Below are 276,882 nucleotides of genomic sequence, written 5' to 3'. Positions count from 1 at the left end.
CTGAATTTAAAGAGATCCTTTCCAAGACACATTTTAATAAAACTGTCAAAAATCAAATACAGAGAGAATCTAAAAAGCAGCAGGAGGAAAGAAGCTTGTTATGTACAAGGAAATCCCCATAAAGGTATTAGCAGATTTCTCAGCAGAAACCTTATAGGTCAGGAGAGGGTAGGATGGTATATTCAAAGCACTGAAAGAAAAAATTGCCAACCAAGAATACTCTATCTGGCAAAGATACTATTCACAAATAAAGGAGAGATACATTTTTTCCAGACAAAAGCTGAAGGACTTCATCACCACTAGACCTACCTTACAAGAAATGTTAAAAGGAGTTCTTCAGGCTAAAATTAAAGGATACCAATTAGTATTCTGAAAACATATGAAAATATACAGCATACTGGTAAAAAGTATATAATCAAATTCAGAATGTGCTACTAATATAATATGGTAATGTGTTAACCATTCAATTCTAGTGTAAAAGCTAAAGGACAAGAGTATTAAAAAAAGCTATAGCTGAAATAATTTGTTAATAAATACACAATATAAAAGAGGTAAATTATGATACCAAAAACACAAGGGGGGAAATAAAATGGTATGCTTTTTGTATGCAAAAACTTAAGTTGTCATCAGCATAAAGTAGACTATTATATCTATACGATGTCTTATGTAAGCTCATGGTAACCACAAAGCAAAAACCTACGGTAGATTCACAAAAGATAAAGAGAAAGGAATCACATCATAACATTACAAAAAATCATCAGTTCACAAAAGAAGGCAGCAAGAAAGGAAGAAAGGAACAAGGGAACTACAAAACAGCCAAAGGACAATAAGATGGCACTAGAAAGTCCTTATGTATTAATAGCTACTCTAAATGTAAATGGATTAAATTCTCCAATCAAAAAGCCTAGAGTGGCTGGATGGACTTGAAAAAACAAGACCCAACTCTACGCTGCCTACAAGAGACTCATTTCAGCTTTAAGGACACACGTAGGCTCAAAGTGAAGGAATGTAAAATGATATTCCATGAGAGTAGAAACCAAAAAAGCTGGGTAGTTATACTAATATCAGAAAAAATAGATTTTTGGCCAAAAAATATATGAAGAGATAAAGGTTATTACATAATGATAAAGGTGTCAATTTACTAAGAAGATATAATAATTATACTGGGGATATATATATCCTTAATATTGGAGCACCTAAATATATTAAGTTAATACTAACAGATGTGAAGAGAGAAATGAATAATAATATAGTATTAGTAGGGGACTTCAGTACCCCACTTTCAACATTAAATAAATCATCCAGACAAAACATCAATAAGGAAACATTGGACTTGAACTATCTTCTAGATCAAATGGACCTAACAAACATATATAGAACATTTCAACTAACAGCAGTAGAACACACACTCTTCTCAAGTACACATGGATCATTCTCCAGGATAGATCATGATAGGTCACAAAACAAGACTTAGCAAATTTGAGAAGATTAACATCATATCAAGTATCTTTTCTGACCACAATGGTGTGAAAGTAGAAATCAATAGCAGAAGGAAAGCTGAAAATAATCACAAATATGTGGAAATTAAACAATACACTGCTGAACAACCAGTGGGTCAAAGAAGAAATCAAAAGGGAAATAAAAAATATCTTGAAACAAATGAAAATGGAAACAAAACATACCAAAACCTATGGGATGCAGCAGAAACAGTTCCAAGGTAAAAGTTTATAGTGATAAATGTCTACATTAAGAAAAAAGAAAGATCTCAAATAAACAATCTAACTTTACACCTCAAGGAACTAACAAAAGAACAAACTAAGCCTAATAAATTTAGCAGAATGAAGGAAATAATAAGTATCAGAGCAGAAATAAATGAAATACAATATTGAAAAACAATAGAAAGGACCAGTGAAACCAAAGGCTGAGTTTTTTTTTCTTAAGATAAAATTGAAAAACCTTTAACTAGTCTAAGAAAAGAAGAAATGAGGGAAGAAAGAGTAGGCCTTAGGACTGATACCTCAGAAATACAAAGGATCATAAGAGACTATGAACAATTATATACCAACAAATTGTATAACAGAGAACATGGGTAAATTCATAGAAACAAACAACTTATTAAGACTGAATCATGAAGAAATAGAAAATCTGAACAAACCAGTTATGAGTAAGGCAATTGAACCAGTAATCACAAATCTCCCAACAAAGAAAACCCAGAACCAGGTGGCTTCACTAGTGAATTCTACCAAACATTTAAAGAAGAGTTAATGACAGTTTTTCTCAAACTCTTCCAAAAAATTAGAGAGGAGGAAACACTCCCAAATGCCAGATAAGGATGCTACAAGAAAGGAAAAAAGGGCTTCCCTGGTGGTGCAGTGGTTGAGTCCACCTGCCAATGCAGGGGACACGGGTTTGTGCCCTGGTCCGGGAGGATCCCACATGCTGTGGAGTGGCTGGGCCCGTGAGCCACGGCTGCTGAGCCTGCACGTCTGGAACCTGTGCTCCGCAATGGGAGAGGCCACAACCGTGAGAGGCCTGCGTACGGCAAAAAAGAAAAAAAAAAAGAAAGGAAAAAAAAGAACTACAGGCAAATTTCCCTAATAAATATAGATGCAAATAATATCAACAAAATATAAGCAAGCTGAATTCAACAACACAGTAAAAGGATTATACGTCATTATCAAGTGGGATTTATCCCTGGGATGCAAGGATGGTTCAACACACACAAATCAATAAATTAATACACCACATTTATAGGATAAAAGATAAAATCATATGATCATCTCAATAGATGTAGAAAAAACATTTAACAAAATACAGCATTCTTTCATGATAAAAACTTTCAACAAATTAGCTATAGGAGAAAAGTACCTGAACATAATAAAGGCCATATATGACAAGTCCACCCCTAACATCACACTCAGTGGAGAAAATTTGAAAGCTTTTCATCTAAGATCAGAAAGACAAAGATGCCCACTCTCACCACTTCTATTCAACGTAGTATTGGAAGTACTAGCCATACCAATTAGGCAAGAAAAGGAAATAAAATGCATCCAAATTGGTAAGTAAAATTGTCTCTGTAGATGATATGACCTTATATATAGAAAATTCTAAAGACTCCACCAAGAGAACCATTAGCACTAATCAACAAATTTAGTAACATTGTAGGATAAAAAAAATTAGCATATAAAAACCAGTTGTGTTTCTATACATAAAAAAAATCTGAAAATGAAATAAAGAAAATAATCCTATTCACAATAGCATCAAAAACAATAAAAATACTTAAGAATAAATTTAATCAAGGAGGTAAAAATCTGTACACTGAAAATTACAAGACTTGGAGGAAAGAAATTGAAGAAGACACAAATGGAAAGATATCCTGCATTCATGGATCTGAAAAATTAATGTTGTTAAAATGTCCATACTACCCAAAGCCATCTATAGATTCAATGCAAACCCTATCAAAATTCCAATGGAATTTTTCACAGAAATAGAAAAAACAATCCTAAAATTTGTATGAAACCACAAAAGACCCTAAATAGCCAAAGCAATCCTAAGAAAGAAGAACAAAATTGGAGGTATGACACTTCCTGATTTCAAAGTATGCTGCAAAGCTTTATTAATCAAAACAGTATGGTGCTGGCATAAGAATAGACTCAGACCAATAGAACATAATTGAGAACCCAGAAATAAACCTTCACATATACTGTCAACTAAAATTTGACAAGAGAGTCAAGAATACTCAAGGGGGAAAGGATAATCTCTTCAATAAATAGTGTTGATAAAACCGCATAATCACATACCGAATAAAATTGTTCTCCTATCTTACACCACCCACAATTTTAACTCAAAATGGATTAAAGACTTAAAACATAAGACCTGAAACCATAAAACTCCTAGAAGAAAACAACGGGAAAAATTTCCTTAATATTGGTCTTAGCGACTATTTTTTTTAATGACACCAAAAGCACAAGCAAAATAAAAAGCAAAAATAATTAAGTAGGGCTACATCAAACTAGAAAGCTTCTGCACAGCAAAATAAACAATCAACAAAATGAAAAGGTAACCTGTGGAAAAGGAGAAAAAATTTTAAAATCATATGGCTAAGTGGTTAATATCCAAAATATATAAGGAACTCAGTAACAAAACAAAAACAAAAAAATATTAATTTTAAAATGGGCAGAGGAACTGAATAGACATTTTTCCAAAGAAGACACACAAATGGACATAAAGTACAAAGAAAAGTGCTAACATAACTAATCATCAGAGAAATTCAAATCAAAATCATGAGGACATAAGAACTCACACCTGTGAGAATGGCTATCATCAAAAAGACAAGACATAACAAGTGTTGGCAAAGATATACAAAAAAGGGAACTTTGAGCATGGTTAGTGGGAATGTAAATTTGTACAGCCACTATAAAAACAGTATGGAGGTTCCTCAATAAATTAAAAATAGAACTACCATATGATCCAGCAATCCCACTTCTGGGTATATATCCAAAGGAAATGAAATCAGGGCCTCAAAGAAATATCCGCACCCTCCCTCACATTCATGGCAGCTTTCTTTACAATAATGAAGATATGGAAACAACCTAAGTATCTGTCTATGGATAAATGGATAAAGAAGATGCAGTGTATATATGGTTTACCCTTGAACAACATCAGTTTGAACTGTGTGGGCCCACTTATATACAGTTCTTTTCTTTAACTACAGTATTACATGATCCAGGGTTGGTTGAATCCACTGATGCAGAACCACAGATACAGAGGGCTGACTATGGGACTTCAGCATCTGCAGATTTGGATATTTGTGCCAGGTCCTGGAACCAATGCCCCTTGGATACCAATGGACAACTGTACATGAGTTTACAGTGCATGGGGTGTCAGTGCCACCCACCCCTGCTTTGTTCGAGGGTCAACTGTGTATATAATGGAATATTATTCAACCATGAGAAAGAAGAAAATCCTGCCATATGTGACAACATGGATAGAACTTGAGGACATTATGCTAAGTGAAATAAGTCAGAGAAAGACAAATACTGTTTGGTATCACTTATATGGAAAAGCTAAAAATGCCTAACTCATAGAAACAGAGAGTAGAATACTGGTTGTCAGGGCATGGGGCTGGGGGTGGGGGGAGAAATAGGGAAACATTGGTCAAAGGATACAAACTTCCAGTTATAAGATGAATAAGATCTGGGGGGTCTAATGTACATTTTGGTGATTATAGTTAATAATACTGTATTATACACTTGAAAGTTGCTAAAACAGTAAATATTAAATGTTCTCACCATAAAAAAAGAAATAGTAGGGCTTCCCTGGTGGCGCAGTGGTTGAGAGTCCACCTGCCGATGCAGGGGATGTGGGTTTGTGCCCTGGTACAGGAAGATCCCACATGCTGTGGAGCGGCTGGGCTGGTGAGCCATGGCCACTGGGTCTGCGCATCCGGAGACTGTGCTCCGTGACGGGAGAGGCCACAGCAGTGAGAGGCCCACGTACCACAAAAAAAAAAAAAAAAAAAAAAAAATGAAAATCACAATGAAGGAGAGCAAAAGAAGAAGGGAACAAAAATGAACTACAAAAACAACCCCTAAACAGTTAACAAAATGGCAGTAAGTACATACCTATTCATAATTACTTTAAATATAAATGGGCTAAATGCTCCAATCAAGAGACATAGAGTGTGGATACCTAAATAAGACCTATATATATGCTGCCTAATTCAGATCTACACACACACAAGGTGACTGAAGGTGAGGGGCAAAAGGTATTCCACACAAATGGAAATGAAAAGAAATCTGGAGTAGAAATACATATATCAGAAAAATAGACTTTAAAACAAAGACTGTAACAAGAGACAAAGAAAGACATTACATGGGATCAAAGGATCAATCCAACAAGAAGATATAAAAATTGTAGACATATATGCAAGCAACATAGGAGCACCTAAATACATAAAGCAAATATTAACAAACATAAAAGGGAAAATTGACAGTAACACAATAACATTAGGGGACTTTAACGCTCCACCTACAATAATGGACAGATCATACAGACAGAAAATCAACAAGGAAACACTGGCCTTAAATAATACATTACACCAGAGGGACTTAATAGGTATCCATACAGAACATTTCATTCAAAAGCAGCAGATCACATTCTTCTGAAGTGCATATAGAACATTCTCTAGGATAGATCACATGCTAGGTCTCAAAACAAGTCCAAATAAATTTAGAAGATTGAAGTCATATCAAGCATCTTTTCTGACCATAAGTTATGAGACTAGATATAAACTACAAGAACAAAACTGCAAAAAAACACAAACCCTTGGAGGCTAAACAATATGCTACTAAACAACAAATGGACCACTGAAGAAATCAGAGAGGAAATAAAAAATACCTGGAAACAAATGAAAATGAAATGATCTGAAATGTATGGTACATAGCAAAAGCACTTCAAAGAAGGAAGTTTATAACAGTAAAAGCCTACCTCCGGAAACAAGAAAAATCACAAATAAACAACCTAACCTTACACCCAGAGGAACTAGAAAAAGAAGAACAAACAAACCCAAAGTTAGTAAAGGGAAAGAAATAATAAAGATCAGAACAGAAAAAAAGATCAGTGAAACTAAAAGCTGGTTCTTTGAAAAGAAACAAATTGATAAACCTTGAGCCAAACTCATCAAGAAAAAAAGGGGGCCCAAATAAATAAAATCAGAAATGAAAAGGGAGAAGTTACAACTGACAACACAGAAATACAAACAATCATAAGAGACTACTATGAGCAAATTTCCACCAATAAAATGGACAACCTAGAAGAAACTGACAAATTCTTAGAAATGTATAATCGCCCAAGACTGAATCAGGAAGAAACAGACAATATGAACAGACCAGTTGCCAGTAATAAAATTGAATCAGTAGTCAAAAAACTCCCAACAAACAAAAGTCCAAGACCAGATGACTTCACAGGTGAATTCTACCAAACATTTGAAGAAGAGTTAACAACAATCTCAATCTCTTCTAAAAAATTGAAGAGGGAGGAATGCTTTATGAGGTCAGGATCACCTTGATACCAAAACAAGAAAAACACCATAAAAAAAGAAAATTATAGGGCTTCCCTGTTGGCGCAGTAGTTGAGAGTCCGCCTGCCGATGCAGGGGACACGGGTTCGTGCCCCGGTCCGGGAAGACCCCACATGCCGCGGAGCGGCTGAGCCTGTGAGCCATGGCCGCTGAGTCTGCATGTCCAGAGCCTGTGCTCCTCAACGGGAGAGGCCACAACAGTGAGAGGCCCGCGTACCGCAAAAAAAAAGAGAAAATTATAGATCAATATTACTAATGAATATAGATGCAAAAATCCTCAACAACATATTAGCAAACCGAATTCAACAATATATTAAAAGGATCATACACCATGATCAAGGGGGATTTAATCTCAGGGATGCAAGTGTGGATCAGTATCCACGTATCAATCAATGTGATACACCATGTTAACAAATTTAAAAATAAAAATCATATGATCATCTCAATGGATACAGAAAAAGCTTCTGACAAAATTCAACATCCATTTATGATAAAAACTTTCAACAAAGTGAGGAAACATACCTCAATAAAATAAAGGCCATATGTGAAAAGCCCACAGCTAACATCATACTCAATGGCGTAAAACTGAAAGCATTTCCAGTAACATCAGGAGCAAGACAAGGATGCCCACTCTTGCCACTTCTATTCATTATAGCCTTGGAAGTCCTAGCTACAGTAATCAGACCAGAAAAAGAAATAAAAGAATCCAAACTGGAAAGGAAGAAGTAAAACTCTCACTTTGCAGATGACATGGTACTATATACAGAGACTCCTAAAGATGCCACTAAGAAACTATTAGAACTCATCGATGAATTTAGTAAAGTTGCAGGATACAAAATTAATATACAGAAATCTGTTGCACGTCTATACACTAACTACAAACTATCGGAAAGTGAAATTAAGAAAACAATCCCATTCACAATTACATCAAAAAGAATAAAATACCTAGGAATAAATCTAACCAAGGAGCTAAAAGACCTGTACTCAGAAAACTACAAGACATTAATGAAAGAAATGAAAGATGACACAAACAAATGGAAAGATATATGTGCTCATGGATTGGAAGAATTACCATCATTGAAATGACCATACTATCTAAGGCAATCTGCAGATTCAACAGAATCCTTATCGAAATACCAATGACATTTTTCACGGAACTAGAATAAAGAATTATAAAATTTGTATGGAAACACAAAAGACCCCAAACAGTCAAAACAATCTTGAGAAAGAAGAACAAAGTTGGAAGCATCACACTCTCAGATTTCACGCTATACCACAGAGAGACAGGAATCAAAATAGTATGATACTGGCACAAAAACAGATGCATAGATCAGTGGAACAGAATAGAGAGCCTAGAAATAAACCCACACTTACATGGTCAATTAATCCACAACAAAGGAGGCAAGAACATACAATGGGGGAAAGACAGCCTCTTCAATAAAATAATAGTGCTGGGAAAACTGGCCTGCAACATGCAAAAGAATCAAACTGGACTACTTTCTCACACCATATATAAAAATAAATTCAGAATGGATTAAAGACTTACCTAAATATAAGACCTGAAACCATAAAACTCCTAGATGAGAACAAGGGCAGTATTCTCTTTGACACTGGCCTTAGCAACATTTTTTTTGGTTATGTCTCCTCAGGCAAGAGAAACAAAATAAAAAAATAAACAAGTGGGACAACATCAAACTAAATCTTTTGCACAGCAAAAGAAACTATCAACAAAATGAAAAGGCCCCCTATTGAATGGGAGAAGATATTTGCAAACAATATATCTGGTAAGGGGTTTATATCTAAAATAAACAAAGAATTCTTACAACTCAACATCAAACAATCTAACAACTCAATTAAAAAATGGGCAGAGAACCTGAATAGACATTTTTCCAAAGAAGACATACAGATGGCCAACAGGCACATGGAAAGATGCTCAACATCACTAACCATCAGGGAAATGCAAACAAAACCACAATGTGATATCACCTCACACCTGTCAGAATGACCATCATAAGAAAGACAACAAATAACAAGTGTTGATGAAGATGTGGAGCAAAGGAAGCCCTCATGCACCGTTGGGGAGAATATACATTGGTGCAGCCACTGCGAAAAACAGTATGAAGTTTCCTCAAGAAATTAAACATAGAGCTACCATACCATCCAGCTATTTCACTTAATGAAATCTTGCCATCTGTGACAACATGGGTGGGCCTAGAGGGTATTATGCTAAGTGAAATAAGTTGACAGAGAAAGACAAATACCATGTGATTTCACTTATACGTGGAATCTAAAAAACAAAACAAATGAACAAACGTAACAAAATAGCAACAGACTCACAGATACAGAGAACAAACAGATGCTTGCCAGAGGGAGGCAAGGGTGAGCGAAATAGTGAGGGAGATTAAGAGGTACAAACTTCTAGTTACAAAATAAATGAGTCATGGAGTAACATACTGTATCCATATTACACAATTCATCCATTTTCCTACTGATGGGTGTTTTAAGATGTTACAAACAGAGCTGCTACAAATATTTCCGAAGAGGGGCCACAGGGATATTTTGTGCATGAGAGTCTATCCTCTGTGGATTGTTTGTTTCTAAATTGAACTTTGTTGACATCAGTGAATATGAGAGAAGAGAGGCTAGCAGAGGTAGTGAGAACTTGTGAGGACGGTGGGAGGGAGCAGGCAAAGTTGGCGGCCACTCTGTAGGTGACCCCTTCCTCAGGCAGAATTTGTTCAGAGCACGTATATACCTAAGGGGGAGAATTGCTGGCAATGTTAGTAAGGTAATCTTCAACTCGACCAGATAACACCAAATTGCTTCAGACAAATTATACTCCCACCAGCAGAGTTTAAGAGCTCTGAATTTATTTTTATATATGGTGCTCTACGTGTATGCTAAGACAGACAATTTCCAGGCTTTTTAATATTGCCGATCTGAAGAATGAGAAATAGTTCTTTTTGTGATTGTGGTTTTAATTCACACTTCCCTGATACTCAAAGGTTGAGCATTTTTGTATGTGTTTATTTGGCTCAACTGTGAATTAATTGCTTGCCTATATCTTTTGTCCACTTTCCTAATTGATTGTGTTTTTGTTATTGACTTATTTGCACATTCTTTGTAAACTCTGTATACTAATTCTTTGTAGTTAAATGAATCACATTTATACCAGCATGTTGCTTCTCTTCTTGATCTTAATTTTTTTTTTGAGTTTCCACAATTTATTGATAAGTGAGAAAAGCAAGATACATATATCCCAGTAACACAGAACACACCCGGTGCCCAGATCTTGGTTTCTAATACCATTCCCCAATAAAAGGAATCAGGGCTATTTGGAGAAATGGGATTTTACTACAAACATATTTAACAGTAAATGAATATATTACTGTTTTGCAAGTATGTGAACTTCAACATATGGTTATCAGAGTGAATAAATTTTCCTGCAACCTGCTTTTTTTCTCTCTTGATTTACGATATTCATATAGGTTGATGTGTGGACTTAGTTCATTCATTTTTACTGTTGAATAGTAACATATATGGAATCATAACACATACACCATACTAATATAAGACGTTAATAAGAGGGGGAACCCTCTGTACTATTTCTGCAATTTTCCTGTAAATATAATACTGTTTTTAAAAATAAAGTTTATTTTTTAAAAAATGAATTAGAAAGATACACACCGATTTCAAGATGCTGGTTACCTATGGGAGGTAAAGGAATGGGATCAAGAGGTCATGCGGGGATTATCCCATGACATTGTGATATTTAATCATGTATTTAAGAATATAAACCCTGGGACTGGGCTGTCTGTACTCAGCATCACAGAGTAATACAGATCCCCTGTGCTACCCAAGTTCTGCGAAAGGAATGATCAGGATGGTCTGGGAAGAGGATGGGTTTAGGGAGGACTTCTAATTGGAAGTGAGGCTAGAGCTGGGTGGTTAGAAGCGGAGGAGAGGAGAGAAGGAGAGTTTGAGGGAAAGCCCAGGTGGGACGTTCTGCTGAGATTGGGTGCGTGGTGCGGGCGTAGTGAGACTCTTAAGGGAACCACGTGCATGAGGTTTGGGCAAGAGTCAAGAGCGACAAGGCTGGGAACAGCAGTGAAGGGCTTTAGATCTGCTCCTGCTTATGTGGACAGCAGCCTGCTGACCCCTGCACAGGCCCAACCGTGGGTCAAAGTCCCCCAGGAGCCTCTCCCACAAGACTTTGATTGTCTGTTTACCAGAAAGCCCTTCACAGCTTCCGTAACCAAAGCACCATGCTCTCCTGGCTTCTCGGGCTTTGCTGCAGGAAGACAGTGGGGGGAGGGGCAGGGGGGCTGATACCTGCTTCTGCAGGGACACTCCGACTGAGAAAAGTAAAGAAATTGTCCTCTCACCCTTGGATGGCTCATTGGCTCCCTGAATACCTGCAATCCATCTCTGGCCAGAGAAGCTGGAGGAGGGAAATCGGCTCACAGGCACAGCCTTGGATGCAGAGTCCCTCGGGATGCTCTTGTTTGCAGAGAATCCCCATCCTCCCTGTTACTGCCACAGCATGGGTCATGAACAGCCACGCCCAGACACCTGCCCACAGCTTCCCACGGCCTCTGGGCCACTTCCCTGCCTGCAGTGCCCTGAGGTCTGCACAGAAGTTTAGAGTGAGCAGAGCAGAGGTGGGAAAGCTGATCAGCTGATGAAGAAAGAGCTCACTACAAGTTCTGAAAATATTTGGGGAAGAGAGAATCACAGAATCCGAGAATTTTAAAAATTCAAGAAGACATCAGACATGACAAACTCAGTGTCCTGAGTGAGAATTTCCTTCTGGCCAAGCAGACTGTGATGCAACAAGCTTGCCAACAGACCCCAGTCATTCTTTTCAAGACGGCCTTCATGCAGTATTTCTGCAAACAATGGATAACCTGAATCTGGTCACGAGGACATATCAGACAAATCCAAAGGGACGTTCTACAAAACCAAAACCACTGGCTGTGCTTTTTGAAGCTGTCAGCAACATGAAAGACATAGAAAGGCAAGGAGACATTCTAGGATAAAGGCAACTCAAGAGACATGACAGCTAAAAGCAATATGCAGTCTTGTATTGGACCAGGAAAAAAGTTAGGATGTTATTGGGACAATTGAAATTTGAAGATGGACAGTAGGTTACATAAGATTATTTTGTCAGAGTAAAATTTCCTGATGTTGATAATTGTACAATTTTATAATAGATAATTTTGATGATTATGATTATGTAAGAGAACATTCTTATTCTGAGGAAATACATATTGAAGTATTTAGAGGTAATAGAGCAAAATGTCTGCAATTTACTCTCACATTTTTCAGAAAAATAATGATTATGCGTAGACAGAGAACGTTAAGGCAAATGTGGCAAAATGTTAATTTGCAAATCAGAGTGAAGAGTAGTTAGGATTTCTTAGCATCATTCTTATTACTTTTTATACATTTGAAATCATTTCAAAATAAAAAGTTAAACCTTTTTTAAAGAAATAGCCCTACAGGGGATGAATTGTTTTCCTTCTGTGGAACTGAAAGCGATTTGCGTGCCACAGTTGCTCTGCCCTCAGGGTCCATGCAGATCACATTTATGCCCTCTTTATGTGCCCTCACATACGTGAAGACAATAGCCGTGTCCCTCTGCTCACCCCTAGCAACCCATGTGCGATTCCTCTCTTGTGCAGGCTAAACGTCCTCAGTGCCTCCAATTCTGATCTTCCTTCTGAGAGGCTGGGCCTCGCCATCTGTGGAGAACCCTCCTATCACTTCTATTATCGTCCTCACTTCTCTAATGGCAAAGAGGCCTGGCAGCAAGCTGTCATCAGCTTGTCTTAAGGGGTCTGGACTCCAAGATGCCAAACGCAGGACACCAGGCCTCCCTGGCTGGGTTTGGGTACTCAGAGTGCGTAGGAAATTAGGGCTGGGAGGTAACCTCCTTGAGCGCTGCACAGGGAAGGCCGAGTTATGATTACCTAAGACCACTTGGAAACACTGCAGCTGGAATGGCACTTTGCTAAATTTGGCAGCCCCAGGGGGAAAATGAGACTTTTAAAATCAGGAAGCCTGCTTTGGCTAACGTCTCTATCCCCATCTGTCGTGCCATCCTCTGCCAGGAGTGAGGAGCTGCCTGGAGCAAGAAATCTGCTTGCTGGCAGTCATGGGGTGGGGGTGGGGTGGGTGGGGGGCGCTGATGAGCCTCACCCACAAGCCGGGGCGCCTGCAGCCATCGTGACTCTGTCCCTGGCTTGCCATTTTCCACTCAGAGCATCTGCGAGATGGCAGGAGATGGAAGAGTGTTCCTGGTGTATCCCTTTGCTTGCTGGTGGGGTATTCCTAACCTGACTTCAATAGACCAGAAAAGGCAGAAGCAGGAAGTTCTCATTTTAGAGCAGAGGACACAAACTCATAGATCGTGGACTGCATACAACTTGCAAGTCTGTTTTATTTGGCCTGCACAGTTTTTTTAATTTTTTGAACTTGTGGAAAACATTTAAAAATTAAAAGATAATCTCATTAAGAGAAAAAAGACCTCTGTCTTTTGTCAAAAAATGAGGAGCTCTGTATACTCATGAGCTATAGTCAACTCACGCAGAGCAGCGTCAATCCTTTTTTGGCAGGGCACACGTGCTTTAGTTTGCCATAGTCTCCACCACTCCTTAATGTCTCCCTGACTCTGGGGTCTGGGTGACTTATCATTTATCATCACATTTGCACTGCCATTCTCCTTACAGTGGATTCATTTTTCTCTATCCTTGTCTCTCTCCAAAGACGGAAGCCAAAAGATACCTGCATTTCAAGAAGAAACATTTTCCACACCTACCCATTTTACTCCATTATGATCCATTTCTGCCTCTCTAACCCAGAAAATTAACAATTAACGATATCTTGATTGAGAACTGGATTCTCAGTTTCCCTTGGCGCCCATATTGGAAATCCTTCCTCAGCACTCCCCTGCATCAGTCAAATGCAGATACACTTTTAATCATAAAATCCTTCCCAGATATGAGATTACGGCCCCTGTCCCTCTCTTAACAACTCCATTCTTAATTTAAAGCCATCAAAATTACCAACATCTGATGGTCTCATGCCCTCCCCTGCAAATCCCACAGCCCCTTCCTCCAGCCCCTAACTATCTTTCAGCTCAGAGGAGAAGATCTGGGAAGCTTTCCTCAGCCCCTTCCCCTCCGCTCTCCTGTCTGTCCAGTCCAGGTGTCCCTAGTATCCATGGGGTCAGCCAGACCTAGGGCTGGTGTTGGAGAGGGAGGATGGAGGGGAAGAGAGGGCAAAAGGAAGCACGGGCAGGTGAGAGAACACATAGCCTGGGGTGCAGGAAGGGGAGGGGCTTTGCTCACGTCCTCTCATTCCCAGATGGCCCTAAAAGGTCACCTGTGATGGGGCTCCAGGTGAGGGCATCTGCTCAGTTACAGAGATGCTCTGATGAGATTGAAGAGAGATGAGAACTCCCATACACCTGTGTGAACCACACAAAGGGTACCATGAATTCGAGGTCTTTTAAAAACTAAACCCTGTGACTAAATTGCGAACAGTACTGTGTGTGTGTGTGTGTGTGTGTGTGTGTGTGTGTGTGTGTGTGTGTGTGTGTTAAAGGGCTTCATTTATTCTTGTAGGCTTTTGTGTATCAGATTTGGAGATCCTGTCTCGGCATTTCTACTCTTTTTTTTCAGCAACACCAGGGGACTGCCAAATGGCACTACCCCAGGCTGCCCTTGTGCTCTGGGGGCCCCAGGTCTCTGCTCCCTCCCACGTGGGCAGCCACGTTTGACGCAGTGTTTCCCATCACAGCCTGTCTCCAGGGTGGAGACAAGGGCTCCCAACACTAACTGGCGGCTGATCGCTCTAGAGAGGAGCTTTACCTGGGCAGGCAACACTGTCGTCCTGAGGACAGGAAGGAGAGGAGGCGGGGTCAGAAGTCATGGGGCTCAGAGGGTGGCCCTGCTGTTGCCTGGGTCTCCTTCTGTCCTCGGGCCTCAGGTTGGGCTTCCTGTCCCTCCTGCCTGGAGCCCCCCTCTCCGACTGCCCCATTCAACTGCTGCTCCCACTACACTTGTGGAGGGAACCCTGGGGGACTAACATTCCCTCTGCCCACATTAAAGGGCACTGCCCCCTCCCAGGACGGGCCTTTGACACGGTCCCACTCCTTCGGTGACAGTCCAAGCTCATGGGATGTGCTTACACAGCCACCCCCTCCCCAGCCCATCACATCACTGCTTGATATAAGATGAGAAAATCCTCCCCCAGGTCCCATTCTACAGACGAGGAGGCCATAGCACAGAGGGCTTTCCATGACTGGCTTGGGCAAGGCTCAGACCAGTAGACAAGTCTCCTGACTCTCAGAGGCAAGCATTTCTCCCTCTATGTTCCTACAAGGGTGAAGCAACTCTGAGAGCAAGGGATGGAGGGAATCCAATCTTCAAAACAGAGAAAATTTCATTCATTCATTCCCCATTTATTTAACCAAAAATAAAATGCAATTTAAGCTTAATTTTTCTTCCTGAATTAAATGAAAGGTGAGTCTGGGACTGGCACTCTTGCATATAAAATGTTCCTGTTTATCTCACTTCATGCTTGCAAACTCTGTGACACAGGTCTTTTCCAATTTCTTGAGTCCTCATGACTGGCCTCAGTGCCTTGCTCAGAACACGTGCCAAGCCCACAGGTGGCTCAAGGATTCCACAGTGGCCAGTGAATGGTTGGGCGGGAGCCACATCTCTAAATCCATAAATAGCAAATCTTGATTCATTTTTAAGAATTATTTACACACCTTAGAAGACCTTCTTCATCTGACTCACATGGATTTTATGACAAATTTCGCTGTAGTATTTCAAGCCTGCCAAGGCCTCTTCCTAGTCTTGTCCTGGTCAATTTCCCCCCCCCTGCTGGCTGACTTCTCCATGTCCTGGGGGTGTAATTCACAGAGGAGGCACAGACAGAGAGAAAAGACTTGAGGTTGCCAAGGAGGGTGGGGGGTGGGAGGGATGGATTGGGAGTGTGGGATTAGCAGATGCAAACAGTTGTATGTAGGTTGGACAAACAGCAAGGTCCTACTGCAGAGTGCAGAGAACTATATTTGATATCCTGTCATAAACCATAATGGAAAAGAATATGAAAAAGAATGTAGGTATATATGTATAACTCAATCACTTTGCTATACAGCAGAAATTAACACAACATTGTAAATCAATTACACTTCAATAAAATAAATTTTAAAAAATTCACAGAGGAGGCTGCCCTCACTCTTCATGCCTGAAAGGGAGGTGGGAAATGGGGAGGGTCTGTAGACGGTGCCGTATAGGAAAACCTTCCTGCGAGGAAGCTTCCCTGGCCTCAGGGTGGGCTGGGCCCCCAGAGGCTTTCGCTATGCGAGTCTAGGGGGTCTCGTTTTACTTGCTCCATTCCTTCCTCCATAAATGCAAATCACAGCTAATAATATTACTTGACATTTGCAGGGTCCTTTGTGTATCAGGAACTTCTGCATCCTTTTATCACTTGATCTTCACAACAACCCCAGGAGGTCTCAGAAACACAGCACAGACTCGCGTTCACAAGTTCCAAACGGATTCAAAAGCTGTCGGGTTTATGGAAGATCAATGGGCAGCTTTCTTCCATGTCCGCGGAAGGTCTGGCAGCGGTGGATTTCTACCAAGACAGTTTTGCGTACTACATCAAGAAGATCATTTGGCCTATTGAGCAGAAGACTGTGGCATGGGATGATGGAGAGGGCTTGTGCAGTCTCCACCCAAGGGAAACTCCACCTTAGGAGAAGGGTAGACAAGCTCCTGTCCAGGCGGTGCGTACACTCATGGAAGGTGGGGGATTAATAATATATAAATATTATTTATATAAAATTAATAATAATTTTATTATTTCTAATAAAAATATTAGAAATCCTTTCTAAATCTGTCCTCATCCTTAAAAAATTCTACTTTTTGTGTGTACAGATATGTTAGTCCAGCGACATACACATATATGCCGTACATCATTGTAAATAAATGTACATGCCTGTATTAGGAGTCTGTGATGCTGTGCTTGGTGCAAAGTTTCAGGACCACTCCTCTGGAGGATCTTGCAGTTCTGAGGTTGTGTGAGGCCTTTATTCCAAAGTCAGTCTCTGAAATCCTCCCTATTCCTGCCCTTCAGCAGTAAAGCATAAAAGGCATGAACTCAATCAACCTCAAAAAATTGTTTAATAATTTTTTAAAAACATGTATGTGTGTTTGAGGAGAGAGAGAGGAAGGAAAGAAGGAAGGAAAGAAAGAAGGGAGGGGGGAGATATAATAGAGGGAGAAAGAGATAGAGACATAGAGAGACACAGAAACAGAGGCAGACAGACAGAGAGACCTGGCTTGAATGCCCCAGGAAGCACACAGAGATCAGCGAGTGGAGTTGCACAGAATCAACAGCATGTAGCAGTTAAGAATAGGAACTCTGGAATCAGATCTGAGCTCAAAGTCTCTAAATTTCAATTTCTCCAGCTACAAAATGAGAATACTAACTTCCAAACATTGTAAATTAATTGGGGATTAGATAATGTAGGTGCTTAACACAGTGTCTTACACATGGCAAACACTCAATAAACAGTAGCTATTATTTGTGAACAATAATTTTTTAATTAGCAGGATCTTACAGGAAATAAGAATTCCACCTCCTGGGCTGCTGTTGGAAGGACACAAAGTATCTGCTAAAGGAAGGGGTTTGGGGTTCTCATTTTTGTTTTTTTGCCTGTGAACTATGGAGAGAGATACAGGGGGAAGAGCAAACAAAGTTGATGTCAAATGATTTTGGAAACTACTCTGGAATTTGGATGGGCTTTTAAAACAGGAAGTTGAAGAAACATAAATGAGTGAACCAGAAATGCATGCATATAGCAATTAGAGAGCAAACCTCTAGGAAAGCACAAAACAAGTTCTTGGACAGAAAACCTGTGTTCTGGCTCAGCTCTACCACTCAGAGCTTAAAGATCTGAGCACATCTTTAGAGAGATGAACCTGAGAATACCAAGTTGCCCCACATGTAGAAAAGATGACCCTCCATTCTCAAGACCAGGAAACCTCTGCTTATTGTGAACAACCACATTTTTTCTTTAAAAGGTTGGGTCATGAAGATCTGGTAACACATCGTACTTCCTTCTTCGTGCTAACTGTTAGGGAATTCAAAGTGAAAACTCTTAGCCCACTCTAGCAATGGTGCACAATCTTATGGTGTGCATTTTGTGTGTACAGAGCATGTGTGGACGTGCTCTGTAAGCTCTAAATCATGAATCAGGCAAAAGCCCAGAACCATGAAGTATGTTGATGGGTGTAGGCAGAAGGGGTGGGGAACATCCCAGTGAATGCCAAGTGAGACTGGGACTCTCCTATTGGAAGAGAAGCTTCTGGATCAGTCAGTTGTTGCTAGAGCACAGCACAGATGGCACAGCATCCAGGACCCAAAGACTGGCCAGGGAACATTGTTATTAAGTCAGAAAATTATACTCCTCTTTGCTGTAATGAGAAATGGTTTTGCCCTGATACCGCTCAGAGCTGCTGCAGTGATGGCAGGAACTGGAGAAGGGTCAGCTAGGCAGCAGCACAGGAGTTTGTGTGAATGGGTCACCCTCTGCTCTGAGCAGACTGTGCCCAGCCATGGTATTGGGTGAGACCCTTCTCTCCAGCCCCTGCTGCTCTCCTGTCCCTTCTTTTCCTCCCTACTTTAGATTCGAGTCCCAAGCCAGCCTGCTAAAAGCCAATGGCATACTTGTGGGCAAGAAACCTTCTCTGTCTTGGACTCAGTTTCCCTCTGTAAAATCAAGCATGGAGCTGGATGAGGGTTCTTAACCCTTTTTGTGCCATGGATCTCTTTGGCATTCTAGTGCCCTCAGGATAGTGTTTCTAATGTATAAACTAAAATACACAGGAGTGCAGTGAAAAGCAATTATACTGAAACATGGTCATCAAACTACGTGTAAAAAGTCAAAATCAGATATTGTCACATATATGCTTCTATACTGATGCATTAAATAACAAGATCTAGCAGTAGGTCGAATAACTACTATAATTTCAAAGCCGTGATGCATACGAATGATATTTTGAGGCATCTGAAACAATGGAAATGAGACTTGAGAATACTGGTGATTTCTGTTGAGGACGAAGAGTCACAGGTAGTGCTGACACTGTTATAGTTTGTTGCCTCCTTCATAATCAGCGGAAATTTCTGTTAGTAAAATTTCAGTTATTAAAAATAAAGACATCATTTTTCTCCCATCCAAATTCATGGCTCCCCTGAATCTAGCTAAGGACTCCATGGACCACAGGCGAAGAACATCTGAACTGACAATCTCTGAAGTTGCTTCTGACTCTGAAATAGCTGGATTCCACAGACTTGGATAGAATAGGACGTTTAAGATAATGGGGGTGAAATGTTACTATCCTAACAGCTGGCACCTGTTGTAAGGTGGAAACTGATTTTTGTTTAGAGAACTGCCTTGACCTGTCTCTTGAGGTAAGCTATGAGACCCTGAGGACTTGCTTGGGAGGAAAAGGCATCAACAGCAAGAACTAAACTGCTCTGTGTAGCACGTGCCAGGGACTGGGAGGTGGAAGCAGAAAGAACTCCGAGGGTGCTGGTGAGCAGCACGGAGGAGACTGGGATTGAAACTCCCCTTTGGCCCAACCTTCATTGAAGTCATCTACACGTACAAAGGAAATAAGGGAAAGTGCTGAGTTCTCCTTCTGAGTCAATGTGATGTAGAAAAGGAGAGTCTGTATGGCCCAGTGAGTTGCTCCAGAGGTCTGAACCAAAAAAGGTCATAAAAATAAAAGTGCTCTGGAAATGCACAGAAACTCTGGGGAACACATTAGAATGAGGGTTTGAACCTTTGCAGTCTAGAGCATATGGGACAGAGTGATCTTGCTGAACCCTGGGTTCTAAGAGTGTGGTGCTGGGTCCAGCGTCAGCAACATCTGGGAACTTGTTAGAAAGGCAAATTCTCAAGGCCCACCCCAGACCTCCTGAATCAGAAGGTATTGGGGGGTAGGGGACCTGGCAAGCTGTGTTTAGCCCTGCAGGCAATTCTGATGCTCATTCAAGCTTAAGAACCCCTGCCATTGGCATTATTACGTTCACCATGGCATCCCAGAGTCATATACCCCCTAGAAGTTATCTAGTCCGATTTCCCAGGCATAAAGAATCCCTGCCGGCACTCAGTCTTGCGGAAACCCTCTCCTAGCCTGGGGATATCAACAGTGCCCCTCGCCCTGCACGGGGAGAGCTGTCCAAGTCAGAAAAGGCTTCCGACCAGGGGGAGCTCCCTAGCCAGACATTTCTGATGTAACAATGTTCATGCCCCTTGGCCTGGGGCTGCCCTCTGGAGCTGCTTCTAGAAGAAGCCCTGCAGGAAAGTGAAGACTGCCTCTTCCTTCCTGGTCCCTCTCACACTATGGCTCAGGACCCCTAGTGGTCATCCTTTGAAGAGCCTCCATTTAATAGTGTTTCTCTTAAAACAGCGTCCAGAGCTGGAGACAGAGGGCAGGCCAGGGCCAGGGCCAGCAGGACGACTGTCTCCTTTGATCTGTACGTCTGCATCTGCCTGATGTCACTGCACGGCATCACATAGCTTGTGTTGAAGTCTGCCCACAGCACTCAACCAGGAGGGGGGCTAGGCCCTGAGGACAGATGGAGCCTTTAGAACCCCTGGACACTAAAAATACTCCCCCAGCCCCACAGGGATGTAATTGAAAATACGAGTAATAGCAAACCATTAAGTAAGTATACGGAAGTAGAGCTACATTCTCTCATTACAATTATTTTTATGTTATTTTTGAAATATCAAATATCAATTTTTAAAAATTTTATTATAACATAGTTCAGATGCCCACAAATATATAAAGAATTAAAGAAGGGCTTCCCTGGTGGCGCAGTGGTTGAGAGTCCGCCTGCCGATGCAGGGGACACGGGTTCGTGCCGCGGTCCGGGAAGATCCCACATGCCGCGGAGCGGCTGGTCCCGTGAGCCATGGCCGCTGAGCCTGCGCATCCGGAGCCTGTGCTCCGCAACGGGAGAGGCCACAGCAGTGAGAGGCCCGCGTACCGCAAAAAAAAAAAAAAAAAAAAAAAAAAAAAAAAAAAAAAAAAAAAAAAAGAATTAAAGAAACCAAACTCATATAGTCATCACTCAACTTAAGGAATAAAATATTTCCAATACTGTTGAAAAAACCCGATATACGATTTTTCAAATAATTCTAACTTATTGCTGCTTGGAGCCAATGGTTCTCAAGTTTTGCTGCACAATAGATCCACCTACAGCTTTAAAAATCCCAATGGTCTCTACCCCAAACCAACGAAATCAAAGCACCTAGGAGTGGACATCAATCAGGGTGTTTTAAACACTGTGGGAGACTCCAGCATGCTGCCAAGACTGAGAACTCCCTCCCCCCACCCCAAGGGAGGCTGCTGGGGGGGAAGGTGGGATGAGGCCCTGAAGCCCGAGTGGAAATGGGCTCTAGTTCTTGTCCTCTAAGGCAGTGGTTTCCGACCTTTTTGGCACCAGGGACCAGTTTCGTGGAAGACAATTTTTCCCTGGACGGGGCAGGGGGGGTGCGGGGGGCAGGGAGACGGTTCAGGCGTTAATGCCAGCGATGGGGGGCGGCAGATGAAGCTTCTTGCTGGTTCCCCTGCTCACCTCCTGCCGTGCGGCCCAGTGCCTTACAGGCCATGGGCCGGTACCGGTCCCCGGCCCCGGGGGGCGGGGACCCCCTGCTCTAAGGGATTCTCAGTGGATCTCCTGGGTTGGCCAAAAAGTTCGTTCGGTCGTTCCATCACACCTTACTGGAAAAACGCCAACTAACTTACTGAAAACCCCGGACGAACTTTCTGGCCAACCCAATAGATCTGGAGCCGGCAGGCCATCCCCACATTTTTGGGAAGAGCCTGCCATCTGCTGGTCCACTGAAGGAAAACAGGCAGCTAACTTAGGCCTAAGGAAAGACACTGGAGTCAAGTATCGGTCACCGAGCGTGCAGACCACTTTCTCACACAGGACTCAGGCATCTGCCGCTAAGGCAGCTCTGGGAGGGGGCAGGGCAGGGAGTGTAGCGTGACCTTCAACTTGCCGATGAGCGGCTCTGCAAGCCTGCAGAGTTGAGCCAGGCTGGGAGCAGGAGGGGCCCCTCTTCATGGCCCAAGAAGGAAAATGCGAGGACAAAGGGGGAGGGGATCAACCAAACAAAAGGATTCCTAAGAGAGAAGGAAGACATTTAGCCGGGAAACACCCTGGGAAGAGAAGCGGGTGCTGCCTAAGAACCAGGAAGGGCACAGAGGTGATGCACACGTGTCACTAGCTCCAGGTCCAGTGATTGCATCAGCCCTGTGGTAGTTCATTCCCACAGGGGTTTGTTTGCTGTCCTCTCTGCCTGGGACAGTCCTCCTTGCCCTAAACCCGTTCATCTGAGCAAATGTTTGTTCATTTTTCAGGTCTCAGTAAACCACAACCTCGCTTCCACCAGGAAGCCTGCTCTGACTGCCACCATCTCCTGCACCCTGTCCTTGCCTCCTGTCACTTGGTTCTGCAACCTCCTGTTTACTTGTTTACTACTTACTCTCTGGAGGGCAAATTATATGAGGGCAGGAACCTCATGGCGTTAGATCCCCAGCACCCACCCCAGTGCAACAGAAATACTTGTTTATGGAATTGATTTTTCTTATGGCGAAATCGGACACTAATCTGAAGACAAAAGGAAAGTGCTTTGAAACATACTCCCCCCGAACAATGAGGCCTCTCTAGAAGTAAATTGAAAATAATTACCTTTTCTATTTATATATATCTATAACCAGGAGGGGCGACAAATAATCTTATTTCCAGTTGGCATATGTTATAAATTAACTCTTTATTTCACCCATCTATGCTCCAATTAGTAAACAAACATATGGTAGACAGCTACTGTTTTGGGCCTGTCCAGCATCCATTTCCATTCTCCCTTACCGTAGTAAGAACACCCCAATTTTATTTTGGGGAAACAACCTCCTCCATTCTCTATGTGATTCATTCAGGGCAGCTGACTCCATCCCCAGGCCCAGGTGTGAGCGTGTGACTCAGGCCTGGCCCATCACTGTATTCCAGCAGCCTAGCACGTGACTGGTTCAGGGATTAGTACATGACCCAAGTTGGCCCAGTGAGATTTAGCCCTGGACCTTCTGCTGGAATCCCCGGAGAAAGAAGATCGGGAGTACTGAGCTGGTGGGACGTGAGCCTAGACCTGCTGGCAGCCATACTGTCACCATGAGGAGAGAAGCCTAGAGAGTGAAGCCAAGCAAAGAAAAGTAGAGCTGAGAGAAGAAAGGCAGAGTCTGCAAGGCAGACATCATTTTGATACTGGCACTCAACCCAGAACTTTTTCTGGAACTTTCCATTACATGAGCTAATAAAGTCCCTTTTACCAGAAAACTTAAGAGCGTTTCTGTTCCCTGTAGCTGAATGAGTACCAGCTAACAGAGAAAGCAGAACTGAGAATGTGACTTTTTCTTTCATTTTTTTTACAACGTCAGTATATCATTTGCAAAACTTTTAACACCGATCAGGAAACTATTATTAATAAGCTTTACCATTATTACGAGATTCCTCAATGTATCACTTAAAAAGAGACACATGGTCATTTGACCCCACGGTCTTCAGTGGTGCAGGGGTTCTCAGGTTTGGGGAGCCACAAGGTACCCTATTCTAGGCTTTGCTTCCTCAGTGTCCTTTTCCCTCCCATCACCAGCACCCCAAGCATGTTCCAGCCCTGCTTTCCAGAGAAGCAGCTGTCTCTGCCAAGGAGGTCGCAGGCTGCAGCCTCCCAGGCAACTCCCGTGCACCGTGATGGGTTCGGCTACCAGCCTTCACTGCGGTCTCCCTTCTCCTGAGCTCAGCGAAGAACTCGCTGTTGCCAGCAGGGCTGCGGACATGGACCCGGGCTTCTTCTGCAGGACCTCAGGCCTGTCAAACTCCACCACCTGGGAGGCGGAGAGAGGAGGGGAGGGGGCGGGGGCACAGCTGAGCTTGGTCCTGAGGGACCTGAAGGCCTCTTGTGGCACCGGCCTGGGCGCCATCCTCCCAGTGGCCCCAGGGGTGTCCCCTCACCTTCCCGTTGCTCATGACGAGGATGCGGTCACAGTTGAGGATGGTGGTGACGCGGTGTGCGATAGTCAGCGCTGTGCAGCCCCGGATGCCTTCACGGGTTGTGCGCTGGATCAGGGTGTCCGTCTCCAAGTCAGTGGAGGCTGGGGCCTCATCAATAAGGATGATGTGATGGTACGAAACGGGGGTGAAGGCAGCCTCCTCTGGCCGAGACCTGGGTCTAGTCCTGGGTCTACCACTAGTTCACCAAGTACCTTAGCTGGAAAATGAGATCTTTGGACTAGGTTCAAAACCCACTTTGAGGGCTTCCCTGGTGGCGCAGTGGTTGAGAGTCCGCCTGCCCATGCAGGGGACACGGGTGCGTGCCCCGGTCCGGGAAGATCCCACATGCCGCGGAGCGGTTGGGCCTGCACGTCCGGAGCCTGTGCTCCGCAACGGGAGAGGCCACAACAGTGAGAGGCCCGCATACCACAAAAAAAAAAAAAAAAAAAAAAAGAACGGACTTTGAGTTCTAAGTTATCATCACATTATGAAGAGAATGTTGTTTCAACCAAGAGCTAACTATTTTTTAGTGACCAGAAAATTAAGTTCTTAAAAATGAAAATGTGCCAGTGGCAACTTCTTGTTTTATGAACCAGCTTCCTGTCTGTCTGAATTAACGTAGAGCAATGTTCCCCAAAGTGGGGGGCGGCCAGGCACACACTCTGGGTGGCACAGGAAATGGTGTAGCCAGTATATGGATAAAGGTACTTTATCCAGTATATCCAGTATATGGATAAAGGTACTTTTTACTTTAACATTTTTGTATTTCTTTCGTTAACAATATGCATTAGAAAAATCTAACTAGCACAGAAAGTGTGATTTTACAAATGCTCCCGTATGAGATGAGGCCGTTTTTTAAAAGAAGTCATCACGAGTAAATCATAGGGTAGGTGGTACGCAGATATGACAAAAACCATTAAGTGATGACTCAAATTTGGGAAACTATATAGAGAAAGCAGTTTTCAAGCCAAGTGGCTAAGTAACTGTGAAATACGGAACCGAGAGGTGAAGAAAGTGCTACATACGTACCGCAAGTCCTGTCACCCCTCTGTCTTAGCAAGAGGGGGCAAGTCCTCCCTCCTCTGAAACTTTCTCCCTGCTTCTGGCCCTGTTGAGCTTTGCCTGCTCTTCCCCACAGCTCTGAGAGTCCGCAACAACATTTTTTGCATTGCTCATTAATTGACCATGTTGTGTGTTGCATGTGCATGTGTATACGTGTGCAAGTATGTACATACGTGTGCGTGTGAAGTGTGTGTATGTATGTGTGTGCGTATCACCCCACTTGTCAGGGAAAGTTGGCTCCTAACTAGCCCCTGTAGTACCTGAAATTACAGGTGAAATATTTGGGAAACCTTAAGAAACACTGTCAGATGAAACTTTAAATATATATATCATTTTGCCCCAGAACAGCTGTCATCTGATTCTCAATTCTAATAAAGATGAGGGAGTATCCTGCATCCAAGTTTTAAAAGGAAAGTACAGTGGGCAGTTTTGAGTGAATACGTTTCTAGCCTTGTGGCTTCGTGTAGGAGAAGCGCGTTGGGGCTTGGCTGTGGCAGTCGGGATGCCAGGATCCAGAGGCCCAGGTGGGGAAGCTCCCCCCTCCCCAGGCAGGTGTGCATGGAATGGCAGAAAGTGACACAGCAAACCCTTCTCAGATTTGTGGACGGAACCCAGCATGGCACCCAGAGTCCCATGTGCCCGAGGGAGAAAGAGCCAGTGTGTTTCCCATGCCAGGCATCCCCTGGACCCCTCACGCCTTGCCAGCTCTCACCTTGGAGCTGCGGAGGAGGGCCCGGGTGATGCAGAGTAGCTGCCACTACCCCACCGAGAAGTTCGAGCCATTTTCCACAACTTCTGCCTGCAGGCCTTGCGGCAACTTTGAGATCTGTGATATTGGGGAAGATTCCCATGCATCACTGTGGGCTGAGCCCTGACCAATCTCCTCGTACCTCTCCTGTCACATTCTGACACTCCCCCAAACCCCCGTCTGTCTGTCTCTACACTCCAGCCACTGGCCTTTCTCTTCCTCAACTGTGCCTGTCTCCCTCCCCTCTCAGGGTCTTTGCATCTGCTAGTTCCTGTGCCTGGAATGTTCCCTCAAAGATTGGTGCCCAGCTGCCCCCTCAGTATTTGGTCTCAGTTAAATGTGCATCTTTACAGAGGCCCTGCCTGGCCACTCGCTGCAGTCTGCAGGTCTCAACACTACCTACACAGCACTTGCCTCTGTCTGAAAGCGTCTCTCCTGAATGTAAGCATCGGAAGGACAAAGCCGTACCCACCTTGCCCTTGCTATGCCCTCTGAGCTGGAACATACCTGGCTTACTGCTGGTGTCATCAACCTCTATGCTTTATCTAGGGATCACAAACCATCTCCTCCCGTGAGATGATTTAATCCACGCAGAATGAGCGGAGCCCAGAGGACCATCAGGCTAACACCAAGAATTCAGACTTGCCGCTACTCACCATCTCGCTCAAGGACGTCCTCTCCAAGGCATCCCAGATCTGCTCATCTGTGCGGTGGTCAAAAGGGTCCAGGTTGAACCTGCCTCAGGAGAGGGAGAGAAGTGTTCAAGAAGCACCCTTGACCATTGAGTGGTCTGCCCCCCACACAGCAAGTGACCAAGGATGGTTAGAGCTGGATTACCGGGTCCAGAGAAGCACATTGAACTCCGAAGAATGGTCTTTCTTGTGCCTTCCCAGTACCCCTTCCTTCTTCAGACAGCAGCCCCCAAGTCTTGTTTGGGGGCCACCTCTTCCCCAGCCATCAAGCCCATGTGGTCCAGTTGGAGCTTCACCACCAGCACCAGGGTGGAGCAAGGACTCAGTTAAAAGCAAACAAGCACACGGTACTCCCTGGCCACAGTGATTGGCTAGGGGTGGGAAGGGAACCAATCAGAGTGTATCTCAGGATTTTGACAACAATCACCAGGAAGGGGGCTTGTTCTTTCTCACTAACTGAGCAAGAGAGGCTGCAACCATCTTGTCTTGGGAGTGGGACACATGGCGCCCCCCCAGGGCCCTCATGGGAGCCCAAGAATGAAGCCAAGGCAGAGTGAGCGGGACCCTGGGCCCTTGAATCAGCCTTGGCCTTCCCAGTATCGTGAGCCAAAAGAGGCCCTTTTAGCTTAAGCCACCTGGAGTGTGTGTGTGTGTGTGTGTGTGTGTGTGTGTCAGCATATACATAACATAATACTTATCATTTTAACCATTTGTAAGTGTACAATTCAGTGGTGTTCAGTACATTCACAATGTCGTGGAACAATCCACTAAAACCCATCATCACCAATAAAAACTCTGCCCATTAATCAGTCTCCTTCTTCCCCGCTCCCTCAGCCCCTGGTCACCTCTTTTCTACTTTCTGTTTCTATGAATTTGCCTATTCCTGGTACCTCATTTAAATGGAAATATACAATATTTGTCCTTCTATGTCCAGCTTATTTCACCTAGCATAATGTTTTCAAGGTCTATCCATGTTGTAGCATATATGAAATTTTCACTCCTGTTTATGGCTGAATGATATTCCATTGTGTGTATATATCACATTTTGTTTATCCATTCATCTGCTGATGGACATTTGAGTTGTTTCTACCTTTTGACTATTGTGCATAATGCCATAAACACGGGTATACGAATATCTGTACAAGCCCTGTGTTCAACGCTGTTAGGTATATACCTAGAACAAGAGTTGGTGGATCATATGATAATTCTATATTTAACTTTTTGAAGAACTGCCAAATTGTTTTCCACAGTGCCCATGCCATTTTACATTCCCACCAATAGTTCATGAGGGTTCCAATTTCTCAACATTCACACCAACACTTGTTATGTTCCTTTTTCTTTTCTTATTATAGCCATTCTAGTAAGTATAAGGTCATTTTTTCTGTCTCTTGCAGTGAAAGAATCCTAACTGATCATCCAGGCGACTGACATCAGATTGGGATTTAACTGGACTTTATACCTATTAAGGTTTGCACTGGCATTTGGCATAGGAAACATTACAAACCCTTCCCTGTTACGCAACCACTGAGTCCCGATTGAAACCCGCTCTTAACCTCTGCTTTATCTTTCCCCAGTTCTGGCAGCCACATACATTTTGCGTGTAGAGCTAGATTGCATTAAAGAAGCAGAAGGTAAAATGCCCTATTTGCGTGATATTTGATAGTTTCCAAAGCATTTTCACAGACGGGCTCATTGACATCCTCTTCCCCATGAGACGGATATACCCCTTGTATTGATGAGAAAATTATGGCTTATCAGTGTTAAGTGACTTGTTCAAGGTCACACCACAAGTCAGTCTGAGAGACAGGCTGGGATCAAAGATACTCAGAGATAAATGGAACCTTAAAGGGCAGAGAACCCAGGTCTCCTGTACTCCAGTCCACTCTTCCTGATGCAAGGGGGAGGCCATCGCTGGTTAAGGGGTTGGACTACCTGTGGTTATATCTCATCTTTACCATTTATGTGTGTGTCTCCTTCACTTTTCCTCTCTAAGTTCAGTTTCTTCCCTTATAAACAGGGGTTAATAACAGTGCCTACTTCATAGGATTGCTGTGACAGTTAAATGACACAGAATATTAAAGCATGGGGCTGGCACAAATAGATGCTCAATAAATGTTAATTCCTACTTTTACTTCTCCTATACGTTGGCACCATAGATTTGGCCAAGTTCCACCTTAACACAGTAATCTATCATTAAATGTTATCTCACTCCTCTAAAACAACACAATCATTACAAAATTCTCTGTCTGTGCACATATTATGCACTCTCCCTTGAAAGACTTTCTCCCCTTTTACTGCCAGGCAAGCTCCTACTTATCCTTCAGGACCCTACTCAAATGCCCACCCCCCTCCTCTAAGAAGACTTTCTGGATTCCCCCAGGCAGAGTTATTTGTCCTACTTGTGGGCTCCCTTAGCACTTAGTTCATATCTCTGATCTAGCAATTACCTCCTTGTATTATAATTTGACGGGTCTTACATCTCTACAACGTCCCCACCCCCAACTATACTGTGAACTTCTGGGGGGAGCACGGGCAGTAATCATTCATCAAAGTGTCCCCAGTCCCTAGCACAATATCTGGACCTGGCAGAGGCTCAGAAAAGGCAAATTAAGTGGGTAAAAGGATGAAGGAATCAATGAACAACGAGAAAATAAATAAACGGATGATCAGAGCTCTGGGGTAAGTTATCCTCTTGCCTCTAAGAATGCCACTTAAATATCCCTGGAACGTGGGGTCCAGCTTCTCTTTTTTTTTTTTTTTTTTTTGCGGTACGCGGGCCTCTCACTGCTGTGGCCTCTCCCGTTGTGGGGCACAGGCTCCGGACGCGCAGGCTCTGCGGCCATGGCTCACAGGCCCAGCCGTTCCGCGGCATGTGGGATCTTCCTGGACCGGGGCACGAACCCGTGTCCCCTGCATCGGCAGGCGGACTCTCAACCACTGTGCCACCAGGGAAGCCCTCAGCTTCATTTTTAATGCCTCATTCTTCCTCAGTCTCCATGCCTTGGGTTGGAACAAGTTAGCGAGCACCAAGCAGCAGCACTAATCTGGATGAAGCTTATTCCCCGAGTTGACTTCCAAGGAAATAGAAAGTATGGAGGGGAGGCTAAGGGACCCAGTTCTGCCTGCTTCACTGACGGGACTGCCTGGATTGCAAAGTGCATCGTAACATCCAGCCTGAACGCCCCGGTCGGCCTTACCCAGTGGGTGAGAGAAGAGGATGAACCACATCCATACGTGGAAGGATGTGGTGAGCCACAGGGCAAATGCTAATAGTGACCTGAAATCTGACCAATCCCATCAGATTTTTTAAAAATAAAAAATGCCTGGCTTTTGTTTAGGACATCATGATTCACAAAGTGCTCTTGTGTATATCTGGGCCTCATTCAATCCTCAGGAACATCTCGGAGAGGGGGGTCAGGTGGGCAGGAGAGGCCCTGTGTGCAAGGAGAGAGCGGAGGCCCAGAAATTGAGGCTCTGGCCACAGCTGACCAGAGGCAGCCCAGCCCCGGAGAGGCTGGCCTCGGCCCAGCACTCACCTGATGGTCCCCGACAGCAGGACAGGATCTTGAGGGATAACCGAGAACTTGGACAGCAGGTGCTCCAGGCTGAGGCTGCAGATGTCCACGCCATCGATGAGGATGCGGCCCGCAGAAGAGAGCCACCCCCAGGCGGAAGAGAGCCACCCCCAGGCGGAAGAGAGCCACCCCCAGGGAGGACTTCCCTGTGGGGCAAGAACAAGGAGATGGAGCCTGTGGGGTTCCGTCTCCTGAGTCTGCAGGAGGGGTAGCACAGGTCTGACCTGGCATCCAGCCCTGACCCACCCCCACCGTGGCCTGTTCCTCGTCATCATGAGCGCTGAGAGGGCAGAAGAGGCCCGGAGTCTCCACTCCAAGGGGTGCCCAAAACCACGAGCAGCTTGTTACTGCCTCAACCAGAAGGCACAAATGGAGCCCCTGGATAAATCCAGCCCACACATATGTTTTGTTTCACACACACAACGTTATTGTTGTTTTTCAAATTCTTTGCCAGCATTTAAAAAAAATCCAAAGGCCCAATATACAAAAATTCAAACTGCATGCTTCTCTTGAAAGTCAGTAGAACTGGCAACACTGGTCCCATATCTCCCGGGGCAATAGGCAGCTGGAGCCAAGTGTAGCTGCTTCCTTGAGAGAGAACAGCCTTCAAGTTCAGTGCGCTGCCCTCCCCACCCTCCTTTCATCACACCCCAGGCCCACTGCATGCATCTTTGTTACTTGCTGGGCCCTAAAAGCATTTGAGTTTTCAACCTCTGCTCTCAAAGATAAGGTCAGTGTGAGGGGCAGCCATGTGTCTTGTTCACCTTTGTGTTTCCATGCGTGGCATATAGTAGGTGCTCAGTAAATACCTACTGGATGAATACAGTCAATTGGACCATCTCTACTGAGAGCTTCTCTATGTCAGATCCAGTCCTCTCAGCCCAACTGTGGGCAAGAAGTAGAAAGGGAAGAACACACGAAAGAATATAGCTGGGAACTCTTCACCTTGCAGTAGTGCAAGGCCTGCAGGGGCCTGAGGAGGCAGAGACCCACAAGGCTCCAGTCATCCTGGGGGCTTACCTGGAGAGGCAGCCCCGGGAACACAAGGTTGGGGTCTGAGCGCTGTCTTTGAACAACGCAGAATGTGGGACGGGATGACCCTAGGGTCAGACCTCCCAAAAGTGATAGGAGAGGAAGAGAGGAAAGAAGTCAACCAGAAGAAAGGAAGTGGGGAGAGACAGGTGGCGAAGGAGGAGGCTGACTAGAGAGGTCTAGAGGGGGAGGGGAGGAGGACTAGAGGACCCGGAGCCCTGCACGCCCCCTGCTGGAAGCGCTCGTTCCTGCACCCTGTTCACCCTTCCTGTCTCCCCGCAGACGTTGGTCTCAGAGCTCAGACCACTGTAGCTCAAGGGCCCACGAACCCCGTTATTCCGTAACACACCCCTCTCCATCCCCACGGCCTTCACCACCAAGTCAGTCACCTCTCTCATTTCCTTATTTGATGACCATTAACTTCTGTCCCCTCCACTGGAATCCCATGACAGCAGAGACTTTGGGTTTTGTTCTCCCAACACAAAGTGAGGGCCCAATAAATATCTTTGGGGTCACTGAGTAAGCACAAGTCCGAAAACAGGTCTGACACCCAAAGGCCAACAATGAAGACGGGGGTACCCCAGGCACTCAGCTCACCAGAGCCCATCCTTCCCACGATGCCCACCACTTCCTGGCCATGAATCGTCAGGTTGAGGCTGTAGAGGACAATAGGCGTGTTGTCTCTGTATTTCATCTGATAATCCTGGAATGTGATTTCCCCATGCTGCAGCCACCCATGGGGACAGTTTGTGCCTTCTATGTGTAAAGGAGCTTCAGAGACACACATCTCATTTTTAAAGAAAGAAAAAGAATTCAGTAGTTATCCTCCATCTCTGCCCATCCCCTGCTGACCCACTGGTCTCTAGCTGTGGGGTGTGTGATGCACCCCAGCCTGCCCTGAACCAGGGTCAAGCCACCACCATGTGATCAGAGGACACCCCAAGAGGAACATCCCACCCCCAATCATCTGAAATGCACATGATTTTATCCCTAAAGAGTGAGAAACCATATAGCTAGTCCCCTTGTTATTAACATAGAAAACTCTCTCTAATTTATTGTATGAGACTCTAAAGAAACAGAATCCAGAATAACGATGATAAGGACAGCAGAGCTAACTCACCCCTGTGGGGCATGTCTTATAGCTCAGAGCCCTCATGCAGACTTAATCTCTCTCGATCCCTATCCTAGGGGGTAGGCAATTTTGGATGATTCCACAGGTGAGGAAATAGAGGCTCAAACATGTCAGATGACATGCTAACACCCCACAGCTGGTGAGTGGACGACCGCAGACTCAAACCCAGGGCTGCCTGGCTCCAAGCCCACAGCTCTGCATCGAGCACGGTGGGTGTATTGGGAGGAAAGTCTCCTCCTCTGGATGTTGGGGGTAATAATTCAGTCAACCTCCTTAAGTTGTTTTGTGATTCCATGAAATAATCTACATATCATTATAGTGAACCTTTACTATGGGTCAGGCACTATGCTAAGTGATTTGCATGTGATGTTATTTAATCTTTGTAATAACCCAATGAAGTAGATACTGTGATCTGTCCCATTTCAGAGACGGGGAGCAGAAAGGCTGAGTAATTCACAAGGGTACACAGCTGACTCACGCGGCAAAGCTTAGACCTGAGCCCAGGTGATCTGGCTCCAAAATCTGGGCTCTTAAATACTAGGACATAAATAGAAGCAATATTAATAACAATCATTATTGTCATCATTAGTATCATTATATTTGTGCAAACCCCTCACTTCTAAAAAGGGCAGATCATTCCCTCTACATCCAAGAATGCCATGAGGGATGTGGTCAAAATGAGCCAAGGGGTGTGGAAGAGCTTCTGAGAGATGATATGGACAGTTCCAGGGGAGATGGGGAGGAAGGACCAGGAACCCAGCTGCCTCCTGGGAAAATCTCAGGGCCCCTGAGGTGTTGGGGCTTGCAGAGGCCACAGGAGCTGAGCCCCAGGCTGGATGTGAGCCTTCTAGATCTCCCTGCATAAAGCCCAGACCTGTGTCCCACCATCATGTACTGCAGCATCCTCTCCACAGCTGTAAAGTACGCCTCTGTCTCTGAACTAATCCGGATACAGGCCTGGAAGTTGGACACCAGCTGGAACGAAGGAGAAGCATCAGGCTAGCAGGCTGTGGGGGTGAGCTCAGGCTCTCTCCATTCCTGAAGACTGGGAGTTGCCATTCCTCCCGAGCAACTCTTCAAACCAAGGCAACTTCCCTTGTAGGGATGGAGCAGGTACCTCTGGCGCCCCCCCTGAGGCTACTCCTAAGTTTCACTGAAGCTGTGGTGGGCAGTTGTAGGCGAGCAACCCTACCAACCCCGTTCCACCTCAGGAACCCTCTGCTTTCCATTCAAAACGTTCATCCACACCACAGGAGCCCACTCAGCCCATGTGCAGCCCAGAAACACAGGAGTTATGGCCCTTGGGAGCAACCCTCAACTAACAGGGAAAAGAACCAGCAGATGAAGTCTCCTGTCTCTCAGCCTTTGGGGGACAATCCTGGGAGTTGAGTGCTGATGACCTAGACAGTGACCTCAATGACACACTCTCATGGTGCAGTTCCTCCTTCCCTGTCTCGTGCTCCTGTTCCCTTGGTCGTCTTTCCAAGGAGCCTCTCACAAATAGTCTACCTGAATCTGAGTCCTTGTCTCAGGCTCTGCCTTCAGGGAAACCCAGGTTAAGAGGTGTCTCAGGGATTCTTGGGAATTGGAGGCACTATAGATGAGGAAATGGAGGTCCAAATAGAAGAAATGGTACACAGAGAATCACCTGGAAGCCGAAGGCAGAGCTGGGATGGGGGCCCAGTCTTTATGCTCTGTACCCCCCCGGCCATGCAGAAGGTGCTGGGCAACAACTCCGTTATACAGTCAGTCAACAAACTCTCATGGAGGTGTTGGGCCAGACTCCATGCTTAAAGTGCAACAGACACAGTTTCTGCCCTCGAGGAGTGCCCAGTTGGATGGGGAGATAGGTCAGCAGAGAAGGCAGCACGACAGAGTCAGCCCACAGCACCGTCGTGGCCAGGGGACAGTCACCAGACAAGGGCCACAGGGAAGGCTTCCTGGAGGAGTTGGCACTGGAGCTACATTTTTAAGGAGAGGTGGGATTTAGCCAGGTAAACACAGGTGGAGAGAGGTGTTCCTAACAGAGGGACAAAGTCTTGACAGTAGTACAGTGGCAGCATACATTCAGGACCCTGCAGGCCATTTGACTGCGGCTAAAGCAAAGGGCACGTACGGACCAGGGAGGCCAGGGAGGGAAAGCCTATATAAGTCAGAGAAGGGGTCACTATCCTGAAATGACACTGAGCTGGGAAGGGATATCAGACACAGTTGATCGCCTATCCACAGCTGCTCCCCTCTTCCTTCCTTGCTAACACATCCTCTGTTACGTTCAGGTGTCTACAGCTTGGAATTCCAGGAAGGCTTGGTTACTCCAAACCACTCATGTTAATCTCTCTCCTCTTGCCAATGACTGGTTTAGGAGTGAGCCATGACACAGCTCTGGCCAACAAAGCACAAGGAAGACTCAGATGCCAGCATTCCAGGAAGCTACTCCTTGTTCTTACAAGGGGACACATGGAAAAATTATCTACTCTCCAGTCTTTGGCAGTTTCTGGGTGAGGATGTGCTGCTTGGGGCTTCAGCAACCATTTTGTGAACTTGAGTAGACAATCCTGAGGACAAAAATCAGGCGTGAATGCCAGAGCAGAAAGATCAAATGATCATGGGTTCATGCTAGGCCAGTAAATTAGCCAACAGAGAACAGCCCTACCCCAGCCTTCTGGTCACATGGGATAATAAGTTGCCAGATTGTCAAGGCCATTTTGAACTAGTTCTTTGGCTTACTTTGGCTTGCAACCAGAAACATCTCTAATATTTACTAAGAAACTCTTAGGGCTACAAAGCAACATGGTGTGTGATACCTGCCTCCCAAAGCCCGAATTTCCTCAAGAGTGCGCGCAGAAGTCAAAGTACCAGTTTGACCAGAGGAGAGAGTGCACGTGGGGTCTGAGGCCCGATTTGAGGGCCTGGAATGTAGGTCTGTGGCTTAGGTTTGGTGCATAAGGAGACAGGGAGTCTCTAGAGGTTCTAACCAAGGCAGTAACATGAGGAAAACTAGAATTAAAGATCACTCTGGAGAGAGTGTAGAAGGTGGATGGGAAGGGGCTCGGGGGTGGGCGAGGCAGGGAGGCTAGGAGGTTGTTACCCAGGATAGAGATGAGACACTCAAACAGGGCAGCAGATGTTGAGAAGAAAGGATGAACCTGGGGTCATTCTGATGTCATCACACCCCCAGGCAGAGCTCCTCCTTGGTGGCCTGTGGTGGGACAACTGGTCGACCTTGAGTGGACACCTGTATGCATGGTGCTCCTGGGAGAGCTAAGCCTCCACCCGCTTCCTGCACCAGCACTGGACAACCTGGGCACAGGGTGCAGCAGGCAGGGGCATCTCTGGTCTTAGTGACTCTGCGTCCCCCAGGACTCCAGTGTGGGGCCTCTCCCCAGAGTTCTGGAAGGCTCAGGGCCAACTCTGCACTGGGGCATGTGTGCATGTGTTTGTGCGTGGCCGAGTGTGTGCTTATGTATGCGTGTGTCAGAGAGAGGGAGAAAGAGAGAGAGAGAGAGAAGAGTGTGCCCCACCATGGACAAATCTGTCTCTCAGCAGCTGTGGGAATATGGGCAAATTAACTCCAGAAACTCTAGTTTCCTATCTGTAAGCTGGGAACAATAACAGCAAACATTTATCCAGCACTTATTCTGGGCCAAGGTTTTTAACATGCATGAACCCTCAAGTTTACATACATTCTTCACAAGTCCATGATTTCAGAACTTTTATTATCTCCCTTTTATAGAAGAGGAATCCCAGGCATAAGGAGGGTAACACACTTCCCCAAAGTCACACAGCTGATAATGGACAGAGCCTGGTGTGAACCTGCACGTTCCAAACCACACATTCTTAACTGCTTGGCCGCATCTCACGGAAGGTGGCAAGAGTTCAATGGAAGAAAGCACAGCAAGTACCCAGCAGGGCGCGGGCTCAGTGCAAGCTCCCCAGTACACTGGTTATGGCACGGGGCAGCTGTCTGTGGGCATGAACACTGCACAGCCTCCTGCGTGGCCCGTGCGCCCTCGGAAGGGTCTGCACACAGGCATGGGCATGTGGGCACAGCACCGTATGTGTGTGCAAACATGTGTCTGCCACAAGGTTTAACAAGGAGCACACGGGAGCCCCCTCGGCACCCAAAAGGATGCCTCAGCGTGGGGCACACGAGACCTAAGCCCAGTTAGAGAGAAAGCATCCAGAGAGGATAGTTAATGAGTACCCCTGGGGGAGGGGACGGCCAGGGTTCCCTGAGCCAGCATCTGGCCTTCATGGAGAGCCCTTCCCCAGGACTCTGGACATGAACCTTGGCCCCACTGCCTGGCATGGAGGAAGTCAGACCATGAGGCCTGCCAACTGCTACACCAGAGTCCCCCTGAGAGCCCATTTTTAAAATTAGATTCCAAGACCCCGCCCGGCAAGGACTTGACTCCGAATCCCTCCAGCTATGCTCCCTCTTGTCAGCCCCACGGGCCTGGCTGAATCAGCCTGGCAGGCTGGGCCGAGTGCTCAGTTTCAAGCCTATACACTTTGAAGTCTGAGAGGCCTGCTCCAGGGGAGGACTGGGAAACCTACATTTTCCGCAGCTCCCTCACCCAGATACCTCAGAAAAGTTTGACAACTGAATCATGGTATTGATAGTAAAGTGAAAACACACCAGACAGGAAACCAAAAGGTCAGAGGTCTTGCCCTGGCTCTGCTTCTAATGCTATGTCCGTTCAGACAACTCCTTCCCCTCTCTGAGCCTCAATTTCCCCATCTACACAATAGGAAGGTTGGACTCTGTTGTCTGTGGGCTCCCCTTCAATCTCAATATTCTATGATTCCGTTAAACACCTTTAAATACAGACTTCTCAGTTCAAAGGTGAAAAGGAACCAGAACAAAGCTGCGGATTCAGAAAGCCAAGCACCTCGTTCGTAAGATCACAAAATGGCCAAAACCCAAGGTGTGATCAAAGTCCCATGGACCCCTGAGTCTGACCACAGACCACTGGCCACCACCTGCCATCTGAGAGTCCCTCTCTCACCTGCAGGACAAGGCTGATAGCCACAGCTTTGTAGAATAGGGGGCAGAGGAAACTCCAAAAAACATGAGCAAGGCCACCATCAAGGTCACCATGTTGGTCATGAGCTCCAGCTTCAGTGCCACCCATCGCATGGAAGACAGAAACATCAGCAGGTAGTTATTCTGTGTATCTGTCAGCCTCTTAAACCTGAGAAGGAAAGGACAACCTGAAAGCCACATGTGTTTGTCTAACCCAGGGTTTCCCGAGGCGGGCACTGGTTGCTTCCTCCAGCATCCAGCTCCCCACTCTCATCAAAGAGCCAACAAAGAAAATTGGGGGGATTCCTTCCTACCCCTTTCTCAGCCATGGAGTTCGCCTGATCCCAGATCTAGGAGTGGTCTCTGACCGATTTAGGCCTATCAGCAGTTCTCTCCCCCTGGTCTTGATGATTGGCCCAGGGTGGGCAAGTTACTGCAACTGGGCCAATGAGAGTGAGTACATGCCCAGATTTGTGAGTGAGTGAAGGGGAGTGATCCCTTCCTTGTACTTTTCCACCTTGTTTACTGCTGTATCCCGGTAGGTTCTCAGTGTTGACTGAATGAATGTGTCACTCCAGGATCCCCTTAGTCCTAGTGTCTGCGCAGTCCTTGGGTCTCTCCAGTGCCACTGGGAGAGCTGGCACCATGGCTTATCCAATATTTCAGCCAACAGAGCACACACCATCTCACGTGCCCCAATTTTCCCGGGCTTCAAGGCCACCTCAGATGCTGCCTCCTCCCCAAAGCCTTCCCTGATCCCCAGATGTGGGTCGTCGTTTTCTCCTCTGAACCCCCAGGGCATTTTACCTGCTCCTCTCCTATGCTGTCTTATCATATTCAACACTGTCTTATTACAAAAACATACGTCTGTGTCTCCTGTCTCCCATTAGACGGTAAGCTTCTTGTAGTTCAGCGCAGACCATGTTTGACTGATCTTTACAAGTAGATAAGTTTATGTTACACAATTAAACTTCAGCAACAATCGTAGGATTTGTTTGTTTGTTGCAACAAACATTAGAAGGCAAATCTGTGGCTGTGAATAGTGAAGAAAATTGTGTTATTTAGAGAGCCCTTGTTCTTTATTATTTTATTATATTTAGATACCTGTTTGGAAGCGAAAGAAAAAAGAAAACCAATGCAGTAAGTGCTAACACAGTAACACATCTTACCATTAATTATATTGATATATGTATATAATAGCCACAGATCTTTTCAGGCCTCTCACTGTTTTGGCCTCTCCCGTTGCAGAGCACAGGCTCCGGACGTGCAGGCTCAGCGGCCATGGCTCACAGGCCTAGCCACTCCGCGTCATGTGGGATCTTCCTGGACCGGGGCACGAACCCATGTCCCCTGCATCGGCAGGCGGACTCTCAACCACTGCGCCACCACGGAAACACATAGCCACAGATCTTTAAGGTTGACAAGCATTTTTCATATCACTTACATTTTTTATTCTTATAAGCACCATCTTCCAGGTGAGGTTCTGGAGGCTCGGAGAAACAAATGGGATAAAACAGAGCTCTCTCTGATTCTTCTGAAGATGATCCTATTTCCAGATGCTCTGTTTCCTGGCTTCCTGTGCCCCACCACCCCCAGAGTGCCCATCACCCTCAGACAGCAGAGGGACTCACTTGCTGATGGAATCTTCAGTTTCTCCATAGACATGGATGGAGCTCAGGCTGTGCAGAGTGGTGAGGATGTGGGAAAATAAAGGGGAACTGTAGTTCTCCAGGCTCTTGAATGCATTGATGGCCCTCTTGAACATTCTGCATCGAGAATGGGAGTGAGTGACCTGGGCCATCTGCCTCTGGGACCCTCCAATTCTAGGTTGGTCCTAGACTCATACCCCAAGTCACAAACCTCATTCACGAGCGAAAAGAACCCACTCACATAAAATAAACGAGGCAAACAATGAGTGTTACGACTCCCATCAGCAGGACAGAGGGAGACACCACTGACAATCATCAGGAGGGTGGTCACCACCAAGATCAGGAGCAGGGACTGTTCAGCCACAGTGGGCAAGAATTGGTCCAGCTCATGCAAGTCCCCTGCAAAGCAGTTCAGGAGTCGGCCTGCTGGGGTGGTGTCAAAGAAACACATGGGGCAGCGGAACACCTGCAAGGACAAAAGCAACCCAGGTCATGAGGCTGGCTGCAGGCCTTGCTTGGGGCTTGATGAAGACGCCAGCTACCCTCAGGCTCTGAAGAGGTACAGGATGCAGCCTGAAGGGTATTCAGGGAAGGCAACATAGAGCAGTGGTTAAAAGCAGGGGCTCCAGAGTCAATTTGCCTGGACTCCAGGGCTGCCCTGCTCTTCCACCTACTACTATGGGACTGTGGGCAAGTTACTTAACCCCTCTGAGTCTCCGTGTCCTCATCTGTAAAATGGGATGATAACAGTGCTTCAGAGCTGTGATGACGGTTGCACAACTCTGCAAATATACGAAAATATACAATTTAAAAGGGTATATTATCAGGCTTCCCTGGTGGTGCAGTGGTTAATAATCTGCCCGCCAATGCAGGGGGCTAGGGTTCGAGCCCTGGTCCGGGAAGATCTCACATGCTGAGGGGCAACTAAGCCTGTGAACCACAACTACTGAGCCTTCACTCTAGAGCCTGTGAGCCACAACTACTGAGCCTGCGTGCCACAACTACTGAAGCCCATGTGCCTAGAGCCCGTGCTCTGCAACAAGAGAAGACACTGCAACGAGAAGCCCACACACCGCAACAAAGAGTGGCCCCCACTCGCCATGACTAGAGAAAGCAATGAAGACCCAACTCAGCCAAAAATAAAATAAATTTTAAAAAATAATAAAAGGGTATATTATTGTATATTATATATTATATTATTGTATATTAAAAATATACAAGTTAAAAGTGTAAATTTCATGGTATGTGAATTATATCCTGATAAAACTATTATTTTAAAAAGGAGGGCTTCCCTGGTGGTGCAGTGGTTGGGAGTCCGCCTGCCGATGCAGAGGACACGGGTTCGTGCCCCGGTCTGTGAGGATCCCGCGAGCCGTGCAGCGGCTGGGCCCGTGGGCCATGGCCGCTGGGCCTGCGCGTCTGGAGCCTGTGCTCCGTGGTGGGAGGGGCCGTGGCAGTGAGAGGCCCGCGTGCCGCAAAAGAAAAAACAAAAAAACAAACAAAAAACAAACAGTAAAAAGGAAGGAAAGGGTGGGAGGGAGGGAGACGCAAGAGGGAAGAGATATGGGGATATATGTATATGTATAGCTGATTCGCTTTGTTATAAAGAAGAAACTAACCCACCACTGTAAAACAATTATACTCCAATAAAGATGTTCAAAAAAATAAATAAATAAAAACAAAAAAATAAATAAAAAGGAAGGAAACGATAATACATTAAAAGTCCTCAGAACAATACCTGTCTCCTGGTATTGCTATTAATACTAACTTTTACATTTCTTTTCAACTCTTACTCTTACTTTTTTCTCAATAAAAAAGACGGGACCATTCCACTCAGTATCACCAAAAATTAGTAGCAGTCATTCCACCACAATTGCATAAGATGGAATCTTGGGTAGATTTTAACTATGACTTCCCATTGTTGAAGGTGGCATCCCAACCTGACCTCTAAAAGCACTGGATGTGAGCTCCTTTGGAGATCAAAGAGCATTTCATATTAGAAAAGTTCTAAGAAAACCATCTAGTTCACCCTCCTCATTTTACACATGAGGAAACTGAAGCCCAGAGAAGGGAGAGCAGCTTAGTGACTTGCTCAAGGTCACCCAAGTAGTTAACGACAAAACCATGACAGGACAAGGCCTCCCAAGGCTTCCCTCACCCCCAGCACAGCCACGCTCTTCACTGGAGGCATTTCTTAAAAGGTCAAGGCACAGACCTGCTGACCACTGACCACTTTCATTTCCCCATGTATTTCTCAAGACATAACACAAAACAAAGAAATGAATAGAAGTTATTAGTATCTAATAAAGCCAAAACTAAAGGAAGCAATGAAAGGTGAAGGGAGAAAGGAAGAAAATACATTTTGCCTATTAATAAATTATAATTATTTGAGTCATGAAGTGTCCCTTACTTACAGCAGCCCTCATGGCAAACACCTGGATCCTGCTGACCAAGTATAGTTCATTTGCTGTCTAAAGTGGGGAGCAGCAAACTTCAGAGGGGCCGGCTGTGAGCTTCCTTGTTTTCTTTTCCTGCTTCTAAATTGTCTTTAATTTTATCTCCAGAATCTTTTGTTAAATACATGAGCTAACTAAAGCAAAAAGAATTGTCACAATCACTGTGACAAATCAAAGACTAAAACAATCACCCTCTCTAGGATGCTGAGCGCTCATGGGGAGCGGGGTGCAGGGAGAAGGGCTTGGGAGCAGGACTCAGCTCAGCTGTGGCATGAAAGGGGTCTGTGAGAGCCCACTCTCACGAGGGATTAGAAGAAAACGGTGGGGACACAGCCACAGGGGCTCTGGTTGCCTCCTTAAGTATCAAAATAATCTGGTTCTGTTTTTGTTTTTGCAGTTTGTTGATTTTGCAGTTGAGCCAATTTTTTCAGAGATTTGTCCTTTACTTGTGATTATTTAAAACTACAAAGGCAAATTTAAAATCAATAAAGCCATAAAAGGATGAGAAAAAGGAAAATGTTTTAAATATGAAATGCATTTTCTAATGAAAAAAACTTGAACATTTCTTAAAATTAAAATACAGAATATCTCTTTGAGGCCTGGGCATTAGATATTTCTAGAATCTGGGAATGCAGAGTCAGAAACTTAGAGACCAGCTAGCTGGTGTCACCACCACAGGCCAGGTGGTGAAGAGTGCCGGGCCTTGGGTAGAATTTCCCCTCTCCTGCCTTCTGGCTCCACCAAGACAGTTGCTTTATATGAGTTGTGGGGAAATGCCCTGGCCTCACCCTCCTAAAATGAAAACACAATTTGCATTCAATCTACAAGGACTGATGGGTGGCCTCCTTGCCTCCTGAGATCCCTCTGAGAAGCCCCCTCTCTACAGCTCTGAGCTCCAGCCTTCCTGAACTCCATGCAGCTCCCTGGAAATGCTCTGCTTCTTCTCGCCTCTTAATCTTGAACTGGCGAAATCCCATTCATCCTCAGGCCTTAGCATAGGGGTCACTTCCTCCAAGAAGCCTTCTTGGACTCCCACCTTCCTTCCACCACCACCAAGCTGGGGTTAGGTGCATCATGTCTTTATGGCCCTGTGTGCCCCACCCCATGGGTAACTCTGCACACCATATTACAACAGCCTATTTTCTTGTCCCTCTCCCTCCTTAGACTATAAGGCCATGATGACCCAAACCATACTTGCATTGTTCATTTACCATTGTAAACCCAGTGCCCACCCCAGAGTCTGGCACATAGTAATATTTGATAAGTGAGAGAGAAAAAGGATATTTCCAAGAGGTAGTGAAATACCATAGACAATTTGGTATTCTAACCACAACACACATTCTAACCATAACACTTGTGGGATTTCAGTTTTCTCATATGTAAGATGAGGCTAAAATACCCACTTCAAAGGGAACTTAAGGAAATTATAAACAACCCTTTATGTGACAGTGCTCAGCCAACAGAGGCCAGCATTGGTAGCTGAGAGTTGACCCTCCAGCAAGGGACACTAAACTTTTACAATCATGCCTCCACTGGTAGGAGAGTTTCAATGCACCTATCTCATTCTCTGGCCTGCTCCCACCCAGCTAGTGACCCAGTATACACTTACAACTATATGACATTACATTCTCCAAACCATGGAGACAGCAGAAAAGATCAGTGGTTGTCAGGCGTCTGGGGGAAGGGGGGGGGGGGGTGAATAGGTGGCGCAAAGGGGATTTTTAGGGCAGTGAAACTATTCTGTATGGTACGTAATGGTAGACACATGCCAGTATACATTTGTCAAAACCCATAGAATGTACAACACAAAGAGTGAACCTTAATGTAAACTCTGGACTTTAGTTGATAATGTATCAATATTGACTCATCAGTTGTAACAGATGTCCCCCATTAAAGCAAGATATTAATAATAGGAGAAACTGAGGATGTGGTGAGGGATAAAAGAGAACTCTGTACTTTCTGCTCAATTTTTCTGTAGACCAAAAAAAAGAAAGTCTAGTAATTAAAAAAAAAAAGTTGAGCAAGGTCAGGGCTCAGCCTTTGGCCACGCCCAGTGCCCAGGTCCATACCTTGTTGAAGAGCTTGTTGTGCAACGCTGTGGGTGCCTTCCTCACGACCTTGGTGAAAGCCGCCGAGGTGCAGAAGCCCATGCAGACTGCGAACAGGACGTTGAGGCCATACACCAATTGGCAAAAGGGCAGCTGAGGATTGTCCAATACGTCACCTGGGTCTGCAGTGGTCCTATTGCTCTCTTGACTGCTATCGGTCTTCAAGAAAGGACAGGGGGTGTGGTATGATGAGAAATATGCTTAGGCTTTGTCCCCAATTCCTGGCACAGAGCTCCTAAAACACTTGCAATTTCCTAAGTGATGGGGGTGCTCAGAGCATCATTTGTGGTAATATTTGGCCTTTGACTCTGGTTCCTGACACAAGCACTTCTAAGACCTTTGGGGTCTCTGGAGCAATAAGAGAGTCTTTTGTAGCTAATCGGATGACTAGTGGCTGGGGGCCCCTAAATAGCTTCAGGATTGGGGCTGGTCACCAGAAAGACCAAGCCATGACTCCGAGCTTGGAACTTTCAGCTCCGCCCCCATCCTCTGGGAAGTGGGGAGAGCCTGGAAATTGAGTTAATAATCGATCATGCCTACCTGTTGAAGCCACCATAAAAATCCCTAAGGCACGGGGCTCGGAGAGCTTCCAGGTTGGTGAATACATCCATGTGGCAGAAGTTCCCGCACTTTGGACACTTCTGGACCCCACCCTATGTACATTTCCATCTGGCTGTGCATCTGTATCCTTTATTATATCCCTTAGTTTAAAAACTGGTTAAAATATTTCCCTAAGTTCTGTGAGCCATTCTAGCAAATTAGCACACCCAAAGAGGCAGTCATGGGAATCCCCAATTTACAGCTGATTCATCAGAAGTACAGAAAGTCAGACTTGTGATTGGCACCTGAAATGGGAGCAGTCTTGTGGAACTGAGCCCTTAACCTGTGGGGTCTGTGCTAACTCCAGGTAAGTAGAGTCAGAATTGAATTGAATTGTAGTACACCCAGCTGTAGTACACCCAGTGTCCAGAGAGTTGGAGAACTGGTTGATGTTGGGAAAAACCTGCACAGTGGGTATCAGAAACATTGTGTGTGAATAGAGGAAAACTGTGAGTTTTCTTTTTCAGAGGGTCAGACCATCTGAGTCCAGGGTGAAATTCAGCAGGGAGAAAAATCCTTCTTCCTGGGGCTACCTAAGACTCAGTAGCTGGTAGAAGATGAAACTATACATTACAACCTCCCTGCTCAGCGCTGTTGCTTTTCCCTTCTCCTTCCTCACTGCCCTGCCCTGGACTAAGCCCTCATTTTCTGTCCCCTGGACCACTACAACAGCAGTCTCCCTGCCTCTAGCTCTTGCCTCCACTCTATCTCCCACTCCACCCTGACTGCTCTAAACTCAACCCCACAACCTTTAGGACTTCTATTCATCCCTCTCTCAATGCATCTTTGTCCCAAGGCAGCCTGCTGTCTAATGTGGCCTCTTTTCTTCTGTCAGGGTAGAAAATGGTTGATAAATTCCTTCACTCTGTGGTGTTAGAAATCTGTGCTAGAGGATCATCCAGCATCGCCTCTGCCCCCTTCCACACCCTCCACTGCAATTCGGGGGAGAGCTCGGGAACTCGGTTTGCCAGACTCCTTGTGAGCGAGGTCTGAGGTTAGATTCTGCCAAGGAGAGACACTCACAGGAAATCTAAAGGTTCAAAGAGGAGAAGCCATCACACGCTAGTGGCAACTGTGGACAGGTGCGTGGGACATGGAGTTCGGCCAGTGGTTTGCAGGCATCCTTCCAAGGATCAGCTCCCTCAGTGCTGCCTGCTTCTGAGACCACTGGAACCTGCTTCCCCTCCCCCCTCCAGCCCTTCCAATGGCTGTGTAGCCTCTAATTTGTGTATTAAATCTTTGGAAGCTCTAAATATTTCAAGTGGCTCCTGCTTTCCTGATCAAACTGTGTCTGACAAATGACTCAAAAGTTAACCAAATAGAGCATTTGAAAAACATGGCCTGGATTCAAAGCACAGAGTTCAAGGCACCTTCACGTCTCAGGGCAGCCTCCTTAGCCTCTCTAAGCACTGTTTCTGCAAATATAAAATGCGAACAGTGACACCGACCTCAGAATGAGCTGGGAAGGTTAATGAGTTAACGTGGCACATAATGGCTGAGAGCCGCAGAACCCTCAACACGGAACAACTCTGTGCGAACTCCTGCACTAAAAGACTTGACCAGATTCTAGCATGGCTTCTAGAGGAAAAGGCGTGTCGCTCAGAGGATCCCAGCTCCCCCCACCTTCATTAAAATGCCTCTGCCAGGAAAATTTACTGTTTCTTCCAGCCCGGACCTGATGACAGGCCCCTGATCTCCCTTCCTCAGAGCACTTACTAAGAAGGGCTCACAGCTGTGACTATGTATCTCCTGCAACTCAGAAGCATCTCTCTTAAGGACCTGAGAACCATTCCTTTGAAATGTAATCATCAGAAAGGACAGAGCCTCTGTCTCCCAGTCTCTGTGGGAGGATAGACAGCTTGCTGGCTACAGACACAGCTGGCCTAATCACACTGACACTCACCAGCCTTTTGTACTTTTTCACTTCTCTGACCCAACTGAGCCCCCGCTTTCCCTTCTCCATCATTCTCCCTTTAAAATGCCCAAATCACCTCTGTGCAAACCAGACTGGAGCTCAGCTCTTTCCCCGCCATCAGGAGTGACAGATAAAACCTATTTTCCCTTCTCTAACTAATGTCTGGCCATGTCCATCTTGGGCGTGGCCTCCCAGCCCCCCAAAGGGGAGTACAGAAGCTTATTTTAAATAACGCAGAGCAAGAAGGCAAGAGAGCTGCCAAAGGAAAGTCACCCAGGCAGACTGTAAAGCAATCTTGGGAGCTGTTTGGGGACAGAAACCTCTTGGTTTTGTCCCTATGAGACTGCATAGGTGACCACATGTTCTGTGAACACAGGAGGCCAGACCGGGAGGGAGCCCCAGAGTTCTGGCTCCCAGAGTTTCCCTCTAAAGCTCCTTTCATCAACACCACAAGGGCAGGCACTGGGCTTGCCATGGGCTTCCCTAACCCGTGCCCACAGGGCCCCAAGGAATAAGAAGCCCCCCACTCCAACCAAGCCCACAGAAATGCACCCCACCCCCACCATGGCACTCACCCCTGAGCCCTGCTCCAGCCAATAGCTCAGCCACCACAAGTTGAACATTGTTGAAGAAGGCCGTCACCACCAGGAGGAAGAAAACCATGGCAGAGACCAGGTAACCTGGGGAGGGAGAGAAAGGTGACACACAGGTGCCAGAAGAAGGTGCACAGCCATCCCAGGCACTTGGATCTCCCTCAGACACCTTAGAGGACTGGAAAGAGCTGGGCTACAAGGTTAGAAAGCCCTGGGTTCAAATCCTGGCTCTACTACTTACAAGCTATGAGAGCCTGGGAGAGGGAACAAATGTCAGTGACATTCCACTCCCCTACATATAAGATGGTGATGGCAGTCCTGCCAGCCTCATATGAGGGGTTGCTCTGAAGATGGTATGAGGTAACATGTGTCAGGCACCCAGCCCAGTGCCTGGTGCATAAGCAGTGTTCTAGAGAAGTTAGTTCCCCTTATTCAGGTCCTGTGGGTTCAACGTTCAAAATAAAAACAACAGCTTCCTTTCACTTGATAGGTACTATTATGTACCATGCACCAGGCAGAGTACTAAATATATGCATTATTTTTGAATTGGAAATTCCTAGCCCCATTTACTGAGTCTCCAAGAGAGGAAGTAACTTGCCCAAAGTCACAGAGCTGGTGAGTGCTGAAGCCAAGGATGAGAAAACAAAGGGTACACGCCATCCTTTAGCACCTGCCTCTTGCCCTGGCACTCTATCCACCTCTCCAGTCTGTGTCCCATGCCCATATTCTTTTTACTGAATTCTACCCTTCCTTAAGCTCCACTCAAGGGCCACCTCTCTTTGATCTGAGACATCTGAGATTATTCCTGGTCCCAGAGATCTCTCTTGCTACTGGTGGATGCAACGTCCTAATTCTCCAACTAGATTACAGGGTAGTTTCTTAGGTGACTTTATACCCCCTTGCCTCCAGAGCTCAGCACAGAGCCTAGTCCATAATAGGTACTTCCTGAATACAGATCAATTGGTTTCTTGATTCATTCATGCATTTCACAAGTATTTGCTGCTCCCCTGCTTTGGTCAGCCTCTGTGTTACGTCCTGCAGGGATGCCCACGGTGGAAGGGGTGAGGATGGTGATGTCCTATGTGCAGCCTACCTCTTCCTCCCCTAGACAGGTAGAGAGAAGATACACCTTACCCAGGGTTAGGTTCCAAAGTCAATGAAGCATAAAAAGTTGGCATGGAGTCAAAATACTGTCAAAAATTAAATTACTCAAAAAGCACAGTATCATATACTTGGTTTTGTGTTTACAACACTGTATAGTTTAGTTAGGGACCCATAGTAATACTTTTCCCTTCATGACAATAATTTACATGTCTATGTCTTACCATATTTGATTTTGAAATGCCAAGTACACATGAAAACATAACTTCCGGCATTGACTATGGTGGTAGAGTTACTATAGTTGAGTATGGTTGGGATTATGTAAGTTAAACCCATGAATGGCATGAATTTGTTTAGTTATGTGTGTGAATTTGGTAACATACAACATTTAATAGAGCAGTAGCTTTGAAACTTTTTATTGCCGTCCACCTTCAGAAATGCATTTTAATACATACGAAAATGCAAGCTTCACCAATGTTACTTTTGTGATACATGCAGATATTTTCTACTCTATTCTCATTTCTATTCTCATTGCTACTTATAATCCACTCAATTGATTTCACAACCCACTAGTGGGCCAGGACCTGCAGTTTGTAAAACACTGAAATAAAGAGTATGGTTAGCACTCTTTATTTCAAGGAAATATTTTAACAATACTTTCTTATTTTCCATATTCCTAATGCTGTGTTATTTGGGGTCTTAATCCTGAAGACTGCTCCTCCCAAGGTTAGCTAATTCCTAGAGAGAGCAAATGACTCCTTGTGGGCACATCTTTGATATACAAACCAACCAATCTACAGCCCACACTCCCAATCACCTCTTTTAGCAGACTCTCACACACCAAACCAATATTCCCCCTGCCCTAAATCACCCCAGAACCAGGTACCAGACAACTAGGACCAACCCTATAGCCCAGAGCCTGCCAGAATTGTTTGAACCATCCAATCCTAAGCTTACTCAGTGTACCTACGCTGCCTCACCCTCTCCTTCCCACAAAAAACCTAATAAAGGCTCTGGGCCATGCTTTCTCTTACCGCCCCTCTGCCTCCTGACCAGCCCTGGTGCTTCCCCTTCATAGCATACCATGCCTATTTCTAGGAATCCATAGTAATACTTTTCCCTTAGCGACAATAATTTACATGTCTATGTCTTACCATATTTGATTTTGAAATGCCGAGTACACATGAAAACATAACTTCCGGCATTGAATATGGTGGTAGAGTTATTATAGTTGAGTATGGTTGGGATTATGTAAGTTAAACTCATGAATGGCATGACCCTTTGGGTCTCTCTACCTCACATGACCTTGCACGTTCCGGTCTGACCCAGCTTCAGGGATAGACCTGGCCTGGAGCATCTGACAGCCCGTACCTCCGGCTGCCTGGATGTACTGGTGGTAGATGCTCCACTTCAGGGTCTCTTTTTCCATCTTCTCCTTCTGTGTGAGCTGATTTTCTAGCACTGGATCAGCGAAAAGAAGGAAACAGTATGCCTCCCAATCTCCTGCATCTCCTTCCCGGGTCAAGAGGAGTCCTTGCAAAGCCTTCTGCTCTGGCTGCCACCCAGTGCCCCACCCAAGTCTGACTCTAACCAGCAGGATTTCCAGGTTTGCCCCGGCTCCAAAGTCTGAAAAGGGGGTCCATCGCCAGCCATTCAATAAACCCTGGAGGGCCTGCGGTTCCCAAGGGCTTGGTGGCTTGAGAGAGACAGCAGGAGAGAATGAAGAAAGCAGTGACCTAGGACTAGAAAACCTGGGTTCCAGAATTATCATCATGATACTGTACAACTTCAAGCAAATCACTTAACCTCTCTGTTTCCTCATCTGACAACTGGCGGGCTTATAGATGATTGCTACGATGCTTTGTAGCAATACACTTCTGAGACAACTCCTCAAAAAACAGTTGTGACACCAGCCCAAGCAGACTCTTGGCCTACAGCAGGGCAGAGAGACCAGGTGCCTGGAGATATCAGTAGATGTTGCCAATGACAACTACAACAATAACAGGAGACAGCCCTGTGGGGGGGACATCTGTTGTTTCTGCCCAACGCTCTCCCTTCTAATAGCAGCACCACAGTTCTCCCTGGAGAAGAGGGCTCTCTTTGTGGAATTTTAATTTTGAGGGAAATTAAACTAGATGAAAAACGTTTGGAGTAGGTTTTCTTCAAAAGGATTCTGTACGTGTTCCTGCTACTTTAGAACCCAAAGTTGCTGAGGCCTGGTTCTTCAACTTTTCCTTTCATTCCGTGATCTACACCCTTTTCTGCCAATAAATTCTTTTTCTGCCCAAATTGGTTTCTGATCTTTGCAGCTGAAGACTCTATTGGTGACAGAAACCTACAATGTGCCAGGCACTGTCCTGAGACCTTCCCTATACCTGTCCTCTTCTAACCTCCACTATGACCTGTAATGTAAGCATTATTACTTCTACTTTTGCCAGTGAGGGTTCAGAGAGTTTAACTTGCTTGGCTAAGGTCACACAGCTTTGTGAGCAGCGGAGCTGGAATTCAAATCCAGAACTTGTCTTATTTTAAAAATGAAAGAGGGCTCCCCTGGTGGCGCAGTGGTTGAGAGTCCGCCTGCTAATGCAGGGGACACGGGTTCGTGCCCTGGTCCGGGAAGATCCCACATGCCCCGGGGCGGCTAGGCCCGTGAGCCATGGCCACTGAGCCTGCGCGTCCGGAGCCTGTGCTCCACAACGGGAGAGGCCACAACAGTGAGAGGCCCGCGTACAGCAAAAAAAAAAAAGAAAGACTTTCTCTTCTGCTACCTTGTCTCAGAAAAGAGCAAGGCCATGAGCTTCTGGATGCCTAGGACTGAGCCCAAATCATTTCTAACTTTCAATACCTTTGCTCTCAAAAAAAAAGTGTAATGAATTAATGGCCCAGATGCCTTGCAAAGTTTTAAGTTTGAGCCACTCGAGGTCAAAGCTACCCCCATCCTGCCTCTGCCTCTGCACACGCTCAGCTGTTTCCCCACCAACACTCACTTCCTGGACGCTTCAGGCCTCCTGACCAGCACAGTTCACTCCCCACAGCTCTCAGATACTTGGATCTGTAGCCTGTATGTGTGATGTCTGGGACCCCATTCAATGAGTGACATGGCCTGGTCTCTCATCCAGGAGGAAATGCCAGGGCCTCTGGAAGATGCAGGCAGGCAGAGGTTCTCACTCTGTTCCCCAGCACTTTTACCAGCATTTTCATTGAGACGCTCTTCTGGACAAGTGGTCTGGGCCCGACCTTCCACCTGTAGCTCTTCTGCTGCCTTTGCTATGCCCTGCAACACTCCCTGGGGAGAAAACACAAGCTGTGGATGCAGGGGGTGGTCCTCCCCGTTGGGTCAGGAGTGAGCGTGGGGTGGGTTGGAAATCACCTGTATGGCTTCCCCATGCATCTTCTGGATGAGCTGGGCGTATCGCCCCTTCTTCTGTATTAACTCACTGTGAATTCCTTTTTCACAGATTTTCCCATCTTCTAACAAAATGGTCTGGTCACAAAACTCTAAATACTGAAGAGTCAGAAGAAATAAGGCCTTCAGTAAGCATACAAAAAAGCTATTCAACTTCACTATTCAACAGGAAAATATAAATTTAAATCATGACAAGGTATTTTATGCCACCAGTTTGGCAAAAACTTAAACACTGGACAACCCCAGGTGTTGGTAATGGCTGGGGTAAGTGGAACTCTTATAAAGTTCGGGGTGGGGGAAGGGCTGTAGACTGGTACATCTACTTTGAAAAACAATTTGACAATATCTAGTAAAGTTAAAGATTTTTGAAGAATTATGAACCAATAATTCTACTCCTAAAACACAACCCTAAAAAAAGCCCTCTCAAACACGTGCATAAAAGCACATGTAGAAGCACGTATGTTGAAGCATTTCTTGTAAACGTGAAAAATGGGAAACAACCTAAATGTCCATCCTGGAGAAATAAATTCTGGAATATTCAGATATTGGAATACAATGCAAGTGAGAATGAAATAAAATTCCATGTTTTCACATGGAAGTTCTTAAAAATATAAAGTTGAGTAGAAAAGCAAATTACCGAAGGACACAGAAAGGAAAATGTCAATTATGTAAAGTTTTTAAATATGCAAAAGGACACTTGCTCACATCTGGAGATTCATACGTATGTTGTAAAAGTGTGAAGACATACACGGGAACAATGAATAGCCGAGTGAGTGGGGCAGGAAGGAGGGAAGAGAGTGTAATTGAGGGCCATCAACGTCGGACTGTGTCATCTGGGTGGTAGATACATGGGCTTTCATTAGATTATTTTCTAACCTGTTTTTATGTCTTAAATATTTTATACCAAAAAAATAGTAAAGCCAGGGCTTCGCTGGTGGTGCAGTGGTTGAGAGTCTGCCTGCCGATGCAGGGGACACGGGTTCGAGCCCTGGTCTGGGAGGATCCCACATGCCGTGGAGCAACTAGGCCTGTGAGCCACAACTACTGAGCCTGAGCTCTAGAGCCTGTGCTCCGCAACAAGAGAGGCCGCGATAGTGAGAGGCCCGTGCACCGCGATGAAGAGTGGCCTCCGCTCGCCGCAACTGGAGAAAGCCCTCGCACAGAAACGAAGACCCAACACAGTCAAAAATAAATTAATTAATTAATTTAAAAAAATAGTAAAGCCAAAATAGAAGACGAGGGAGAAATAATAATAGGGTCTTAAGGCCAAAACCAGGTATGAACATATCTAGGGAAAAGGACCCGTGAGAGGCAGCACCCAGCACAGCCACTGTGCTTGATGGAAGAATGTGAGACTTGGGGAATTCTTCTCTCAGGGAGTTTTTTCTTTTTTTCTGTAACTTCAAAAGCAGTGGCCACCCACACAATTTTGAAAATGAAGGAGACTTTAAAATTTGGTTTCAATTCCTACCAGCCTATCTTCTCCACGTGGAAAGCAGAGGAAATCAAGTTCTCCCTGACTTCGGCGTCTGTCTGAGATGAGGGGGTAGCTTCTGGGAGGCTATTGATCACACTGAGACGGTAGGGGCTTGCGGAGCTACATTATCTGCCAGTCATGGCCAGAGCCCTGGGAGGGTGGTCACCGGCTGCTGGTGGGTCACCAGGGCGACGGTCTTCCCCCAGAGTGCCTTGTTAATGCACTCCTCAAAGATGTGCTTCCCCACTTGGGTGTCCATGGCCGACAGGGGGTCGTCCAGCAGGTGAAGCTCGCGGTCAGAGTAGACAGCTCGGGCCAGGCTGATCCTCTGCTTCTGCCCCCCCCGAGAGGTTGAGGCCCCACTCCCTGATCTGCGGACAGGCAGCCAAAGGCATTGTGTGTTGGGAGCCAAGAAGTTTTCGCCATTAGAAGATGGCCGACACCCTGCTTCTCTTCCTGATTTATGAGATAGAAGTTCGCGCCTAAAATGAAAGCCCGCGCACGCAGCACCAATGATGATTAGCCAAGTACTTCCCTCATTCTGAATCCCGCCCCCCTTTCTCTGCAGTGTATAAATACAGCTACCGCAGCAATAAAAGTTTGAGGCTTGATCAGGATTCTGTCTTGCCTCCATTCTTTCGCGTCTCCTGCCCTTCCCCCTTTTTTCAACCCCCACAGGTTCCTCCTCGGACTCACAAGGATTTGTCCTGCTGGTCGGGACTCCCGGGGACGCCCGGGGCCGTACACAATTGGCGCCCAACGTGGGGCTCGAGGAACGGATCCTGACGGAGGTAGCACGCTTACGAACGCCTGGCCAGGCACCCACTGAGCCGCCGCGAGACTTACTGGAAAGTGCAGCTTGATTAGGTCCCCGGAGGACTGGCCGCCCTTCGGCAGTCGTGACCTGAGGATAAGGTAAGCGGAGCTATAAATATGGGACAGGAATTGAGTTCCCATGAACTCTTTCTTCAGGGGATCGAGGATTCCCTCAAGATGCGGAAGATTAAGGCTAGAAAAAAAGATTTGCGTGAATTTTTTATGTTCTTGTCTGATGTTTGCCCATGGTTCCCACAGGAAGGGACAATAGATAAAAAATGCTGGAATCGTGTAGGAAATTGTTTAAATGATTATTATCAAACCTTTGGGCCTTCTAAAGTGCCTGTGACTGCATTTTCGTATTGGAATTTAATTAGGGAGATTCTCATGGGTCATTTTTTTGACCCCGATGTCCAAAAGGTTGTAGAGACCGGGGAAACAATTCTTAAAGCAGCCTCTCGTCTCCATTCAGCTTGTCCATCCGTTACCATTGATATGGGTTCAAATGAAGAGTTCCCAAAAATTCCAGAAACCGGTCATCATTATCCCACAAATGATAAAGTTATCCCAAAGATTTATCCTTCCCTTACTGCTATTAAGGGTGATCCCAATGATGACCAGCTTTCCCCCCAAGATCAGGAAACTCTCGATGAGCAGGCTGCTCGTTATCATCGCAATGATGATCCCTGGGGATTCCCCCTTTTGAAGCCTCCACCATCTTATAATACTCCTCATCAGATGCCTGCCTTTAGCGCCCCTGCTCCCATTGCCCCCCTGATTGATCCCCTTCGACAGGCTAAGATGGCCTTAACCCAGGAAATTTCCTCTTTGAGAGATGTTTTACAACAAAAACGGGAACGCTTGGATCTCCTAAAGGAGCTTAAGGCCCTTGAGGTGGAGCTTACTTCTTTTAATGTCTCGAACGGTCCCAATAAACCCCCGCTTCGACAAAAACCAGGATCCATTAAGTTAGCCTTCCCTGTTACTCGCAGTCAAAATTTACCCACTCAAGGTGAAATTCAAGCTGAAGATAGTGAGGAAGGGGAAGAGGAAGAGGGAGAAGAATCTCCTGAACCTGATGAGGGACCAGATATTCATAATTCTTCTGGGGGCGGCCCTTTTGAACATAAATATCGCCGCCTCAATTTAAAACATATAAAAGATTTAAAATCTGCTGTCAATAATTATGGGCCCACAGCCCCTTATACATTGGCAATCTTGGAGGGATTAAGCGATCGCTGGCTGACCCCAAATGATTGGCTTACCCTGGCTCGGGCCACCCTTTCTGGGGGAGATTTTGTTTTATGGCGCACTGAATTTGCAGAAAATTGTAGAGAAACTGCCCAAAGAAATGCTGAAAACAGAACTTCCCGATCATGGACCCGAGATAAATTACTTGGCCGTCCCCCCTATGAATCCAATGAGTCTCAGGCTGCTTTTCCCCCTGGTTTGTTGGCTCAAATACAACATGCTGGCCTTAAGGCCTGGCGCCGTCTTCCGCCTAAGGGTTCGCCCACAACTTCCTTGGCAAAAATTCGCCAGGGACCAGAAGAGCCTTATTGTGAGTTTATTAGCCGCCTCACGGACGCCGCCGAGCGTGTAGTGGGTGATAGTGAAACTGATAATGCCTTTGTTAAACATTTAGCTTATGAAAATGCCAATCCGGCCTGCCAAGCTGCCCTTCGGGCTCATCGTGGTGGTAGCCTGGCTGATTACATTAAGTTGTGCTCCGGAATTGGTCCCTCCCATTCTGTTGGTCTTGCGATTGGAGCTGCTCTAAAAGATTTTATTAAAGATACATCCGTCCTAGATAAACAACAAAAAACTTGCTATAATTGCAAACAACCTGGACATTTTGCCCGGGATTGTTCATTACATAGACAAGGACAGTCATTAAAGGCTAACCCACAACAACCCCAATATCAATCCCGGGCTCCTCCCACCACCGTTTGCCCTCGTTGTAAAAGAGGCAAACATTGGTCTTCAGAATGTTTTTCAAAAACGGATATAAATGGCCAATTGCTCCCCAAAAAACAGGGAAACTTTTCACGGGGCCAGCCCCTGGCCCCTTCCTTGGAACCAAACCAAGGGGCAATTCGGTTTGTTCCTCAAAAATCTGGACAAGTTCCCTGCACCCAGATGTTGGCTCCCTCTGTCGAGCCACACCCGGAAGCGCAGGATTGGACCTCTGTGCCTCCACCGACTCAATATTAGTCCCAGAACAAGGAGTACAACCAATTCCCACAGAAGTTTATGGCCCCCTGCCCCCAAATACTTTTGGTTTAATTTTAGGAAGAGGTAGTTCCGCTTTGGCTGGCCTCCAAATTATACCTGGTGTTATTGATAATGATTATTCAGGTCAAATTACCCTTTTGGCATCTGCTTTACAAGGCCCTATATCAATCCCTAAAGGTCAAAGGATAGCACAGTTAGTATTGTTGCCCCTAAATTCTTTAAATAAGAGCCATATTAATTGTCCTAGAGCAGATGCTGCTTTTGGCTCCTCAGATGTTTATTGGGTCCAACAAATTACTCCTGAAAGGCCACTCCTAACCCTGTGGTTAGATGGAAAGAAATTTGAGGGTTTAGTCGATACAGGAGCCGATGCAACAGTTATTTCGGAAAAATATTGGCCCTCCTCTTGGCCTTGTACAGTGTCTATAACTCATTTACAAGGCATAGGACATTCTACCAATCCTAAACGGAGTTCTAAAGTTCTTACATGGATAGATACTGAAGGTAATACTGGACAGGTACAACCTTATATTTTGCCACATATCCCGTTGAATCTTTGGGGACGTGACATCCTGTCACAATTAAAGTTAATCATGGCCAGCCCCAATGAGGTGGTGACCCAACAAATGCTAAACCAAGGGTTTCTACCAGGCTTAGGCTTAGGAAAAAATAATCAGGGTATTACACGACCTATTTCCCTGGCATCTAACATAAATCGCCAGGGCCTAGGCAGTTCGCCTTTTTCTTAGCGGCCATTGACCTTCCTGTGCCCCATGCGGACAAAATACGATGGAAAACTAATGATCCCGTTTGGGTGGACCAATGGCCTCTAACAGAAGAAAAACTTACAGCTGCCACAAAGTTAGTGCAGGAACAATTGGCCGCTGGACATTTAGAAGCCACTACTTCGCCATGGAATACCCCTATATTTGTCATAGAAAAGAGATCTGGCTCATGGCGACTTCTCCAAGATCTTAGGGAAATTAATAAAACAATGTTTACTATGGGAGCTTTACAGCCTGGCTTGCCTTCTCCTATTGCCATTCCAGCTGGCTATTTTAAAATCATTATTGATCTTAAAGATTGCTTTTTTACTATCCCTCTCCATCCTCAGGATAGAGAGCGTTTTGCATTTAGTCTCCCAGTAATTAATTTTAAAGGCCCAATGCCACGTTTTCAATGGAAGGTCCTCCCGCAGGGTATGGCCAATAGCCCCACCTTATGTCAAAAATTTGTTGCACAAGCTGTAGACCCTCTTAGGGCTCGTTGGCCTGGTATCTATATCATTCATTATATGGATGATATTCTTTTGGCTGGAAAATCAACTGATGAACTCCTTAAGTGTTATCAAGATTTAAAAGATAATCTTGCTTCCTCTGGCCTTCAAATTGCTTCAAATAAGGTACAATTAAAAGATCCATACTATTATCTTGGTTTCGAATTAAACAAAAAAATAATTACCACTCAAAAGATACACATACAAGTATCACATTTGCAAACCCTCAATGATTTTCAAAAATTTTTGGGAGATATTAATTGGCTACGACCGTATCTTAAACTTACTACGGGAGAGTTAAAACCCTTATTCAAAATTTTACAAGGGCCATCAGATCCCTTGTCACCCCGTAGGCTGACTAAGGAGGCTAAAAATTCTCTTCAATTAGTAGAAAAGGCCATTAGATGTCAACAGATTACCTTTTTAGATTATGGTCGTCCCTTTAGTTTGATTGTTTGTGCCACTGCACATACACCCACTGGAGTCCTATGGCAAGATCATCCCCTCTTGTGGATACATTTGTCCGTATCTCCTAATAAAGTGCTTAAGACCTACCCTTCCTTAGTAGCACAGGTTCTTACTTTGGGCAGAGAAAAAAGCCGTCAATTTTTTGGCAGAGATCCTGATCATTTGATTCTCCCCTATACCAAAGAAGAGCTTAGTTGGTTATTACAAACTGATGATAAATGGCTTGTTTCCTTATCCTCCTTTCAGGGTAATATTGATAATCATTATCCACCTGATAAGCTCCTTCAGTTTGCTAGAAAACATCTGTTTATATTTCCCAAAATCACTTCTGCTGTTCCTCTGGGAGATGCTGCCCTAGTATTCACTGATGGATCATCATCCGGTGTTGCTGTATTTGTTATAAATAATCAGCCCTATAGGGTACAGTCCCCCTTTTTATCAGCACAACTTGTTGAGCTTTTTGCCATTCTTCAGGTTTTTGAGATGTTACAGAATATCCCCTTTAATTTATATACGGACAGCTCATATATAGCTTTCTCCGTCCCCCTTTTAGAAACTGTTCCATATATTAAACCCTCTTCCAATGCTGTTCCCCTTTTTCAACAACTTCAAAGTCTTATACTTCGAAGACAAGCGCCTTTTTTTATTGATCATCTTAGGGCTCATACAGATCTTCCTGGACCCCTCTCTCAGGGCAATGATTTAGCTGATAAAAATGCCCGCCTGATGTGCACCGTAACCTCTGATTCTGTTTCTCAAGCTACTCAATTTCATCAGCTACATCATGTTAATGCACATACTCTTCGCTTAATGTTTAAGCTTACTCGAGAACAATCAAGACAAATTGTAAAAAATTGTCCAGGGTGCGTTACATTTTTACCTCTTCCACATCTTGGGGTAAACCCAAGAGGTCTATTACCTAATGAAATCTGGCAGATGGATGTTACCCATCTTGCTAAATTTGGAAAATTAAAATTTATTCATGTGTCCATTGATACCTTTAGCGGCTTTATATATGCCTCCCTTCAGGGAGGAGAAGCCACAAAAAACATTATTTCACATGTGCTCCAATGTTTTACAGTTTAGGCAAGCCTCAAATAATTAAAACAGATAATGGGCCTGGGTATACCTCCCAGGCTTTCCAAGATTTTTGCACCCGGCTTCAAATAAAACATCTTACGGGAATTCCATATAACCCCCAGGGTCAAGGCATAGTAGAAAGAGCCCATCAAACCCTTAAAAATACCATTTCCAAGCTTAAAAATAATGATTTAACTGCTACAAAAAATTCCCCAAAAAATATTCTTAGTCATGCCCTGTTTGTAATTAATTTTTTACAATTAGATAATAATGGTAGATCTGCCGCCGATCGCCTTTGGCATCAAGAAACTAAAAATCAATATGCACAAGTTATGTGGAAAGACCCTTTGACCTTTAAATGGCATGGACCCGATCCACTCCTCATCTGGGGGAGGGGATCCGCATGTGTATATAATACCAAAGAAGGTGGAGCACGCTGGTTGCCTGAGCGCCTTATTAAACCTATAAGTTCTATAAAGTAATAAATTTTATCCAGGGCCCTTTTCCCTGAGATTGTATTTCTTTTTCTTTTTCAGAAAAAGATGGAGACCCTCCTAATATTGAAAGAGCGGCAGAGACGACATGAGCTATCCGTTGTGACCCTGATCCTGTCATCTTTGCTGGTTGTTGGACAGGCTGAAAGCACTCCCCACTTGCCTCAAAATTTAACCTGATACATTACCATCGCCTCGCCATTACAGAAGCAGAACCAAAGGATGATTCTGGCTGCCCCTCCACTGGAGCGGCATGAAACAGAGACATGCCTACCCCCCTCTTTGATGGAGGGTATGGGTACCGAGTTGAGTGTGGCAGCAAAGCATGCACAAGGGAAAACGTGTATATATGTATATACAAGGTAATCTCTGTTATTCCCTGTGAGTATACCTGAATTATGATAGAGGTTGGTATCTAAACATTGTTTTTGGCTTTTAGTAGCTAAGATTATCTTTGGCTCTGCCTCTCCTCCCCAAAAGATACCAAGAGCCGATGAGTGTGGACACACATACCTTGTCCACGGGAGGATTCAGGTCACTACTCCCTCACTCGGTTAATGCCCACCTCCTTAAAAGAAATAAAAAGGGAGGAAATGTTGGGAGCCAAGAAGTTTTCGCCATTAGAAGATGGCCGACACCCTGCTTCTCTTCCTGATTTATGAGATAGAAGTTCGCGCCTAAAATGAAAGCCCGCGCACGCAGCACCAATGATGATTAGCCAAGTACTTCCCTCATTCTGAATCCCGCCCCCCTTTCTCTGCAGTGTATAAATACAGCTACCGCAGCAATAAAAGTTTGAGGCTTGATCAGGATTCTGTCTTGCCTCCATTCTTTCGCGTCTCCTGCCCTTCCCCCTTTTTTCAACCCCCACAGGTTCCTCCTCGGACTCACAAGGATTTGTCCTGCTGGTCGGGACTCCCGGGGACGCCCGGGGCCGTCCGCCCCCCTTTCTCTGCAGTGTATAAATACAGCTACCGCAGCAATAAAAGTTTGAGGCTTGATCAGGATTCTGTCCTGCCTCCATTCTTTCGCGTCTCCTGCCCTTCCCCCTTTTTTCAACCCCCACAGGTTCCTCCTCGGACTCACAAGGATTTGTCCTGCTGGTCGGGACTCCCGGGGACGCCCGGGGCCGTACACAATTGTGTCTAGAGTGTGACCCAGCCAGGTGTGCTCCCACCAGCCAGGTGGGCAGGTGGACAGACTGAGCCCCCTCAATGCACACTCCTGGACACCTAATGATTTGGCACCCCTGGCATTTAAAAAATATTTTTCAAAATCTGCTTAGTAGGGGATGAAAAAACTGATTTTCAGTTAACTAAAATTTGTAATTCATAATTAGATACAATTTTTCTAAATCAGTCAGCTTCTCAGAAGGTGTATTAAACTTTTGACAATTTAGTTTGTAAAGTAAATCATTTATTCCCAAGAAACAGCACCTTCTTACATCTTATCCATGTTTTAAATCTCCGTTGACTGCAACCACCAACTGGGAGGACCACTGGCCTGGGTTTGGGATATTGCCCAAGACTGTTTGCACCATAGCTGCGGTGGTGGGCAGGCTCTGCTGTGGCTGCCCTGGGAAGGGCCACCTTCCATGACACCCATCATGTCAGGAGTCGAGGGTGCAAACCAGAATCACTGGGCAGAATGCCTGGGGTCCTCTAGCAGACTGGCACCCCAGACAGCTACCGGCTGGCGCATCCCTCAGCCAGGCTCTGAGGACGAGGCAGCCAAGGTCTAAGTCCTATCCCTGCTCTACCATGAACTCTGGAGACTCTGTAGAGAAGAAGTAGAGTTTAAAGAACAGCAGGGTGACCTGTTGTCACTGCTCCGCCTCCAGTTCACCATGTGACCATAGATAAGCTGCTTGACCTGGGCAAAGCTCAGTTTCCCTACTCACTCAGCAAAACTGAATAAATGCCTACTGTGTTCCTCTAATGAGGGCGTAACACCTACACTATGCCAGGCACAATTCAAAGCATGTATGTATCAACTTTCTTAAACCTCACATCATCCTGATGAGCTCAGTACTATTACTGACGCATTTTACAGACCAGACCTGGTTCTTCCTACTGAAAACATGACCCTGAACAAGACAGTTGAGCTCTCTGCCCTCCACACGCCCATCCTTAAAGGAAGGATAATAAAAGAACTGACCTCCTAGGGTTATCTGAGGCTTAACTAAGACAATACATTAGAGTTGCTAGAATAGTACCTTGAATGCAGTAAGATAATCTATCTATTATTAGATAACAAAATCAAGACAACAATGTTGCTTTTATCTTACGTAGGTCTTATATGGAATAAAGGTGGCTACAGATGTGCAAGATGGAGAGTTATCAGGACAACGCAGCAGTCAGAACTGACACTGCCGTGGTGGGGCCACGGTTGTCATTCCCACTGTCAAAGGAAGTGCTGCCAGAGAGGAGCAGGGCAGTGGGTGGGGCAAAGGTGAACATCCGGAAGCTTCTTATCTTCACAGGGTCTCCTCTCTTGCTTCAGAAGGAGAAGTCGGAGGTCAGCTCCCACCCTTGTGGGGCAAGATAGCCTCTTTGCCAGCTCCCAAGGTCAGATGAGCCCCAACTTCCCTCCCTCGGTGTGGGAGGCTCTGAGGCTGCAGAGCCAGCTCGGGCTGCTTTGGGAAGGAAGAGCCGGGGTCCTTCCTCTACCTACCCAGAGAGGCAGGCTGGGGACCCCGGAACACCATGACAGGGGCTCTGTCACAACAGGGCTGGGGGACGCTCGCCTCCAGCTCACCTCCGTCATGTCTCCGAAGGGCAGAATTTCCAGGTCGTGGTTCAGGGAGCAGCAGTGGAGCACCTGGAGGTACCTGTGAAGGACAGGGAGCTAAAGAGACAAGTGGCCAGGCGCACACCCTCCAGCCTTCCCAAGTTTGGAAGGGAAGGGCTTGCATTCCATGCTGAGAAATTTGGCCTCGATCCTCCATTTAATGGTAAACCACAGGAGGCTTTTTTCATTTCCTTCCTCCCTTCATTTCTTTTATTTTTTAACATCTTTATTGGAGTATAATTGCTTTACAATGGTGTGTTAGTTTCTGCTTTATAACAGAGTGAATCAGTTATACATATACATATGTCCCCATATCTCTTCCCTCTTGCATCTCCCTCCCTCCCACCCTCCCTATCCCACCCCTCTAGGTGGTCACAAAGCACCAAGCTGATCTCCCTGTGCTATGCAGCTACTTCCCACTAGCTATCTATTTTACGTTTGGTAGTGTATATATGTCCATGCCACTCTCTCACTTTGTCACAGCTTACCCTTCCCCCTCCCCATATCCTCAAGTCCATTCTCTAGTAGGTCTGTGTCTTTATTCCCGTCTTACCCCTATGTTCTTCATGATCCTTTTTTTTCTTAGATTCCATATATATGTGTTAGCATACGGTATTTGTTTTTCTCTTTCTGACTTACTTCACTCTGTATGACAGACTCTAGGTCCATCCACCTCACTACAAATAACTCAATTTCGTTTCTTTTTATGGCTGAGTAATATTCCATTGTATATATGTGCCACATCTTCTTTATCCATTCATCCGATGATGGACACTTAGGTTGTTTCCATCTCCGGGCTATTGTAAATAGAGCTGCAATGAACATTTTGGTACATGACTCTTTTTGAATTATGGTTTTCTCAGGGTATATGCCCAGTAGTGGGATTGCTGGGTCGTATGGTAGCTCTATTTGTAGTTTTTTAAGGCCAAAGCAATCTTGAGAACCTTCATTTCTTTTAATCCAGCACGTGCGCTTGGTAAATATTTGAACAGAACAAAAGGAAGAAAAGGTGAAAAGCAAATCTCCCTTGCATCTTTGACCCTTAGTTGCTTTCCTCGGAATCAGTCACTAATAGAGTTTCCTATGCACATATTCAGAAATAATCTACTGATACATGTACACGTGCAGCAGATATACGTTTACACTGTTTTAATGACACTACAGTGTTCCATTATACGGATGCGCCATAAATTGTTTAACCAGTGCCCTAATGCTGGACATTTGGGTTGCTTCTAATCTTTTGCTACCCTGAATAATTCGATGTGAACATTCTTGTACATGGGTCTTGGTGTTCATGGGGGACATAATCTATGCATTAAATATCTAGCTGTGGATTTTCTGAGTCAAAAGTTGGTGCATTTTTATTTTTATTTATTTATTTGCGGTAAGCAGGCCTCTCACTGTTGTGACCTCTCCCTTTGCGGAGCACAGGCTCCGGACACGCAGGCTTAGCGGCCATGGCTCACGGGCCCAGCTGCTCCGTGGCATGTGGGATCTTCCCGGACCGGGGCACGAACCCATGTCCCCTGCATTGGCAGGCGGACTCTCAACCAATGTGCCACCAGGGAAGCCCCATTTTTATTTTTGACAGATATTTCAAAACTGCTCTATGAGTCATGTCAGTCTGAAAGCCGAGCAGCGACAGATGAGAGCTGTCTTTTAGGACAACTGACCTGGCAGCAGTGCACAGAAAGGAACAGAGAGGGCGAAAGTTAGAGACAGGGACCCAAAGGCAGGGGCAGTGGGCACAGTTTAAGCAGGAGGTCACAGCCCAGAACTGGCAGTGGAGATGGAGAAGAGAAGGGAAATACAAGAGCTTTTTAGGAGGTTGAGTCATGCAGGGTTGCTGACCAATTAGATATGGAAGGTATCAGAGGTGGAGGCGTCAGCCTCCTTGGGATGCACAGTTCAGTGATGCCATTAAGCCTATCTGGGAATTTGAGAAGAGAAGCAGGCGGGGTGGGGGCTGGGTTAGCAGGGTGCTCACAAGTCGGCATTGGACCTGATGTTGAGGCGCCCACAGAACAACTGGCTGGAGATGACCGATTTATACACCCACATATCTATGCCCCTCAGCACTGTTACAAGGGGCAGATTGCAAAATCAAGCAAACAGTCGAAGGAGGCCAGAGTCCAGCAGAGCTGGAAGCACGGCTGCAGCAATCAGGGCACTTTTCCTGGATCCTCCACTGACTAGACTTCACTCACGATTTCCAAGTGCATGTCTCAAGCAGGTCCACCCCGGGACCCTGGCAGGGAGAGGTCGCAAAGGGCAAGGAGGGGTGTGGGTGGGAGGCGGGCGGCTCACTGGGCTGTGAATCCAAACTCCTTCCCTCTATGTTGCACAACCTCATCACCCCATGTGTTTTCCCTTTTGACTTAGGGGTTAGGAATTAATTAACGCAGTTTTAAAGTAACATTTTTGGAAGGGGAGGGTTATTTTGAGCCAGAATAGCATAATAGTTAAGCCTGAAGTTTCTGAAAGCAACCGGGTTCAAATTCTGGCTCTGTCATATCCTAGCAGCTGAATGATTTTGGACAAATTATTTCACCTCTTGGGGGCTCACCTGACTTGCCTAGAAAATGGATATGGTAAGAATATTTCTTTGCCGACGAGAAGGGAACACAGGGATGCATATAAGTGAGCACACAGCAAGAGTTAGCAGTTGCCAGGGGTCCCTCCGCAAACCAGCCACACACCCCGACGTCCCGCCCTACCCCTCGAGAAGCTTACCGGGCCTTGTCGTACTGGCTTCCTATGAGAATTCTTTCCCGAATGCTCCCCCGATGATCCAGGCCTGCGGGGGGACATAGACCAGGCTTCCGTGCACCCTCACCGAGCCCTCCAGCAAGTGCTCTGCGGCGGAGTGAGTCTAGCCTCAGGACTGGGTCAACCAGGACACAGACCCCGCCTGGCTCAGCAGCCACAGTGCCCAGGGCCCCACTGTGCTCCAGGAGCCTGGGGGCTTTCCCACGTAAACGGGATCTTAACATGGTCCTGCCAGGCCCACTGGTGAGGCTGAGGGAAGGCCTGAGGACGTGGGGCAGTATTTGGAGTGAAGCCAGACCTATTTCTGCTGTGCCTGAATCCAAGGTTTGCATTGAAGTCACCCCATACTTTCTTTCTCTTATTTCCCCAGCCCCAATCCCTAGCAAGGAGTGCCTCCCTGATGTTCACCGTGAGATGGAAAGTTCCAGGCCATCTCTGTCTATCCTTGGATATCACAGAATTATTACTAGTTTGTTAGGTGTGATAATGTCATCTTGGTTAGATGGGAAAATGCCCTTACTTTTTGGACATCATGATGAAGTATTTAGTGGGAAAAGTGTCATAATCTCTGTAATTTAAAATACTTCTACAAAGTATGTTTCTACATAGATGTGGCAAATATGCAAACGCTGTATCAACTCTTGAATCTCGGTGGTGGGCGTACGGGTCTTTACTGCAGTGTTCTTCCTGCTTTTCTGTATAATAAATTTAAAAGCACACATTAAAATAAATCAAGGCCATAACCCTCATGCCCAGGACCCCAGCAGAGGACCTCATCATCGTGTACTTCTTTCTCTTTATTATCCTGTGCTCCCTACTTCTGATTTGAAGACAGGCTTTAATTTAATAAGAACAAAACTTTAAAATGACATCTTTTTGTTTTCCTTTATTGGAAGGAAAGCAATTGGTTCATTTGAAGAGGAAACTGATATGCCCCTGGCCATGTAGAAAGGTGACCCTGAACGGAAGCTGCCAGGAAACATAGCTATGATGAGAAGCAGAACTCTGACATCAGCTAGACTGGGTGTCAGCCCCGGCTCCCCCTCTCACCTGCTGACGATCTTGGGCAAGTCACCTCTCTCAACCTCATTTACACGCATATAAACTGACCTTAATGTCCATGCCTTCCTCATGGGGTTGCTTTCAGGTCAAAGGAAAACAATGGGAAGCTCTGAGCACAGGGCCTCGCATGCAAGTACTATTCAAACTATTTTTACTGTTAAAAAAAAAGTGGGGCTTCCCTGGTGGCGCAGTGGTTGAGAGTCCGCCTGCCGATGCAGGGGATACGGGTTCGTGCCCTGGTCCGGGAAGATCCCACATGCCAAGGAGCAGCTGGGCCCGTGAGCCATGGCCACTGAGCCTGCACGTCCGGAGCCTGTGCTCCGCAACGGGAGAGGCCACAACAGTGAGAGGCCCGTGTGCCGCAAAAAAAAAAAAAAAAAAAAAAAGTGGAGTCTTTCTTCTCCCCAGCTGCAAAGAAGTTGGGGAAAGGCCATCACATGTGGAGCCAAACAAATGACCCATCAGAATGAGGTATTAGGAGAGAACTGCTATTGACAACATGGCCACTTTCCTAGGAGGTGATGAGTTTGGCTATGGACATGCAGAAGGAGGAGGTGAGGGAGAAGCACAGTAAACGAAGGACACCAGCTAGTTTTCCCAAGCACTGGGAAGGAGGGATGATGGGCAAAGTAGGGAGGGGGAGCGAGAGAAGCCCCAGGGCGGGGTGAGACTGAGGCTGAATATGGAAGTGCTGGTGAGACCCCGGTGGGGAGGGAGCCATACACATATACCAGGGGTCGTGGCCGTTTTATGGTGCTGTTCACTAGGAGGTGTGCAACGTGACCTCAAGTGTTTTGGGGAAATGGGTTGGTTTTCTTGGAAACTGGGGTGGGCTGAACCACATGCCTGCACAACTGCAGACGAAGCAGCCCTTCAGAATGTCCAGAGACAATGCAGTTAGACGGTTCAGATCTCAATGGCAGGGCACCCGGCAGGCATGTGAATTCTGCTGCTGGAGTGGGACTGAGACGGGCCTCCTCTCCTCATCCCCTCCCTCCCTCCTTCCCCTTCTCCCTCCCTTCTTCCCCTTCTCTCTCCCTCCACAGTTCACTCCCCATGCTGTCTCCCAAGGGACATGTGTCCCACTCCGAATCTGGCTTCGTGAGATGATTTTTGTTATCATATTAAATGTTGAGATGCCCTGTATCATCACCTTGGTAGCTGGTTGATTACAACACAGGGCGGGGAAAGCATGGAGAACAGATGAGGGTGGATCTCTAGGTGTCCTAAGAGGCAGTACCCCCAGCTGGAGGGTGAAAGGGAAGCACCATTCATAACTCACCTCCCCCTCGGGGCATGCTCAACTGTTTTCAATTTATAAAAACTCTGTTGGCTTAGACCCCCTTCGTGGAAGAAAGTGGTGGTGCAACTTACTGGGGGAACTGGAGCCTGGGAGCCCCTGGCCCTGCTGCGGGTGGACACGCATGGGCCACAAGACACTTACCTCCCCCAGGATGGCTGACAACAGGCTGCTCTTGCCACTGCCTGTGTTGCCACAGACCCCTAGCATGGTCCCTTGCAAAGCCAAGGAGGACAGACCAGCGTTGGGACAGGTGACTCACCCAGGGCGGGTCTATTGTCTGAACACAAAATGACAGACAGAAAACAAAATATCCACATGCACCCCCAAGGCCCCTCAGACAAACAAGGCTCAAGAGGAGCTCAGAGGCTGGTCTGTACAGGTGGGATGGGGCAACCTCAGAGGAAGGAAATTGCATGGGAGTGGCGGAGAGGAATCATGGATAGATGGTCCTGTCAGGCAAGAAACCCAAATTCCAGATCTGCATCTGTTCTATTCTATGTTCCTGGGCAAGTCACTTAGACTTTCTGTGCTTCGGTTTCTTCATCTGTAAAATAGGGATAACGAAGCCAACCTCACCAAATTGAGCATACATTCATTCATTCATTCATTCATCCATCAAATAGTCATGTGCATTTCTTCGTGTACCAAGTAATGAAGAAAAGAACTCTCATTAAGTTTACAACTAGTGGGGAGAGACAACCCATGAAATAAATAAGAAAACAAATAAATAATTTCAGATGGTGGTAAGTGATATTAGTAAAATGAAATTGGCTACCATGACAGACAGTTGGAGGTTAAAGCAATGTTAGATGAGCTGGCCAGGGAAGGCTTCTTAAAAGCACGTGTCATTGCAGCTGAGACCTGAATGACAAGAAGGAGAGAGATATAGGAAGATCTGGAGGTTTCACACCATGGGAACAGCAGGAACAAAGGTCCTGAGACAGGAACAAGGTTGGCTGCCAAAGAGTGGTGAGAGGGCTGGTGTGGAGGGAACGAATGGGAGACGAGCTTGGAGATGTGGGCAGGTGCTCAGGGAGACCTGGACTCTATCCTAAGTGCAGTGGAAAGTCACTGAAGGGCTTAAGCAGGAGAGTGGCTTGAATTGGTTTAAGCAGGAGATGTGGTGAGCTCCAAGGACAAAGAACAGATAAACTCAAAGGGCCAATATTGCCAGAGCAAAGAGTAATGGGACTCCTATCACTCTGTCACAATGGGACCATTGCAATGTCCCAGAGCCCTCCCAAGCAGCATGCCCTGTCCCTTTCCCATCCCATATAAGGAAAGACATTTGGCCCGTTTTTCTCCTGCTCAGCACACTGAAAGTATACATACTCTGACCAGTCAGCGGATGACTTGCAGGTTCCCTGGCTATAGAAAGAGACAAGCAACCCTTGCTCATTGTCGACTTTCCCTGGCTACCGGGAAGTCAGCCAGCTGTTCTTACAGCAACGCTTCTCTTTAATAAACTCTATCTTCCTTACATTCTGCCTTGTGCCTGGAAGTTCTTTTCCAACCTGCGCTCGGACCACCACAGGAGAGTGACTTGAATTGGTTTGTTTTAGAAAGCTCTCTCTGTCCACTGTGTGTAATGGACTGTAAGAGGGCAAAAGTGAAAGCAGAGAGGCTGGGAAGGGGGCCCTTAGAGGGGCTGGGCATGGCATGCTGGTGGCTGGGGCTAGGGCAGTGGAGGGGGCTGTGGTGAGAGGAGGCTGGTCCGGGAGAGATGCTGAAGCAGAGCTGCCAGGCCTTGCTGACGGACTGGATTGGTGGGAGGAAAAGACAGGAATCAAGTTTGACTTCCAGGACCTCGACCACTGGAAAGATGTGATGCCACCTCCTGAGATGGGGAAGACATGGGGAATGGGTCGGAGAGGGTGAAAACCAAGAGTCCTTTTTCGGTCTTGTTTTGTTTGAAATGTTTGGTAGGCATTGAAGAGGAGATGGTAAATAGACAGTTGAGTCTGGAGCTCAGAGGAGACTTCAAGGCTAGAGATAATACCATAGAGATGGAACTTAGAGCCATGGGACTGCAGGAGATCACCAAGGGGGAAAGTATAGATATCTAATTGACATTAGATATTAATTGATAGTACTATTAATATTTATTACTCTTAGATGTCTATATTGATTACTATTAGATATTTATACCTGTTTTAGATATATCTATCTTAGATATATGTCTACATTCTGTATCTATATTATTATTAGACATTAATATCTATAATATTTTACCAGATATTAATAGATAATAGAGAAGATAAGAGATTTGGACAGAGCAGGGAAGCCAGTCCTTGCAAATATTAGTCAGAGAAGAAGCCAAGTAATGTCAGTTCACAGAATAACCAAATTGAAACACGTAGCACCGTGCTTGGCACACACTAGGAACTTAATAAATGTTAGTTTAGTTTCGTTCCCCTTATCCTTGTTCCCTCCAAAGACCAGCGCACACACAGCTTGCTGTTCTGTTTTTTGTTTCTTTGTTTGTTTTTGTTTTTTTAGATGACTTTGAAACATCCACTTACATCCATTTTAATGAAGAATTAAAGGATACGCTGTGTTAAAGACATATTTAAAAGACTAGCAGTGGAAAAAGACAGATGAATCAAATTTTGTTATAGACTAAATAATTACAAGAGACTTTGAAAACGTAGTGTCATTCATGTTTTCTTTCCAGTTTAAAAACTTCTATCCACTGCCTCTATCTTTGGTGTCACTGCCACCAATAAACACAGTATACAACTTAGAAACCTAATTACTATCTTCAACTAGGAAAATGTAAAGTAACATTATTTCTTTAAAAGTAAGACATAAAGAATGTGGTCCAACTTAATTTTGTCTCATGGTCCCACAGTATTCTGAAATGTCATGCCAAAATGTAAAAGTTTAAAAGGGACCATCATCATTTGTCATGCTGTTACAAAACAAGTTTAGATGATCAACTGATTTACACTTAAGTTTGAAAGACTTCCTATTTGCCCTCCATGGAAATTTTCTTTTTTTCTCTCTCTCTCTCTCTCTTTTTTTCTCTCCATGGAAATTTTCTATTTTAAAGGGAGATCTCGGAAAGGGCAGTCTTTAGCCAAGGAAATGGTAGGGTGCCAGGTCAGTCTCCCAGCCTCAGGCCCCAAAAGTCTGGCAGCCAGCCCGCCTGCATGGCCCAGATGAGGCTACCTTTGACACCACCAGGTTTATCTTGTGCAACTCTGGGGCCCGGGTGTCCCTTTGTCCTCTGGCCTGAGGGCACCCAGAGGTGGCTGAGCCCTGGTCATCCCCTCAGGAGTGTGTCCGTTCTTCTCCAGCTCCAAGGCTCCATTGACGATCCCGGGGCAGGTCTTTCTCCACGACAAGGTGGCCTACCCCCAAACCACTGTTTTGCTGGGGTCTTTCGATGCCTTGACATATATGACAGGGCTCTCCTGGAGGAAAAATTTCTGTACAGAAGAAAGGAAAGGAAGGGAGGAGGAATTCAGTTCTCTAATCCAGTAGGAATATGTACCCATTTTACTGGCCTGCCCATTGGCCTGGTTTATGAACTTCTAATAAATCGTAAAAGTCTGAAGAACCACCATCAATTAGAAGAGGTTAGATTTGCTGGCGAAAATCCTACATCAAGGTTTTTCAGATCTCAGACTACCAGGCCACTCTTTCATGTTTGTAATCTTCCCGCACTACGAGTATTTTACATCAGCTAGTGGCATAAATTACATTAGTCTCATCTTAAGTGATAACGGCTGTTGAATCGCAATATTGATGGGCAGTTTTTCTCATTAAATTTCTTTTATAAGTATTAAAAGTAAAAAGGTCTGTCCATGCACCATTCTGTGAGAGATGCTATTTGGGGTCCTATATTTCAAAATGTGGCCATTGGCAGATTACTTCTCTCTGCATCTCATCTCCCTGTCTGTAAAACCCAAAAGTTGAACTGCATGAATTCTAGCACCAAAAAAAGGTGGGTGGGAAGTATGATCTCACTGATCAAATTATATTCACATGTCTCCACCTGGAGATATGCTCAGAAAGAGATCTAGAAAGACACTTACAGACATTTTGGACAATTGGTTTTATCTGTAGGTAGTAAATGCTGAACAATTTTTATTCTCTGTATCTTTTTGCCTTGTCTGAATTTTTACGATGTATTACAATGTATTTTACAATGTATTTTACAATACAGCATCTTACAAAAATGCAACCAAAAGGTATTTTCAAAAGAAAAATGATACTCAGCCATAAAAAAAGAATGAAATAATGCCATTTGCAGCAACATGGATGGACCTAGAGATTATCATACTAAGTGAAGTTAGTCAGACAGAGAAAGACAAATATCATATGATATCACTCATATGTGGAATCTAATTTAAAAAATGATGTAAATGAACTTATCTAGGAAACAGAAACAGACTCACAGACGTTGAAAACAAACTTATGGTCACCAAAGGGGAAAGGTGGGCGGGGGAGGATAAATTAGGAGTTTGGGATTGGCAAATACATACTACTATATATAAAATAGATAACCATTAAGGACCTACTGTATAGCACAGGGAATTCTAATCAATATTCTGTAATAACCTATATAGGAAAATAATTTGAAAAAGAATGTATATATATATATATATATATATATATATATATAAATCACTGTGCTGTACACCTGAAACTAATACAACATTGTAAATCAACTATACTCTAACATAAAATACAATTTTAAAAAAGAAAAAAGAGGTGGTCTGTTTATTTTTTTAATTGGACCTCAGGTATATTGAACTGAATTAACAATAACATTTGAGTCAAGGCATAGAGTTATCAGTGGGAATTGCATGTCCCACTTTATTTCGTTTAGCTAGTAGGGCACTTACTTCTTTAGCTATTTTTACTAACAGAATGAATATCTGTGAGCCCACCACTGAACCCAAGAGCCATGACTCTTACCGATCGATGGGGTCCTTCCCCATCTTATCTGCCCACTTGGTGTGGACAAAGTCCTCCTCGCTTTCCAAGCCCTCCCCTTGTGTAACCACTGTCCCAGAATTTGTGGTTTTCATTCCCTTGTTTTAAAAAAACACAAAGATCATGCTGACTTAACGTGTCAGTGTGACAAGCAAACGTCTGGACATGAATCAACACTGATAATCTGGGTTATGGGGAACAAAAACAGGGTGTCCTTGACCCCCAAATAGTCTAAGCAAATTCTCAATCTATAACTTTATTGATGCCATTCAGTGATTTTTCACTTATTTTTTTTTTTTTTAATAACCAGTGCAAAGGAAAAGGTGATCTGGAGTGCCGGCCCAGGGGCCTTGTCTGGAGCCCCAGGGTGCAGCCTCAGCAGCAGCCAGCAGCCAGCTCACCTCCTACCTGCGGCCACCTGCAAGGAGGCGGCCGCCCTGAGGGCTCACAGCTTCCTTCTCCCTGCACCCTGCCCTCCAAGCTGGCTCCTCGGTATAGCCCAGGGGGGCACAGAGGAGAAAACAGGCATCTGGGGCTTCCCTGGTGGTGCAGTGGTTAAGAATCCACCTGCCAATGCTAGGGACACGGGTTCGAGCCCTGCTCCGGGAAGATTCCACATGCCGCGGAGCAACTAAGCTCGTGCACCACAACTACTGAACCTGAGCTCTAGAGCCCGCGAGCCACAACTACTGAGCCCACATGCCACAACTACCGAAGCCTGCGCACCTATAGCCCGTGCTCCGCAACAAGGGAAACCACCGCAATGAGAGGCCCGCACACCGCAATGAAGAGTAGCCCCTGCTCGCCGCAACTAGAGAAAGCCTGCGCACAGCACGAAGACCCAACGCAGCCAAAAATAAATAAATAAATAAATAAATTTATTAAAAAAAAAAAAAAGCCATCTGGCCTTAGAGATCACTCCTCCCCCTTCCAGCCCGGGGACCTCAGAGACAAATGCCTATGGGTCAGACAGAAAACTTAGGTGACTAAAACAGGAAGAGTTAAAGATGTCCTGAAGTGAGGGGACTTGTAGGGTCAGTACCCGTCCAGAGTGACAGTCCTACACAGCCCCGGCCCCCTGAGGCTTTGAGGAAGTGCAGCTCAGGGTCCAAGATCATTGCCCTGACCCCTCCCCTTCCTCTCTAATGTAAGTACACCTATCCCACCCTTTCCCACGCTCCAGCTGTCTCCCTGGTCATTCATGCGGCCAACATGCCTACCTGCCCTTCTGAGCCCAGGCTGTAGCCTCCTCATCTGTGCCCACCCCTGCAGGTGGACACGGGCACAGAAGGAGAGGGTGGGAGAACTAGGGCACCAGTAGGGAGGCGGAGGCAGCAGGGGCCCGAGTGGCCACGGCGGAGAGGTTAGGGGAGCTCCCGAGGCTGTTGGCAAGTATAGGACTCTCCAGTGTTACTCAGACAAGCCAAGTTCATTCCAGCCTCAGGGCTTTTGCACATGCTGTTCCCTCTGCCTTGTCATCATCACTCAGCTCAAAAGTCGCCTTGGCAGACAGGCCTTCCCTGACCAGCCTATCCACTGTGGCCCCAGCCCTCCCCCCACACTCTGCTTTATCAGCATCACAGCCCTTCATGTGAGCTGATGTTATCTTCTTTGACTGTTAATTCACTTGTGCATTGCCTGTTTCTGATACCAGATTGTAACCCTCTGAGAGCAGGAACCCTACTGATTAGTCTCACTGTGGTGTTCTCAGTGCCTGGCAGGTGGTAGGTGTACACTAAATTTTTTTTTTTTTTTTTTTTTTTGGCCACTTTGTGCAACTTGTGGGATCTCAGTTCCCTGACCAGGGACTGAACCCAGGCCACTGCAGTGAAAGCCTGGAATCCTAACCACTAGACCACAAGGGAACTCTCCCCTAATTTTTTTTTTTTTAAATAAATGAATGAGTGATGAATGATATAGATTAGGGACTGCACACATTTAAGTGAGATGACTACAAAATGCTTTTAGAAATCAGTTTAGATTAGAGTTTTTTAACTCCGATGCCTGTAGGAGCAAGACCAGAAGCATAAAGAAGTGAAGGAAGCAATTGCTAAGAGGATGAATGAACTAAAAAAAAAATTAAAAAATAAAAAATTTTAAAAACTTTAAAAAAATTTTTTAAAAAATCATTAAAAAAAAGAGGATGGATGGTAAGACAGACCCAGGCCTGGCGGTGAGATAGGGGGTGGTGGAGGCTGTAGCAACCCCACCTGAGTGCCCTGACTAAACGCGGGGCAGCTATCTCCAGCTGCCGTGGCCACAGGAGAACACGGGTCCACTGTTGCCAGATCGCCTGATTATTCAAGAGAATCCAGAAATCTGAGTTTTTAACAGACAATTTCCAACTTTTTAAATGCCAGCAACAGATAAAATTTTTTAAAAGCAAAACCATCAGCATAACTCTACACACATCTAGACAGGGTCTGCAGGTCACGGGTCTGAGATGTGGTTTGGATCCACTGTCCTAAGATGTCCTTGGGGCCTGGGAGCCAGCCTGACTCCTCTGTCTTCCCAAGCCCAACCAGCCTGGGCACAGTAGGTCACTGAGTTAGAGGGTCCCTCTCCAGCCAGGCTGAATTCTGCCTTGGCCTGGGGTCACATTCAGGAGGTCTATCGTAGGGATGAAGGCAAGTGAGCATGCGGAGCGAAGGGCTGTGTGGCCAGGCCTCTGACAGCTCACCTTGAACCTCTCCGAGGCCGACCTGGACATTGTGAGGCCTTTGACTGTGAAGGGTAGTAAGACCACTGACAGCCGCATCGGATTCAGAGTGGCCACGGTGGTGAAGGCCTGGAAGAGGCGGAGAGGAAGCAGTAAGTGTCGCAGCCCCATCCTGCTCCCCCCACCCCCTGAGACCCCATCCCTGAGCCTCAAGCCACAGAGCCAGACCCTGCAGCTTCCAACAAGCAGGTCCTTCATACGGCGGATGCCAAGCTGGTATTTCGGGGAGACTGGGAAAAGGGGGGGAAAGAGCAGTCATCGTAAAGTCGCTGAGTGAAGGCCTGGTCGCTCTTGTAGCTTAGCTACTGGGTAATTCGGTAACTCGGACAGGTCACCCTCACCACAAGCTCCGTGTCCCCATTGGCATAATGCCCCAAATCCTAAAGGTGGTACAGGAATAGTTGGGAAGCCCTGAAAAGTTACATGTGAGAGAGCTTTGTCTACTGGAGACGTAGCTTTGTACTCTTATTGTTGTTAAAATCGTATCTATTCTTATTTGCCTTAGATGCTCTTTTCTTTTCTAATATTTAAAATCTCCCCACGCAAAAAACAGAAATGTAGATCAATGGAACAGGATAGAAAGTCCAAAGATAAACCCACACACCTACGGTCAGCTAATCTATAAAAAAGGAGGCAAGAATATACAATGGAGAAAAGACAGTTTTCAATAAGTGGTGCTGGGAAAACTGGACAGCTATACGTAATTAGAACACTCTAACACCATACACAAAAATAAACTCAAAATGGATTAAAGACCTAAATGTAAGGCCAGACACTATCGAACTCTTAGAGGAAAACTTAGGCAGAACACTCTTTGACATAAATCCCAGCATTATCTTTTTTGATCCACCTCCTACAGTAATGAAAATAAAAACAAAAATAAACAAATGGGACCTAATGAAACTTCAAAGCTTTTGCATAGCAATGGAAACCATAAACAAGACGAAAAGACAACCCACAGAATGGGAGAAAATATTTGCAAACGAATCAACTGACAAGGGATTAATCTCCAAAATATACAAACAGCTCATGCAGCTCAATATCAAAAAACCAAATAACCCAAACAAAAAATGGGCAGAAGATCTAAATAGACATTTCTCCAAAGAAGACATACAGATGGACAAAAAGCACATGAAAAGATGCTCAGCATCACTAACTATTAGAGAAATGCAAATCAAAACTACAGTGAGGTATCACCAGTCAGAATGGCCGTCATCAAAAAATCTACAAACAATAAATGCTGGAGAGGATGTGGAGAAAAGGTAACCCTCCTACACTGTTGGTGGGAATGTAAATTGGTACAACCATGATGGAGAACAGTATGGAGGCTCCTTAGAAAACTAAATATAGAACGATGATATGATCCAGCAATCCCACTCCTGGGCATATATCCAGAGAAAATCATAATTCGAAAAGATACATGCACCCCAGTGTTCATGGAAGCAACCTAAATGTCCATCGACAGATGAATGGATAAAGAGATATGGCACATATATACAATGGAATATTACTCAGTCATGAAAAAGAATGAAGTAATGCCATTTGCAGGAACATGGATATTATCATACTAAGTGAAGTAAGTCAGACAGAGAAAGACAAATATATGATATCACTTATATGTGGAATCTAATAAAAAATGATACAAATGAACTTATTTACAAAGCAGAAAGAGACTCACCAATCTTGAAATCAAACTTATGGTCCCCAAAGGGGAAACAAGGGGGGAAATGATAAATTAGGAGATTGGGATTAACATATACACCCTGCTATGTATAAAACAGATAACTAACAAGGACCAACTGTATAGCACAGGGAACTCTACTCAATATTCTGTAATAACCTATATGGGAAAAGAACCTGAAAAAAAATGGATATCTATATCTATATCTGAGTCACTTTGCTGTACACCAGAAACTAACACAACATTGTAAATCAACTACATTCCAGTAAAAATTTTAAAAGAAAAAGAAAAAAAAATCTTCCTAAGCATCAAGCCTAATCCATGCCTCACCCTCTCAGGAGACCTCCTCTGACTACGGCAAACCACCTTCGGCTCTCAGGATCCCAGAATGTGACCTCCTGGAGGTACCCTGGGGACCTTCCAATTCATGCCGTTCATGGCCCATCTCCACCCACTTCTGGGTCCAGCTTAATCTCAGTTCCAATGGAGCAGGAACGCTTTGGTTTAGCCTGGCATGGTGTGAGTGCAGTGTGACCCTAAAGTTCCACTGAGTTCCCTTACACAGCCTGCCGTCCACCTACCAACTCGCCGGGGTGTTTCCCTGGTGTGTGCCGGGGCCTAGCAGAGGTGAATGCCGTCTGGAGTGCAGAGGAGCCCTTGGTGGCAGACTCTCAAATGCTCCCCCCCTTACTTCAGTTGTGGTCTCCTGGCCTCCCTGGCTGGCTTCCAACCTCTCTAAGAGCAGCACTCTGTCCTATTCTCAAAGAATTGGATTCCTAACCTTGAAAGGCAGCTGCTGCTTCCCAAGGCCAGGGTCAGACCACAAAAGAAAAGACAGAAGAAGCTAGACTTTTGTATTTAAAATGCATTTTCATTTCCCTATTTTGGGATCAGAGGAACTCCCCACTTTAGGATTTTCAATCTCAGCGTCGTCCTCATGTTAACCACAAATTTCACCTCCCCTGCACCCCCAGATGACTGTTTCCCCTGCCCCACAGCTGCTATGCAAGGGATATCAGTTCCTCAGATGGACTGAGAAGGAAGAAAGCTCGAGACCCTAAAAGTCTGGAAGATCAAGATCAATTTGTATTATTCATTTGCAAAATCTTCAGACCTTTCAGCGGCCTAGACTAGAAAAGGACACATGAGAAACCTCCCTGTCAATATGGGGGAGGAAACAAAGTACCCCAAACACTCACTACTGAAGCTGTGAGTTTCAGCTGTAAGCCTGTGTGGACGAGGAACGTCACTACTGAGGCCATGGAGGAGGCTGTGAACAAGGTGATAGTGGTCAGGCTCAGGATAAACCCACACTTCTCCAAGAGCTCCATTTCCTTTCTTCTGAGATCTGGAATTCATCACAAGAACATTCTCCCAAGAGCATAGAGCAAGCCCCGGAACATGAAAGAAATCCCCAGAAGGTGAGAGGCTTGGCCTGCCATGACATTCCCAGGCTCTGAGCAGAAAGCCAGAGTTTCTGTACCTTTAATGATTTTTTAAAATTGTTTCTCCCAGGTGTACATTTATTTTTTTAAGATTTTTTTTTTTAAGACTGTTTTTTGTTGTTTTTTTTTTTTGTGGTACGCGGGCCTCTCACTGTTGTGGCCTCTCCCGTTGCGGAGCTCAGGCTCCTGACGCGCAGGCTCAGCGGCCATGGCTCACGGGCCCAGCCACTCTGCGGCATGTGGGATCCTCCCGGACTGGGGCACGAACCCGTGTCCCCTGCATCGGCAGGCAGACTCTCAACCACTGCACCACCAGGGAAGCCCAACACTAACAGTTTTTAAAGGCTCAGCCTGGGGTACATCCTGGGAACTGGGAGGACATCAGGTTAAGGTTAAAAGGACATCACTTCTTAGGGATTCAGGTTGGTAATTCCAAAAGACATTAATGAATCGATTCCTCAAAACTTTTGTGACTTGGAATGTCAGCTTTTATACACCGAACTAGGCAGTATATGTTGGGGAGGTAGCGAGTGGGCCAAAGAGTCTATAGCAAAAAAGAGAAAGGAGGAGGAGAAAAAGCCTCAGCTCCTGCCAAGAAATGCAGTTAGTAGTATTAGAAGTAGTAGAATGAATGGAATAGACTAGACTAGAATAGAAGACTATAAGCTGCTCTCTGGAATGTGGCTGTTAGTAGTAGTAGCGGTAGTATAGAAAAATATAACTTTTATTGGGCACAGTCTATGTGTGCAGATATTTATTGACATTGTCACACCAACCATATAAAGCAGGTATAATCATTCCAGCTTTACAGGTGGAGAAGCTGAGGCTCAGAGTGGCAAAGTAACTTGTCCAGGGTCACACAGCTAGTAACAGGAGAGCTGTGAACCTGGTGTGTCTGTCTCCACTCTCCCACCCTGCCTCAAGCCTTCCTGCCTGGAGAAGGCATGGCGAGCCCACCTGCCACATGCACATGTAGCCTCTTCTGGGTGCCTGGAGAGGTGACACCTGTGTCCATAGGCTTATTGTCTTATAGGCCATCAGCTTCTTCACCAGCGACATACACTGCCTGTTTGAAGGGGTGTACTATGGGCCCCTGGCCTTGCTCACCTGCTTACAGCTGATAGCCTGCAGCATCACCTCCTGCCTCACTCTTGGACCCACAGCGCTCATTGTCGTGCTTTGCTCTGTCCTGAGTTTACCACTGGAGGTAATGTCTTCCTTTGCCACCCATTTGATGTTGGACATTCCCTGGAACTCCTAGGGCTCTGGAATCCAGGGTACTTCTCAGTGGGAATGTTGACTCTTGTTGACTGCTCATTCCACTGCAGGTGAAATTCAGCTTCAATTCCTACCTCAAATGGTTCTCTGGCCACAGTGCTGGCCTCATAAATGGAGGTGAATCACTACGAGGTGAGGTCTACCTCGTAGGTTTCTGTGATGGTTATCTGCTTCACAGACTTTCCTCAGTAGCCATCCTCTGTGTAAGATTTTGGTTCCTTCTTTTCTACCCAGAATGTGCTGATATAATAAAACAGATAACATTTAACATTGCCACAGTATAATGGGGGAAAGGAAGCAAATTTGCTGCCCACGATTCAGCTGAAATAAAGTTGGGCAAAACAGGAAGTGACTCTTGGATTTGTGTGCTCTGAATTATTGAAATGGAGTGTTTTCCTCCCTTAGCTCAGGTATTCTGATCAAAAGGTGATTGTAGTCCTCCTGTACAGCACAGAGAACTATATATTCAATATCCTATGACAAACCATAATGGAAAAGAATATGAAAAAGAATATACATATATATCTATAACTGAGTCACTTTGCTGTGCAGAGAAATTAACACAGCATTGTAAGTCAACTGTACTTCAATAAAATTTTTTTGAAAAAAGGTGATTGTAATTGGCAGAGAGTTTAGGGCTCCCAGAGGCAGAGGAGTCGTATTTCTGTTTAGTTAGTCATGGCTTAGCTTGGGACCCAGAAGAGAACGCCTCCCACCCCCCACCCCAGGATGTGTGAGGCAGGTGCCCAAGGCATGATGGCGTGGAGAGGCTTCCATTGGAACCCTTCAGTAGAGACCCGGAACTGAGAGTCACAATGGGTTCAAACAGTGCAGGATTAGACCCAGGTATTCAGTCCACAACTGGAGTTTACCTTTGGAAGTACTCTTAGTTGCCACACTTTCCTGCCCTTATAAAAGATGCTCTTGCTGCATCCCGACTGCAGATATTCCTGGCCAGAAAGGTTGTGAAGATACAGAATCGTGCATCTGAGGTCAGCGACCAGCACACCCGCGTGACCAGTGAAGTTCTCACATGCATTAAGTTAATTAAAATGTACACCTGGGGCTTCCCCAGTGGCGCAGTGGTTGAGAGTCCACCTGCTGATGCAGGGGACACGGGTTTGTGCCCAGGTCCAGGAAGATCCCACATGCCGCGGAGCGGCTGGGCCCGTGAGCCATGGCCGCTGAGCCTGCGCGTCCGGAGCCTGTGCTCCGCAACGGGAGAGGCCACCACAGTGAGAGGCCCGCGTACCGCAAAATAAAAAAAAAAACTGTTAGTGTTGAGGGACATAACTTGGTAGAGACACTCTGGAGGGCAATTTAACAGTATCTTTTAAAATTAATGATTGCACAAACCCCATGACCTGCCAGTTTCATTTCTCTGTTGAGAAACATTCTCCTGTGCTGGAGGAAGCACATATACAAGGATGTTCATTGCAGCACTGCTTATCGCAGCAAACCCAGAAACACCCTAAATGTCCATTGTTGGGGAAAGGTTAAAGCGTCCAAGAAGTATTGGATAATATTGATGTAAAAATCTCACCCCAAAATCTATATTCTACATTTTCTATTGGTAAAACCAGGTTGCAGAACACTATGTAAAATGCAGTATCATTTATGGAAAAACACGCACACAAATACAATATGTTTTCTATGGGTAACTTGCATGTGTACCTAAATGTACTTTAAAAAGTTTGGACGGTGATGGTAGTCACCTCCAGGCATAAGGGGGGTGATGAGGTGTAGGGGGTCATCTATACTATTTTATTTTTTTTCCAAGAAGAATGTATTCAGGTGTTTTCAAAATTAATTTTAATATAAAATTTATGGGAGGGCTTCCCTGGTGGCTTAGTGGTTGAGAGTCCGCCTGCCGATGCAGGGGATGTGGGTTCGTGCCCTAGTCTGGGAAGATCCCACATGCCGCGGAGCAGTTGGGCCTGTGAGCCATGGCCGCTGAGCCTGCGCGTCTGGAGCCTGTGCTCCGCAATGGGAGAGGCCACAGCAGTGAGAGGCGCGCGTACTGCAAAAAAAAAAAAAATTTATGGGGGCAGCTCTCTAGAAATCCTCATATGAGCAACTACTTCCATCTCCAGTTCCAAATGGGTCATGTTGTTTTCTGCTTCTGTGAAGATGTTTGGGGAAATTGGGCCTCACATACAGTAGGGACCTAGAACAGAGGCAAACAGAAAAGGAGCCAGGGTTGGCCTCGGTGCAGAAAGTCTCCTCAGCGAGGCAAGTGAGGGCACTGGTTCAGAGCCTGGAATTTGCAGCCAGGCTCTGCTGCTTACCAATCATGTGACTTGTACAAGTTTCATACCCTTTCCTGGCCTCAGTTTCCACCTCTGTGACAATGCGAACAATAAAGGAAACTACCGCATAAGAGGGTCGTCAGAGGACCAACTGAGCTAAGTAAAGCCCCTGGGACAATGGCTCAGAGGAAGTTAGCAGTTTCTGTATGACTCTGCTGAGATGAACAGGGAGAAGGGCTGCTGTGAGTCCTTTAACTCCAGTCAAGTGCAGGAGGACAGCCTCCTGCTTAAGCCCTAACAGAAATTAATGATACCATTTAACACATGAATCACCGGCTCCCTTCCACATACTTTACATGTAAATACTAACTCATTTTATCCTATGAGACAACAATTCTATAAGACTGGCCCTATTATTATCCCACAGCTCCAGAGCGGCTGAACAAGTTGCCTAAGATCACAGAACTAATAAAATGGTGAAGAATAACAATAATGATGATAACAATAAATATCTTACATTTGTAAGCATTTGAATTAGAAAAATCATCTACTTGGTGGCAATGGTTAATACAGCAGACATTATTTTGGACATTGTCCTGTGTAATTTGGATTCTGGGCTTTTCCAGGGATAGAGTAGTGAATCTGAAATGGTTCGTGTCTTTGAAGGGGGCTCATTTGAGTGGAACAGCCAGATTTGTGCTTGGTGGGGAGTGGGGGCAGAGGGTGGGATCTAGAGACACTATCATGAAGGAGAGGACGTCTCAGCTGGGCCTTGAAGGATGAACAGAACTTTAAAAGGGCAGGGGCAGTGATGTGAGCAAAGCTGCCAGGGGATGGACATGTCTGGTCTATCTAGGGACTGTAGGTTTAGCCCCACCAGGCTGGGAGGGTGGAAGCCAACCTAGGACTAGAGGAGGGGACACAGAAGGAGATGAGGCTGCAAAGTTGCTGATGCCAGATCACAAAGGAGTTTGGCTTGAGGGTAAAGAGCCAAAGCAGTCCTGAGTTTTCCAAAAATTAAAATGTGTGTTTCAATATAAAAGTAATCCATGCTCTTCAAGGAAATTGGTAAGCAGAAGAAAAATAGGGAAAGTAAAATTAAATATAGAAAATTCCAATATCCCCCCCATGAGTCTGGGCCACAGTTGGTCATATCTTTCTTCAATCTCTGCCATTGTTTGTCTGTGTTATGCTGTAAGGGAGCCCCAGACAATAACAATAACCAGGCCTGTAAGTATTCCTCCTCTGCAGATAAGAAAATTAATACTGAGAGGGTTTATCTCTGCTCGCTTTTCCCTAGATTTCCCTGAGCTACCAAGTCCTCCCATACCTTCTTCCCCAGGTTGTCTTGAGGGGATATGCTTTATGTTGTGCCTCTACTCAGGATTTGTGCCTTTTGGTTCACTGCTGTATCCCCAGGGCCTAGAACAGGGCCTGGCCCAGAGTAGGCCTCAGGAACTATTTGTTGAATGGATGGATAAATCCTCTCTAAGGTTCTGAATACAACTGGCATCCCCCTGGGTTGTTGTTGAACTGCTCTTACGACCCCAGAGGAAATTGTTGATGGTTATCAACATTCACCCTGGGAATGATTTCCTTTCTCTTTCTTCCTTCTCTCCTAACTCCCTCTTCTCCCTCCCTTGGCCTCCAGGAAAGTGATGTCTCCAGGAGAAGGAGGAAATTACCAACTCACCTCCACATGCAGCCTCATCACTTACCTCTCCCATGGTGATGTGTGTTAAAGACTTCAATTGTATCAGCTTCTCAAAGGCAAAGGGGAAGACAGCTGTACGAAATCTGTTGCCAGTGTGCTGGTTGATGACCCAGCATAAGCACATGCTCAGAGACTTCAGACACTCGGTGAGAAAAAGGGGAAAGCAAAGCCCTACTCCATAGGGAATGTTCCCCAACCATTCTTCAGTATATTCCAGGATCTTTGGTATAACCAGCATCTGAAAGGAAAAAGGAGTTTGGATCATTCAGACTTCCCAAGCCTGCTTTTAGGCAACACCAACCCAATATGCACCATGTGTGAGGTACTCAAGTCAAGGGAGGGGGCTTATTGAACCGTCACAACTAACTCAGTCCTAATCCTGCAGTCCAGTCAGAGGAGGCTTAGGAGTTCAACTGACCCAGATCAGAATCCCAGCTCCACCACCTCATAGCTGGTCCTAAAACCAAGCAGGATCCTGTGGGACTCCTGGACACAGAAGCCTTTCTGTGTCCCCTGTTTCTTGTTTGTAGGAAATAGGCTTCAGCCTCCATGACCTTCCCTGAGTTCCAAAGGGCGAGTTCAAACAGTTGCTAATCAGGGAAGGGAGGGGATGTGGAGACAAGGGAGGAACAGCCAAGAAACAATAGTGCAGCCTTGGGGCACGGTCCTTGTTCTGCCTCAAGGGATACACACAACAATATCTTTGAGCTCTTCTGCAGAACTAAAACCCCCAATAAATGGAAGATGTTAACTACTTGATGAAGCATTCTTCATTCCAGAGAGAAGGTCACAGTTTGACAACCTTGAGAACCGCAGAAGCTCATCAGGATACCACCTGAGGCCAGATTAAAGGAATGCAGGCCCTGCACAAACCCTGATCCTTGTCAGCAACCTCGCCCTTGAACCATTGCTATAAAACTCCTCACCAAATCCCCCCCAAAAGGGACACCCAGTTTTGAGGGCATTAGCCCACTGTGTCCCCCTTTGCCTGGCAAAGCAATAAAGCTCTTCTTTTCTACTTCTCCCAAAATTCTGTCTCCGAGATTCAATTTGGCACTGGTGCACGGAGGCAGTTTCAGCATCAGTCCCGACAGGGAACAGAGGACAAAAACAAATGGGGTAATTCAGGAGTTAATAACAAGACTATTTACAAAGGTGTGGGCAGAACTGAGGAAATTCAACAGGGATGGAGAAGCACCCTGGCGCTAGCAACAGCAGGGAACTAAGGAGAGGAGACAGGGTGAGGTTACTGAAACCCAAAAGGAGAAGGTCATACAGAAAGGCCCCCTCATTTTCGGATCTGGTCACCAACGTCCAGTGACAGGAAGGGAGGCAGTCAGAGCAATAAATATCTTGCCCTCACTTTCTCCTTCCCTCCAGCCTCCCGTTAGAATCTCCCACTGGTCCAATCCAACCAGAAGCCAGAAGCAGGGGGACCCCATTGATGTGATCCATAAAGGTGCAGAGGGCGTTGCAGAGAAAGGTAGAGAGTGGATCTGGAGGGACAAATGGAGAATATGCAGCACACTAACTGTCACCCAAGTCACTTATCTCTGTGTCAGCTGTTGCTTCCTCCTAACTTACCTCCATCCTTCCCTGAGCTGATAACAGCGCCTCAGTTTTCTTCTGGGGAGACTCTCGCCTGCCCCAATGCACGCAGTCTAGGCTGGATTGTCAATCAAAATGCTCCACTGCTGGCCAACAGGTGAGCACGTGACCCCAGCTGGGACAGCCAGACTGACTGTCTGCAGTGAGAATCTTGGGCTGAGGAGCTGATAGGAAATAGTGAGCCCATTCATCCCAACCATGGTACATGGAGGAGACATACATGCCCAGAGCTGCTCAGCCATTTCTCAAAGCAGCTCGTGTATACTGAGCCGGGCCGAGTTCTAAGTGTTTTATATGCTTAACTCATTTAATGTCATCCTATGAGGCAGGTAATTTCGGGCTCTCCATTTCACATGTGAGGGTTTCTATGAGGACTACGGCTGAGAGTGTCATGGGGTTCACGAGGAAACCAAGGCACAGAGGAGGTAAACAAATTGCCCAAAGTCACCCAGAAATTAAGTGGCAGAACTAAGGTTAGAACCCAAGCAGTGGCTGCAGAATTCACACTTCTAACTACTACTAGCTCCACTGTCCCCAGAAAGTCTTCATTTTCTGAGCAGCAGCTGAGAGACAAAGGCATCCCCAATTCTTGGCATGGATTTCAACATGCTAACCTCCAAGGCCTGGAGTCCCGAAACCTCCCCAAGGCTGCCACTTACTGGCCCCAGAACACTCGCGGCAGAGAAGCAGCAGTCCTGGAATCTCAGCATCACTCGAAGCATTGAAGCTTTGTCAATTCCATGCCTTGAGACCTCTTCTTCCCAAAGGAGACGAAGCCTTGAAAAGAGGAAAATTGAGGCAAATGAAATCTCTTTGTATGTGTCACCCAATTGTCCTAGTTCTTGCTAGTCTAGGGTCTTGGTCACAGAAATAATCAAACATAACACAAATAGAGAGAACGGTATAGGGTATCTCCCCAGATATGCATTCCCCAGCTTTAAGAATTATCAACATTTGACATTTTTATTTCATCTCTCCTCCCCTCCACTGTTTTCTTTTTTTGCTAGAATATTTTAAGCAAATCCAAGAGATATCATTTCATCTATAAATGCTTCAGTGTGTATCTCTTCCAGATAAAGCCTTAAAAAACCTCATAGTAACCATAATAACAATAGTTATGAATTAATAACTATTCATTATTAGTAACATTAATTAATAGTTATATATTAATAACATAGTAAGAATAATTCCTTAATGGCATTTAATCCAACTTTCTCTAATTATTTCAAAAATATGTTCTTACAGTTGGTTTGCCTAAATCAAGATCCAAATAGGGTCCACTCATCGCAGTTAAAAGACAAATCTGATAGGCCTCTTGCATCTCACTTTAATCTGTAACAGTTACCCTTCCTCTGCATTTTCTGCCATTTACTTGTCAAAGAAACTGAGTTATTTATCCTGTAGAGTTTTCCACATTCTGGATTTGACTGATTGCATCCCTGTGGGTCTGTCTAACATAAATTTCTATTCCCTGTATTTCCTATTAAACTGCTAGTTAGATCTAGAGGCTTAATAAAATTCAGAATTCAAGTCAGCTGGCAAAAATACTTAACAGGTGATGTAGTGTATGTCCTTTTGCATCACATCAGAAGACGTACAACGTCTGCTGTCCCACTTTTAGTTATGTTAAGCTTGATCAGTGAGTTAAGGTGTGTCAGCCTGATTCATTCATTGCCCAGTTCCCCATCACTGATGATCGTTGCCTACATCCACTTCCAACAACACTGGCAAAATGGTGATTTGTCTAATTCTGTCATTCCTTTTCTATTTAGTAGCTCAAATTTCTTCTGTAAAAAGTAACTTTCCCTCATCAACTATTTTGTTACCCTGAAATACAGTAGGTTGAGGAAACCGCCTAAGGCTTTGAATAATGTCACTCTTCCATTTTATACGCAAATTAAGATTCATAAAACCCAGAACTCTGACCTCCAAAAAGTGCCCTCATTTATTTCAAAGTCCCCAAAAGGGTGCCCCAGTGTTGGATCATCCAACCAAAAGTGTATCCTTATTTTGACATCCCAAGCTAATGATGCCTGGGAGGTTTTTGCTACACCCGCCAAACAGAAACACCAAAAACATTTCATTTGGGTTTCAAAACATTTCATTTTTTTCCAGAAAAGCATCAAAGAACTTACCGTGAAAAAAATTAAAATTATGTTGACTTTCTTACACTTCTTTTTTATTTTGAATTATATTTGAGGCAGGAACAGGGGACTGGACAATAGTCATTGTGATATTCAAGGCTTCCAGCGTCTTAATCTGGCCCTTGGATGCCTCCCATGCATCTGCACTGCAATCTGTCAGCTGCAGGCACTGTGCTGGCATCGGCCCTTGGACTTCCTGGCTCCTGCGCCCCTATGTCCGGTTCCACTGTCTGGAAAGCGGTCACCACTGCCCATGATGAGAACATCAAGGACTACGCCAAGGGACTCCAGATGCTCCCGGAAGGTGCTACTCCTTAGACTGCGAGAGCACGGTGGACAAAACAGCCTCCCTTGTTTGGCCACCCTTTGCTGCCAGGGCCTGGTAGCAGCACTGTTTTTGCATGTTCTCAAACAGCTCTGTCAGCATCTGGGTCTCATTCTCTGCCCAGAATCTCACCAAGTCTCTCATGGCAAGCAGTTCTAGCCCTTTCTACTCTTTACCCTCCAGCCATGCATACTCGTGCCTAGCCTAAAACCAGAAGGGAACCAATACCATGAAAATCTTTCTGTCCTACTTTCTTTCACCTGCAATCAAAACTCCAGGCCTCTTCTTTCTTCCTGAGTAATGAAAACTACACCATCCCATGTCCACCTATGTGGACCAGATAACTTGAACAGCCTGGGCCCTAGCTCAACAAAGCAAAAATGTCCCCCCGGACACCTGTCTGTGTTGGAGGCTTCTATTGCTTGTAGATGATATTACTCAGGACAGACCGTGGAGCCACATCTCCTCATTCCAGCCCTAACCCCACACATAACACAATCCACAGAGACAACAAGCTCTAGAGTTGTTTCTATTGATACTTTGACTAAACAAATCCAAGTTTTCTGTAGCCTGCCCACAGCTCTCCTAGCAACTCTATCAATTTCTGGCCATGATTATTAGACTTAGATTCAAGAGACTTGGTTTCAAATTTCACCTCCTCCATTCATTAGCTATGTGATTCAGGGAACATCATTTCATTTCTCTTCATCCTGGTTCTTCACTTGTAAGTTGGGGAAAATAATATCTGCCCTGCTTATTTCATAACCCTATTGTGATGGTCAAAGAAGACAATGGATGGGGAAATGCTCTGTAATTGTAGAACAATAAAAATGTGAAGAATCATGAGGGTCCTAAGGATGAAGGTGATGGTGGTGCTAATGGTGATGCTGCCGAGAGCGGTGGCAGTGATGATGGTGACAGTTTGTCAGCATGTCCTTATAGAATCCAAAGCCCTTTTGAAGGATTAGGGAAGACACACCCCAGAACACCACCTGTTAAATGGAGAGCATATAGAAAGAAACCCCTCTAAAGGTGTGAATGCATGGATAATTACCTTTCCAAAGAAACATCCAAAAAATGGAGTGATTGCAAAAGTGTTGGCAGTCAGGCCTTGTGAGTTATAGAATTCAAAAGGCAGCATCAGTGAACAGGAAGTGAAGGAAAGTAGATCAGGAGATCTTGGGCTTCCCTGGTGGCGCAGTGGTTGAGAGTCCGCCTGCCAATGCAGGGGACACGGGTTCGTGCCCCGGTCTGGGAAGATCTCACATGCCACGGAGCGGCTGGGCCTGTGAGCCATGGCCACTGAACCTGCGCGTCGGGAGCCTGTGCTCTGCAACGGGAGAGGCCACAACAGTGACAGGCCCGCGTACCGCAAAAAAAAAAAAAAAAAAAAAATCAGGAGATCTTGTCCTCACAATGGTTAGGGAAGAACAAGCAAGCTAACATTTAACTGATTGCCTGTTATGCATCTGGCATTTTCCTACGTGCTTTACACTGAATCTATTACCTCTTGATTCTTACAACAATCCTATGAAGGACCATGAGTTTAATTTTTTATAATTTACTATTTTATATATAAAAACACAGGACCCTGAGAGGGTAAGTAACTCATCTGACATCATAGCTGGTAAAAGGTGAGATTCCGACCAGTATCTGACATTATCCAAAAGGTGCTCCCTGGAAACTTTTCTTTTTTTTTTCCCCAAGTAAGTCTGAGAAGCAATGGGTCAAAGTTTAACCAGTTTCTGTATTCTCAGTGTCTTCACTACACTGATTTTCTTTATAAATCTCTGAGACCTGGAGACAGCATGCAACAGTTCACAAGCTCCCTGACCACTGAATGCTCTTTTCAGGGAGGCTCTGAGGGGACCACCATTTCCTGGAACACATTTGGAAAATGCCATCTACACCTGGGGTATCTCATAAGCAGCTAGAGGTAGTAACAGGAGTACAGGACATTTCAAATCACTCATTTTCCCCCATATGATCTTCCTATCACCTTGTAAGGTGGGTGGTACAGGAAATTTAATCCCACAACTAGTTAGTGGTGGCTCAAGGATTAAGAACCTAGGCCACTCACCAAAATTTAATCATCAGTGACACAATTAAATGCTTGATCCACAAAAAAAAGGCAAAAGGGACAAGAAGCAGTAATTTCTAACTTCTCAGAGTCCTGGGCCCCCAGGCAAACCTGATAAAAGATGTGAATTCTTGTTCCAAAAAAAGAGCTCTAGCCCATACATATAAAATATGTAAATTATTTCTTAACTCCAGATTAAGAACCTCCAGACTAGAGTGCGGCCTCATGCTACAAAGGAAGAACTGATATATTTTGGCTGTCTGGGGATGGACCACCCCTAAACACACACGTTTAAGCAACTCTGGTCACCATCCACCAAGACATGTCTTTAACCAACCCCACTGGCTTGGCCAACATGACTTTACCTTTGGGCATTTTGAGCTGAGGCCATGTACTGTCATCATGTACTGACAGCTGGTGTTCTCATCTAAGCGTTTCCGTAAACCTTGGATCATGACTGGGCTGAGCCATGACAGCGTTAGGTAAGAGAACAGGCCAGCATCATCCAGGGGCTTGGGCGCAGGAAACCTAGCAGAGAAGTCACAGGCAATGGTCTGGTCACACTAGGATGTAGGCGCCAGAGGTAGACAATTAAGTCAAGGGCAAGATTTGGAAGGGATGAGTGGTAACTATGTAAAAACCACAGTGTGGTCATTTGGATATACAAAAAAGGATTTTTTTTCATGACTATTATTTGTGATAGTTAAAAACTAGAAACAACAAAACACCCATCGATAGAGGAATGATTTAAAAAGAAAGAAAACCAGTATGGTACATCTTGTACCGTAGCGTAGAAAACAATGCAGAAGGGCCTAAAAATAGAGATGATCTACATGTAGAACACGGAAAGAGCTCTAAGAATATTAAGCAAGAAAAAAAAGCCACTTGCAGATGAAGAAATTTATTTAGTATGTTTTTACTTATATAAAAAAGGAAAAAATAGGGGAAGGCAGACAAAACAATATATATATATCTATTTTACATACAATATATGTCAAATTGTATGACAATTTAAATCAAATCATTAATAGTGTTTGAAGTAGGGATTAGAATTGGCAAAGAAACAGGAAAAGAGATTCTCATTGTTTTAAATTTTCTGTTTTACTTATATATAACTTCCACAAAAACAATAAAAATGAAGAAAAGTAAATAAGAATGATAAGGTCATAATCTCTGGGAATGATTCACAAATACAGAAATAATGATTGGATTAGGGTGTTGAGATCGTGCGCAATTTCTACTTTTTTTTTTTTTTTTGGCTGCACCTTGTGGCATGTGGGATCTAGTTCCCTGAGCAGGGATCCAACCCAAACCCCCTGCATTGGAAGTGTGGAGTCTTAACCGCTGGACCACCAGCGAAGTGCCAATTTCTACTTCTTTTTTCAAAATTGCCTTTAATGCTAAATAATTTAATATGAAGAAAATTCAATATTTTAAAAAACATTTGGGGAGAAAGACATGAAACCAAAAATGCGAAACTCGTGGGATGTTCTTTGTTTTTGGCTATGGCCTCTTTTCTCCATGTTCTGGCCTTTTACATCCTCCCAGCCCGTCAGTAGCCATGGTTGTACATTCTGGGCAATGCTGGCCATGCCTTTGCCAGAGATGCTGGAGAGAGAAGGACTGATGGGAAGATGAGACATTGCAGCAGATGTATGGGGCCATCTGTGATCACAAGAATAGGGCCAGAACTGATGAGCTGGCGCCGATATTCCAAAGGCCCAGCAGAAACACTGTCACTCCAAGATAAGGCTGCCCAGGTTCTTCGTGCTGGTGGAGATAAGATGCATTCGGTGGGTAACAACCTAGGTAGTATTGATAGAAGCTCAGATTTAAAAAATAGGAATACCAGTGCAGTTTGTTTGACAGCTAAAATGTGGGAGGGAAGAGGGATCTGTAAATATGAAACAGGCTCCTGGTGATGAAACGCTGAGGAATCAGACTAGAAGTATCATGGTCCTGTCGATATATGATGCATAAATGAACGTGTGCGTGAATCTGTGGGGGGTCCTGAAACCATGGGTGTATAAATCAGAAAGTCATTTGGTGATGGTTACTTTAAACTATGGTTTGTTAGAGAAGGCTCCATGAATTTCTTAAACTCAAGTTTAAGGGTAACATCATAGGGCATGTTACCCTTAAACGGCCCTTTCAATGGCTGCCCATTTCTCTCAGAATGAAGACAAATGTACTTAATGTGGCCTGTGGGGTACACATGGTCTCCCAGTGCCTGCCCTCTGCCTGCAGCTCCATCTCGTGCCACACCCACTATCACACAGGACTCTCTAGAGACACTGACCTCCTTCTCAGTTCCTGGACACATACATCACTGTGTTCCTTCCACCGCAAGGCTGGGCCTTTGCACGTGCTGTTCCCTCTGCCCAGGTCATCCTTCCCTCACTCTTGCCTAGTAAATTCTTGTTCATCCTCCAGGTCTCAGCTTCAGTATCACTTGGAACCCATCACATTGTCACTGTTCCCTTGTCCCTCACGCCCCATATTTCTTCACAGCACCTTCCTCAAGCAGCTGTAATCACATGTTTATCTTCGAGCCTACAAGCTTACTGTCATTCTTCCCAACATGAGGTTGGTGACGGGCAAGGATCCTGTCTGTCTCGCTCACTGTTATCACCCCACCATCTGGCACAGTGCCTGGCATGTGTAGGTGCTCAATGAATCCTTGTTGACTGAATGAATGAATGAAGGTGCTGGCTGTGCTTCCCTGATGTGCCTCAGGCTTCTCAGGAGGTGTCTGGCTGTGGTGGGTGACAGGACGGTGTTGGGACATGATTATGTAGCCTTTGGGAGGGGTCCAGGTGTGAGGCTCTGAGGACCACTGCCCTGGAGGGTACCAACCCTCAGCCCCCCTTCAGGACTCACTTTGGCTTCGGACGGAAAGGAATCATGGTTCTCCAGGCAGCATCGTACTTCCCCATCTCTGGTGCCTCAGGCTCCCTCACCTGCTGGCTCCAGGGGCTGTCTTCAAGAGAGAAAGTTTTCTTGGGAAAGATAAAACAAAAGGCCATCAGTTTCAGACTTCACAAATACTGTCCTGAGGGAGTGAGGGACCAGCCACCCAAGGAGGGTGGATCTTTCCACATCCAGCCTTCTAGAGAACGGCTGCCAGAGTCAGATAGAGAAAGACAAATACTGTATGATCTCACTTATATGTAGAATAAAAAAACATCTACCCAACCAACAGCGAAACAAAAAGCCTGATTGCTGGCTGCCAGAGCTGGGGGGTGGGGCGGGGAGGATAGGCAAAATGGGTGAAGGTGGTCAAAAGTACAAACATCCAGTTATAAGTCATGGGGATGTGATGCACAGCATGGTGACTATAGTTAATAACACAGCATTGCACATTTGAAAGCTGCTAAGAGAGTAGATCTTAAAATTCCTCACAAGAAAAAAAATATTTGAACTATGTGTGGTGATGGATACTGTGGTGACCCTTTCATAATATAGACAAACAGCAAATCATTACGTTGTACCTCTGAAACTAATATGATGTTTTATGCCAATTATATCTCAATAAAAATAAATAAAAGAAAGGTTACCAGGCAGGGAATAAGCAATGGGCTGAGAGTTAGAACAACCAGGTCCCAGCTCTGGCTCTGCTCCACATCGGCTGGGTGACTCTGAGGGGGTGTCACTCCACCTCCCTGGGCTTTTATCTGTCGATAAACACTGTAGACAAGAAGAAAGGGCGCTATTTTTAGTCATCCACAGAATGCAAGACCAAGTCGCCCTCTGAGGGTAAACTACTAAAAAGTAATCAAGAAGTAAAAAAGTTAATCTGAAGACATTACATGTTACCCTTTTCACAAAGTGGGAAACAACTAAAATGAAAAAGATATATCATTTCTAGGACTTCATATAGAATAAATAACACTCTCTTGCACAGCAAGGGATCTATGGGAAGAGATTCAGAATAGTGGTTACTTCAGGCAGGGAGAGTTGGGAAATGGGATGGGTGGAAGACCAGTAGCTGGATGTGATTGTTAGGGTAGGAGCTGGTGAGTTGGTGATGAGTTTATTGGTACTTATTATATTATTATAGGTAAATACATAGATAAATAGGTGTGTGATAGAGAGACAGACAGAGAGATAGAGAGGGATAGTGGCAGACAGATGTATGAGCCATGAATGTGTATCATGACCAAGGATTATGATTCATCTAATTGTGGAAGCCTGAGTTCCATTAAAAAAAAAAAATCAAAGTTGAATAAATATAGGACAAAATTCTTTGACCTAGTTTATGACCATTGAGAATATCCTGTCAACTCAGTTTCCTGGTGTTTTGATGCAAAGGAGATCTACTTACATAGCTTAAGTCCTGAAACCATGTCATCATCTATATCCAAGCCGAGATTCACAAGGTCACCAGAAGACCTGGGGACCCAGTATATCTTCCTTCTGGTCATTTTCAGGTGTCCTGTCAATTCTTTGTTTCCCAGAATCAGAGAATCTGAAAAGGCAACGGGTAGGAGCAGATTAGATAGAGCCCTAAGCAGCCAGGAGAGGGGGGCTATCACGCAGCAGCGAGTATGCTGGGGGCTGTTGTCACAGCACCTGCTCTTCCTTCGGCTCGGAATGGGCTTGGGTCCCTCTCTTTAAACATCTACTTGGGTCTCAGCCCAAGATCACCTAGGGAAACCTCAAACCACCCATTCCCAACCCACATCCTTGGGCCAGGTCAATCTTTAATATATTCAAGGCCTGCTCCTAAAACCATGCTTCTTCTTTTATCCCAGTTTGTAATTGTCCATTTAGGTGAATCACTGATTTTTTAGAGTTCATTTCCTGCACTAAACAGAGATCCTCACGAGGGCAGAGACATGTCTACTTTGCTCACTATTAAATCTCTGGGGCCTAGGGATTTCCTAGGAGGAGAGCATGCGCTCAATAAATAAGTGGTGAATGGATGAATAAATAAATGAAAGAAATGTGATTTTGCCATTCTCTGACTTGGTTTTTACAGACTCAAGGGAGTGGATCTGGGCACAATTTAGGAATTTTAAATAACTAAAAAATATATTAATTTGCTTTTCATTTTGCCTTTGTGAATATCTGATTCACTCCCAGGAGCGGGGTGGTAATTAGTAATATTTCTGAAGGAATAGAAAGAGAAAGAAAATGTACAACAGGGCTGGCATCGTGGGGTATGATGGGTGTCTCACAGGGCCCCGTACTCAGAAGGGCTCCAGGCTTGGTTTAATGCTCTGCCCGTCACCATCATGAAATTCTTCATAATTTGAACAAGGAGTCCCACAATTTCATTTTGTACTGGGTCCTGCAAATTATGTAGTCAGTCCTGGTGTTCAGATACAGCTTTTGACACTCAAGTATTGGATTCTGCTTCAAGTAAACAGACCTAAAGACTAGCCTATTCTCTTGGGAGAAGATTCTCTAAATTCCTTTATTCCATTCCTTCCCATCTCACTTCCTTTTAGCAAATCACACCCAAATCTGGTGAACTCAGTTTCCGGAATTCTCCTATAGAGCCTACAAGATAGACTCCTGGGCTTCCCTGGTGGCGCAGTGGTTGAGAGTCCGCCTCCCAATGCAGGGGACACGGGTTCATGCCCCGGTCTGGGAAGATCCCACATGCCGCGGAGCGGCTGGGCCCGTGAGCCATGGCCGCTGAGCCTGCACGTCCGTCCGGAGCCTGTGCTCCGAAATGGGAGAGGCCACAACAGTGAGAGGCCTGCGTACCGCAAAAAAAAAAAAGATAGACTCCCCAGCCATGGCACCAGGCCATAAGGTATACAGTTGGCTCTCTGTACCCACATGTTCCGCTATCGGGATTCAACAAACTGACGATAGATAACATTCGGAAAAAACAACCCCCAAAAACCAGAATGTTCCAAAAGGTAAACTTCAACTGGCACAGGAAACTATTTACATAGCATTACATTTACAGCTATTTACATAGTATTTACATTTTATTAGGTATTATAAGTAATCTAGAGATGACTTAAATATATGGAAGGATGTTCTTAGATTATATGCAAATACTACACCATTTTATATAAGGAACTTGAGCATCCTTGGATCTCTGTATACACAGCGGGCCTGGAACCAATTCCCCCTCTGAACTGAGGGGCAACTGTACAACTGTGATGGTAGCAGTGGACCTTTCAGGGGTGATGGAAAATTAAAAAGAAAAGGAGGGATGTCAGGGAAAAGAGGCTGTCACATAGTTCTTGTTTAAGACTGTGGGAAGAGTCCAGTTTCTGGCTGCTATGAACCAGCCTAGGACACAGACACATTAAAGCGAAATTGGCATGATTCAATGGAAGGAGGCCCTGGGGGTAGGACCATGGTGTACTGGTGTGCAGTTTATTCACTACACAAAGGTTCTCAGTAGAGGAATGGGGAGGAGGAAGGGGACGCAGCAAATTCTAGATTGCTAGTCATGCACCCTGGCAAGGGGCTGTGTCCTCGGTCTCAGTAGTGTGCTGGTAAACGTGTGTATCTGTAACTAACCTGTGGTTCCAATTGGTGTAGTTCCAACATAATTGTTACTTGACATTTTGGTTTGTGTTAATGAGTCTCTTTGCTGAAGAGTTTTCAAATACTGAAAGAATATTTTCTCATTTTTTGTGCTCTTCACAATGTAATGACTACAAGCACCACACACTTGTTAATCTGCATTATTAACAGTTCCTGAATTTATTTCTTAAGTCTAGACAATCAATAAAATAATAAAACAAGCCCAGATTTGTAGCCTTTGCTGATTTTTGTGGTGCAAATATTCCCATCCTGGATGATTTCAAGCTACCAACATGTTGGGAAGAGAGGCGCATCACGAAATCACTGTACGGTTATCTCCAGGATACAAGTACGGTAGATGTAAATAACCTCAAAAGTATAAATAGTAAAATGTAGTGAAATAATTAGGAAATGATAGATTTTTGAGTATTACCTTTGTCTTTGATATTAATTGTAAGTCTATATAATTTAAAGATTTTTGAGTATTACCTTTGTCTTTGATATTATTAATTGTAAGTCTATATAATTTAATTTTAATATTTGTGTTTAACAACTGGGTTCTCAAAATTCCTGAAAATTTGACAGTTTGTTCTTATGAACTAGCATCTTAAAATAGTAAGCCTAAACATTTATGTTCTGCTAATTAACCAGCAAGTAGGGGCTCATGAGGAAGACCAGATTCTTAGAGAACAAATACAGAAATTAGATTTTTTTCTCACCTTTCAGTTATAGTATGATTTGCCAACTGGTTTATTTATACACACCTGCAAAGAGATACAATGAGAGTTTTAAAGACGTGAGTCCTTGTAGAAATACAGAAGTCATCCAGGAAACTAGCAACAGGGAAAAGTAAAGCAAATGAAAATGAAGGGAATGCAAATGTGTGCAATGGATATGCTTGCAGAACACAAATTGCTCATCTCAACATAACTGGAACTCAGCCACATATTGGCTTGAGCTGCCTTCCATGTCTATGAGGCCCACTTCCGCTTCCTTGAATGGCCAGGGGAATTCCCTCCAGAGTTTTCTTTGGCATCCTAGAAAAGTTCCCTGGCCTCCCACCTTCCTCTCAAGAAGATAGAGCTGATGTTTCTTCATTCTAATTAGGGGCAAACTCATCACTGTGGTCAGGCCGGGGGCCAGGACAGGACTGGGAGTAAACCAGAGAGGAAACAGATGCTTCCAGCCCTGTGCTCCCTGATCCCCAGGGGGCCAAAGTCATGATTAGTTTAGACACGGGCCATTGGCATATGGGGAAACAGCCTGTGTACAGGAGGGGGGCCCTTGGAGAGAGGTAACTTTTTTGGAGGAGCTGATTTATTTCCTCATTGTTCTTATCACTTTCCCAGCAGGGTCTAGTGTCCAAGGCCAGAAGGGGCACCAGAGGGTAGGGGAGGTGCCCATGGCGAGGGGCAGAGGGCCGGAGAGCCAGGCCTGAAGAAGCTGAGATGATTAGACGGATCCGTTGCCTTCCCTGGGTAGCTGGGTAGCTTTCCAGGGGCTGGTTCTCAGAGCTCCTGGAGCCCCTCGCTGGCCGTGGCTGTCTTGTTGACTGCTGAATCCCTACAGCCCAGAGCCTGGTCTTCTCTGTTCCAGAAACTGGGAAGCTCCTTCCCATCTTGGTCTTTGTCTGAGTCCTAACCTCTGCTGAGAACACTGTCCTCCGAGATCCCTGCAGAGGCTGGTCTTTCTTGTCATGGAGGTTTCAGCTCAAACACCACTTCTGCAGGGTCACCTTCCCAGACGTCCCTCCCTCATCTTGTCCTCCTGTCTCTAGCACCTTCTACAGATTTTCCTATTAGATTTCCTTTACTTATCACTTTCTGAAATTGTCATTTCTTTGGGGGCTTACTTATTTTCTGCCTACCTCACTAGAATGTAAGCCCTTTGACACCAGGGGCCTTGTCTGTCTATTTCGCTGATGCATCCGTGAATCTAGATTACTGCCTAGCACGTAGCAGATGCAGAATAAGTATTTGGTGGATCAATGAAGGAAGTAGATGTAGGGCTGGTTAAAGTAGGAACCAGGAGAGCCACACAGTTGCTTAAGAGCTCACACTTAGATTCTTGATGCTTTCCCAAGTGGGCTGGCACCCCATCACAGAGATAGACTGATGGGATAGAAAGAAGGTGTTCATAAAGCAAGCAACTTAAACGTGGACCCGGTCCCATACCACACCTTCTACGGTGCAGAAGGAATTTGTATTTAAAAATAAATCCAGCTATTATTATGTGACTAGACACTCATACTGCTTGTTGTTGTTGGGGAGAGTGTATGTTAAAAGCATTAAACATGATCAAAAAATATACCACAAGGTTTATAAGATGGTTTTTGAAGTTCTTCAAAAAATGGGGCCTTTCCCCCTTGTCCTTGGGGAGGTCTTGGTGAAAAGGTAAGCTCTTGGGGAGCTGGGCCATGCATTTTTTAATCTTATTTTTTTTTACCCCTAGAGTCTATCAGGGGGTGAGGAGAGGTGATCCAGAGCTTGCTGATTGGATCTAGGATCTCCTGCTACCAGCCCAACTGCTCTCTAGGCCCTAGCGCTTAGGGCCCTGGTCTAGGGAACATCCTTGATGACTGTTTCTCCTTCACTCGTCATGTCCAATCCATCAGCATGCTCTGTTGAAGCTACATTCAAACATGGCTTGAATCCACTGCTTCTAGTCTGAGCCTCATCACCTCTTGCCTGGACAATCTCAGCCACCTCCTAACTGGCCTCCCCGTGTCTGACCTTAAAACCTTGCATTCCATTCTCCACACAGCAGCCAATATGACCTTTTGAAAACATAAGCCTGAAAAATTATTCCACAACCTGAAACTGCCTATGGCTTGCATAGGGTTTAGAGTAAGACCCAAACTCCTTAGCAGACTCCTTACCCCAACTCTTCACTCCTTATAAGGTCCTCTATAGCCTCCCCTCCCTCTTCTCTCCTGCTTCCCTCAGCAGGCCCCACCTCAGCAAATTCCAGGAGCAGTCTCCTCAAACATCCTAAATTCATTCCAGCCAAAAGTCTTTGCAATCATTGCTGCTTCTGCCCGAAATAGCACCCGCCTTGGCACCCACCCCACGGCCTCTGCATGGCTGCAGTACGGGGCTCAGCTCTTCAGTGAGGTCTGCTCTGACCATGTAAAGGGCGTATTGCCATCTAAAAGGATTTTCCTTGCTTATTTTCTGCTTCTCCCCCTAGAATGTTAGCTCCATGAAAGCAGGAACCTTGTCTGTTGTGTTCACTGATGTATCCCCAGCACCTAAAGTAATATCCAGTACATAGTAGGCATTCAATAAATGGTTGTTTAGAGAATGAATAAAAGGTGGGATAACGTCAGAGAAAGAGCTTTAGGCCAGAGACTCCGAGTTCCTGAATTTCTGTCTCCAGCACAGCAGCTAGGACACCTGCCTTCTCCTTTCCCTTACCTGCTGCACTGTATCAGACTCAGCTGTCTATGGGTCTGTCCCTCTGGCCAAGAGGTGTTTGAGGGTAGGACCTTGCCTTCTGTTCCGCTCTCTACCCTCCACAATCAGACCGGGGCCTTGCACTCAGCAGGCCCTCAACAAATGCATGTTGTCTTGACTAGACTTTCAATTCCCTCCTGGATTCTGACAGCATTGCTGGACTTCATATTTGGGGAAAAAATTCCGTCTGCAAACTACAGCCAAACCCAAGTCAAATTCCAATGTGAAGGAGTTCCCAAGGGCCAAATCTGAAAAAATTCAAGCAATGATATATATGATATTATTGCATGATAGCCCATAAAAAACTGAATACCCACGAGTCCATACTAACATAAAAAGTAAATTATTCAATTATTGGGAAGCGAGATGGGGCAGCTTTTTCTTACAGATTTCAATTAATAAATGTAGACTTAACTCCCTACACATACTTACTACTTATAATGAAAAAAATAGTACCTTAAAGTGGAGAAACCTAGCAGATACTATTATACCTTCACCAAGGAATCACTGTCAAAATCATCATTGGTAAGACATTTCACCATCATGTATCACTAAGGCACATCACTTCTGTGGTCTTCCTGACAAAAATGTATAACGTTGATCTTGAGAGAACATCAGATAAACCCAAATTGAGGGACATTCTACAAACTAAGGGATCAATACGTTTTAAAAGTTGCAAAGCTTTGAAGAAAAAAAGAAAAGAAAGATTGAGGAGACAGCACAACTAAATGAAAAGTGGGATCGTGGACCAGAAAAAAGGACATTTGTGAGAAAACGCAAAATTTGTGGAAGTCTAAAGATTAGATAACAGGAGTGTTAGTTGCCTGGTTTTTAATAGTTGAAGGATGATTGTGTAAGATGATTACAGGGGAAGCTGGGTGACAGGTACATGAAAGCTCCCTACTATATTTTTGTACATCTAAAATCAATTCGAATAGAAAGGTGCAAACATTTCAAGTGGACACAATTTACATGGGATCATTCTTGGGCATACAGCTCTGCTCTGTGGGAGCCTCTGCAGAAAGCGGAGTAGCGGGGCCGGGAGGCAGGGGTCGCCCCGGCGGGTGGAGTGCGCATCTCTTCGCGTGTGTACGGCGCGGGGCGGTGGCCGAGCCCGGGGGCCGGCGGGAGCGCGGAGCCGGAAGCGGCGGCGCGCAGGGGTGTGAGGGTTGGTAGTTGCCTTGTAGGCCGCGCGAAGCCGGCTGTCGGGCTCCCGGGGACTCTGCCGGCGCGGAGGGCCGTCGCCATGTCATCCCTGAGCCCCATCCAGATTCCTAGCCGCCTCCCGCTTCTGCTCACGCACGAGGGCGTGCTGCTGCCGGGCTCCACCATGCGCACCAGCGTGGACTCGGCCCGCAACCTGCAGCTGGTGCGGAGCCGCCTGCTCAAGGGCACGTCGCTGCAGAGCACCATCCTGGGCGTCATCCCCAACACTCCCGACCCGGCCAGCGACGCGCAGGACCTGCCGCCGCTGCACAGGTAGGCCGGGCGGCTCAGCGGCAGCGGCGGCGGCGCGGCCTCCTCCCGAGACCCGGCCCGGCCTCGGGGCGTGGGGCTCGGGGGGCCCCGCGGCGGTGTTCCGTCTCTTCAGACGACTCACGCGCCAGACGGGGGTGACAGAGGAATGCCTCGTGACCGTTAAATGAGATGACTCACAGAGTCGTGAAAGCTGCACGATTAGCTGCTCAGCATCTGATGTGAATTTCCTTTCCCGCCCCCCGGGTCTTCAGACTCCTAGGCCGGTGCTCTTAACCTTCCAGGCCCCCCTCTTTCTTTTCCTTTCTCTCTTGCCTTCCCCCACTCCTGTCTTCCTTCTTTAACTTCCTTCCCACCTCTTTTGTCCTCTTAACGGAGATACTTTGCTGCTTCACGTTTTCTCTTTTCCCGTCCCATCCTAAATTGCACCATTTCCTTATTAATTTGAGGGTGCCTGTCTAACACACTCCCTGCCTCCCCCGCCCCCTGCCTTCTCTCTTCCCCTCACTGCTTCTGTTTTCCTTCCTAAAGGGCCTTCCTTGTTCACATTGTCCCTTGTCTCCCTTTCCAGAACTTTCCTATCTTCTCATCTCTTCTCATATCGTAACGTTTCTTAGGCCCCAAGCTTACCACTGGATTCCCCTACACCGTGGCCCTAGTTGTGTGACTTTGGGTGACAGATTGAACCTGTGCTTATTTCTCTCTTCACCTGTAATTTGGAAACTAGCAGCATCCGTCTTTTACGTGTGTTATGAAGATGAAGTGAAATCACATGTGTGGTCTGTTTTGCGCCAGGCTGGATAAATGGTTGCACTCACTGTCCAGTACTGTAGCCACTAGCTACAGAGCACTTGACATGTGGCTTGTCCAAATTGAGATGGTAGTATTAGAGTGACCAGTTGTCCCGGTTTGCCAGGGACTGTCCTGGTTTCAGCCCTGAAAGTCCTATATCCCAGGAAAACCCTTAGTTGCAGACAAACCAGGGTGGTTGGTCACCCTAAATGTGCTATAAGTGTACACTACACACTAGATTTTGAAAATTTAGTATGAAAAATGTGTTGTTGATAAATTTTATATAGATTAAATGTTGGAATTAAGTAAAATATTAGCATTTCACTTGTCTTATTTTCTAATGTGGCTACTAAAATTACATATGTGGTTCACGTTATATTTCTACCAGACAGCACTGGTACGTAGTATGCTCTCAACAAATGCCATTATCTTCAAGCCTCCCAAGCCCCTGCCTCCTTTCCTTAACTCTTCTTGAGGTATTTTCAACTTAGAGCCCCTCCCTCGTTCACCTACAGTTATCCTTTTTTAAAATAAGGTGTAGCCTGACTCTCAATGGTTTTGGGGAGAGTTAGGAATGTCTTATTTTTGTCCAAAATCTTGTGATTATATACTCTCCTTTTAAAGGAGAGTCCATAGCTTTGTTAAAATTCTCAAAGGAGATTTGGTTCTCCTCCCCTCCTCTTACAGAACAAAACAAAACCAAAAAAACCATAGCAGTCCATTGTTGGTCCACATTGCAAAAGCCTCGCTTTTCTCAAGCATGGAAAACATTTTGGTTTCCATCTGATATACTTTGCTTCTTGCTTGAGTGAAATTGGGTACTTTTCAAGTTTCAGTAAACTGTGACAAATTGTGTTGGATTTTGGTTTCCCTACATATGACCCCACTCCTTCAGCCTTTGTTTATTTCTCCCCTAATTTTTTGTTTTCTGTGCCCAGGTACTTAGTTGCCTGTTGAGGCAAGAGTGCTCAAGATAAGCTGTTTTGTTTTAGTTCTGCTGATTACCCGTGGGTACACTGTGAATTTCGAAAGTAGATTAGTCATGTTTCAGGTTTGAGTGACTATTTGTTGGTATGATTCTGGCAAGATTTTGGAGGGTTTTTAATTTCTTTTATGTAAATTCCTCCAAAACAACTAAATTCTTCTGCTTGGAAGTAATCACTAATATCGGATGATGGGTAATCTGGTCCTTGCTGTTCATATTGCTGCCTTTGTTTTAAATGAATAGCAGTGTTAAAATTTAATAATTTAAGTTAGAAAACATACATAGAAAATTCTTCATAGAACTTCAGCATTATGAGGACCCAGCAGACCATCTCGTTATCCTAGAAATATTATTTGCTACTTGAAAAGTCTGTAGAAAGTTTGCATTGCATTCCTTAGTATTAGGTTCCAATGTCTTTTTTCTCTAATATCACCTTTAAATGCTCTTACTTTAAAAAGTTAAAAGAGCTTTTTTTAAAGTAACCATTTTATTTTATTTTGGCCCACACCCCCTTGCAGTGGAAGCGCGGAGTCTTAACCACTGGACCACCAGGGAAGTCCCTAAAAGAGCTTTAATAGTACAAGTACTGCGTTGTCTATAATGTTATTTCTGTTGCGATACGCAAATCTGTCCTTCCCCAGTTACCTGCTTTTCCAGGTGGTAGTAGGACCTCAGAGGGACGGTGAGGGCTCTCTTTCTGTCCCTAGTTTCCTTTAGACCATCCAGGTGACAATGCCTCAGTCTTCAGGGAGCAGCAGAAGTAATTTGTTCCCCTGGGTTCCTTGTCATACAAAGTGGCAGGGCCAGGTGTTGACTTACCTGAACCAATTCCTTTACCGTTTTGAACAGCACAGTCCCTATCTGCACGTCAGTATGCAGGCATGTCGCCTAACACAGGAAGAGCTTTGGATAATATCCCCACAGTCTAGAATTTGGTTCCCATGCCACCTCAGGCCACCCTGCTTCACTGGACTGTCTTTTTAGTGGCTCCTCAGTGACCCATTGTTTTCTTAGTGCAAGTAGATAATTAGCATTCCTTGTGCACTGTCCTTTCATGCATTTCAAGATTGCCCTGCAGTCTTCTCCCAGCCTTCCATTCTTCAGGGCACCTGCCTTCATTTCCTCATAGTGCTGAATGCTCAGTCCCTCTTCATTTTCTGTGTACTTCATCTCTAGGACCCCAAATTAGTTTCATTGGCATTTGTCTGACAAAAAAATGAATGATTTATATAGAGCAGATACACAGTTTCATAATTTGCCAAGCCTCTCTCCATGTGTTACTGTTATTTGTATCTATTAGCACTCTTCAGCATTCAAGAAACCTGGTAACACTAAGATTTTAAAATTTAGTCTTTTATATTAGCAAGTATGTAATGAATAGCTCTACTTAGATGTTCCTAAGTCTGCATTTACTTTTTTTTTTGGTGGTATGTGGGCCTCTCACTGTTGTGGACTCTCCCGTTGTGGAGGACGTGCAGGCTCAGCGGCCATGGCTCCTGGGCCCAGCCGCTCCGCGGCTTGTGGGATCTTCCCGGACTGGGGCACGAATCCATGTCCCCTGCATCGGGAGGCGGACTCTCAACCACTGCGCCACCAGGGAAGCCCTGCATTTACTCTTTTTAAGGAAGGTCTGTCTGCAAGTTGCGTTTCTTAAATTCAGAAATGAACTTTCAAGAAAGGAGTGAAAATCAAAAATCCTGTAGTCACAGAAGCCTCATCTCTGGTAGAATTTGGGACTATCCTAATAGACTCTTTCGTTGTTTCTAAATCTTTATTAACAATGATGATAAATTTTGCTCAAAATCATCAGATATTCAGGAAGATAAGTTGGGTGATACCAAGTCAAAACCAAAAAGATGTTTCAGTGGTCCTTTCCCAGAAGTGTGTAACTTTTGCTTCCAGAGCTTTGGTGGAAATACTTTTCTTCCTTAAGTGTTGTTAAGATGTAAACATTAGATATTAAATAGTAGCTGTGCCTTGCAGTATCTCAGCTATTTAGAAGCTGTGTTAATAGTGTTTATTTTTATACTTCTTATAAGTACAAATTCATATTGTCCATTGTGGTGGGAAAAGAGTATAATTTGTCATAAAACCTAATTCAGCTCCCCTATTGCTATTTAATATCCTTGTAACCATGCATAACTAACCTGTTTACCCTTTTTGAATCTGAATTGCTCATTTTTAATAAAGTGCTACCTTCCTCACAGAGGTGAACGGTGGTGTGTTATGAAATAATACCTATGAAAGCCTTCTGTAAACTGCAATGCGATAACCCTGTATGTTAATGGTTTTACCATTGCCCACATGGGTAGTTTTAAGTGTAGATTTCACAAATGGAGGTTGGGGGAAGGAGTGGGAAGAGCCCATATTCTTTCTTGTAATATGGGCAGAACTGAAGTAGCATTATTTGGAAAAAAGATTTGGAAGATTAAGGATTCCAAGAAAAATGGAGGGCTTTAAAGTAAAGAAAAAACGAAAGAAAAGAAAAAAGCAAGTGGTTGGCAAATAGACCACAGCTATCCTCATCTTGGAAAACTGCTTTTTGCAGTAGTGCTGCTTTTAGATTTTCCCACCACTGTAGTTTGATGGTTCTCAAAAACTTACATTATCTAAGTCAGTTTCCAAATTATACAAATCTTATCCATTGTTGTCAGACTTTGGGTTAAAATAATATTTTACAACTCTGAGAGTAGTTCTCAGGAATTTCAGAAATTCTTTGAACTGTAAAATACCACAGTAATTAAGGTGTAGATTTACAGAGCTACAACCTAAATGGAAAAAACACTACACATTTGGGTACGAATAAATGCGGATCTGTTGCAAAATCAAATTGTTGCTTTTGGTCATGCCTAATAAAGTGCATGGTAATAGAAGAACTAGGATATTTTGAAAGATGACTGAGTTGATATAAAGCCTCTGTATCATATGGATCATAGTTAGAAGGAAAGTATTAGATTAATTGAATATTTTGTTTACCTATTTTTATATGTAAAACCTAGAGCCCAACATGCAATGCAACTTGTCTAAAATAACATTAAACGTCGTCTTTCTTTCCAGAGCTTTTACCCCAAATGTCTTTCACTAGGTAGTTTGTTTCTAGCCATCTAATTATTTCACACATCATTGTTTTTTCCTTTAAAAAGGGTACATTCTTTTTATGTACCCTTTTATTTTTTTAGGTATGTTGTCAACTATAAGTGATTTAAAGCAAGAAATAATTAACATATTTAAAACCTTTATATATATATATGTGTGTGTATATATATATATATATATATATATTTTTTTTTTTTTTTCCGGTACGCGGCCCTCTCACTGTTGTGGCCTCTCCCGTTGCAGAGCACAGGCTCCGGACGTGCAGGCTCAGCAGCCATGGCTCACGGGCCCAGCCGCTCTGCGGCATGTGGGATCTTCCTGGACCGGGGCACGAACCCGTGTCCCCTGCATCGGCAGGCGGACTCTCAACTACTGCGCCACCAGGGAAGCCCTATATATATTTTTTTTATTAGGAGGAAAAGCATAGTATAAATCCAACTTAATCTCTTTCCAGTTTGGAACATCTTCCTTTCACAGTTAGGAAAACTATTTTATTTGCTTTGTTAGAAAACTCACTTTTAGTCTTACCTTTAATCAGTGACATACCCCAAATAATTAAATTTGTTTCCTAATCTGGAAGTTTGGATTTGTCTCATCTCTCTCTGGTTTCTCCTTGGCTTCTGGTTTGTAAACCCCTTAGACCAGGAACCTGGTTTCTTGTCTGTTAATGTTTCTTGTATATAGAACTGTAAACTCTTCTGCACTGTGTAAGCATTGGTGGTTGTCATCTGCAGTGAATTATAGTCTTCGTTGGTCTCTAATCAGTTTAGGTATGGCTAACTCTTTCAGGCAGTCGGAGTTGGTTTTAAGGGAATGGGAGATAGAACCTACTGTTTGATTAGTGACTGAAGAAAAGCAGCCACGACACAAATAACTCAATAGATGATTGCCAGATCATTTCAGGTTTTTAAAGTACATGATGTTTTTTCTCTCCACCAAATTATCTTCCTAATTTTTTGGTTTAAGTTCTTGTTTAAATCGAGTTTTATCCACGTGATATGCCTGGAAGGGTGTTCAGGAAATTATATGCATGGCTCAGAATAAACTGAGTGGTGGTGGGAAGCTGAAGGTACAGACAATCTACAGAATGAATCATTTACGAGGAACTAATCAAGAATTAACTGCATCTAGAAGTGAGCAGGCTCACTAAAATATGCACATACTGTCTGTGCCATCAGTATGTTTGAGACGAGTAAGTGTAGTATTCCAATGTCACCATGGTCCCAGGGTGTTGAGAGCTCTGGTCACTTTGATTTTAGTTTCTTTCTGAAATTACAAGCTTTCCTGTGCCTGAGGGGAGAAACTATAATGGTAGTTTGGGATCTGGAAGTGTCCTCTGAACATTGATCTTTCTGTTTCGTATCACTTCAGCTTAGTTTGGATGAAGCTTTCTTTCTGTGAATTAGTTTATATGTGACTTGGTCAGAATTGCGTGATATGGAGCTAAGACTTAAAGTATAACATTTTCAGCTCGTGTTAGGTGAGGTGATTACCACTTAAACAGAACTAGGTTGACGTCTTCCTGAGATGTAGGTCTGTGACTAACTCTCCTCAGTCCATGAAAGTGTGGCCTCTGATATTTAGCCCCAGATTGAGAAATTCAAAATTCAAGGACATACGTGTTAATTCCCAGATCTGATGGCAGTTTTATAGATTGATTATGTAAAAAACCTGGCTTGGTGTTAGTAGCAAAACTGGTATCAGAAGGGGATTTCTTAGATTGGTTTACATCACGCTGTTTAAATCTGTCTAAAATGCTCATATATATTCTGGTGTAAGATTGCCTCATTCCCAGCGGGCAAAATTAATTCCTGTATAAATCTCAGCTGCATTTACTCATGTTTTTATGCTTAAATAATCCAGATGTTTAGGAATTTCTACCTAATTTTTGAATGGCTAATTAGAATGAGATGGCCCCATATCAGATGGTAGGGACTTGTACTGGATGCTAAGTTAAATAGAGAAATAATTCATTTGCACTTGGGACGTTCTTTGGTTTTTAATGAATTTCTCAGAAAAGGCAACCCTTTTGAGGTTTCTTTTTTTTTTTAACATCTTTATTGAAGTATAATTGCTTTACAATGTTGTGTTAGTTTCTGCTGTACAACAAAGTGAATCAGCTATATGTATACACATATCCCTATATCCCCTCCCTCTGTGTCTCCCTCCCACCCTCCCTATCCCACCCCTCTAGGTGGTCACAAAGCACCGAGCTGTTCTCCCTGTGCTGTGCCGCTGCTTCCCACTAGCTATCTATTTTACATTTGGTAGTGTATATATGTCCATGCCACTCTCTCACTTCGTCACAGCTTACCCTTCCCCCTCCCTGTGTCCTCAAGTCTATTCTCTACGTCTGCGTCTTTATTCTTGAGGTAAGTTTCTCTTCTACCATATTGAGCATTTGTAATACTGATGTTCTGTGTTTTTCAGGATTGGGACAGCTGCACTGGCGGTCCAGGTTGTGGGCAGTAACTGGCCCAAGCCCCACTATACTTTGCTGATTACGGGCCTGTGCCGCTTCCAGATCGTACAGGTCATAAAAGAGAAGCCATATCCTGTTGCCAAAGTGGAACAGCTGGACTGGCTGGAGGAGTTTCCCAACACCTGTAAGACTAGGGAGGAGCTAGGAGAACTATCGGAACAGTTTTACAAATATGCAGTACAAGTGAGTTGCTTTTAGTTTTTCCTTAAAACCCTCTTCTGTTTCTTTGTTGCCCTAAGATGTGATGAATTTGTTGAGTGGTGAAGTTTTCGGGCAGTATATGTTTAAATGATTTCTCAGTATATTATAGTACATTGATTTCAAACTGCTTTTGTCTGGGATTGTACCTAAATCATTCTAGGACATACTAGCCAACCCTTCCTAAACTTTTTCCAAAGAGTATTTCTGGAGTTTTCCTTATAATTTCCAGTGTCTCCAAGCCAGGTAGTTATTAAACCTAAATAATCTTAAACATTAAAATACTGTACAGAAGCTATTTGTCACTAGACTATCTAGGCATCAAATTATATGTTATGTTGGTTCAGAAGTCAGGATCACACTGTGAGTGGTATGGAAGATTAAGCCCATGGTTTCAAGTATGGCTCAAACCTTGATCCTCTAGAATTCTGGGAGGGAAGCACACATTAGGCGTGCATAGGCAGGTGTTCATAGCCTATGGTATTTGTACCTGATGTGGCATTTGAAGCTACACATTGCTAGTGTGGTGAACAACAATAGAAAAATAGAAAATTTGGCACTACAGCTGCTGTGGGGGCTGAAAGAGACTTCAGTTTGAGAACCAGAGTAAGTGAATGTACTGTTCAGGAGTGAAGAAAATAGAGTGGAAAATAGAATTTGTCTTCCTTTTCCTGAGTAATCCTCCCTGAGTCTCCGTTCTTATGTTGGACATAGCTTTATAGCTTCTTTCTCTTGTTCTTTACTTCTCTCCACTATCAATCAACAACAAAAATTTAAATATGTAAAGATTCTGTAATGACATTAAAGGGATTTTTAGAGAGAAACATCACCACTATTTACTGCCATCATGCATCCAATTTTATTTTTGCTTGTCTTCTTGTCTTGGTTCCTATTCAGTCTTATGTTTTGTTTTCTTATCTATATCTAACTTTCGTATTAAGTACTTTTATGAATTCCATTGAGTTGGGATATCATAATTTTATCATTTCTCTTCTTAGACATCAGGATTGTTTCCAGCTAATGCTTTTCTTCCATCCCCTCTACATCTTCTTCTACAGCCCTCAGCAGTAGACTTCTTCAGGAGCTTTCAGTTTCCTTCTAGCTGCTTCTCTTTGTCACCCACCTATTCATTAATCCTTTCTAAAGAAGCTTTGGGTATGCCTCTCCCCTGAGTAGAAGACTTTAACGGCTCTAGGGTAAAGTTCACATTTCTTGGTATAACGTTAAGGCCCTTCGCAACTCTAGTTACTTCCATTTATACCCAGAGTTCTAGCCACACTGTATGTCAGAGAGCTTCACATCTTGTTATTTCATGTCTCTGTGATTTTACCTTCTGTTCTGTCTGCTAAGAGTGCTTCTCCTCTGAATTTTCAGACTTGACTTATGCTTTCCCAACTCCTATAGGCTGTTAGTGCTCCTTTGCATGCGTATCCACAATCGCTTAAACATCCCTTTTAATATAATGCTTATCACGCTGTATTGAAATTTGTCTTGTAGGTCTCTTTTCCCTACCAAACTTGAATTCATCCCTGCTTTAACCATGTTACACTGAGCCCTTTATTGTGTCTGACAGATAGTTTGTACTCAATAAGTACTTGGAGAATGAAGTACTGTTTTAACAGTACTTGAAATACTGTTTTATTTTCTTAGAATGACTTTAGGAGAAAGAGTTTTCCAATTTTATTATCTACTTCTCCCACCTGGACAGCGTCATCATAATTATGCTTTAATTCTTTTGACTCTAGGCAGGTAACAGATAGGTTCCAAAGTTACAGTGCTTTTAGAGAGGTTTGCTTATTTCTGGCATATGAAATCTCATTAGAGTGACTGTATGAGGATTTGGTACATCATCTGTGTTAGTCAGTGTGGTGTTAAGTTAGTTTTGCTGTGTTAAGTACTCCAAAATCTCAGTCACATAGCGTGACAAAGGTGTATTTCTCACTCACACTTCATGCCCCAAACCAGCGAGTGTGGTGATCTAGCAATTAGAGTCACCTCGGGACCCCAGTGGGTTGGAGATTCATTTCAAAACGTGCTTCCGTTATTGCTGAGGAAGGAAAAGGAAATGTGGCAGAGCTCTCAGTGGCTTTTGATGCTTCTGCCCAGAAGGAACTGTCACTTCCCCTCATGTTTCATGGTTCAAGGCAGGACCCATAGCCATGTACATCTGTATTCAAAGGTGAGATAGAGCAGCCCTACCATGAGGTGAAAAGGAAAGGGAAACTTTGTCAGTAGCCCCAGTGACTATCACAGTTACTGAAAGGTTGCCTTGAGCTTAATCTGTCTTAACTCCAGGCTATACCCTGGAAGTTGTTTTTTAAAAAATCATTCAGTCAGTGCTCAGATTCTAGTTAATCCAGTGTTCTTCTGAAAAACAGTATTTCAGCTACCGATTGGTTAATATAATAGCATCAACCATGTTAAATTTCCAGAATTTGACAATTACACTGATTGTGTAAGAGAATGCCTTGGTTCTTAAGAACAAGGGTCATGATGTCTGTGATTTACTGTAAAACATTCAGCAGTAATAGTGTGTGTGTGTGTGTGTGTGTGTGTGTGTGTGTGTGTGTGTGTATAGAGTTGGGGAGAGAGAAAGCAGATGTAACAAAATGTTAACAATTGGTGAATTTAGGGGAAGGATATTAGGGGAAGGAGTTTCTTGTACTATTGCAATTTTTCTATAAATTTTAATTTTTTTTCCAAAGTAAAATAAAATCACAAATTTACAAAGCCTTTTATAAACATTAGTATTATCCACTTTTTTCTTTTTTTTTTTTTTTTTTTGCGGTATGCGGGCCTCTCACTGTTGTGGCCTCTCCCGTTGCGGAGCACAGGCTCTGGACGCACAGGTTCAGCGGCCATGGCTCACGGGCCCAGCCGTTCCGCGGCATGTGGGATCTTTCCGGACCGGGGCACGAACCCGTGTCCCCGGCATTGGCAGGCGGACTCTTAACCACTGCGCCATCAGGGAAGCCCTTATCCACTTTCTGAACCATTTTTGCTTTTCATTCTGATTGACATTTTAAAAGTACTTCTCTTTTCCTCTGAGTCCTGTAAAAATGCCTGAACGCTAATAATCAGTGATTTTTCAGAAACAAAGACTTTCCCTGAGGCCAAAACATTAAACCTCTATGACAATTTGATTTTTTAAATTCACAAATAATGCCATATTTCATTAAAAAGACTTTTTTTTCCCTTGTAGTTGGTTGAAATGTTGGATATGTCTGTCCCCGCAGTTGCTAAATTGAGACGTCTTTTAGATAGTCTTCCGAGGGAAGCTTTACCAGACATTCTGACATCAATTATCCGAACAAGCAACAAAGAGAAGCTCCAGGTAACAGTGTTCCACTCTGAATGCCACGTTGCTTTGTCACTTCCTGTTGAGATCTAGATAGTAAGTTTTGACTTTCAGGTAAGATACTGGAGACTCAAGTAGTTAAGATGCTTTTACGAGGCTTAAGTTGACTTTTACAGTGATTGCTTTACATTTTTGTATACTTAGGCAGTTCTTGTATTTGCATTATCAGTACTGGTAGTCTGTCAATTTGTGGAAAAAGTTAAAGCTAGAATAATAAAAAAGCTAAATATTTAATTTAACTTAAATATATAAATATGCTTTGTCTCACTACTGTTTTTTTTTTTTTTACGGTACGCGGGCCTCTCACTGTTGCGGCCTCTCCCGTTGCGGAGTACAGGCTCCAGACGCGCAGGCTCAGCGGCCATGGCTCACGGGCCTAGCCGCTCCGCGGCATGTGGGATCCTCCCAGACTGGGGCACAAACCCGTGTCCCCTGCATCGGCAGGCGGACTCTCAACCACTATGCCACCAGGGAAGCCCATGTCTCACTACTTTTAAAAGTGTGGAGCTGTGACCTTTCCCTTGTGTATAGGCCTGCTTTTTTAGAATTCTTCAGGTTTCTTACGTTAACCACCCCTATGATGCGATATTTATGATTTTTTATGATTTTCAGGTTTTTTTTATTTAAAGTGAAATGAGTTTCTAAGATACTTGAAAAATAATCCAAGTGCAGACTCTTAGATTTGAATGTCTTTCCTGCAAACTATAAAAGTTTTCTTGCACATTTATTTTTGTAGCACTTTTAAGCAGTCTGCTTTATTGAATCTTCGTAGAACATTAAAGTTAGTTTTCATTGAAACAACCCTCCTTATTTATTAAATAAATCCCCAGTTTATTTAATACTTCAGTCTAACAATTATACTAGCAAGTGCAACTAATGCAGACAGGCTGGGTTTAAACACAAGAATTCGGTTCAGCTGGTAGGAGCAGAGAAGGCAGGAGCTCTAGAGAGTGACCTGGCTGTAGGCTTAGCAAGGGTATTTTACTGAAGGACCAGAGAGTATTAGTCACTCAGACAAATTGTTAGTGGAGGTTGGTTAAAAGTGCTCCTAGTCTCTTGTGTATGTAAAAATTTAATATTTTGAACCTAAAGTTTGTATAGACCTAATATGTAGACTGGGCTTTAAGAGAATAATTCCCAGAAAGAGTTGACATAAAATGTGTTTTGTTCTTGCTCTTGGAACAATACATAAGGCTTCATCTTTAAATGGAAACTCAAGGTATTTTTATTCTTGTGTTTTTTTTTTTTTTTTTTTTTTTTTGCGGTACGCGGGCCTCTCACTGCTGTGGCCTCTCCCATCGAGGAGCACAGGCTCCGGACGCGCAGGCTCAGCGGCCATGGCTCACGGGCCCAGCCGCTCCGCAGCATGTGGGGTCTTCCCGGACCAGGGCACGAACCTGTTTCCCCTGCATTGGCAGGTGGACTCTCAACCACTGTGCCACCAGGGAAGCCCTATTCTTGTTTTTTTTAGGATTCTGATATTTGTGTCAGATTACCTTGCTGATAATTTGGTTGTGTTAACCATAGTGTAGCTGTGAATATTGATAGAATTGTCTTTTCTACTCAATTTAAGTCATGAGTCTTGACTGCCTTGTTTTTGGAGCATGTGTTTCTGAGAGAGAGATGCTATACATTTCCTCAGATTTTAGATGCTGTGAGTCTGGAGGAACGGTTCAAGATGACCATACCACTGCTTGTCAGACAAATCGAAGGCCTGAAATTACTTCAGAAAACCAGAAAACACAAGCAAGATGATGATAAGCGGGTAAATGCTTCTTTTAATCCATTTCTTCAGGTTCCTAGTTGTTTTTGTGTGATGTGAGATTCAGGGTTTTTTTTTTTTTTTTGAAGAAAATACATGGGGGAATAAATAAAGAAAGGAACAAGAAGAAACAAGTTCATTGTCTCTTACACTCAAGTTACTGATACAATTTTGAATTTTAGTTTGTTTCCCCCTGCTACTTCTCCTTGTCTGGATCTTTTTTTTTTCCTTTTAAGCATGTAGACATTTTCTCATTTTTTGTTTTTGTTTTGGTAATCATTGAAAGGGATAGTTTACTAAGCCATTTTTCTTTCTGCCAAACATTGTGTGATGTTTTCAGTATTTTAAAAATTGGCAAATAACCACGATGAGTGTCTTTGAGTATGACTTTTTTTCATTGTATACAGTATTAAGAACATACCACAGAATTGTTTCCTAAAAGGACTGTGTCAGTGTGTTGTGCCATAATTTGGCTTTCTTAAAAATTTAATTGTTTTTACTTTTTAAAGTTTTTTGGCTGACTTTTTTTTTTTAACTTATAAAAGTTTTTTGTTTTAACTTATAAAAGTTTCAATTTTCATATATAAACTGTTAGTCTTTTCCCTTCTTCTAAGCTTAGAGTCCTCTATCCTCCCGGGATTTGATAATATCCACTTTCCTTTTAGTTTTCCTTTTGTTGATTTTTAAAAAGTATTTAACTTTTTAACCTATATGTATTTTATTTTGCCCTGTTAATAAGGTAACGATAGCAGTTATATTTTTTCCCTTTTTATTTGACCTAACACCATTATCAAATAATCCTTCACTTCTCTATTGATTTGTGTATTTGTATGGAAGATGCGATCTGTCTGAAGACTACTTTGAGCTGTTGGTTTTACTGTTGTTATGTGTGGGCAGAGTTAGGATCAGGAAAACATATTTGATGTGGACAAGAGTGATGATGGTTCTAAGAAGGCTGTTGGAGAACCAGAAGGCTGTTGGAGATTCAGTGGAAGGTTGAGAATAATGTTACAGATTTGATGGTCATCAGCACAGAAGCGTTCCTCCATTGAAGAGAAGACATTGTGGAGACAGAAGAGCAGACGGGAAGGATTCCTCCCTGGTGGGACTAAAGAAGGAGCAGGAAAGTAGGCTGAGAATGAGAGAGATGGGAGTAGCTCATCTGGTGGTTGGTGTTCTAGAATATCATGCCATTGAAAGCAAACACCAGAAATCTGCTTGAGATCAGATCAACTCAGTTATTTATTTTGTGCAAAAGGACAAGCCAGTGTACACTCTGCATTGGGAGACAGAAAACTTACAGCTTGCTAGCAACTAATATTACCATTGCTTAAAAAGAAAGTTGCTCCAGAAAATTATCAAACAAGCAACTGTTACTTGAAAATGTAGGAATCAGAGGACAATTTTTGGAGTTTGCCTAAAACTGTCTCCTTGCCTATTCCCCGAAGAGTTCAAAGTTCTCTTTTAGCGGCTGGGGAAAAATTGCATAAAACAGTACTTTTGTCTCAGCAATGAAATAATTGATGTGCTTTTATAAAATCTCACTTAAATATTTTATTTTTAGCTTTTCATACTTTAAAATATTTTATTAATTTTGTTTGCTAATGACTTAATGCGAGAATAAAAGTATGTATTTAATATTTCTGTTTTTATAAAATAACTTTTTTTTTACTGTTTTATGTTTTTAACTTTATATATTTGAATGTATTAAATAGGTAATTTCATAGGTTAAAAAATAAATTCCGAGACATTTAAATTCAATACCATTGCTTCTCGGCCTTTTGGCTAAGATCAAGTGTAAATTCAATACCAGTATACCATTTTGCTCCAGTAATGGCTAGAGTTGATTCATGATATTAATGAGTTGAGAATTTCAAAAGAGCAGGTAGTTTTAAAATATGATAGAGAGTCATGGAGAAAGAGAACTTAAATAAGACCATTTGACTTGGCAAAGGAGAATGTTGTTGGATTTCAAAGAACGATTTCAGCACAATGGAGACAAAAACCAAAGTACAAAGTACAAATTACTAAGTAATTGGTAGGAAGGGGGAAGTGGTGGTTAAAGCCTCTTGTTGGAAAAGCAGAATATCACAAGGGAATTAAATAATGTGTAACTGGAAGGGACCGGAGGTAAGATAAAATATTTTGAAAGGAGGAGGACTTTTCTGTCTGTTGACGACAAACAGAATAGAAGCAATGGTGGAAAGATTAAAGATGTTAGAGAGAAACTTTGTAGTGTAGGGGGCAAAATGGAATTTATTCAGTTGCCAAATGGTTAAGTGGTCATAAGTTTATCAAGAAAATAGTGGCTGCAGTAGTAGCTCAAGAAAAGACAATTCTTAGATGTTTTAATTATTTCTAGTAGCCAGTTCCTTGCTTTTTTTTTTTTTTTTGTCTCATGCTGGTAGTGTTAGCATATATGGAAGAATCATGTCCACCTTATCTTGGTCTGCTTTTTAAATCCTGCTCCCTCCATATGTGCATGTGCGTCCTACTTTTTCTGAACTTTAGTTCCTAAAGATTTAGACTCTAGCCATAAAAATGTATATGTCTAGCTGGATACTTCGTTTCCAATTTATTTTGACATGTGGTTTTACTTCTCTACTTTATGCTTTAGGTTATAGCAATACGCCCTATCAGGAGGATTACACACATCCCAGGTACTTTAGAAGATGAGGATGAGGATGAAGACAATGATGACATTGTCATGCTAGAGAAAAAAATACGAACATCCAGTATGCCAGACCAGGCCCACAAAGTCTGCGTCAAAGAGATAAAAAGGTAAATTGTAGAAGCTGTTCGTTCACTAGTATTTTCATTTTGCTTATTAACGTTAAAAATTGTTGCTCATGGAAATGAATCTGCCAATTTGCATTACAAAGCTGAGTCATTTGTTTCATATTCTTTGATCTTTCTCCTTTTCTTAAGTTTAGTATAGTCATGGACCACTCTATTCATCTTACCTTTCCGTTGTCAACTGTTATATTTCTTATCTTTATGGCTTTCCTAATTCTCAGGTTATAGCTGTGATCTGTGGCGTGCTTTTTCCTCTTCATTCTTCCACCAGAATCTGATTCTCAAAATGTTCTTAATACTCCTGAATCAACACCACTTTCACTAGTCTTTTCCTCAAATGCTGAGTATAAATGATACAACTCTTCCACCTACTGTATGCTATCAAACATGACCACTATTGCAACTGCCTTTTCATAGTCTTTTTTTTAAATAAATCCTTATTGGAGTATAATTGCTTCACAATACTGTGTTAGTTTCTGTTGTACAACAAAGTGAATCAGCCATATGCATACACAAGTCCCCCCATCCCCTCCCTCTTGAGCCCCCCTCCCATCCTCCCTATCCCACCCCTCTAGGTCATCACAAAGCACCGAGCTGATCTCCCTGTGCTGTGATGCTGCTTCCCACCAGCCAACTATTTTACGTTCGGTAGTGTATGTATGTCGATGCTACTCTCACTTCACCCCAGGTTCCCTCTCCCACCCTGTGTCCTCAGGTCCATTCTCTATGTCTACCTCTTTATTCCTGCCCTGCAACTAGGCTCATCAGTACCATTTTTTTAGATTTCATATATATGCGTTAGCATAAGGTATTTGTTTTTCTCTTTCTCACTTACTTCACTCCGTATGATAGACACTAGGTCCATCCATCTCAGTACAAATAACTCAATTTTATTGTTTCATTTTATGGCTGAGTAATATTCCATTGTATATATGTGCCACATCTTCTTTATCCATTCATCTGTCGATGGACATTTAGGTTGGTTCCATGTCCTAGCTATTGTAGATAGTGCTGCAGTGAATATTGTGGTACATGTGTCTTTTTGAGTTATGGTTTTCTCAGGGTATATGCCCAGTAGTGGGATTGCTGGGTCATATGGTAGTTCTATTTTTAGTTTTTTAAGGAACCTCCATACTGTTTTCCATAGTGGTTGTATCAGTTTACACTCCCACCAACAGTGCAGAAGGGTTCCCTTTTCACCACACCCTTTCCAGCATTTATTGTTTCTAGATTTTTTGATGATGGCCATTCTGGCTGGTGTGAGGTGACACCTCATTGTAGTTTTGATTTGCATTTCTCTAATAATTAGTGATGTTGAGCATCTTTTCATGTGCCTCTTGGCCATCTGTGTCTTCTTTGGTAAAATGTCTATTTAGGTCTTCTGCCCATTTTTTAACTGGATTGTTTGTTTTTTTGATATTGAGCTCCATGAGCTGTTTGTAGATTTTGGAGATTAATCCTTTGTCTGTTTCATTTGGAAATATTTTCTCCCATTCTGAGGGTTGTCTTTTTGTCTTGTTTATAGTTTCCTTTGCTGTGCAAAAGCTTTTAAGTTTATGTCCCATTTGTTTATTTCTGTTTTTATTTCTGTTACTCTAGGAGGTGAGTCAAAAAAGATCTTGCTGTGGTTTATGTCGAAGAGTGTTTTTCCTGTTTTCCTGTAAGAGTTTTATAGTGTCTGGTCTTACATTTAAGTCTTTAATCCATTTGGAGTATATTTTTGTGTATGGTGTTAGGTAGTATTCCTTTTCACAGTCTTAAGACCATATTTTGGGCTTCCCTGGTGGCGCAGTGGTTAAGAATACGCCTGCCAATGCAGGGGACACAGGTCCGAGCCCTGGTCTGGGAAGATCCCACATGCCGCGGAGCAACTAAGCCCGTGCGCCACAACTACTGAGCCTGTGCTCTAGAGCCTGTGAGCCACAACTGCTGAAGCCCGTGCGCCTAGAGCCTGTGCTCCGCAACAAGAGAAGCCACCACAGTGAGAAGCGCACACACCGCACCATAACAAAGAGTAGCCCCGGCTCACCACAACTAGAGAGAGCCCACTCGCAGCAATGAAGGCCCAATGCAGCCAAAAACAAAGACCATATTTTCTTAGAAATAATGTTTATTCAGTTACTATTTTCTTCCTTAGATTATAAACTCTAGAGGGTAGGGACTGTCACTTTCTCTTTGTACAAGATGAAGTACAGGGGAACCTTGATGACAGGATAGGGTACATGGATTGATTACATTTTCTGGATAATCTCAGGGTTAAATAGAAAACCCATTTTTCCTTTCCATACTTGAAACGTTGTAACTATATTGCATTTTCTTTTATGAGTGAATTGTAATCAACCTAACTGATTGCTCGGTAACTGAAGGTTTGACTTCTGAGGTTCACAGTTAAGAATATAAATGTTGTTGAGGCATATTTTATATCGACTCTGATATTAGTTAATAAATGCGGAACATCTGTTGTGTGCAGAACACCTTATTACGCACTGCATATATTTTGGAAGTTGCATTTTTTTATTAAATATCTGGTGAGCTGACTTCATCTCTGATACAAAACAATATGTAATTATTGTATTATGCATGATTAGGCACTTAAGTAAATCATGGGTGAGTGTGACTTAGACCCTCCCTGTGAGATACTGATACTGATAAGGCCATATTTCAAGGATAGAATCACATATAGTGTTCCCCACCAGTTTGCAAGTATCTGTTTAAAACAAAATAATCATTTTATTAACTAGATTTTTAAAACTTTTTTCAGATTTGTTTAGCCAAAAATGCATGATATATCTGGCCATGAAAGGGAGATATACTTGGTTTTTCTGTTTTACAGAATTTTTCTGTGTTCTTGAACAGATTTGCTATGTATTCTTTCCACACAGGCTCAAAAAAATGCCTCAGTCGATGCCAGAATATGCTCTGACTAGAAATTATTTAGAACTTATGGTGGAACTTCCCTGGAACAAAAGTACAACTGGTGAGCAAACAAAGTAACACCTTTTTTTGCGGTCTGATTGTCACTCAGGAAGCTCAAGCAAATTCTGTTGAAATACTCCCCATTGACTTCCTGTTATAGTAGTTCATGATGTAAACTATTTAGAGACCAAACTTGTGTCATGTAGGTTTTAGGATGAAAAGGAAAAGAAGGTGCTTCATGGAAGTACCTTTCGCCTAATTTTGGAGAAAGTAAGATTTTCTGTAATTGGTGAAATATGTGTTTCTCAATACCAATAGTCAGACAATAAACTTTTATATTTATGTGCTCTTTGTCAGGAACATAGGAAAACAAAACAGTTTTGAGGTAGTTGGCAGTAAGTGCCAACTCAGTACTAGAGACAGTACATCTTTTATGTTTTCTAAAGGAAATAATTACATATAAAGGCAGGATAACAGTGGAACAGTTTTACCATTTGGAAGTTTGTTTTTCTCCCACTAGAACTTATTTAAAGAGTTTAAATTCTTTTCATCTCTCTATCCTTCAGTAGAATTTTTCTACCTATCAGGAGCATTTTATACCAGTTTTCTTATGTATTTGTTATGTATTTTCTCTTGGGGTAAGAAATATACTCAATCGTCTTTCAGAATCTTCAGAATCATTTTATTTGAATTTATGTCTGTTATTGGACACTCTTTTGTCAAGTTTACATACAAGGTTTGTTGAGTTCAGCAGGGGGTTGATTGCCTGAACTACTTTTGGCATAAGTATAGCTGTATGGTTGACTTTTGAAAATTGAACAGATATATTATCCTGGCTAATAAAACTCTTACATTTAAAACAATGCTAGAAATTTTGAAGCATTAGCCCTAAAACGCACGTTTATGCCCCACATGAGGTATGATATACATACTAGATTTCAGGATGTTGAATTTTTAATATTAAAAAATACTTTTCTAAAAAAAAATACTTTTCGGTTAATCTACAGAGGACCATGCTGTCTGGTATTGAGCATTCAAAAAAATTATTTTTGTCTCAAAGAGGGCCCAGAATGAAGCATATTTGTGTTAAGTTAACTATGCTGGGGCAGTGTTAAGGTTAAAACAACCCTATATTAATTAGTTTTTTTTTGATAGGCTCACTTAACACATTAATGTGTGTGGCTAAAATTTTATATATAAATGGAATGATATAGTATGTGCCCCCCCCTTTTATTGGTTCCGTCACTCAGCATAATTATTTTAAAGCTCATCCATGTTACTGCATATATCAGTAGTTGATTTATCCATTTACCTGTTGTTGGACATGTAGGTTGTTTCTAGGTTTTTGGCAACTGTATATACAGCTGCTGTGGACTATGTCGGTAAATTTATTTCTTAATTTATTTCATGTTTACATTCATGACAGAATATTGCCCTCTAGTTGACGGTGTTTTACCAGAAAAACTGAAGCTGAATTTCTTAGTTTCATTCTTAATTCAAAATTTTCTAGAAATGCCATAGTAAGATAAATGCAGGGGAGCATGCATTCCCATTGAATTAGCCCCTAGTTGTCACTTGGTCAGTTTGAGTTCTGATGTCTGTCTGGATCTAGCTGGGCTGTTAGGAAATACATTTTGGTTCAGATCGTCTTCAGTTAACTCCTCACTCTCCATTGCCTACTTTTAAGTGAAGTGGTCCTATTCTGTGAGATTTGGAGAGGGTCCTGCTCCCTGTTAGTTTAGACCTGGGAAAGAAAGTTACATTTAAACTTTACATGTTTGGGCTTCCCTGGTGGCGCAGTGGTTGAGAGTCCGCCTGCCGATGCAGGGGACACGGGTTTGTGCCCCGGTCCGGGAAGATCCCACGTGCCGCGGAGCGGCTGGGCCTGTGAGCCATGGCCGCTGAGCCTGCGCGTCCGGAGCCTGTGCTCCACAACGGGAGAGGGCCACAACAGTGAGAGGCCTACTACAGCAAAAAAAAAAAAAAAAAAAAAAGTAAGCTTTACATGTTTAACTGCTCTGATTTCATTTCATCTGTGTGAAATGAAACATCTTCCATTTTGGTGTGTGTTTGATAGGTATTTTTTTGTGTCATTGATGGAGTGGTAGTAATTTCCAAACCCTGTTATTTTCTCTGTTGACAGTAGGGCTAGCGCACAATGTGAAGCAGCACATCTAGGTAACTTGGTAACACCAGGGGTCTTGTTTTGAAATTTTGGTGTTCTTTTGGTAATGTTTTTCTGTGCTTCAGGATTTATTTTAACTAATGACTTAAGAGAAATGCAGGGTGTATATAGTATAATGGCCTGAGAATATTAAAATTGCAGGTTTTATTATTTGCTATTAGTAGCCTAGTAAATTGCTCTTGGCTTCCTCCCCTTCCCACTTGTCCTATTTGTAAAGTGAAATTAATTAGTAGCTAGGAATTTTTGTCAGGTTCATACAATGTAATTGTGGAGAGTTGAGGGCAAAATGTTTATTTGAATGCAGAGTGCTAGCTCCCATTCTTCACTGAAATAGCCAAGAAAATATGAAAACAAGGCAAAGCTTTTTTTTTTTTCCTTTACAGCTCAGAGAGTTTCTGCTGGATGTGGTCAGCATTAGAGACACATAGCACTCATGTACCCATCACGAAAACACTTCTCATTGTTCATCATTTCAGTGGAGAACTGAAGATGGGTAAATTGTGGTACAGAAGTAGTCATGTTGAGCTTCTAAACCAGTACTATATAGACTTAGGTCTAAATAGTTATGAGTAAGATCATAAAACTGTGAAAATGTCTTTCATAATTCTTGTAAAGGGAAGCTTACCTAAGTAGAGATTATCAAAAGCAGAAAGGAAAGCAGAGAGGAACGAGTTGGAGGAAATAAGTTTGTTGATTTTCCATCTTGAATGGAGGGAGCCAGTAGATGCCATTTCAATCTTCTAATTGTAAATAGAAAAATATATGTTCATGTAAGTTTTAAATTTTTTATGTTTAATCACAGGTATTATTCATAATAGGAAACACACATTCTGAATCATTAAAAATAATATTCAGAAAAGATACATCCTGTATAGAAAAGATATACAACAGTACGTAACATGGAAATTATCTTTCCTTAAAAGTTTGAAAGAACTTTTAAAATTGTCTTTACGTGGCATATTAGAAGAAATTCCTTCACTATTTTCATTTTTTCCTAAAGTACATAGAAGTCTATTCTTAGTTTACTAAATGTTAATTAGGAATGGATGTTGCGTACAACAAGTGCCTTTTTAGGTACAAAATGACATTTTGATGGAAGGTGTTTCTCCTTGGACATGATGATATAATAAATATGTTGATAACTGAATATTGAACCATCTTTGCATAACTAAAATAAATCCCACTGGGACTTAGTAGATTACTCTTTGAATAGATTTGATTTACAAGCATTTTAATATTTAGAGCTGTGCAAAATGGAATTGGTCTGAAGTGTTTTTGTTTGTTTGTTTGTTTACTATGGTAGGTTTTAGTGTTAGGGTTAGCATCATGAAACAGGAAACTTTCCACATTTCATTTATTCATATATTCATTGGTTGGCTTCTGAAGCCAGGAAAGGGAAAGAAATTTTATTCTTTCCTTTCCAAATCACTCAGCCAGGACTCTGACTAAAATGAATAGTACTATAATTAAATTACATACATTACAGCTTACCTGGGTTTTTGTAGACTAGCTTGGGAACCAAACTACCATTTAAGGCATTTTTTTTTTCTTGTAGGAAAAATGTATAACGGGTTCCAAATAACTGATTGAAAGAGTGGACTTGTGTGTGTTTTTCTCTCTTCCATTTTCTTCTTCACTGTCAGTATTGTGGCTGTGGATTATCCTCTAGCTGCCACCCAGCTGATGAATTCCTTTTGGCTTCCATGACCTAGTGTTTAATCTGTGATTATTTCAGAGCCTGAAGCACATCAGTAAACCTAATGAAAGCTTGGCTCTAGAAACAGGGCCTAATTCATAGATTTCTGGTGAGACTTTAATGGATAGAACTTAGGCAGTTCTTTATGTCTTAATTTTTTTTTTGACTTAATTTTCTTTTTGACCCAGCCCTTCTGTTTTAGAAGATTAGCTGAAGGAAATAATTACAGATATATGTGGAGATTTAGTTACAGGGATGCACAGTGAAGCATGCTTTATAACTGTAAAGATTTGTGGATAACCTAAATGCTCAGCAATAGGGAATTAGTTAAATGAGTGTGGATAATTAAGTAATGGAATAATATGTACCCACTAAACTGTTACTGAACAATACATTTGACACTGAAAGATGTCTGTAATAAGTGAAAAAACATTTTACAAAACTTGAAGACCCATATAATCTTAGTTTGAAAAATAGGTATGTAAGCGTGTGTGCACGCATACACACACACACTCACCCCCTCACACACGGAATCTGGAATAATACGTACTGAAGTGAAGGTAGTGATGTTCTCTAGGGGAGAAATGAAATTATGGGTGACTATTTCCTTCTCCTTTTATTAGTGTCATAGGGTTTTCTGGAATGAGCATATATAACTAATTGTAATAAGAAAAAAACACTTAAAAAAAAAAGAACAAATGCCAGCACAAATAGAATATGTAGAAATTATGTCTCCATAGAAATGTGTATCTAGAAAATCATTCCAAATGAAATGAGTATTAACTCCTTGAGTTTTTAATTATGTAGTGTCTACTATTTCTGTAAGTACTAAATCTTTTTAAGCAAGAAAACCAAGTCCGGGTCTCCCTGAAGACTCATTTAGAAGAAACCAAGCCTGTTCTTGTCACATCTTTTTTCAAAAAACTATTTTGACTCTTACCAGCCTGGAAAGGAGTTCTCCCATTGAAAAATTCCACATGCTCAGATTGTTTCTGTTGGGTTGCTTGACAGACCGTCTGGACATTCGAGCAGCTCGGATTCTTCTGGATAATGACCATTATGCCATGGAAAAATTGAAGAAAAGAGTGCTGGAATACTTGGCTGTCAGACAGCTGAAAAACAACCTGAAGGGCCCCATTCTGTGCTTTGTCGGCCCTCCTGGCGTTGGTAAAACAAGCGTGGGAAGATCAGTGGCCAAGACTCTGGGCCGAGAGTTCCACAGGATCGCACTTGGAGGCGTGTGTGATCAGTCTGACATTCGAGGACATAGGTAGAATACTTCTCGGTTTAATCTCTGATTTCCTTCCTTTTCATTTGTCTAGAGCCACCCCCCCCTCCCCAGCACCACCAAAAGCCAAGGCATAATGTATATCTTTTTCTTAAAGGCCTCTTTGTGTTACCTTGAATGGAAAGGACATTTATGGTACTTCCCTGCTAGTCTAAAGCCTCTACCGTCAGGGTATACCCAAACTAACCTTGATGTCTGTGTGACGGTGGATGTGGGGCTGGGGTGGTGTCTGTGCCTCAGCTTTCCTGGAATCTCATTTGAATGCAATTATAAATTAGTTATAATTAAATATTATATTTTTATATTTATTTTGGCCCAATAGCATTTCATAAATAATGACCCATAGAGTTTAAGGAATAAGTGCAATAGCAGGCAAGTAGGAGGAGGTAAGAAATCTTTGATAACAAATTTATTATGTTTGCATTTTAAACTTTCTTTCAAGGAGGCTGGGTTGCAGTGTGAGTATGAATAATAAGGAGAAAAGATAATAAAGGCTTTGCATTTTTGATACCCTTTCTATAAAAATACATTAAACTGTAAGAACTGTGTCTCTGATTAATCTGACATTATTAGAATGAGATTTGCATGTTATGTTCGTTGTTTTGTTCTCAGTGGCTCATATCGGAAGATGCTTTGGGAAAGCATGAACCTCTGTTTCATAGTTGCAAGTTGTGAGAAAACATACCTATAGCTTATGTGTTAAGGAACATTTAAAAATGTAGAACATTTAAAAATGTAGAAATTATGAACTGATAAAAAGAATATGATGTTGTATACCTGAGACTAATATAATGTAATATGTCAATTATATCTCAGTTAAAACAATTTTTTTAAAAGAAGGCATGTAACTTTGAGTAGAAAGTAATTAAACTGAAGATAAAACTTCTAACCTCAAGATCATAAACTCAATCTTAAAGTTGTAAAAGCATTGCAGGTTATAAGTGGGGGCTTTGGCAGGCAGGCCAGTGCAAGCAGTGAACAACTGCCAGTGGCCAAGGGTAATTTAAATGCATATTTACAGTTTGGTGAATATGGATTAAACTTGGATTGTGGGGAAAAGAAAAGAATACGATGCTTTTATAACATCTTATTTTCCATTTGCCTTATTCGTGGAATCCTTAGGCAGGGATGGGGAACTATTTCAGAAACTTTTTCATGAAAAATGGTTCTTTTTATTCTCTTTTATTTGCTTATTTACAATTCTTACGCATTGAAGAAAAAGCATTCCAAGATTTTAGTAAATAAGCAATGAGGACTGCAAATTAGGTCAGGGAATTGATTTGGGTCAGTTTTTCTGGCAATTTCAAATCATGTTTTTGTTGCCTAGACTTTCTTATTCTCACATGTGCCACTAGAGGCTGTAGTTTGCTTTTGTAAAGAAATTGGCATCGTGGACCCATCCTGGAGAAGCTAGATCTAGGACCTAAATCTTCTGATTTATGCTACAGAGCTTTAGGGAGGTGTTCTGCATGCAAGAGACTTGATTCCTGCACTCAGAGTTGTCTTAGTTTATTTCTTCCTTTTATTATCTGTGGCACAGTATTGTGTGATATTTGATGGAATTTAGAGAGTGAGTTTGTGGAGTTACTGTCATGTGAAATCAATGTCATGGGCACATGACATGTAGGTATTTGTCCTTATTTCTTCCTACCTTGGTGTTGATTATTCAGTAAGGCTTGGAGAGTGCTTAGTGCCCAGCACACCCTGAGCATTCAATAAGAATTAGCTTTCATTATTATTTTAATTCTCAGTTCTCAGGAGGACAAGTTTAGATTTATAAGCTTCAATATGACTTTTTATAAAATTCAATCTGATTCTTAAATTGTACCTAAAATATCCTGTTTTGGGCATTATTATTTAATTTATGTGGCAGAATTGTGGAAAATGTTTTTTTATGATGCCTGCTGGTAGGCAGTATGTAATGTCATAATCCCTCCCACTTCTTATGAGCATTGTTGGGTTTAAACAGATCTCTGTTTTCAATCTTTACTGAAACTGATAGACCTAAAATTTGTTCTCTTTTTTTCAAGTGAGTATCCTTTCCTGTGTGTGACTATTGTTAAGAGGATTGAACCTAAAGAAAATGAGAATTTATTTTCTTTATGAGTCTTTTGTGAAAGGAGCTTGTGTATTTTCCTAAAATATGTGTAAATATAAGCTTTTTAGAAATGTGTGGGGCTTCCCTGGTGGCGCAGTGGTTGAGAGTCCGCCTGCCGATGCAGGGGATGCGGGTTCATGCCCCGGTCCAGGAAGATCCCACATGACACGGAGCAACTAGGCCCGTGAGCCATAGCCGCTGAGCCTGCGCGTCCGGAGCCTGTGGTCTGCAACGGGAGAGGCCACAACAGTGAGGGACCCGCGTACCGCAAAAAAAAAAAAAAAAAAAAAGAAATGTGTGGTGCGAATTGAGGTTATGATTGTTGCCAAATAAAAGGTTTGTGGGTTTGTCTATGACTCATTCTACTAAGCCTGATTTTTGATACACCTTGCTGGTAAGCATGTACTCACTAGCCATCCCTGTACCAGATGTTTCACTAAACACTAGAGCCATCTGCCCTTGTGCTACTGGGGACTTACTACCCAGCTACCCACTAAATTATCAAAGCCTGGTGAAAATTTCTGTTTGAAAACCTGTTTGGAAGCAGGTGGAGCGTGGGGTGTGGTGGTTTAGGGGAGGGGGTTGAGAGCAGAGTATGCGCTTGTGTCAGAGTTGTGGGTTGGAGGAGGTGATAGGAGGGGAGAGAACGGCAGAGGATTATAGCACAGCCACGGGGTGGAGTGTGTGGGCATTTGGGAACACCCAGGTCTTGGCATTTAAGTACCGGTCACATGCCCACAAGTAGAGTTCATGCAGAGTTTTGTTTTTCCCCAGCTTGTGAGTAGGCACCACTGTTCTGCAGCCTTAAAATAGCCAAGGAAAAACAGAGCTGCGTTCTGTTATCTTCCTTGCTTATTCTCGATTCTGTCACTCACTTTCCCCATTTTCCCATGCATGGAGCTCCAGCCTTTTGGTAGAAGTACCTGTTTATGTGGAGTAAGGTGCTAATAAGTTAGGAATTTATTTTTAAAACAACCTAAGATATGTCTTTTAGAGTTAAAACGATAATGAGGTGAAAGATGGGGAAGAAAAAAAAAGACTTGGTTTACATTTAAATCTTAAACTGGGAAAATATAGTGATCTGACTAAATATTGGCCCATTGTTTTGGTTCATATTATTTTAAGTGGATTAGAGGAAGAATAGTCATGTTTATGCTCCATATTAACTAATGCATTTTTTTCAATTTAACGTTTCTCATTATCTCCATTGGGATTTTTCTGTCTACTTTTATAAGCCATAGAATCTCTCTTCCCATCTATCAGTTTTTATGACTTACATTTTTATATTTAAATATTATATTTAAATAATTTAAATCAGTTCATAGACATTAAGTATAAAGTGACTTCTTTTAGGATGAAGTTTTTTGAAATCATGTTTCTATAACGATCTTTTTTCATTAGCTGTTCCTCAGTGAAATATACTACTGTTGCGATATTTCTCAAGTTATTGTTGAGAGTAACTGGAAGTCACTGACCAGCTGTTTGTTCAGATGATAAAGTTCTATCATTGTAAGGAATTCTTGGCTCAATTCTTAAACAAGATGAGAAGAAAAATGAACTTTTCTTTCCACATTGATAAATTTTCATATGTAACCTGAAATAATGATGTTTTAAATAAATTTGCTGTTTCATTATTAGGGAAAAATACCTGAAGCAGCAAGCCTTTAAAATATTTTTAGCATGGTATGCCAGACATGTTACGGTTTGCTCACTAGCCTCCTTTATAACCTATATTTGTATGCAGCTCTTCTTTTTTTTTTTTTTTGCGGTACGCGGGCCTCTCACTGCCGTGACCTCTCCCGTTGCGGAGCACAGGCTCCGGACGCGCAGGCTCAGCTGCCATGGCTCATGGGCCCAGCCGCTCCGCGGCATGTGGGATCTTCCCGGACCGGGGCACGAACCTGCGTGCCCTGCATCGGCAGGCGGACTCTCAACCACTGCGCCACCAGGGAAGCCCTGCAGCTCTTCTTTGCCTCCGAAAAACTTTCAGGTTATCTTGAGGCCCCAGCCCAAGACTTCCTCCATTAAGATAAGTGCAGTCAGTGATGATCCTATTCTCCTCTGAACTGACTACATACTGTCTATTGTGCTCTTCAGTGATCAAATAATACAGGCCTCTGGCATTTCTAATATATTCCTATAGAGGTAAAACATAGATATATTAAAAGTAGGAGCTCTGTAGGGTAGGCGTTTTCACATGTCTTATACTCCTCTGTATCAGTCTGTGCTGCCAAGCACAGTGCCAAACGTGGTAAGTGCTCTCTAAGTGCTGCGTGAGTTCAAGTAGGATTAAAACGTGTTGGAAGTCATGCAGTCCTTTAGATGAGCACATCCATGCAAATGATTTAGGAATGACTGCTGTAAGAACAATTTGATTTGTTTAGACATGCTATATTAAAGACTATTTTTAGTTCCTTAAAGACTTTTTCTTTTTTAAAAAGAAATCATTAGGATCTCTTTTAGGTTTATTGCTTTTGCCAACTTGAGAGGTATATATGTACACCCTTGGTAGAAAATTAGAAAAATAAAAGGAAAAAAATTCTCATGTTTTTCTACCATACAAAGGTAATCACCTTTAACATTTTATTTCCTGCCCAACTTTTCATTGGGCAGCTTTTGCCATTTTTTTTAAAGCAACAGAATTATCCTACCCTTTCCACTTAGCATTGTAACATAAACTTTTTATATTACAAATTGTTTGTAAATATCACTTTAATAGTTTGTGTTATAGCCCATAAGAGCTCCTTAATTGGATAGGCATGAAAAAATTGATGGTAAATGCCTGCTTTTCTCCCTCTCTACATGCTGGAAAAGAGGTGAGTAAAACACCCCTTATTCCTGACATTTATCCTGATATCCTTGGCAGTGACAGAATGACCAGCTTCTTGGATTACATTAGATTTGAATATATCTAGGGATGATGCAGAGTAGTAAAATAGTTGGTTACCATAGAGCTGTAAATAGATGATATTGTAATTTTGTGTAGTTGTTTTTTGAAGTATAACAAGACTACTTTTTGGAAAATTAAAAATGCTGATCTTGTAAATTAAAATTTTGAACTGTATAGACACTTTTGTTTTTGTGTATCTTATACACTAGTTGAATTGTCCTGATAAACCTGTGAACTGCCTGTAATAATTATACTTATGAATCCATATGTTATTTAGTTCACTTGTGTACTTTAAGAAAAACTCCTAGGTAATTACGTATTCAGGCTGAATAATAAGTAATTAAAATGATACATTCTTTGCAGACTTTCCTATATTGTGCTACATTGCTTTCTAGATGTTGTATCACAAGGAAGAACATAGAAAAGACAGTATTTTGCCCTCAAAAAAGTTATAGTTTGTAAAAGAATACTAGTTTCATTTATTTCCTACTTAATGTAGTTTCTCAGGATATTTTGGTATGCTAATTTGTTCTTTTAAGTGTTTGTGTTTGTTGAGTGATGTTGAAAGAGAACATTTTCATTTGTGTGTTGCTACATTTTTCACCGTCGGATTCATATTCCAAAGATTTATTCAAAGTTTATTCTGTAACTTCAGTTAGTGAATTGCCTGTTACGCATACTTTGTGGCAAAAGACAAGCACATTATAGATATTTTCAGTAGCTTACAGGCTCTGATAATAGTTGTCTTGGTTTGACATCTAGACTAGTGGTACACATTTGAGGATGTCACCTGTGATTAAGGAACTCTGGAGGCATTGAGCACACTTGTTGCTGTTGTAACTGAGCAAAGGGCTCGTTTGCTCACAGCACAGAAAGCTGAGCTCTGACAGTGGGTTTGTAGCAAAGGAAGGGTTTATTGCAGGGTGCCAAGCAAACGCATGGGAGACAAACCCCAGATCCAATTCCAGTTGATCTTTGACTGAGGGTTTTTTTAAAAGGCAAAGAACAAAAAGGCTGGGGTTAATTATCATCTTGTGACATTTCCTAATCATAGTTTCAGGAGTCAGGATGTCTCTGGTTTACAATTCTCTGGCCAGGTAGTCCCTGGCTCATCTTGCCCTGGAGAAATAACCTGAGTTTGTATGTTAATGATAAGATCTATAACAGTGATTTCAGTACATTAACAATGTTATTGACAACAGCAATTTCAGTCATCCGACTCTGGTTGACCAGTGTTGGCAGGATTGAGGTCAGAGGGGATAAGAAAAGGAGTAAAGTTTTGGATAGAGAGATTAATCATAAACTCGGTAAGAGAACTTGGTTTGGGGGGCTTGGTTTCACTATGAAAAGACATTTATAAGAGTTGCTTCTGGAACTTACCTGGTGGCGCAGTAGTTAAGAATCTGTCTGCCAATGCAGGGGACATGGGTTCGAGCCCTGGTCTGGGAAGATACCACATGCATAGCAGAGCAACTAAGCCCGTGCACCACAACTACTGAGCTACTGAAGCCCGCGTGCCTAGGGCCCATCCTCCGCAAAATGAGAAGCCCACGCACCGCAATGCCGGGCACACAGCAACAAAGATCCAACGCAGCCCAAAAAAAAAAAAATTAATTGAAAAAAAAAGAGTTGCTTCCATGAGACAGAGATTGAAATGGGATCCAAATTTAGGTGTATTGATTTCTGCTTTTGTATTTTTTCTAGGAAATTAGAAGTTGACTTTAAGTAGCTATTACTAATAACAATTATAATTAACATCTTTTGAAAGCTTACCATGTGCCACGTACTGTGCTTTGTGCTTTACCTATTATGTTCTCTCGTGATCTCATATAATCCATCAGGTTGGCACTGTTACTATCCCCATTTTAGCAGATGAGGAAACTGAGGCTTGGGTCATGTTATTTATGCAAAGCAGTACTCAGAGACTTATATGACCTTAACAATGGTGATAGAAAGATACTTTGGGTGCTATCATTGTTGATCTGTTGTCCTTAAACAAATAGGAGAAACAAACTTTTGTTTGGGGAACAATCTTACAACTCTATATGTAGCATCTAATCTGTATTTAGACCTACTTTCTGTCCTCAGAATGCTCACTGACTCTTTAGTGGAGGCAATATGCTTGGTACCCATGGATAAAACCTAGGTTGTAAGTATGAATCAGGCAAATTGTAGGGCCAGTAAATGTTGCAGACATTACAGTATTGGAAAGATCACTTTGTGAGGGGTGGTCAGGAAAAGTTTGGTAGAATTTCTGGGATTTACCTAGGTGGGGAGAGTATTAAGGGCAGGAAGGCACCATATTAACAAAGATAAAAAAGCGTAAGGGCTATTAATAGGACCTTTATTGTGGATGAAGCAAGAGCATAAGGGCAGCAAGTTAGGAAAGCTGGTGGGGACTGGATTGTGAAGAGCCTTGAATTCCAGACAAAGGAATTTGGACCTTATTCTCTAGGTTCTGGGAAGCAGTAGAAAGTTTAGGAGGAGTTGTTTGTATACTGTGACTAGTACCTAGATTTCCGCTTCTTCTTTAGAAAGGGCAGCTGCCTAGAATATTATTTTCTCTCCATGACTTTAGGTCTAGAATTGCAAGTACCTGTTTTTGAAATCTGCCTATCAAAAGCAGTAAGGGAAAATAAATTAATGCCCTTTCTTTTAAGGAATGACCCTTAGAGGCTTTGAGGTTTTTTTGTTTTGTTTTTAATTTCCCTTCCCTACTTATTCACAGAAGGCTGACAAATCTGTAAGTTCTCTAGAGAGAGAATTTCAGAGAATTTATTAATCGTGAGTCTTGTCGTTCCTATATCCTGTTCTGAAATCTTGACGTGTGCTAACTCCTTATTATAAGTTGACAGTATTTACTGTATCTGGTTCCAGGGCCTTGATCACTCCCCAAGATGAAAGGCATTCCCACGATATTTTTAAGGCTTTCTTGTCTTTTCAAAGGTCACTGTTTACTCTGTCCTACTTTATACCAGTCATGTGGCAGAACTGCTCCGTGAGCTGGCTTTGTGCAGATCATGAGATACGGCCGCTGTTCCACTTGCCCTTGGTTTGTTTCTTGCAGGCATTCACCCTTTTATGCCTGTTCACAAACAGCATTTGATTTGCTCATGGCTTAGGCAGCAAGGTTGTAACTAAAATTAGTAAACTGCTGCTTAAAATAAAGTTTTGCTGGCTTTGTAGAAAAGGCACTTTTTTCAGTTTGACAAGCATATTTTTATTTCATGTCACGTTGTGCATTTGTCAATTATGTAGATGATTCTTGTTGAGATATGTTAAAGCAGCCTCTAACATTTGAATGCATGACCTAATGTCTGGCTGAGCTTGGTTATGCCAATCAGTGTATATAGGGTGAACACAGTTTTATTCAAAAGGCCAGAATTAATGGAATTCTGATATAAATACTGTTGGCCCCAGGTCCTCTTACTACAGTGAATAACAAATTATTCCTTCTGAATATAAAAAAGTTGGAATTTTTCTTTCTTTTTTCGGGGAGAGGCCTACATTTTGAGTCGTCCTTTGAACCAATTCTGATTTCCTTTATGAAGATGGTGATGATGTTTTAGCCAGTTCTGAGTCAGCCATTTCAGTTTGTAAGAAGGTAGTTATGTTGGGGTTTGGTAAGTGCCAGGGAGGTGCCCAGAAAAACTAAGAAAAATGTGGGAATTAAATTCATAGGACTCTTTGGAAGTTTTAGAATCTCAAAGAGTAAGAATCATAACTATGTGATTTAAGGATAATTTTTTTCAGTTTCACTAAGTGGCAAAAATTAGATACAGTGTTTCTAATATCATGGGTAATTTACAGCCAGAATTCAATAGAAAATAAGATAAGAATTGAATCTCGTAACTCTTTGATATATCACAGGGCTTTTAAAATTTACAGTATCTCTTTGCTATATTCCTGTGATAACTAAATGACTGTTTCCCAGTCCAGAGTTTCGATTTCTAAGTGATACTGCTCTGCCATCTCCCTGTTGCTAATCTACTATTCGCCTTCCGCAGACGCACCTATGTTGGCAGCATGCCTGGCCGGATAATCAATGGCTTGAAGACTGTTGGGGTGAACAATCCAGTGTTCCTGTTAGATGAGGTGGACAAACTAGGAAAAAGTCTACAGGGTGATCCTGCAGCAGCTCTGCTTGAGGTAAGATTTAGCAAATTCCCTGTCTGTAATCACACTGGAAGAGTATGGGTGGGTGAGAGTAGATAGTCATATTTAGGGAACATATACATTGATGTGGGTTTAACCATGGGAAAAACACTTTGATACAAACTGAAACCTGAAGCCATTTGATATTTAAATTAAAATGTCATAGAGATTTTCTTTTTTCTTTTTCTAATAATTCCCCTCATTTCTTTCTTTGTTTTTATCAAGTAGTTTAAGAAAAATTTTATGCATATTTATTGTTTAGAGACCAGTTGTTCTATAAGATTGTTACAAAAAACAGCAAGCACGTCTCCTCCCTGGGGTGCCTTATTTCCTCTTCTGCACTTTGATCCTCTGACTTTTAGTTGATTAGTCCATTTTCTAGAGATCATGGCTGTACTGCTTTCTTGATTTTAGAGTTTTTGGCATTATAGATTCCTATCTATAGGAGATGGTTTTGCTTGCTTGCTTCCTTCTACCCCTACTATATCATTTTTATATCCCCAATCTCCCAATATAAATTTTATCCTGATTTTGTTAAGTCATTGTTGAGTATTTATACTATTATAGTTATATAAGTGCTTTTCACAGCTGAGCCATGTGGTGAACTATGATCACTTTGCTTTTTCTGTCCTTTTTGTTTTTCTGTGTTTTTAAACATGTTTTTAGAGTTAATAATCATCTTGTTTCTTTTGTTCACTTTCACCAACTGTCTAATTTTCATTGGGAGACTTCCAGACCCTTTGTGTTTTATTGGTTTTGTCTTCTCTAAGCCTCTAATCTGAACTGGTTGTTCCCACACTAGGCACAGAGCTGTGGTCTGAGGATCTTCCTTCACCTCCCCCCACATTGGGTTTCCTGTTTTCCGTATTCCGCGTCTTCCTCTTTCTTGGTTTATTCTCTCATTTTCCTGGTATTAGTCTCCCAGTAGCTTCCTGAGAAAGCTTGCATGTAAACGTTCTTCAACTTTGCATATCTGAAAATGTCTTTATGTTTCTCTCATACTTGATTGGTAGCTTGACTGGGTATAGAATTCCAGGTGGAAATAATTTTCCTGCAAAATTTTAAAGACATTTCTCCATTGTTTTCCAGCTTTCAGTGTTGCTATTGATGAGACTAAGTCTTTTGTGACTTGTTTTACTCTCTGAAAACTTTTCAGATCTCCTGTTTATCCCAGTGTTCTGAAAATTTACAATAATCTGCCCTGGCATGGGTCTTTTTACATTTTTGCTGATGCTTTGAAGGTTCTTTGTATTGGAAAATCCTCTCCTTTTATTTCTGTAAAATTTTCTTGAATCCTTTTGTTGATGATTTCTTCACCATTTTTGGGGAACTCCTATTAATTTGATGTTAGATCTTTAATTTTCTTATCTCTCCTATTACTCATCTTTTTTATTTTTTGTTCTACTTTCTGTGAAGAGTTCCTCAGCTTTATCTTTTAATCCTTCTATGAGTTTGTCATTTCAAAGAACCCCTTTTTTTTAACTTCTCTGCATGTTCTTTTATACTACCTTGCTCTTGTTACATAGTTGTAAAATGTTCTTTTGTCTCTGTGAGAAAAATACTAATAGATTAAAAAAAATTCTTTTTCCTTTCTTTGCTCCAAAACTGCATTTATCTATTCGTTATATATTTTTTCTGGCCTCTGTCTTTTATATTAGAGTCTTTCATTACATGTCTGGCAGTTTTTGTGTGTTCATATTTAATAGTGAGACATGAAAAAGCTGATTGGAAGCTATGAACATATGAGAGGGGGCTTATTGATTACAATTTTCACAGTAGGGTTATCTGACTAATACATTTCATTGAGGAACCTTCTGTGTCAATAACTTTAGGTCTTTCTGTTGAGGCTGGTCAGATTTCTCAGAGAAGACTCTTTAAAAGTCTCTTGGCTTGAGAATGAAGGCCTGGCTGCCAACATTCTAGGAACCAAGCATTCAGCATCCTGGATATATGCATTCACCTGAACTGTTGTTTTCAGTATAGTATGTACTCTACTCAGCTGTGCCCAGTGTCACCTGCACAGGGAACCACTGCTTTATGTTCTTAAGAAAATCCCAGTACTTTGCTGGGATAGGGGAAGGGATCTGGTGTGCCTGACTGCTTCATAAATTTACTTTAACCAGTCCTCCTTATTTTGCCACCTCTGCCCCCACTCTTTACCCTGGTTTAAGTAAAATATTATTAATATTCAAATTGATTTGTAAAACCGAGGGAAAACTTGCTTTGTAAAAGGATTTTTCTTGTTTATTTCCTTGCTTTGAGTTCCCTCTGGCTTCCTGTTTTTCTGTTTTTGTAATCTTCTTAGAACAGGATGGACTGGGACATGTGTCTTATGAACAGGGAGACCATACATTCTGTTTTGCATGGACAGTCCCAGTTTATGCCTAATTATTAATTGCACTCTCTTTTAGTCTTAGAAGTGGGTCCTCTTCGGACAATAAAAAGTACAGTTACCCTACTTTAAAAGCCCCAGGGCTTGGAGATAAGAGTTTGATTTGGTTTGGTTTTGCTTGTTTTTATTTGAAGACAGTTCTCTTCTGGCTCAGTAACTGGTTTACTAATCAGTACTCTGAATGATAAAATAGTGAACATTATTTAAGATTTTAGTGGTTTCTTAGTTGTTAACTTTGGACATGCAGTTTAGTTTAATTGGGGCACTTTTCAGATAATCTGACAGATTCTCCCGTTAGACACTTACTGTTACCCTGTTGAAAAGAACTGAAGAATAATTTCCTGATAGTTAGATTTCCCAACAGACTATATGTAGGAGTCCTGAAACAAGTCCACCAAAGACAGCTTCACAAGTAGTAGGAGAAGATGATTAAGCCCCCTGTATGTTTGTTTGACTGTATATTTCAAATGTTCACCTAGTGCTTTGCGGTGATTCAGTAATATTTGTTGAATTAAATTGATCTTTGATAAAAAGCAGCTGATATATTGATATTTTCTTACCTGCCGTAGAACTTGGTATTCACTCTTCTGGCAATTTCCAAACTAAAAGTACAAAAGCCTCAAATGATACCTCAAAGTAAATGCCACCCTGGGCCACATGCTTATCTCTGATGTTTAGTGACGAATGGCATCAGTTCCTTATAGACTGTGGTATCTGTGAAGCAAGACGTAGATTTGGAAGAACCGAGTGTCTTGGTCCCTGACCTCCTCCTTCTCCCTGCCTGCCCAAATCCTGGGTAAAAACCTCTCATACCTCACAGGTTATTGAAGCAAATAAGAATATATATAAAAGCACTCTGTAAACTGTAAATCACTCTACAGATAATATTTTAATTTAATATCCACTGACATTTCTTTTGTGTTTGTTTTGAAAGCCACTTCAAATTTTCCAATACCAGTAGATCCCCCTGAATGAAAAAAATGAATAAATTCAATTACTCAACACCTTGTATTTAAAGTAGAATATTACTGAGAGTCTGGAATATTCAAGAGCATGTGTTTTTTATCTTTCCATATAGAAAACCTACTTTTTCAAAATTGACGTTTAGACATTATTTATAAAATTTACTCATACAAGATTATTTTTATTTTACAGCTAACTTGTATTAAGAGAATATGTACTGGATATGAAGAACATAATAGTAGATATAGAGTGGTTACTCTGAATAAATTAGAAAATAAACTTGTTCTGCCTGTAGATTCTTCTTGCCTTCATGTTACTCATGAAGAATATGCTGATTTCCTTGAGCTTCCATAGAATTGTTGCTTATATAAAACAGAATGTATTTCCAGCATACTGTTGTCAGCATAGAAATATTTCCTTAAAATTTAGATACCTCTTTTTTTGGGGGCGGGGGGGGCGGTTCGCAGGCCTCTCACTGTTGTGGCCTCTCCCGTTGCGGAACACAGGCTCTGGACGCACAGGTTCTGGACACGCAGAGTCAGCGGCCATGGCTCACAGGCCTAGCTGCTCTGCGGCACGTGGGATCTTCCCGGACCGGGGCACGAACCCGTGTCCCCTGCATCGGCAGGCGGACTGTCAACCACTGCGCCACGAGGGAAGCCCCTAGATACCTCTTTTGAAAATTTATTGGAAGAATATAAAACTAGATCTAACTACTTGATAAACAAATGTTGGTAGTAGAATTCAGGCAAGTCTGTTGTTGAATAGTGTTAAAATATTAGATGCAAGGAAAGTCCTTTTATGTAATTATTAGACTCAAAATTATGGAAGTTTTATCAGCTAAATTATCATATTTATAATTAATTCAAGATTCAGACTGTTCGTTAAATATAAGTGCATTTCTGAAATACACTTTTGTGTGAATGGGCAAATAAAATACATGGGTACTACACCAAATTTTCTATATAGGCAATAATATTACAGTTCTAATATTAGAACTGAGCCACCAGGGAAGTCCAAACTTCTTTATTTAAAACTGAAGTTGTTGGGGACTTCCCTGGTGGCGCACTGGTTGGGAATCCACCTGCCAATGCAGGGGACACGGGTTCGAGCCCTGGTTCAGGAAGATCCCACATGGCGCGGAGCAGCTAAGCCCGTGTGCCACAACTACTGAGCCTGCACTCTAGAGATTGCGAGCCACAACTGCTGAGCCCATGCACCAGAACTACTGAAGCCTGCGTGCCTAGAGCCTGTGCTCCGCAACAAGAGAAGCCACCGCGATGAGAAGCCCGCGCACTGCAACAAAGAGTAGCCCCCGCTCGTGGCAATTACAGAAAGCACACATGCAGCAACAATGACCCAATGCAGCCATAAATAAACAAAATTTATTAAAAAACGAAAAAAAACAACTGAAGTTCTTAATTAGAATTAGATCCAGTTGAGTCCTTCAAGATGGTGGAGGAGTAAGGTGTGGAGTTCACCTTCCTCCCCACAAATACATCAGAAGTACATCTACATGTGGAACAACTCCTACAGAACACTTAGTGAGCACTGGCAGAAGACCTCAGACCTCCCAAAAGGCAAGAAACTCCCCACGTACCTGGGTAGGGCAAAAGAAAAAAGAATAAACAGAGACAAAAGAATAGGGACAGGACCTACACCTCTGGGAGGGAGCTGTGAAGGAGGAAAAGTTTCCACACACTAGGAAGCCTCTTCACTGGTGGAGATGGGGGGTGGAGGCAGGGAAGCTTCGGAACCACGGAGGAGAGCGCAGCAACAGGGGTGCAGAGGGCAAAGCAGAGAGATTCCCACACAGAGGATCGGTACCAACCAGCACTAACCAGCCCAAGAGGCTTGTCTGCTCACCTGCCGGGGTGGGCCGAGGCTGGGAGCTGAGGCTCGGGCTTTGGAGGTCAGATACCAGGGAGAGGACTGGGGTTGGCTGTGTGAACACAGCCTGAAGGGGTCTAGTGCGTCACAGCTAGCCAGGAGGGAGTCCGGGAAAAAGTCTGGAACTGTCTAAGAGGCAAGAGGACATTGTTTCAGGGTGCGTGAGAAGAGGGGATTCAGAGCACCACCTAAATGAGCTCCAGAGACGGGCGCGAGCCGTGGCTATCAGCACAGACACCAGAGACGGGCATGAGACACTAAGGCTGCTGCTGCGGCCACCAAGAAGCCCATGTGAAAACACAGGTCACTTGTGGCCCACCACTGTCAGGGTCCCGTGATCCAGGGACAACGTCCCCGGGCAAACACACAGCACGCCTCAGGCTGTTGCAACATTGCACTGGCCTCGCCCCGCATTCCCTCCCCCTCCCTCCCCCTGCCTGAATGAACCAGAACCCACGAATCAGCTGCTACTTTAACCCCGTCCTCTCTGAGTGAAAAACAGACACCCTCAGGCGACCTACATGCAGAGGCAGGGCCAAATCCAAAGCTGAACCCCAGGAGCTGTGCGAACAAAGAAGAGAAAGGGAAATCTCTCCCAGCAGCCTCAGGAGCAGCGGATTAAATCTCCACAATCAACTTGATGTACCCAGCATTTGTGGAATACATGAATAGACAACGAATCATCCCAAAATTGAGGTGGTGGACTGTGGAGCAACTGTAGACTTGGGGTTTGCTTTCTGCATCTAATTTGTTTTTGGTCTCATGTTTATCTTAGCTTAGTATTTAGAGTTTAGTATCATTGGTAGATTTGTTTATTGATTTGGTTGCTCTCTTCTTTTTTTCTAATATATCGATATATATATATTTTTTCCCTTTTCTCTTTTTGTGGGTGTGTATGCTTCTTTGTGTGATTTTGTCTGTATAGCTTTGCTTTTACCATTTGTCCTAGGGTTCTGTCTTTTTTTTATTAGTATAGTTTTTAGTTGTTATCACTGGTGGCTTTGTTTTTGGGTTGGGTTTGGTTGCTCTCTTCTTTCTTTTTTTTAATTACTTTTTAATTTTAATAATTTATTTTAAAAACTTTATTTTCTTTCTTCCTTCCTTCCTTCCTTCCTTCCTTCCTTCCTTCCTTCCTTCCTTTCTTACTTTCTTTCCTTTTCTTTCTTTTCTTTCCTTTTCTTTTCTTTTCTTTTCCTTTCTTTTCTTTTCTTTTCTTTTCTTTTCTTTTCTTTTCTTTCTTTCTTTCTCCCTTTCTTCTGAGCCGCATGGCTGACAGGGTCTTCATGCTCTGGCCGGGTGTCAGGCCTGTGCTTCTGAGGTGGGAGAGCTGAGTTCAGGACATTGGTCCACCAGAGACCTCCCGGCTCCATGTAATATAAAACAGTGAAAGCTCTCCCAGAGATCTCCATCTCAATGCTAAGACCCAGCTCCACTCAACGACCAGCAAGCTCCAGTGCTGGACACCCTATGCCAAACAACTAGCAAGACAGGAACACAACCCCACCCATTAGCAGAGAGGCTGCCTAAAATCATAATAAGTCCACAGACACCCCAAAACACACCACCTGACGTGGACCTGCCCACCAGAAAGACACAGCCTCATCCACAAGAACACAGACAACAGTCCCCTCCACCAGGAAGCCTACACAACCCACTGAACCAACCTTAGCCACTGGGGGCAGACACCAAAAACAACAGGAACGATGAACCTGCAAACTGCGAAAAGAAGACCCCAAACATAGTAAGTTAAGCAAAATGAGAAGACAGAAAAACACACAGATGAAGGAGCAAGGTAAAAACCCACCAGACCAAACAAACTAGAGCAAAAAATAGAACTAGAACTAAAAATTTCACAATTTGTATGGAAACACAAAAGACCCCAAATAGCCAAAGCAATCTTGGGAAAGAAAAATGGAGCTGGAGGAATCAAGCTCCCAGACTTCAGACTATACTACAAAGCTACAGTAATCAAGACAGTATGGTACTGGCACAGAAACAGAAATATAGATCAATGGAACAGAATAGAAAACCCAGAGATAAACCCACGCACATATGGTCACCTATGTTTGATAAAGGAGGCAAGAATATACAATGGAGAAAAGACAGCCTCTTCAATAAGTGGTGCTGGGAAAACTGGACAGCTACATGTAAAAGAAAAAAAGAAATTAGAACACTCCCTAACACCATACACAAAAATAATCTCAAAATGGATTAAAGACCTAAATGTAAGGTCAGACACTATAAAACTCTTAGAGGAAAACATAGGCAGAACACTCTGTTTTTGACTCACCTCCTAGAGAAATGGAATTAAAAAAAAAAAAAAATGGGACCTAATGAAACTTAAAAGCTTTTGCACAGCAAAGGAAAACATAAACAAGATGAAAAGACAACCCTCAGAATGGGAGAAAATATTTGCAAATGAAGCAACTGACAAAGGATTAATCTCCAAAATTTACAAGCAGTTCATACAGCTCAATATCAAAAAAACAAGCAACCCAACCCCAAAATGGGCAGAAGACCTAAATAGACATTTCTCCAAAGAAGATATACAGATTGCTAACAAACACATGAAAGAATGCTCAATATCACTAATCATTAGAGAAATGCAAACCAAAACTACGAGGTATTATCTCACACCGGTCAGAATGGCCATCATCAAAAAATCTACAACAATAAATGCCGGAAAGGGTGTGGAGAAAAGGGAACCCTCTTGTACTGTTGGTCGGAGAGTAAATTGATACAGCCACTATGGAAAACAGTATGGAGGTTTCTTAAAAAACTAAAAATAGAACTACCATATGACCCAGCAGTCCCACTGCTGGGCATATACCCTGAGAAAACCATAATTCAAAAAGAGTCACGTACCACAATGTTCATTGCAGCTCTATTTACAATAGCCAGGACATGGAAGCAACCTAAGTGTCCATCGACAGATAAATGGGTAAAGAACCTGTGGCACTTATATGGGAATGTTACTCAGCCATAAAATGAAACGAAATTGAGTTATTTGTAGTGAGGTGGATGGACCTAGAGTCTGTCATGCAGAGTGAAGTAAGTCAGAAAAACAAATACCTTATGCTAACACATATATATGGAATCTAAAAGAAAAAGAGAAAAAGTTCTGAAGAACCTAGGGGCAGGACAGGAATAAAGACGCAGATGTAGAGAATGGACTTGAGGACATGGGGAGGGGGTGAGAGAGTGGCATGGACATATATACACTACCAAATGTAATAGATAGCTAGTGGGAAGCAGCTGCATAGCACAGGGAGATCAGCTCGGTGCTTTGTGACCACTTAAAGGGGTGGGATAGTGAGGGTGGGGGGGAGATGCAAGAGGGAGGAGATATGGGGATATATGTATAGCTGATTCACTTTGTTATAAAGCAGAAACTAACACATCATTGTAAAGCAATTGTACTCCAATAAAAATGTTAAAAAAAAAAACTAGATCCAATTAGTAATTAAATCAAGTAGTATATTTACTACTTAGATACCACAGACATATTATCTTCTAAGATGTACAACTATCGTCAAAGAATGTCAAAGAGACTTAGGAAAATCCAGCTCTAAACTTTTATAAATGAAAAACTTGAAGTCCAGGATATGATATTAATTTTTCATCTCATCACATGCTATGTTTACAATTTAAATTCTGAAACTCTAGCAGAGTAAAAAATGCCTTAAATACTGATGTTATGAGAGAAGAGTAGGTGAAGACCCATACCCATTTTTCTGCTTTCTTTTTCTGTCTGCCGTCTCTAATTAGGGGAAAGACTGCAATGAAAGATGAACTAAGCTAAATTAGGGAAGCTTAAGACTTGTTAATCGTTACTTTTCAATGCTAGCAACCATTTTTACCAGTGCCCAAGGCATAGTTGCAGATTACACAAAAATATCTTAATGTCTTTGTTAGCCTTTTTCTTTTCTTTTTATACCCACTTCCATTTTCTGTCTTTCCTGTATTACCCACCCACCGTACCCCCCACATATACATGCACCAGCTGCCACCAGACTATCCACTGCCCTCCAGCCCTTAGCTATATTCTGAACCAAAATTATTATTTCTCATTTCCATCCTATTTAAAATTCCTGGTATTAGACTTTGGTGGTGATTGGATTGCATGATTAAATTTACATGAAAACTAATCTTGAATGAGTTGGGATAATTATTGGTATGAATTTGTGACTGGATAGTCTCCAAGCGTTTCTTTTCCTCTGCTGCCAATCTCAGGGATGCTATATCAGGGAATCAGCAGACCAACGTGTGGCCCAAGTCCTGGCTCTTGTCATCTTTCTCTACAAGGACCCCCCCCCCCCCCCCCCTGGATTCACTAGTAAAAAAGGAAAATAAAAAAAAAGAAACTCGAGAGAAGTAGACAGTAAATGGTAAATTGAGAAAAAATAAGTTGAGAAATAGAAATTTGACTAATGAATTGAGAAATAATGCATTGGGTTTAGTGTCTACATCCCAGGTTTCCAGGAGCAAGCACTTTTCAAAATATCCTGTCCATTTAGGGAAATATTTTACCAGTATTTAGCAAGTTATGTATTCCTATTTTTTACACAAGGAATAGACAGTATTTAAAAATTATATAGGAATCTCCTTTATATTAATGATTCTGTTTTGCCAGAAATAAATGAAAACATTTGAATGTTCTACAAAATGTATGCTTAGCCTTGGGCAGTTTAATTCACAAATGGAGATGGGCTTTCAGATTGAGATGTCAGCTGATTGCCACTCATTAAACCGAAGCAGCTCACCCTTTTAACAAATTGTTATTTAAAGATATTTTATTGATTAATTTTTTTTACAGCTCTAGGGTGTGGTATAATTGACATATAGTAAAGTGAGTATATTTAAAATGCACAATTTGATAAACTGTGACATATGTATAAATTATGAAGCCATACAAATAATCAAGACGGTGAACATAGTGATTCCACTTCTGAAATGAAAAATTCATAGAGAGAATCAGCAGTCGTCTTGAACTCATAGAAGAAAGAACCAGTGAATTTGAAGATAGATTGATAGAGATTATACAATCTGAAGAACAGATTTAAAAAATGAATAAAATGAACAGAGCATCGGGGAAATGTGGGATACTGTGAAGCACACCAGTATGTGCAGAAGAGGACAGGAGAGGGAGATGGGAGCAGAAAAAATTTTCAAAGAAATAATGGTTGAAAACTTCCCAAATTTGATGAAAAACATAAATCTACACAACCAGGAAGCTCAATGAATTTCATGTACGATAAACACAAATCTGTAGATACATAATGTAGTAAAAATGCTGAAAGACAAAAACCTTTGGAAGCAACAAGAGATGGTGTATCCATTCATATTTTGATGGATGTTTGGATTTTTCAAGTTTTGACTGTTACAAATAAAGCTGCTATGAATACACATGTATTAATACAAGTCTTTGTATGGACATATAGTTTTATTTCTTTTTGATAAATAAATACCTAGGAGTGGAATGGCTTGGGCAAAGTGGTAGGTATAGATTTAACTTTTTAAGGAACTGTCAGATTGTTTTCCAAAATGGTTATGCTGTTTTCCATTTCTACTAGTAGTGTGTAAGAGTCCCAGTTGCTCCACATCATTGCCAATAATTGATATGTGGTAAGTTTTTGTAATTTTAGTCATTCTGGTGGGTGTGTTGTATCATCTCATTATGGTTTTAGTTTGCATTTCCCTAATAATTAATGACTTGTTGAGCATCTCTGCATGTGATTATTGGCCATCCTTTGTGTCTTTTGGTGAAATTCCAATTTTACTTTTCGCTTTTAATTGAGCTGTCTTTTCATTGTTGAGTTGTAAGAATTCCTTATGTGTTCTACGTAGATTTCCTTTGTCAGGTACATATTTTTCAGATATTTTCTTCAAATATTTTATTGACAGTGTTTGTTGAAGAGCAAAAGTTTTTGTTTTTTTATAAAGTCCAATTTAAAAAGTTTTGTTAATGGTTTCTTTTGAGTTGTAATTAAGAAATCTTTACTAAACCAAGGTCACATGGATTTTCTCCTATGTTTTCTTCTACAAGTTTCATAGTTTTAGCTCTAACATTTGAGTCTATGATTCATGCTGAGTGAATTTTTGTATATGATGCATAGTAAGGGATCAAGGTTCCTTTTCTTTTTGCATATAGATATTTAATTGTTCCAATACTATTTGTCAAAAAAAGTATCTTTTCTCCATTGAATTGCCATAGACATCTTTGTCAAATGTGGGTTTTATATTTCTGAGTTCCCTATACTGTTCCATTAATTTATGTTTATGCCAATACCACACTGAGTTGATCACGTTGCTTTATAATAGGTCTTGAAATCATTTAGTGTTAGTTGTCCAGCTTTGCTTTTCTTGTCTAAAAATTTTTCAGCTATTCTAGGTTCTTCGCATTTCCATATAAATTTTAGAATCTGTTTGTCAATTGCTCCAAAGCAGCCTGCTGGGATTCTGCTCGGATTTTAATTGGCATTTCATTTGAACCTGTAGATCATTTGGGGAGAATTGTCATCTTAAAAATATTGTTTCTTCTCAAAAATATTGTTTCTTCTCATCTGTGAACAGATATATCTCTGGGGTTTTTTTAGGTCTTCCTAACTTTCTCAGCAATGTTTTTTCACTCTCAGCATACAGATCTTACACTCTGTCAAATTTATCCCAAATTATTTCCTATTTCTTGATGCTATTTTTTATTTCAATTTTTGATAATTGCTAATATAAAGAAAGAGTACAATTTGTATTTTGTATATTAACCTCGTATCCTACAACTTTGCTAGTAAACTCATTAATTTTAATCACCTTGTCTCTCTACCTTTTTTGTTTGTTTTGGCCCCTGTGTTTTATGTTAGGGCTTTCCTCCAATCTTTGGTGATTCTTCGATGTCTCTTTATATATATATAAGGTGTGACATTAAGATTATCGAACATTTTGTGTGCACGTGTGAGGCTTGATACCTGGTGGGCTTCATCAGATAATGATAAGTTGGGGGTGGGGTTCCCCAAATTTCAGGATCTGTAAATCTTATCTCTTAGACCAGTTGCTATTTTCAAAGAAGGGTCCTGTGGTATCATCTGGTAGAGGGTGTCGGGCAGTCTGTATTGTAAACCTACTATTCTAAGCTGCCTGTAGTTAAAATTTTGACTTCCACTTTCACTGTTTTTGTATTATAATAATTATATTATAATTTTGATGTTTATTATGTATTTAAGTATATAACTTAAATAATTTCTAATGTACTGTCTACCACTTATGTATTGTCTAAGTATGTAATTTAAATAATTTCTTAATTTTGGAGTTTAGTGAGGAACATTTTTATACATATTTCATAGATTCTAGGAAACATAGTTTGTGTGTGTGTGTATACATATATATCTGAATACAGCAATATTTTAACAAGAGTATATATGTGTGTTATGAGATTGCTATTCTCTAGGTTTATAACTTTATTTTTTCTGCATGTTGTGATATACAGAAGTGCATTAAACTTGCCATGACAGTTTTTTTCTGTCAGTTTCACTTTATAATTTCTAATTTTTTAATTACATTTTAATAGTATTTATTTGTTATGTCATCATTGTGTCCATTTCCTGCTATCTAGTACAGCCATTTTCTTTGTTCCATTCTTACCTTGGTTTCTCCTTAGGCTGGTAATACTTTTGCAGTTCATCCTTCCTTTTTATTAGCGTATACCAGGTACAGCTTTTTTTGAATTTTTAACCTTCTTGTTTCATTATGTTTTATTAGTATTTCATATAATCAGTTTTTAGATTACTTTTGACTCTGCCTGGAAGTCTGGATGTTCAATAGGCTTTTCAAATATTGTACTAACTGGTATGTTGGGACTTTTGACATCTGTGGTTTGGTTGTTTTCTGTTCCCTTTTTAAAAAAGGGTCCTAGTATTTTTCCTTTGAATTATGTCATTAACTGTATGGACAGTTTGTTAGATCAGAAGGCATGTATTCTGTTTTTTTAATACTACTTGTGATACCTTTCAGTTACAAATCACACATCTCTGTTTCTCTAAGTATCAACATCATAAATGAAATATATTGTCCCTCCCTTGTATAAAATGAAATAATTAATACACAGTAATCTGCCCTTCCTCATCTCACTACCTAGTTACTTTAGAGGATTTAATTTTTTTACATTATGAATCTTTATCAGAAACTATTTTTAACTTTTATATTCTTTCTTTTTTTTTAAATTAATAGCTTTTTTTAAAAAAAGCAGTTTTAGGTTTACAGTACAATTTGAGTGGAAAGTACAGAGTCCCATATAACCTCTCACCCTCCCTCCCCCAGTTTCCCCTTAAAATTGATGAGTCGGTATTAATACATTATTTTAACTTAAGTCCATACTTTACATCGGGTTCACTTTGTGTTGTACATTGTATGGGTTTTGATGACTGTGTAAATGATATGTATCCACCATTACAGTATCAGAGAGTATAGTTTCATAGCCCTAAAAATCCCATGTGCCCCACTTACTCATTCCTCCCTCCCTCTCGCCAAGTCCCTGGCAATCACTGATCTGTCTCCATATTTTTTTCTGTTCCAGGAATGTCATATAGTTGGAATTACACAGTATATAGCCTTTTTAGGTTGGCTTCTTTCACTTAGTAGTATTCATTTAAGATTCTTCCATGTCTTTTTCTGGCTTGATAGTTCATTTCTTTTTATCACTGAATAACATTCTACTGTATGGATGTACAACAGTTTGTTTATCCTTTTATTGAAGGACATCTTAGTTATTTCTAGGTTTTGACAATTATGAATAAAGCTTCTGTAAACATTTGTGTGCAGGTTTTTGTGTGGACGTAAGTTTTCAGCTCACTTGAGTAAATACTAGGGAGTGTAATTGCTGGGGTCATAAGGTAAAAGCATGTTTAGTTTTGTGAAAAACTGTCAAACTGTCTTCCAAGTTGTCTGTACCATTTTGCATTCCCACCAGCAATGAATGAGAGTTCTTGTTTCTCCACATCCTCACCACCATTTGGTGTTGTCAGTGTTTTGGATTTTGGCCATTTTAATAAGTGTGTAGAGTGTTTTGTTTTTGTATTCTTTTTTGTAAACATATTTCCCACCTTTATTTTTTAAATAAATTTATTGACATATAATTCACAAACCGTAAGATTCACCCCTTTAAATACGCAATTCTCTGGTTTTCAGTATATTGACAGGTTGTACAGCCATGAACATTATCTAACTTTGGAACATTGTCTTTGCCCATGTACCATTAGCAGCCACTCTCCATACCCCACCACCACCAGAAGCCCCTGGAAACCACTCATCTTTCTGTCTCAGTGGATTTGCCTGTTTTGGATATTTCATATAAATAGAATCATACAATATGTGGCCTCTTGAGACTAGCTTGTTTCCCTTATCATAATGTTTTCATGATTCCTCCATGTTGTGTGCATCAGAACTTCATTCCTTTTCATGGCTAAATAGTATTCTCTTATGTGAATATATATACCATATTTTGTTTATCATTGAGCGGTTGATGGGTGTTCGGATGGTTCCCACCTTTTGGTTATTCTGAATAATGTTGCTGTGATCATGCATGTACAAGTTTCTGTGTAAACATAGGTTTTCAGTTCTCAGTGTATGACTAGGAGTAGAATTGCTGGATCATATGAAAATTCTGTATTTAACATTTTGAGAAACTTACAAACTATTTTCCAAAGCGGCTACACTATTTTACTATCTCACTAACAGTGTATGAGGGTTCCAGTTTCTCCGCATCCTCATCAACACTTGTTGTTGTCTGTCTTTTTTATTTTAGCCATCCATTTGATTTAGTATGTGTGAAGTGATAGCTCATTGTGGTTTGATTTTCATTTCCCTAATTGCTAATAATGTTGAGCATCGTTTCATGTGTTTATTGGCTATTTGTATATCTTCTTTATAGAAATATCTATTTAAATGATTTGCACATTTTTAATTGGGTATTTGTCTTTTTCTTGTTGAGTTCCTTATATATTCTGGATGTAAATCCCTTGTGAGATACATCATTTGCAAATGTTTTCACCAGTTTTGTGGGCTTTCTTTTCACTTTTTTGATGGTGTTCTTTGAGGCACAAAATGGTTTTAATTTTGATAAAGTCTAATTTATATGTATTTTTCTTTTGTTATTTTGGTTTTAATGTCATATCTAAGAAGTCATTGCCTAATCCAAGGTCATGAGGATTACTCCTACATTCTCTTATAAGAGTTTTACAGTTTTAGTTCTTATATTTAGATCTATAATCCATTTTGAATTAATGTCTGTATGTGGTGTGAGATGTCAGGATCCGCCTCATTCTTTCACTTGTGGATATCCAGTTGTCACAAGCACCATTTGTTGACTTCTTTTTCCATGTAATGTTGCCCTTGTGGAAAATCAGTTGACTATAAGTGTAAGGGTTTATTTCTGGACTTCCAACTCTACCACTGATCCATATTTCTATCCTTATGCCAGTACCACACAATCTTGATTACTGTAATTTTGTAAAAATTATTGAAATTGGGAAGTGTGAATCCTCCTGATTTGTTCTTCTTTTGCAAGATTGCCTAGCCCTTCTGGGTCCTTTTTACTTCCATACAAGTTTTAAGATCAGCTTTGTCACTTTCTACAAAAAAGCTAAATAGAATTTTGATAGGGATTCTGTTGAATCTGTAGATCACTTTGGGGAATATTGCCATATTAATAATATTAATTCTTTGAATCCATGAACGGGGGGTCCTTCTGTTATTTAGATCTTCTTTAATTTCTTTCAACTTGGTTTTTGAGTATATGTCTTGCAATTCTTTTGTTAAATGTGTTTTATTCTTTTTGATACTATTGAAGAAAATAAATTGAATTATTTTCTTCAGTTCTTTTTCAAATTGTTCATTGCTTATGTAAAGAAATACAAATTGATTTTTGTATATCAGTCTTGTATCCTGCAACCTTTCAGAACTTGTTTATTAGTTCTAATGGTTTTTTTAGTAGATTCCTTAGAGTTTTCCCATGTACAAGATCATGTCATATGCAAATAGAGATACTTTTACTTTTTTCCAGTCTGGATGCCTTCCCCCCCGACCCCCAATTGCCCTGGCTAGAACCTCCAGTACAATGATGGATAGGAATGGCAAGATCTATTCAGATTTTCTATTACTTTTTGACAGATTACTTTCAATAGTTTATATCTTTCTAGAAATTTTCCCATTTCATTTAGATTATCAAATTTGTTGGCATACAAGTTTGTTTATAGTATACTCTTATTTCTTTTTTATTTCTGTAAGGTTGATAGTAATGTGACCTGTGTCATTCCTGATTTAGTAAGTTGAATGTCCTTGTTTTCCTTACTCAGTATGGCTAAATGTTTGTCAATTTTATTGAACTATTCAAAGAACCAACTTTTCTTTTGTTGATTTTTCTCAATTGTTTTTCTTGTCACAGTTTCATTTATTTAAGGATTATTCTCTAATCCTTCCTTCTGCTTGCTTTGTATTCAGTTTGTTCTTTTTCTACTTTCTAAAGATGGAAGGTTAGTTTATTGATTTGGAATTTTCTTTAGTATATGCATTTACAGCTATCAATATCTTTATATGCACTACTTTAGCTGCCTCTCATAAGTTTTAGTAACTTATATTTTTGTTTTTATTCATCTCGGAATGTTTTCCAATTTCCCTTGTGATTTCGTTTTGATTTCCCTTGTAATTTAGGGGTTAATTTCATATTTTTGTGAATTTCCAAATTTTTAAAAATTATTCATTTCTAATTTTATTGCATGGTGGTCAAAGATTATACTTTGTATGATTTCAGGCTTTTGAAATATAGATATTTGTTTAATGGCTTGCTTATGGTCTACCCTGGAGAATGTTTGCATGTGCACTCGTGAAGAATATGTATACTGCTGCTGCTGTTGGATGGATTGCTCTCTAGGTGTTTGTTATGTCTAGTTGGTTGATAGTACTATTCAGGTCTTCTATGTCCTTGCTGATCTTTTCCCAGTTTTACCTGTTACTGAACATATAGATATATTTATTTATAATATATAGATTATCTCTATCCATGTATATCTATAGATATAATAGATATCTAGATATACTCATGTAAAGAGATTTATTGTAAGGAATTAACTCATGTAGTTATGGAGGCTGGGAAGTCCAGAATCTATAGTGTGGGCCAGCAGGCTTGAGACCCAAGGAGAGCTGATAGTGTAGACGAAGTTTGAAGGCAGTTTGCTGGAGAATTTCCTCTTGCTCAAGGAGGCCAGTCTTTTTGTTCTCTTCAGACCTTCAGCTGTTTGGATGAAGCCCACCCACATTATGGAGGCAAACTTACCCAAGGTTCACTGATGTAAATATTAATTTCATCCAAAACACTCTCCAAGTTGACACATGAAATTAATGATTGCAAATAGTATGTAAAAACTTAGTTTCAACAAGCCCTCCTTCCCTCAGCCCTCTTTTGTACCATTTTTCTCATAGAAAATACATCTCTATACACTGTAAGCTTATCAACACAGTAGTATATAGTTGATTCTCATTATTTGCAGTAGTTATGTTCTATAAAGTTACAGCAAACACTGAAGTAGCAAATACTGAATTATTGCTCCTTGAAGAAATACAGGGTTAGCTTCCTGCAAGCCAGTTTGTCATCAATCAGTACATAACCTTGTTTTATTTGTGTTTCTGTTTAAAGTTGCCTTATTTATATATTTAATATATATTGTTGATTCATTAACATTAAACTCATGACCATAACCCTATAACTCACGCCTGAATGAAGCTATCTAACACACGTATTTTCTCCGTAAGGCACATCATGGCCTTCTTGCTCACAGGAACACTAGACAGCACTTCAGCACTGCCTTTCGGGCTTTTTAAAGAGCAGAATAACTAACAAAAAACACAAAAATGAAAACCTGGAACTAAATAGACTTCAAGGAGGATCCTTGCTTAGAATATGAGAATTAAAATAAGGCAGAGCATCATGTTTGACCTCAGCTGGAAATATGCACCTTGGGTGATGTGCTATACCATGTCTGCAAACGACTGCAGAAGCACTACAAGTATTAATTTTGGAGTTACAAATAAATTCTAGCAAGTAGGTGAATTTGCAAATATAAAATCCATGAATAATGAGGGTCAGCAGTAATTATCGTTTAATGAAGTTTTTTGAATCAGATAAGAGAACATAAAAGTCACAAACAAAAATGCATTATATTGTCTTTTTAAAAAATTTTATTGGGGTATAGTTGATTTACAATGTTGTGTTTCAGGTGTGCAGCATAGTGATTCAATTATACATGTATATGTATTCATTCTTTTTCAGATTCTTTTCCCATATAGGTTATTGCAGAATATTGAATATAGTTCCCTGTGCTATACAGTAGGTCCTTGTTGGTTATCTATTTTATATATAGTAGTGTATGTATGTTAATCCCAAGCTCCTAATTTATCCCTTCCCCCTTCCCATATACTGTTTTTTATATTTACTGATGTAATTACTTTCATTAGTGTTCTTTTTGTGTGTATTTGGATACAGTTTAGTGACCTTTCACTTCAGCTTTTAATATGTCTTATAGTGTGGTCTGCTAGCTACAAATTGTTTCAGTGTTTTTTCTTTTTTTTAAATCTGGGAATGTCTTAATTTCTCCTTCATCTTTGAAAGATAGCTTTGTTGGATATACAGATCTTGGTTGAGTCTTTTTTTCTTTCAGTATGTCCTCTTACTGCTTTCCATCCTCATGGTTTCTAATGCAAAGTCAGTTCTTAATCTTATGGAGGGTCCCTTGCACTTAATGAAAACAGTATTTTCTCTTGTTGCTTTTAAGATTCTTTGTCTTTGTCTTTTGACAGTTTGACTATGATGAGTGTAGGTATGAATCTCTGAGTTTACTTAGGGTTTGTTGAGCTTATTAGATGTGTCAATTAATGTTTTCTAATGTCCAGTAGGTCCCTGTGGCACTGTTCATTTCTTTGCTTTTTCCTTTCTGTTCCTCAGATTGATTAATCTCAATTGACCTATCTTCAAGTTCATTGATTCTTTCTTCTGCCAGCTAAAATTGCTAGTTAGCCCATCTAGTGAATTTTTCATTTAAGTTACTATATTTTTCAATATTAAAATTTCTATTTGCTTTTTTTATGATTCCTGTCTCTTTATTGATATTTTCTATCTGTTAGAACATTGTTTTCATAGTTTCTTGTAGTTCTTCAGATGTGGTTTCCTTTAGTTTTATTTTTTAATTGTAGTAAAATACACTTAACATAAAATTTGTCCTCTTAACCAATTTTAAGTGTACAGTTCAGTGGTGTTAGGTATATTCACATTTTTTTTTTTTTTTTGCGTTACGCGGGCCTCTCACTGCTGTGGCCTCTCCCATTGCGGAGCACAGGCTCTGGAAGCGCAGGCTCAGCGACCATGGCTCACGGGCCTAGCCTAGCCGCTCCACGGCATGTGGGATCCTCCCGGACCGGGGCACGAACCTGTGTCCCCTGCATTGGCAGGCAGACTCTCAACCACTGCGCCACCAGGGAAGCCCTATTCACATTTTTATGTAACCAATCTCTAGAACTTTTCTGTCTTACAAAACTCTATACTCATGAAACAGCAACTCTCCATTTCTTCCTTCCTCAGTGCCTGGCAACTATCATTTTCCTTTCTGTTTTTGTAAGTTTGACTAATCTATTCATCTAATATAAGTGGAATCATACAGTACTTGTCTTTTTGTAACTGGTTTATTTCACTTCGCATAATATCTTCAAAGTTCATCCGTGTTGTGGCATTAGTTTTTTTGAACATATATATAATAGCTGGTTTTAAATCTTTGTCTAAGAAGTTTGACATCTGGGCTTCTTCAGGGACAATTTCTGTTCACTATTTTTTTTTTCTTTTACTGATTTTAGGCCATAGTTTTATTTTGTTTTGTTTTTTGGTTTTTTTTTTTGCGGTATGCGGGCCTCTCACCGTTGTGGCCTCTCCCGTTGCGGGGCACAGGCTCCAGACGCGCAGGCCCAGCGGCCATGGCGCACGGGCCCAGCCACTCCGCGGCATGTGGGATCCTTCCGGACCAGGGCATGAACCCGTGTCCCCTGCATCGGCAGGTGGACTCCCAACCACTGTGCCACCAGGGAAGCCCCTAGACCATAGTTTTGTATTTCTTCATGTGTCTCATAATTGCTTTGTTGAAACCGAACATATATAATGTTATAATTTTTAAATATATAATTAGATTTCCCCCTCCCTCAAGGATTTGTTGGTTTGTTGTTGTTGTTGTTATTTGGTTTGTTTCAGTGTTTTTCCTGGTCTCTTTCTGTAAAGTCTGTATTCTTTGTCATGGGTGGCCACTGAAGTTGCTGCTTGTTTAGTGGTCAGCTAATGGTAGGACAGAGATTTCCTTAAGTGCCTGAATCAATAGGTCTCCCACTCTTTTCCAAGGGGCTCTGTGCTTCACTTTTGGGCAGAGTTTATAACTCTACCTTAGCCTTTGCTTCCTGCTTTTATACAGCTTCAGTGTCTGCCAGAGGTGAACTTTGAAGCCTTTCTCAGATTTTTCCTGATCATACTTAGAGTCCTATACATATATATAACCTAGATTCCTAGGAATATTTCAGAGCTTTTCAAAAGCCTCTATGAATATCTCATCACCCAGATTTTTTTCTTTAAGTTTTTTGATCAGCCTCTTGTTAGTCCCAACTGGTAGCGGTGCCTCAGGCAGCTGCAGTGTTAAACAATTGCTATCGGTTGTTTTTGACAAATGCCCTGAGTGTAGGGCTGTTCACACAGAGTGTTCTCTGAGTCAGGTCAAATAAAGATAAATCCTGAGAATTGAGCCTTTCCAAGGAACTTTCAGACAGGTGGGTGACATTCTCTGGGGATGTGGCTTCTGGGGAGCTCTAATCTTATTCTGCCCCTTATAGGGGTTGCTAGGCAACTGGTTTTCACAGCTATTGTGGTTGTGAGGCTATTAGTTTTCAAGGCTACCATGAACTTGGGAGAAGAGGAGGGAGTAAAGCAAGTTAATAGACCATAAAGCTTGTTATATTTACTGAGATTCAGTTGTTTTTCTTGAATAAGAAAACGTTGCGGTGCATGGGCTTCTTATTGAGGTGGTTTCTTTTGTTGCGGGGCACAGTCTGAATAAACAGCTCGTTGCAAGTTAATTTCTAGAATACTGAAAAAGTTGATTTTGACAACATTTGCCAGTTCTCATTGCTTTTATGGAGGAGCAGATTTTCAGACTTCCTCAGTCCCTCGTTCTAAAAGTGCATACTCATACATTTAGTTTGAATTCTGGGCTTAAATGATTTCATTGCTTCTGTTCCTTTTATTTTGATATATTTGTTGTTCAGATGGAATATATCTTCAGGTTACTTTCTTTTAAGGATTTGTTTATAGGTTATGTTTTGAGGCCCTTTATATTTGCTAATGTCTCTTTGTTGTCTGCACCAGTAATCCCCATATGTTTTGTTCACATATTCCATCAGTTAAAATTTTTGAAAATATCTCTCTCTATGATATAAATACATATATAATAAGGGTGTATTAGAATGCTAAGGCTGCCATAACAAAAATACCACAGACTGGGTGGCTTAAAAAAACAAACAAATGTATTTTCTCACTGTTCTGAAAGCTAGAAGTCCAAGATCAAGTTGTTGGCAGGTTTGATTTCTCCTGAGGTCTCCTCCTTGGCTTGCAGATGGCTGCCTTCTCAGTGTGTCCTCGCATGACCTTTTCTCTGTGCTTATGCATCCCTGGTCTCTCTCTTTCTTCTTATAAGGACACCAGTCATATTGGACAAGGGCCCCACCTTTATGGCCTCTTTTAACCTTGATTACCTCCTTAAAGGCCCTATTTCCAAATATAGTCACATTGAGGGGACATAGTTCAATCCATAACAAAGGATAAATATGTAATATAAACATAACATAAATGTACCATTGTACTAATGTTAGATATTTATATGTACAACACACACAGAATAAATTTTTTAAAGTAAAGTAATTATTTTTAGTGAAAACAATGTATTCTAATTAGATAATTGTTTTTACTTTATAATGTGGCTATCAAAGCTTATTCCAGAAGTAAAAGTGTCAACTCTTATCATTTTCTTGTTGTTCACATCTTTAATGATACTTTGCAGGAATTTTTTTAAACACTTCATCCATCCATTTATATTCTGTAAAAACAGTTAATCAGGCACACATGGACTGCAGTTGTGCTATAATTACATTTAAAGCAGATGAGTGAGGGCCCCACATCAGCCTGGTATGTTATAGGATTTCTACTCTTCTCTATGAATATCTCATGTGTATAACATGTATTCCAAGTAAGGGCATTACTTCATTTTGTATATTAAATATTTTAAAAACCAATTTCTTTCTAGTATTTATAGATACATAAAGATGAATATATGTACTCATATTTTCTACTTGCACTTTGGTGGGTTATTCTAAACATTCCACTTTGGTGACCACTGATCTAAACACAAAATACAGATGTAGTCACAATTGGGTAGTTGGTTCACAGATGTTCACTTTGTTATCCTTTGTAACTTATGTGTTGTGGCATGTATTCTGTGTAATAAAATATTTTTAAAGCATTTTAAAGTAGTCATAAGTTTGCTTGAAAATTCTGTAGCTGTTATCCTAACATTCTGTCATTTATTACTGCACACGAGGAGTCTAAGGCTTTTCAATCTGTAGTGTTGAGTCTTCTAGAATATTTTCTTGGTTATTTCTTTAATTATATCTGATTTTACACTTGCTGAGACCTCTTCTTTAGTTATATCAATTATCTGTGAATTAGATATCTTTATTTTTTCCATATATTTCCCCTACATAGCTTTACTGCCTTTTTCTGCTATGCTCTGGACATTTTTCTCAACTTTGTCATCATCACTGATTTAATTTCTATAGTATTTGTATGTGGCTTCCAGAGTTGATTTTAGTTACTTTATTTTACTTTATTTATTTATTTTTACTTTTTGTTGTGGAAAATATCAACCATAACAAAAGTTGATAAAATAGGATAATGAACCATAAAACTTATAACCTACCTTTAACAATTACCATCTCATGACCAATCTTATTTCATCTATTCCTACCCATTCTCCCTCATCCCACTCCTATTTATTTTGAATCAAATTCCAGACATCATATCTTTTCATAAATATTTTAGCATCTATCCCTAAAAGATATAGACTTTTAAAAAGTATCACCATACTATCATACTTAAAGATGACAGTTGCCACGTCATGTGTAATAAGTGGAGTATATTCCTGGATTGCCTACAAACATCTGTAGTTCTTCTTTTGCCAGAAACTTACTGAAGAAAAATTCTCAGCGTACACCTCTTCCCAGAGTTTATCCCACCTCTGACTTCACGTCCCTAAGAATAAAATGTCATATCACAGCTGTTTCCGTTCCTAGTCATACTCCGTAGGTAGGAATTATAGTTTCAGGTTTATGTAGAAATACCTTTTAATCAGGAGAAGAGAAAAAACAGCTCTGGTCATTCTTGGAATCTGCTCTTTTATGTGGGCGAGTTGGAAGGCCATGGAAGCCCTGACTCTGAAGTTTGGGGGAAAAGTGGAGGTTTGATGGCTAGAAGGTTCTGACTGTAATTCTTGTCCCTCCATGAACTCACCAGTTTACCTTAAGGTTTCATCTGAGTAGTGGTTCCTAGAAATGCTTTTTATCTGGCAGACTAATGATTAGTATTTCTGATGTTGTTTAAACTCTACGTATCTTTTTGTATTTTCCTAAACAAAAGATGGAGGTAGGCAAATTGAGCATCACTGATTTTCTGTCCTCATAACCTAGGTATCCTGTAATACACTTTAAAAGACCTCAGTCATAACTCAGGAACCTTGCTTTATTAATTTTTCTACTTTTTAAAACCTCAGTGTCTTTTTTTTATGAATTCATTTATTTTTTATTTATTTACTTTTGGCTGCGTTGGGTCTTTGTTGCTGTGCACAAGCTTTCTCTAGCTGTGGCGAGCGGGGTCTACTCTTCGTTGCGGTGCGTGGGCTTCTTATTGAGGTGGCTTCTTTTGTTGCGGGGCACAGTCTCTAGGTGCACAGGCTTCAGTAGTTGTGGCATGCAGGCTCAGTAGTTGTGGCTCACGGGCTCTAGAGCTCACACTTGGTAGTTGTGGCCCCTGGGCTTAGTTGCTCCACGACCTGTGGGATCTTCCTGGACCAGGGCTTGAACCTGTGTCCCCTGCATTGGCAGGCAGATTCTTAAGTACTGCACCACCAGGGATGTCCCAAAACCTCAGTGTCTTAAAATTTTAAGGGAAAAAAAAAATTACTTCACTTGAACAGTAACATATCCAACATGTATGTATTAAATTTAATTATAGCCATTAAATGATAGATTTTTATTTAACTAGACAGTGGGTTTAACTAAGATTGCCATACATAGATAAACAGTTTTCAGGTAGTTGGTAGACAGTAATATTACACTTAACCAGTTTATGCTGAACATGATTAGAATTGTCTTTGATGACTTGAAAGTAACATTTTTATAACATTAAACATTATTAAGTCTTGTGAAAATATGAATAGTAGAACTTTCTAGGAATTGTATTCTAGATACACACTGAGTTGCCAATAACGATGAATGTTTAACAAAAGTTAAACATTCAAGAGTTTTCAAGAGTAAAGGGCTTCGAATTAACTTGTGGATATATTTAAAAACAAGTAAAACTTTAGAAAGGGAATCAGAAGCAAGGAAAAGATAGTTATATAATAAAATTGTGAGTGGTAAGTATTTTAGTCATTTTGCTTCCTTCTTGCCTGTGCATGTCAACCCTATTTATATCTATACTAACCTAGTCTAAGTGAAAGTGGTAATATATTGAAGGTTAGAACATGTGGAAGCCACTCATTGCCTTCTTTTAAGTCCAGTGTAGGCCTCTTCACTGCGAGTGCCTATGACTTGGAGCATTTGAACAGTAATCTAAGAAGATATATTCTCCTTAACATACAATTGTTCAACGTTTTAAGAACCTAATTGGTAAATTATCTCATTTATCCAACTAAAATATTTTTAAGAGATAGTAATATTTTGCTCATTATAAACAGAAAGGTTTTACTTTTTTAAAAACTGTTAGGGGAATTTCCTGGCGGTCCAGTGGTTAGGACTCCGCGCTTTCACTTCAGGGGGCGTGGGTTTGATCCCTGGTCAGGAAACTTAAGATCCCACGTGCCGTGATGCAACCAAAAGAAAAAAAAAACCTGTTAAAGACTTTCTGATAATGTTTGAGGAGGAATATACTAATTATTATTTTACCAGTTACCTAAGAATTTCAAGATGCTGTACAGATTTACTTAATATTCCCATAGCAGGTAAGAGAGGGTGTGTTACCAAGAGGGAAACTTGTTCTGCAGGATTGATAACTTATTTATGGCCACACAGTGAGTCATTAGTAGATTTGAGAACAGCTTGAATGGCTAATTTTTGCTTCTTTGTGCTTACATATGTTCAAAAAATTTTAGTTTTAGTGTTTAGTTTTTAGTGTTAGCCCCATATTTCCCAAACTAACTGTATTGAGCAGAAATATCATGTTTTAATTTATACAGCTTTCTTTTGGAACTACTGAATCTGTTTAAATGTTTATTGTTCTCCCACAGGTGTTGGATCCTGAACAAAACCATAACTTCACAGATCATTATCTAAATGTGGCCTTTGACCTTTCCCAAGTTCTTTTTATAGCTACTGCCAACACCACTGCTACTATTCCACCTGCTTTGTTGGACAGAATGGAGATCATTCAGGTGCCAGGTACTTGATTTGTAAACAAAATCATTATTTTGTTAAATAATGATTGTTAAATAATGATTTTGATCAATAAAAAGCTATTTCTTGCTTTTCTGAGCATCACTCTTTAAAACTGGTCAAGCTGTGAAGTTTTGAATAAAAAGTTGATTTGCCAGTGTATGATCTTCAAAAGTTCTGAATCTGGCATATAAACCAGCTTTTATATATTGTAGATTCAAAGTCTACAAAATTTTGTTTGTTTTAACCATGACAGACAAGAGTGTATGTACATTGTATACAGCATAATACTTTCGGTTTTAACTTAGCATAAAAGAGTGATCATTTTTATGCAAAACAAGATATTCTTCTTTGAAGCAATTTCTAAAATTACAGATAAAAATAATTTCTTTTCTTTAAAGTCAGTGTCTAAAACACAAAAATAGGTCTTTACATACCCAGTGTAGCTTCCTGTCTATCAGATTTTGAAGTTTTTACCATCTCTTGGAAAGTAATCATTTATTCTTGTTAAGAAATACGTCCTAAAACTTTCTCTTTATTACAGCTGGCCTCATTTTTATATAAAAGTACAGGGTGCTTTTAAATTCTTCTTCTTTATAGTTGAATCTGCCAAGTAGTTATATACTTTTTTTTTTTTTTTTAACCATGTCTTCTCCTTCACTGGAGTGTGTAAAAAAAAGTCCTTTAGTTACTAACACTAAATAAATCCCAGTGTTTTCACCTTATTTAAATTGCTCAGAATTATTTTTCCCTAGAAGAGATCAAATGTCAGTGGGTATTTTTTAAAATAAAAATAGAGTATAATCTAAATATATATTTCATATTAAACTGAAATATATTTTCACCCTCCAGTAAATGATAATTGGATTTCTTAGTTATTTGCGAACCCTGCAGGTCTCTGTATTTAATTTTAAAATATGGTGGAGAATTTTAAACTTGCTTTGTGCCTATTTATAACACTAAAATAAGTAATGAGATCCAGTTGCCTGGAAACTCCAAATCAAAATCCATAAGATTTACTAACGTGAAGTGAAATAATCAGGGCAGCTGCTGCAGAGGTGGACATATGATGCCACCTTCTTCTGCAGTTTTGGTTATCCTGTCTTCTAGCATTTCTGATGTTTTTAATTTCCTTTTTCTACTCAAAAGATGCCTTGTCAATTCATCTTTTTAATTTTTGCTTGTTAAATGGAAAGGGGCAATTATTGTGGGGGACATTTGTTTTAAAGACAAAGTAAATTTATACTCGTTGAGGCTTTTAAGTAGCTAAGACCACGAAGTCTTTTAAATATATAAATTATATGTATAATTCCAACATGTAAGGAATAAAACTTTTATAGGGAAGTCTTAGTTTCTGTTTTGTTTGTTGCTAAAGTTTATAGTCGGAGTTCAGGAAATAGCTCCTTTGCAGCTCTTCCCTTGAAGTCTTAATTGAGGTCTCTGTTGTTGCTGCTGTCAGTTTTTTCAATTATGTGTCAAATTATGCTAAAGAAAAGGGATGTATTATTTTCCTATTAAATAATAAAAGCTCACATTTGAGTTAAGGAGGTAATTATCTCTAAGTTAATGAAACTGAGATTTTTTTCTCTTCTTTGAGAGATACATCATTAATCAGAAGACTTTTCAAACACTGTGCTTACTTAGTAAGTGCTTATTTTGTTTGTGAAAAAGTTGGAAATTTTAACAATTATTGATTGGAGATTAAATTTCTTTATTCTGATTATAATCTTAGTTGAAGTCATACTTAAATTCATTCTAAATCCAAGATCCATTGCATCTGTGTTGGATTTATTAATGAAGCATGGCACTGTGGAAGCAATGTGAATAATCACAAAGCAAAATCGCTTCTTTTCCAGGGTATACACAAGAGGAAAAGATAGAGATTGCCCACAGGCACTTGATCCCAAAGCAACTGGAACAACATGGGCTGACTCCTCAGCAGATTCAGATCCCTCAGGTTACTACTCTGGACATCATCACCAGGTTAGTCAGCCGTCCTGAGGCTTCAATAATGTTCAGATCTGAAAACGAGATTCCTATTTCACTGGCAACTCACAGCATCCATTTTTCTCTCTCCAGCAGATTCCCAGCAAGCATTTCCATAACTATTGATTTACACAGGGCTCTGTATTAGGCAGAAATTCACAGGGAAGGCATTTAGAGTATCTTCATAGATAATTAAGGACTTCAGTTGAGCCAGAATTTCAACTTTTCCACTGTTGCAGTATAAGGGATTAATTTGATAAATTTAACAACCAAAAACATGGAAAATATTGAGACACCTTTTATGTCCCAGGATCTTGAAACTTGAATTCTCCTGAGAGTGAGATGGTACTTTCAGACATCAGTTTTAAGTTATTCAGATTTTCTTTTCTTCTCTTTGAGAGATTTTAAAAATATCCTTAGTGTTTTCATCTTCAGAATTAACACCAGAACAACAGAGAAGGTATTTTCCTGAGTTAGCTACCAAGTGGTTAAGCCCATGGCAAGCAGCACATAAATTATCTGAGTTGAGTATTGCTGAGTCTGATTTATAGATTGCATGTTTGAATGGAAAATATATCCTGTTGAGAACTTCTATCTACAATAGCCTCTCACAGTTTTCCTGGCTCAGTATTGCAGGTCTGTTGCATCATCTGGCAAATTGTGTCGGGCTGCCAGAACTCCTCATGCAGCCCGTTCCCAGTAACCACTGTTTTTTCAAAAGAAGTGAAGTCTCCCTCTGTTTTGAACTTTGACTTAGAGTTTGGCCAGTCAGGCTGCTTTTTGATCTAAGCCAGCCTTCTTAAGGAAGTCTGTTTGGAAGTCTGTTTAAATTTACTTATGAAACAAGTAAGACTCAATCTGACCTAGGAGTTCCTTTTCTTAACTTGTGATTTATTGTGTGGATAATGCCAGGAGAAATAAAGTAGGTGATTTCTGCACCAGAGTCTTCCAAAAATATCATTATTCCAGATAATACCTCTCATGTCTTTGGGTAACTTTCAACAAGTCACTTAACCTTTTTGATAGCTTCCCCATCTGTAAAATATGAGTGATAGAGAAAAATATCCATTCATAGCTTATCTGGAGCTAAATACTAATGACTTAAAGAATAATCACTATTTGTATTTCCCAGTTGTTGCCTGGAGAATTATTTCTTTTTTATATACTTGTTAGCTCAAAACATCAGCTATTAAAAGCTGTGAACATTAGGAAATTTCTCTGAGCAGTTTTAATTTTTATAAAAACAGCACAGGTATTTGCTACTCCAGGCAAGTTTTGGGTATATAGTGAGTTACCCAACTTAGGACATAGATTTTCATCTTTCGTGTGTTTTTCATCTTTTCCTGTGTCGTAGTCATGGACCCATAGTGTTTGGGAGGAGGGGAGGAAGTCTTAGAAGTCATCTAGTCCTCCTTACCTCCCAGGGTAACTAGACTGCTTGAATTACAGTGCTTACTGCAAACCACTCCTTGGTGAGTAAATATAATTGTTATGAAAGAGTTTTTATATTCACCTCCCTATAGTTTTCTCATTCTGCCCTATATGTACACCTAGAATCTAATTCCTCCCTTTTACAGCCTTTCTGGTATTAAAAAAAAATGCTGTCAGGTCCACATCCCATAAATGTTCTCTTCTTCAGGCTAAATATCCCTATTCTTTTTTTTTTTAATTTTTTTTACATCTTTATTGGGGTATAATTGCTTTACAATGGTGTGTTAGTTTCTGCTTTATAACAAAGTGAATCAGTTATACATATACATATGTTCCCATATCTCTTCCCTCTTGTGTCTCCCTCCCTCCCACCCTCCCTATCCCACCCCTCCAGGCGGTCACAAAGCACTGAGCTGATCTCCTCTCCTATTCTCTTTACCATTCCTCTTGACCCACTTTCAAGACTTTTCACCTTCCTGATTAGTCTTCTCCTGAAAGATTTCTGTGATGTCAATGTCTCTTTTAAAATAAACACCCAGAGCAGAACTCAGTGTTTCAGACATAGCCTAAATAGTTCACGGTGTTAAGAAGACCACTGATTTTCTTATTCTGACTGTATTATTTTATGACTGTCTCAAGATTCTTAGCTTTTTTTTGGTTGGTTTTGGTTTTTTTTTTTTTTTTTTTTTTTTTTTGCGGTACGTGGGCCTCTCACTGTTGTGGCCTCTCCCGTTGCGGAGCATAGGCTCCAGACGCGCAGGCTCAGCGGCCATGGCTTACGGGCCCAGCCGCTCCGCGGCATGTGGGATCTTCCCGGACCGGGGCACGAACCCGTGTGCCCTGCATTGGCAGGCGGACTCTCAACCACTGTGCCACCAGGGAAGCCCGAGATTCTTAGCTTTTTTAGGTTATCCTCTTGCCTGTTGCACATATAGTTACCCAACACCTTTAGTTCTTTGAATTTCTGCTGCACTTGGTCTATCTCATTCCATCTTTATAGGGTTGAATTTTTTAAAGCCCAGATGTAGACGTTTATAATTATGTATATTTTAATATACATTTTAGTTTCAGCTACCATTGCAGCAAATTGATTTTTTTTTATCTTGATTATCATCCAGTACGTTAGTTTTATGTCCTCTGAAAATTAGTGTCTTCATGATCATCTAGTCATGGTTTGGAAACATTAACCAATTCTTATTTGACACTGGTGATTCTTCCTTTTTTGGTTTAAAATTACTAAACCAAACCAGCAGTTGTGTCTACGTTCCTCCAGTCGCTGTTAATATTATACTGTCTGCATTAGTTCCTAGCCCATGATTGTTCCAAACCTAAAAAAAGTTTTTTGTTGTTGTTGTTGACGTCCTTATTATTTTTGGCAAGCTCCAGTTCATTCTGAACTTCCTGGTACCATTTCTGCATGTTCAGACCATCGCTCTGTAAGCATCTTCAGGACCTTCTCTTTCATCTTTTGTCCAAACCCTTTCATCTGAGCTCATCAAATAGTTGTCTAGGAAGCTACATTGGGTTTTTGTTTTTGTTTTTACATGTTGGTTTGTTTATTTTTAACGTGCCTCCCTATTTTCTTTCTTAGTGAAATTACATGCATTTGTATAATATGGACTTTATTCCTTTATCTTCCTATTCCTTTGATTGAAATTAGTTTTTTACTTTAGAGTGTTTAGCCAAGAATTTTATTTGTCTTTTCTCAGAACTTAAAAAATCTGCTTCCCCAGAGTCTTGAATATATGTCTGACTGCCTAATCAAATCCAGTTTTTCAGATAAAACTGCATTCTCTAGCTGATGCTGTCCATTCAAACTCATCCAGAGCTGGGTGGCCAAAAATGGTTGTACTGTATAAAGGATGATGAAGTGGCTTATGGAATTTGAGTCTAACGTGTATGTTTTTTAAGACAGCTCTGCTTAACCACATTTAGAACCTTTTCCACTATATCACAATGCTTGCATCATTAGCATATTTCTTTCTTTAGAAGTCTCTACAATGAAAAGACACTAAATAGAGGTAATTAGCACAGTTCCAAGTAAAGACTAGATTTCTGTCTCCAATTATTTTTGCTTTAGTTTGGAAAAAAAATTATTTTTCTGATTCTTTCAGCAATGTTTCATGTATAATAAATTTATCAGAATTTTCTTAAATCGACAGATTTTAAGAAAGCACTTACACATATCATCAAGGAGTAAATCATGTTTTATGTGCTGCTAAATTTACTTTGGCGCTATAAATTGAAGAACCAGTAATTCACTTTTAAGTATAGTGTAATGGTCCAAGATATTCTATATAAAAGGAAAAGTTGTAGCTGGAAATACTCTGAATATTTAAGAAATAAGAATACAGAGGAATTTTTAAAGGTGAGGCAGTTAGTACTCAAGAAACTGTAATAAACTTTTAAACGTACACTTCCTTTAGGGTAGTTGTTAATCACATGACTTCTATTTTTACAGGTGGTGTTTAGCCAAAAATAAAATATTTTTCTTTGATGACAGGTACACCAGAGAGGCAGGGGTTCGCTCTCTGGACAGGAAGCTGGGGGCCATTTGCCGAGCTGTTGCTGTGAAGGTGGCAGAGGGACAGCACAGAGAGGCCAGGTTGGACCGTCCTGATGTGGCTGAGGGAGAAGGTCTGTGACTTTGATCTGGTGCCTACAGGCTTGGTGGCTAGGGGTAAATGGCAAAAAAAGTTGGATGTGGAGGGATAGTGTGGGGTGGTCCTTGGAGCAATGGCACATGTTTCTCAACTGGTAAGTGCATCCAGTGAGTAAGTAAAACTTAATGGTTGATGTATTTTATCAAGAGGATTCTTTTCTACAAATAATACAGAGTTTGAGCAGGAATAATACTTAGTATTAATGCTTTAGGGATATTTTTTCTCCAGCTTTGTAATGATGGTACACTTTATGTTTGGGCTCTGGCGTTCTCATTTTTCCTTCTGATCCAGATTGTTAAGTCATTCAATATTTATAGCATAGAAAGTTGCTACAACAGTAAAAAGAAAAGAGAAAAAAAAAAATCCAAGCTGTCCAAGTACTGCAGGGGCAGATCTTTGTTCTCTGGAATAGCTTCATGTGTAATATTTTTCTCACACATTTTCTTTGATAAATACACATTTAAGATGTAATTTAAACTATTTTTTCTTTGAAAAAGAATTGTGGAGGTGGTGACAAGGAAAAAAAGGGAAGGAGTCTATTCCTCGAGTTAATGACATGTGGACATTTCCTTCGGTGCCCAGTTAAAATGTCTTAACTTCTTGCCCCAGGCCATGCTGCTGCGTAGTTGCCAAAATTTGCTTTCACACACATGACTTGAGCAGTAGAGAATCTCTTTACTCTTTCATAGTAAAGAGACTTATTAGATGTTCTACCATTTCCATAGGTCTTTCTAGAAAGGACTTTGATGAATATGGCTGAAGAACCAAATCACAAACCATATAGTTTGTGGTAAGCTCAGTAGAACAGATGCAGTGAAACATCTTCCCTGCTTCTCCTTCTATTGCTAAGCGCAGTACATTCAACCACAGTATCATCCAAAGAGTAGACTTTCCCAAATCCTCCTCTTCCTCACATGTGTTGCACTCCTGCTCGCACTGTGCCTAGAACCTCACTGGTTCATTTCTCCAGAGAGTGAACCTCCCACCTTCTGTTGAATGGGCGGGGGGGGGCCCTTGTTATGTGGAGTAGGAGAGGGATCTTAAACCCATAATTATTTCTTACAGAGACTGAAAAAACTTGTTGTCTTTAGTCCCACTTCTCACCCATCTTTTCAGGAGTACCTCAAATTCCTGAGCCTTTGTGGATAACCACTGCACCCCCACCCTCACAGACATTAAAGTTTCCACATTTTCTAGCCTGCTAAGTGTTTATTACTTCTTGCCCATCTACTTGCACTTATCCAAAATGTTGTCAGCATCTCTTTTCTTCTTTCTTACTCTTTTTGTTCTTGTGGGTTTATTCTTTTTGTTTGTTTGTTTCTTGTCATTTTAATAGGATTTGGAGAGGAAGTTTAAAGATAAACACATGTTCAGACCACCATTTTCAGAAATCTGAATTTTTAAAAAGTACCCTAGGTGAGTGATAGCCTATTAAGAATTGTGTCACTCGGTGTAGCTGACAGTGACAGTGTAGAACTAATGCTTTTTTAATCTTTTTTCCCTTTCTAAATATAAGGGCTAGATCCTCATGAGTTTCCCCTTTTTATTCTTAGAACCCTCCCTTCGTGCTGTGGCCTCTGGCACCCGAGCCTGTGTCCTTTTGTTCTTGTCTGTGATATAATAGAAAGGCAGAGAGTGAAATGAGTTTATCTGGTTAACACATTTTGAAAATTGTGTTTAGGATTTAGACAGTTTATTTTGGAATTTATAATAACACATACAGAGGGATTTGATGTTAAGAGAAGCGTTCCATAGTTATACAGTGCTTATATACATCCATTAGCATATTTCTAATAATGTCTGTGACCACATTAGCTATTTAAAGGTAACCCAGAAATACTCAAGAACTTGGTCAGCTTGTGAACCGTGTGAGAACATCCAGTGTTTCATGATAACATTTATTTGTTTTTTTTTTTTTTAAATCCGTGATTCACAGAACAAATCGTAAAAGATAACATAGTTAAGCAGACTTGGGTGGTTAAGATATTACCTAGGACACCCATATGAATAACTAATTAGGACAAGTACTTGTCTCTTGAGAGGATGATTTTGATTGTAGTTCTTATTAGAGATACATGGACTCCAAGCTGGGTCTTACATTGTAAGATACCCTGGAGTATGTAGGTGACTCTCTTCCAGATTTTAGTAAAATAATTATAAGGTATCCTGAATTGATGTTTATGACCTCAACCAAGCCAAAAGGAAAATTTCTACCAAAAAAAGTCTCTATTGGGTTCTCATGCCACAAAGTTCAAATGCAGCTAGCTTAGTAACTGAAAGTTGCTCATTAAGAAATGAATTACATAAAATTAGAGTCTAAAATAGAAGTTGTTTTAGAAATTTCAAGTAGTGCAGTGAGGGAGCTATTTTTAATGTTAAAAGTATTGCTGGACCTAGAGTTGCTGCCAGGAAGAAAAGTACTTTCAGGCCATAAGCTTTAAAGACAGGCAGAAACCTCAGCATATCGAACAAACTTTCTGGAGTAGGCCCAGAAATACTGGTCTGTGAACAGTTGTCTTTGTGTTTGTGGGGTCTTAACTGTCAGAACAAATAACAGAGTTTAGAAGGCGGGTGAGATTTCCAATTGATTTGTGTTAGAGGAGGAATATTTATGGTTTCGGTCACTTCCCTATAAAGTATGGGAATTATTTCATAAAAGCAGCACTGCCTATGTTTTTCTGTATGTTATTAGTGTGTTCTGAATTGCCCTTTTCCTTTCTGGGATATTAGGTTGAAAGATAAAAGTTTGCGGCTAAAGTTTTATTCTGCTTTTGCCTGCCTTTAGCCAAGGACACACATGTTCCATGTATTCAGTTTTGCAGATTTGGATGTTTCTCTCTAAAGCGTTAGGCATATGTCCATTTGTTCAGTCACTCATGTACCATATATGTCCAGTTAATATCTAATGAGATTTTTTCATCAAAAATTATCCTCAGCAAAGAAAGATTCACTTTATAACCAATCTTTATAAAGTTTCTCAGAATATGGAGCACTCTCAATTATTTTTGAAAAATACGGTGTTCATTGGAGAAGCTACATTAAACTTAATGTACCTCAAGATGTTAGTTTCTTAACTGTTGTCATCGAAGTCACCTGAAAAATTGCTTAGGAAAGAAAGAGACAAAATTAACGGGTTTAGCAGTTATTCATGAAGTGTGTTAGATGTTATTTTGAATAAGCTTTTTAAATGTCACTTAAAGCAATATGTATGTGGTTATGTTATGGAGATCTTAGATAAACACTTAAAGGAAAAATGAATTAAACTAGCTGACTTATGGTAAGTGGGGGTGGGTACTTTGGATGAAATTTCCAGTGGCAGCATCAAACACGGTTTCAAGAACGACTGCATCTCATTTAGTCTTGATACCTGATAGTGTAAATCCTCCAGGTTTGTTTTTCTCCAGGATTGCCTTGGCTATTGTAGGTCCGTCAAATATCTGTGTTAATTTTAGAATCAGCTTGTCAATCTCTACCAATAAATAAGTAAATAAATAAATAACACCTTCTGATATTTTGATTGTGATTGCGTTGAATCTGTAAATTAGTTTGGGGAGAATTGACAATTTGATATTATCAAGTCTTCAAGTTCATGACTAGCTTCATTTATTTGTCTTAATAAATGTTTTTAAGTGTTTTAATAGTTTTCAGTGGTGAGCTTTTGCATATTTTTCTTTCGATATTGAATATATTCCTAGTTAATTGATCCTTGTATGTGTGTGTTATGTGTGTGTATCATTATAAATAGTATTTTTAATTTTCTAGTTTTTTTGGTTGCTAGTATATGGGAATACTACATTGACTTGTATCCAGCAAACTTGCCAAATTGACTTATTAATTCTTACTGTAGACTCTTCTGGATTTTCTACACATACCATCAGTTATCACAAATGCAAATAATGTCAGTTTTTACTTTTTCCTTTCTGATCATTATACCTTTTATTTCGGTTCTTTCCTAATGAACTAGCAGGGACCTCCAGGAAGATGTTGAATAGAAATAGTGACGACAGACAAAGGAGGTAGAAAAAATGCCTGTGAAGAATTACCAGTCTCTATAGCCTTTGTTTCGTACCTTTGGGTGACTTGATTGACTATTATAAAATCTTACTTGAGTAGGATTCTCAGCAGCTGTCTGGTTTGACCCTGATTTGATTCATAAGTCCCTTCACAGAATTCCCCAATAAACACTAAGCCTTGCCTATTTGACTCTGTTAACAGACACATCTTTATAAACTTAGCTGTCTACTTCCCAGTCCATAAGAAAATAGAAGCTGTAGATTGGAAAAAGGGCTAAGTGGTTGGGTGGTATGAATCACAAGCATTAGGATTTGATGTCAGTGAAAACATGCCTATCCTCTCATGATAGATGCCCTGGGCCCCCACTGGCCACAAAACATTGGGCTGGCTAGACCACAAATCTAACTCTAGGAGTTTCTCTAGTTCAGTCTGGGTCCCAGTTTGACTGAATTGCATTTCAACATGTATTGTTTCTCTGATATGTTTGCCTTATGTAGGACAGTGAAATCAACCTAATATAGTGGAAACAGGCAGATATAATATCCTTAATTTTTGGTGTATCCTTTCCAGACTTCACAGTTAAAAATGCATCAAAATAAAATATTCAAAGTTTACAGCATTATTCTCCTCCTTCATTAGCTTAATTTTCCTGGGTCACCACACTCTTGGCTGTCAGCAAGAGTATGCCGGCTGGAGGAGAGGTATCCTGCCTGCCACTTTAGCAAGTCTGCTCATTGCTGGAGTGGGGCGGGGGGCAGATGCTGAGAGGAGAGCCGCATTCTGATGGGCCTTCCTCACTTTACATGCCACTCATTTGCTAGGGTAGCTTTTTCCTTAGCCTTTCTTGGGTCCTTTCTCCGGAGGAATCATCTTCTGTCGGGCTGCATTCAGGGCTCTTTGTTGTGGCTTCCTGCCATTGACTTCTCAGACCCTCAGCATGCTTTACAATGGTTATTTTAAGCATGAATCCTTTGTAACCAAAACAGGAAGCTGTTCCTGCAGGAGAAACAAGTGGTTTTGATCCTTTCAGCTCTTTTTTTTTTTTCCTACTAGTCATCGCCAAATCTGAAGCATATCCATTCTCTTGTCTAATGTCATGAATTTCTTATTTTAATGGAAAATACTATATATAATGTTTTCAGGAAGTAACCTCTGAGCTTTGTGTAACTTTTTGCTAAATTCTTTTGTCTTTGACTTCTTGGAGCAGTCTTCTAACTGTTGCAGGATCTTCCCTTTACCTATTGGATTTTACATTATTCAATGCTGTGTAACAGATTACCCCAAAACTTAGTAAATCAGTTAGCAAGCGTTTATCATCTCACTGTGTCTGTGGGTCAGGGATCCAGGAGCAGTTTAGCTGGGTAGTTGTGAGGTTCTGGTCAAGCTGTCAGCCAACTGGAGGTTCAGCTCAGGGCGGATCTGCCTCCAGGCTCACTGATATGGCTGTTAGCTGAAAAGGTTCCGAGACCCACCCAATTCCACTGTGTATGTGGAGGCTTCCCCACACTAGCAAGCAATTCTGGGATGCCAGCTGGGTGTCTAAGAATTCAACTCAATTCTGACACTTACCTACCTAGAGACAGCATCCGATTCCACAGGCAAAGGACTCAGTCTCACAAGACTGCCCTCCACTAGAGGCAGGTCATACACCAGGGTCATTCCCTGTACTTCGGGCTGACTGGCTCAAATTGGAGTTTCCCACGACCCCCTCCTTGGGCTTAATTTGCTAGAACGTGTCACCAAACTCAGGAGATGCCCCCTTTTACCCACTAGATTACCAATTTATTATAAAAGGATATTAAAGGATACAAATCAGCTTCATAGGGTGAGGTTCGGAACAAAGGAGACCACATCGTCGTGGAGCCTGGGGCCTGGCACCCTGGCACAGGGAAGCTCTCCAAAAATGGACCAAAAAGCTGTCCTTTGGGGGTTTTATGGAGGCTTTGTTACTTAGTCATGATTGACTAGATTGTTGGCCAGTGGCGACTGATTCAACCTCAGACCCTTCCCCCCTCCCCAGATACCAGTGGGTGGGACAGAAAGTTTCAACCCTCTAATCTCCTGGCAACCAGCACCCATCCTAGGTGCCCCTAAAAGTCACCTCATTCACATAACAAAAGACAGCTTTATCACTGTCAACACTTAGGATACTCTAAAGGCTTTGGGAACTGTGAGCCTGGATGATGGGCAGATACAGATGAGAAACACTTCTTAAAATCACAATATCTCATAGCAACCTAGGTTCCTTGCTGACTGTTGGCCAGATGTTGAGGTTCTCTCCACTTAGGCCTCTTCCTAGGCTCAGGACACGGCTGTTGGCTTCCCCAGAGAGTGTGCTGTGCAAAAGGGAGAAACAGAGAGCCCAAGACAGAAGCTGCAGGCTTTTATAATCCTCACTTCTGCCACATTCCGTTCGTCATACAGACCAACCCTGTGAGAGATGGCACTCCATGGGAGCAGGGATCATTGGGGACCATCTTGAAGGCTGGCTCTCACAGATTTTTTTTTTTTACTTATTTTAAAGAAGGTTATTATACATTTCGTTTCTATTAATACAACCCCCATTCCTGAAGATTGAAATAGTTTGTTTAGAGTTTTAAAGAAGACCTGTGGTTTGGGTTGTTAACAGAGAGTGGAAATTTCTGTGCTGCAGGAACAGTTAAGAATAGTTGTATAACTCTGTTGGCTGGACCTTCAGGGGAGAAAAGCTTAATAAGACCCCCAAGCAAATGAATGATTCTTCAGTAACAATGGAAGCAACCTTTACTTGTCAGCTTTTAATGTGGATTTTGTTGATATTGTTCTTGTTTTGTTTTGTTTGAGGACATAAAAACTTTGTTAGCTGTTTTTAATAAAGTGAGGATAATTGAGTCGTTTCTTATTACTTGGCTCCAGTTACATATAAAAATCCTCAAACATTTTAACCCAAATCCCATATCTTCCTTTCTGGCTAGAGTTAGAACAAAAAAGAGAGAGTAATTTGTATGTTTGCCTCTGAACCCAGAAACCACAGACCAGATGCTTGGGCTGTTTATTTTAAATTGTTATAATAATACTCAGAAGTCAGATTTTTAGTTTCTGAAGATACGCCTACGTCTGATGTTAAGAGGTCTTTGAATACAGTGTGACGAGCCACAGTTTTAGTGTTGTTATGGGGGCCGAATTTAAATTGGCCTACATTTTCCTAATCTTTAAGCAGCAACTTTGAGAATTTCTGCACATCCTTACAGAATTTACTGATTTAAAAGGCTTGTAGCAGTTCAGTAGTCATCACAATCTAAGACGCTTTATTATCAGAAGGATTTTTCTAAGCCAGCATTTAAGTTTGTGCTGTTGAGTATCCATCCATCAAACTTAAGCTGAGTTCTTATTAAAGACCCAGGTTGCACAGATAGGGCTAACAAGTTTTGATTCATTTTGCATTTTTAGTATTTAAAGTCTTGCTTCATCTGTTCATGCTTATCTTTCCTTTGATTGTATTAGTGACTCGGGACAAATAAAATTTTCTAATAGTCAAAGGAACAACTAAGGTTAACTGTTAAGGAATATGGACTTCAGAGAGAGTTTTAGTACCAGGGCACCTACCTGGCTTGCTGATTCTAAAGCTTTGGGGGTTTGTAGGGTTCTGTTACAGCTAATTGGATTTTGCAAACCAAGATCTAATTAAATTTAGCTTAAGACTTTCTATGCTAAATCCTTTGCATTTGTAGGGATATTAGGCAGCATGTTGTGTCCATACATCTAAAATCAAGTGGTGTTCAAGTTTGAGATGAAAGTGTTATATTGGTATCTACTGCCGGTATCATGAAGATATTCTGTTCTTACATTTATGCTGATTTACTGTTTGTTCCCTCTTCAATACTGGCCTGGTTTAATAGATTTGTTTGCCTATGTAGACTGGAAGGAAGCTGTAATAAAGGAAAAATCCTACTTACGTAAGATAGGAGACAAACGTTTGTTATTTAAACTCTATTTGGAAACAGGAAAATCAAATATTGTCTAAAAACTAAAAAGTCATTGTTCCATTTAATGAATCATATAGGAAGATACAGTGGCCTTTGGGTGTCATTGACATATATTATCAAAACCAGCCTTAAGTTACAAGATGATAAAACAATACTTTTAAAAAATACTACAAAAAAAACAACACTACAGATGGTGTCTGCATCTTAACTGCTAATGCAAGTAATTCTCCAAGACTATTTTCTGAATCTCTAACACAGGAAATGAGATTTATTAATGCAAAAAAAACCCGTGGGAGACGGTACAAGCTCTCTTGTCTTGTATAAAGTTAGGGTCCTATGTCTTGGACCTTTGTATAATACTAATTTATTCAGTAAGTGAGTCAGCTAACAGTCACTGAATACTTATGGTATGCCGGGTTCTAGATTGGATTCTGGGAAGGAGATGAAAGAGAACTTCTAACAAGTATGTAGTCCACGGGGGGAGATAGATATATAAACAAATAATTTTTAGATGTGGGATAAATGATGGTTTTTAAAGTGCTGTAGAGGCATTGACTTGATCATTGAAAGCTTCATTTTATTTGTTATAAATATTGTAGCTTTTAAAAGTTGCTTTTAGTAAATCGAGATAAAATGGTCATTTATTTACATCTCAGAATTGATTTGAATAGGTAAATAGATGGAAAAACAAATGTTTTCCAGATACCTTTTTTGATGTTCTTTATTTTTATGAATAGATAACTATTACTAAAATTGAGAAATGGTTCACAATCCTAATGTCCATCTGTATCTCAACAGTTGTTATATAGAAATGTTTAGTAGGTAAAACTTGAAAGAAAATGTATTTGGTAATGTTAAGGTTGTATTATCGTCCCCAAAATATTAAAGAAAATATTGGCAGAAAGGACTTAAAATATTTTATTGCTAGCATGAAGGTTTTTCTGGGCATTTGATCCACAGATTTCCCCATTACAACTAGTTCATTTAAAAAAAAAAGAAAGAAAGAAAGAAAGAAAAACAGATTGAAAATATGCAGGCACAAATGCTTTGGCAGCCAGGGTCAGTAACTTGAATCTCAGTTGCGTGTAGCACACTTCCTCTGGCTGGGAAGATGGTTTTTTGGAAAAGATTAACCTGAAACTGACAGACAAATTATATAGTTGAAAATATTCAGGTTTCTCTGATTTGTTTTTAGATATTTTGTTTTCCCCTTTCTGCCTTCCTGAGAGAAGGCTCTCAAATGCTTTTTATCTATAGTCAATTTAGCTTTGAGCCACATACTTCTATTATCTTGTAAGAAATAACAAAGCCACTTAATAATCTCAGCATCGCATCTAAATTTGTAAAGTAGACTTGGTTTTTTTTTTTAAAAAAAGTAGTTTTATAACTGCAGCCATACAAATCTCTCTTCATGCCTAAATGGGGTCTGGATCCATGTTTACATACCCATGTATGCTGAGGAATTGAGATGTAAACAGTATTCCCATTCATTGGTTCATACACGACCTCTCTGCCAACTACCTGTTAATATACCTAGTAATACACGTCCTACGCCCTGCACACAAATATAGTTCAACCAATCTGTAAGTTTCATTTTGCTGCTTCTTCAAGATGCAGGAGCCCAGTGTGATTGGATTCAACCTGCAAGAAAAAATTTTAATCATTCGGTAATAATTTTGTCACATACTTAATTTTCATTTATTAAAAATCTTTATATTTACTTGACAAAGCCAGTATTAAAGACCTGATAGTTTCTTGGCAAATCAAAGTAATGATTAAGTGTTTTGGTGATTTGTCATTTGTCCATAGATGTTATTAAGATTTAAGAATGCAAGGGCTTCCCTGGTGGCACAGTGGTTGAGAGTCCGCCTGCCAATGCAGGGGACACGGGTTCGTGCCCCGGTCCGGGAAGATCCCACATGCCGCGGAGCGGCTGGGTCCGTGAGCCATGGCCACTGAGCCTGTGCGTCCGGAGCCTGTGCTCCACAGCGGGAGAGGCCACAACAGTGAGAGGCACGCGTACCGCAAAAAAAAAAAAAAAAAAGTTTTGGGTATAGATAGCGGTGAAGGTTACAACAACATTGTGAATGTATTTAATGCCACGGAATTGTACAATTCAAACGGCTAAAATGATCAATATTTACCATAATAAAAAGAGTTACCAAAAAAAAGAGGTTAAGGAAATTTCCCCAAATCATACAAGCTTGTAAGAAATGGACCACAAACCCAGGCCATCTGACTCCAAGGCCTCTTGGAAATAAGGAGCATCAGTTGTACCTCACCTGGATATTTCTGAGGATCTACCCAAAATCAGGAATACTGAAAATGGGAAGTTTCATGCTTTTGTATCTAAAGCAATTTGGATATCTGTCTGAGGCCCTAAAGCTTTTTAATCTAAACATTTCAGCTACTCTTAGTGGTTAAGAGTTGGCTACTGGGAGAATTTGTCACTTTTTAGAAACAGTGTTTTTGTTCAGTATTAAAGGATAATAATTTTTAATGGCAAAATCATCACTACTATACAGGTATAAAATGAACATGTGTTAAAGATTTTAATGAACTCATTAATTAATGAGAGAACCAGTAAGATCTGGTTCCACGGAGAATACAGAAAGCAGACATCTATATAGGCAATGAGGAATGCTGAAATTAATTTGCAAAACCAGCTTCTTGGGAAAGGGAGAGGACAAAATTCATTTTCATTTCTATGGACAAAAATCACTTGTATTACTATTAGTTTCCTACAGCTTACAGGAAAATAGCTGAAAGGCACTGAGACACAGACAGCCTGGAAGGGCAATACCCAGTAATCTATGTTTTGCTCATTTCCAAGTCTTGCACAGTTTTTTCTGACAGCAGTCATAGAAGGGAATCCGTGTATGTAATGCCAGATGTGTTGATTATTTTCAGTCAGGAAAAAAATAATCTAATCCCTAAATTTACCACCTGGCTGCCTTGTCAAGGAACTTCTGAGCTACAGGCAGCTTTTCTAGACTGGACTTTAGGTGGGACAAAATGTCCCCTTAGCCAGATGTCCAGAACGCTGAGACTGTCTGTAATTTGCTGTGGACATCAGGCGATTCACTTCACCTTCCTGGGTCTCAAGTTTCCTTGAGTATTGAAATAATGAAAGGTTGGACCAGATTTCTTACTTTCTGCCTAGCTCTTATATTTTTATATATCATGGTTCCATCCTATTCTTGAATTTCTGATGCTACCTGAATTCTGCTAAAGCCTCAGAATGAGATCTGAGACGTTCTCAGGGACATTGTATTAGTATGAGAGGAGCAGGTAGTATTTATATTTGTTCCTTTGGAGAATTAACCCCCTGTTTCTGGGCCCTGTTATTCGATTGCTGGCTGCAGTTAACAGTATTGTACACCCTATCCTCTCCTCCAAACCTACCCCGAAGGAGTTAAAAAAGAAACTGTTATTCGTGAAGATGTACACGTCTTTAATAATCTAGAAGAAGGGGTTCCTTTTACGGCAGTACCACGAAATGTAGCTTTTGAGCTCATGAGAGTGGTCTAGAGAGTGTAGCATATGTTTCAAGTCAAGTAGAATATAGAGAATAATAAGTGATACCTAAAAAGTTCTGTCCTGAGTAAAGATGATTATAGATAACCTGGGGCTGTTCGTGGTTGGGGAGATTTTTGTTTCTGCCACATTCTGCGGAATAGATGTTTGGTGTCAGTACCCTGTTCCTGGCCTCTGCTACTTTCCCTTGGTTGGATCACCTGCCCAAAGACACCATTTGCTGCAAGATTTGTTCAAAAGGTAAGAAATGTTCTTTTTAAACAAGAAAGCTACTGGAGTTTCCTGAGGTATTACACCCCTCTGTTCTTCCTCCTGTCCTCCCTTCTTAGGATCTTCCTTTCTCCCGGCTTCCCACAGTGATTCTTTGGCTCTTGGGCCTGCTTTCATGTAAATCATGTTCTTCTGACAGAGGAAAAGTGGCTGGAAAAGATCACGTGATCATGTCCTCATGACAGCTGCTTTGGGAAAGCCAGACCCTTCCCCTGAGGAGTTTGTAGCTATAGAATATCCTTTTGTCATAGCTTTTGTCATGGCAACATCAGCTATAGAGCCTGGTTTGGCCCTTGGGGAGTACCCCCGGAGTTTCATCCCTGCTTTGCCAAGGTCCACATTTGTCATGCTGGCAGAGCGAGTGCCTTGCAGGTTCTGCCTCTGGTGCTATTTGCTTATCTGCTACCTTCATGCCATTAAGATCCTTGGCTATGCCCTGACCACCCTGGCTGTGTCCTGAATTAGACTCAGAACGGGCTGATAATACCATTGAGAAACATGGGGCAGAGTCTTGAGTCTTGGTATCTTTTTCTTTTTCTTAAATATGTTTAATTTATGTGATTCCCAGCAGTTGTGTGTTTGTGGTCAAAGCCCTGTCTGTGGAGCCCTGGGTGGGATTGGGGTGCAGAGGGCATTTTGTTTTCTTCTAGTGAAAGGGGCTATGGAGTAAGACATGTGAGTCTTAGAAGTCTGTGTTAAATACTACTCTAACTACATAATTCATTTCCTCATTTATGCATAGTAAGGCTTTCAGCATTATCAAATTCTCCCAGCAACTCTGAGGGTTACTATAATTATTACGATTTTACTGATTGGAAAACCAGATACAAAGAGGTAAAGTAACTTTTTTCAAGGCCAATCAGGAAGCCAGAGCCAGGATTGGAGACTATTATCTATTGACTATCTCATCGTTTAATCTTAACCTCATAAACTCAGGGAATAGCTTGTGTTAAAATTTTAGACTATATCATTTCATTCATTCTCATATACATTTATATCATATTAGTAAAAATCATGGCACATGAAATTTTATACTCCCCCCCTTTCCTCCGTTTGATCTTGTTTCAAAAGGATTTTCTCGCATCACTTAAAAAACACTTAGGAAACAGCTTTAGTGACTGTGTAGTATTTTATTAGGTGTGTGGCTGTACCACAGTTTACATAATCATGTGCCTAATGTTGCGTATTTACAATGGATCTAATTTTTGCTGTTACAGATAGTGCTTCAGTGAGTATATTTGTGGTCTAAACATTTGTCTAAACTTTTGGTTATGCCCTTAAGGATAGGTTCCTTCAAAATATTGGATTGGCCAAAAAGTTCATTTGGTATTTTCTGTAAGATGCTTCTAGTAGCGCTGAGTTGTCTTTAACTTCATTCAAAGCAATTTTGTTAGACTGTATTGTGACAACTGTCATATCAGCGTGCATTTTTAAAAAAAGCTTATCAAAACTGGTGAATTTTTGTGTAGCCACTTTAATATTGAAAATGGAAGAAGAAAAGCAACAGTGTTGGCACATTATGCTTTATTATTTCAAGAAAGGTAAAAACACAACTGAAATGCAAAAAAAGATTTGTGCAGTGTATGGAGAAGGTGCTGTGACTGATCAAACGTATCAAAAGAGGTTTGTGAAGTTCCGTGCTGGAGATTTCTCACTGGATGATGCTCCATGGTCGGGTAGACCAAGTTGATAGTGATGAAATCAAGACATTAATTGAGAGCAGTCAATGTTATACCACGTGGGAGGTAGCTAGTATACTCAAAATATCCAAATCAGGTGTTGAAAATCAATTGCACCAGCTTGGTTATGTTAATTGCTTTGATGTTTGGGTTCCATGTAAGTTAAGCAAAAAAAACCTTCTCGACCGTATTTCCTCATGCGATTCTCTACTTAAACGTAATGAAAAGTTCCATTTTTAAAACAAATTGTGATGGGTGATGAAAAGTGGATACTGTACAATAATGTGGAACGGAAGAGATCGTGGGGCAAATGAAATGAGCCACCACCAACCACACCAAGACTGGTCTTCAAAGAAGGTGATGCTGTGTATATGGTGGGATTGGAAGGGAGTCCTCTATTATGAGCTCCTTCCAGAAAACCAAAAGATTAATTCCAACAAGTACTGCTCCCAGTTAGACCAACTGAAAGCAGCACTTGAAGAAAAGTGTCTGGACTTAGTCAACAGAAAATGCATAATCTTCCATCAGGATAACGCAAGACCACATGTTTCTTTCATGACCAGGCAAAAACTGTTACTGCTTGGCTGGGAAGTTCTGATTCATCCACCATATTCACCAGACATAACACCTTCGGATTTCCATTTATTTCAGTCTGTACAAAATCCTCGTAATGGAAAAAACTTCAGTTCCCTGGAAGACTGTAAAAGGCACCTGGAACAGTTCTTTGCTCAAAAAGATAAAATGTTTTGGGAAGATGGAATTATGATGTTGCCTGAAAAATGGCAGAAGGTAGTGGAACAAAATGGTGAATACGTCGTTTAATAAAATTCTTGGTGAAAATGAAAAATGTTTCTTTTATTTTTACTTAAAAGCCGAAGGAACTTTTTGGCCAACCCAATAGAATCACTGGGTGTGAGATTATGACTGTTTAGGAGGCTTTCAGTATGTTGACAAATGGCTTTCCAGAAAGATTGAATCAATTTATATTTTCATAAGCAATAGTATTTGAGAAGATCTCTCCACTCTCTTTTCCATTGTACTTTGTCATTTCTTAAAACTTCTTTACTGGTTACTTTAATTTTGTAACCAGAAAATGTATCTTGTTTTTATAATTTAAACTTCTTTGCTTCTTAGTGAAATAATCATTTTTTCATGTGACTATTACCCATTTGTTAAGAACCACTGTTTTAGCCCAAGATAAGGGCATAGAAGAAGAATGTTAACTGTACAGTTCCAACAGGAAGGATTTGTGGGACAGGGTCCATGTCCTATAGGGAGGTTGAACTTTTTTTAATTGTTTTTGTTTGCCTTGCCTTAAAAAGTCCACCTGGCGTGAATGTTATGATCTGGGGCAAGGCCCGTAATGAGGCCCAGAGATTCTGCCACTATCTTCTCTTGGTGCCAATCCCTTCTGACTACGGAGAACGTGGCACTAGAGCTGAGTACTGAAAGCTTGTGCGAGGCCTCAGGGTTCAGCTCTAACCTGGGCCTCATTCCTTGAATGGCATGTTGGCGAGATGATGTTTAATGAGGAATCAGAGCGTGTATTCTCTGAAAATCCAGCATTCTCTTGCTCTCGCTTTGTGTTACCCAAGGTGCAGTGGATGGTTCTTAAAATCCAGTGCCAGCCTGTCTTTCCTGATTAGCTGGCACCATTTTCTTGACATGAGCTTTAGTTCTCTAGGCTTGTGCTCCACGATGGAACATTTTGAAGCACAGATTAGTTCTAAGTTTATTGCAGTTTTCATCACCCAGCTGCTGTGCCTAGAGCCTGGAGTGAATGGCCATCTTTTGCATTGTAAGGTCTAGATGCATTAGAAGTAGCTCTCCACACCCCCAGCCCCTCAGTACTCAAAGCACTGAATTCACTCCTCCACTTGGAAAGAGATGGGATATCCCAAAACAGTGGTTACATAATTGTGGATTGGCTCTCACCCATCCAGCTTTACTTCCTCCTCTGATAGTGAATTCCAGGCTGGCAACAGTAATTAGATCTCAGAAAAGCCCGTCACAAAACACAACAGGCTAAAGAAAGTCACAGCCTCTTCTATGCATTGGCTAGAGTTTCAGAGCCCTTCATTTTTAGTGTACGGTAACCGTAGACAGTAGTGCGCTTTTTCTCTGTGCATTAATTTTAATTAAGCAATGTCACTTTCTGTTCCGCTCTGAGATCTACGTGTAGCTAAACTGATGGTTTAAGTGCCTCCCCACCGTTGGTCACTGACATTGCTGCAAACAGAGCAGCAGACAGAAGATCTCCTACACGCGACTGAGTAACCCAGGAATTGCTCAGTTTAGTGAAACAGATAAGTAAGTGCTGTAAGAAGTTGCAGAGATCAGGGAAGACTTCCTAGAATCTGGTTGAGCCAAACTTTGAAAGATCAAGTGACATTACAGAGGTATGACTATGAGATTATGTATAACTCAAGACCCACACTTAGGATACAGTGTGTGTATTACACTTTGCAATCTGCAAAGGGTTTTCTCTTTAATTCTCACAAGAATCCTGCAGAGATAGGTAGTGAGAGGTTTAATGTTTTGCATAAAGTCAAATAGCCAGCAAGTGGCAAAAAGTCTGAACTGTTGTCTGTTTTCACTTGTGATTCAGTCTTGAAGAGGAGCCCTGTAAGGCCCAGCAAGAGAGTAGGCCAAGAGAGCCCTTTCCCTGAAGGTCACAGCAAGGCCGTGAGACACGGGGATCATTTGGGGACACCCCAGGATGTGTCCAGTTATCGTTGGAATCTAAAATTAAGGTCTAATATGATTTAACATATTCAGTAATCACTTTGGAAAAGAAAGGAGTTAGTGAAAAGCAATTCCTTTAACTTCATGATATCAGAATAGAAGAATCATAGCAAAGCTAGAATAAATATAGATGGATATACAATGTTTAGGTGACTTTGTAATTATTATGTGTTGTATATTAATATATACAGTAATCATTTCCAGAAGGAAGGGTGTATGGAAAGAAAGGAATAAAAGAAAAATATTTTAAAGCACTTTGTGAGGTAGTACAAGAACTAGAAGAATTATGGTAAAACAAAAAGAAAAGGAAAGCAGGGAATGAAGATGAATAGAGCCAGATATTTCCTACATTTATTTATTTATTTTGCGGTACACGGGCCTCTCACTGTTGTGGCCTCTCCCATTGCGGAGCACAGTCTCTGGACGCGCAGGCTCAGCGGCCATGGCTCACGGGCCCAGCCGCTCCGCGGCATGTGGGATCTTCCCGGACCAGGGCATGAACCCGCGTCCCCTGCATCGGCAGGCGTACTCTCAACCACTGAGCCATCAGGGAAGCCCTTTCTTACATTTTTAAACCTCTGCTTATTTTAGGTTTCTGGCTATAGACTGAAGTAACATTTTTCTTTACTCAGATTGGAATTACAAAGACCAGTAGAAACGGTGGTCCTAGGGCAGTTGGTTCCTGCTCCCTGGTTGTCTGATCTCAACCAGAATGAGTCAGTCCTTCGACAAGATGTCAGCAGCCAGGGCTCTTAGGCAGGTAAAGAAAATAGTCCATTATTATAGGGATTTCAAGCCAGGCTTCATATTATCTTACCCTGGTGATGACAATTATATTCGTTTTTATTGGAAAATAATAACCTTGGAGTTGAGCTATATGTTTACACAAGAGGCATTGCTTCTAGGGGTTCTGTCATTTCCAAGTTCACGTTGGCTGTCAGGAAATGGGACACCTGATGCAACTCCTCTGAGGAGGGAATTGAACAGTTTGAGTTGTGTTGATTCCACAGAGAATTGTACAAGGTAATCTATTGCATCTGACACTTGAGTATCTGGCCTCTAAAGGCCATCAGTTGAACAGTGCCAGGCATTGCTCTTGGCTTAATATAATGGTTGAAAAGAAGACAGGCAAGGTTGCTGCCCTCCTGGGGCTTACACTTTAATGGGGGAAGATGGAGGACAAACAAGTGAAAGTAAATGAACAGGGCAATGCATTGTGTCACCCCTCAGGGGCTCTTGAAAGACTAATTCTTCTGTTGCGTACCACAGGTACACAAGGTGAATTTTTGTGCCTTAATAAAGGTATAAAGGTGACTGAACGGTTGGAAGTCCACTGAGCTTCTGTTTGATATTTACTGCTAATGAATTTTCATACCTGCAAATCTCTGAGAATTCTTAAATAAAATTTTCTCTCTTAGGTTACAGAGAACACATTGTAGAAGATACAAAACCCGAATCTATCAATGACACTACCGACTTGGCCCTACCACCTGAAATGCCAATTTTGATTGACTTCCACGCTCTGAAAGATATCCTTGGGCCCCCGATGTATGAAATGGAGGTGATCATTCTCGTTCCTTTGTTGATACCCACCAGTTTACTCTGTTGGTTCCCTAATAGATTGGGGGAGAAGTAGACTTGGGTATTTGGGGAGGCTGAATTTTGTCTTAAGATTGGAAACTTGTGTTCTCTATGGTATTAAATTTGGGTGCTTAATGTGATAATGTGGCTTTTGCAGAGCACCAGAGACCCTGGCCAGATCCTCTTTTGGAAACCCAGTCTGATCTTGTTCTTTGCATCCAGTTTCATTTTAAGAACAGTGTCTCTGACTTTCTCTGACTTTCCTCCTTAGAAACTATATATTCCTATTGTATGTGCTTTGATTAAGTATTTCTTTGTGCTATCAAAGACTTGGAGGAGGGAGGGAAACAACCCAGTACAGAATACCTGAAGACATGAGCCTGGCTTTAGCTTCATGCTGCTCTAGTGCAGACCAGATGGCATCTTTCAGAATTTGTTCTTTCATTGTTATTACTAGTGCCTTTCGAGTTAAACCGACATGCAAGCCCAGCCCTATTTCCATCTCTCTCCCGTAATTCTCCCTCATAGCGGAACGCGGAGCCATAAAGGCCTTGGGAGCAGGACCGAGTCAAGGGAGCTGGATAGAAATAGGTGTTGGTCTATTCTTACCAACTATAGTACTCTGTTTTGGAATGGGAGATATAAATTATAGGGTTGTTAGAAAATAGAGGATTTTTAAAGTCCTGGGAATGTTGAGATCACCAAGGGAAGCTGTGACTGCTGAGGTATTGTGATATATTTTATAGGATGCTTATATGAGCTTTCCTGGGGCATTTACTAGAAAGAGTATGTATTTTACTACTGAACTTATTAGCATCTTTCTTCAGAAGCTTTACTATCACCTTGTCTGTGTAAAGGAAAAAAGGTTTTCAGAAGATAATATCTGGTGAATTATGCAGAAGATAATCTCTCTATCCAGCATTTGAAATCACTACCAGTAAACATGATTTTCCTCAAGTCTTAAAACTAAGAAGAAGAGAAGTAGCCCCCAAACCCATCTTGTTTATTTTCCTAAACTCTGAGCTAGTCATTTAATTCTGCAAAGCTCTCAGCTACAAGAATAGAACGCGTTTACTGTTGGCAGTAAACCTGGTCCTGAACGATAGAATCAGAAACATTATTTTGGTTATTTGAATTCTTAAGATACTGTGGATGGATTTAAATTTTGAAGTGTTGAAAGAAGTGGAGCAAAACTTGTTTTGGTTGAGAACGCAGGCCAAAGCTGCTTTCCTGTTCCGAGTGAACCCAGTGATTCTGTGAGTGACAGTAGAAACAGGTTCTGCTCCTGCATGTCCGGCGGGCTCTTTTCTCTTGGCTTTCCAGAACAGTACATGCCAGCCATTCTTTGGGAATTTACACCAGGGCAGTTGATAAAAACAAAAGATGGATGCGTGTTTCTGTTGCATAGACCCTTCACTCCCGGCCATGACTGCTCCTGTTAGGTTTGGAAGCATTGCTGACATTCTTGGAGCTTTGGCAGAGAAAGAGCCCAAGGACAGAAAAGAGAAATTTTATAAACACTGCTTAATAGCTCTGTTTGATATCACTGCAAAAACTATTTTATTTTCTTTGTAGCATCTGAGCTATTACATATGAACACTTTGACCAGTATGAATCCAGTAGCCATTTTCCCTTCTATAAATAGCATCTTAGAATAGAAGGTCTGGTATCTGGGAGTTTGGAACATTTTGTTCACATTTTCCACAGTTGAGAGACTTTACCCTGGAGCCAGGGGTTTCTTTCTCTACCTTTAGTGGTCTAATGACCATCAGCCCCAAATTATATAACCACAGCTTTTTGCATCCATGAAATTAAGATTTATGGAACATTTCTTTGTTGTCCACAAGGTCCATCACTGTGCCAGGGGTCGTCCATTTTACACACAGGGAAAGAGCTTAAGGAAATTAAATGAATCATGCAAATTCACATAAGTTGCAATTAGTGAGGCCAATCTTTAAACTCAGATCAGCCAACTCAAGTCCGGTATTCTTTCCACTCTCCTATAATACCCTGCAGCCAAGCTAATTCCTGCCCTTTCCTGCTAAAAGAGAATTGCTTCAAGTACAGCAGTTTAACAAAAAGGCATACCTGCTCTACCTCAGATTTCATTCTTACCAACTATAGTACTCTGTTTTGGAATGGGAGATATAAATTATAGAGTTGTTAGAAAACAGAGGATTTTTAAAGTCCTGGGAATGTTGAGATCACCAAAGGAAAAGGATACGGAGTAAAGAGCAGGGAGCCTAGGAGCAGGCCCTGAACAGTTAGGGTCACGTGGGGAAGAGGAGCCCTCAAAACAGACAGAGAGAAACTAAGAAGAAACAGGCAGTCAGGTAAGAGCAAAACAAGGATGTTGTGCCGCCATGAAAACAAAGGCAGAGACTGTCTCAAGAAGGGGGAACATGCAGATGTGTTTGCTGTCTGTGTACCGGATTCTACAGCATGGAGGTTGTAGGTGACCTTGACAGAGTGGGTTCACAAGGAGTGATGGGAGTGTGTTGAAGAGGGAGTGGAAGGTGGGGAAGTAGAAGTAGTTTGTAGGCAGCTCTTTCAGAAGCTTGGCTGTGAACGACTGCAGAGAAGTGAGGTGGCTAGAAGGGAGGATGGAGGTCAAAGGGAGAGTGGTTACAAATGGCAGCCTGTTTGCTGGTCAGAATAGTGCAGTAGAGAGAGTCAGACTGAGGTTGCTGGAGAGAGAGGTGGTACCACAGGAGCAGAGTCTTTGGGGTAGTGCGGCGCGGTGGGGTCCCTGGTGTGAAGGAAGAGCTGGTCTGTGATGAGGGTCCCCTGTGGCGGGTATGATGGAGAAAGGGGGCTGAGAGTGTTGAGTAATTACACGGAAAAGATGATAACGCTGGAACAGAGGAGTATTCGTGCACAAGGAGAGCAGTAAAGCTGGGACAGAGCTGGTGTATAATGTGAAGGAGGTAGAGTTGATGGTCTTGAGTACAAGTGAGCTAGAAGGATGAAAAAGTGGCGGTCAGGGAAGGGGGTGGTTAAATTCAGATTTCAAAGGTCGTATGGCTTCTGTTGGCAATAAGGACCGGGAAAAGGGTGGCTGGGTGAGGGTGAGAAGCGTGGTTTTGGAGTTAAGGGTGTGCTTAGAGACAGAGAAGCCAGCTTGCACGGGTCTCAGGTACTCCCTGAAGAAACCCAGGGTGATGGAGGGACTCAGGGTGGTCAGGAAGGAGAGAGTGGGTTTGACTATAGAAGGCAGTGAGCAGAGAATGAAGATGGGAAGCCGGCTGCCATAAGCAGGGGTTAGGAGGAAGAGGCACGCCACTCAGCGTGATGAACCCCGCCTCCTCGGCCGTGCTGGCGTCATCCGATGCATGGGGGATTATATATAGGGTTTAGACAGTTTTTAGAATTTGGTGAGTGAATGTATATAAGGCACCCACCATAGTGCCCGGTACATGCTAAAAAACAAATACTGGTTCCTGCAGCCGCCATACACCCTTAAAACAAATAGACCTATGCCCAGTCACAAAAGTAAAAGTCCCTATTATTTTTATTATAACCCTAATTTTATATTTGCTTTAATAACCTATACCACCCCTTACTGTGCTTTATTTTCATTGAAGATGAGTCTGCAAAAATACATTAGTACCAAAAATGTTACTGACCTAGCAAACTAACAGGAAGAAAGATAAGAAGGCACACTTTTACTGGTGTTATATCCGTTTAGAATTCTCTCAACAGGTTGAAAAATGAGTTCCTGAAACTTTGTCTAGATTTCATATTTAGGAATAGTATCATAAGTCACCTTTTCAAATACAATAAAGTTTCCTAAAGAAGCAAGATCAGTTAAACACCCACTTTTAAAAAATAACAGATCTCCCTGCATTATGAGAGAGAGAGTGGGAGAGGGTGGGGTAGGTGCCGGTGTCTGGGGCAGCCGAGACTTCATTCTCCCTGACTGCTTCTCAGAACACCTCCTCAGAGGCAGGCCCGGGTCCCGGCATGGAGGGCTTAGGAAGGACGCAGCTATTGAGTCTCATTTGATCTGGTCAGTTATGAGATTGCCATTAATAATGGTAAACTTGGTTGCAGTTACTTTTACTGATTACATGAACCTCTTTGGGGGGAGATGAGAATCTTATAATTTTCATTTTCATCCTAGTGAAGCCAAGAGAAGCCTCCACATTATGAGATACATATATACACACACACATATATATTATCTGCATATTAGATATATATACATAATTAGATACATTATATAAATATAATACAATCCTGCAGTTGACACCCCCCCAAAAAAAAAACCAACATGTAGAGTTCCTGTATATCTCTGGGGATAACAATCAATCTCATAGACTACAAATGTGGTGACACAATCAGAAAAACACATAAACTCTAGTCTTTCCAGGATAAATTTGATTTTCAGCCTCAGAAAACCAGTCATCCAAGCCACGAGCGTCTGTTTTGTCGTCTGCTAATCCTGAGAATGCGTCATCTGAGTATTCCTGACACTATTCATAGTTTGTATGAAAGCCTCAGTGGTGGACAAAAAGTTCTTATGCGAAGGTCACTGCCCTTAGAAAAAATAGTAATAAAGGGAAGAAGAGACTAGACATGCAGGTTTTAAAAAACGTCCTGAATAGAATGCATCCACCGGTGAATTCCAGGAGATTCCATCAGTGTGCTTGCCTTGCAGACAGATAAAAGCAGGTGCTAGAAATGAGCAAAGTGTATAAACACTAACGAAATGCCCGAAGAGTCATGGTAGTAAATTCCTTCTTCGTCCCTCTCCATTCAGACCTGCTGTGCCCCACGCCCCTGTTAGGACAGCAGCGATGCTGCACTCAGCCTGGCCCACCACCAGCGAGTTGTACCAAGGAAAGGCCTTACTGGAAGGGCCTGCAAGCAGCTGGCTCTCAGCGGCGCCGGTGCTGCGCCAGACCGGGGCCGTGTCGCGCAGCTTCCAGAGGTGACGGTGGCTGACCGCGGCACTCCTCCAAAGCAAACAAGTTCACAACTGGAAAAATCAAATATTCCTACAGAGACTTTAAAGAAGTTGGCAGATGGAGAGCCGCCGTGGTGGCAACCCTGGCGGGAGCATAAAAAATGCTGTGCAAGCTATAGAAAACAAACCAACGTGTGGTGTAAGCGTTACTGAGGCACGAACCTGCACACATACCGCAGCCATCTGACAGCTCAGGTTTTGCGAGGCACTGTGCCTGCCCCTGGCGAGAAGGCCCACAATATTATTCCTGTCTTGAGTCCTTGGCACCTGCTGGCCTCTCTGCTGTGAAAAGGCTTCCTGGCCTTTTTCTGCCCAGCAGATTTTAAGACCACTCAGTCTCTCCTGTGACACCTGTCCCAACTCCGCAGACATGGACCCTTACCTCTGCAGGGCTCTCTGTAGATACAGGCACTGACTAGATGGTCTTGTTGCACTCCCCGTGCTGGGGGGTAAGCGGCCCCTTATCTGATGCGGTTAGGTAGGTAGTCTGTCACCGCTCTGAGGTTTTCACTTGACATCCCTGTGATCCATGATGGGGCCAGGCTCCCGGTGCCAGTAAAGCACCATTGGATGAAGGTAAAACTCTTAGTCCCTCTGATGGCTGCAGCAGTAAACAACAAGGTATTAAAACTGTAAGTGTTCATCTAGGTTTGGAAGGGTCACAAAGAGTGTACGTATTTACTATTTCAGTCAAATATCACTAAATATCACTATTTTAAGTTAATCGAGAGGAAAGAACAGTGTGAAATAGGCAATGATTAGATGCTCAAATGCTCCTTAAGCACTGCTATCATTGAAGTGTTCAGAATGCAGTCATACTTTATAAGACATATCCTGTTATTAATTAGGTTTTTCATTAAATATTTTAAACACTTCCTCAGTCTACATATTTACATGATTGATAGAATTATTACAGAAGAAAATGACCATTTCTTTGAACAAGATTTAGTTAACAGACAAAGGAAACTTGAAGCACCAGTTTCAAGGGAAATTGAATGACAGAAGTGAACTTGAGAAACTCCTGCTCCACTTTGACATTTAGAGGGAAAAACGTTCTAAGCATCAAGCCTAGGCCTGTCTTGGCTAATACAATTGATGATTCCACAAACCAGTAATGGAATTAGAAACTGGTAGAAAAGTACCAGTAGATACACATAGTTTTGAAATTATTGTATTGAATCACTTGTTAGGGAAGTCTATAAAATACAAATTGTTCTGTGTAAAGGGTTTAAGATGGCTGGGAAACTGCATGCGGGAGCAAGAAAGAGCATATATCTTATCTTTTAAACTCATATTTACTTGCACTCATTATTTCCGAGGGAAAAATACATAGAAACTGGATGCTTGGTTGTTAAGAGAATTGTTACAATTTCAGAACACATGGCTTTGAAGAATATGACTCCAAGTCTAAGAATTACAGATTCGTTACTTCTTAGATAACTGCTATTAGCCTCATCATGAGACTCTAGGTTTGATAGTAACTCCTGCCCTCAGTTCTCCCACCCGTGTATTTTGTTGTTGAGTTACACAGATTTGTCACTGGTCCCATCTTCAGGTTAATATTTCAGCACTTATCGTCAAGTTAGAATAAAGTGGTTACGAGCCTGGATGGTTTTGGTTTGGTCACGTGTACTTATCTACCCCCTGTCCTTTCAATGAACAATGGACCAGTTACTTTTACCCAGAGCACTGGCAGATGGAGAGTGTTGGAAACTGGCTTGGTTTTTTGAAGCAATGTGGTAATCAACATGAATCCTACTTCTGATTCTTTGGGGACATGTTTGGTATTATTCTGACAAAATGAGTTTTGAGGATTTAGCTGTTAAAAGGGATTGTTCTCATTATAGCTAATGAAGTTGTGCTATATGGCTTTTTCTGTTAAATTAGCACAGGATTCAGTATATTGAGGATAATTCTTTAGGACTGGTTCAGTCAGTCCTAGAAAAGAGCCATGCAGTAAAAACAGGAACCCCTGACAAGTTCCCACCCAAAGTAGATGTCGTTCAGGTATAGAGAATTGATTTTATATTAGCAAGAACAAGCCTTGTGAACACTTTTATAAATAGTTGTTTCTGTGTTTTCCTTAAATAGTACTGATCTTTTGCATATTGATCTTTTGTGTCTTTTTCCTCAAATAGATACAAAACAGGGCAGATGCAAAGCTGAGGGAAGGTGAAATCCGTGGTGCACAGTGTCAGCTCAGCCAGCGATGCAACCTGGCCTTCCCAGTCTCTAACATCATTAAATATAAAATTAAAATTTTAAATATAAAACCAACTTTAAAATAGGCTTTTATGTTTACTACTAAAAATAAGTGCCCAGTAGCTTCAATGGATGTCACACATCCATTTAAAATCAGGATTTTCAGCATCTAAGCCCCTTGGAAAAGTAAGCATCAGCCACGCAGCCCTTTAACCAGAAACTCAGGCTATAGACTCTACTGCTCTGTAGTGAGAAAGTTACCTCTTGGTGGAAAAATCTCATGATTGCATTAGTGCTGGGTTGACATATTGTGCCCAGTTCCTCTAACATGGATAACTTCTATTACGATAAGAAATTTGGAGGCTCAGAATGTGCGATAAAAGTTAACATAACTGTTTTTCAGCTGTTACGTTTGATATGTTTTCATAACCTGGATGTGTTAACCTATTTGGCTTGTAATCACCAGTGAGTGACACAATCAGTTTAATATGGAAGTGAGGCAGCACAGTGGGCCTCCGAGCACACAGAAAGGATCCAGGACATAGTGAAGTAGCATTTTACAGTGTCTCTGCGGCAATAAAGATGAGTGGCAGGGAAGTAAGATCCAGGGGTTTTAATATATACCTTGGCCTCTGGAGCTAACACCTCTCAAAAGTACGTTGAAAAGAGCGTTTCTACTTCCAGAAGCAAATTCATGATTGCCTAAAATGAAGTTCGGTGCTGTAGTGTTTTTAAATATGCAGCCTAATAAAAGCATTGAGATAGATAAAACGATTGCGTTTGTTCCTGAAAATTAGGGCATGTGTAACTAGGTGTGGTGCTTAAGTATCAAAAGTCGCTCACACATACTTTAAGGTAAAATTGTTTCTGATAAATGCCAAAGTCTGTCTTGGCAAAAAAGCCCTATGTGACTCCAAGTCATGTGCAGTAGTAAGTACTTTGAGGTGCAGCTTAAGCTTAAGCCCTCTGAGGAAGAGCCAGTGCTTGTGATTAGGTCAGCCTGAAAAGAATTCGGCTCTTTTTGGCCTTACCGATCATTTTCCTTCTTTCTCTCAAGGTGTCTGAGCGTCTGAGTCAACCAGGAGTGGCGATCGGTTTGGCTTGGACTCCCTTAGGTGGGGAAATCATGTTCGTGGAGGCGAGTCGGATGGATGGCGAAGGCCAGTTAACTCTGACCGGCCAGTTGGGGGACGTCATGAAGGAGTCTGCCCACCTGGCTATCAGCTGGCTCCGCAGCAACGCCAAGAAATACCATCTGACCAATGGTGAGCGACCCACCCCAGGGAGTAGGGGCGGGGGGTGCAGCTGCAGCAAAGGAGAGCCTTGGGATCCTGACCCAGGAGGCATCCCACAGTTCAGAGACAGATCCAGTTACCCCTTAAAGCACAGACCTTTGCTTTTGAATTCCCGTGGAAATTCTAGTTCCCAGTTGAGGACTGTTTGACTGGAACCTGAGCTGGAAACTGACTCCAAGGGTTTGTTTTGTTTTTACTGCTACTTGGAATAGAATGAAGCTGTTCTTCCAGACCCCCACTTTACTTATACTGCCCGTTAATATTTTGAAGGATCTGTTTACCCGAAACATTCATTTTTATCTGTTTGATTTTCTTTTTTCGGAGAAAAAACAGGTTTAATTTTTCTACATCAAAATCCTTTTTTCCTTTTTTAAAGCTTCTGGAAGTTTTGATCTTCTTGAGAACACAGACATCCATCTGCACTTCCCAGCTGGAGCTGTCACAAAAGATGGACCATCTGCTGGAGTTACCATAGCAACCTGTCTCGCCTCACTTTTTAGTGGGCGGCTGGTGTGTTCAGATGTAGCCATGACTGGTGAAATCACACTGCGAGGTCTTGTTCTTCCAGTATGTATGAAGAAACCTATTTATATGGTTTTTAAATTTTTTAATTTAAAATTTTTATTAATAGTATTTTAAAATCTAAATTAATAGTGGTTTGCCTTCTTCCTATGAATAGCTTAGTTTTAAACATATTAAATTTTTATATCTGTAATTCAGATTTTTAAATTTTGATCAAATAAAGGAAAAACTGACAATTTTCCCCATGTTTTCCCTTCTACTAAAAAAGAAGACTTGCTTACAGTAAAAAATATCAGTCTGGTCACCAGAAATATGAGCTGTTCAGGTGAAGATTTGAGGCTTTATTCTAGTTAATGAATTGTTAAATATATGGCATGTGTGTAAAATAGGATGGTAGCTATTTTTAAACTTTAAGCCCAATTCTCACCTTTTGGAATTCCTGTGAGACCTCCTATCCGCCTATAGATAACTTAGATTACTGTAATTGATAGATTGATAAAAAAAAATATAGAAAAGAAGTAGTATAAAATGGAAATTGTAGTAAAGACTAACGATGCCTAATTGCTAAATTTTGAAAAAGTTCTGTACATATGAGGCTTTAGGGCTCCAGCCTATATCATAACTACTTATAAAAACACTGAAAAATGCATAGAACTTGAGAGATCATTTAGAGGTTTAAGTCATTAGTTAGCAGTACCAGACTACAATAAAGTTTTGGTGGGTTCAATAGCAAAATGAGAAAAAAAGGAATGTTCTTTATTATGAGAATGCCTTTATTTTATGAGGTAATGGTGAAAGTAGGTCATAGAATCACCAATTAGGATCACAAAAAATGCTCTCAGTTCCCTGATTTTTTAAATTTAATTCAACCAGAAAGTCATATTCTAAACCTTATTTACTATGATATAACTGTATATCTATACTCAATAGGAATGTCGATCTCTTTTCTTTACCTTACCCCAGAACTACTGCATTTCTAGTGACAGTAGTGGTTGATACTAGCTGTACTGCTAAAAGGAAATGAGCAAGTGCTTTACTGACCATAAACTTTAGTTTCCTAGTTCAAAATGGTAAGCTAAGCAAGGAATAAAGGGAATAAATTATAACAGTCAAAAATGAGGGGGGAAGGACTTCCCCTGTGGCGCAGTGGTTAGGAATCCGCCTGCCAACGCACGGGGACACGGGTTTGAGTCCTGGTCTGGGAAGATCCCACATGCCGCAGAGCAACTAAGCCTGTGCACCACAACTACTGAGCCTGTGCTCTAGAGCCCGCGAGCCACAACTACTGAGCCTGCATGCCACAACTACTGAAGCCCGCACACCTACAGCCCGTGCTCCACAACAAGAGAAGCCACTGCAATGAGAAGCCTGCGCACCGCAACGAAGAGCAGCCCCCGCTCGCTGCAACTAGACAAAGCCCGCGCACAGCAACGAAGACCCAACGCAGCCAAAAATAAATAAATGAAAAATATTTTTTAAAAAAATGAGGGGGGACACACCATTGTAAAGCAATTACACTCCAATAAAGATGTTAAAAAAAAATGAGTGGGGAGCCATCAGCTGATAGTTCAGCCAACTTCTAGAAGATAGAAGTGTCCCCAGCTGATGTAACAGAATTGGAGGTAGAGACAGTCTTCCCAGCAGGAATCTGTTGAAAAGCACTGGCTCAGAGCCAGAAGGTTCAGACCATTAGAAAAGGAAGGGGGTGGGAAATGAAAACCAGGGGATTCGTTGAAATCTCCATAGAACAAATGGTTCTTCCACTAGGTCCCCTGAACTCAGTGCAAATTGCACGCAGGAAAAGGCTTCCCTACCCCCAGCAGAGGCGAAGCCACAGCAGCTCTGAGTAAGCCTTCAGTTTTAAACTATTATGGGAGACATGGAGAAAAGCAGCATTTAAGAGAAAGACCTGCTAAGTCTGGAGAAAACATAATTCAAGAACAGAGGATAAGACAAAGCTCTTGAATTTAAAAGAACGGTTTTAGGAATTGGTCAACGAACTATTCAGAAAAAAATAATAGAAAAAACAGTCTGACAAATCCAACATCTAACTAAACAGAGAAAATGGAAGAGAACAAATTGTCAAGGAAATAATGGAGCATTTCCTAGAATTTAAGGCTATGTTCAGATTGAAAGGGCCTGTACCAACTAGGAAAAAGGATTGCATCCTCATGACTTTTCAGATCACGGAGGAAAAAGCTTTCTCATCCGTGACCCTAGATACACAGCACCTTCAAGACTCTGAGGGAAAATGGGTTTAAATCATCTTGTATACACAGCCTTACCGTCAACCAAATGTGAATGCAAGATAGACATTTCCATACGTGCAGGGAATCCGTTTATCTCACACTCTTTCTGAAGAAGTTACATTGAAAGTGTAGTTCAGCAGCATAAAGGAAAAGCCTGGCAAGAGAGTGACAGTGTGGTAGGATGGCCGCTGTGCAGAAAGGCCTAGAGCCCAGCCAGTCTGGTGCCACAGGTGGGAGCAGGCTTCTGAGGGCTGTCTCCAGGGGTCACGTGTTCCGGGTGGTGTGACTGAGACTTGTGTCTGTTATCTATTACTCATACACACCACCCCAAAACGGCAGTTATTATTCTTAGTTTCTGTGGGGCAGGAACTCAAGAGAGGCTTAGCTGGGCTCTTGTGGCCCAGGGTCTCTCATCATGTAGTCATATACCAGCCTGGATGCAGTCAGTCATCTGAAGGCTGACTGGGGCGGGGCATCTGCTTCTGTTGTGGTTCACTCACGTGACTGCAGATTGGTCCTGGTTGGCCGGACTGCTGGGGTGACCTCAGACACCTGGGCTACCTGAGCTACCTGCAGGGCAAGAGATCCAAGAGAGATCCAGGCAGAAGCTCTTATTTTTTGTGACTTAACCTTGAAAGTCACACAGCATCACTTCCACCGCATTCTTACAAGTAAATCGCTAAGCCTGGCACACATTCAAGGGAGGGGAATTAGACTCCACCTTCTGAAGGGACCATTTCAGACATATTTTAAAACCACCACAAGAGCCTAGATGTTTTCTTCATCACACGGCACAGAGGTCATTGCTTTAAACCTGTACAGAAGAAAATAATCCTGGCATGCAACTAAGCTCTGTAGGAATGGTATTTATGGTCAAAATAATGTAATACTTTTTCAGAATCAGCCTATAAACAAGATTGTTGTGAGTACAGAAAGGAATATAAATGTTAACCTTGACAATATAAAAGAGAATCACGGACAGAAGAGGTGCTCATACCTGTCAAAAATTTAGAATCTTCCATTAAAAGGATTTAATATAATACTAATTGAAATGTAAAGAATTTACTGTTAACCTTTTTAGTGGCTTTCCTAGCTCATGCTCTAGCAAAATGGAAGATGATTTGGATGTTTTAAAATAGCGTGAAAGAAAGGTGGGTCAGGGTTTCTTCCACAGCCTGAGGATGATCATAAACCTTAATAACGTTCCTCTCTCCTTACAGGTAGGTGGAATTAAAGACAAAGTGCTGGCAGCACACAGAGCGGGACTGAAGCGTGTCATTATTCCTCAGAGGAATGAGAAAGACCTTGAAGAAATCCCAGGCAATGTCCGGCAGGATTTGACTTTTGTCACAGCAACCTGCCTGGATGAAGTTCTTAACGCAGCTTTTGATGGTGGCTTTACTGTCAGCACCAGACCTGGCCTCTTAAATAGCAAACTGTAAGCCCACATCTCAGCTTCTTAGAATTTTAAGTTATAAAGTGCCGAGAGGTACTGACAGGATGATTTTATTCACACCAGCAGGGGTAAGCAAAATGTCCCTAATTTGCGAGTCTAATCTCAGCAGTAACAAACCTGACTCAAGTGGTGGCTAGTGTTTATTACAGAAATGTTAATTTAATAAATTGATTAAATCGGAATTGAATTCTTGTCTTGAATGGGCTCATTACTGTCCCTGGAAAGTTATGGAACAGTGGTTCTCCTGTGGTTCCAAACAGAAGCATCTGTATTACCTGAGAACTTATTAGACATGTAAATTCTCAAAACCCACCAGCAGACCTTTTGAATCAGACTCTGGGGGTGGGACCCAATCTGCTTTACTAAGCCACCCAGATGATTCTGATGTGTAGTCAAGGTCAGGAACCATTGGTATAGACCATTACCTTAGCAGATTCACCTGTAGATTTTATTGGCCCCTGAAAGCAATCAGAAGGGGAACTGGGCAAAGGTGAAAATAATAGCCAACTATTAGTCTTTACGGAAAATATTCAAGTGAAGCAAACTCTGTGATGAGGTCTACACATCCTACCCTTCCTTTGCTGAGGGAAGCAGCAGAGTGGCATGTGTTGGCCTACATGACAGAAACATACTGGCCCTGAATGCCTGTCATCTTAGAAAAAAGTCCAGTCCCCAGAGGGAGGCAGCCATCCATCCTGGGATGGTCCCTACACTTGGTATCCTGATTCCTGCCACCTCCCCTTGTGTTGCTTGTTTGCCTGTGCCAATCCCCAGTTCTGGTAGCCTTTCTCCATGCCTCTCTTCTCCTGTGACTCAGTCCAGGATATGGATAACTATGAAGTTACGCTCTTCTATTTACTAGCATTTGAACTTTCTGTATCTTAGTTTTCCTTACCTTTAAAGTGCAAATAATTGTACTCATCAGTGTTACTGTGAAGATACAGTTAGAATGCAACATAAAATAACACGGAACAATTTCTAATCATTATTCCAGCCAGTAATGGACTTCAGAATCTTATATTACAAAATATAACAACAGATATGTAAAGATACTTCGGAATTTCTTGGATAAGAATGAGATATACAAATTACCCTAATACTGTGCTCAGACCTGGTGGTAAAAATCTGAATGTGTTCTGGGAGGACAAGTGCAGACCTAGGGCCGTGGCCAGTGGGAGAGAGCAAGCACCGGGAGCTTGGAAAACATTTCATTGACTATCTTATCACTACTGTGATTTTATCATTTCTGCACGATTGTCTTACAAGGTAGAAGAAACTATGATGTTAATTTGTTTTCAGCAACCAGAGGGATGACTAATGGTTGAGTATCTTTTTCTAGCACTGTTTGTAAAAGTGTTTCCCAAAGACCCCTCATCTATCAGTCAGCTAGGTTTTTTGGAACTGCTAACTAACTTAAAATTCCAATTCAGCAGGCCTATAGGTGAGGGCTTGGGAATCTGTGTATTTAACCAGTGCTCTCCACACTTTTAATGTGGGCTTTTAAAACTCTTCAAGTATTAAAACTATGAAAAGCTTTAAGTGCCTTGGTAATCAAGAAATTTTACACTGCTTGAGGCACACGTTTACTTAGCTCTGCCCCTTCAGTGGTTTTCACTTGGCTCTGCCCCTTCTGTTTGAACCTTACTGTAAACCATGTCAGAGATTTACTGCTGTTAATCACCTGTATACAGTGGAAGATGCCATCGGAGTTGAGTGACCCTATTTAACATCAGCCTACAAATCTTGGACCATTGTTAAGGTCTCCTGACTAAATGAGTGGATTTAAAGTGTACTAAACATACCTGAATTTTTCTAAATAAGGGGAGGTAAAATTTATGTGCTGAGTGAAACACACAAAATTTCCTTCTCTCCTTTTCTTCCCGGGACATCAGTCAAGATTTGCATTCTGGTCATAGCACAGATCCTCTTCATAAGAAGAGCGGGGTTGCAAATTCATTTCCATTTCCAGTGCCATCTGAGTTGCAGAGGCTGCTTGAAATGCAGAGGTTTCTGATTCCCATCATCTGAACACAGTGACTAGTCATGTCTACCAAGAGGAGCTCCCGGCACTCGGTGACCGGTCCACATTTAAACCTTACCAAAGTCTACCATGTTGTGAGGTAACCAGCTGCTGAGGGCAGAGTGGGCTGACTTTGCATTTTCCTTTTATTGACCACTGAAATGAGAAAAACCTTCCTATAATTAAGGGGACTTGACACTAAGCCACAAAGAATGTTAATTTTGCCAATTCTTCCAAATCCAAAGTTTATTTTGTCTGGGACTATTTATTAGATGTAAACATCAAGAACTTTTGTTTTTTTAATTAAGTGTAACATGTTCAAGCTCACATTATTTTGGCTAAAATGCGCTGTATTTGAGTGCCCATCTTCATGAAAACTTTATCCAGCAGCTTAAAAAGTCAAGACTACAAAAGTACAGTCATTATCCAGTTTGATGATTTATGATCCAATGCTATGCTTTTTTGTTTTAATAACATTTAGTGGATACTGCAATGAAAATTAGTTACTAAAAAAATTTTTAAAGCACCAGAACAGGAAGGAAATACTAAAAGGATCTGAAGGGAAACAATAGGCAAGTGCACTGAATGGCTATTGAAAACTCTTTAAACAGCTGTATCAAGTTTCTTTTTTAATGTAGGAAAAGCTTTATTTGCTATGAAAATTCACTTATTTGGAACATATTAGGTATGGTAGGTACTATCAATGAGCTAAAGAATGTATTTAACATTCTTGGACCTCATAAAAAATCTTTCATATTAAAAATTTTTTAATTAAGTTCAGCTCTGACGTATTGTCAGTACATTTCTAGGCAATAGGAACTAAAACCCTTTAGGCTAAATCCTAATCTTGACGTGACAGTGCAAGCTTGTCAAAATGTGACTTTATTATAAAACCAAGTATTCCTTCAAACCATTGTTTCTACTTTTCAGAATTTAGAAAGGCCTAAGAAAAATAAATTATTTTCAAAGAAAATTCTTAAGGCTGTATAAAGTTAAGGAAAATGGTTCGGCAAGCAATGAGGCTATAGTGCCAGGCATAAGGATAAGCACTTTACAGCACACTTAGCCATCCTCATTCCCTTATGAGGTAGACACAACTACACCCTTTACAGAGAAGGAACTTCGAGCAAAGTTAAGTCAAAGTTAGTAGGTAAAGGGTCAGAATTCAAACCCAGGCAGTTAGAACCTACAGCCCACACTTTACATTTTAGGAGATGCTTGAATTTGGTGGATGATGCTGTTTTTAGGAAAATGTGAGTTTCTTTTGGTAAATGACTCAACTTGCTTAAGATCATACGCAGTAAGCCACCAAATCATCCTTATGTTTGGAATATGCACAATAGGTAGGTGGGGAAGGGAATGACTTAAGGTTCTAGCAGTGCATTCAATCTATAGATTTTCAAAACGTTCCATCTGTACCTTTCTTATTTAACTTACATAAATGACTACAGTACTAGTTGGTAGGTCATACACTCAATTCACCCTGTGTGTTCTAATCTTACTCTAGTCTAATGCACCAGTCACAGCCTGGCCTGGCCCCCAGGTATGTTTAAGTCTGATGCAGTGTTTTGCTTTTCAGTTTGGGTTACTTACCAATTTTTCCACTCAGGAACCTGAGTGAAATAAAATTCCATTAGTAGAATCATTGCAGATGTTCCTGCATATAGAGCTCTTGAGCTTGGGGGGGCGAGCAGGGAACATGACTAAGATTTTTTGGTGAGCCAAAAACATCTATAGCCATTTGCTTCGCTTAAGTTTAAAGTTTGTAAAATTGTGGGCCTTTTAAATTAGAAAGTTATACATATTATAATAAAAATCACTCAAAGCAAAAGAAAAAATTCCCCAACAATCGTTAGCATATTAAACTGGTTCATGATTCAGTTCAACAGGATGAATTCAAGTTTAAGAATGTAAAAGAACAAAAAATATCCCCTACCCCTACCCTATATAATCCCCTGAAAGAAAACACCAAGACACCAGAAGGGGTGGGGGCATCAATAGGAAAAAGTAGAATATTGATTATAAATATAGATGATTTAAGAACAAGAGTTAGATCTCATAAATCTCAAATGGACCAAGAAATACGGCTCTAGGTCACATCATCCCTATAGGCCAAAAATATGAAGACAAATAAATATAGTTAACAAATATTAAAATATCAACCTTATTACCTATCAAACACACAAAATTTACTATCTATCTTAAGCATAAATTGGCAAAACATGAGGTTACAATGAAAGGCAAAATCCTTCACACTGCTACCATAAGTTTCCACTGAAACCTCTCCAGAAAGCAATGAAAAAAGTATCAAGACCTTTAAAGAAAATAAAAAACCCCAAGAATATAACCAGATAACATAGAAATGTTCACAGGCTATTTATAATTAGCCGAAAAAATTTACCTGGAAAAACTGGGCAAAGCAAATATCCAACACTGGGGACCTGGCTAAAACTACAGTCAATCTTCACAAAAATTACCCCAAATGATGTTTTTCCAAGATTATTAAATGCTTAGATGATCATGTTATGTGTAGGGGTGCGAGGGAGTTACATAGTTACACAATCCCAAATTACATGATTTCAAAATAAATGTGTGTAAACACATGTAAATACACAAAGAACTAGAAAAACAAAAATGTTTGTAGTCGTCTGAACGGATAAGACTACAGACTCTACTGTGTGTGCCAAAGTCTATATATTGAACACATATATCAAAGAAATGTTTTATAATCAAAGAAACATTTTAAAATATTTTAAATACAAATGATATAACTCCACAAAAATATTCAATATACTAAATAAGGAGGAAAAACTGCTTTTCTAAACACACATGCTAATAGGAATAGACCTGGATATACATTGGTGGTTGCCCTGTTCCCTTTCGCCACAAAAATGGCTACACACAAGCACAAGTTATAACCAATTCAAAAAATAATGCCTATGTAGGAAAGAAACTACACAACCACCTTTTTTTTTTTTTTTTTTTGCCGTACGCGGGCCTCTCAGTTGTGGCCTCTCCCGTTGTGGAGCACAGGCTCCAGAAGTGCAGGCTCAGTGGCCATGGCTCATGGGCCCAGCCGCTCTGCGGCATGTGGGATCTTCCCAGACCGGGGCACGAACCCGTGTCCCCTGCATTAGCAGGCGGACTCTCAACCACTGCACCACCAGGGCCCCTACACAACCTTCTTTCCTGAAAATGCTTAACAGAAGTAAATTTTGTTATCCAGAATTGGGGCAGTGGTGGGGGGGGGTTAAGGGGAAGTCCAAATTATTTTTAACTGACTTCCTATGTTTAAGGTACCCATAAAAACCACACAAAATAAAATGATCTATGGCCAATCAGAAGGCAATTTCAGAATCTTGCTAGGTGCTTCAGGCTAACTCACATCAGTTAACTATATGGTGCTAGTTACAGGTATACTAATAGCAGCTAACATGTTGGGGTACAGAGCACGGTCCTAGGTAGCTTGTATCCATCCCATTTAACCCTTGGATGTAGCTACCATAATTAACCTCATTTCAGTTTACACTAGTAAACTGGAACCCAAGATCACACAGCTGATTAGTGAGAGTTACAGCTAGCATAGGCATGTAGCCCCTGAAGTCTGGCTGTAGAAGCCAGGCTCTTAACCACAAGGCTATAAAATACTAACTCATTTTTTTGTTGTTAAAAAGGGGGGAAAAGTGATCAGCATTGTAACTAATTCGCCTCCTAACAGAGTTGTGAGAATCAAAATCTAAGCAAAAGGAAGGAAAAAACAAGATTCTGTGTAGGCCAGAGACCATATACCCATTCGTTTACTGTACTTTAGAACAGATCTCTATCTACCAAAATTCACAATACATAGTACATTGCTTTTGGCTATAAAATACAGAATTTAACAGGAAAATAACTTTGGATTTTAATCAAACTTGGAGCTAAAGCAGACACGTAAGAGTTTTTAATTTGCCAGATATTCTTTTAATGAGAATTATAAAAGACCAAAAACATTTTTTTTGCAAACTGCCTTTTTTTTAAACAAATGACTTGCTTTTAATTACAAATACTGTGTGAGACGATGCCTTCTTTTGCAAAACCAATAAATACAAGAACAAATTTTAAACATGTGTGATTTGTCCAAGGTATCTGGGGGAGGGGGAGAGCCTGATTTTTTTTTTTCCAGTATTAAAAAAAAAAAAAAATCAGTACTCCCTAACCTTACAAAGAATAAGTTTGAAGGTATGACTCAACTGGAGAAGAGAGAGAGAAAGAGAGAGATCACTTTATAGCTGCTTTAAATAGCTTCTGATAATTCTTCCGATGTTACCTTTCCTTTCTGAAACTCATATCTTCACAAAATAGTTGAATTTAAAATATTTCTAATGAACTGATTAATGGGGAAAAAGAAAATATGTATTGAACACATGTATAAATTTTACCATAAACAATTATGCATATCAAAAAGACACTAACTTTAAAAAGGTACAAAAAAAAGTGAGGAAAAACCTGAATTACAGAAAAGAAAGTCAAATTTATTTAATGAAAAACTAGAATTAATAAAAATTAGCAAATACACACAAAAAAATATACACACACAGCAGCACTATGTATTGACTCACATAGGGGAAAAGCAGTGGTCCAAGACCACTCAACATGGCTTGTCAGTTAAAGGAAAAAAAAAAACCAAACACACACACACACACTCACGCACACACACAAAAAAACAAAACAAAAAAAACAAGAACCCAATATTTTTTAACAGTACACTCAATCTACAACAAACACAAATTCAGAATTATTTTACAATGCTTCCTTTCTTAATACAAAAGATGCCCATCTTGGGTGTGTGTGTGTGTGTATGTATATATATATATATATATATATATATATACATACACACACACACACACACACACATATATATATATTTTATTTTCAGTGGTTTACTGTTGACTTATTTTTAAATATATTAGTGTTACTACATGCAACTGTTTCCTGTATTTAACAGCCTTTCATTTACCTTCCTGTTTCTAGCTTCCACCTACCAAAAGCTTCTGGTTGGTAGGCAGACAGGTGCCTTATTCTCTGTGAAATTGAATGCAACGGTTTTAAACACTGGCCAGAAAATGTTTGATTGCCATTTCAACACATGGAAATAGTTACATTGATGCCTAAATTGCCATTTTCTGCAAAAAGCTGTGCAATGCTGGTGTCAAAGACTAGGCAGTCACTATTCATAATGGCTGTTGCAATTCCCTCATGAATAGATCGAGGAGTGGCTTCCCAAGTCAATCGCCGCCTATGACCATTTAGCTCAAGTCGATAAGCAAAATTTTCAGCTTGCTTGCGTGTTCCTATCAGCTGTACAATTGCAAAGAATTGCTGGTGACCATCGTATTTTTCCTGTTTCTCCAAGACTAACATGAAGTGAAAGCCAAAACAGGACTGCATCATCACCCAGTCAACAGCACCAGGAAGATTAATGTCTGTAGCAAGGAAAACTATATCCTCTCCCTGTAGGGTTGTAATAGACTTATGCTGATGCATCAGATGCGGCATTACAGCATCCAAAGAGCCTTGCCATTTACAGGAAGCACCAGGGCACGGACAGGAATAAGGCCTAAACTCACAGAGCTCTTCGTGGTCTGCTTTTTCTGTGTGTGGCAGAGTTATTTCACATCCAGAAGAGGCATATTTACAAGGGAAAAGTACTGAATTGGCCACCTTCTCCATAGCCAAGTTGCGAATGGATCCCAACGGGCCCCGGCATGTTGGACAACACGTGAGCTTTGGGCGACAGTTGCTACAAACAAGATGGCCACTCTGACACTGAAGAATGGGTGGTAACACATAGTCAAAGCAGACCGGACACTCAAAAAGACTCGCCAAGTCATTGTTGGACGCAGTTGTGCCAGTCAGGGCAGGTACCCTCTGGGATGGTGTACACTTTGAGGTTCCAGTAGGTAATGCTGTTGCAGTCTGACGGCTCATTTCTGTAATAAAAAACATAAATAAAAATAAAAGGAGGCAGGAGAAAAATAATTACAACGATAACTTGTTTTATATAAATAATGTTTACATGCCAGAAATACTTAAGTTTCATGCAGAATTTACTGTAAGCAAAAAGGAAAACGGTTTAAAAAAACATAAATTACTTGAAGTATGTGCATTGTACACTGGATAAAATCTCTTTTCAAAATGTTCCAGAGCACATTTAGAATTCCTTTTCTCTAAAAATAATGTTAAAAAAAATCATCCTTGGATGGAATAAATGCTAAAATAGAAACTGGACCATAACAACTAAGGAACACTGTACAAGTAGTTTAAGTTCAATACAATCAGTTTTGACTGGAATTCCTCCTCCCTCTCTGTGTTCACCTGCCCTACTCATTCTATTTCTTCCTCATTCTTAAGGCAGCTGTTGATAGCTCCAGTGAGTTATATACGTGATCCAAAGGACCACCAGGGCACTCTGATTAACTCCTCCTAATGGTGAACAGTTATCTGCTCTAGAGGTGTATTTGGGAAAGGGAAGGGGTTACAAGGGGAAGGGTCTACTGCCATTCCATCATCCGTCTGCATGGAATGTTAACACCAGCTAGGTATTAACCTTGTTTCCTACTGATCTGTGCCCCCTTCAAAAGTGAGCAAGTATGGAGGAGAAATGGAGGGCCATCCTCAAATAAAAGATTTGAGTCTGGTATTCAAAGAAAGTAAACCATTCTACTCTACTTCCATTCTACAATATAAATCAGGTATAATTTACAAAGCAGGAGAGTCAGGAAAAGATAAATAAAGAATAAAGATAAAAAGCATCAGAGAGACTCACACAACATTGGGGGTGAGGGATAGAGCCAACAGGTAAAGAACTCCTTGTACCCTAGAGTTCACCAGTGTTGCTGAAGCATTCATCAGTACAGTGATAAACATTATTTAATAAATGCCATCTGGAAGAAATGATCAACAATATTAACTAACTTGTTAAGCTAAATGAAAGATAAAACAAGCCACCTTTTCCCAGAAATCTACCTTTGCTAGGATATAGTGGGCCGCTTTCTTGGGGGTGACAAAAAAATCAGTCTACTGATGTCCTAAGAGTATACTCCCAATAACCATAAGCCATATTTCTACAAAATTAAACTCCTCAAATTTAATGTTTTCTCAATTATAATTGTTACTGTTGGAAAGAATTTAACTTCGAAAAATAATGCTGTTATCAATGTGACCACATAAATGCAATTTGGCTTCTATTACTCATAGATTGCTCAAGGATGGACACCTTAAATAGGGACTGAGAGTGAAAGAAAAACAAAAAAACGCCAAAACAGATCAATTCCACTGTCACTAAAGGTATATTCTAAAGTACAAGGGGAAACAAAAGTACCACAGAATTCTATCATAATGTGGCTCATCACATGGATTTAGGACAACAGGAATCAACTCTCATCACTGAAGCCCTCTATAACCCCGGTATTCCAGCCCAACAAAAGCACTATAAAGGAACTCTGCTGTAATCCAGTTTCCCCTGAGGAGATTCTTTGTGCATATGATGATCCATGCATTTTGTTTTAGGTCACTAGTAAAACAATGGGTTTATCAGCATTGCCAAAATATCCTGTATGTTTATTTCATGGTCCATTTTATGCTGCTCATTTAAGAGAGCAACATAATAACTGGGAAGTGGTTCCTTGGACACAAAATAATCTAAGCCACCAATGCCTTTCAAATCACTAAACCAAAACAGCTAGTCACACGTCGAGAGGCAGTAAACTCAGTTTGTATTCAACATAATGTAACTATTAAGCAAGAAAAGTATTACTGTTTTAATTTCTTGACCGAGCAAAATAGTTATACATTTATCATCAATAGTTCAGGCTCATGTTACAGTGTACATTATTATTTTTCCAACATTGTAGAAAGCACAACTTAAATTCCTATTCAAAGTGTGAAAACAAGCAAAATGTGGCGTCTACTTCTTGTGAATGGAAGTATTACGGGATAGCAGCTACTAAAGCTTCCCAAAGCTCGGAAGGTGGAACCCAGCTCCATCTTCAAAGAGAGAAAGAGCCCCAACCCACACACAGCCCTGCAGTAGGAACCAAGGACTCAAGTGTCTGGACAACTCTGCAGGAGTCATGACATAACCTGAAGTTTGATTTAAATTGAGAAAAGTACACAGCTGACCAAAGGAAACATCACTGCCAGCTCAATTATGGTGCAGCCATTCCCTGATCCATTTAGATTCCACTGGCTCACACAACTTTCCCATTTCACAGTTTAAGCAACCCAGTCTCTTAATGGCAGTACCTTTTCTCTTCTTTGTCCCAGATGCTGGTAAACAAGTAAGCAAGACGCCCCTCCAGGAGTACAGAAAAGGTAAGGGAGGCTTCCCCGTCATGAGAAGCCAGGCAGCTCATAGCCTTTCCCCCAGAAGTAAAGACGACTTGCAACAGAGGGCCGTCCTGGACACCTTTTGTTCCTAAACATGTCCCGGGTCAAGTTTTCAAGAAGGGAAGGCACGTGCCCTGCTCCATACACTGCATTCAATACTCCTCAGAAGCACTGGCTACAGAGGCAGAGAACTGAAGCCCCCATCCTGTCTCAAGAGGAGCCGACCACACCTCCCCATGAGCTCAAATTCGCCTGCGTCTCCAAAAATGGGAGCCATTGCTGAGCTGTCCTCTGCTGGGCCCTAAACCTTCGTCTGTCTGTCTCGGAAGTCTATCTTCCCCAAATTCATCGGCTAGGCTCCAGCCACCTCGGTGAAGGACAAGACTGTAGGGTGCGTGGAAGCGACCAGACGAGGAGTTGCGGTCTCGGTGCCAGCTCGAGCTACTGCTGCAGGGTCCGGCCCGCAGCTGGGAGGGCCCGCTCCACGCAGAGTTTCAGACTGTGCTGTGCTCAGGGCGGCGGCTGCCTCTGAGGGCGAAGGGCGGGGCGGCGCACGGGGGGGGGGGGGGGGGGGGGGGGGGGCGGGGATTAAGGCTCCACCCCACTCAGCCTAGGGCGGTTCTAAAGCAAGCAGCGCGCGACTCCCACCAGCCACCCAGCCGGAATAAACCCGAGATCCCCGCGAACCTGGCGACACTGCACACGCCACAGCATTTCCACCAGCTTACAAGTAGGTAGAAACACTCCGTTTCTGTAGGCCCAAACAGTCAGATATAGGCAATTTCGGTTGGTTTCGGCTGGTTTCAACCCAAGATCTGCACAGAATATATGGGAAATCCGTGGCCAGACAAGCACTCTTCTCTGTAGTACACTCTCTCGGTTAACCGTGAGAACGCTAGATTTTTATACAGTAAAAACATTCTCCCTACTTCGTTCAATAACTATTTATCGGGCGTCAACTACCTTATTTCCTCAATTGTAACTCACTTCCCCATTTTCACCGCACCTTGTTTTAAACTCCCCCTTCTCCCTTCGAGAAGACTTCGCAGTGAGAGTAGTAAACACACATAACCATATTAAACTCCTGCTTCAACCTTCAAATTGAGATTTTATTCTCTTCCCACTCTAGGAAAGCCAACTTAAACGGCCTTATTAAACAGAGTAGCTTGTTTTGTTTTTAAACAAGCATTACCCTTGCCCCAATAAAGTCCAGGGCCTCAGATTTGCATTGCGTCAGCTCAGGCATTCAGAGGTTTAACCTGTCATTACATCATGCTTAGGGCAGCCTTTAAAGGCAGCAAGAGCTGGTAGTGGGGAGTGAACCCTATGCTGCAAATTGTAGATTGCCCATTTTCAGCATAAAATCTTAACTCTAATCACTTACCCACCCTATATAGTGTGTTCAGTCACCTCAACCTCATTTTGATATTAGGAATAGAAATATAATTGAAAATAGTCTGTTCACTGACAAATATAAATTACTATTACCTAGGTTTTTATTTTCTAATACATATTCATTCTATTCAACAGTTAAGTCTCAGGTTTCTACAGCAGGAGACTTAAAATGTTTTAGGCAGGAAAAACTCCAAACAGAATTAAGACAGAGTCTAAATGTGTAAAACAAATAAAAGGGATGACAGATTTCTCAAGCCAAAGAAAAATTTTTTCCCAAACTTCCAAAGGACCTATACAGATCCTTACAACATTATCTGAAAGCCATTAATATATGGACAAACCTCGCAACAAGTGAGTCAGGACAGTAAAAATGTGAGTGTTCTGGAGCCATCTACACTTGGATTCAAACCCAGTCTTCACCACCGGCTCAGCTGTAAAACTGGGACAATATTTCCAGCCTTGCATGGCTTTTGTCTGGATTAAGGGAGACGGGTAAGTTATATATATCATAGGTGGTACATATTCCAAAATATGTACGTACTCACACAATTCCAAAAGTTAACTTGTTTTGCCTGAGGTCATCAATTAGTTAGAGACATAGAACTTGTGGGTTCCAGATATATACTCTAAAAGATGCCTTTAGCTTGTAAGGTTATCAAAAATGTATACCAAAGATCAACTGCCATTTAACTAATTTTTAGCACAATACAGAATTTCTCCACTAGGTAAAACATTTATTTAAACTGGTTTTACGAGGGAAAATTTCACAAAAACTACATTACACTAAGACAAGCCCATAGAATCCAAAGTTAGCAAAAATCCAAAATTTACCAAGAGTGCACTATTACCTACCCTTTCTAAAATAAAGCCTACATCTCAGGCCCCGTTTGGTATAAAGTTTAAACAGATTTTAATTTAGATAAAAACATTTTAGAATCAGCCTTTAATGTTGCCTTAGTAATTTCAGAGTATTTAATCGTTGCTTTGCCACATTCACAAACTTATGACAGAAGTAGTCTTAAACTTTTATTCTCAATTTCATGGGGGAAACTTTGTTTCCTATTATAAATTATAAATGACTGATGAAGAATTTCTCTGATTAAAATGAATACACAACAATGTTGTGCTTTTCACTTTCTTGCCTTTTACTAAAGTTACTGCGGCCTGCAAATAATGGCCCCCCTCAAAGATGTCCACATCCTAATGGTTTGTCTACCTCAGACGAAATTAAAACTAAGGCAAGTCTCCTTAAAATTCAACAGCTTAAAATGCCAAAAGTTAAAAATCAAACTTTGTTATAAAACCATAATGCCAAGAAAAAAATTAAGCAATCTATTTTTAGTTTCCAGAACTGCACCAAAGTAATAGGAATTTTAAAAAATTATACAAAGTATTTTCCTAAAAGCTCTATTTTCCTGAAGATAATTCAGAAGACGTTGTAGCCACAGAATCAGAGTTATGTGTCCAGTAAGAGGGATGATCTGAAGTGGGGAAAGCCCAGGACAAAAGACCTGATAGAAGACCTGTAAAACCAGAAGTCTGAACAAAGGTGATGACAGTAAACGGAGAGGAAAATGCAAACCATAACTTAAATGTGTAAAGCAAAGTACATTTGCTTTTTAATGCCTAACACTGTATTTTGAGGCTTCTACACCTGGTAAAAAAAAAAAACATATACTTAACCAGAACCCATTAGGCACTATGCTAGATACCAAACTGTAATAATGGATGAAATGCGAAGTAGAAGTGAGATGCCTGTGACACATCTAAGAGATGGAACTCTCATACTCTGCTGGTGGGAATGCAAAATAGTATCACCATATCCTGTCACTGAAGAAAGTCCTATTGGAAAGCATGATTCTACATCCTAATTTTATTTTACTAGCTATTATCCTTATTATTTTTATTTCACATTGAATCTATATTAACATCAAGAATAAAAGTATTAACATCTCCCAAAACAAGGCAGGTCATTTAATGTGCTAATAGTGAAACTTTCCCTTTCCCACCTGCCAGGATAAAGACTGTACTAAACTTCAAAACTTTTGTCAAAACAATCATTTAAACCTAACTGCAAACATTCTGATTTCATTTCTCACAACTATATCATAAGACAAATACCCATCTTTTTCTTCCCCTTGAATCCTTAATTATGATTCATTTTTTGGTATGGCCATAGTACCTCAAAGAAGTTTTCAGAAAGGGCATGTAAGCAATTAAGTCTCAGTCTTAACAATCTGAAGCTCTTGCACAAGCTTAGAATTCTAGTTCACACCCTTTACCCCTAGAACTACATAAATTCTGCTGTCTTCTGACATGTAACTATGTAGATGAAAAATCTAATGTCATTTTTATTTTCATTCATTTGCAGGTAACCTTTTTTACCCTGACAGGTAGCTTCTAAAACTCTTATCTTTGGAAGAAATTTTCATCAAAACATCTAGATACATGCCATCAGCACTTGCCAAACACGAGGTGAGTATTTTCAATCCCAAGACTCAAGTCTTTTACCTTTGTGGACCTTTCTTCTAATTGTTCTTCGACTCTTACCATTACTCAGTTCTTTTCTTCACATAATCCTGATACTGACTCTCCTGGATCTATCTTCAAGTCACTTATATATTTTTTTCTCATAATTCCAATCTTTGTTTTGCACTGCATTCCAAGAGAACTCATTAAATTCTAATTCATAAATTTGGTTTTGCTAAAGTTACCTATCTTTTGGTATGCTAAAGAATTTAATTATGTAGATCCTCAATTTCCAACAAGGGAACAGAGAGTTTGATGGCAGGAACGGCTACTTCCCCTTCCTTTCCCTTAAGTTGGAATGGCCACATAAATTCATACTGCATTGCTCTTGTACTTCCTTAACCCCTCTATTAAAGTTTTCATGTCCCTCATTGGAGCTTCATTGTTGGTTGGTTTCATTCTTACTGCTATAACCTAAATGGTTCCAGGGTCAGCAAGTTAAATACTGAGGCAGAGGAGGGACTTTCCTCCATTCTCACTAAAACAGCTGCCCCAAATATTTATTAATAAGCATACTTATGTACCAGGTATTGTCCTCAATGAGCTTCCAGGTTAAGCATTTACCCCCTGCATTATAGACAGGAAAATAGATTTCAAAATAAATATTTCAGATCACAGAACTACTTTAAGAAAAAAGAAAAAAAAAGGAAGTTGGAGCTATCTATCGAGGAGGACTTAGAAGAGGTGACAAATGGCATCCTAGGCAAACAGACATTATGAAAAATTTTAGACTTGGAAAAGATCTTAACCAGCTCTCTCATTTTCAGAAGAGAAAAATGATACAGAGAAGTTAACTTGCTAGATGTCGTATAAAGTAGGTCAGTGTTCTAATCTGGGCAATATGTTATAATTTCCTAGATCCTTTCAAAGCAGATATGCTTTGGATATTTTCTAATTCAACTTGAAAAATTAACCTTTTCTGAATTTAAGTTTAATAAGATTCAACTGTCTTGCTTTCGCTCCCAACACAAGAGAGATCCAATGTAGCCAGGAGAGATTAAAAAAAAAAAGATGGGAGATAAAACCTGAAAAAATAAGAGTTACCTTACGTCAGCTCCTTAGAGGGGCCTTTCCTGATCACTTTATTTCTAAAGGCCAGATCACCCTTCTTACTGTCTTCGTATTATCTCTTGCCATATGAAATTATCTTACTAAATAACTTACTTATTGTCTGTCTTCTGCCCGTCTCTCTCTCCACAATACCAGCTTTTCACTGATAACAGCAATTCTCAAACTTTTTTGGTACCAGGAACCCTTTACACCAGTAACTGGCAAACTACAGCTACAGATCACTTGCCTGTTTTTGTAAGTAGTTTTACTGGAACATAGTTAAGCCCATTCATTTACATATTATCTGTGACTGCTTTCAAGGATGGAGTTAAATAAAAAGTTGATCCTATGACTCCTAAAGCTAAACCTATCTGGCCATTTAAGAAAAAAATGTCTTTACTGCTTTAAACTTTTAAAAAATTATTGAGGACCCCAAAAGAGCATTTTGTCAATGTGGTTTATATGTATTAATATTTACAATATTAGAAATTCAAGCCAAGAACTTTAAAAATATTTGTTAAAATTACCATCACATTTTTTACAAAACAATTAAAAATCTATTACATAAAATGTTTATGAAAAATAACTATCTTCCATAATAGGGAGAAGAGTGTTTATGTTTTACATTTTTTGCAAATCTTTTTAATATCTGATGCAATAAAAAATACTGTTGGATATTTAATATCTGCTTCTGCAATTAATCTGTGAAGATACCACATGTCATGTAGCCTCTGGGAACCTCACTTTACTCTCATGTCTCATTACTGTGAAAAAAAGTTTTGACCCTCAAAGGGTCTTGAGAACTCCCAGGATCCCTGAACCACTAACTTCTGGTTCAAGAGCTCTGTACTACAATATAAACTTCATCAGCATAGACCTTGTTTATTTTGCTCACGCTTCTATCTCCAGCACCTAGGACAGTACCCAGCCCAGACCAGGTACTCAAATATTTCTGGAAGGAATGAATAAATCAAGTACAACAGTATGAAAGATTCCAAATAAAAGAAATAGCATGTATACAACCACAACTCACTCATCCCTGATGACCCCTAAGGTAGAATATATCTGTTACTTGCTATAACATTAAAGAGAGTGAATTCACAACTAAGATTTAAAATTCACTTTAAATAACACTATTTTACAACACACTATGCTTATCTTTGACAAAGGAGCAAAAGGCAACACAATGAAGAGAGTCTTCAACAATTGGTGCTGGAACAGCTGAGTATCCACATGCAAAAAAAAAGGAATCTAGACACAAATCTTACACCTTTCACAAAAATTAACTCAAATGGATCACAGATCTAAACGTAAAATACAAAACTATAAAACTCCTAGAAGATAACAACACAGGAGAAGATCTAGATGACCTTGGGTTTGGCAATGACTTTTCAGAAACACCAAAGGCATGAACCAGGAAAGAATCAATTGATAAGCTGGACTTGATTAAAAGTAAAAATGTCTGCTCTGCAACAGTCAGGAGAATGCGAAGACAAACCAAAGATTGGGAGAAAATGTTTGTAAAAGACATATCTGATAAAGGACTATATTATCCAAAATACAGCACAGAACTCTTAAAACTCAACAAGAAAGCGAACATGCCAATTAAAAAACGGGCAAAAGACCTTAACAGACACCTCACCTCATCAGATATACAGATGGCAAAGGAGCATATGAAAAGGTGCTCCACATCATTTGTCATCAGAGAAATACAAATTAAAACAAAAATAAGGTATCACCACACACCTTTTAGAATGGCAAAATCCAGAACACTGACAACAGCAAATGCTGGTGGACATGTGGAGCAACGGGAACTCTCATTCATTGCTGGTGGAAATGCAAAATGGTACAGCCACTTGGAAGGCAGTTTATTCAAAACTAAACGTATTCTTACCATAAGATCCAGCAATCATGCTCCCCGGTATTTACCCAAAGGAGCTGGAAACTTATGTCCACACAAAAACCTGCACATAGATGTTTACAGCAGCTTTATTCATAATTCCCAAGACGTGGCAGCAACTAAGATGTCTTCCTATAGTGAAGAGGTAAACTGTGATACATTCATACAATGGAATATAATTCAGAAATTTTAAAAAATGAGCTATCAAGCCACAAAAACATATGAAGGAAACAAATATATACTGCTAAGTGAAAGAAGCCAGTCTGAAAAGGCTACATACTGTATGATTCCAACTATATGACATGCTGGAAAAGGCAAAGCTATGGAGGCAGTAAAAAGATCAGTATTTGCCAGAGACTGGGCAGGGAGGGGATGAAGAGGTGGATCACAAAGGATTTTTAGGGCAGTGAAACTATCCTGTATGCTACAGTTGTGGGTACATATCATTATACATTTGTCAGAACTCATATAATATATAGCACTAAGAGAGAACCATTAATGTAAACCATGGACTTTGGGTGATAATGATGGGGCAGGGTGAATACAAGAAATCTCTGTATCTTCTGTTCACTTCTGCTGTGAATCTAAAACTGCTCTAAAAAAATAAAGTCTGTTTTAAAAAATAATAACAACACTATATGGTGAAGTAAATCATTTTATCACCACAAACACAGTCTAAAAAATTGAATATATTTTCATACCAATTCTCTAAGTTTTCAAAACATTTGTTTGTGACATCACAGTTCCATAAACCCATTCATTCCTAGGTAGTAGTTTCATTTTTTAGTAATGCACCACTGGTAACCTACCTTAAGAATATACCTATGCATATACCTATATTAATTACTTTGATATTGGGCAAAACTACAATATCCTGGGTCTCAAGTTGCTCATTTGTGAAACAATAAAACTAACAACAAGATTTTTGGACTTTAACTGAGATCAAGTATGTGGGAACATTTGGTATATTATTAACAACACACTCAGTGATGTTTACAGAGCCATACTAGGAACCCTGCAAGGAATCACTAAATTAAAAAGACCCAGATTAGGGCTTCCCTGGTGGCGCAGTGGTTGAGAGTCCGCCTGCCAATGCAGGGGACACAGGTTCGTGCCCCGGTCTGGGAGGATCCCACGTGCCGCGGAGCGGCTGGGCCCGTGAGCCATGGCCGCTGAGCCTGCGCGTCCGGAGCCTGTGCTCCGCAACGGGAGAGGCCACAGCAGTGAGAGGCCCGCGTACCGCAAAAAAAAAAAAAAAAAAAAAAAGACCCAGATTATACAGGATTTTACTGAAAACTGTTGTTTCAACGTACTGTGTTCATTTTCATAACCTCAACTTGGGACTGTCGGAAACATGATAAAGATAACAGAGTTTGCTATGAAAGAAGCTTCAAACTGAGCATCTACCAACCTGTAAGGCTTCATGTCAGCAGCTTCATATACAGTCTTTATTTAAGACTCATAAAGAAGGGTGTATCTCCATTTTGCAGATAAGGAAATTGAAGATCAGAAAAATTAAGAAGTAATAAGAACAGAGCCAGACTGCTTCATTCCTGAATCTTATTTTCTTTCAAATAACTCTAAAAAAAAGTATGTATAATCTTCTCACTCTGGCACAGAATATTCAACTTAGCATCCAACTAATCTTCAATGTTTATAAAAATTGACCAAAAAAAAAAAGTCCCCTAAATTCTTTAAGTTAAAACTGTAGTCATAGCAAGTAAGTTGCTTTTTGAAATTTTTTGTATCAAAGTGGTATAATCTAACAGCCATTAAACCATTAGACATTAAATCAAAGCAAAGAATCGAGAAGAGAGGTAAGAGCAGAGAAATATATAAGAAGCAGGGGACTTCCCTGGCGGTCCAGTGGTTAAGACTCCACACTTCCACTGCACGGGGTGCAGGTTCAATCCCTGGTTGGGGAACTAAGATCCCACATGCCACATGGTGCGGCCAAAAAAAAAAAAAAAAAAAAAAAAAGAGTAAAAGAGTAAAAGAAGCAGGAAGAGGGTCAAAAATAGGCTCTCAACTTTTTTATGTCCTACCACATATCACTAAATAGAATTTTGGGGAATTCACTTGAAATTACTGAAACCATGTCAGTCATGATTACAACACAGTCACTACTGCGATATAACCAAAGCTCACAGTGTCTAGATAAAAGCAGCCAAATACTATTCACTTAGTTACATGTCCAAGTTTGAATACAACTGTTCACTACCCTGATTATGTTTTATATTCTCTTAGGATGTAAAATTGTCACACATTCCAGTAGATCTTTGCTCTTTTGCTCCATCTTGATGTTAAGCTATGCTTTTTAAATCTTCCTCATAAAATATCTTGTACCCAGTTCTGCAATGTAACATTCATCTTCCCATTTTTCCTGACAAATAACGATAAGTAAATACACACATAAATACAGAGAACAAAAATTTTAAGCATATCTAAATTGGTAGTAACCTATGAAGAGCTGGTGATAACTAAGCTAAACAGAAAAGAACACATTGCTTGAGACGAAGAAATTAAAGAAATGAGGTAAAAAGTCACACCAGAGTCTTAATATCAATACACTGATATTGATAGCTCTTTACTACTACTGCAGAAAAATAATGGAATTTATAGGGGGAAATGCCATATTAAAAAATTCATGGAGCCTTATTCAAAAGAAATTATATTCCTTTGAAGGAGTTATAATCTGTGTCTTCATAAGCATCGCATCTGAAATTCTAACCAAATCATTTTAGTTATTTCAAATAAGGATATAACACACGAATTAACTTAGACTCTAATTTTCCTCAAACTAAGATTCTGTTCTCGGGGTGGGTGCCACATTTCTCTACAAAAATTTGTTTTATTTTCCTGTGTTTAATAATCTAAAAAACAGCATTAGCACATTCTGAATCATCTGAATCCACCTGTTAGCCATGTAAATGAATGTTCCTATTTACATTTATGGTCACACTAGCTCCAAGTTGGTACTACAGTACTCTAATTATGGGAGGCTAAAGAGAAATACAGAGGGGGACCTAATATATAAATGATGCATTTGTGTGAAGTGAAGCCCAAATGACATCATGGTTTTCACTGAAGCACTTACACATTGGTAAGAAAATGCATCATCTGGTGACCACAACATATGGGATAATTTTGGTGTGCTCAACTCAAAAAGAACTTACAGCATAATAGTCAATTCCATAACTCATGTTGTTTCAAGACTTCAATTTAGCAGGCAGTATTCAATACTTTCATAATTAGTATAATTTGAATTTTACTGGTTTTGTAGTTTTGTTTGTATTTAATTTGTAAGTTTTGAGCTGTCACCAACATCTGACAGATTTGATCAGATCACTGGCTCCTGCCTGGTAGTGATTCCTGCTCTTCTCCCCAAAGTCTTGAATTTGGGAGTTGTCCATGGCCCACTTTTCTTCACTTTGGTGATCTCATTCACTCTTGTATTTTTAAAATTCCACTGATACTGCCACGGACTTCAAGATTTTTATATCCAAAAACCCTCCAGATGTGTCTTAAACCCCAGATGTGTACACCCTCCTAGACATTCCTACAGCGGGGTGGCCAAAACTGAACTCCTTACCTTCTCCCAGACTACTCAACCAATAGCCTTCCCCTCACTTGATGGAAACTCCATGCTTCCAGATACTCAGTCCAAAAGCCTTAAGCCTTCATGTCATCCTTGATTCTTCTCTACACATCCTGTATCTAAAACCACCAGGAAATCTTACTGTACCTCCTTGAAAACTATATCCAGAATCCAACCACTCCTCACTACCTCTACTACTATTATATAGTCTATGCCTCATTATCTCTCAACTGGATTACTGCAATATCCTTCTAACCAGTCTCCTTGCTTCCACCCTTGTTTCCCACCCCACCCGCGGATTCCAAGCACAGCAATCAAAAAAATCCATTAAAATCTCCCATGTGCAGGTAATAGATAAATCCTACAACAGCCTATAAGGCCCTACACAATATGATGATGTGTCCCATTACTCTTTTGACTTTATCTCCTACCTCTTTCTCCCTCACTCACTGTACTAGCCTCCTTGTTCCATAAGGCTAGGTTGCTCCTTTGGGCCTCTACCTTAAAATACTTTTCTCAGGGACACCCATATGACTAACTCTTTCACCTTCTTCTAATCTTTGCTTGCATATTACCTTCTCAATGAGGCCTACCCTGTTCCCTCTATTTAAAACAGTGCCCAGCACTGTGCCCACTGACCCCTCCTCCTAATCCTTGTCCATTCTACCTCTCTTCCTCTTCCCTTCCCCTCCTCCATTTCTATTCTGTTGTTGTCAGTAAAATGGATGACCTTCTATCAGGCTATACAATTTACTTATTATGTTTGTTGTTGTAGCCCCCCTCACCACCTGGAAAACGGGAATCTGTCTGGTTCAATGATGTGTCCCAAACATTTAAAACAATGCCTGACACACAGTACATGTTCAATAAATATTTGTTAGATGAATAAATAAATTAGAAGGCAAAAGAGCTTTGGACTTTTGAGCAGTAATATCCAAAGCTAGATGCAACAGAGCAATACTTTTTAAAATCCACAAAGAAAATGATTAATTAACATTCTAGAAATTCTGTGCCCAACCAAATCATCCTAAAAGTATTGAGGGCAGAATAACGATGCAAGGTTTCAAAACATTATTTACATCCCCTAGATCATGGAGAGGAGTAGGGGCAGGGAGTTTTTCTTTAAAAAATAAGCCTAGTGAAATATTTGATTTTTAATTATTGTACATGTAAAACTCTTTAGACTGAAAGAAAAAGAAATTCAAAAACTTGATGTGAGAACTGTCACAAACTGCATGCATTACTTAAAAAATTATAAATTTGTTTTCAAAGATTTGATTCCAAGTATTACATAAGATGTGCAGAAACAGACTTTCCTACACTGTTGGAAATGTCCACTGTGAAGGCTTCTAATAAGATTTGGCAGCTTGTTTCAAAATATAAAGTTTGAATACTCTTTGACCCAGTAGTTTCTCTTCCAAGAGTCTATCCAATGATTTACACATTGGCAAAGCTGTATACATATGGATGCCTACAGCAGTCCTGTTTGTAAGAGCAAATAAACTGAAAACAGCCCTAGCTTAAGAAAGTGATTAAATTATGGTCCATACAACAGAACACGATGCTGCCTTTTTTTTCTTTTAAAAAAGATAGACTCATAACTACTAACATATAAGAATCAAACTGTTTAAACAGGTGGAGAAAAAAAACAAGCCCACAGGATATATTACAATCCCATTTATGTTAAAAGAGAAAAAAAGAATTAAGTAAATATGGACATTGACATAGCTGTCTATTTTTATATATGTACTCATGTGTGTACATACCATGTAATGGGACAGAAAAGAAACCAGAAGGGCATCCGAATTGCAGAATGTGGTTTAAAGACTTAAGGTAAGGGTTTAGAGAAGGGGGAAAGGAGGTCAAGTTTAGAACCAGAAATCACAGAGAACAGAGATGGGACCACCTAACTACAAGTACACAAAATATCAAGAACAGAAGAATATAGACCATAAGCACAAACTTCATCATTTGGAATTATGCAGTTCAAACATGTATAGTTACTGACAAGTGGTAATCATTAATGGGAAAATATCTACAAGGATTTAAGTCAGATCAAAGAAACGGACTTTAAAATGTCTATGGCTGTCTCAAAAAAATGTGGAACACACAGACTAGAAACTACACCAAAATGTCTACAATGGTTACTTTTCAATTATCACATTATGAACAATCATGAGGAAGGTGGGGGCTGCATTTCTGTATGCATTTCTCAAATGTTCCATAAAACATTTATATTACTTTGGTGATTAATAATAATTAAATTTTAGTGCATATTTTGTGTCCCCACACTTTCCTGCTAATGAATTGCTAGTGACTTCATACACAAATTTAAACACTGAGAGATCAAGAGTTGATTTTGCCTACTGCATTCTTTTTTTCTTAGTTTTTTCCTTAAAATGCCTCAAATAGATGAATACTTACTTATAGGGAAAAAATTATTTAAAAAACAGCTTATTCACATTTTTTAAAACCCACATATTTCAAATATGTATATATTTTAGTTTATACTTATAAAAAATACCTAAGTTTAACATTTTAAAAGTTAATTCTAAGACAAAATTTATCTGCTCACCTCTCCAAGCAAAATCAAAAGAACACAGTCTACAGAGATTAACTCAGAACTATCTGTATTAACAAGATATCCGAAGCTGTCCCTAACAAAACTAAATCAGGGACTCTGACAAAACAAAAACAAACAAAAAAGCCACAACTCAACTTCAGCTGAGTTCAAAGGAGCTAAAAGGTAAAACACAAAGGGGGAAAAAGCAAGTTTTTAACAATTAGATTACTTCATTTAAACCAAAAATTGAAGTAAAAAATGTAGTGTACAGTGTACTTAATTTCACTGTATCAACCATTACTACCTAAGCCTGTCAACATGACAATAATAACTATAACAAGTACAGTATAATACTTCCTATAAAATTCAAGACTGGCATTAAATTTTTCTAATTTTCTAAGAGACTATTTCTCACTGGCAATATCTGCTTTATAAATATAAATTAGTTCTCCAAAGATTTTTCCTCCACTTCTCTTTCTAGTTCCATGTGCTCCCAATCCCCTACTATTCAAAATAAAATCAAAAGCCACAAGTAAGTTCAACATGACTGGCCAACCTCAAACCTAATAAAAGGTCTTTGCCAATATCATTTTGGTCACTGTGGCTCAAACCTAGAGAATAAATTGACCCCCAAATGGACTGTATTATCTATTGATATATCATTCAGTCTAGAGTTCCTGAAGATTTACACACACACACACACACACACACACACACACACACACACACACAAAAATCAAAATAAAAGTAACAGGACACATGGGAGCTGGTCATGATAGTGTGTGAAAATGCATCAAGCTGTATCCTTAATATTTGAGCACTTTTCTATATGTAGTTATCCTACACTTCATCAAAAAAGTTTACACTGGCGGGGGGCGGGGGGGGGGAAGTAACACTATTGCTCTAGGTATTCTAGAATCTCCTGAGAACAATAAGTATCAGGTGTCATAGCTGGTAACACATCACAGAATCTCTTCTCTCCTCCCCTCTGCTCAGTTTCTCAATATATGTCTCTCTACTATGTCTTTAACCCACCATAGTACAGTAATCACTAACTATAAATACTCAACCGATGGCTTCACCCATACTTCCTTTAGAAAATACAACAGAAGCCATCAAATGCTGACTTACCACTTCCTTTTCCTCCCCTTAGAATGGAAGAAGTGACCCAGGCCCTTGGGCAGTGTCCTGTCACCTTCTCAGACTTCATACTCCTTCTATTATCCCTTTCTCACATCAATGTCTCCCTCTTTTTCTACTGGACCATTTCCTAACACCCGAACATGCTCTACTATCTCCCATCTGGCTTCTGTGATATTCCTTCTGCCTCACTGGATCATTCTGGATGTCTCATAGATATCTTAAATCCAACATATCAGAACTTTGAGTTTATTTGCTATCCTTCCATTTTCTGAGTTTTATTGCTATCTGTACCACCACCCCCCGCCCCCTCTAGTTTTTCCATTCTTGGGAAATAGCACCATGATCCACACAATTACTCATGCCAGAAACAACCTAATTCCTTCCTTCCCTCACCTCTCATATCTAATCCATCAGCAAGCCCTGTTAATTCTGTCCCCAAAATACATCTCAAATCCATCCACTTCTCTTCATCTTCACAGCCACCACCTTAATCCAGGTTATAATCAACTACGGTACTTCCTGATCAAAGAAATGGCCTTCTAACCAATTATTCTCCAAACAGCTAAAGCAATCTTAAAAGTTAAAAGCAGATTATGTTACTAATTTAATTAAAATCTTTTGATGCCTTCTCAGTACACTTAAATTCACATTCCTTACTTTGACTCTGCAGGATCTGATCCTTGCCTATCTCTCCCCCTCATCCATTTGCTCCAGAAACACTCTCTTCTCTCAGTTCCTGGAACAGTCCATGTTCACTCCTGCCTCAGGGCCTTCACCTCCGCTGCTCCTTCAATCTGAGATGTTCTCCCTTCTCTCCTTCAAAGGACTAGCTCCTTATCCTTTTAAGGTAGCTTGAATATCACCACTTCTCACAGCAAGTCTCCCTCCCACCACTACTCTTTACTCCTTTACAGTACATATCACAATTTGTAATTCTTTTCTCCCTTACTAGAATGTAAGTGGTAATAGAGAAATTAAATAACTAATTTTTAAAATTATTTAAGCACTTTCTCTGTGTTAAGTAATGTGCTTTTAAATGCAAGTGTCCCTGCTTTTAGGCAGTGTCTCTGCTCTCATTGAGCTTAAAATCATAAACACACTAGTAAGTGATAGAGGCAAGAGACACATCCAGATCTGGCTCTTAACCACTGAGCTACACTGCTACTCTAGCTTTAGGACATAGAGCAAGGAGCAGCAATATGCTTCATAGCTGTTCACATGCTAGTGGAAACTAAGGCTTGGAGAGGTTAAGTCATGTGCCCAAAGTAGCGAGAGATCAAGTACAATCATGAGCAAAGGCACAGAGGTGTTTAAGTGTGGTGAATGTTCAAGAAACAAAAAGAATCCAGTTTAACCAGATATGGCAAAGAAGAAATGCTGGAGGATAAGGCTAGAAGAGCATAATTGAACACTGAGAAGGTATCAGTCATTCAATAAATATTTACTGAGCACCAACTACACGCCAGCAACAGTGCTAAACTCTAGACCAACAAGGGTGATCAAGGCAAAGTCCTCATAGAGACTGCGGTCTATACCTGCGGAAGCAAAGTAGTAGAGAAAAATCATAGCTCAGGAGGATATGGTTTTAGTAGGGCCAAGCAGAAAGTGCTATGGGAACACGGAAAGATGACATCCAATTCAAGGTGGGGAGATCCAGGAATAGTGCCTCAGCTAAGTGATGTCTAGGCTGAGATTACAGAGCTTACTTAGTTGGAAGACAAAATATGGTGCACACAGGCACTTGCAAGTACACAGTTGAAAATGACAGGAAAGTAACAAAAGCCAGCTCCAGAAGGGTCTGTGTACTTACTATCTCTATGTCAAGGAACTTGGGACTTTACACTGAAGGCCTTAAGTCACCTATGTTAGAAAGCTCCCTTAAATGGCAGTGGGAAAAACTGAAGGGAGGAGGCAGAGACCAAAAGCAGATAGACACTTAGAAAGTAAAAGAGAAGGACTGAACGTACATGTGAAAATGAGTGAGAGACAGAAGCAACACCAGATTTGAGATAACCAGACAGTAGAAAACTCAGGGCTCTATGACTCACTGGATACAGAGGATGACAGCCTTGTATGGTTGGAAACAAAGGTTTTAGTTTTAGACACATAAATTTGAAGTACCTTGGTATGTGAAAGTGGAAAATGACGTGCAGGGAAAGACACAGTCAAAACAATGAGAAGACATGTTAAAAAAAAAAAATGAGAAGACAAACCACAGACTGGGAAAAAATGTTTGCAAAAGACAATTTTGATAAAGGACTATTATCCAAAATGCAGCACAGAAATCTTAAAACTCAACAAGAAAGCGAACATGCCAATTAAAAAATGAGCAAAAGACCTTAACAGACACCTCGCCTCATCCGATACACAGATGGCAAAAGAGCACATGAAAAGGTGCTCCACATCATTTGTCATCAGGGAAACACAAATTAAAACAAAAATAAGGTATCACCACACACCTTTTAGAATGGCAAAATTCAGAACACTGACAACACCAAACGCTGGTGGGCATGTGGAGCAACGGGAACTCTCACTCATTGATGGAGGGAATGGAAAATGGTACAACCACTTGAAAGGCATTTTGGCAGTTTACTACAAAATTAAATATATTCTTTCCATAAGATCCAGCAATCATACTCCTCGGTATTTACCCAAAGGAGCGGAAAACTTCTGTCCACACAAAAACGTGCACACAGATGTTTATAGCAGCTTTATTCATAACTGCCAAAACGTGGCAGCAACTAAGATGTCCTCTGGTAGGTGAGTAGATAAACAAACTGGTACATGCCCAACAATGGAATAATACTCAGCGCTAAAAAGAACTGAGCTATCAAGCTATGAAAAAACATGGAGGAAACTTAAATGCATATGACTAGCTGAAAGTAGCCAGTGTGAAAAGGGTACATACTGTATGATTCCAATTACATAATACTCTGGAAAGGACAAAACTATGGAGACAGTAAAAAGATTAGTGCTTGCCAGAAGTTAGGAAAGAGGAAGGGATGAATAGGTAGACCACAGAGGATTTTTAGGGCAGTGAAAACTATTCTGTGTGATACTATAATGGTGGGTACATATCATACATTTGTTAAAATTCATAATACACAACACCAAGAGTGAACCATAATGTAAACCATAACCTATGGGTAAGAATGTGTCAGTGTAGGTACATCAGTTGTAACAAATGTATCACTCTGATGGAAGATGTTGATAATGGAGGAGGTTATGGAGGAGTGGGGCAGAGTACACGGGAAATCTCTGAACCTTCTGTTCAATTTTGCTGTGAATCTAAAACTCCTCTAAAAAATAATCATAAAAAAAAATGACCTGCGAGCAAGAGAATACATGGGTCTAAGTTTCACAGCAAAGAAATCTGAGTGTCATACGAATACAGAAGTAGTAGGTCAGGAAACAAGTCTGTACTGAGTGTTAGGCACTGAGGATATAGGAATAAAAAACCACAATCCCTGCCCTTTTGCAGCAGAAGCTCTAGTAACTATAGCCATGGAAAACCAGATGATTCAAAATGCATTAGAAGAATCTCTATTTAAAAGAAACCACTGGACTTCCCTGGTGGCGCAGTGGTTAAGAATCTGCACACTAACGCAGTGGACAAAGGTTCAAGCCCTGGTCCACGAAGATCTCACATGCTGCGGATCAACTAAGCCCGTGGGTCACAACTACTGAGCCCGCGAGCCACAACTACTGAGCCTGCATGCCACAACTATGAAGCCCACGCACCTAGAGCCCGTGCTCCACAACGAGAAGCCCCCACTCGACGCAACTAGAGAAAGCCCACGCACAGCAATGAAGACTCAAAGCAGCCATAAATAAATAAAAGACTTGACCTTTAAAAAAATAAATTAAAAAAATAAAAGAAATAAAAGAAACCATTAAGGATGCTTTTTAGAGAGGAAAAATTTATACCCAGTTGCTGGTTTTTTTTGGGGGGCAGGGGAAGGAAGGGTAGGAAATCTGCGGTTTTCACATATTGATTTTGTTTGTAATGAGGTCTAGACCAAAAATAACCAAAATTTAAACATTTTTATAAGGTATGCATGGACATTCCATAATTATAACTGAAACTGTGTAACAGATCTCTTAAGCCAAGAAAAACCTTCAATCTCTAGAAATCAAGTAAATCAACTGCTTTAAAATACAATTTTAAGTGGTTGCTTTGCAAAGTTACTAAACTTACTTTGTTACCGTCCTTATGTAAGACCTGTTTTCAAAACACTGTATAAGCTGAAAATAAAATCCTATTCTTCATATTATGTCATTGTTGCCATAGCTAGATATTTCTTTTGTAACTCCAATTAACTGTAGCCTAATATTCTTTTTAATTACAGATACTAAAGAATATTGCTCTACAACAATTTTGTAAGAATTTCCCAAAGCTTATCGGGAGAACACATTACACTGAATTGAATTAAATTTCTGAATTTGTAGTTTGTGTAATACTTATCTTGAAAAGTTCCATATCTATCAATTATACTTCAGCTTAAAATATTATTAAATGTTACTAAATTATGCTGGAACGGTGTCAAGAGGGGTCAGGTACAGCAAGTCTATAATATATCTAAAGAAAATATTTTGGCAAAGCCAACTTTAGGGTTGCAACTAATTATTCCAGATCACAAAAATCTGTATCTTTAATTTCCAGAACAAAAAATTACATAATTTATATACTCCTTTTTAGGTCAAAATCTACTTGTCACGAAGTTCTCCTAACAGCTAACTAACATCCTCTCCTCTCCAATTTGAGCCAATATCTGCCTGATAAAATTACCAGACCATTACATTTATCACCATACTACACTCTGCTCTTCAGTAATGTCCAAAATAGATGGTGACACCACAGACACCTAACACTCAAAGAGACTCACTGTTCCACTCTTCCAAGTTAGTTAAGTCCTCAAAAGCAAACTGACCCATGAATTTCATTTTTTAAATTCCAGACCACACAAGACCTACCCAAATGTCTTACTATAGAAATTTCCCAATGCCATCATCTCCAAATGCCTGGACATTTACCACCTAAACCTCTTGTTTTCATTTTTAAGAAGTAACAAAATGCACTAAAAGAAAAACCCAAGCACTAATGATTTATAATGTAATTTCACATATTCTGGCCTATGCAGTTCCAACATATCCAACATGCCAAGATAATCTCACAAATTCAGTGATTAAACAACAGCCTTAGCAGTAAACATTTATTGAGCACTTAACCATGGGCTTGCCACTGCTCTAAGCCCTAAGCTCTTCGCCTACTATCATCTCATCAATTCTCCCAACAGTCCTACGAGGTAGGTACTGTCATTACCCCTATTTTGCAGATAAGGAAAATGAGGCACAGAGGTTAAGCATCTTGCCCAAGGTCACAAACCGGTGGGGCAGGGCTGGAACCAAAGCAGGCAGTCTGACTTCAGAGTCGTGCTCCCAACGTTCAACTGATGCAAAGAGTTAAAAATTTACCCTTGACAGCCCCTTATCAAGAAATGGTAAATGTTCAACTGCTAGAAACCGTCAGTCCGATCACTGTCCTATATCCGTGCTCATGGCTTCTACGACTTTGACAAATCAGCTACACCATCTGATTTTCCAAACACACAAACTGGACTTCTCTAGATGTCAGAGCAAACAAATTCTGAATCTTTCCAGGCACAGGAAAAGAAAAACCTACGCAACGCTGTGGCCCAGATTATCCACATTCCTAAATTATAAATCTGGGAGAGTCGAGAAAGGCCCCCAAACTACCCGACAAATGAAGCCTAGGAAAAGCAAGGTTTACAATAAAAAGCTGGAGCTTCCCTGGCAAGACGCTCACGCGATCTCCTCTCTAACGACATAAACAAGGGAGGAGGCTGCATTCTTCCCACCGCACAATGAAGGCTCGGGCCGGAGCGAGAGGAAGAACGCAGCACAATCGGGGACGGCCGCTCCCGGGGTCAGGGGCAGGCAGGGAAGGCCAAGGACGGCCGAGTCGCCCGGTCCTGCCCCCGGACCGGTGCGGGGAGGGGCCCGAGAGAAGGGCTGGCCACTGCCCGCACTCAGCTGACCTCCGCCATGTTGGCCGCACACCCCGGGACCCTTCACAACAAAGACCGGCACCCGGGAGCAGGGCGCGCCGGGCGCCTCCCCCGGCCGGGCCCGCCTCCCGGGCGCGCGGGGGCCGGGCCGGGCGGCGAGGAGGCCCTTCCCCGCCCTCGCCCGGCCGCTCGGGGCAGACCCCCGGCGCGGGCCTGCGGGGCTCGGGGCGCCGGGGGCGGGGGCGAGCCGGCTCGCGGCGCGGGGAAGGGCCGGGCAGAGGAGGGGAGGGGCGGGGGGCGGCGCTCGGCCCGGCGGCCGGGCAGCCGGGCTCCGGCCGAGACAAAGGCGTCCAGCGCCGGGGGCTGCCCGCGCCCCCGCCCGGGCGGCGCGACCCGGCCCGGCCGCCCTTCCCGCCCGCCGCCATTACCGGGCCTGGGAGTTCTCCTCCCGCAGAGCCCCTCGCGACCAGCTCCTCCCTCCAGGCCGGGCCCCACTTACCTGTGGGCGGAGAGCGCGCCTCGGACCCCGGTCCTGGCTCAAACGCGCTCCGTCGCCGCCGCCAACCCCGGCCACCGCGGGCAGCGCCACCGCCTCTTCCCCGTGCCGACACCGACGGGACACCCTGGGCCGCCGCCGCCGCCGCTCGAGAGCGCGCCCCGCAACGGCCGCCCCGGTTCCCCCCTGGCCGCCGCCGCCGTTTCGCGCGTCCTCGAGCCCGCCGCGCGCTCCCGCTAAATACCACACACTGCGGCGGCCGCCATGAGGAGGCGCGGCCCCGGGCGCCGGCGGCCCGGAGAGGGCGGGGCTTCCCGCGGGCGCGCAGGCGCAGAGGCTCTTGCGCGGCGGGCTGATAGTTTTGCAATCCTTGCGGTGCGGGGTTCCGAGGTGGCGGCTACAGCTTGGGCTCCTCGGCTACCGTTGCTGTGACTGAACGCATCGCGGCCCACAAACGCTGGCATATCGCGCTCTTGCCTGCAACCGTCCTCTCCCGGGGAGGAGCGGGCGCTCGCCTGCCGCGTCAGGGACCTCGGTTGAGCGATCCCCGCGGGGCTTTGTTCCGCGGCCCAAGGGGTCGTCCCGCGCCGCGGCCCCGGTATCTACCACCCCTCCTGTTTTGTTTGCTGGTTTCACACAACGCCTCCTCTGGCCCTTCCCAACTCTACTCTTTCCCAAAGGAAGAAGAAACCGGCTGCCTTGGCCACGGACGTGGGACCCCACGCCTAAAGGGGAAGAGGTCCAAGACGCTTCCTTAGGTTTGAGCTGCTCTTCAGCAAAACCGGAAAGAGTTACAAAAGCTTATTTTAGTTGAAGAGTCTTTACATAAAAAATAAAAGGAAAATGTCATTCACGGTTCTTGACGGGTACAAGGTATATATAAGAGCAAACGCCAGTGTCAGACCTTTACAAACTCTGGATTTCCATGTAAGAGCCTCCATAAAGGTAGTATTCTGTGTGAAAACAAAAAGGTACTTTTTATATGAGATTTTAGAAACCACCAGGGAATAGTCTCCCATTACGTCCAAGTTCCCTAGCAATACAAAGTCAGATTTTCCATCTAAAAAAGATGGGAGGGGACTTCCCTTGTGGTGCAGTGGTTGAGAGTCCGCCTGCCAATGCAGGGGACACGGGTTCGAGCCCTGGTCCAGGGGGATCCCACATGCCGCGGAACAACTAAGCCCATGCGCCACAACTACTGAGCCTGCGCACTAGAGCCCGGGAGCCACAACTACTGAAGCCCGCGTGTCTAGAGCCCGTGCTGGGCAATAAGACAAGCCACTGCAATGAGAAGCCCGCGCACCGCAACGAAGAGTAGACCCTGCTCGCCGCAAGTAGAAAAAGCCCGCGTGCAGCAACGAAGAACCAACGCAGCCAAAAGTAAATAAACAAATAAATTAAAAAAAAAAAAAAAAGATGGGAGGGCTTCCCTGGTGGCGCAGTGGTTAAGAATCCGCCCAGGGGACACAGGTTCGAGCCCTGGTCCAGGAAGATCCCACATGCTGTGGAGCAACTAAACCCGCGTGCCACAACTACTGAGCCTGCGCTTTAGAGCTCGCGAGCCACAACTGCTGAAGCCTGAGCGCCTAGAGCCTGTGCTCTGCAACATGAGAAGCCACTGCAATGAGAAGCCCGCGCACCGCAATGAAGAGTAGCCCCTGCTTACCGCAGCTAGGATAGGCCCGTGTGCAGCAACAAAAACCCAGCACAGACAAAAATAATAGATTTTTTGTAAAAGGGAAATTTTTATGCAGGCACTCCACTGAAAACACACTCAAAAGTTTCTGCTTGGGTTTCCCTGGTGGCGCAGTGGTTGAGAGTCCGCCTGCCGATGCAGGGGACACGGGTTCATGCCCCGGTCCGGGAAGATCCCACATGCCGCGGAGCGGCTAGGCCCGTGAGCCATGGCCACTGAGCCTGAGCGTCCGGAGCCTGTGCTCCGCAATGGGAGAGGCCACAACAGTGAGAGGCCGCGTACCACCAAAAAAAAAAAAAAAAGTTTCTGCTTGAAAGCCAGAGGCACACAAAGTTCTCTTAGGTACTAACGCAAGCTGCTAGTTCCCAGCTTTCCCCAAAAAACTTGTAGACTGTGTCTCTGTTGATACTTCTGTTCTCAACCTAGTACTTTGCTTTTTGTGGCTGCTCTCTTCCTCTGGGACCGTTAGCACAGTGTTTCTTGAGATTGGGAAAGTAAAAAACCAGGACCTAACCCAGGATTTAGGAAGGAGGTGGTAGGTCACTCCCCACAGTCCCTGCCCCACCCCACCCCACCCATGCTTGAGGCAGATTCTCTGGAGTCATCCTCTAGAGAACAGGGCCTAGTAAAGGAAGTAATGAGGAAAACCAAGAAAGGTTCTTTTTCAGCAGTTATTTTGAGGTTTTTCAATTTCCATTCAATTAAGGCAAAACTGGGCATTACAAGATGGTATATGGTATATATTTTTAAGATATAAGGTAGAACTCAATAAACTAAATCAAAAAGGTAGACATGAATGGAATACTACTCAGCCATAAAAGAGTGAAATAATGCCATTTGCAGCAACATGGATGGACGTAGAGATTATCATACTAAGTGAAGAAAGTCAGAAAGAGAAAGACAAATACCATATGATATCACTTACATGTGGAATCTAAAATATGACACAAATGAACTTATCTATGAAACAGAAACAGACTCGCAAACATAGAGAACAGACTTGTGGTTGCCAAGGGGGAGGTGTGGTGGCGGAAGGATGGATTGGGAGTTTGGGACTAGCAGATACAAACTATTATATATAGAATGGATTAAACAACAAGGTCCTACTGTATAGCACAGGGAACTATATTCAATATTCTGTGATAAGCCATAATGGAAAAGAACATGAAAAAAATATCTTTATGTATAACTGAATCGCTTTGCTGTACAGCAGAAATTAATACAACATTATAAATCAACTATACTTCAATAAAATAATTTTTTTGTGTGTGTGTGTGGTACACGGGCCTCTCACCGCCGTGACCTCTCTCTCACAGGCTCCGGATGCACAGGCTCAGCGGCCATGGCTCATGGGCCCAGCCGCTCCGCGGCATGTGGAATCCTCCCGGACCGGGGCACGAACCCGTGTCCCTTGCATCAGCAGGCGGACTCTCAACCACTGCGCCACCAGGGAAGCCCCAATTTTTTTTTTAATTAGGGAAGTTTGATGGGATAATGTAAGCCAGTGGGACACTATCTCTCTACCTTTGAGAAAACTACCTCTTTATAAAGAGAGGGCCAAGTACATTGGTCTCAAGGAAAACCTGGTATTTTCCTAGGAGCCAGACCAGAGAAAGTCCCAGATTCCCTAAGTTTTCAAACTATACTTCCCTCTCCCTTGGAGATTTGAGCTGTGTCTCATCAAAGTCCAAGGAACAGTCTACCTTTTTTAAAAAAGGTAGACACGAAGCAAACATATGGTATATACAAAAGTACATAACATATAGTGGTGACACAGCTTACCAGAGTTAGGTTCTAATCTCTGCCCATAAAGAAAAAAATAAGTGTAATAAAAATTACCCTTGAAAATCCTTTGAATTGCCCATAAATTACAGTGCATATTATTTTGTGGCAATCAAAATTACAAATGCTATGCTTTGCCAAAATCAAATTTTGGCCCCTCATATCCCCGTTCCTTCTCCCTGTTAGACCATTAATACCCATTTATCAACAGCATTTTGTCCATCTGAAAATGACACTATCTCCTTTGATGCTAGAGTACCTTATAAATTGGTGGATTCTTTGCAGCTGCAGGGGTGCCCAGGACAAAGTGTCCCTTGGAGATGCCACACGTCAGTTACCAAGTGTTGGAGATTTCACGTCACCACTCAGAAGCAACTTCTGTTTCTGGAATTCTCACACTTGCTTTTCTTGGCTTGGTTTGTGCCTGCTCTCCTGTAGAAAAGTCGAAACTACGTCTCCTTCCTTCTCCCGCTTCCCTTTTATGCAAAACTAGCTCATTAGAATAATTTCATCCCCACTAATCTTACCTAGATTTGGGAGGGGCTTAATCTGATTTAGTTCATTCCTACTGAAGGTATGAATGGCTGATAGGTGTGGGTGGGACACAAACACACTGTTATAAGTTTTAAACATTTGAAGGAAAATAGCCCTACTGTGAAGTAACTAGGCATCCTTTTCTGAATAAGGAAGCAACCCTTCTTCCATGACAGTTAATCTATAAAGAAGCATTTTGTAAATTCTAAAGCCAACCCAAATTGTGCTCTACATGATGGGATTTCAGGATGAGTGCCAAATATTTTCAGGCCATATGGGGAAAATATTTCAGGGTAGGGAGCCTTCCTGGTCGCCTGAAATCACATCAAATGGCAATTTCATCTACTCCAATGGAATGTAAAGTGCTAATCCTGTAGGTGACCCATAATAAAGGCTCCAGTGATAGTAAGCGGCGTGACTTTCCTGTTTCCTACTTACGAATAAAGCAGGAGCTCATAATAGTATCTATATTTTAGGATCTTATTCGAATTCATAGTAACTTGACATTTAATATTGGTTAGAGACCAACTCATTGACATCTTCTCAAAAACAACTAGTCTTTCCATGATGTCTGGAGAGATTGTACCAAAAGATGAAGCAGGAGCGAGTGGAATAAGTAGAAAGTGTTTTGACGTACTGCATTAGTCCATGATTTTTACTAATTGAATCATGTTCAAAATTGGATATCGTTTCTTTCACACGGAAATTTGCTAAAAATACACACATATACATACATTCTTCCTCTCTCCCACATTCTGTTGTATGACCATTTTAAACTGTTCTATAAATTAAGAGCACTCAGACACACCTATGTAGATCTTTGTACCCACCAGTGTTCTTAATTTAAGAAACATGAATTCAAATTTTATATAATGTGTATATATAGATACAGATGTGTGTGTGTATATATATATAAATATAAATCTCAGATATACAAAGTTCTGGTTTTTATTTTTTTTTTTGGCCGCACTTGTGGGATCTCAGGTCCCTGACCAGGGATCGAACCTGGGGCCCCAGCAGTGGAAGCTCAAAGTCCTAACCACCGGACTGCCAGGGAATTCCTCAGGTATACAAAATTCTAAACTCCATTTTGTCCCTCCAATACAACAATACAATGCTACAGTAACTTTCCAAAGCTCCCCAAAGCTCAAAGCCTTAGCCCCACTTAGCATCACCCTCCCTTCTCCCAATCACCGGTGCCCTTTTTCCAAAGCATAAATCCTGCCTTTGTTAAGTCCTTCTCCTGCTCTAACTGATAGCTTTCTGTATGGGTCTCTGAAATCCCTGAGTTTTTTTGGAAGGCCCATTTCTCAAACTTCTCTTCCATCAAGCTTCTATTAGTTCACTGACTCATTTGATGAATGCGCTAGTACCATTCAAGGCACACTGGCTGTCCTCTATACAGTCAAAGCAAGTTGTCATTTGCATGGATTACATGCAATCCCAGATAACACCATCAAAGCTGGCAAAACCAGTTAAGACAGTACAGATGATTTCCAAGTGTCTAATGTCAATACAATTGTTTTATAACAGACCAGTTTACAAGGCCAAAGCCATCTCTCCTGGATCGTCGATGAGCTGTGTTTGTTTCCAGGCAATCATACATATCTCTTGCCCAGGAAACTACTGCTATCTTCTCTCACGTTAGACCATTAATACCCATTTATCATTCAGCTGTGGTGGAGAGCTCTGAAGACGTATTAGCATTCCCTTCCAAGCTTAGCTCTGCTGCTAGCCAAACTGAGAGCCTTTCTTGGCCTGAAAGAGGGAAGCACTCCTCCCTCCCAAATACTAGATTCCTATCAGCTTTGCAAAGGAAAGCAGGTCCTCAACATGTCAGACATGCCTGAAGCAGAGCAGAAACAATGTTTTCTTTATCAGACACACCTGTTGACAGTCAGTCACTGTCTGGTGTTGGTGATTGTATTAAATAGCATCCAAGACAAATTCTGCCAAACAAGGTGGAGAAGAAATTGGAGATACAGCATGAACACCCAAAAACGTGATAGGGACTAACTGCCAAAAGTTCCTCAATGATCAGGAAATGCATTCATCCAGAACTGTTTTTTTCCTTGAATTGAATCTATTTCTTCACGAAACAGGTTATGTAATAGGCACTAAATTTTGCAAGAAGCTGGAAAATCATTTAGGTTTTTACGTACCTGGTGGTCTGTGGGGATTGGTGGTATTAAGAATAATTACATTCCAAATGTCAATCTTAAATCAGTGAAATGCAATTAGTATCCATCTGTCCAGTGCTTTTGATACAATCCCTGCCTCCCCCCGACCCCCAAACACGCACGTACTCATTTCCACAGATCCAGATCTTTTGTTTGTAGTCATCAGAAGCTAGCCTTTTAAAAAATTCTATGTTGAGCTCCTGTTCTGTGCTAAGAAGTATACTAAGCCCTTCGCAGTGAGGGGCACAGCACATTCACCATTGTGTCCCCATCCAGGCCTAGCACAATGCCATAGAGAGCCCTCAAAATTTTTGTTGAGCAAATGAGGAAATATTAGACAAGGACCATGTCCTAAAAACCTCTGGCTGTCTATGGAATCTGTTTATGTTTTTTGTTTTATATGTTTTCATTCTTTGTTAGAAGACATTTGTTCCTTCTTTCTTGGAAGAACTAGCATTTATTGAACGCCTAACATGTGCTAAAATTTACAGGTTAGTTACTTTAAAATTAACAACACATATGAAGGGAGCATCGTATGGATGAGGAAACTGAAATGCAGAGAGGAAAAGTAACTTTTCCAAGGGTACCTAATAATAGGAGGTGGAGTGAAAGCTGACAGCCAGGCCTGCCTGGCTCCAAGGACTTCGCTCTTTGTTCTATGCCTGCGTTTCAACTAAGGTACACTGATCTATAAGAGTTTATACATGAGTTCTTCTCCAGAGCTCTCAAGTCCTTGATGAGAATTTTTAAATTCAGGATTTTCATTTTAATAATTTTAGAAGAATTAGTAAAAAGTACATGTTATTTTATCTGGACAACTACCTAAAACTGTCTATATTAATTTAAAAATTAAGGTGTCTGTGTAATATTAAGGTATAAGGGTGACTGCTGGAAGCGCTAAAGTTGCAAAGGGCTATTAGGAGGAGTGATCCAGATGAAGATGGGGTAGAGGAGAAGGAAAGGAATTTTCATTTGAATTATTTTAATCATATATATATGACACTACTTTTATAATTAAAAACAATAAAGGTAATAAAAAGTCTTTAAGGACACAAAGTCTGTGAGTTCTAGGCTTGAGTACTAAATTAGTGACCCCAAGCAAGTAATCTAAACTTTTTGCCACAGTTTCCTCATCTATTGTAACAGACCCTCTCTTCTAGGATGATTGTGAAAGTTAAATGAGTTAATCCATGTAAAACATTTAGAACAGGGCCTGGCTTGAGTAGACAGAAAACAAAAAACCAAAAAACAACAGAAGGGGGCTGGCAGATGGAGTCTGGTAGATAGAATAATGCCCCCCCCAAAGCATCCACAACCTCCCCCCAAGAACCTGTGAATATGTTGGGAGAGGGACTTTGCAGGTATGATTGAGTTAAGGATCTTGAGATGAGGAGATTATCCTGGGCTATCCTGGTGCATCAAATGTAATCACAGGGTCTTGTAAGGGAAAGAGGGAAGCAGGAGAGTTGACAGAAGGAGACGTGAGGAGGGAAGCAGAGGTCAGGGCGATGCCAGGAAAGAGTAGGAAGAGCCTACTCTAATAGTCAGGAAATGCAGGCGGCCTCCTGAGGCTGGAAAGGCAAAGGAAATGCATTCTCCCCTGGATCCTCCAGAAGGAACTAGCCCTGCCAACACCTTGACTTTAGCCCGGTGAGGCTGATTTCACACTGCTGACATCCAGAACTGTAAGAGAATACACTTATGTCATTTTAAGTCATTACGTTTGTGGTCATTGATTGCAGCAGCAATAGGAAATGGGTGCAGACACAAAAGGAAGTCTAAGTCCTCAGTCAATGTGGATTGAAAGAGAACTGAGGGGACTTCCCGGGTGGTCCTGTGGGTAAGACTCCATGCTCCCAATGCAGGGGGACTGGGTTCAATCCCTGGTCAGGGAACTAGATCCTGCATGCATGCTGCTACTAAGAGTCCGCATGCTGCAACTAAAAGATCACGCGTGTTGCAACTAAGACCCGGCACAGCCGAAATAAATAAATTAAGTAAATAAATATTTAAAAAAGAGAAAAGATTGGTTTGGCTATTTGGGGTCTTAAAAAAAAAAAAGAAGAAAGAGATGCGAGGGTCCACTGAGGATGACGCACTTTTGAATATCACAGGACATCTGGAACAAAGCAAAAGCATCCCTGGGCAAACCTGCTAACAGAGTGAAGGCGGAAGGATGTCTACCTCATGGGGTTATGTTAAGATGGAAAAGGCTATCAGAGCACATCGAACTCCATGTTTACCTGCATTCAGCCTCACAGCCTTTGAATCCCTTGAGCCTACTGAGAGAAAGCAAGTGCGTGTCTGCTAATATTTTAGTGAAACTGTCCCTGCACGTTTGAACACTTGATTCCTAGTAACTGTCTCTTTGGTACGCAATAAGAAACAGCTTCTCACAGCTCATTTCTTAATCAACAGAAACAATGATTAACCCAGCTGACTTTCCAGCACGTGTGTATGCATATTATAGACACATTTCATTTCTTTCTTGTTCTTCCTTTCTTTTAATAAAAATGTAGCCTTCAAAGATATCCTGGAAAAAGCACTCAGGCTTACAACATTATAGCTTTAATGAGCCAAGAATTCTATTTTTTCCCTATTACACAGAACGATAATTCTTAACAGCTTAAATTTTCAAAGCACTTCACAAGCATTTCATTAATCCTCTCCACTGCCACAGAGAAGAAAACTGATATTCACAGTATCTCATCCTGACATCCTTTAATTTGGCAAGACTTCCGCTGGCTTCGAAAAAGCATCTGTACCACTAAGGTTATTTGGGTCACCGTTGCTTAATCGGTCTTCCTTACCTAATGAAAACTGGTCATCGGAGCAGTTTAACTTGTCATCTCATGAGGGCTAGATGGGGCAGGGGGGCTGCTTTGAGCCTGGAAGAGGAACGGCAGTGATTCCCTCAGAGAAATGACAAAGCTCGTCTGTACCGAACCTGAGAGATTGGGCTCGTGATTAAGGCCCACTGCCAGTTGCATCAGAGCCTGATTCACTCCACAGAACTGGGGCACGATGCGTATCGGGACGCCCTTCTCAGGCCTGGGTTCTCCAGGGGCCCGGGACAATCAGCCGTTGAACTGCTCTGTGCTCTTTGCTTAGCCTCTCGGGTGCGTGGGAAGCTCTAGGAAGCCTACTTTTCTCTCTATTCAGACCTGCTTCCTGAAGATTTCACTGATATAGACCAGGAGCACAGCCTTGCAGACCGAACCCTACTCTCTGCCAGCCATGCCCCACGGGTGTGGCCTCTCCCCTCCGCAGCCTCCCAGCAGACCCACTCCATTGACTACAATTTTACCAGCTAATCTCTTCCACTCCATTATGTCAGTTTACACAGTGGCCAGAATAATGTCAAATCCCATTTTCAATTCAAGGAAACAAAGTTCAAGAAATGCTTTCTGAGTGCCTGCTTTGTGCCAGGTACTGCCAAGTTCTGGCTAGATAAGGTCCCAGACCCTTAAGAACCTTGGTTTTAAGTCAGATAAATAGGCAAATAACTCTAATACAAGTACAATAATGAAGGTGCCAGCAGGTTGTTACTGAGAGAAGAGGGCATGAAGAGAAGGGGCAGAGAAGGGAAAATATCATTTGTGGGGGAGGGAGGAATCACTGGAGGGCTTTGAACAGACTTGGTATTTAATGTGGCCCTTACATGACATTTTAATGAGCATAATGAGAAGGGGTGATATCATGTTAAAACAAGAAATATGTATTTGGTTTTTGTTCCTGACAGAGGCTCCTGTGTTCCAGACCCTTCCGTTTCTCATCCTGTGTACGTCTCCATCTAGCTGTTCTTTTGTATCCTTCATAATATCCTTTATAATAAACTGGTAATGGTATGTAAAGCACTTTTCTAAGTTCTGTGAGCCGTTTCAGCAAATTGTCAAACCTGAAAGTAAGGGGGTGTGGGAACCTCCAACTTTGTAGCCAAGCTGATAGAAGTGTGGGCACTTAGGGGACCCAGTGCTTGGGACTGTCATCTGAAGTGAGGGCATTCTTGTGGGACTGTGCCCTTCAACCTGCAGGGCTGACACCGGCTCCACGTAGACAGTGTCAGGACGGGGTTGTCTGGAGAATTGAACTGGTTGCTGGTCTGGAAGAATTCCGCACCTTTGGTGTCAGAAGTATTGGGAGTAAAAATAACTCAGAGAGGGTGTTCCAGACCAAAGGACTCGGGAACATGCAGGGTATGTGGGAAACAAAAGCCTGGCTTGGCTGGGCCCTGGAAGAGATGCAGCTGGACAGCTAGGTTGAACCAGACTGTAGAGCTCTGTGGCCAATGCGGTTTTATTGATGTGTTGCACCAACTTAGATTATTCTTGCACCATTGTCAGAATATTCTCCAGATCCACATATCATCTGTACTCTACTTCATATTATTCTCAAGTCAATTTCTGTTTATTGTTTAAATGTAATAAACACTCTGTACCAGGGGTCAGCAACTGGCCCCGCAGACCAAATCTAGCACACCGTCTGTTCTTGTAGGACCCACTGGCTAAGAATAGTTTTACTTTTTTAAATGATTGGAAAACATGAAAAGAAGAATATTTAATGACGTGTAAAAATTATATGAAATCCAAATTTTAGTGTCCATTAAAAGGCTTTGTTTGACACACCTACCACCATTCATTTACATGTGGTCCACGGCTGCTTTTGCAGTGTAACAGCAGAATTGAACTGTTACGACATAGACCGTACATGGCCCTCCTAGCCTAAAATATTCACTCTCTGGCCCTTTACAGGAAAAGATTGCCAACTTCTGATCTATAATAAATGTATTAACATGTGCATTTGGAAATCCTGTCACTTGTCATAATGAAAAGCAACTGGAACAAATAATTTAAAAATAAAAGTAATGCCAGAGGTACACACTCAAGTAACACTTGGGAAAGCAGTGATTTGTTGAGCACCTACCTGGCAGCAGGTGTTTTTTGCTAAGTGTCTTTAAATGGGATGGTAATGATAGCAGCTACAGTGTAGCTCCTGGTTTAATGTGAACAAGAATAAGAACTTTATGTACATTATCTCTTTTAATCCTCAAGACGCCTGATTGGAAGTAATGCTATTCCCCTTTTGGAAATAGGAAACCACAGGCTCATGGAGGTGAGGCTTCTTGCCCAGGGTCACATTAGTAGTAAGTGACACATCCAAGATTTCATCTCAGGTCTTGGGAGTTCAAGCCTATTGGAGGTTAAACATCAAAGCACCATAATCTCACAGACTGTGAGACCTGGGATGCCCAGCTGAAAGTCTGTAACTAGGAGGAGCCCTTGAAAGGTTTTGAGCCAGGGGAGTAACATGCTCAGAGCCATGCTGTATAAGGATCAATTCAGGCATGCTGAGCAGGAAGGAGTGGACCGGGTACCCTGGAGACAGAGAGACCAATTCATAGGCTTTCATACTAGATTAGTGACACTGTCTTGGTGGTAAAATCCAAAGGGCTTAGTGGTGAAATGGGGGAGAGGGAAGGGTCAGAGTCCCTGAGGTTATGAATCTTGGTGATTATGGGCTGATGAGCAGATTGGAGGAGGGGGTCTAAATGTAGACTTGGCAGGCTGAGCGGCTTCTGGGGTATGCAGCTGGAGAAGTACAGCAGACAGGAGGAAATTTGGGGATGGAATTTGAGAAAAGAGTGTGCTTTGGGGTATCTCTACCTAGAAGGGTTGCTTAAAATCATAGAAGTTGGGCTTCCCTGGTGGCGCAGTGGTTGAGAGTCCGCCTGCCGATGCAGGGGACACGGGTTTGTGCCCTGATCCGGGAGGATCCCACGTGCCGCGGAGCGGCTGCACCCGTGAGCCATGGCCGCTGAGCCTGCGCGTCTGGAGCCTGTGCTCCGCAACGGGAGAGGCCACAGCAGTGAGAGGCCCGCGTACCACAAAAAAAAAAAAAAAAATCATAGAAGTTAATGAGAGTTTCAAGGACAAGAGTATACCGAGAAACAAAAGGGTATTAGAGAACGTCCATGTTCAGAGAGAGGAAGGAGGAGGAGAAACCAGCTGAAGAGTGAGATAAAGAGAGCAGATGGGAGGAGGGGGCGCTAGTGAGGGGCCAGAGCACAGAACCAGAGGGATGACAACTAGGAGAAAAAGGGACTTGTAAGATTGCTGGGGGCCGGAGGGGGGGGGGCGGGGGTGGTGGTGTCTGTGTACTTCCATGACCAGAGGAAATAGGAGAGGCAAGGTAGGAAGAAAGCGGTGAAAGATTCAAAGACCCAAGAGAAGCAAGAAGTAATGGTTGAAAAAAAAAGCAAGGAGGGAGATTAGCCTTTGCAAGGAAGAAAGACCTAGCTTGGTCATTGTGATGGTTTAAAAATATATCCACAGGGTTTCCCTGGTGGCGCAGTTGTTGGGAGTCTGCCTGCCGATGCAGGGGACACGGGTTTGTGCCCCGGTCTGGGAAGATCCCACATGCCGTGGTGCGGCTGAGCCCGTGAGCCATGGGCGCTGGGCCTGTGTGTCCGGAGCCTGTGCTCTGCAACGGGAGAGGCCACAACGGTGAGAGGCCCGCGTACCGCAAAAAAAAAAAAAAAAAAAAAAAAAAAAATATATATATATATATATATATATATATATATATATCCACAAATATACTTTCTTTTAAAAATAGAGCTTAAGGAATTCCCTGGTGGTCCAGTGGTTAGGACTCCACGCTTTCACTGCTGAGGCCCAGGTTCAATCCTTGGTCAGGGAACTAATCCCTCAAGCTGCACAGTGCAGCCAAAAAAAAGAGTAGAGCTTAATCCCCCAACCCCTCATTGTGGGTTGGACTTGGTGACTCATTTCTTACAAATAAAATAGGACAAAAGTGATGGTGTGTCACTTTCAAAAGCGGTCCAAAAAAGGCACTTTATCTTCTTTCTTGTTCTCTTTCTTTTGCATTACTTGCTCTAGGAGACCCAGCCACTTTGTCATGAGAACACTCAAGTTACCCTCTGGAGAAGTCCACATGGTGAGCAACCCAGGCTGGTCACCAACAGCTAGCGAGGAACTGAGGCCTCCAGCCAACAGCCTTGTGAGTAGGCTGTCTTGGAATGATCCTCCAGCCCCAGTCAAGCCTTCAGATGATGGCAGCCCCAGCCAGCCATCAGCTTGACTGCAACCTCATGAGACACGGAATTAGAACCACCCAACTAAGCCACTCCCAAATTCCTGACCCACAGAAACTGTTTAATAATCTATGTTTGTTGCTTTAAATTGCTAAATGTGGGGTGATTTGATATACATCAGTAGGTAACTAATAAAGTCACTAATAGGAGTCTCCTGACCAGAAACCACTAGAATGTCCCCCTTCCCTAGAATACCTTAGAAATTTAAAACCTAAAGCGACCTCAAGGACTCCTATTCCAATTCTCCAGAGTGGGGAAGGGATGGTGGCAGAGCTTATACAAAGACCTGTATTTCCAAATTCCGCATGCAAAGTGAAACCTCTCTGCCCAGCTGCAAGGCCCTTCCTCCTTAATGCATTTGCCCATCCACTCATCCAACACATATCAATTAAGCACCTACTCCATCTAGGTGCTGGGAAAACAGCATTAAGCAAGACAGACCTGCTCTCTGGAGTTTACATTTTAATGGGGAAAGGCAGTGATGATGTGAGCAATCACATAATAATTTCAGACGGAATTAGGTGTTGTGGAGAAAATAAAACAAGGTGATGGGGAGACTGACTGGATGGGGGTGTATGACTATTAGTAGAGAGAAAGCAATAGCCCTGCCCCGACCATCATGGATGGGAGCCAGACTGAACAAATGGAGGCTCCAGACACATGTCTAAGTACTGAAAAAGGATGATCCAGGTAACGGGCTATTTATTAATGAAAATATGTTCTATTCTCCTATGAGGACACATACACCCTCATAAAGAATTCCAGGTCTGGGGTCCGGTGGTCCCGTGGTTACAACTCAGGGCTCTCACTGCCAGGGCCTGGGTTTGATCCCTGGTCAGGGAACTAAAATCCTACAAGGTTCACAGCTCGGCCAAAAAAAACAAAAACAAAAAAAACACGTTTGAATTTAAAATCTGCAGGCTTCCTAGAGTTTCCCACTGGAACCTGGCAGCCCAGAGGCCAGCTTGACCTTTAGCTCTCCTCCTGACCTTCTTCTCTTCCCACGCTCCCTCACCCCACTCTGTCCCGCACATCACCTGGGTGCATGTGGCACTGCAGCACAGTGTCCCAGCTCTGGCCTCACTCCCTCCCAAACATATGCATAAGCAATGTTCTCTTGTGGTTCTGTCCATCCTCTAAAAGCGGAGGGGCACACAGCCTTGGGAGCAGTCCCAGGGCCCTTGAACTGGGATCCAATGGTCCTGGGAGCTGAAGTGTGGTCCAGAAGGGGGCTCCAGGTGGGCCCCTCTTAGACTCTTCACTCCTGAGGGGCCTGGGCAGAGGAGGGCCAAAGCTAGTCTGTTATAGATGTTTCCTATTGCTGCTCAAATTACCACAAACTTAATGGTTTAAAATGATGCCAATTTATTATCTTCTAGTTCTGTAGGTTGTAAGTCTGGTGGGACCTCACAGGACTGAAATCAAGGTGTCAGAAGGCTATGCTCCTTTCTGGAGGCTCTAAGGGAGAACCCATATCCTTGCTCATTCAGGCTGTTGAGCAAGTGTTTGACCACTTCAAATCCTTCCTCCTTTATCATCCATCTCATTCTCCAGCCCAAACTGTTTCTGTACTTGCTTCTACTTTTGAAGGCTCATATGATTAAATTGAGCCCACCCAGAAAGTGCAGGATAACCTTCCCATTTCAAGATCAGCTGACTAGCAGCTTAGTTCTTCCTACAACCTTAATTCCCTTTTGCCATGCGACATAATATAGTCACAGATTCTGGGGATTAAGACATGGACATCTTTGGTGTGGGGGGCATTCTTCTGCCTTCCACAGGTGGCAAACCTAAGGGATAGCTTCTCGGAGAAGGTGATTGAGAAGTGAGATCTGAACATCGCAAAGGAGCCAACCATGAGAAAATCTAGGGCCATGCGGTGGCTATTTAAATTGGAATTAATTAAAATTAAGTAAAACAAAAAATGTATTCCTCAGTCACACTAGCCACATTTCAAGTATGCAATATTCATATTTGGCTAGTGGCTACTGTATCGGATTACGTAGGGTAATAGAACATTGTCATCATCCCAGAAAGTTCTATTGACCAGAGCTGATCCAGAGGAGTTCCGGGCAGAGGGAAAGGCACGTGCGAAGGTCCTGGGAAGGACACAATCCCATTGGGCTACAGACAGATATAACACACACTAGAAACAGAAGCCTGACTTCTCTGTATTCCTGACACCACAGAATCGTAGACTGATCATAGACAATTAGCACTGGAAAATGTCTTTGAAGGCCCTGGGCCACCTCCCCCACCAAATACAGGTCCCACTTCAAGATAGCCTGGATGCATCCCAAGTTCTCCTAACTCTCAGTTGATTGCCCTTCCCTGACACCTCACTGCCTTCCCTACCAGGAAGGCCACCTCTCTGCCAGTACACCTCCTCCTTTCTTTCAAGAGCCAATCCAAAGAGCACCCTTTCAGAAAATCTTCCCAGCTTTGTTGTAAAGAAACAGAGAGGCACCAGGGACACAATCTGGCCAGCAGCCCGTCCCTTTTGTTCTCTGTTAAATGTCTATATGTCTTGTGTCCGTAACTAAATTGCACAAGGACTGTGACTTCTCTGTGTTTGTTTTCCCAACAGCAGAGAGCAAAGATGACTGAAAAGTTTTCCGTGAAGGAAGGAAAGAAGGACGGTAGGTAAGTTGAAGAATAGAAGGATATAGGACTCAACTGCAGAGTCCTAACAGTAATTTCAGACTGTTAGGTGATGTGCAAGATGTCTCTGTTTAGTCTGCAATGTGGCTGAGAGGAGGTGGTCTATGTGACCAGCGCTGAGCTGGGACAACTAACTCTTTAGCACCTTCGCACTTATCTTTAAAGAAGACCTCTCTCATCTTAGATTTGTCTTGGGCAACTCCCTTAGCATATGTGTCCATTTTTTGCTCCCTTTGAGTATACACTTTCTAGACTCCTTGAAGGGAAGTTTTAGGATGAAAAGAGACTAGAATTAGAAAAACAGTGACCATTGTTGTTAGGGATCTCCTTAAGAGATTCTATCAATAGAATTTAAAAGGCTCCAATTTGTAGGTAATTCCTTGATCCCCCTCTTTCTTGCTGGCTGAACATGCCAACCAAAATGATTTCCTGAACACAAAGAGAAAAAATACTGGCTTTCTTTACTCAGTTTAAATCTTTCCTTCTCTAATTAATAATGCAAACTTCTCCTGCACAACCCCACCTGGTAGAATATGCGTTCGTGGAAAACCACAGGGTATTTATGTGAAAATGGATTTGAGGTGTGCAGTCCCCAGGAGGTCATTAAATTTTGGCCCAGGAAAGTGAGATATTCATGCAGTGAAGAACTGAGTTTTTACAACTGAACCTGGGCACTTGGTGCTTGAGTGGACAGCGGTGATCAGATTTCTAGACATCCTTCGCCAGCTTGATCAGTATCACAAGACCTGAAGGTCATGAGAGAGGGCATCCAGAGCTGAGACAGGAAGCAAAACCTCAGGGCAGGTGGGCATCTTGTTAAGTAAGTCATTCAGCAGCTTCCAAATAATTTTTGTGTGATTCTATAAACTGTGCTAACTACGGTGTGTGTTTTTTTATTTCTTGGAAAGAGTGTAAGATCTGAGTGGTTGCATTTTTTGCTCTCTGGGTATTAAGGAACAAGGCAGGACATTATGCACTTGACACCCTTCAGGACCTTGTTGTTATGGCAACGGGGACGGGCAAGCGTAGATTTCCTGACACTGAGAGAGCCTCAAAGTCAATATAAGGATGCGCGTTTGTGAAACCCAGGTGGTGAAGGAAAAAGCAAATAAATACGGTCCCTCCTGCTCCCTGGCAAGGGCTGCACAAAGGAGCCCATTAAACTAATTGACGCAGGCCCTGCTGGGGAGCTGACAAAATTCCCAGTTAGGGTTAGGTTTCTCCAGCTCATTCCGAAGCCGGGATCTCAGATGTCCTCTATCTCAGCGAAGCTGGGTCACAGGGGGCCCACGGAGAAGGGGCAAAGCAATGGGCAGGGGTCTAGAAAAGACCCCAACTCCCCGCCCACTGAGGGCTCACCAGTCAGTGCCTTCTCTCTGAGATTCCCCATTCGTGAAGTGGGGGGGTCAGCCCGGAAACACTTTTCCAGCTCTAGTTCTGTAAGTAGAGGCTCTAGGAGACGTAATAGTTACTGGACGCCCACCCTGTGGTAGCCACTTACATGAACTCACGTGATCCTCACAACCCCAGGAGGGTCTCCCCACTTTATAAATGAGGAAACCCTTTTCAGGAAATGGAACCAGCCCAGCTGAGGTTCCTACAAGTAGGCAGTCGTGCAGCTGGCCTCCACACAGAGGTCTGAGTCCAAAGTCCCTTTCTTCACACCCCTCTACCTCCCCGTCACCTTCTATTTCTTTACCACCTTCCATTACAGGTGACTGAGCCTGGTGAGCCTGCTGGAAGGACCCGTGAAGCCGTCCTGCCTCCCTGAGGCCCTCAGAGTCCTGCCATGTATTCACATGTCACAGTCCTTGGTCCCCAGCTCCCTTGTTCCCTGGGCCGCTCCCTCTCTTTACTTGACTGTGAGCACGCTGGGCCCCACACCACGCTGAGCTCTTCACAGGCTCCCGTGACCCTCATTACAACCCTATGAGATAGGCACCATCGTCGTCCCTGCTTTACAGAGGACAGAACAGGCCTAGAGAGGTTAAGTAGCTGTCAGAGGCTGCACAGCTGGGTTTGGGTAGGAGCCCAGAACATTTCACCTGTGAGGCAGCAGTGCTGTCCTGCAATGGGTCAGCTGTCCTAGCAATGTGCACGCTCCATTACCCAGACAGGGTCAGCTATTAAGAAGGCCACACTCCAGGAGCTGAGGGTCTGGTGTCAAATCCACTGTTCCACAGTTGCGTTCTGAATGCCCAGGCTGCCAGGAAGAGGACGCCGTCTGCTCGCAGGCTTTCTGCCGCTCCATGAGGACTCGCTGGAAACTTGGTTTTTTAACTGACTTTGGCTGAATGTTCCCATTACTCACAAAGATGATCTGAAGCCTGGGACATGAGAGCAAGGAGGTGGCCCTTTGAGCAACGGGATTCCCACATTTGTCTTGTAACCCAGGACCCTGCTTTAAACCTTCCGATGGCTTCTCACCACACCAGAATACAACCCAGTCTCCCGCCCTACATGATCTGGCCCTAGCTTACCTCTCTTACCCTTGATCTTCACATGACTATAAATCTGGCCTCAGTTTGTTTGTCGCCTCTTCAAAGAGCCCCTTTAGTTTGTTTATTCATTTATTTGCTGACCACCCTGCTCTCCCCAACCAAGGAGCACACAATAAATATTTATTTGAATTTACTACCATTTATTGGTTTTGATCCTTGTTGATTAACTCAAGGCATCAGCAAAAGTAGAACCCTGCTTTTGGGAGACAATTGTCCATGGGTCTCTTAACTGAAACAGGCTGTTTTAGGGATGTCTGTGTAGTGAACAGCTTTTGAAGAGAGAGGTGGTACCTCCCTCCGGAGCATAGAGCAAGTTTGCTGACGAGACAGAGAGAGTGGATTGCTCTGGAGCAAATGAGTTTACTGGCCATCATAAAGGATTTGGATTCCCAAATACATGCAGGGTTCCTCTCCTGGAATGCAACCCACTGTGAGTGCACGTGACACCTTGCCCTCTTCACGTCACCCTGTGGGAATTGGGGCTTGGGAAACAGATACAAGAAACTGCTCATACTCAGCTGCTGCTATTGCTGTGAGTGATCAAATCTTTTGCCTCTGTCCCAGGAGTCTCATGTCTTCTGCCAACATCCGTAGAACTGTGGCAGGATAAATAGCTTGCAAGAAACGTAAAGGCCTGATTCTTTCAGGCGTTCTCGACGCCAACAACCAAGTTTGCTTCAGGTGATGCAGCTTCAATTCACTCATGCTCCCAGCGTCCAGACACAGCACAGAGTCACAGTGACCGGAAGTCTCTGTTATTTCTGGGGTATAAAATTGCCAGGGAAGTTATTTAGATGCTGTCATAACACTAACACTATAAGGAAATCCCATTAGCATTGCAGTACATTATAAGCTTTGCAGCACAAAGATGTTGCCAATTTTGCATCATCCTCAGAAAAGAAGAAAAAGAGTGAGGCTTATCAAGCATGTTGCGCTATCGTTTTGTGCGTCTGTGTTGGCCAGTATCACTGCCCCGTCTGGTCCCCGGGCAGCACCATGGGGCTCCTCTCCCATAATCCTGATGGAGCAACCTGGGCTGGGAAGACTTCTGTTCCCACATCACATACTTGCGTATTGTTATAACTTTTTACTGTTAGCTGAATGACTTTACAATAAAAAAGATTTTATATACTAAAAAATAAAATACAATTCATTATAACATCAAAAATAAGTTCCACCATCAAATAAAGAGAAAGAAAATTTTAGAGTCTGCTAAACACTTTGGACATTGGTCCCTCTCTTTCCCCTGTTTTATAAAGAGATTATTTTCTTTGTTTTGTGTGTGTTCAGGGATCAGTGGGGGAGGGTGTCAATAACCGAACAGAAAAAAAAAACAAAAAAAACCCCAGAGAAGTTCTTTGAAAATTCACTCACTCATTTAAAAAAATATATTGTTTTCCTATCTGTACTCAGCTCAGTGGGGACTAGAAAAATGTACGAGCTCTCATTCCCTACCCTTAAGGAGTTTACCATCTCATGAGGGAAGTGACTGGGACACAAATCATTTGAATAATTTGAATAACCCCAGAGGTGAGTTCTGCCCTACAAGAGTTAGGAATTTCATGCAAGGAGCACACCTCAAAGTAGGAGGCAGCATTTAACTTGGACCCAAGGCTGGGCGTGGAGGGACCATGCTCGTTCTAGGGGCACAGAGGCATGGGTGCTGGGCAAATGAGTCTGTGCTGGGAGGAGGGGAGCTACCTCTGGATGCACGGGTAGAGTCAGATTGGGTTTGAATACTTAAGAAACTTGGACTATATTGATTATTACCGTGTGTTTGTGTGTGGGACCAAGTTTCTGAATGGAGAAAGAAGGCAATACAAAGGGGACCATGGAAGAATAGGGAAATGTTGGAGGGCTGAAAATCATGGTGAAGGAAAAGGCAAATGTAGAAGGAAAGGAATGGGACCGACCGGAGGCCAGAGTGTGTAGGAAGTGACTCCGCTCCCCTTGTTACCAAACTCAGGTTCGGTTGCTGGCTGCTTGAAAGGCAATATTTGAGAGACAAGTGTTGGTAGGAAAGGAAAGCTTGCTTTATTCAGAAGATCGGCAACTGGGGGAGAAGGCAGATTTGTGTCTAAAGGTCAACTCCTCACTGACGATCAGGGGCAACAGCTCTTAAAGGGGAGTTTCGGGGGTGTACAGGCAGAGGGAGGGGGCTATGTGCAGAGCAGCACAGTCAGCTCTGACAGTCATCTTGAAATTGGTCATGTGGTGGTCTGATCACATCATCTTGATTGTTTAGATACGTGAGATTTTCTAATTGTGTAAGATGGAGGAGCTTATGGCATGGCTGCAGTCTGGTCATCATGCGGTTAAATTCTTCCCTCTGATGGGGATTTCAGTATCTGCAAAACAGCTTAAAGCACATGGCTAAGAATATTACCTATAGCCCTTGAGGAGGAACTAAAGGTCCTCAACTTTGTTTAATTATTATTTTGTCCTATTTGACTAATTTCCTTTGGTTCTGATTTTCTCATTTCTCTGATTAATTTTATTCTTTGGCTAAAGTGTCTTTAAAGGCAAAAGGCAGGTGGAGGACATGGGGGCAGGGGGGTCTATCCTAGGAAGGCCCCTAGGGTCCTGCTCTGTTACACTTTTTTTTTTTGGCCGTGCCACGCGGCATGCGGGATCTTAGTTCTCCGACCAGGGATTGAACCTGAGCCCCCTGCATTGGAAGCACGTAGTCTTAACCACTGGACCGCCAGGGAAGTGCCTGTTACCCTCTTTCCTAGTCACAGAGAGGGGTTGTGAGGTGCATGTATTTATAGATGGAGGGATTAACACAAGTCTTTACCTGGTTCCTATTTCAGAGCACCAGTTCAACTATTACAGATTTCAATCTTTTAATTTTAATGAATTCTTAAGTCATCCTTTTGGTGTGTAGGCTTCATTCTACTTTGCTGAACATTTTTGAGTGGCACAAATCTCTGAGGGTCGTGGAATTTTATTTTATTTTTTAAATTATTTAATTTTTTTTTTGGCTGCATTAGGTCTTCGTTGCTGCACGCGGGCTTTCTCTGGTTGCGGCGAGCGGGGGCTACTCTTCGTTGCAGCACTCAGGCTTCTCATCGTGGTGGCTTCTCTTGCTGTGGAGCACAGGCTCGAGGCACGTGAGCTTCAGTAGTTGCGGCTCGTGGACTCTAGAGCGCAGGCTCAGTAGTTGCGGTGCACGGGCTTAGTTGCTCCGTGGCATGTGGGATCTTCCGGGACCAGGGCTCGAACCCATGTCCGCTGCATTGGCAGGCGGATTCTTAACCACTGCACCACCAGGGAAGCCCGGGTCGTGGAATTTTAAAATGTTAGCACTGGAGAAACGTCTATGGTTATTGGCACAAACCCTTATTTAATATTCAACGTTCTCTAACTTAAAGGATTGAGCAACAATTCTTGTCATCCTAGAAAATAAAAATAAGGGCTTGTTTCTTTTTTCTTTCTTTTAAACCAAACATAAGGGCTTGTTTCTTTTTTCTTTCTTTTAAACCAAAACAAATAGTGTGTTAGGTGGAACGTGTGAGGCTCTTGTCAGGAGAGACATTCCAGGTAGCCTAAAATACTCTAAATGGAGCTCACACACCATCCTTCCCATAGGGAACTCAAATCTGCCCCTTAGTGCAGAGGGAGAGGGCTTATCAGTCACATCCATGAGTCAGCCAGGCCGCTCCACATACTAATTACCTAACATGCAGCAACAAATCCGGAGTAGGCCAGGGGTCACAGTGCACACGCCTGAGTAATGCTTACCAAGGGGCTGCCAAGTAGCTGAGTGCATTCTCCTCCCTCGGCCCTATCCCATCTCAGTGTCCCTGTGTCATGGAGGCTGACAAGGTGGCTCTCCGGGGTCCTACAGGGATCAAGGATGGGCAGTGTCCAGGAAGTGGGCTCTGCCCTGAGCTCTCAGGGTGTGCCAGAAGTCTCCTCCGTCTGGTCCTGCCCCTTCTTGGCACTCACATGGGAATTTCGTGACGTCCCTCTGCACCTCCTAAATGTTAATTACAGATGTGTGTCTCTACACGACTGCCTCGGCAAGATGCATGGCAACCCTGCTGATGGAAACACTTCTGCTGAAGAGGTAGGGAGTCAGGGCGAGGACACTATTGCACAACCCTCACCTCATGCAATTCTTCCACTAAGAACGATTTGTTACTTAGTGACCAGAGCAATTTGTCCCAGCTAGAAAATCACCCATCCCAAACAGCACGCAAAAACCATCTATGACCCCAGTCTTGTCCACCAGTCTTCAAACGTGGGTTCATTTGAACGGAGCCATGCATGTATTTGTTGAAAACCGTTTATGCAAGAGTTGGGTTAGGGAATAAACAGCTCAAAGATATACTTATGGCTAAGGATATTAGCTGGTCAGAGGGGGTGGTGGTAGGTGTGACGCTCTGAGGGTTAGTTAACTAGCATTACTATTTTCCAGCCCTGCACACTTCTAAGCATGAGAGCTCTAGGCCACGTGAGTGGCTGACTCAGGGGGAATACCTCTCGTGCCGCTCAGCACGGGTCTTGCAATAGTGGCTGCTTGGCCCTGACATCAGATAGTGGGGGTCAGGCCAGGGCTGCCTTCCTGATTTGTGCCTCAGCGCTTCCTCCTGGCACCCCACTCCAGTGGGACTGTTTCCTGGATCCCTTTAAGAGTTGTCAACTGATATTCCCCAAATTGGTGAGTTCTGTAATTTGTTGATTGGATATAAGAAAATCAGCAAGATGACTCATCAGGTTGAGATGGACCTGATCAATTGGCCAACGAGTAGGGGAGTGTTTGATGAGGAGATGAAACTTTGATTTTTCTACTAAATGGAGATACAGCCAAGTGGATACATTTTTGGGAGAAGGCAGGGGAGAGAAAAGGAGCTGATTCTGGTGAAGAAGTCCAGATGCCAGGAGAACAAGCATGGGCAAAGACATGAAATTGCTTGAAACACCATGAAATTCCTAATAAACAACCATGAGTGGGATGCATGTGGGGGAACTCTAGTGGGTGAGTTCAAGGATGATGCTGGAGACAATCCTGCAGGTCATATTACAGAGTTTCTATGTTATCTACTGTGTGCTGGAGAGCCATCAGAGCCTTGAAGTGAATAACTAGACCTGGTTTGTGTCTGCGTGAGAGCATTCTGGCTGCCACGTCCAAGAGGGACTGCGGACGGAGGGGCAAGACTGACATCAGGGGACCAGCGAGAGGTTGTAGCAGTGACTCAGGTGAAGGGTGGTGCAGGGTTTGGTCATAGCTCGAGTGTAGAGAGAAGTGAACTGGAGATATATTCTGGAGAGGAAATCCACAGGACTGGCTATTGGGAGAGAGAGAAAAGGAAGAACAAAGATAATTGTTTTGGTTGAGCATCAGGTGGGGTTATATATTTATTGAGATGGTATTATTGAGATGGTGGGGTTATATATTTATTGGGAAGGTAGGAGGTGGTATGCTCACAATGGAGTGAGAAAAAAACAAAAATTTAGAACATTTATAGGAGGTTTACAAGAAGCTACACCTGGGGCAAGCCAAAAGAACAATTCTAGAACACAAGTACTCATGGTGGACCAGACACTCTACTCCCCGCCTTAACACCCTCTTGCCTAAAGCACCTGCTTTCACCTGGCTGCGCTTCTGAGTCACATGTGAGCCCTCTGGATGCAGGTGGCCTCCTACTTATCTCAAGGGCTGGGGGCCTCCCCTGCTCCCCCAGGATACAGAATTGGCCCTCCACAGGCTGGTTGCATCTGGGAGTTTATCAGGCACTGTTTATACCTTCATATTTTTCTGTTTGCAAAGTAATGTATACAGATTATAGAAATTCAAATAATACAGAAAGTTTAAAAGAAAAAGGAAAAATTCTTAGAGAGCAAGCATCCCTTCTAGTACTCCCTATACCCATATTTATTCTTACCAGGGGGGTTCTAACTGGCCAGATTGGGATCTGAAAGTGGTACATCCTTCCCTAACAGTGCCCGGGCTTGCCAGCAGACGGCTGAGCACTGGGAAACACCCTCCCTAAGTCACTTATGGGAAAGCTGAGATGGTCTGAAATTCCAGGAAGGTGTAGGAACTGCAGCGTCAGGAGAGGAAGGTCACAAGCCTGTGCTGTCTGATTAGCCAACCCCCGAAATGTGTTCAGGGAGCGAGTGAGTCAGGAAGTCTGCAAACATCCTAACTAATTACTTTCATTTTTAAAAATCAACATTTCAATTATTTTTTTAAATAGACAAGTCCATAGTAAAAAATAAAATAAAATTCCAACATTTCAAAGAGTCTACAAGAAAAAGGAATTCTCCCTCCCAGTCCTGTCCTGCAGTCTCCCAGGGCAACCCCTGTTACCAGATGTCCTGTTCCTTTCCAGGAACCAAGTTGCGTGGAGGGACCTGGCCCCTCCTTTTCACGCTGGTGGAGCCATATGGCTCCGCTGTCCTTCCCTCCTCCCTCCTCACCTGCAGGTGAGTCAAAGGCCCTCGCTCCATCTACTGTGCAGTGCGTGACTGTCAGTGGGCACCTGGCTGCTTACTGGCTCTGCCCAGAGTGGTGTTGACTAAGAGCCTGGATGGAAAGGCTCTTGGAACTGTTGTGTTGTTGAACGTGGGGGCCAGTGGTTTAGATCTGTGCTAAAAATGTACAAATTTAATACAACGAATTCTTAGTGACTTACGAGCACCGCCACCAGTACACTGACTCCTGCTCTCTCTGTCTCTGTCTTTCCCTCTTCCCTCCTTCTCCTCCCACCTCCCTATAGATCTTACAACAAGTAACACGAAAACCTGATTTGATTTTTTACCTTCAGGCTGATCCATAGTAGAGATTTTGACAAGAAGTTCACTGCCAAATTCATTCATTCCACAAATATGTGTTAAGAGCCTAGTCTCTGTCAGGCTGAGTGTCAGAGGGGGAACCCCATTCACACAAGTCTGAGAAGCATACTTCCTGGCTTCACAGAGCCTACAGTCTAGGGTGGGGGGGCAGGCTTGCAAACAGCTATGTCAGTAAAGGGTGATTAGTGCCATGGAGAGGAAACAGAGGGTGCTAAGGGAGTGATAGCTGAGTAGCAAACAGACCAAGGAATCAGGGAAGGCTTCCCAGAGGAGGTGATATTTTAGCTGCAATCTGAAGAATGAGTAGAGTTAGTCAGGGGTGGCGAGTGTATTAGGAAAGGAGAACTGTAAGTGCAACGATTAGAAGACAGATAGAAGATGGCCCATTGGAAAAAACTAAAAGAAATGGCATTTGCAAGAGATGAAGAACACACTGGGTAAGCCCTTATGCTTTCTCAAATTAGACTGCCTGCATTCAAATTCCAACTCTACCACTTACTGGCTGTGTGACCCTAGGCAAGTTATTTAACCTCTCTGTACTTAGTTTCCTCATCTATAGAACAGGACTGGTAATTGCACTACTTCATAGGATATAAATGAGATGGTATATTTAAAAAAAAAAAGGAAAAAAGAAATACAAAAAAAGAAAAACAAAAAGTTTTTGTTTCATTCTCCTTCAATAAATGAGACGGTGTTGGTGAAATGGCTTAGAACAGTACATGGTGAGCGCAGAGTAAATCTTAGCTATTATTTAAGTTTTGTTTGGCTGGCCTGATGAGTGGGCATGGGGGGAAGAAGAGGAGATTAAGGAAGACATGGGACAGTTCTTGGAAGTCCTTTGAATTCAGGTTAAGAGGTTAGGTCTTTTCTCCCACAGGGGAATAAATTAATTTCAGGAGCTAAAGAGAAGCCACGAGCAACAAAACAAAAGCAAGTGACTTGCTGAAAGAGCCAGGCCTTGGTAAGACCATCCAGTGCCTGCCATAGACAAAGAAGGACAGGCTGGGAACCCTGAGATCTGGACTTGAACTCAAGCTCTACAGGGCAGGTATGGACCAGCAGTGTTACCTCTCTGGGTCTGTGCCCTCAACTGAGAAAGGTTTTTTCAGGGACTAAATAAGATGAGGGAGGCCAGATGCATCCTTCTGAGTACTCAGCACAAAAGTGTGGGTTCAGGGTTGACTGGTGCCCTTCCGCTGCCTTCCACAAATAGTTCTTGACTGTAACATCTTCAGTGTTATTCTATCCCCTTCTGCAAACCTAGCCAGGCCTTCCTCTTCACCAAGACCTCTGATTTTGCCAGATGAACCTCTCTGCGTTAACTTACCCCAGTTGGAACCACGCTTTAGGGGAAGGGTTCTCAACCCTGCGCAGCCTGGGCTGTCTCCAGCCGCTGGAGGGGTGCTGTGATAGCGCCAACATTCCACACCAACCACAGTGATTTTAATTTGATTCAGTGAAATATGCCAATTAGTACTTCTCTGGGAGAAGAGAGATAACAAATTGCACAGGTTATGCCGGAATGTGGAATGTTTTTAAACAATGGACCTAGAAATTTACCAGCAGTGCTCCCATCATTTTTATGAGTTACATGAATCCTGAAATATTTAGTGTTTTATTAGTTCATCTTCAGTATCCAGGAAATATTTAATTCAATGCAGTGACGCAGACATTTACCGAGGTCTTTTTCTGTGCCAAACCCTGGGCTACACTCTGAGGATACACAGATGAATGAGACTCACAGAGCTAGTCTCGGCTAGTCTCTGTTGGGGAAGAACAGAAAACGTGTGAAAAAATCAGAGTAGAGGTTTGAAGAGAGTTCCGGGGGAGCCTGGAGGCAGGGCTGCTGGGGCCCATCCACGTAGGTTGTACATGTCACCACTCTAAGATTCCATTCACATAGACCAGGGTTTGGCGAATGTTTTCTATTGAGGGCCAGATAGTAAATATTTTATGTCTTGTGGGCCATACTGTCTCCATTGCAATTTCTCAGCTCTGTTGTTGTAGCACAAATGCAGCAAGAGGCATTATGTACACAAATCAGCTTGCCTGGATTCCAGTTAAACTTTATTTATAGGCCCTGAATTGTGCCATGAAGTATTCTAATTTTTAATTATTTTCAACCATTAAAAATGTAAAAAAATCTTCATTTGTGCACTGTACAAAAACAGGTGGTGGGCGGGATTTGGCCTGTGGGCTGTACTTTGCTGACCCCCCATGTAGATTGCAATGCGAATGGCATCCCCTGGGACCGTGCAGCATGAGGGTCCCATCTCACTTCACTCCAAATATCCTATTTGAAGGACAGTAAGTGCTGACTAGCTGGACGCTTCAGGGGCGGGATTACAAGCAGAGGGAACAGCACAGCTGCACAGGAGGAAACAGAGGGATGGGACACAGAGACAGGTCAGAGATAGACCATGAAGGGTCTTAAATACCACACCCAGCAGTCACGGCTCTGTCCTGTGGGCAACTAGGCATCACTCAAGGTTTTAGGCAGAAAGCGACATGGTCTGAGATTGCATTTTAGGGAGTGGAATAGAAGACAGAAAGACCAGTTTGGCGGCATGCAAACCAGTCAGGGAAGAGATGGCTAGGGCCAAAACAAGCAGGGGCAGGGGAGTTAGAGAGGAGAAAGATATTCAAAGATAAACTGGATGCATATAAAGATGCTCAATATCATCAGCCATCAGGGAAATGGAGGTCAAAACCACAGCGAGGTACCATCACCCACTCAGTGGGATGGTGATGATTAAAAAAGACAGATAATAACAAGTGTTGGCAGGACATGGAGAAACTGGAACCCTCACTCACTGCTGGTGGGGATGCAAAATGGTGCAGCCACTTTGGGAAACTGTCTGACAGTTCCTCAAAAGGGAAGTACCATATGACCCAGCAATGCCACTTCAAGTATATAACAGGAAAATCTAAAACATATGTCCACGCAAAAACTTAGACACTAACATTCACAGAAGCATTATTCACAATAGTGGAAGCAACCCAAATGTCCACCAACTGATACATGGATAAGTAAGATTGCTATATCCGTACAATGGAATGTTATTTATCAAGAAAAAGGAATGAAGTACTGATACACAACATGACGAACTTTGAAACCATCATGCTAAGGAAATAAGCCAATCACAAAAGACCGCATATTATATGATTCCATTTATGTGAAATGTCCAGAACAGGCAAAACTATGCAGACAGAAAGATTCATGATTGCCTAAGGCTGAGGGGATAATGGGCAGGGGGGTTGAAGGGTGATTGCTAAAGGGTACAGAGTTTCTTTTTGGGGGTGAATAAAATGTTCTAAAATTGGCTGTGGTGATGGTTGCACAACTGTGAATATGCTAAAATCTATTGAATTTACACTTTAAAAGGGTGAAATGTGTAGCATGTGAATTATATCTCAATAAAGCTATTTAAAAAGATGACTACACTATTGTAACTCAAGAAGGGTAATTTTCTCTCTGCATCCCTCTAAATAAATTATCCGTCAAATGCAATTTAAACCACTCATCATTGGTTTTAAAATACACACAGATTTTTGTAATTTAGGGTTTTATTTAATTCATTGCACATGTTTTCATCTTAGGGCTGATAATCTAATAACCACTTTTTAAAAACTAGAACACTGTAACCCATAGAGAATTATACATTGTAGTAAATTCAGAGATATGTACCCTTGGACCTCATACTTTCCTTTAGTCCTCACGGCCAGTCAGCCAAAATCTCTTCCGTTTACTTTTTTTTTTTGGATTGCAGTTTTATTGAGATATAATTCACATTACCGTACAATTCACCCATTTAGATTGTACAAGTCAATGGTTTTTAGCATATTCACAGAATTGTGCAATGATCCTCGTAATCTATTTCTTAAACTTTTTCATCATCCTAAAAAGAAACTTAGTACCTTTTAGCCGTCACCCTTCCCTCCCCCACCCACCAGCTCTAGGCAACCATTAACCTATTTTCTGTCTGTATAGATTTGCTTATTCTGGACATTTCACACAAATGGAATCTTATAATATACGGTCTTTTGTGTCTGGCTTCTTTCACTTAGTATAATAATTTCAAGGTTCATAAAACCTTGTAGTATGTGTCAGTACTTCATTCCTTTTTACTGACAAATAATATTCCATTGTATGGCTACACTACTTTTTATTTATCCATTCATAAGTTAATGGATATTTGGTTGTTTCCACTTTTTGGTTATTATGAATAAACCTGCTGTGAATATGTACAAGTTTTTGTACAGATGTACATTTTCACTTCTCTTGGGCACATAAGTAGGATTGGAATTGCTGGGTCAAACTTAGTCATTTTATAAGATAATAGTAATGATATTAATTTAGACATTCAACAGAAAAAGATCTCATTGTCTACTGACCCCAGTTGTCATACAGTGAATTTCCTTCCATGAAAGGAACTCAGTCAACCCTAATAACCACATCCTTCGATGTGGATATACACACAGCAAAAGACTGCTTAACTCATGTTACATGGGTGCAGCAAACATTTTTAACCAGAGGTAAACACTCAATAGTGTGAATATGTCTTCAAGAAGAACATTGTCACTCAGTCCACCTTCCATAACTTTTAGTTACATTTCATGATGATTACAGTGATATGTCCCTTTCCAAACAAGGTTAGAGAAGGTACAGATAAGAATGTCTTTTTTGGCTTCTCTTCACATGCTTGTTGTTGTTGTAGTGGGGTTTTTTTCACAAAGGAAGCAAACAGAGCTAGTGGTGCAGTAATTTCAAAAGACCTGGCTCCCACGTTTGGGGTTTCAGTGCCTCGCTGCACCAGCAGAGCTGAGAATTCTAATCCAACATCCTCATGATCCCTTTTTTCATAGTTAAAAAAATATAACATAAAATATGTCATTTAAACCATTTAAAAGTAAATTCAGTGGCATTAATTACATTCACAATGTTGTGCAACCATTACTACTATCTATTTCCAAAACATTTTCCATCACTGCAAACAGAAACTCTATACCCCTTAAGAGAAGCCCCCATTCTTCCTCCCCTCAGCCCTTGGTAACTTCTGGTCTACTTTCTGTCTCTAGGATTTGACTATTCTAAATATTTCCTATGAGTGGAATCAAACAGTATTTGTCCTTTTGTGTCTGGCTTATTTCACTTAGCATGATGTTTCCAAGGTTCCTCCAGGTTGTAGCATGAATCAGAATTTTGGACACATTCCTTTTATGGCTAGTTAATATTCTATGGTATGGATATACCATATTTTGTGTATCCATTCATCTGTTGGTAGACATGGGCTGTTTCTACATTTTGGTTATTGTGAATAATGCTATCATGAACATTGGCATATAAGTATCTGTTTGAGTCCTTTTCATTTTTTTTTTTTGAATACATACCTAGGAGTAGAATTGCTCAGTCATGTAGTAACTCTATGTTTAACTTTTTGAGGAAACACCAAATTGTTTTCCATAGTAGCTGCACCATTTTACATTCCCACCAGCAATGCACAAGAGTTCCAATTTCTCCATATCCTCACCAACACTTATTTCCAGGTTTTTAAAAATAATTGTAGCCATCCTAGTAGATGTGAAGTGCTATCTTATTGTGGTTTTGATTTGAAGTTACCTAATGACTAAGGACATTGAGCATCTTTTCATGTGCTTATTGGCCATGTGTATATCGTCTTCGGATAAATGTCTATTCAAGTCCTTTGCTCATTTTTTTAATTGTGTTGTTTGTCTCTTTGCTGGTGAGTTTTAGGAGTTCATTACATATTTTGGATATTAAACCCTTATCAGATACATGATTTGCAAATATTTTTCCTATTCTGTAGTAGTATTTTTACTTTCTTGGTAATGTCCTTCGATGCACAACAGGTTTTTAATTTTAATGAAGCCCAATTTATTTTTTCTTTTGTTGCTTGTGATTTTGGTGTCATAACTAAGAATTCATTGCTCCCTCATGACTCTTATGTAAGAGAAGTAGGGCATATAAATGTCCCACAAAAGAATTAACATAGCAGAAGTGGCAGGTCAACTGATTATCTTTCTACAAAGAAAACATTTGGAAAACCACATATTTACACTGAATATTGGCTAAAAACAGTATTTATTTTTTCCTAGATAATTCTGTTATTTAGTGAGATATGTTTACATTGCTCTGAGAACCTCTCTAAGTTCATTTTCATCAGTTATTTGGGTCTCCATCAGAGTGGACAATTGGACAGGTGTCTGTTTAGCCCATAAACCATTGCTTCTTCTATTAAAAACTGCCCCCGCAGTGTCCTCTCTTACATAGGTGGCCCCCTAGAAGCCATGTCTGTACCTTGTGATCCCATCCCCCTGGTCAGGACCCAAGTTGGATAATCAGCTTCTCTCTTGAGAATCTGTAGTTGAGACTGAGAAATGCTGTGTTACTCTAGAGGATTATGAGGCAGCCATATCCTGCCATTTCTGTTTTACTCCCTGCCTTTGGGTCCATGTGAGATCCTGCATCTTTCCAATAGATACTTCTTCTTTGCAAGTTTATTTGGGTATATGTTGTACCAGTATTATATTTTGCAGTAATAGTTATGTTCCCATACTGGTGGGCTGGTCTCTCTTCCTGCAAAGATGCCTTGTGCAATTGGATTTAAGCTTTGAAACTGGAGTTGGAAAGGAGAGTGTGACCTGGTGGGATCCCCAGTCAGACAGGAGAGGACATGAAAAGCCTGTTCTTTCATCCTCCAGGGATTCTGAAAAGAAGGGACCTTGAGGCAGGGTGAGAAGGTGGGGTCCTAACCTTGCCCTTTGGGGCTATCCTTCAAGTGAGGAGGTGGGGGCATCAGGCTCATCCAGCTGGTGGTGGGGCATCCTCAGAACTCGGGGGCCCATGATCGGCTCTCCTAGCCAGAGTGCAGGAGGCGCCAGCACTGAGGGGAACTCTATCCTCCTGTTTGGCACCATTTTACCATGGCATGGGAGAGATGGCGAGGATGTAGCACCGAAGGCAGCTACAACAACTAGCCTATGGCAGGACACCTTGGCACTCCAAGGTGTGGCATCCAGGAACCCAAGTCACAGAGAGGAGGGGCAGAGAGGCTGGGAGAGCCTGTGGCCCATCAGAGACCTGTGTCTGATGAAGAGGCCGCCATGGTCAGAGCCATGGACATTAGCAGTGGAGACCAGAGGAACAGTCACACTTCAGGAGTCACCAGTCCCAGAGGGCAGGGTAGAGGAGGTACGCATCTCCAGAGACCAGTGAGCACCCCTGAGGCACTGCCTGGGTCAGGGTGATCTTTCTGTCAGCTCCAGGACTCAGTGACCCTCTCTACCAAGGCACCATCCTGGGGAGAAGTGGGTGTGCCTCAAAGGAGCTGTGAGATGATTCATCTGGACTCCTATTGACCAGACTAGACTAGACACAGCTCTCCTCTTTCACTTGCACCTCTCTGCAGGGTACGGCCGCGTCAGACACTGGAAAGCTAAGGAAGCCACATTTTCTTTGCATATACAAGTATTCTATGAAGTTCAGTTTAGACCATACTATCATAGAAACTCCAGAATCCAAAATCTACAGATGTTGCTATCAGGAGCCAGAAGAATAATCCAAAGGAGAACAAGTGCTGCCTTGCCTCCCCATCCCTTTTCCCCATCTCTCCTCCCTCCTTTCCTTCTCTCCCTTCCTTCCTCTGTCAATGGGCAGCCAAGGACCTCGTCTGGGCCAGGCCCTTTGCCAGCCTCTGGGGATCCCCAAATGACCATGACACAATTCCTCCCGCATGGAACTCACAGTCTGAAGGGAAGACAGAGACCAAGTTTCCAAACCAGGTCATTAATGCCAACACTGAGGTGTCCATGGGACCGTGGGAGCAGAGAGGACAGCTGATCAAGGCTAATTGAGCTGCTATGAGGGAAGGTGTATGAGCTTCTGAGGAGGAGAGCATGCTCCTCGGGTATAGATGTTGGTGTCTGTGCTAGACACAGTTACCTACCCTAAAACTATTCTCACCTTCTAGCTTCCTCACAGAACCCCAATTTCATTTGGGGTTGCCTGTGAGCCCATCGTAAGCCCCAATGCAGCATTGCTTCTGTTTCTATTGTCTGACAACCTATTTCCCAGGCCCCCTTCACTTGTAGCTGTGCCCTGTGACCCAGATCTGGCCAAAGAGATACAATGAAAAGGGAGCTTCTGCAAAACTCTGCTTCCCTGATAAACTGGACAGATCTGGCCGGTGCCAGCCCTTCCCCACTCTACCTGCCCTGAATGTGCAGGCAATGCCTGAAGCTGTGGACTCATCTTGCAATCATGATGATGAAAAGTCAAAATGCTAAGAGAGCAAAGAGCAAAAGATGAAAGAGTCTGGCTTCTCAAAGACCTTGCTAAGCTGTTAGATAGTAGTAGACTATCTACTTCCAGATTTCTCATGTGGAAAAATAAAACAAACTTCTGCTCATTGAGTGTTTTTAAAAGCATGACTGAAAACATTCCTAACTGACAGTGTCGCAGAGGAAAGACCTGCTCATTCAACATTTGGGGTCCAACTGCCTTACAGCTGGTTTTCTTCCTGTTCACCCTGAAGCAAAATCCGGCAGCCTGCAGCCAGTATTTGGAGATTGGGCCTGTAAGGAGGTAATTAAGGTTAAATGAGTTTATAGGGGACCCCAATAGGACTGCTGTCCTTATAAGAAGAGGACAAGACACCAGGAGTGCACACACACACAGAGGAAAGACCGTGTGAGGACACAGCAAGAAGACAGCTGTCTGCAAGCCTAGGAGAGAGGCCTCTGGAGAAACCAATCCTGACAACTTGATCTCAGACTTCCAGCCTCCAGAACTGTGAGAAAACAAATTTCTGTTGTGTAAGCCACCCATTTGTGGTATTTTGTTATGGCAGCCCTAGGGACCATTTCACAAAGAGGTCCTCTCTGGAGAAGATGTAGTGAAACAGTCAGTCCTTTCCAAGAGTAGGAGAAAGCAACAGCGCCCCACCCGCCCCACCCCGTCCTGTCTTTCTTAAGTATGAACGGAAGATCATGGATTACTAGGTTTCTGAGGCAAGCAGCAACTTGTAAGGGAATAACCAAAAATTAAAAACCTGAACAGAAAAAAAAAAAAAAGACAATTCAAGGATTAGAAAGAAATTCTATTTTTAAAACCACCTAATGAATATACTCAGAGAGATTCAAGACAATATTACATTAGTAAAACAAGAAGAGGATGCTATGAAGAAGGAGCAGCTGGAGAATAAGAAGACACTTTTAAGGATTAAAAGATTACTGCCAAAATAAAATAAATTATTAAAGGATGGAAAGCAAAGTCAATAAAATAAATTATTAAAGGGTGGAAAGTAAAGTTTGGTAGAATGTCTGACTATGCGAGAAAAGAAGAATTCAAGAGAAAGGAGAAAACAAGAAAGACAAAAAATTAAGAAGAAATAACAAAGAAGAAAGAAGAGAATTCCTCCAAGTTGAATCAAGATCCAGATTTTTAGATTGAAAAGGCCCACAGTGAATGAAAAAGACATTCTAGTGAAATGTCAGAATAGCAAGGAAATAGAAAGTTCCAAAAGTTTCCAAAGAGGCAAAACAATCAGTTAAAAAAGGAACAGAAATCAGTCTGGTTTCAGACTTCTTAGTAGTAACTCTGGACATAATAGAGAAATACTTTCACAGTTATGAGAAAATATTATTTTAAACCTGGAATTCTATATCCAACCAAATATCTAGCACGTAAGAGCAAAATAAAAAACTTTTCCAAACAGGTAAATTCTCAGAAAATTTAACTCCCACAGTCCCTGTCATAGGAAGCTATGTGAGGATGTGTAAACCAGTAAGTAGGGGAAAATGGGGTCTTGGAAAACAGTAGCTCTAACTCAGGAGAGCAGAAGACACAGTATTGCCAAGAAGGAAATCATTTAAATCTCAGCAGAAATATGGAGGAGTTCAGGACAGAGGCATCTGGAAAAATGGAGGACTTCAGTTGAGACTTTTTTTTTTTAAATGTAAGAATATGATAGACACATAATGCAAGGGATACAAAAACTAAGTCAGTTAGAAACTCCAGGAAAAAAGAGGACTGTACAAGAAAATTATGGTCCAAACTGGAAGCAAACAAAAAAGGATTTAAGGTGACTGTGTCCAGTTCCATGGAAAACCCAATAATTTTTTTATTACAGAACCCTATTTTTTATCGAATTGTATGCTATTTCACATAACCCCTTTGTATTTCCCATGTCTCATAGTCCCTACAAATGCTGATGGATATAAACTGGTTTTTAAAACATGTATTAAAATTGGTTTTTGTTTTGGACAACTTTGAGACTCTTCCAACATCACAACGGGTATTTCTGGGGAGAACAATAAGGTTCTGTTTCTTTCTTTCTTTCTTTTTTATTTTTTGGCGGTACGCGGGCCTCTCACTGTTGTGGCCTCTCCCGTTGCGGAGCACAGTCTCTGGACGCACAGGCTCAGCGGCCACGGCTCATGGGTCCAGCCGCTCCGCGGCATGTGGGATCTTCCCGGACCGGGGCGCGAACCCGCGTCCCCTGCATCGGCAGGCGGACTCTCAACCCCTGCACTACCAGGGAAGCCCATGTTCTGTTTCTTGATCTGGGTGCTCATTAGACAGGGGTGTTTCCTTTCTGAAAAATCATCAAAGTGTACTCTTACAATGCGTGCACATTTCTTTATGTTGTACTAAAAGAAAAGGTTTTCTTTTTTCTTTTAAGTGTAGCTGACAAAAGATGAAGTGTGAAAGGTGGGGGATGGAGGATGAAAAAAAATGGTAAAGAGTTCTGATATCTTTATCTTACAAAGTGAGAGAGAAGTTAGGGAGTATGTCAGGTTGATGGAAAAGAAAGTTCTGAATATTTAAATTTACAAAGGCAACCAATGGACAGAAGAAAAGTAATACTAGAACTACTGACCATTGAGAGGACTAGTCAGGGGACATTGAGTGAGTGAGTTAGAGCCTCATGTTTCCCAGTGTGAGTCAAAAGATGTCCTCTGAGGTGGAATTAACCACCTGAAGAGCTGCAATCACTAGTGGTTAAAGAGATTGCTTCTGAGGTGGGGAGAAGTGCGATGGAAGATTGATGTCATCTGCTACTTTAATAATATAAAGCTTTAAAACAATACAATAAATAAGTGCTAAATTGCATGATACAACCTACGGGGGCTGAAGTGGGGCTGAGAAGCCATTTTTGATGTTTCAGCCTGGATAACTCTTTGCCCTTGCTACCAAACAACATCACCAAGGCCCACTGTAGGTCTAAAGGACCTTTTGGCTTTGAAGAGTTCCTAGGACACAGGGTATAAAAGGCCTTTTTCCTTTTTTTTTTCTTTTTGGCTATGCCGTGCGGCATGCGGGGTCTTAGCTCCTCCACAAGGGATCGAACCCGAGCCCCCTGCAGTGGAAGCGTGGAGTCCTAACCACTGGACTGCCAGGGAATTACAAAAGGCCTTTTTTCTTAATCTTCTTTATTTCCTGGATTGGGGGTGGTATTTCCAAATCCTGGTTTTTCAGTATATCAACAACTTTTAAGGGTGTTGAGAGAGTCTCAAAGATGCCCCAAGAAAAATTAATATCAATATAATATACTTTATGTTTTGAAAAGCAGTTTATACCCATCAGTATTCATAGGAGCTCTGGATATGGGGAATATGGAGGAGTATGGGAACTTGCATCAGACTTAACAAACAACAGGGTGTTGTAATCTCCAAATTATTGGGGTTTACCACGGACCTGAACATAGTCACCTTAAATTCAGATCCGTTTCATATCCTGAACAAAACACACCCCTGGGGGACCATATCAATTCACAGATGTCCATTAATTTCACTCTCAAAACACCTACACTGTGCTGGACATTGGAGACTCAGTCCAAACCTGAAGGACCCTTGAGGAGAGTAATCTGATTCTATGAAATAAAATGGCAATTAATATGGACCTTCTTTCCAGAAAATGTACTCTCACAGCCTTTTGCCTCCAATTTAGGAGGCTCCTGGGTCACCCATGAGGCTGATCCGTGAAAGGATCCATGAACTTCTGCTCTAAGTCTTAGAGTCTCAGAATTGAGAAGCACCATGTTTCTATCACTTCTGCAGGTCCCAGGGCAAGGGAGTCTCTTGGGAAGCCAGTAGCAAGGAGACTCCTCTTACAGGAAGCACTGGTCACCGAGATGTTCCAGGTAGATGCAAGAAGTGCTTGAGCACCTTTGCTTACAGGTGAAGACACTAGAGGGTCAGAGAGGGCCAGCATCTTACTTCTTCATCCATTCAAGATAACAACAGGAGTCACAATGACTGCCATGGTGGAGGGCCCAGGGAGGTGCAGCCTCAATAATCCTTGCAATAATAATCTTTTCTCAATAATCCTATCTGGCCTGAGCATGATTATCCTGTCTCCAGAGGGGGTGAGTGACTTGTCAAAGTCACACAGCAGGAAGTAGTAGCTAAGCTGGAGGTGGAATCCATTCTGGGTAACTTCAAAGCAGGGGGCCAAAGGTTGAGGGGCCTGTAAAGATGGCAAAGATACTGTCTTTACCGTCATAAATCTGTCAATCTTATAGCGGGGGAATGGGGCATATATGAAAATGTTAAATTATTCATCGAATGCTTACTACATGCCTGGCCTGGAGGAGAGGGCCCTGGGAAAGGCCTCTTAGTCCTGAATCCTAATCTTTCATTTTCTTCAACTCAGATAATGGTTTTAATGCTGTGAGCACTCAGGCTGCAGCTCCAGAGAGCACGTGTCCTGTTTTTTTAGCGCTGCACCAACAAGGGCCCCTGCGATGCCCACCCACAGGGATGCTCACCCTGTTTTCCCAAGTAGGAAGACGTCTGTGGTGAGTTACCTCTGCCTTGTCACTCCTGGAGAGGTGAGGACCACAGGGGGAAACCATGCCTGTTCGGGGATCTACCTGGTGTGCAGGTATCTATCCACGCTGCAATCAGCCGGTCGTCAAACTAGTGGTTTCCATGGGCAGCCCCAAGCACGTCCCTTGGGACAGAACATCTCCCCTGGCCCCATGGGATGGGCCTGGCTGCCGCTTCCAGCCACTCTGTTTTCACCTTTGCACTTTCCTGAGGCCATACGCTGTCACCTCCCTCTCTGCTTTTGTTCACACAGCTCCTCCTGCCTGGAAAGCCCTTCCTGTCCTGTCCACCTAGCGGTTCATACCCATCCTTCCTTCCTTCACAGGGCTGTTCAAACTTCAGTTCCTTTGTGAAGCCCAGCTTCCCCCATCAAGCTGATTTTGAGGCCGGCTGTTTCCAGGGCAGACTGTCGCCAGGTGCCCTCACACTGCTGCCCCTTTCATTTCACTTGTTTTTCCCCCCTCATTGGATGTCGGGGACCTGAACTTGACCCTGGGCCCCATTTCACCACTCAGAGACTCTTGGAGTTGGTAGACCTTTAGTTCAGTTCCTCATCTTCATCTTGGAGATGAGGAAAGCAAGACCCAGAGAGAGGAAGTGACTTGCACAAGGTCCCCCGGTTGGTGATGGGGTCCAGACTAGCCCCCAGGTGTCCCGTCTCCCAGTCCAGTGCCCTGCCTACTACACCAAGCTTCTGGGAGCAGCCTTTCACCAGGGGAAATGGCAACTTGATGTGAAGCCACCAGACCTGTGGATGGAATAGGTCTTCGTCCTCAAGGGAACACAGGGGCCTCCAAGGAAGACCTCTTGTTGATGGTGGAGGAAGAGGAAGTGAGGAGAAAGAATTGCTACAGTCCCTGGTTTCCCCATGTGACAAACAGGGGGCTGATCCCCACCCTGGAGCTGTGTTCTGAGGGTTAGTGCTGTCCGTGTAGAAGTGCTGAGTGTGTAGCAGTAAGTAGTGGAGCCTTTCATCACCCAACCTGAGTGACCCTTCCAGGCTTATTGTCCCTACACCAGCTCACCCTCCAGCCACATATGGTTCCTCACCGATCCTGGCCATTCCCCCACCCCCACCCCACCCCCTTTTCTCCTCTGCACCTTTGTGTTCAGGCTACTTCCTCAGCCTGAGCTAGCCTTCCCTCTCAATCCAGCAATTGCAAGCCCAGTCCATCTTCTGGGTCTATGGCAAAGACCACTTCCTCTGAGAAGTCCTCCCTGATTCCTCTCCTTTCTGGATCTTGCACCATTTGCTCACTCCTCTAGTCAGGCATCTCTTGGTCATTTCTATCTGGATATATGGCCCCCTCTCTTTACCCTGTGGGCTTCTCCAGGGCAGGGGTCCCATCTCGTTGATATCTGTGTCCTCCACAGCACTCAGTAGGCTCCAGGGCACAGCGGGTTCTCCATCACATCCGCAGTAAACAAGAAATAAGGCTTCCCGGGAAAGAGCTGAAGTGAAGACAAACTCCAGGCAAAGCCTTCAGGGCAAAGGTCCAGATGAAACGGGGACACTGCTCTTGCTTCCAAACGCACAGATCATCTGTTTCATAGACTCACACCCAGTCAGTTCCTCCTTTCCCTGCTTCTCAGTGGGTTATTTTGGCCTAACTTTCACACGAGCGCGATGCCACCATCCCCCCACCTGGGGCCCTCCTCTCTGCCTCTCGGGCAGCTGACCCTTGCCTCACCAGGTGTTTAGTTTGCCTCCTGGGTTGCAGAGTCTAAATATTGCTCTTGCAAAATGAGCCACTGGCAGCTGTGTGACCTTGGCACGCTCCTTTATCTCCCTTATGTACTTACTGACTTCCTTCTCATCAGTGTGGAGCAGCTGACCCCTGGGGCTGCTGCGAAGATCTGATGAGCTCAGGCAAGAGACGGGCCTGAGACAGGCCTAGGCTGGTGCCTGACACACTAAGTATTCAGTGAATGCTTCCAAAAATAAAAAGAGGAAGAAAACCCAGCTTTAGTCACTTGTTTCTATGTTGCCAAAACTTGCTCCTGGACCTGTTCTCCCCATTTCGCCGTTTGGTAAGTCCTTCTTGGAGCGATAATACGGCTGCCCCCTCCGGGAGAGCCCCTCCCACCACTCACCCGATCAGCCATGCCCTTCAGACAGCCAGGCCCCAGGATTCTGAAGCCACAGTTGTCGCTTTTGTCCAGCCCCAGGGGGCCAGCCATAGACAGTTACAAACCTACAGTGTTATGTGTCACACATGAGAAGGTTCTGGGGGATTGGAGCAGGTACTGCTTTCTGGGGGCCCTCATGGGCGCCTGGCTTGGAGGGAATCCCTTCCAGCTAGGGAGCCTGGTGAAGTCTTAAGACGCCCATAGGGAAGGAGTGTCCCCTGCACTCATGTTGCTTCAGCACCAGGTTACTCTGCTCTTTGGCTAGCCTCCCCCCAGCTCCCTTCTGGCCCTCTCTCTAATCATGGCCATTTCCAAGGAGAAATTGGCAGCAGAATCCCAGGCAAAGCGTTGGGGTCCAGCCTCGGTCTTACTCTCCCTGGAAGGATTGCCTCCCTCCTTGACTCTCCCACCTGGAGGGTAATTCCCACCTGTAATTAAAAGTGGGAGCTGTGTGCGAGCCTTCAAATTCTCAGTGGCACTGTTCAGAAATAACAGAGGGAATCGGGTCTCATAAAACCACTTACTTAAGTGGTTCTAAATTAAGTCCCTCTGTGATCTCTCTCTCTGTGTTTCTTTACATCCTTGTTGTTAATGAGAGGGCCCACTGGACAGATGAAAAACACTTTTTTTGAAGAGCCAGCGGAAAGGAGTCAGTGCCCCTTACCAAGCAAGCCAGGAAGGGCTAGCGCTGCTGTGAGAGGAAGAAGCGGGGGTAGGAGCAAGGTCAAGGGCGCGACTGTTAACACACAGTGGATTTCTGGAGACCTGTGAACTGTTCATTACTCCTCTTCCTCCTTCTTCCTCTATATCCTATCTGGGTTTTCAAGTGGATGAAGCTTGGCCCTTAGCCTTGGGTGACTTTCACAGTCAAATGGCCTTCTCATCTGATTGATTTCTGCAGAGCTTCTTACTGGCAACTTTGTAAGCACTTGGTTAGCTCACTGCTGTCTCGCTGCTTCTCTGGGTCAGTCAGGGTCCAGAAACTACTGTAGATCTGTATCTGTTGAGTGAGAAAGCTGGTCTCTTTTTCATTCTCTTTCCCATCGCCAGAGAGCTTTAAGGAGACAGTCTCTCTCTGGTGCCAACAGAGGGAATTTAATACAAGGAATTAGTTATACAGAAAATGGAAGGGACAGGAAGCTAAACAGGGAAGAGTGAAGAACACAGCTTAGCAAGAACAGGAAGCCTCTTACCCTGAGGCTGCGGAGTGCAAGCCCGGCCAGAGCCAGAGCTGCTGGCAGACACTAAACCAGGCAAGGCTCCTGTGGGCGCTGGCCACGTGGAGGTAAAGGCTGTCCTGCAGGAGCTGGGGCCCATGAGGGCTGTCCTATGAGTGCTGGAGCCATAGAGAAGACACGACCACTGCTTTAGGTGCCACCTAAGGCAGAACAAGAGGGGAGAAACGCCCGTCTTCTCCCCTCTTCCTGTACTCCAGTGTCTCACCAGTTTCCCCCACTGGTCAAAGCTATCTGGAAGTGACTTGGCAAGGGAGCCTGGGAAATGTAGCTTCCTGTATAGAGAACAGCGGAAAGGCAGGGAACAGACCCGAGAGCAAATAATGGGCAGAGCCTCCAACAAGCCATCTGCTGGATGAAACAGCTAGGAAATAGCAAAGCACCAAGAGAGCAGGGGAACTAAGCAGGCAGCCTGAGGCTAGACCCCATTCAAAGCTTGACTACTGTGTCCCAAAATGTGGGTGAGATACCAGAGCTGAGGAAGGTGGCAAACAGACCAGGCAGGGCATCAAGGAACAGTGTATCCGTGAGTAAGCTGGTCTATTTTTAATTCTTTTTCCCATTGTCAGATAGCTTTAAGGAGACAGTCTCTGTTTGGTGCTAACAGATCTTTAACATGTCTCTGACACGTGCTCATCTCTCTTCTTAAGTTCCAGAGGCAGCGACCTCAGGTCTAAGCCTCTGGCTGGTGTAATGATTATGTTGGCCCCGCTCAGATCCCCTTGACCCACTGTCCCTCACCTCCCAGCTGCCGTGAGTGTTGGCTGCCAACAGCTTACACCCTTCTCTTGGAAGTTGCCTCACCTGGAAATAGGTGAGAGATGACACCATCACTGCGGGGGCATCTTCAGGCAACGACTGATGGGTGCAGGAGGCAGGGCCCCGTGTTCATGCATCAAGGTGGTTCAAGGCCGTGCTGCCTTTTGTGGTCCAGAGCTCCCGGGACCAGGCTAAGGCCAGACTTCAGGGGAACCTACACCCTTGTGTAGCCTCCTTCTATTTCCCTTCTTCTTCACCAAGAGCTCTCCCTCACTCAAGCACTTGCACACAAATCTAAAGAATTCTGAGAGCAGGCAACAGGATCTAGCTAGAATTGAATAACTGTTTTTATTATCCTTTTTCATGTCTTTGCCTGGTTGACTTATGGTACACTATAAAGGTTTTGCATTTATGGTAATTTTAATTTTAAAGATTTAATTTAAAGAAAAATATTAAATAAAAAATAGTACGGGTTGTACCCAAGTATTCACAGCAGCTTCGTACACAGGACCCCCAGACTAGAAACTGCCCAGTGTGCTTCGACAGGTGAAGGGACAAGCAAATTAAGGAGAATCCGTACTCAGCAATAAAAAAGATTGAACAGTTAATACATGTCACAACTTGGATGAACCTCAAAAGCATTATGTTAAGAAGCCATCATAAAACAATGGATCTATATGATCCCCCTTGTATGAAACTTCGAAAAGGCAAAGCAATAGCATACCAGGAGTCAGGAGTGAGGGGAGGAGAGTGACTGCAAAGGGACGTGTGGGAACTTTTGGGGTGATGAAAACATTCTATAGATCATGATTCTAGTGGTGGTTACATACTGTTTGAGTTTATCAAAACTTATCAAGCTATACTTAAAATAGGCGAATTTTAATGGAAATTATACCTTAATAAGGCCCTGTGCTATAAAAAATAGTACAGGTTCGCATGTGGGCACGGGAGAAATTGTGATGATTGTAGGAGAAGAGCTGAAGTGGATGAGGATGGTAGTATTTCAGAGGGAGTAACCCACTGTGCCACTCCCTGGGGGGTAGACCAACTGGGAAGGGTCTGTTGGGTTGGGGCAGAGTAGAGGAGGGGGGTAGGAGCCGCCCAGAGCTCACTCCCTGAGCTGCCCTACTGTGCTCCCTGACCCACGGCCTCGGGCTTGGTGCTTGAGATGGGTGCAAACAGCTGGGGGAGAGTGGTGGGCAGAAGCGCTGGAGCCCTCTCTCTCCTTCCCCCAGGAAAAGGTAGAGTAGAAAGCAAGGCCCCCTGCCTGTGCATAGTCGCACCTTTTTTGAACTTTCAATTGTTCTTCTGGGGTGTTTTTTCGTTTTGTTTTAAGCAAATATCCCTAGCAGGAGAGGAAGGAGGAGGAAAAAAGGGGTTCCTGAGGAGAGTGGCAAGGAAAGATCTTCCCCTGCTCAGCCTTTGAGGTGAGGTGGAGAGTAAAAAGAGGGATTAGTGCTTGACAATGGAAGTGAGCTCAAGGGACCACCCTGGAAAATCCAATGGACCGTGGGAAAGCCCCCAAGTTACTCAGCACTCAGCCAGGATTCTCTGCTCTCAGCCTTGATCTTTCAGCCTCCACGTTTCGGAAAGATGGCCCTTCTCTGCCTCCCCTTTCTGCTCTGACTTCCTTTGATGGAGGATCAAGCTGAGCAGGCGTGGAACGGCTTTCTTCAAGCAGGGAGGCTGCTCTGAGAGTCCCGTAAATGTTGACTTTGTACAAGGTCGGCTTGTCCAAAATCATCCATCACCGTGAACCATACTTCATTGGATTAAATGGCTTCTCTTTGCAAAGAAGGACTTGTACTAATATTTACCCTGCATCTTGTCAAATCATACGGAAATTGGATAATGATGTTGAAAATAGAAAAACTGAGCCTCCAGAGAGAATACGGCTGAGGTAGCTGTGCTTTTGCGAGCAGCATGCCTGGCCCCAGGAGCCTCCTCCGCTACCTGGTCCCCACTCTCGCACTCTGTGGCAGCCCCAACGCCAGCAGGAGGCCACGGGCAGACTCCACAGTTTATTTGGCTGCTCACGTGGAGATATTTTTAGGTAGACTCAGCCCATTTTCCACCCAGTGGGTTTTTTTTTTTAAATTTGCTAAGAAATTCCAGAAAAGGGAGTAAACAATTGTGAGGCTGTAGAAAATCTATTACCAGTAAATATTAATAGAAGATAATGGGGAAAAGAATTTTGGTAGTTTTCTAAGGGATATACATAATGTTAATAATTTCACTTATTAGTTTATTTGTCAAACATTCATAGAGTGCATACTATACACTATACTATACACTCTGATAGATACCAGGGTTATACTTTTTCAGGTATGCATCCATTTAGTCATTCAACAAATAGTGTTGTTTACTATGGGCCAAGCACTAAGGCGGGCATTGGGCAGGGAAGAATGGGAACTAGCTCAAGTCCCCTACAATTTTATTTTATTTTAAAATTTTTTAATAAATTTACTTATTTATCTTTTTTTTTTTATTTTAAATTTTTGGCTGCATTGAGTCTTCGATGCTGCGCGCAGGCTTTCTCTAGTTGCTGCGCGACCTTCTCATTGTGGTGGCTCCTCTTGTTGCGGAGCATGGGCTCTAGGCGCACGGGCTCAGTAGCTGTGGCTCGCGGGCTTAGTTGCTCCACGGCATGTGGGATCTTCCCGGACCAGGCATCAAACCCGTGTGCCCTGCATTGGCAGGCGAATTCTTAACCACTGCACCACCAGGGAAGTCCCTACAATTTTATCTTATAATAGGCAATGATGGGGAATTCCCTGGTGGTCCAGTGGTTAGGGCGCCGTGCTTCCACTGCAGGGGACACAGGTTCATCCCTGGTCAGGGAACTAAGATCCCACATGCCACACAGCACCGCCAAGAAAAAACAAAAAAGGCGATGATGAAGGCTTCATCTATTCTATTGTTCCTTCCTATGTTAATTCACTTCATATTTATTCCTTTTTAAAAAATCATTTCATGGTCTTTTAAAAAATTGAGGTATAATTGATATAACATTATATTAGCTTCAGGTGTACAATATAATGGTTCAATATCTGTATATATTGCAGAATGATCACCACAATTAAGTCTAGTTAACCTCTGTCACCATACATAGTAGATTTTTTTCCTGTGATGAGAACTTTAGGATCTACTCTCTTAGTAAATTTCAAATATATAATACAGTATTATTAACTATAGTCATCATGCTGTACATTATATTCCCCAGAACTTATTTTATAACTGGAGTTTGTACCTTTTAACCCCCTTTACCCATTTCGTCTACCACCCCCTGCCCCAATCCCCCTCCTCTGGCAACCACCGATCAGTTCTCTGTATCTCTGAGCTTCTTTGTTGTTTCTTTTTTAAATTCCATATATAAGTGATATCATATGATATTATTCTTTTTCTGACTTATTTCACTTACCATAATGCCCTCAAGGTCCATTCATGTTGTCCCATACAGCAAGATTTCCTTCTTTCTTATGGCTGAATAATATTCCAGCATATATATATATATATATATATATATATATATATATATATATGTATCACATTTTCTTCATCTACTTTTCCATTGATGGTCACTCAGGTTGTTTCCATATCTTGGCTATTGTGAATAATGCTGCCTTGAACATGGGATTGCAGATCTCTTTTTGAGTTAATGTTTTCCTTTTCTTTATATAAATACCCAGAAGTGGAATTGCTGGATCACATGGTAGTTCTGTTTTTGAGGAATCTCCATACTGTTTCCTATAGTGATTGCACCAATTTACAATCCCACCAACAGTGCACTAGGGTTTTCTTTCCTCTACACCCTCATCAGCACTTACATCTGGTCCTTTTGAAAATGGCCATTCCAACAGGTGTGAGGTAATATCTCATGGTGGTTTTGATTTGCATTTCTCTGATTATTAGTGATGTTGAGCATCTTTTTGTGTGCCTGTTGGCCATCTGCATGTCTTCCTTGAAAAAATGTCTCTTCAGATCTTCTGCCCATTTTTAAATTGAATTGTATGTCTTTTTGCTATTGCATTGTGTGAGTTTTTAATATATTGGGGGTATAATGCTTTCTCCCACTCAGTAGGTTGCCTTTTCGTTTTCTTGATAGTTTCCTTTGCTGGAGCCACATTTGTTCCTCAATGTCCACTCTGGGCACAAAGATGCAGGGGTGAGATATTTCCTGTCCTCAACGAGCTCACAGCCTGGACACACCACAGAATCCCTCCCCAACTCTGCCATTATGAAGTCGCTCAACGATCCATCCACCAGAGGGAATGAGGTGCATACATGGTGGAAATAGCAGCCAAGAAGTGGGCGATTGACCTGTGAGGCACTCAGTGACTGGCCTGGGCTCTGGCCCTGGGCACCCTGGAGGAGGTCGACTCTCCATGGTGGCTATTCCCAGGGGCATCCTGTACTTCCCCTTTGCTCACCTTTGTCACATTTGCAATTAGTTGTTTAATGGCAGCAACTCAGTGTGTCTTTTTCAGATACATAGTAGGTACTCAACAGATATTTGTGACCTGATCTCCCCTGCTAGCTTCGCAGAGCAACAGAGGCTTCCTAGAGGAGAGGGCGTTTTGGGCAGGGTTCTGGGGGAGTCTGAGGGGCTTTGGTGTGCTGGTATGAGGAGGCACTAGTATTTAGGAAAGTGCCAGGTTGTAATCAATGCTCAAAAGGAACATCAGTGATGATGATGGTGATGGTGCTAATGGTGATGGTGATTAGTCCTGAGTAGCTAAGAGGTGGGCTGTCCAAAGAAGGCCAGTGGGCTCCAGAGGATGTGTCCAGCTCTGGAATCCTAAGGGATGCTTCTGAAATCCATGGACAAAGATGTTTCTCTGTTTCTCTCTTGTCAAAGTACCCCATCCTGGAAGTCCACACAGAGGATTATCCAGGAGCCTGCCGAAGTGGGGCTTCACTGGAAGCTCGTGGTGGAGCTCCCAGTCCCTGGGCTGCCGAGGGAGGCTGGAGGGCACTGGCAGCCGTGGATGGAGCACAGCTGCGGGGCCGGCGCCCACCAGGGCATTCCTAGTTCACTCTCTGTTGCTGGATGTGGTTCTCGAGTTACTTCCTTAGCCTATGTTGGCAGAGGGGGTGGGGCTCTATTTGTCCTTCAAGTGACTTAAAGGAAGGAGCTCCTTGCTTTGCAGGATGATGGAGGAATTGCTGGCTCTGCTGCTGTTTATAGTTGAAATGATATCATGTGGCCTGAAATCTCTAGCATTTCCCTTTCTCACTTCCTCCCAGTACAATAGTCTTCCTTTAGTTTAAAACCTTGAATTCCTGATGCCAATCTCCCCATAAATTCCCAAGGACCACAGGGAAGTAATTAGGTCACATCATGATTCAGGCCAACACTTATTGAGGGCTGACTGTGTGACTGACAGACATGGATTTAAAGCATTTTACAAGTATTCACTCATCTAATCCTCACGATTCTTTGAGGTAGGTACTATTAGCATCCCCACTTTACAGATGAGGAAACTAAGGCTCAGTATATGCAAATCACCTCTTACCAGTTATCGGGTAGTAGGTGGCAAAAAACAGAGCCCAGTCTCTCAAGGACAAACACTTAAATCTCCAAGAAAGGCAGCTTCTGTTTCTGGAAATTGGATTAAAAGAAAAGTAAAAACGAGAGAAAAAGCTGTCACTTTGCTGGTGACAGATAAAGGATAAGATGTTTGTTGGTGGCTGGAGAAAATTTTTTTTTTTTTTTTTGCATGCATCATGTGGCATGTGGGATCTTAGCTCCCTGACCAGGGATCAAACTCATGCCCTTTGCAGTGGAAGCGCAGAGTCTTAACCACTGGAACCGCCAGGGAAGTCCCGAGGAAATATTTTTTAATGTAAAACATGGTCCTGAAACATTGCTTCAGTTTTAGCAATAACCACAAGGAAGATAACTTTTCCCCGTTTGTAATTTTCTATCATCATCATCTTCCTTGTGGCCAAGGAAATGAAATCTCTGAGCACTGGAATGAGAGAGACAGAGGGACCAGTGATGGACCTGCAGGTTTCCTGATTACCAATTGCCCCAACAGATCGGTTGCACCCATGCCCTGGCCCATCCCCCATCACCCACTGTCCGTCACCCATGGCAGAGCAGCTTGGGTACAGCGAGGCCACCTCCAGAGAGCACTGATAACCTGCCAGAGACCGCTCTAGGCAAGGGCTGCAGCAAAGAGCCGGAGAGGTTTTGCTTTGTTTTGTTTTAATAATTAGGGAGGGAACCAAATGAAGAGACAAATACCTGGCACAGAAGAGTACAAAGAGCATCCCAGGGCTCCAGCAGAGAAGAATCCAGACCCACCCATGGTCCTTTTGCCCCATTCAGGCAGCTAAGCCCAGACTTGCTGGATGCCTTGGGGAGAGGATGTGATGAAAGTGGAGGAGAAAAATGTTCTTTCCCTGGCTTTTGAGTTTCAGAAACCTATGCCTTTAGACAAATAGAAAGAATAAATCTAATGTTTAAAGATGGAGGCAGGTACATGATGAGTAAGACCAGCACCCCTCCCCTAGGGCAGATAGGATGCCACAAGTTGGGGGAGGGGAGAAAGGCAGAGAGGAAGGCCTGCAGTAGATACTGATGGATTCTGGATTCGAGAGGGACCTTGACCCCTATCTCAGCCTCGGGTTGGAGGCAAAACTCCCAGCCAATGACCAGAGCACCCAATGTCCCTTCCTGGGAAGAGTTTGGGAGAGGCAGCAAGATCCAAAGAAAGGGCTGTGACCACAGACAACTTCCAAGAGTGGGGAGCTATGAAATGATGCCAGGCCCCCCAGCAGTGAGAGAGGCTCCGGACCAAGAGCACTGAGGAGAGAGTGTCCCCCACATCAACCCTGAGGACAGATGGGACATGGACCCTTGATAACAAGCCCTTGGTAAGTCCTCCAGAAATTAGAGGTGATCCTGAGCAAAGAGGCAAGCACCCCAAGTTGCTTGAGATGACATTTCTGCCACCTAGCAAAACAGAGGCTTAGAACAAAATTAAACAGTTATATAAAAAAAAATAAAAGTTGTTATTGTATCTCTATGAGAAGATGGACATTAGCTGAACCTATTACAATAATCATTTCACAATATACAATATGTAAATCAAACCATCATGCTGTACACTTTAAACTTACATAGCGATGTGTGTCAATTATTCTTAATAAAACCGGAAAAAATTCAAAATAGTCCAAGGGAGGGGCTTCCCTGGTGGCGCAGTGGTTGAGAGTCCGCCTGCCGATGCAGGGGACGTGGGTTCCTGCCTAGGCCCGCGAGGATCCCACGTGCCGCGGAGCAGCTGGGCCCATGAGCCATGACCGCTGAGCCTGCGCGTCCGGAGCCTAAAAAAAAAAAAAAAAAAAAAAATAGTACAAGGATAAAAAATAAATAAATAAAATAAGTCCAATTTTATTCCAATAGGGAATCCCCTAAACACCCCACCCCCCGGACCCCACCTCCCACCCCCGAGGCTGGAGACTGAACCGAGCCTACACATCCTGTGTAGGGGGTATATTATTCTCACAGAGTGCAGGCATCGTCATTCTCAGCAAAATTTGCTGCTTTTGTA

General features: G+C 42.1%; 2 protein-coding genes and 1 long non-coding RNA gene across 9 annotated transcripts; 2 read left to right on the top strand and 1 right to left on the bottom strand.

Annotated features, from left to right (window-relative positions):
- Positions 1-100,388: 100,388 nt before the first annotated feature.
- Positions 100,389-202,669, top strand: LONP2 (lon peptidase 2, peroxisomal). Of its 3 annotated transcripts, XM_004311607.4 has the most exons (15): positions 100,389-100,713; positions 108,014-108,248; positions 111,466-111,597; positions 113,264-113,386; positions 116,001-116,164; positions 119,062-119,156; positions 123,988-124,246; positions 133,260-133,401; positions 159,274-159,424; positions 161,275-161,401; positions 165,339-165,472; positions 183,127-183,269; positions 191,518-191,725; positions 192,132-192,322; positions 195,747-202,669. In XM_004311607.4, the coding sequence occupies exons 1-15, from the start codon at positions 100,481-100,483 to the stop codon at positions 195,966-195,968; spliced, it is 2,559 nt and encodes an 852-aa protein (XP_004311655.1). In that variant the 5' UTR covers positions 100,389-100,480; the 3' UTR covers positions 195,969-202,669. The 3 variants fall into 3 exon arrangements, with proteins under 3 accessions (XP_004311655.1, XP_073651749.1, XP_019788026.1); XM_073795648.1 differs by lacking the exon at positions 111,466-111,597; XM_019932467.3 differs by lacking the exons at positions 119,062-119,156; positions 123,988-124,246.
- SIAH1 (siah E3 ubiquitin protein ligase 1) lies at positions 202,493-230,937 on the bottom strand. 5 transcript variants are annotated; one of them, XM_019932470.3, is made up of 3 exons: positions 227,079-227,218; positions 204,811-204,928; positions 202,493-203,974 (listed from the first exon to the last, which is right to left on the bottom strand). In XM_019932470.3, exon 3 carries the CDS (start codon positions 203,970-203,972, stop codon positions 203,124-203,126), a length of 849 nt encoding a protein of 282 aa, XP_019788029.1. In that variant the 5' UTR covers positions 203,973-203,974; positions 204,811-204,928; positions 227,079-227,218; the 3' UTR covers positions 202,493-203,123. The 5 variants fall into 5 exon arrangements, with proteins under 5 accessions (XP_019788029.1, XP_019788028.1, XP_019788030.1 ...); XM_019932469.3 differs by lacking the exon at positions 227,079-227,218 and adding an exon at positions 206,289-206,899; XM_019932471.3 differs by lacking the exons at positions 204,811-204,928; positions 227,079-227,218 and adding an exon at positions 230,813-230,937.
- Positions 227,466-227,933, top strand: LOC141277122 (uncharacterized). The gene is made up of 2 exons (XR_012327902.1): positions 227,466-227,673; positions 227,756-227,933. It is a non-coding gene; the product is annotated as an uncharacterized lncRNA (long non-coding RNA).
- Positions 230,938-276,882: the final 45,945 nt, after the last annotated feature.

This window comes from Tursiops truncatus, chromosome 19 (genome assembly GCF_011762595.2).
Source record: "Tursiops truncatus isolate mTurTru1 chromosome 19, mTurTru1.mat.Y, whole genome shotgun sequence".
NCBI lineage: Eukaryota > Metazoa > Chordata > Mammalia > Artiodactyla > Delphinidae > Tursiops > Tursiops truncatus.
The sequence above is the reverse complement of the archived record's forward strand: the minus strand, read 5'-3'. Positions and strand labels throughout refer to the sequence as shown.

Coding starts and splice junctions, on each gene's coding strand:
- SIAH1 (XM_019932468.3), bottom strand. CDS start 206,379: ATGACGGGGAAGCCTCCCTTACCTTTTCTGTACTCCTGGAGGGGCGTC. Junction 203,975..206,288: donor TGGGACAAAGAAGAGAAAAG/GTACTGCCATTA, acceptor TTTTTATTACAG/AAATGAGCCGTCAGACTGCA.
- LONP2 (XM_004311607.4), top strand. CDS start 100,481: ATGTCATCCCTGAGCCCCATCCAGATTCCTAGCCGCCTCCCGCTTCTG. Junction 116,165..119,061: donor TGCGTCAAAGAGATAAAAAG/GTAAATTGTAGA, acceptor CTTTCCACACAG/GCTCAAAAAAATGCCTCAGT. Junction 161,402..165,338: donor ACTCTGGACATCATCACCAG/GTTAGTCAGCCG, acceptor CTTTGATGACAG/GTACACCAGAGAGGCAGGGG.